Here is a 288,358-nt window from a genome sequence, read left to right as displayed (position 1 = left end):
AAGGAAAATACTTTTACTTTTTACCCACTGAGTATGATGTTGGCTGTAAGTCTTTCGTATATGGCCTTTAATATGTCGATACATGATCCCTCTATTCCCACACTGCTGAGCATTTTTATCAGAAATAATTGTTGGGTTTTTGTCTAATGCTTTTTCAGCATCTATTGATATGATCATATGATTTTTATATTTCATTTTGTTTATGTGGTGTATCACATTTATTGATTTGCAAATATTGTACCAGCCTTGCAATCCCACGAGGTCACAGTGAATAAATTTTTAATGTATTGCTGGATTCAATTTGCTAGTATTTTGTTTAGGATTTTGGCATCCATGTTCCTCAGGGATATTGGCTTGTAGTTTTCTTTCTTTGTAGTGTTTTTTTTTTTTTTTTTTTTTTTTTTTGGTTTTGGAATTAGTATTATACTGGCCTCATAAAATGAGTTAGGAAGTATCCCTTCTGTTTAATTTTTTTTTTTTGAATAGTTTGAAAAGTATGGGTGTTAGTTCTTCTTTGAATGTTTGGTAAAATTCCCCTGTGAAGCCATCTGTACCTGGGCTTTTGTTTGCTGGGAGAGTCTTGATTACATCTTCAATTTCTTCTGTTGTTATTGGTTTGTTCAAGTTTTCTATCTCATCCTGGTCCAGTTTTGGGAGACTATGTGTTTCTAGAAATTTGTCCATTTCACTTAGATTGTCTAGTTTGTTGCCATATAATTTTCCATAGTATTTGTTAATGATCCTTGGTATTTCTGTGGTGTCATTTGTTACTTCTCCTCTTTCATTTCTGATTATGTGTATTGGGTCCTCTCTCTTTGTTTCTTGGTGAGTCTAACTAAGGTTCTATCAATCTTGTTTATCTTTTCTAAAAACAAGCTCTTTTTTTCATTATTTATTTGAATTGTTTCTTGGTCTTCATGTCATTTATTTCTGCTCTAATCATTACTCATTACTATTTCTTTCCTTCTACTTACTCTGTTTTTTTTTTTTTTCTTGCTTTCTAGTTCTTTAAGTTGTGAGGTTAGATAGTCAATCAGGAATTTTTCTTGTTTCTTGAGGTAGGCCTGTAGTGCTATAGACTTCCCTCTCAGAAATGCTTTCACTGCATCCCATAGATTTTGTGTTGTTGTGTCTTCATTTTCATTGGTTTCCGGGAAGTTTTTAATTTCTTCCTTGATCTCTATGGTAACACATTTATTATTCAATCACATTATATTTAGCCTCCATGTTTTCAAATGTCTTTGCATGTTCTTGTTGCAATTGATTTCTAGTTGCATGCCATTGTAATCTGAGAAGATGCTTGATATGACTTCAATCTTCTTGAACTTGTACAGACTTAGTTTGTGCCCTAACATGTGGTCTATCTTTGAGAATGTGTCATGTGCACTTGAGAAGAATGTGAATTCTGTAATTTTGGGGTGTAATTCTCTGTAGATATCTATTAAATCCATTTGGTCTAGTCATTTAGAGTCTGTGTTTCCTTGTTAAGTTTTTTGTCTACATGATCTATTCAGTGATGTCAACGAGGTGTTAAAGTCCCATGCTGTGATTGTATTGCTGTTGATTTCTTCTTTGAAGTCCTCCAGAAGATTTTCAATATATGTTGGTGCTCCTCTATTGGGTGCATATATGTTTACCAAGGTTATATCTTCCTGTTGGATAGATCCTTTGAATATTATGTAGTGGCCTTCTTTGTCTCTAGTTATGGCCTTCATTTGGAAATCAGTTGTATCAGATATGAGTATTGATACCCCAGCTTTTTATTCAATTCCGTTTGCTTAGAAGAATTTTTTCCATCCCTTCCCTTTCAACCTATGTGAATCTTTAATTGTGAGGTGGGTCTCTTGTAAACAACATATATGGAAGTCATGCTTTCTTATCCAATCAGCTACTCTGTATCTTTTTATTGGAGCATTCAACCTGTTTACATTTAAGGTTATTATTCATATATTCTTATTTATTGCCATTTTTATTTAGTGCGGTTATATTTTTCTTTCTATTTCTTCTACTAATTACAGCAGTCTTTTACATTTCTTGCAGTGCTGATTTGGTCCTAATGTGTTCTCTTAACCTTTTTTTTTTTTTTTTTTCTTTGTCTGGGAAGCTCTTTATTTGACCTTCTATTTTGAATGACAGCCTTGCTGGATAGACTAGTCTTAGATTCAGATCCTTATTTTTCATGACTTTGATTACTTCATGCCACTCCCTTCTGGACTGTAGTGTTTCTGTTGAAAAGTCAGCTGAGAGCCTTATGGGGTTTCCTTTGTAGGTAACCTATTGCTTATCTCTTGCTGATTTTAGGATTCTCTCTTTGTTTCTAATTTTTGGCATTTTATTTACTATGTGTCTCTTGTGGGCCTGTTTGGGTTCTTTCTACTTGAGGCTCTCTGTGCTTCTTGAACATGTATGCCTTTTTCCTTCACCAAGTTAGGAAAGTTTTCTGTCACTATTTCTTCAAATATATTCTCTAACCCTTACTCACTTTCTTCTTCTTTGTGAACTTCTTTGATGTGTATGTTGTTACTTTTCTGCTTGTTCCACAGTTTTCTTAAGCTGTATTCCTATTTTTTAATTTTTTTTTATCTTTTTTTTTTTTGGTTTTCTAATCGATTGCTTTTTTGTACCCTATCTTCTAATTCACAAAATTGGGGTATCACTTCACACTTGTCAGAATGGCTGCCTTCAACAAATTATCAAACAAGTGCTGGCGAGGATTTGGAGAAAAGGAGACTCTAGTATACTACTAGTGGGCATGCAGACTGGTGCAGCCACTATAGAAAACCATATGGTGTTTTCTCAAAAAATTAAACATTGATCTGCCATTTGACTCAATGGTTTTATTTCTCAGAATATATCCTAGGAATCCTGAAGCACCAATCAGAAAGAATATATGTACCCCTGTGTTTATAGCAGCCCTGTTTACAATTGCTAAAATCTAGAAACAGCCCAAGTTTGCATCAACAGATGAGTGGATAAAAAAGCTATGATGCATATACACAATGGAACACTATGCAGCTGTAAGAAAGAAAGATTTCTTGTTCTTTTTTCATTAATTTATTAATTTTTTGTTACAGATGTTTCCCCTTTTCCTCCCACTGATACCCTGTTTTCTCCTTTCCCCCTGTCCCCAGCTGTGTTGTCCATGTTCATTGTTCATGCATACATTCATATAAGTTCTGCAGTTTATTTCTCCCTTTCACTTCCTCTTCTGGTGATTGTCAATCTGTAGCCCACTTCCACGTCTTTGGGACTACTCCATTCCTCAGACTGTTATATTCGTTATATTCACAAATAAGTGAGATCATATGATACTTTTCCTTCTCACTTTGGTTTCTTTGACTGAGGATAATACTTTCCACGTCCCTCCATGTTGTCTCAAAGGATAAGAGATCTTTCTTTCTTACTGCTGCGTAGTACTCCATTGTGTATATGTACCACAGCTTTTTTATCCATTCGTCTACTGAAGAACATTTGGGCTGTTTCCAGTACATAGCTATTGTAAATAGTGCTGCTATGAACATGGAGGTACATATATTCTTTCTGATTGGTGTTTCAGGTTTCTTAGGGTATATTCCTAGAAGTGGGATCACTGGGTCAAATGGCAGTTCAATTTTTAATTTTTTGAGGTAATACCATAGTGTTTTCCATTTTGGCTGCACCAGTCTGCATTCCCACCAGCAGTGCACTAGAGTCCCCTTTTCTCCACACCCTAACCAACACTTGTTGTTTGATGATAGATTCAATGCAATCTCTATGAAAATACCAACTACATACTTCACATAATTAGAGGAAATACTTCAAAAGTTGATATGGAATCCAAAAAAATGTCCTGAATAGCCACAACAATCTTGAAAAAGAAGAACAAAGTTGGAGGGATCACAATACCAGATTTCAGGATATACTACAAAGGCACTGTAATCAAAAGAGCCTGGTCCCGGCACAAGAACAGACTGATAGATCAATGAAACAGAATTGAGAACCAAGAAATGGACCCAAGACAATATGCTCAGTTAATATTTGACAAAGTTGGCAAGAGCATACAGTAGAGTAAAGACAGCCTCTTTAATAAATGGTGTTGGAAAAATCGGACAGCTACATACAAAAAAGTGAAACTAGACCATCACCTTACACCATACACAAGAATAAACTCAAAATTGATAAAAGACTTAAATGTGACTCATGAATCCATAAAAATCCTAGAAGAAAATCTAGGCAACAAATTTCAGACATCATATGCAGCAGAATTTTCACTGATACATCACCTAAGGCAACAGAAACAAAGGACTCAATGAACACATGGGACTACATCAAACTCAAAAGCTTCAGCATAGCAAAAGAAACAACTACCAAAATGGTAAGGCAACCCACTCTATGAGAGAGCACAATTGCCAATGATACATCGGATAAGGGGTTAATTTCCAAAATATATAGAGTGCTCATAAAGCTCAACAAAAGAAAGACAAAGAACCCAATTAAAAAATGAGCAGAGGAACTAAATAGACACCTCTCCAAATAGGACATACAAATCGCTAAGATCTCTTATTCTTTGAGATGACATGGAGGGACCTGGAGAGTATTATGCTAAGCAAAATAAGCCAGTCAGATAGAGACGAATATCACATGATCTCACTTATTTGTAGAATATAATAAACACAATAATCTGATGAACAAAATAGATCCAGAGACATAAAGAAGAGTATGATTCAGACTGACAAACCCCAGAGAAGGGGGCCAGGGTAGAGGGATGAGAGAAACCAAATAACTTATATGCATGTGTACATAACCAATGGACATAGACAACAATGCTGTGATAGGTTGCAGGATCGGGACGAGGGTGTCCAGGGGGAAAAAGGAGAAACATTTGTAATAAAAATAAATTAATTAATTTAAAAAAGATATATTTTCCATATCATGGGTTTGTGCAGAAATTAAATGAGCTGATTAACTAGTGAACTATATTACTCATAATGTACATTAAATAAGAACTCATTTTCCCAGAAGTCTCAGAACAATAATTTAAAGATAAACTGTTTTATAGGAGAGTCCCAAAGCAAAGATCAAGAATGATTACTACCGAAATTCAGATACTTGATCAGGAGTGAATGTTAGAATCTAAATTTTTTAAAAAAATTTTTTATTAATTTATTTTTGTTACATATGTTTCTCCTTTTCCCCCCATTGACACCCTCCTCCCTATGCCCACCACCCTGTCCCTGGCTTTGTTATCCATGTCCATTGGTTATGCGTACATGCATATAAGTCTGTGGTTTATCACTCTCCTCCCCCCAACACCCCCTCTTTTGAGGGTTGTCAGTCTGTACCCTATTTCCACGTCTCTGGGTCTACCCAATTTCTCTGACTATTATGTTCATTATATTTCACAAATAAATGAGATCATGTGATATTTGTTTTTCTCTGCTTGGCTTGTTTCACTTAGGATAATATTCTCTAGGTCCCTCTATGTCGTCTCAAAGGATAAGAGATCTTTCATTCTTCCAGCTGCATAGTACTCCATTGTGTAGATGTACCACAGCTTTTTTATCCACTCATCCATTGATGGACACTTGGGCTGTTTCCAGATCTTAGCTATTGTAAATAGTGCTGCTATGAACATAGGGGTACATATATTCTTCCTGATTGGTGTTTCAGGCTGCTTAGTTTATATTCCTAGAAGTGAGATCACTGGGTCAAATTGAACATTTGACGTCAGTTAAAATCCCAGCAGTGGTATTTCCTAAAACTTTTTTTTCTGATCCTGGCCAGTTTTCTCCGTGGTTAGAGCATCAGCCTGCTGTCCAGAGAGATCTATGTTTGGTTCCCACTAAGGGCACCTACCTCGGTGGCAGTTTTTCCACAGCTCTGGTTGGGTCGTGTGGGTGGCAACCACTTGATGTGTCCCTTTCACGTCGATGTTTCCTCTCTCTCTCTCTCTCTCTCTCTAACTCCCTCCCACTTTATGTGAACAAAATATGGAAAAAATGTCCTTGGGTGAGGATAAAAAACAAACTTTATTTTTCTGGACCTGCATTTTCTCATCTGTAAAATGGGAATGATATTAAGAATTTATCTTCAGGACAGGAGGCTATTGTTAGGATACAATGTGATAATGTATCAAACCTCTGAATATGGCAAGAGTTCTGATTGGTATTTTGGGGATTAACATGCCTGGAAAGAAATAATGGGTTAGAAAGACTGGCAGTTTCTTCAACCCTAAGTAAGGTTAGAGACTCTGGAGAGTTGATTCTCCATGGATCCAGGAAAGCAGACCTATGTAGAAATCATCTTTGAAGAGGAAAGCAGAAAGGATGGTCATGGAAGGGTCCTTGACCTAGCAAGGGTAGTCATATTTACTTTCTTGAGTTATGTTGACAACAGCCTATGAGGACAAATACAGGCCGTTCCCCCAAAAAATGTATATAGGGTGTCTGTATATTCTAATACATTTTGAAAATGAAATGTATTTTATTAAACATAGGCTTTAGAATTACACCTTTTGTGTGTATATATATTTTAGGACACTCCATATACAAATTAAACAGAACTAATCAATGAATTCAATAAGTTAAAGAATACAAAGTCAACACACAGAAAGCAGTTGCATTTCTATACACTAACAATGAAATATCTGAACAAAGAAATAAATAAAACAATCACATTCACAGTAACCTCAAAAACAAAACACTTATATACATTTAACTAGGAGTGAATGATCTGTGAACTAAAAACTGTAAGATATTGAATAAAGAAATTGAAGAGTGCATAAATAAATGGAAATATATCCCATGTTCATGCATTAAAAGAATTAATATTGTTAAAATGCATATATTACCCAAAGAAATCTATAGATGTAATGCAATCCATATTAAAAGCCCAATGGAATTTTTCACAAATATAGAAAAAAAATCCTAAAATTTGTATAGAACAAGAGACTCCAAATAACCATAGTAATTCTGAAAAGAAAATACAAAACAAGAGACATTACAATTTCTTTTTTTTATTCTTTATAAATTTATTTCCCTTACTGTTTTTTTTTTTTTACAGAACATTTTCTTTTTTCTTTAATTTTATATTTGTTACAGATACTTTTCCTTTTTTCCCCCATTTTCACCCTCCTCCCCATGCCCACCAACCTGTCCCTGGCTTTGTTATCCATGTCCATCGGTTATGCGTACATGCATATAAGTTCTGTGGTTTATCTCTTCCCTACACAACCAACTCTCCTCTGAGGTTTCTCAGTCTGTACCCTACTTCCACATCTCTGGGAATACCATGTTCCTCAGACTGTTATATTTATTATATTCCACAAATAACTGAGATCATGAGATATTTGTCTTTCTGTGCTTGGCTTGTTTTGTTTAGGATAATACTCTCCAGGTCCCTTCATGTTGTGTCAAAGGATAAGAGATCTTTCTTTCTTACAGCTGCATAGTACTCCATTGTATATATATACAACAGCTTTTTCATCCATTTCTCTACTGATGGACACCTGGGCTGATTCCAGATCTTAGCTAATGTAAATAGTGCTGCTATGAACATGGGGGTACATATATTCTTTCTGATTGGTATTTCAGTCTTCTTAGGGTATATTCCAAGAAGTGGAATCACTGGGTCAAAAGGCAATTCATTTTTTATTTATTTATTTATTTTTATTTTTATTTTTTTTTATTTTATGAATTTTTATTTATTTTTTTGTTACAGATATTTTAAATTTTTACCCCATTGGCACCCCCCCCACCCTATCCCCGGCTTAGTTGTCCATGTCCATTGGTCATGCATACATGCATATAAGTTCTGTAGTTTATCTCTTCCCACCCCCCCACCCCCATCCCCTCTTCTGAGGGATGTCAGTCTGTGCCCTACTTCCATGTGTCTGGGTCTACTGTATTCCTCAGACTGTTATGTTCATTATATTCCATATATAAGTGAGATCATGTGGTATTTGTCTTTTTCTGCTTGGCTTCTTTCACTTAGGATAATACTTTCCAGGTCCCTCCATGTCGTCTCAAAGGATAAGAGATCTTTCTTTCTTACCGCTGCATAGTACTCCATTGTGTATATGTACCACAGCTTTTTTATCCATTCGTCTACTGGTGGACACTTGGGCTGTTTCCAGATCTTAGCTATTGTAAATAGTGCTGCTATGAACACGGGGGTACATATATTCTTCCTGATTGGTGTTTCAGGCTTCTTAGGGTATATTCCTAGAAATGGGATCACTAGGTTAAATGCAAGTTCAATTTTTAATTTTTTGAGGTAACACCATATTGTTTTCCATAGTGGCTGCACTAGTCTGCATTCCCACCAGCGTGTACTAGAGTCCCCTTTTCTCCACACCCTCGACAACATTTGTTGTTTAATGATTTCTTGATGGCGGCCATTCTGATAGGTGTGATGTGATACCTCACTGTTGTTTTAATTTGCATCTCTCTGATGATTAGTGATGTTGAGCATTTCTTCACGTGTCTCTAAGCCATTTGTATGTCCTGTTTGGAGAGGTGTCTATTCAGCTCCTCCGCCCATTTTTTAATTGGGTTCTTTGTCTTCCTATTGTTGAGTTGTATGAGTACTCTACATATTTTGGAAATTAACCCCTTATATGATGTATCATTGGCAATGATGTTCTAACATACACTGGGTTGCCTTTCCATTTTGATGATTGTTTCTTTTGCTGTGCAGAAGCTTTTTAGTTTGATGTAGTCCCATATGTTCATTTTTCCTTTGTTTCTTTTGCCTTAGGTGATGTATCAGTGGAAATTCTGATGTGTATAATGTTCGAAATTTTGATGCGTACATTTTCTTCTAGAATTTTTATAGATTCACGGGTGACATTTAAGTATTTTACCCATTTTTAATTTACTTTTCTGTATGGTGTTGATTGATGGTCTAGTTTCATTATTGTGCATGTAGCTGCCAAATTTTCCCAACACCATTTATTAAAGATGCTGTTTTAACTCCCCTGTATGCTCTTGCCACCTTTCTCAAATATTAATTGATCATATTGCCTTGGGTCCATTTCTGGGTTCTCTGTTCTGTTCCACTGGTCTATATGCCTGTTGTTGTGCCACTACCAGGCTGTTTTGATTAGAGTGGCTTTGTAGTGTAACCGGAAATCTGGTATTGTGATCCCACCCACTTTGTTCTCCTTTTTCAAAATTGCTGTGGCTATTTGGGTACTTTTTGGTTCCATATGAACTTTTGAAGTATTTGTTCTCTTTCTATGTTGTTGGTATTTTGATGGAGATTGCATTGAATCTATAGATTTCTTTGCATAGTATAGACATTTTAATGATGTTAATTCTTCCAATCCATGAACAAGTTATGTGCTTCCACTTTTTTATATCTTCCTCTATTTCTTTTTTCAAAGTCCTGTTGTGTCCTGCAAATAGGTCCTTTACCTCTTTGGTTCAGTTTATTCCTAGGGATCTTAATTTTTTTGCTGCGATGTTAAATGGGATTGTTTTTCCAGTTACTCTTTCTGTGAGCTCATCATTGGTGTGTACAAATGCGATCAATTTCTTGATGTTAATTTTGTACACTGCTACTTTGCAAAATTCATTTATTATGTCTAGTATATTTTTGATGAACTCTTTAGGGTTTTCTATGTATAATATCATGTCATCTGAAAATAATGACCGTTTCACTTCCTCCTTTCCAATTTGGATCCCTTTTATTTTTTCATCCTGTCTGATTGCTGTGGCTAAGACTTCCAGTACTTTGGTAAATAAGAGTGGCAAAAGTGGACATCGCTGTCTTGTTCCTGTTCTTAAGGGAAATGTTTTTGTTTCTGCCCATTGAGTATGATGTTGGCTGTAGGTCTTTCATATATAGCCTTTATTATGTCGAGATATCATCACTCTATTCCCACATTGCTGAGCGTTTTTATCAGAAATGGATGCTGGATTTTGTCGAATGCTTTTTAAGTGTCTACTGATATGATAATGTGTTTTTTATTCTTCATGTTTTTTTATATGGTATATCACATTTATTGATTTGTGAGCATTGTACCAGCCTTGAATTCCTGGAATCAATCCCACTTAGTCATGGTAATGACTAAGCAATACTTGATGTATTGCTGGATCCAGTTGGCTAGTATTTTGTTCAGGATATTGGCATCTATGTTCATCAGGGATATTGGCCTGTAGTTTTTTTTTCTTTGTAGTGTCTTTTTCGGGTTTTGGAATTAGAATTATGCTAACCTCATAGAACAAATTTTGAAGTCTTCCTTCTTCTTGAATTTTTTGAAATAGTTTGAGGAGAATGGGTGTTAGTTTTTGTTTTTTTTTTTTGAATATTTGGTAAAACTCCCATCTGTGCCCAGGATTTGTTTGCTGGGAGAGTCTTGATTACATCTTCAATTTTTTTGTTGTTATTGGTCTGTTCAAGTTTTCTATCTCTTCCTGGTCCAGTTTTTGGAGACTGTGTGTTTCTAGAACTTTGTCCATTTCGCTTAGATTGCCTAATTTTTTGCCATACAGTTGTTCATAGTAGCTGTTAACAATCTTTAGTATTTCTGTGGTGTAGGTTGTTACTTCTCCTCTTTCATTTCTGAGTTTGTGTATTTTGTTTTCTCTCTTTGTTTCTTGGTGTGTCTAGCGAAGGGTCCATCAATCTTGTTTGTCTTTTCAAAAAAAACATCTCTTTGTTTCATTAATCATTTGAATTGTTTTTTTGTTCTCTATTTTATTTATTTCGGCTCTGATCTTTACGATTTCTCTCCTTCTACTTGCTCTGGGATTTTCTTTTTTATTTATTTATTTATTTATTCATTTTTATTGATTAACTTTTGTTACAGATGATTCTCCTTTTTTCCCCCACTGATTCCCCCCTCCCCCTCCCTCCTTGCCCTTTCCCCAGATTGTTGTCCATGTCTACTGTTCATGCATACATGCGTATAAGTTCTGTGGTTCATCCCTCCCCCACCTCCCCACTCCTTAGCGGATTGTCAGTCTGTACTCTGCTTCCGCATCTCTGGGACTACCCCATTCCTCAAACTGTTCTGTTCATTATATTCCACAAATAAGTGAGATCATATGAAATTTGATTTCTCTGTTTGGCTTGTTCCACTTAGGATGATACTTTCCAGGTCCCTCCATGTAGTCTCAAAGGATAAGAGATCTTTCTTTCTTACTGCTGCGTAGTACTCCATTGTGTATATGTACCACTGCTTTTTGATCCATTCGTCTACTGATGGGCACTTGGGCTGTTTCCAGATCTTAGCGATTGTAAATAGTGCTGCTACAAAGATGGGGGTACATATATTCTTTCTTATTGGTATTTTATGCTTCTTAGGGTATATTCCTAGAAGTGGGATCACGGGGTCAAATGGAAGATCAATTTTTAATTTTTTGAGGTGACACCATATTGTTTTCCATAGTGGCTGCACCAGTCTGCATTCCCACCAGCAGTGTACTAGAGTCCCCTTTTCTCCACACTCTCGCCAACACTTGTTGTTTGATGATTTGTTGATGGCGACCATTCTGACAGGAGTGAGGTGATACCTCATTGTTGTTTTGATTTGCATCTCTCTGATGACTAGTGATGATGAGTATTTCTTCATATGTTTCTTAGCCATTTGTATGTCCTGTTTGGAGAGGTGTCTATTTAGTTCCTCTGCCCATTTTTTTAATTGGATTCTTTGTCTTCCTTTTGTGGAGTTGTATGAGCACTCTATATGTATTGGAAATTAACCCCTTATCTGATATATCATTGGCAATTATGCTCTCCCATACAGTGGGTAGTCTTTCCGTTTTGATGATTGTATCTTTCGCTGTGCAGAAGCTTTTGAGTTTGATGTAATCCCATGTGTTCATTTTCTTCTTTGTTTCTATTGCCTTAGGTGATGTGTCAGTAAAAATTCTGCTGTGTATGATGTCTGAGATTTTGTTGCCCACAGTCTCCTCTAGGATTTTTATGGATTCATGAGTTACATTTAAGTCTTTTATCCATTTTGAGTTTATTTTGGTGTAGGGTGTAAGATGATGGTCTAGTTTCATTTTTCTGCAAGTAGCTGTCCAATTTTTCCAGCACCATTTATTAAAGAGGCTGTCCTTACTCCACTGTATGCTCTTGCCACCTTTGTCAAATATTAATTGACCATATTGCCTTGGGTCCATTTCTGGGTTTTCTAGTCTGTTCCACTGGTCTATCTACCTGTTCTTGTGCCAGTACCAGGCTGTTTTGATTATAGTGGCTTTGTAGTATAACCTGAAATCTGGTAATGTGATCCCTCCAACTTTGTTCTTCCTTTTCAAGATTGCTGTGGCTATTCGAGGCCTTTTTTGGTTCCATATGAACTTTTAAGTAATTGTTCTAATTTTGTGAAGTATGCCGTTGCTATTTTGATGGGGATTGTGTTGAATCTATATATTGCTTTGGGTAATATGGACTTTTTAATGATGTTAATTCTCCCAATCCATGAACAGGGTATGTGCTTCCACTTTTTTCTATCTTGCTCTAATTCTTTTTTCAAAGACCTGTGGTTTTCTGCGAATAGGTCCTTTATTTCTTCGGTTAAGTTTATTCCTAAGTATCTTAATTTTTTTGCCGCAATTGTAAATGGGATTGTTTGCTTAGTTTCTCTTTCTGTGAGTTCATCATTGGTGTATAAGAATGACATCGATTTCTTGATGTTAATTTTGTATTCTGCTACTATGCCAAATTCATTTATTAAGTCCAGTAAACTTTTGGTGGAGTCTTTGGGGTTTTCTATGTGCAGTATCATGTCATCTGCAAATAATGACAATTTCACTTCCTCTTTTCCAATTTGGATCCCTTTTATTTTTTCTTCCTGTCTGATTGCTGTGGTTAAGACTTCCAATACTATGTTAAATAGGAGTGGCGAAAGTGGGCATCCTTGCCTTGTTCCTGTTCTCAAGGGAAATGCTTTTAGTTTTTGCCCATTGAGTATGATGTGGCTGTAGGTCTTTCATATATGGCTTTTATTATGTCTAGATATGATCCCTCTATTCCCACACTGATGAGCGTTTTTATCAGAAATGGATGCTGGATATTGTCAAATGTTTTTTCAGCATCTATTGATATTATCATGTGTTTTTTATTCTTCATTTTATTTATGTGGTGTATCACTTTTATGGATTTGCGAAAATTGTACCAGCCTTGCATCCCTGGAATGAATCCCACTTGGTCATGGTGGATAATTTTTTAGGTATATTGCTGGATTCAATTTGCTAGTATTGTGTTCAGGATTTTGGCATCTATGTTCATCACGGATATTGGCCTGTAGTTTTCTTTCTTTGTTGTATCTTTTTCTGGTTTTCAATTAGAATTATGCTGGCTTCATAAAACGAGATTGGAAGTCTTCCTTCTTCTTGAATTTTTTGAAATAGTTTGAGGAGAATGGGTATTAGTTCTTCTTTGAATGTTCGGTAAAACTCCCCCGTGAGGCCATCTGGGCCTGGGCTTTTGTTTGCTGGAAGAGTCTTGATTACATCTTCAATTTCTTCTGTTGTTACTGTTCTGTTCAAGTTTTCAATCTCTTCCTGATCCAGTTTTGGGAGACTATGTGTTTCTAGAAATTTATCCATTTCGCTTAGATTGTCGAATTTTTTGCCATATAGTTGTTCATAGTAGTTGTTAACGATCTTTTGTATTTCTGTGGTGTCAGTTGTTATCTCTCCTTTTTCATTTCTGATTTTACGTATTTGGGTTCTCTCTCTTTGTTTCTTGGTGAGTCTAGCTAAGGGTCCATCAATCTTGTTTATCTTTTCGAAAAACCAGCTCTTTGTTTTATTGATCCTCTGCATTGTTTTTTTGGTCTCTATGCCATTTATTTCTGCTCTGATCCTTACTATTTCCTTCCTTCTACTTGCTCTGGGGTTTTCTTTTTGTTTACTCTCTAGTTCTTTAAGTTGTGAGGTTAGGTAGTCTACTAGAGATTTTTCTTCTTTTTTGAGTTAGGCCTGTAGTGCTATGAACTTCCCTCTCAGAACTGATTTTGCTGCATCCCATAGATTTTGTATTGTTGTGTCCTCATTTTCATTGGTTTCCAGGAAGTTTTTGATTTCTTCCTTGATCTCCTCAGTGACCCATTCATTGTTTAATAACATTCTATTTAGCTTCCATGTATTAAAATATCTTTATATGTTCTTGTTGCAATTAATTTCTAGTTTCATACCATTGTGGTCTGAGAAGATGCTTGATATAATTTCAATCTTCTTGAACTTGTAGAGACTTAGTTTGTGCCCTAACATGTGGTCTATCTTTGAGAATGTTCCATGTGCACTTGAGAAGAATGTGTATTCTGTAGTTTTGGAGTGTAATTCTCTGTAGATATCTACTAAATCCATTTGGAATATTTCTTCATTTAGAGTCTCTGTTTCTTTGCTAATGTTTTGTCTAGAGGTTCTATCCCGTGATGTGAGCAGGGTGTTGAAGTCCCCTGCTATGATTGTATTGCTATCGATTTCTCCTTTGAAGTCCTCCAATAGTTTTTTAATATATTTTGGTGCTCCTATATTGGGTGCATATATGTTTATCAAGGTTATATCTTCCTGTTGGATAGATCCTTTCAATATTATGTAGTGGCCTTCTTTGTCTTTAGTTATAGCCTTCAATCTGAAGTCTATTTTATCAGATATAAGTATTGCTACCCCACCTTTTTTTTCTTTTCCATTTGCTTGAAAGATTTTTTTTCCATCCCTTCACTTTCAATCTACGTGAGTTTTTTTTTGTGAGGTGGGTCTCTTGTAAACAACATATAGATGAGTCATGCTTTCTTATCCAATCAGCTAATCTGTGTCTTTTTATGGGAGCATTCAGTCCATTTACATTTAAGGTGGTTATTGATATGTACTTATTTATTGCCATTTTTGTTTAGTGTAATTCTATTTTCCTTCCCATTTCTCCTGGTAATTACAGCAGTCCTTTTAACATTTCTTGCAGTGCTGGTTTGGTGCTAATGTATTACCTTAGCCCTTTTTGTCTGAAAAGCTCTTTATTTGACCTTCTATTTTGAATGATAGCCTGCTGGGTAGAGTAGTCTTGGATTCAGATCCTTGTTTTTCATGACCTTGATTACTTCATGCCATTCCCTTCTAGCCTGTAGTGTTTCTTGTGAGAAGTCAGCTGAGAGCCTTATGGGGTTTCCTTTGTAGGTAACCTGTTGCTTATCTCTTGCTGCTTTTAGGATTCTCTCTTTGTCTTTAATTTTTGGCAGTTTGATTACTATGTGTCTTGGTGTGGGCCTGTTTGGGTTCTACTTACTTGGGGCTCTCTGAGCTTCTTGAACTTGAATGCCTTCTTCCTTCACCAAATTAGAGAAGTTTTCTCTCACTATTTCTTTGAATATATTCTCTAGCCCTCGCTTACTTTCTTCTTCTTCAGGGACTCCTATGATACGAATATTATTCCGTTTCCAGTTGTCCCACAGTTCTCTTAAGCTCTCTTCCTGTTTTTTAATTGTTTTTTCCTTTTGGTTTTCTGATTGGTTGATTTCTTTTAGCCTGTCTTCTAATGCACTGATCCGGTCCTCAGCTTCCCCTACTCTGCTTTTTAGACCTTCCAGTGTGTTTTTCATTTCTGATATGTCATTCTTCATTTCTTCCTGTTGGTTTTTCATTTCCAGCTGGTATATTTTCAACATTTCTATGTCTTTCCTCATGTTGCTCATGTCCTTACACATGCTGTTGAGCTTCCGCAACATCATGGCTCTAAATTCTAGTTCTGTTAACTTGCTTAACTGCACCTCATTTATTTTATCTTCTGTAGAGGTTTCTTGTTCTTTCATTTGGCTTTTTTTTCTGTTTCTCACCATTTTGGTTATCACAGTGGGCTTTGGAGTCTGCCAAGTTTTCCCAGTGGGTGTTGGTATTCTGTTGTTTGTGGCTCCCTCTCCTGGGTTTGGATGCACCAGGGAGGACCCACTTTAAACACTAGCGTCAGGTCTTAGCCTTTTTGGTTAGTGTTGCACGCTCAGGGAATAATAGTTATCCTCTAGCCTTTTTTTGCCTGTAGGCTATTAGTAGAGGTCACCTGCAGACCTTTGGTTTCTGAGTTGCCTGGAAAACTCCCCCAGGTGCTCAGTATATGAGGATTTCCTGAGAGTGAGGCAGGTGTTTGTTGTTAATGGGCCTCAATTAGCATTTCAATGGCCACCAGGTGGGGTTGAATCTCTGAGGGAGGGGCCACCGCCTCTTCCCAGGGCCCTGAGAAAAAGTAAAATGACCACAGTCCTGCGTGGCTGCACTCAGCGAAAGCTCTTAGCACCCTCCAAAACCCCAGTGTCCCCACACTGTTGCAGTCCAGTCTGCCTTCCCTCTGCCGGAGCCCAAGGTGAGTGGCTGCTGCCAGTTTAGCCTCTGTCCAGGCTCTGCGTCCTGGAGCCACCTGGGACTTTTAACCCAAGGGCGCTGCTTCCAGCCAAGGGCGGCTGCAGCTGTGGCACCAGCTGAGGGGTTGCACTCAGCAGAAGCCCCAGGACTGAGCCTAGGTAGCGGGACACTGCAGAGGTGGCAGTATCGTCTAGTACAGTCCCCTGGTCCATGCGAGTCCGCGTGGCGCCCACCGAGGGCTTAGCACGCAGGACTCAGCCTTGGTAGCAGAATCCCTCCAAGTCCCCTGTTCTCCGGGAGTCTGTGCGGCTCCAGCAGAGAGTTTAGCCGGCTACAGAGTTCCCAGGGCCCATGCAGGGTGGCAAGAGAGATGGTAGGATTAACTTCCCGCCGCGTTCCCTGGTCCCTCCGAGTTCCCTGGTCCCGCCAAGTTCCCTGGGGCCTGGGAGTCTGTGCGGATCCAACGGAGAGTTTAGCCGGTTAGAGAGTTCCCAGGGCCCATGCAGGGTGGGAAGGGAGACGGTAGGAGTAATTTTCAGCCGAGTTTCCTGGCCCCTGCCCAGGCCGCTGCGGACCCTGGGCTCTCGGTCCCCTCTCGCAAGCCTACCAGGATTGAGTGGGTGTTTCTGGTTAAGTGGTCCTCCAAGATGTCTTTTGGCTGCCCTCTCCTGATGATTTGCCTTTATTTTTGTTGTAAGTCCAGTTTGGTCTTGGAAGATGCTCTGTGTCGCTTCATTCACTTCGCCGCCATTTTTTAGATCCGGGATTTTCTTTTTGTTTGCTTTCTAATTCTTTTTTTTTTTTTTTTATCCTCACCCGAGGATATTTTTCCATTTTTTGTACAGATAGAGTGGGAGGGAGAGAGAGGAAGGGAGAGAGAGTGAGAAACATCGACGTGAAGGGACACATCGAGTGGCTGCCACCCACACGACCAACCAGGGCCGGGGACAAACTGCAACCGAAGTACGTGCCCTTAGCAGGAACCGAACCCGGGTCTCTCCGGACCACAGGCCGACACTCTAACCACTGAGCCAAACTGGCCAAGGCTGCTTTCTGATTCTTTAAGTTGTGCGGTTAGACAGTCAATTAGAAATTTTTCTTGTTTCTTGAGATAGGCCTGTAGTGCCATGAACTTTCCTCTCAGAACAGCTTTTGCTGCATCCCATAAGTTTTGTGTGGTTGTGTGCTCATTTTCATTGTTTATCAGGAAGTTTTTAATTTCTTCCTTGATATCCTTGGTAACCCATTTATTGTTTAATAACATGCTATTTAGCCTCCATGTATTCAAATATCTTTGCATTTTCTTGTTGCACTTGATTTCTAGTTGCATGCCATTGTGATCTGAGATGATTGATATGATTTCAATCTTCTTGAAATTGTAGAGATTTAGTTTGTGTCCTATCATGTGGTCTGTCTTTGAGAATGTCTCATGTTAACTTGTAGTTCTGGGGTGTAATTCTCTGTAGATAACTATTAAATCTATTTGGTCTAGTGCTTCATTTAGAGTCTCTGTTTCCTTGCTAATTTTTTTGTCTGGAGGATCTATCCAGTGGTGTCAATGGGGTGTTGAAGTCCCCTGCTATGATTGTGTTGCTATTGATTTCTCTCTGGAAATCCTCCAGAAGATTTTAAATATATTTTGGTGCTCCTATATTTGGTGCATATATGTTTATCCATGTTATATCTTCTTGTTGAATAGATCCTTTCAATATTATGTAGTGGCCTTCTTTGTCTCTAGTTATGACCTTCATTTTGAAATCTATTTTATTATCTATGAGTATTGCTACCCCAGTTTATTTCTGCTTTCCGTTTGCTTGGAAAGTTTTTTTTCCATCCCTTCACTTTCAACTTATGTGAGTCTTTTGTTGTGAGGTGGGTCTCTTGTAAACAACTTATAGATGAGTTATGCTTTCTTATCCAATCATCTACTCTGTGTCTTTTTATGGGAACATTCAGTCCATTTAGATTTAAGGTGATTATTGATATGTACTTATTTATTGCCATTTTTGGTTAGTGTGGTTATATTTTTCTTCCTATTTCTTCTGCTAATTACAGCAGTCCTTTTAACATTTCTTAAAGTGCTGGTTTGGTGGTAATGTATTTCCTTAGCCTTTTTTGTGTGAGAAGCTCTTTATTTGACCTATTTTTTTATGTGAGAAGCTCTTCATTTGACCTTTATTTTGAATGATAGCCTTGCTGGGTAGAGTAATCTTGGATTCAGATCCTTGTTTTTCATGATCTTGATTACCTCATGCCATTTTCTTCTGGCCTGTAGTGTTTCTTGTGAGAAGTCAGCTGAGCACTTTATGGGGTTTCCTTTGTAAGTAAGCTGTTGCTTATCTCTTGCTCCTTTTAGAATTCTCTCTTTGTCTTTAATTTTTGTCATTTAGATTACTATGTGTCTTGGTGTGGGCCTGTTTGGGTTCCTCTTAGTTGGGGTTCTCTGTGCTTCCTGAACATGTATGCCTTCTTCCTTCACCAAGCTAGGGAAGTTTTCTGTCACTACTTCTTCAATATATTCTCTAACCCTTACTCATTTTTCTTCTGGCACTCCTATAATGTGGATATTGTTACATTTCATATTCTCTCACAGTTCTCTTAGACTGTCTTCTTGTTTTTTAATTGTTTTTGTCTTTCTGATTTTTTTATTGGGTGATTATTTTTCTACCCTGTGTTCTATTTCACTCATCTGTTCCTCGTCTTTCTCTACTCTGCTGGTCATTTCTTCAAATGTGTTCGTTATTTCTGTTATGTCATTCTTCTTTTCCAATTGGTTGGTTTTCATTGTTTCTATATCTTTACTCATGCTGTTGAACTTCCTCATGATTATCACTCTGAACTCTCCTTCTGATATCTTGCTCAATTCCCTTTTATTTATTTCATCTTCTTTTAAGCTATCTTGTTCTTTCATTTGTGATGTGTTTCTTTGTTTCACCATTTTGGTTATCTCAGTGGTTTGGGGGCCGGCCAAATTTTTCTTGTGGGTGTTGTTGTTCTGCTTGTTGTGTCTCTCTCTACTGGGTTTTGATGAGTGTGGGAGAACCCACACTACACACCACTGTCAAGTGTTACTTTCCTGAGTAGTTTTGTGAGATAATAAAAGGTTCAGTTATCCTCTAGCTTTTTTTGCCTGGAGGCTATTAGTCTCAGTTACTTAATGAGCCTCTATTTGTAGCCTTCAGCTGAATGAAAAATCCCTCAGCTGTAAGAGGTTTTTCAGTGGGTGGGGCATTTGCTCCCTATCATACTTTAGATGTTGATGATCCTCAATTTTCATTTCTTTGGCCTGGCCTGGTGGTGAATTCCTGTGGGAGGGTCAGTTGCTTCTCCCTAGGGCTTTGTGAAGGGCCTCTTTGAGTAATATGGCTACTGTCCTGTGAGGAAATGATTCAGTATATGACTCCTGATGTCCTCCTATCCATCTCTCATTTATCTCCTGAGCCAGGATCCCTGGACTCACTCCACACAGTTCCAGTCCAGTCTGCCCTCACTCTGCTGGAGCCCAAGGTGAGTGGCTGTAGCTGATTTGATGCTTTTTAAAACCTCTGCCCTCTCATTGGGAAGCAAACACCACTAATACAGCCCTCTCTGCTGTCTATGGGCTCTCAGCCCACCCCCACGCAACTCTGCAGTTTCTACCAGGCTTGATTTGGCATTCTATCTTTGTCCCTGGTTGTACTGGTTCTCGTCCAGCTACTCTTCAGTTGTTTTTCATTTCTGATGTTTTGTTTTTATTTTAGTTGTAATTTCAGTTTTGTTCTTGGAGACGGTCTGTGTAGCTTCTATTCATTCCACCACCATCTCCATTTTGCTATTTTTTAAAATGCTGCATAATTGGTTCTGAATCCTTTCAGAGCAGCTAAGAGGATCCAGCTGGACACAGTTTTTATGGATATCCATGGTCAGGGAGCCTGGAGAAACAGCTCGGTGAGCAAGGAACCTCAGGAGACTGGATCTTGCTTTGCTCTTTAATCTACATTAAGGCCAGTTTACACTGGGAAGAGCTTCTTCCTTGGCTCCCACCTGGCCAGATGTCTGAATCCTCAGTGCTGAAATGTTTTGCAATAGGGTGCTGATTTTAAGCCTAGCAGTGTTCCACAGATGAGGGGAGTGCTGCCTTCTCTTCACTCAAGGTAGGGGAGGAATGTGCCTCTTCCCCTGTGCACTACGTGTGCTCCCCTTTCCTTTTCTGTTGCCCTCATTTGGGGATCACTTTGTGGGACTTAGCTTCCCTTCTCCCAGGAGACAGGAGCTGTGCCACTATACCTTTTCTCCATCTTCCTAGCTGCACTGTGCAGCTATGCAAGATCCCTCACTTACTTTGGGTCTTCTCTCTCATCTCCACACTCCTTGCTTCCAATATTTCCAGTCAGCTATTTTCAGGTGGTTTTTCAAGTTGAATGCTCTGCACTTTATCCTCATGTCTGGTCTTGTTCTTGGAGCAAGAGGACAGAGCTGTCTTAGGCTTTAGCCATCTTACCTCATCACCCTACACTTCTTGGTTTCAATCTATATCACAAGGCTAAATTAATAAAAACAGTGTGGTACTGATATCTAAGTGGACAAATATACCAACTGAACAGAATCAAGAGTCCAGAAATAACTCCTTGCCTATGTGATCAACTAGTGTTGGGCAAGGGAGTCAAGAATATTCAAGGGGAAAGATTAGCTTCTTTAACAAATGTGTTAAAAAATCGGATAATCACATGTAGAGTACTTAAATTAACCCCTGTCTTACACCACTCACAGAATTAACTCAAAATGGATTAAATAAATAAACATAAGACCTGGAACAGTAAGACTCCAAGAGAAAACATAGGAAAATATCTCCTTGACATTGGTCTTTACAGTGACTTTTTTGGACATGATACCAAAAGCACAAACAAGAAAAGCAAAAATAAATGAGACTACGTCAAACTAAGAAGAATCTGCATAGAAAAATATATAATTAACAAAATGAAAAGGCCACCTATAGAATGGAAGAAAATATTCACAAATCATATATCTGATAAGGGTTTAATATCCAAAATATATAAGGAACTGATACAACTCATTAGCAAACACACACACACACACACACACACACACACACACACACTTATTTATAAATGTACAGAGGAACCTAGTAGACATATTTCCAAAGAAGATATACAAAAGACTAACAAGTATATGAAAAGATGCTCAATATTACTAATCATCATAGCAATAATGCAAATCAAAACTACGATGAGGTATTTCCTCACACATGTTAGAATGAGTATTATAAAAAAGACAAGAGATAACAAGTGTTGGGGAGGATGTGGAATAAAGGGAACCCTAGTGCACTATTGGTGGGAATGTAAATTGGTACAGTAGTATGGAAAACAGTATGGACAAAGACAACAATGTGTTTAAGGCCAGAGGGAGGGGAGGTTTGGGTCTGGTAGAAGGGGACAAAGAGGAGGAAACGAGACATCTATAATAATGTCAACAATCAAAAATGTTTGAATAAAATAATCATAGAAAGAAGAAGAAGTAGGAAGGGGAGGAGAAAGAGAAGGAGGAGGAGGAGGAGGAGGAGGAGGAAGGATTATGACAGACATGCAGGGGAAAGACCATGAGAGGATAGAAGGATGAGACAGTCATCTACAAGCCAAAGAGAGAGACCTCAGTAGAAATCAATCCTCTTAACACCTTCGTATCAGACTTCTCCAGAACTTATAAGAAAATATATTTCTGTTGTTTAAGCCAACAAAAGAAAAATAGAACTAAAATATGATCCAGCTATTTCTCCTTCGTGTATATATCCAAAGGAAATGAAATTAAGTTCTCAATGAAATACTATACTCATATGTTTGTTGTAGCCTTATTCACAATATCCGAGATATGGAAACATGTTAAGTGTCAGTTTACAGATAAATAGATAAAGATGTGTATACACACAAGGGAATATTATTAAGTCATGAGAAAAAAAAAATACTGTCATTTGTGATGACATGGATGGATATTGAGGTCGTTATGCTAAGTGAAATAAATCAGAGAGAGAAAGACAAATACTGTATGATATCATTTATATGCAAAATATAAAAAGCCAAACTCACAGAAACAGTAGAATGGTGGTAGTGAGAGGCTGGGAGGTAGAGGGCAAATAAAGAAATGTCAGTCAAATTGTGCAAATTTTAATTATAAGATCAATAAATTCTGGGGATCTAGTGTACAGTGTGGTGTTTATAGTTAACAACACTGTATTATATACTTGAAAATTGGTAAAATAGATTTTAATGTTCTCATCATACAAAAAAAATGGTAACCATGTGAGATAATGGAGTTGTTAACTAACACTGTTGAGGTAAGCATTTCACAATATATATGTGTATTAAATTATTATGTTGTAAAACTTAAACTTAATAAAGTTATGTGTCAGTTATATCTCAACAAAGCTAGGTTAAAAAAATAAAAAACAAACAAGGGATCCCTGAAAAAGAACAGTGTTTAAACCTAAAGAAATAAGGCACCAATTATGAAATTCCAGGAACTGGGGCCATAATTTTGGTCAAATTCTTAAATTCTATCTTTCAAGGCATGCCATAGAGTGATACTTTTTGGATCTTAGGAAAAAACAGTTATGTGGTGCTTTTTATTTTTGGTTTAGGTTTATTCTATTTATTTTTAAGTGATAATAGTAAAAGCTAAATAGCATATACTCTTCTATTTCTATCCTAGCACACAAATCCTGGAATCCATTTCCCAATCTCCTTTTGCTCCTATTCTGGCCTCCTGACAGGTTCTCCCCCAGCACCTCCGAATGTGTGGACGCTAAATGAAGACAGATTGACCAGGCTAATTTTTCCAAGGGTGATCTCAAATTTGGATTTTTACTTTAAACTAGAGCATGAAATTTTCCTTAGGACAATGTCCTGTTTTGGGTCATAGTCTATTAGTAACATTTTTCCAGTAATAGCTGAAGGATTAAAGTCAAGGTGCAAAAAGAGAGAGAAAAAAAGACAACTCATTCTTTATTTACCACTTTCAACTTCAGCAAAAAGTGATGTATTCATATTTATTTTATTAATATTCATCTATTGAACAAACATTTATTGAGTGCCTACTGTGTGCCAGCCACTGAAATATATGATTTCACATGTCCAATTTTTTAAAACTTATCTTTATTGCTGAATATATTACAGATGTTCCTTTTTTACCCCCTTGACTTCCTCCACCCCAATCCCACCCCCTCCTGCTTTCCCCACACTACTGTCTGTGTCCATTGGTTATGCATATGTACATATAAGTTCTTTGGTTTCGCTCTTCACACCCCATCTCTCCCCTTCCCTTTGAGTTTCATCAGTATAACAACCAATTTGTACTTCTTAATCCCTTCATCTTTTTCACCCAATTCACCTCTCATCTGCCAACCAACAAAAAGTTCTCTGTACCTATGAGTCTGTTTCTGTTCTGCTTGCTCATTTTGTTTATAGATTTGATTGTTGGTAGATATGTATTTATTGCCATTTCATTGTTCACATTTTTAAATCTTTTTCTTCTTTAAGAAGACCCATCAATATTTCATATAATACTGGTCTGGCAGTGATGAATTCCTTTAGCTCTTTCTTGTCTGGAGAAATCTGTATATGTTCATCAATTCTAAATGATAGCTTTGCAGGATAATGTGATCTTGGTTGTAGGTTCTTGCTTTTCATCACTTTAAATATTTCTTGCAACTCCCTCCTGGCCTGCAAAGTTTTTTTTTTGAGAAGTTGGCTGACAGCCTTATAGGAGCTCCATTGTAGGTAACTAACTGCTTTTCTCTTGCTGCTTTTAAGTTTCTCTCTTTTTCTTTAACCTTTTGCATTTTGATGATGAGGCATCTTGGTGTGGACCTCTTTGGGTTCATCTTGTTTGGGACTCTGCTTCCTGGACTTGTATGTCTGTTTCCTTCACCAAGTTATGGAAGTTTTCTGTCATTATTGTTTCAAATAGGTTTTCAGTTTTTGTTCTTTCTCTTCTCCTTATGGCACCCTCAAGATGTGAATTTGGTATGCTTGAAGTTGTCCTAGATGCTCCTTACACTATCCTCATTTTTTTGGATTCTTTTTTTTTTTTTTGTCTGTTCTGATTGGGTGTTTTTTGCTTTCTTATATTCCAAATCAGTGGTTTGCTTTTTGTCTTCACCTATTCTACTATTGATTCCCTGTAAATTATTCTTTATTTCAGTTAGTCCTTTCTTCATTTATGACTGGTCATTTATTATGCTCTTGAGGTCCTCACTAAGTTCACTGAGCATTCTTATAAGCAGTGTTTTGAACTCTGCATCTGTTAAATTGCTTATCTCCATTTTCTTTCATTCTTTTCCTGAAGTTTTGTTCTGTTCTTTCGTTTGGGACATGTTTCTTTGTCTCCTCATTTTGGCTACTTCCCTGTTTTTGTTTCTATGTATTAGGTAGAGTTGCTATGTCTCATAGGCTTCCTAGGGTGGCCTGTTATAGTAGGTGTCTTGTGGGGTCCAGTGGCACAGCCTTCATAATCACCCAGCTGGGCCCTCGAGGTGCACCCCTCCTGTGGACTTTATACCCTTCTGCTGTAATTAAGTCTTGATTGTTGTTGGCACATCAGTGGGAGGGTTTTACTCAGGCTGATCAGTTGCAAGGACTGGCTGTGCCCACTAACCACTGACCTCTGTCTACCTTGAATGATCAGCTGTGCAAGGGCCCACTACACAGAGCAAGACTTACTTCAGTGGTGCTCTGGTACCCCAAGTCCATTCCTTGAGTGTGTCACTTGTGGAGGTGGTTGTGTGGTGGTGCTATGGCATGGTCTGAAGCTCTCCACTGGGTTGCTAGCTCTGGGGCAAGGTCAGCCTTTGCCTGTGTTCTATGCAGGGCCACCAGGCATAAGCTACAAAGTAATCTGCTTATGACTGCTTCTTGTGCTGGGCTTGAAGGTTCTCAGGTGAAGCTAGGCTGTGAACTGAGGCTGGCTGCTTCTAGTGCCAAGCCTGTGGCCACTTAGAGAGAGGTATGTGGCTCAATGTCACCAGATTCTGCTTGTTTTACACAATTTAAGAAAATCTGAAGCAGAAGCCAAAACAGGCCAATCCTATAGTAAAGCCACTGGAAACAGCTTGGATGGGCATGAAAGTTGGGTGGGTCAGGGCCTCAGAGAATCACCAGGGTGGGGTACACAGTGTGAACCAAGTTGCCAGAATCTCAGATATGGCTGGCCTTTGCCAGCCCTGTGAGAGAAGGGCTCACCATAGGAACACTGGCCTCCACCAGCATGTCTCTCCAGGACAAATCTGTCTCTCAAGTCCTCGCCCTGATGCCAAACAACTCAGTTCTTCCCCATATGTCTCTGGTGCCTTTCAGGCTGTCTTCCCCATGCTGGAGCCTGGAGGGTGGGAGTCCAAGTAATTCTGTGCACTGGCCCTTTAAGAGGAATTGCCTGGGGCTCTTTAAGCCCCAGCCTCCCTCAGCCTCAGTTTCCACTGTTTTTTCCAACCAGAAATGATGGGGACTTCTCTTCCTGGCACTGGAACTGTGCGCTGGGCACCTGGTGTCGGATAGGAACCCCTCACTCCTCAGGGAGGACCTTCACAGCCAAGGTATCCCTCCTGATTTTTATCTGCCACATGTGGGTGTGGGGGAGGAGCGGGCAGCTCATCCGCATCTCTGCCCCTCCTACCAGTCTGGATGTGGCTGCTTCTTTATTTTCATAGATGTAGGACTTTCATTTAGTTTGATTTCAGGAAGCTCTGAATGATGGTTGTTCTCTACTTTAGTTGTAATTTTTATGTGGTTGTGGGAAAAGGTGAAACCGCATTAACCTACACTGCCATCTTGACTGGAAGTTTCTAAATTTCTAAAAAATTTGTATTTATTGATTTGAGAGTGAGAGAGAGAGAGAGAGAGAGAGAGAGAGAGAGAGAGAGACTTTTATTTGTTGTTTAACTTATTCCACTTACATATGCGTTCATTGGTTGCTTCTTATGTGTGCCCTGACAGGAGATTGAACCCTCAACCTTGGTGTATTGGGACAATGCTCTAACCAACTGAGTTACCCAGCCAGGGCCATGTGTCCAAATGTTTTATTTCTCACACAACTCTATGAATTAGAACAGTCACTTTATAGGTTAGAAAACTGAGGCACAGGAAGCTGAAGTGACCTTCCTCAGGTCACATTGATGGTAAGTTTTAAAATAAAATTTTGGGTCATCAGAGCTACTGGTTTTTCCACTATCCTCACAGGTAACTCTCCACTTGGAGTTGTGAAGAATATCAAAATGTTGTGATGTGAGCTATCAAAATATTAGGAAAGGTATTTACTCTTGTCCATCAGAGGACAGCATCTCATTGGTCAAATTTTACCAGCTTATTTATTTAGTGTCATAGAATAAGTTCGTTCAATATAGACAAAGACTGGTATTTTGGGCTTCTTGCCCAATCAGATTTAAATGTACTATTTAAAATGTCTACTTCAAAAACCAGTGTTGTACTTCATAGAGAAACACTGGAAGCATTCCTGCTAAAGTTTGGAGAAGAAAAAATATGCTTACTATTCCCACTATTATTTAACATATTTTATGGATATATGATTTTAAAATGTTTATTTTTATAAATATCTTCAAGTGCATATCATGATCAACAAGTTTTAGGAATCACTGGATTGAAACATGCTTTTCAAATCTACTTGCAAATTTTAAGTCTTGAACTATTGATCCCAGAATAACCCACTGAAAAGTCTTTACTAGTCCAGTTTTAAGAAAGTAAAGTATGTTTTCTGAGCATTTGGTTTGATACCTTCTTCTCTTTGGAAGAGTCCAGATACTTTATTCTGGTTGTTTCCTAGATGACATTGTTCCTTGTTTCTATTTCTGGCCCAGTATTTCTAGATTATGTTTTCCTTGGAGGGTCCATATACCTTGAACTGATGCATAGCAATCCAAATAAATCATTAAAAAAAAGGTTTATTATTAAAGGATGGTCACATTAAATAATGTTTGTTTGCTCTGTCTTGTTCCCTTTGTTCTTGAAACTCTTTAGATAGTAGAGTGCTTTTCACCTTAAATCTCATATTGATGACTCTGGGTATGCCAGCCTCGATATCATTTTTTTAATGGGTCCAAATCCGTTTGGTGTTTTGGAGATATCTCATTCTCCAAGGTCATTATGTTATAAATGTAGCTGATGATATAGGATATGGAGGATATAGGATATGATATAGGATATCATGGAGGATGTCTCATCCTCCTGTCTGAGTTCACCATTGACCTTGAACCAGAGCTTCAGGTTGTGAGGTTCAGGGATCTTTTCTTTTGCCAAAAGCGCTTAGCTAGAATCCAGGGCAGCCCTTTTTCTTGTAATCATCCTGCATATCCTTGGCCATCATGTCTAGGCACAGGGCATAGCTGGCCATGTAGTGAGCAGACATAGCCTCCAGGACAGTGCAACAGTGCTTGCCTATTACTGCACCATTTGAGCTCCTAGAGCTGGTTGCGATTATAAGTGGGCATGAGGATGGCCAACACTTGGGGCATAGTTGGTATACGGCTTCAGAAAGAGGACAGGCTTGCTTGTCAATCAAAATAGATCCAGAGACATGGAAGTAGGGAACAGACGGACAAACCTCAGAGGGAAGTGGGGTAGGGGAGTTTGGGAAAGGATAAACCAAAGAATTTATATGCATATATGCACAACCAATGGACACAGTTTGGGGAAAGCAGGAGGAGGGTGAGAGCAGGGAGGAGGGGGTCAATAGGGGGGAGAAGGGGGTAACATCTGTAATACTTTCAACAATAAAAAAATTCTATTCATAAATAATAAAACTGTTTTATACCTGAAAACCAAGAATAAAATGAAGAAATAAGACAAACATTTAAGAAAGTTCAGTATGTTATCAAGATAAATAAATTCAGTAAAGTAGCACATTACAAAGTAAATGTCTAGGAATCAGTTGTATATTTATACACCAGTAAAGAACTATCAGAAAAGGAAACTAAGAAAACAATCCCATTTAAAATTGGATGAGAAAAATAAAATACCTAGGAATGAACTGAACCAAGGAGGTAAAAGACCTGTACTTGAAGATTATAAGACACTGAAGAAAGAAATGGAAGAAGATACAAATAAATGGATGTATACACCATGCTCATGGATAGGAAGAATTAACATTGTTAAAAGTCCATACTACCCAAAGCAACCTATAGATTAAGTGTCATTCCTGTGAAAATACCAGTGGTGTATTTTACAGAACTAGAACAAATAATCCAAAATTATATATGGAGCCACAGAAGACTCTAAATAGCCAAAGCAATCTTGAGAAAGAAAAACAAAGTTGGAGGTATCATGCTACCTGATATCAATTTATACTACAAGGCCATAGTAATCAAAGCAGCATGGTACTGGCATAAAAACAGATATATATAGATCAATGGAACAGAATGAAAATCACAGAAATAAACTTATGTCTACATGATCAATTAATTTTGACAAAAGAGGCAAGAATATATAATGGGGTAAAGACAGTCTATTCAATAAATGGTGTTGGAAAAACTGGACAGATACTTGCAAAAAAATAAAAAAAAACTAGAACAAATTTTTATACCATATACAAGAATAAACTCAAAATGAATTAAAGACTTAAATGTAAGACTTGATACCATAAAAATCCTGGAAGAAAACATAGATAAAAAAAAAATGTTGGATTTCTTTTAATAATATTGTTTCTAATATATCTCCTTGGAAAAGGGAAACAAAATAAAAAATAAACAAATGGGACTACTTAAATCAAAAAATGTTTTTGCACAGCAAAGGTAATCATCAACAAAATGAAAAGATAATCTACTGAATAGAAAAATATATTCACCAATGATACATCTGATAATGGGTTAATATCCAAAATTTATTTAAAAACTTATACAACTCAACACTAAAAAACAAATAAATAATCCAATTAAAATGGGCAAAGGACTTAATTAGACATGTCTCTAAAGAGGACATACAGATGGCCTATAGACATATGAAAAGATTCTCAAGGTCACTAATCATCAAAGAAATGCAAATTAAAACACATTGAGATATAACCTCACACATGTCAGGAATGGCTATCATCAATAATTCAATGAATAGCAAGTGTTGGAGCAGTAACACGAAAGATGCCAGGAACATAATGGGAGGAATTAAATTGTCTGGCTTTAGGACCAGGGCTGGAGAAGCAGTTTTTACTAGACAGAAGTGCTAGCAGAAGCCATTGAATCTATGCTGAGCCCACCACCACAGAACCAGCAGGTGGGTGCTATATCTAAATCTCCATCTACCTGGCTAACACTGTTTACTCTGCCCTGATGATTCCCTGAGACCCTGTGCCACCCAAATGGCAGGCCCACCCAAGCCTTTTCAGTGGCTTTTCCATAAAAATGGCCTCTCTTGGCTCATGCTTTGGACTTTCCTAAAACCTCTTAAACAAGTAGCACATGGCCACTGTGTATGGCATATTCCTTTCTAACTGGTCCCAGGTCTGACACTAGCTGCATCCAGCTTTGATTAGCCACTTGGCCTTTCCCAGGCACATCAAGCCCCACACAAGAAGCAGCCATCTGAAGATCACTCTGTATGGCTTTTGCAGGTTAGCCCCAGGCAAGGCACAGGTGATGACTGAACTTGCACCTCCTGGGAGGCCCCAGAGGCAGTGCACCTGGTGGTCAGCTTCAGACCATGTTGGATGAAAACCCAACCACTTTCACAAGCGACACATTGAAGGGAAAGATTCAGTGGGCAACAAAAAACACGCTGAAAGGAGTCCTGTTCCATGGGGTTGGCCTCTGCACAGCAGCACTTTTGTTGTGGTCAAAGCCAGTCCTCACAAATAATCAGCCTGAGTGTCAAACCCTCCCAATGATGTGCCCACAGCAATCAAGCATCAACTACAGCAGGACAGTGCCATAGCTTCTATAGGGGGCACACTTGAAGTACTCAGCTCAGGCATATACCTGGGATGCAGATTCTACCACTGGCCCTGTTTGGGGCATGCGTGGAATGCAATCAATTGATGTGTCTCTCTCACATCAATGTTTCTCTCTCCCTCTTGGTCCCTTCTTCCCTTCACTCTTTCTAAAAATTAATGGAAAAAATATCCTCAGGTGAGGATTAACAACAACAACAACAACAACAAAAAAGAACTTCCCAGACAATAAAAAACTAAGAGTTCATCACTACCACAGCAGTATTACAAAAACACTAAAGGGTCTTCTCTATGAAGAAAAAGAGCCTAGCCGGTGTGGCTCAGTGGTTGAGTGTCGACCCATGCATCAAGAGGTCCTGAGTTCAATTCTTGGTCAGGTCAAATGTCCAGGTTGTGGACAGAACCCCTAGTAGGGGGCATGCAGGAGGCAGCCAATTAATATTCTTTCTCATCTATGTTTCTATCTCTCTCTCCCACTCCCTTCTTCTCTCACTAAAATCAATATAGAAAAAATCTTTTTAAAGAAAATATGTGAATAATAAAATAACAATAAACATATTTATTGACAATTATTTTATTTTATTTTTTAATTATTTAAATTATTTTTGTTACACATGTTTCTTATTTTCCCCCCACTGATTCCTCCCTACCCCTCTCTCCCTGCCCTGTCCCCAGCTTTGTTGTCCATTCAACAATTATTTTAAATGAAAATGGATTAAATATTTCAGTCAAAGACATACAATAACTAAATAGATAACAAAACAAAGATCCAGAAAAATGGCGGCAGAGTGAACGGAAGCTACACAGACCGTCTACCAGAACCAAACTGGAATTACAACTATAACACAGACAAATTGATGGGAAAAAGCAACCGAAAAGCAGCTTGCGAGGACCATATAACCAGGGACACTGACTCGATCATGGTAGGCTTGTGAGGGCGTGAGACGGGGACTGGGAGCCCACGGTCAGCAGCTCGGCAATGGCCTTAGCTGGGAGCGGCGCCCTCAGGTTACTCTCCCAAGCGGCCCCACAGCACAGAGCCGGGACAGAGGCAAAAACAGCCACAGACACTCACCTTGGGATCAGGCAGAGGGAGGGCAGACTGGACTGGAACTATGTCGGGACACTCGGGGTTTGGAGGGCGCTCAGAGCTTTGGCTGAGTGAGCCATGCAGGACGGTGGCAACATTGCTCCTTCACAGGGCTCTGAGGAGAGGCAGCAGCCCCTCCCTTGGAGATCCAACCCCACCCTGTGGGCCATTGGAGTGTTAATTGAGGCTCATTAACAACCAGCATCTGCCCCACCCTTGGGAAATCCCCTTGTGCTGAGCGTTTGAGGAAGTTTTTCAATCAACTGACAACCCAAATATCATCAAGTAACCTGCACTGCTAGCCTCCAGGCAAAAACCTTTCCTGGGCTGGCAACTTTAAACAGGAGAGGAAGACTTGACAGTAGTGTTTAACATGGGTCCTCCCTCGCTCATCTAAACACAGGAGAGGGAGCCACAAACAGCAGAACAGCAACACCCACAGGGAGAACTTGACAGGCTCCAAAGCCCACAGTGATAGCCAAAATGGTGAAACACAGAAACAGAAGCCAAATGAAAGAGCAAGACACCTCCACCGAAGATGAGATCAATGTGGTGCAATTAGGCATGTTAACAGAGCTAGAATTCAAAGACATGATATTGAGGAAGCTGAACAGCATGAGTAAGGACATAGAGACACTGAAAATAAGCCAATTGGAAATTAAAGACCATCAAAAGAGATAAACAATGACATATTAGAAATGAAAAACACATTGGAAGGTTTAAAAAGAAGAGTAGAGGAAACTGAGGACCGGATCAGTGAATTAGAAGACAGGGTAGAAAAAATCAACCAATCAGAAAACCAAAAGGAAAAAACGATTAAAAAACAGGAAGACAGCTTAAGAGAACTATGGGACAACTGGAAACGTAATAATATTTGCATCATAGGAGTCCCCGAAGAAGAAGAAAAGGAGCAAGGGATAGAGAATATATTCAAAAAAATAGTGAGAGAAAACTTCCCTAATTTGGTGAAGGAAGAAGGCATTCAAGTTCAAGAAGCACAGAGAACCCCAGGTAAGAAGAACCCAAACAGGCCCACACCAAGACACATAGTAATTAAAATGCCACAAATTAAAGACAAAGAGAGAATCCTAAAAGCAGCAAGAGATAAGCAACAGGTTACCTACAAAGGAAAACCCATAAGGCTCTCAGCTGACTTCTCACAAGAAACACTACAGGCCAGAAGGGAATGGCATGAAGTAATCAAGGTCATGAAAAACAAGAATCTGAATCTAAGACTACTCTACCCAGCAAGGCTATCATTCAAAATAGAAGGTGAAATAAAGAGATTCCCAGACAAAAAAAAAAAAAGCTAAGGGAATACATTAGCACCAAACTAGCATTGCAAGAAATGTTAAAAGGACTGCTGTAATTAGCAGTAGAAATGGAAAGAAAAATAGAACCAAACTAAAAAAAAATTGCAATAAATAAGTACATATCAATAATCACCTTAAATGTAAATGGATTGAATGCTCCCATAAAAAGACACAGAGTAGCTGATTGGATAAGAAAGCAAGACTCATCTATATGTTATTTACAAGAGACCCACCTCACAACAAGACTCACATAGGTCGAAAGTGAAGGGATGGAAAAAAACTTTCCAAGCAAATGGAAAGCAAAAAAAAAGCTGGGGTAGCAATTCTCATATCTGATAAAATAGATTTCAAAATGAAGACCATAAGTAGAGACAAAGACGGCAACTACATAATATTGAAAGGATCTATCCAACAGGAAGATATAACCTTGATAAACATATATGCACCAAATACAGGAGCACCAAACTATATTAAAAATCAGCTGGAGGACTTCCAAGGAGAAATCGACAACAATACAATCATAGCAGGGGACTTCAACACCCCGTTGACAGCACTGGATAGATCCTCTAGGCAAAAAAATTAGCAAGGAAACAGAGACTCTAAATGAAGCACTAGACAAAATGGATTTAATAGATATCTACAGAGAATTACACCCAAAACTACAGACTACACATTCTCAAGTGCACATGGGACATTCTCAAAGATAGACCACATGATAGGACACAACTAAACCTCTACAAGTTCAAGAAGATTGAAATCATATCAAGCATCTTCTCAGATCACAATGGCATGAAATTAGAAATCAATTGCAAGAAGAACATGCAAAGAATTTTCAACACATGGAGGCTAAATTGCATGTTATTAAACAATAAGTAGGTCACCGAGGACATCAAGGAAAAAATTAAAACTTCCTGGAAACCAATGAAAATGAACACACAACAACACAAAATCTATGGGATGCAGCGAAAGCAGTTCTGAGAGGGAAGTTCATAGCACTACAGGCCTACCTCAAGAAACAAGAAAAATTTCTAATTGACTGTCTAACCTTAAAGAATTAGAAAGCAAACAAAAAGAAAACCCCAAAGCAAGTAGAAGGATGCAAATAGTAAAGATTAGAGCAGAAATAAATGACATAGAGACCAAAAAAAAAAAAAAAACAATTCAAAGGATCAATGAAACAAAGAGCTGGTTTTTCAAAAAGATAAACAAGATTGATGGACCCTTAGCTGGACTCGCTAAGAAACAAAGAGAGGGAATCCAAATACGCAAAATAAGAAATGAAAGAGGACAAGTAACAACCAACACCACGGAAATACAAAATATTGTTAACAACTACTATGAACAACTATATGGCAACAAATTCGAAAATCTAAGCGAAATGGACAAATTTCTACAAACACACAGTCTCCCAAAACTGGACCGGGAAGAGATACAAAACTTGAACAGACCAATAACAACTAAAGAAATTGAAGAGATAATCAAGACTCTCCCAGCAAACAAAAGCTCAGGCCCAGATGGTTTCACGGGGGAGTTTTACCGAACATTCAAAAAAGAACTAACACCCATTCTGCTCAAACTATTTCAAAAAATTCAAGAAGAAGGAAGACTTCCAAAGTCATTTTATGAAGCCAGCATAATTCTAATTCCAAAACCAGAAAAAGACACTACAAAGAAAGAAAACTACAGGCCAATATCCCTGATGAACATAGACGCCAAAATCCAGAACAAAATATTAACAAATCGGATCCAGAAATACATCAAAAAACTTATTCACCATGACCAAGTGGGATTCATTCCAGGGATGCAAGGCTGGTACAATATTCGCAAATCAATAAATGTGATACACCACATAAATAAGATGAAGAATACAAACCACATGATCATATCAATAGATGCTGAAAAAGCATTTGACAAAAGCCAGCATCCATTGCTGATAAAAAGGCTCAGCAATGTGGGATTAGAGGGATCATATCTCGACATAATAAAGGCCATATATGAAAGACCTACAGCTAACATCATACTCACTGGACAGAAACTAAAAACATTTCCATTAAGAACAGGAACAAAGGGATGTCCACTTTTGCCACTCTTATTTAACATTGTATTGGAAGTCTTAGCAACAGCAATCAGACATGAAGAAAAAATAAAAGGGATCCAAATTGGAAAGGAGGAAGTGAAACTGTCATTATTTGCAGATGACATGATATTGTACATAGAAAACCCTAAAGACTCCATCAAAAATCTACTAGACTTAATAAATGATTTGGCAAAGCAGCAGGATACAAAATTAACGCCAAGACATTGACAGCATTCTTGTACACCAATGATGAACTCACAGAAAGAGAAACTGAAAAAACATTCCCATTTACAATCACGCCAACAAAAATTTAAGATACCTAGGAATAAACTTAACCATAGAAGTAAAGCACCTATTTGCAGAAAACTACAGGTCATTGAAAAAAGAAATAGAGGAAGATATAAAAAAGTGAAGCACATACCCTGTTCATGGATGGAAGAATTAACATCATTAAAATGTCCATACTACCCAAAGCAATCTATAGATTCAGTGCAATCCCCATGAAAATACCAACGACATATTTCATACAACAGGAACAAATACTTCAAAAGTTTATATGGAACCAAAAAAGACCCCGAATAGCCACAGCAATCTTGAAAAAGAAGGACAAAGTAGGTGGGATCACAATTCCAAATATCAGGTTATACTACAAAGCGAAGGTAACCAAAACAGCCTGGTACTGGCACAAGAACAGGCATATAGACCAGTGGAACAGAACTGAAATCCCAGAAATGGACCCAAGGCAATATGCTCAATTAATATTTGACAAAGGTGGCAAGAGTATACAGTGGACTAAAGACAGCCTCATTAATAAATGGTGTTGGGAAAATTGGACAGCTACATGCAAAAAAATGAAACTAGACCATCAGCTTACACCATACACAAAAATAAACTCAAAATGGATAAAAGACTTAAATGTGACTCATGAATCCATAAAAATTCTATAAGAAAATGTAGGTAACAAAATTTCGGACATCATACGGAGCAGAATTTTCACTGATACATCATCTAAGGCAACAGAAAGAAAGAAAAATATGAATACATAGGACTACATCAAACTAAAAATCTTCTGCACCGCAAAAGAAACAATCATCAAAATAGAAAGGCAACCCACTGTATGGGAGAACATCATTGCCAATGATGTATCAGATAAGGGGTTAATTTCCAATATATATAGAGTGCTCATACAACTCAACAAAAGGAAGACAAAGAACCCAATTAAAAAATGGGCAGAGGAGCTGAATAGACACCTCTCCAAAGAGGGCATACAAGAGACATATGAAGAAATGCTCAACATCACTAATCATCAGAGAGATGCAAATTAAAACAATAATGAAGTATCCCCTCACACCTAGTGTTGGCGAGGGTGTGGAGAAAAGTGGACTCTAGTCCACTGCTGGTGGGAATGCAGACTGGTGCAGCCACTATGGAAAACAATATGGTGTTACCTCAAAAAATTAAATATTGAACTTCCATTTGACCCAGTGATCCCACTTCTAGGAATATACTGTAAGAAGCATGAAGCACCAATCAGAAAGAATATATGTACCCCCATGTTCATAGCAGCACTATTTACAATAGCTAAGATCTGGAAACAGCCCAAGTGTTCGTCAGTAGACGAATGGATAAAAAAGCAGTGGTACATATACACAATGGAGTACTATGCAGCAGTGAGAAAGAAAGATCTCTTATCCTTTGAGACGATATAGAGGGACCTGGAAAGTATTATCCTAAGTGAAATAATCCAAGCAGAAAAAGACAAATACCACATGATCTCACTTACATATGGAATATAATGAACATAACAGTCTGAGGAATATGGTATACCCAGAAACATGGCAGTAGAGCACAGACTGATCCCTCAGAAGAGGGGATGGGGGGGGATTGGGAAGAGATAAACCCCAGAACTTATATGCATGTATGCATGACCAATGGACATGAACAACTAAGCCAGGGACAGGGCAGGGGTGGGGTGGGGAGGGGGGTGCCAATGGGGTAAAAAAGGTGAAATATCTGTAAATAAAAATAAATAAAAATTAAAAAAAAAACGAGACACATACATCTGCTGTCTATATTAGACTCATTTTATTTTTTTAATTTAATTGATTCATTTATTTTTGTTACAGATGTTTTTTCCTTGTCCACCACTTATTCCCCCCTTCCACTTTCTTTCCACCCTCTACCAAGCTTTGTTGTCAATGCTTGTTGTTCATGCATACATGCATATAAGTTCTGGGGTTTATCTTTGCCCCCCTATGCCCTCTTCTCGGGATAGTCAGTCTGTACCCCACTTCCACATCTTTGGGGCTACCTAATTCCTCAGATTGTTATGTTCATTATACTTCACAAATAAGTGAAATCATATGATCCTTGTCTTTCTCTGTTTCGCTTAGGATGACACTTGCCAGGTCCTTCCATGTCGTCTGAAAGTATAAGACATCTTTCTTTCTAACAGCTTCTTAGTACTCCATTGTGTATATGTAGCACAGCTTTTTTAGTCATTGGTCTACTGATGGACATTTGGGCTCTTTCCAAATCTTAGCTATTGTAAATAGTGCTGCTATGAACATGGGGGTACATATATTCATTCTGATTGGTGTTTCAGGCTTCTTAGGGTATATTCCTAGAAGTGGGATCACTGGGTCAAATGGAAGTACAATATTTAATTTTTTGAGGTAACACCATTTTGTTTTCCATAGTGGCTGCACCAGTCTGCAATCCCACCAGCAGTGTACTAGAGTCCCCTATTCTCCACATTCTCGCCAACACTTGTGTGATGATTTGTTGATGGTGGCCAGTATGACAGATGTGAGGTGATACCTCATTGTTGTTTTAATTTGTATCTCTGTGATGATTACTGATGTAAGAATGCCATCGATTTCTTGATCTTACTTTTTTATCCTGCATCTTTGCCAAATACATTTATTAAGTCTAGTAAATTTTTGATGGAGTGTTTGGGGTTTTCTACATATAGTATCATGTCATCTGCGAATGATGACAGTTTCACTTCCTCCTTTCCAAAGTGGATCCCTTATATTCTTTCTTCCTGTCTGATTGCTGTGGCTAAGACATCCAGTACTATGTTAAATAAGAGTGGCAAAAGTGGACATCCCTGTCTTGTTCCTGTTCTTAAGAAAAATGCTTTTATTTTTTGCCACCTGGACCTGGGCGTTTGTTTACTGGGACAGTCTTGATTATATCTTCAATTTCTTCTGTTGTTATTGGTCTGTTCAAGTTTTCTATCTCTTTTCGGTTCAGTTTTGGAAGACTATGTGTTTTTAGAAATTTGTCTATTTTGCTTAGATTGTCTAATTTGGTGCCATATAGTTGTTCATAGTAGATGTTAACAATCTTTTGTATTTCTGTGGTGTAAGTTGTTACTTCTCCTCTTTCATTTCTAATTTTGTGTATTTGGGTTCTCTCTCATTGTTTCTTTGTGAGTCTAGTGTTAGTGAGTCTAGTGCAGGGTCAATCAATTTTGTTTATTTTTTCGAAAAACCAGCTCTTTGTTTCATTGATCCTTTGAATTTTTTTTTTTAAATCCACGTCATTTATTTCTGCTCTGATCTTTACTGTTTCCTTTCTTATACTTGCTTTGTGGTTTTCTTTCTGTTTGCTCTCTAGTTCTTTAAGTTGTGAGGTTAGATAGTCTATTAGAGATTTTTCTTGCTTCTTGAGGTAGGCCTGTAGTGCTATGAAATTCCCTCTCAGAACTGCTTTTGCTGTATCCCTAGGTTTTGTGTTAATTTTCATTGGATTCCAGGAAGTTTTTATTTCTTCCTTGATCTCCTCCCTGACACATTAGTTGTTTAATAACATAGTATTTAGCTTCCATGTGTTCAAATGTCTTTGCATGTTCTTGTTGCAATTGATTTCTAGTTTCATGCCATTGTGATCTGAGAAGATGCTTGATATAATTTCAATCATCTTAAATTTGTAGAGACTTAGTTTGTGTCCTAACATGTGGTCTATCTTTGAGAATGTCCCATGTGCACTTGAGAATAATGTGAATTCTGTAGTTTTGGGGAGTAATTGTCTGTAGATATCTAATAAATCCATTTGGTCTAGTGCTTCATTTAGAGTCTCTATTTCCTTCCTACTTTTTTGTCTATAGGATCTATCCAGTGAGGTCAGCGGGGTGTTGAAGTCCCCTGCTATAATTGTATTGCTAAGGAAATTGAAGAGGTAATCAAGACTCTCCCACCAAAAAAAAAAAAAAAAAAAAAAAAAAAAAAAAAGCCCATGCCCAGATAGCTTCATGGGGGAGTTTTACTGAACATTCAAAAAAGAACTAACACCCATTCTCCTCAAACTATTTCAAAATATTCAAGAAGAAGGACAACTTGCAAACTCATTCTATGAGGCCAGCATAATTCTAATTCCAAAACCAAAAAAGACACCACAAAGAAAGAAACTACAGGCCAATATCTCTGATGAACATAGCCTCCAAAATCCTGAACAAAATACTAGCCAATTGGATCCAGCAATACATCAAAAAAATTATTCACCATGACCAAGTGGGAATCATTCCAGGGATGCAAGGCTGGTACAATATTCGCAAATCAATAAATGTGATACACCACATAAACAAAATGAAGAGTAAAAACCACATGATCATATCAATAGATGCTGAAAAAGTATTCTACAAAAGCCCGCATCAATTTCTGATAAAAACAGTCAGCAATGTGGAGATAGAGAGATCATATCTCGACATAATTAGGGCCATATATGCAAGACCTACAGCCAACATCATACTCAGTGGGCAGAACTAAAATCATTTCCCTTAAGAACAGGAACAAGACAAAGATGTCTACTTTTTCCACTCTAATTTAACATAGCCACAGCAATCAGACATGAAGAAAAAATAAAAGGGATCCAAATTGGAAAGGAGGAAGTGAAACTGTCATTATGTTCAGATGATATGATATTATACACAAAAAACCCTAAGGATTCCATCAAAAATCTACTAGACTTAATAAATGTATTTGGCAAAGTAGCAGTATACAAAATTAATGTCAAGAAATCAATGGCATTGGTATACACCAATGATTAACTCACAGAAAGACAAACTAAAAAAAAGTCCCATTTACCATCATTCCAATAAAATTAAGATACCTAGGAATAAAGTTAACTAAAGAAGTAAAGGACCTAATTGCAGAAAACTACAGGACGTTGAAAAAAAAATATATAGCAATATATAAAAAAGTGGAAGCACATACCTTTTTCATGGATTGGAAGAATTACCATCATTAAAATGTCCATACTACTCAAAGCAATCTATGGATTCAATGCTATCCCCATCAAAATACCAACGACATATTTCACAGAACTAGAACAAATACTTCAAAAGTTCATAAGGAACCACAATGTTTCCGAATAGCCATAGAAATTTTGAAAAAGAATGACATAGTAGGTGGGATCACTTTACCAGATATCAGGTTATACTACAAAGCCACTGTAATCAAAACAGCCTGGTACTGGCACAAGATCAGGCATATAGACCAGTGGAACAGAACAGAGAACCTAGAATTGGACCCAAGGCTATATGCTGAATTAATATTTGACAAGGGTGGCAAGAGCATACAATGGAGTAAAGACAGCCTCTTTAATAAATGGTGTGAAAATTGGACAGCTACATGCAAAAAAAATTAAACTAGACCAGCAACCTACACTGTACACAAAATAAACTCAAAATGGATAAAGATTTAAATGTGACCCATGAATCCATATAAATTCTAGAAGAAAATGTAGGGATCAAAATTTTGGACATTGTTTGCAGCAGAATTTTCACTGATACATCACCTAAGGCAACAGAAACAAAGAAAAAAATGAACACATGTGACTACATCAAAGTCAAAAGCTTCTTGACAGCAAAAAAAATAATCATCAAAATGAAAAGTCAACCCACTGCATGGGAGACCATCATTTCCAATGATACATAAGATAAGGGGTTAATTTCCAAAATATATAGAGTACTCATACAAGTCAACAATAGGAAAACAAAGAACCCAATTAAAAAACGGGCAGAGGATCTGAATAGACACCTCTCCAAATAGGACATACAAATGGCCAAGGGACATATGAAGAAATGCTCTACATCACTAATCATCAGAGAGATGAAAGTTAAAAAAACAATGAAGTATCCCCTCACACCTGTCAGAATGGCCGCCATCAACATATCATCAAACAACAAGTGTTGGCGAGGGTGTGGAGAAAAGGGGACTCTAGTCCATTGCTGGTGGGAATGCAGACTGGTGCAGCCACTATGGAAAACAATATGGTGTTACCTCAAAAAATTAAAAATTGAACTTCCATTTGACCCAGTGATCCCACTGCTGGGAATATACCCTAAGAAGCCTGAAACACCAATCAGGAAGAATATATGTACCCCCATGTTCATAGCAGCACTATTTACAATAGCTAAGATCTGAAAACAGCCCAAGTGTCCCTCAGTAGACGAATGGATAAAAAAGCAGCGGTCCATATACACAATGGAGTGCTATGCAGCTCTAAGAACAAACGATCTCTTATCCTTTCAGACGACATGGAGGGGTCTGGAAAGTATTATCCTAAGTGAAATAAGCCAAGCAGGAAAAGACAAATACCACATGATCTCACTTATATACGGAATAGAATAAACCTAATAGTCTGAGGAATAGGGTAGACCTAGAAACATGGAAGTCGGGTACTGACTGATAACCCTCAGAAGAGTGGGCAGTGAGGGTGGGAAGAGATAAACTACAGAACTTATATGTATGTATGCGTAACCAATGGACATAGACATCAAAGCCGGGGACAGGGCAGGAGAGATGGGGAGGAGGGTGCCAAGGGGGTCAAAAAGGTAATACATGTGTAACAAAAATAAAATAAAATAAACAAAAAAAACAATAACTAAAAGAACAACTCACTCAGGTTCTCAGCCTAAGGGGATTTTTCGAGTGTGGGGCAGATACTGGTTGTAAAGGGGCCTTAATTTGCATTTCATGGGCCTGGGTGGGGTTGAATCTCCTAGAGAGGGGCCAGTGCCTCTCCCCATAGACCTGGGAAGGAGTAAGATGACCACAGTCCTACATGGCTGCAACTCAACAGAAGCTCTGAGTGCCCTCAAAATCCCGAGTGTCTCCACACAGTTTCAGTCCAGTCTGTCCTCCCTCTGCTGGGCCCCAAGGTAAGTGGCTGTGCTATTTTAGCATCTGTCCCTGCTCTGCGCTGTGGAGCTGCTTGGGAGTTTATCTGGAGGGCGCTGCTCACAGCTAAGTCCACTGCTCCCTGTGGTCTCCCAGCCCCTCTCTCGCACCTTCGCAATCCTACCAGGATAGATCAGTTTCCCTGGTTATATGGTCCTCTAAGCTGATTTTCTGTTGCTTTTTCCTGACAATTTGTCTTTATTTATTTATTTTCTTAATTCCAGTTTGGTCCTGGGAGATGGTCTGTGTAGATTCCATTCACTCTACCACCATTTTTGAAACCTCCTATTAGATTCATTTTAGATGTAAAGATATACACAGACTGAAAGTAAATGGAAGAGAAAATATATTTCATGAAAATGGAAACAAAACAAAACAATAAAGCTGGGGTAACAATACTTATATTAAACAAAATGGACTTTTAAACAAAAACTACAACAAAAGACAAAAACTCCCAAACCACTCTGGCTTTTCATTCAAAGAATCCCCAAACACAAAATCAAAAAGACATATACATTGATATGTTTATTTTAGCATTATTTACAATAGCCAAGATATGAAAGTAACCTAACTGTCCATCAATAGATGAATGGATAAAGAAGAAGTGGTGCATATATACAATGGAATATGATTCAGCCTTAAAAAAAAAAAGAAATCTAGCCATCTGCAACAACATGGATGGATATAGAGAGCATTATGTTTAATGAAATAAATCCAACAGAAAAGACAAATGTCAGATGATTTTATTTATATGTGGAGTCAAATAACAGAATAACTGAACAAGCAGAAGAGAAACAGACTCATAGATACAGAGAACATTTTGGTGGTTACTAGATAGGAAAGGTGTTGAGGGGGGATTGGTGAAAAAAGTGAAGAGATTTAGAAGTATAAATTAATAGTTATATAACAATCATGTGGATATAAAGTACAGCATAGGGAATATAGTCAACAATGCTATAATAACTATATGTCGTGTAAGATGGGTAAGGTATGGAAATGTGTAATCATGGGCTTGCACACCTGAAACTAATATAATATTGTACATCAACTATAATTTAAAAATAAAACATAAAACCTAATTTCAAAAATTGAATAAACTTCATATATGTAAACAGTTTCCAGTTAGAAGATGTAATAGTAGAAAAGATCTCTATTTTGAAAACAACAAAAAGATCATATACCTAGGAGTAAATGCATAAGAAATGCACAAAGCCTATATGAGGAATACTTTCAAACAGTTTGATGTTGAATACCTAAACCCATTTATCAATCCTGGTATCGTTAAAAACAACCAGGCATACATATACCTCCTGGTGTGATGTACTATAAAGTAAACAGCATCAACTAAGTAGTACCCTTCCCAAAACTTTTGAATGTAAATCTTACCAAGCATTTACAGCTATTTTTCATTTATAAGAAATATGAGGGGTAGAATAACAAATTAAATAAAAACACAATGAAGCAATCAGACAAATCCAAAACTTGGAATATTCCATTGGAAAATTAATCACATTTCTTTAGCAAATCAAAAGCATAAAAAGGGAGGAAGGATACCAAGGTAAGTTACAAGAGAACTAATAGATGTAACAACCAAATGCAATGTGTGGAACATGTTTGGAACCTGATTCAAACTAACTAACTGAAAAAAGAAACAAACAAACAAAAAAACTTAGAAAACTTTGGGGAAATTTGAATAAGAATTGGGTATTATATAATAAATAGAATGTGTTTGATTATTTTGTTAGTTTTTACAATGGTCTTGGGGTTGTAAAAGAAAATGTCCATATTTTTAAGAAGTGAATATTAAACATGTTAAGAGAGTGAGATGACATGATGTCTGAGATTTGCTATAAAATATACTACTTGGATGTAAAAAAGAGTGAAAATTATATTTTTTGCAATAGCACGGATAGAAAAAAAGAGTATTATGCTAAGTGAAATATGTCAGTCAGAGAAAAACAAGTACCATATGACTTTACCCATATGTGGGGTCAAATACATTCCCATTCTGAGGTACTGGGGGCTAAGACTTCAACATATTAATTATGGAAGAAAAAACTCATCTCATAACATAATTTAATCTAGATAATTGTATGGAAATTATTGCATTAAACCCTTTGGTTTGATGTATATTTGAAAATACATATTAAAAGAACATTTTAGAAAAGGACAGAAAAGTAGACTTGAACACAGGCTCCAAAACCCACTGAAATAGCCAAAATGGTCAAACAAAAAAAAATCATAAATGAAAGAACAAGATAATTCTGCAGAGAAATTAATGACATAGAATAAGGCAAGATAACAAAGGGAGAGTTCAGAGTAATAATCACGGGGAAGCTCAACAGCATGACTAAAGAGCTCAACAGCATGAGTAAAGATATAGAAACATTGAAACCACCTAATTGGGAATGAAGAATAACAACATGGAAGAAATAAAGAACACATTGGAAGGAATATCCAGCAGAGTAGCGGAAGCCAAGGCCTGAATAAATGAATTAGAAAACGGTGAAAAAATATCACCCAATCTGAAAACCAAAAAGAAAAAACAATTAAAAAACAGGAAGACAGCCTAAGAAAATTGTTGGTCAATATAAAATGTAAAAATAGCCACATCATAATTGTGCCAGAAAAAGAATATAAGCAAGGTTTACAGAATATATTTGAAGAAATAGTGACAAAAAAACTTCCCTATACTGGTGAAGGAAAAAAAGGCATACAAGTCCAAGAAGCACAGAGAGTCCCAAGGAAGAAGAACCCAAAGAACCCCATAGCAAGACACACAATAATTAAAATGACAAAAATTAAAGATAAAGAGGTGGCAAGAGATAAGCAACAGGTTTCCTACAAAGGAACCCCCCCATAAGGCTATCAGCTGACTTTTCAACAGAAACACTACAGGACAGAAGGGAATGGCATGAAGTAATCAAGGTCATGAAAAACAAAAATCTGAATACAAGACTACTCTATCCAGCATGCTATCATTCAAAATAGAAGGTGAAATAAAGAGCTCCCTCCCCCCCAAAAAAGGCTAAGGGAATATATTAGCACCAAACCTACACTCCCAAGAAATGTTAAAAGGACTTCTGTGATGAGCAAAAGAAATAGGAAGAGAAACATAACCACAATAAACAAAATTGGCAGCAAAAAAGTACACATCAATAATAACTTTAAACATAAGTGGACTAAATGCTATGATCAAAAGATACCTATATATTTTACAAGAGATCCACCTCACAACAAAAGACTCACATAGGTTGAAAGTGAAGAGATGGAAAAGAATATTCCCAAAAAAAAAAAAAAAAAAAAAAAAAACCAGAAAGAAAAAAAAAAAAAAAAGCTGGGGTAGCAATACTCATATCTGATAAAAAAATAGACTTCAAAATGAAGGCCATAAATAGAGACAAAGAAGGCCACTGAATAATATTAAAAAGATCTATCTAACAGGAGGATATAACCTTGGGAAAGATATATGCACCTAACATAGGAGCAAAAAAACACACTAAAAAACTTTTGGAGGAGTTCAAAGGACAAATAAAAAACAATACAATCATAGCAGGGGACGTCAACACCCCATTGGCAACACTGGATAGAGCCTCTAGATCAGTGGTTCTCAACCTGTGGGTCGTGACCCATTTAAGTGTCAAATGACCCTTTCACAGGGGTCTCCTAAGACATAACACTAGCAAAATTACAGTTATGAAATAGCAACAAAAATAATTTTATGGTTGGGGGTCACCTCAACATGACAAACTGTATTAAAAGGTTGTGGCATTAGAAAGGTTGAGAACCACTGCTCTAGACAAAAAATTAACAAAGAAACAGAGACTCTAAATGATGTACTAGATAAAATGGATTTAATAGATATCTACAAAGAATTACATTCCAAAACTGCAGAATTCACATTTTTTTCTCAAGTGCACATGGGTCATTCTCAAAGATACATGTTAGAACACAAACTAAGTGTCTACAAGTTCAAGAAGATTGAAATCATATCAAACATCTTCTCAGATCACAATGGCATGACAAGAAATTAATTGCAACAAAAACATTTAAAACATGGAGGTTAATAACATGTTAGTATACAACGAATGGTTAACCAAGTAGATCAAGTAAGAAATTTAAAATTTTCTGGAAACCAATGAAAATGAACACACAACACAAAATCTATGGGATGCAGTGATCCTGAGAGGGAAGTTCATAGCACTACAGGCCTATGTCAAAAAGAAAAGGAAAAATTTCGAATTGACTTTCTAACCCTACAACTTAAGTATCTAGAAATTAACAAAAAAGAAAAACCCAGAGCAAGTAGAAATAAAGAAATAGTGAAAGTCAGAGCAGAAATAAACAACATACAAAAAAAGAAGCAATTCAGAGATCAATGAAACAAAGAGCTGGTTCTTTGAAAAGATAAATGAGATTGATGGACGCTTAGCTAGACTCACCAAGAAACAAAAAGAAAGGACCCAAATAAACAAATCAGAAACAAAAGAGGAAAGTAACACCACCGCAGAAATAAAATGAATCATTAAAAAATATTATGAAAAATTATACTCCAACAAATTGGACAATTTATGTGAAATGGACAAATTTCTAGAAACACAGTCTCTCGAAATTGAACTGGAAAGAGAGAAAACTTGAACAGACCAATGACAACCAAGAAAATTGAAGATGTAATCATGAAACTCCCAGGAAACTAAAGCTCAAGCCCACGGGGCTTCATGGGGAAGTTTACCAAACATTCAAAGAAGATCCAACACCCATTTTTCTCAAACTATTCCAAAAACAAAAAAACAAAAAACAAAAAAAAACAAGAAGAAGGAAGACTTCCAAACTCATTTCATGAGGGAAGCATGATTTTAATTCCAAAACAAGATAAAGACTCTACAAAAAAAGAAAATTACAACCCAATATCCTTGACAAACATAGATGCCAAAATCCTTAACAAAACATTAGCAAATTGGATGCAGCAATACATTAAAAATATTATTTACCATGACCAAGTGGGATTCATCCCAGGGATGCAAGGCTGATTCAATACAGTCAGCCCTCATTTATCCCTGTTAATCAGTTCCAGACTCCACCTTGATAAATGAATTTCCACGAAGTAGGATTTTTATTTATAAATCAAATATTTTTGCAGTAAGAGCATGGAAAACCTATTTACAACATTCTAAAGACATTTTTAAACATTATTGGAGCCCTCTAGTCATGAAATAACACCCTTTAGTCACCATTACACTTGTTCTACCCAATATATTAGATGAAATAAGAGAAAATAAGACATATTAGACATTACAAATATCATATTATTATTGTACATTAAATTACACACACGCAGCTCTTACACACAATAAACCATTAACCTATAAAAATAGTGCAACTTGTTCGATGATGAAGTGATGAAGATGAAGAGATGTACTGCACAGCAAAGAAGAGCAAGGTTATTGCTCCTCTGAAGGCAGGACCTCAATAGGAGAGTCTTCAGGCAATGCAGTATCTTCAGCAGGAGCATCATCATCTTTTTCTGCTGAAGACGTACTAGGAGTAGGCAGTGGGTATCTGGGTGCATGGCTGAAGAACATGGTGATAGGCAGTTGCTGGCGCTGTCTTTTCAGTTGCGTGAGAAGGCTTTTGTAGGGTTCTATCACTCCATCAAGTGCATTCCAGAACCGCAATGCACGCATCATTCGTGGGTTCCATTTGCCAATCATGTCTTGTACTACCTTAATAGTTCTCATGACTTGTGAGAGATGCTCAAGTTCAACTTCCTCCTCCTGACCCCCAGTAACCTCTGGTTGCTCTTCCTCCTCCTCACTCACAGACTTAGTCATCTCCACCAGATCCTGGTCAGTTAAGGGATCCAAATGTGTCTCCAGCAGCTCATTCACATCATTGCGGGCCATATCCGTGAAAACTTCTCCTTCCAGCATTCGGGCTAACCTAACTGCCTTATCCAATGCTGAGTTGCTTATATCCTCTGGGGTGAATCCTCTGTAGTTGTGGACAATTTCAGGCCACATCTTCCAGCTGGCCTTCACAGTCTCCATCTTTATGTCCTGCAATGCGGCCTAAATGTTCTTCAGACAGGTCGTGATGGTATACAGCTGCCAGTACTTCTTCAGCAAGAAGTTCTTGAGGTCCATGGCTTTGACAAGGTGCTGAAGGGTGTTTCATGTGTAGAAGTCCTTGAATGCACAAATAATGCCTTGATCCATGGGCTGGATCAGCGAAATGGTGTTGGGAGGAAGGAACTTGATCCGCACACCATCATTGGATAGGTCTTGCACATGACCTCCAGCATTGTCCATGAGGAGAAGGACATTAAAATTGAGTCCCTTCTTCACAAGATAAAGCTTACCTTGGGGGATGAAGTACTCATGGAACCAGTTTGATGACAGCTGCTTCATGATCCAGACCTTGTCATTGTGCATCCAGTGCACTGGCCGCAGGTTCTTGTTTTTATTCTTCAGGGCCCTAGGATTCTTGGCCGAGTAGATAAGGCCAGGCTTGAGCAAAAATCCCTCAGCATTTCCACAGATAACAATAGTCATGTGATCTTTATACACCTAGAAGCCATGGAACTTGGCTTCATCCTTAAAAATGAATGTCCGGGAAGGCATTGTTTTCCAGAACAGACCTGTTTCATCCATTTTGAGCACTTTTTCCGAATGATACTCGCCCTTCTCCAGAATCTTCGGAAATGTGTTGTTCACATAGTCCTGGGATGCAGCCTGGCCAGCAGAGGCATCCTCTCCATGGAGAATGACACTCTTTTTTTTTTTAATTTTTAATTTTTTATTTATTGTTTTGTTACAAATATTTTACCTTTTTTACCCCATTGGCACCCTCCTCCCCACCCCCACCCCGCCCCGTCCCCGGCTTAGTTGTCCAAGACCATTGATCATGGATACATGCATATAAGTTCTGTGGTTTATCTCTTCCCACCCCCCCAACCCCCATCCCCTCTCTGAGGGATGTCAGTGTGTGCCCTACTTCCATGTTTCTGGGTCTACTGTATTCCTCAGACTGTTATGTTCATTATATTCCATATATAAGTGAGATCATGTGGTATTTGTCTTTTTCTGCTTGGCTTATTTCACTTAGGATAATACTTTCCAGGTCCCTCCATGTCGTCTCAAAGGATAAGAGATCTTTCTTTCTTACTGCTGCATAGTACTCCATTGTGTATATGTACCACTACTTTTTTATCCATTCATCTACTGATGGACACTTGGACTGTTTCCAGATCTTAGCTATTGTAAATAGTGCTGCTATGAACATGGGGGTACATATATTCTTCCTGATTGGTGCTTCAGGCTTCTTAGGGTATATCCCTAGAAGTGGGATCACTGGGTCAAATGGAAGTTCAATTTTTAATTTTTTGAGGTAGCACCATATTGTTTTCCACAGCGGCTGCACCAGTCTACATTCCCACCAGCAGTGTATTAGAGTCCCCTTTTCTCCACACCCTCGCCAACACTTGTTGTTTGATGATTTGTTGATGGCGGCCATTCTGACAGGTGTGAGGTGATACCTCATTTTTGGTTTAATTTGCATCTCTCTGATGATTAGTGATGTTGAGCATTTCTTCATATGTCTCTCAGCCATTTGTATGTCCTGTTTGGAGAGGTGTCTATTCAGCTCCTCTGCCCATTTTTTAATTGGGTTCTTTGTCTTCCTTTTGTAGAGTTGTATGAGCACTCTATATATTTTGGAAATTAACCCCTTATCTGATACATCATTGGCAATGATGTTCTCCCATACAGTGGGTTGCCTTTCCATTTTGATGATTGTTTCTTTTGCTGTGCAGAAGCTTTTGAGTTTGATGTAGTCCCATGTGTTCATTTTCTCCTTTGTTTCTGTTGCCTTAGGTGATGTATCAGTAAAAATTCTGCTCCGTATGATGTCCGAAATTTTGTTGCCTACATTTTCTTCTAGAATTTTTATGGATTCACGGGTCACATTTAAGTCTTTTCTCCATTTTGAGTTTATTTTTGTGTATGGTGTAAGTTGATGGTCTAGTTTCATTTTTTTGCATGTAGCTGTCCAATTTTCCCAACACCATTTATTAAAGAGGCTGTCTTTACTCCACTGTATGCTCTTGCCACCTTTGTCAATATTAATTGAGCGTATTGCCTTGGGTCCATTTCTGGGTTTTCAGTTCTGTTCCACCTGTCTATATGCCTGTTCTTGTGCCAGTACCAGGCTGTTTGGGTTACAGTAGCTTTGTAGTATAACCTGATATCTGGTATTGTGATCCCACCTAGTTTCTTCTTCTTTTTCAAGATTGCTGTGGCTATTCGGGGTCTTTTTTGGTTCCATATGAACTTTTGAAGTATTTGTTCCAGTTCTATGAAATATGTCGTTGGTATTTTGATGGGGATTGCATTGAATCTGTAGATTGCTTTGGGTAGTATGGACATTTTAATGATGTCAATTCTTCCAATCCATGAACAGGGTATGTGCTTCCACTTTTTTATATCTTCCTCTATTTCTTTTTTCAATGACCTGTAGTTTTCTCCAAATAGATCCTTTACTTCTTTGGTTAAGTTTATTCCTAGGTATCGTAAGTTTTTGGTGCGATGGTAAATGGGATTGTTTTTTCAGTTTCTCTTTCTGTGAGTTCATCATTGGTGTACAAGAATGCCGTCGATTTCTTGACGTTAATTTTGTATCCTGCTACTTTGCCAAATTCGTTTATTAAGTCTAGTAGATTTTTGATGGAGTCTTTAGGGTTTTCTATGTATAATATCATGTCATCTGCAAATAATGACAGTTTCACTTCCTCCTTTCCAATTTGGATCCCTTTTATTTTTTCTTCATGTCTGATTGCTGTTGCTAAGACTTCCAGTACAATGTTAAATAAGAGTGGTGAAAGTGAGAATGACATTCTTTAGATGACACCTCTTCTGGAACTTCTAGAACCAACCTGTGCTCACCATGAAGTCCATTCACATTGCAGAAGAGGGTCCTCATTGATGTTTGTCCACTGTAAAGTGCTGATAGAGCTGCCTCGCCTTCTCCTGAAGGACCAGAGACTCCAACAGAATGTTTTTATTATACCTGTCACTAATCCAAACGGCTAGGGCAGACTTCATTTTTACTATGAACTTATGACGACTTGTCACAATACTCTTTGCTTCCTTGTTGAAAGAGACAGTAGCTGTTTCATGGATGTTCTTCTCATCTTTAGAGATGAAGTAAATGGTAGACTCATTCAAGTTGTAATGGCGGGCAACCTCCATGATTTTCTTGCCATCTTTGATCACATCCAAGAGTTTAACCTTATCCTGGATGGTAAGGATCTTCCTCCAGTGCTTATTTTCATGTCAGAAGGCTTAGAAGAAGCAGCATGTTTAAGAGCCATTGTGGGACTTCTCAGAAATCTCAAACACAAGAATAAAGAAGTTTGCAATGCGTAGAGATGTAGAACCATGTATGAGAGAAATGAATTTGCATGAGGCTGAGCCAATCAGTGACCAGGATAGGAAGAGGATAGGAGAGCCAATCAGTGAACAGCACACTCTGATTTGTTTGGTTTCACCACATTCAATTTTATGGAAAAAAGTTATGGCCCACACATAAAAAGTGGTCGAGTGGTTGCACTTGGCTTTGAAAGATTAACGGGGGTGCTTGAATACATAGGCCTAAAGTCCATACGTACAGTCATTTTAATATTAATTGTAATACAGGCGTGTATACTACTCAGACAACTAAACACATGCTGTATCATTTTCAGTGTTTCATTCAACTTTTCAATAAATATCTGTCTCTATATTTTTTTATTTAATTAATTTATTTTTGTTACAGATGTTTCTCCTTTTTCCCCCACAGATACCCCTTTCTGCCAACTTCTCCGCCCTGTCCCCAGCTTTGTTGTCCTTGTCCATTGTTCATCCATACATGCATGTAAGTTCTGTAGTTTATATCCCCTACCCCTATTCTGAGGATTGTAAATATGTACCCCACTTCAACATCTCTGGGACTACCCCATTCCTCAGACTGTTATGTTCATTATATTCCACAAATAAGTGAGATCATGTGATAATTGTCTTCCTCTACTTGGCTTGATTTACTTAGGATAATCTCTCCAGGTCCCTTCATGTCGTCTCAAAGGATAACAGATCTTTCTTTCTTAGAGCTGCATAATACTTCATTGTGTATATGTTCCACAGATTTTTTATCCATTCATCTACTGATGGACACTTGGGCTGTTTCCAGATCTTAGCTATTGTAAATAGTGCTGCTACAAACATGGGGGTACATATATCCCTTCTGATTGGTATTCCAGGCTTCTTAGGGTATATTCCTAGAAGTGGGATCACAGAGTCAAATGGCAGTGAAATTTTTAATATTTTGAGGTAACACCATATTTTTTTCTATTGTGGGAGTCCAATAGAAGGATATGCTAGAGTCCCCTTTTCTCCACACTCTCACCTACACTTGTTGCATGCTTTCTTGATGACTGCCATTCTGACAGGTGTGAGGTGATACCTCATTGTTGTTATAATTTGCATCTCTCTGATGATTAGTAATGTTGCGAACTTCTTCATATGTCTCTTAGCCATTTGTATGTCCTTTTTGGAGAGGTGTCAATTTAGGTCCTCTTCCCATTTTTTATTTTTTTTATTTTTTATCTTGAGTTACATGAGCACTTTATATATATTGGAAATTAAACCCTTATCTGATATATCATTGGCAATTGTGCTCTCCCATACAGTGGGTTGCTTTTCCATTTTGATGATTGTATCTGTCGCTGAGCAGAAGCTATTGAGTTTGATGTGGTTTCATGTGTTCATTTTCTTCTTTGTTTTTGTTGCCTTAGGTGATGTATCAGTGAAAATTCTGCAACACATAATGTCTGAAATTCTGTTGACTATATTTTCTTCTAGGATTTTTCTGAATTCATGAGTCACATTTAAGTCTTTTATTCATTTTGAGTTTATTCTTATGTATGGTGTGAGTTGGTGGTCTAGTTTCTTTCTTTCTTTCTTTCTTTCTTTCTTTCTTTCTTTCTTTCTTTCTTTCTTTCTTTCTTTCTTTCTTTCTTTTTCTTTCTTCTTTCTTTTTGCATGTACCTGTACAATTTTTTCAACACCATTTACTAAAGAGGCTGTGTTTACTCCACTGTATGCTCTGGCCTACTTTGTCAAATATTAATTGAACATATTGCATTGGGTACATTTTTGGGTTCCTCTGTTCTGTTCCACTGGTCTATATGTCTGTTCTTGTGCCAATACCAGGCTGTTTTGATTACAGTGGCTTTGTAGTATAACCTGAAATCTGGTAATGTGATCCTTCCAACTTTGTTCTTCTATTTCAAGATTGCTGTGGCTATTTGAGGACTTTTTTGGTTCTATATAAACTTTTGAAGTATTTGTTCTAGTTCTGTGAAGTAGGTCGTTAGTTTAATGAGGATTGCATTGAATCTATAGATTGCTCTGGGTAGTATAGACATTTTAATTATGTTAATTCTTCCAATCCATAAACAAGGTATGGGCTTGCACTATTTTATATCTTCCTCTATTTTTTTTTCAATGACCTGTATATTTCTGTGAATAGGTCCTTTGTGTCTTTGGTTAAGTTTATTCTTAGGTATCTTAATTTTTCTGCCATGATGGCAAATGGGATTTTTTTTTTATTAATTAATTTTGTTACAGATGTTTCTCATTAATTTTGTTACTGAGTACGCCCTCCCCCTCCCTCCCTGCCCTGTCCCCAGCTTTGTTGTCTATGTCCATTGTTCATGCATACATGCATATAAGTTCTGTGGATTATCTCTTCCCCACCACGCTCTCTTCTGGGGATTGTCAGTCCTTAACCCACTTTCATGTCTCTGGGACTACTCCATTCCTCAGACTGTTATGTTCATTATATGCCACCAATAAGTGAGAACATATGGTGCTTATCTTTCTCTGTTTGACTTGAATCACCTAGGATGATACTTTCCAGGTCCCTCCATGTAGTCTCAAAGGATAAGAGATCATTCTTTCTTACAGCTGCGTAGTACTCCATTGTGTATACGTACCACATATTTTTTATCCATTTGTCTACTGATGGACACTTGTGCTGTTTCCAGATCTTAACTATTGTAAATACTGCTGCTACAAACATGGGAGTACATATATTCTTTCTGATTGGTGTTTCAGGCTTCTTAGGGTATAATCCCAGAAGTGGGATCACTGGGTCAAATGGAAGGTCAATTTTTAATTTTTTGAAGTAACAACATATTGTTTTTCATAGTGGCTGCACCAGTCTGCCTTCGCACCAGCAGTGTCCTAGAGTCCCCTTTTCTCCACACCCTTGCCAACACTTGTTGTTTGATGATTTGTTGATGGCGGTCATTCTGACAGGTGTGAGGTGATACCTCATTGTTGTTTTAATTTCCATCTCTCTGATGATTAGTGATATTGAGCATTTCTTTAAATGCCTCTTAGCCATTTGTATGTCCTGTTTCGAGAGGTGTCTACTTAGTTCCACTGCCCTTTTCTTTTTATTCTCACCTGAGGACATTTTTCCATTTTTTGTACAGATAGAGTGGGAGGGAGAGAGAGGAAGAGAGAGAGAGAGAAACATCGACGTGAAAGGGACACATCAAGCGGCTGCCATCCGCACAACCAACCAGGGCCGGGGACAAACTGCAACCGAAGTACGTGCCCTTAGCGGGAACCGAACCCAGGTCTCTCCGTACCGCAGGCTGACACTCTAACCGCTGAGCCAAACCGGTCAGGGCTCCACTGTCCATTTTTTAATTGGGTTCTTTGGCTTCCTTTTGTGGAGTTGTATGAGCACTCTATATATATTGAAAATTAACCCCTTATCTGATATATCATTGGCAATTATGCTCTCCCATACAGTGGGTAGCCTTTCCGTTTTGATGATTGTATCTTTTGCTGTGCAGAAGCTTTTGAGTTTGATGTAGTCCCATGTGTTCATTTTCTCCTTTGTTTCTATTGCCTTAGATGATGTATCAGTAAAAATTCTGCTACGTATGATATCTGAAATTTTGTTGCCTATAATTTTTTTTTCTAGGATTTGTATGGATTCATGAGTCACATTTATGTCTTTTATTGACTTTGCGTTTATTCCTGTGTAGGGTGTAAGTTGATGGTCTAGTTTTATTTTTCTGCATGTAGCTGTCCAATTTTCCCAGCACCATTTATTAAAGAGGCTGTCCTTACTCCTCTGTGTGCTCTTGCCACCTTTGTCATATATTAATTGAGCATATTGCCTTGGGTCCATTCCTGGGTTCTCTGTTTTGTTCCATTGATATATATGCCTGCTATTGTGCCAGTACTAGGCTGTTTTGATTACAGTGGCTTTGTAGTATAACCTGAAATCTGGTAATGGGATCCCTTCAACTTTGTTCTTCTTTTTCAAGATTCCTGTGGCTATTTGAGGTCTTTTTTGGTTTCATATGAACTTTTGAAGTACTTCTTCTAATTCTGTGAAATATGCCTTTGGTATTTTGACTGGGATTGCATTGAATCTATAGATTGCTTTGGGTAGTATGAACATTTTAATGATGTTAATTCTTCCAATCCATGAACAGGGTATGTGCTTCCACTTTTTTATATCTTCTCTTATTTATTTTTCCAATAACATGTAGTTTTCTGCGAATAGGTCCTTTATTTCTTTGGTTAAGTTTATTCATAGGTATCTTAATTTTGTTGCCGCAATGGTAAATGGGATTGTTTTCTTAGTTTCTCTTTCTGTGAGTTCATCATTGGTGTATAAGAATGCCATCGATTTATTGATGTTAATTTTGTATCCTGCTACATTTCCAAATTCATTTTTTAATCCTAGTAAATGTTTGATAAAGTCTTTGTGGTTTTCTACGTATAGTATCATGTCCTCTGCAAATAATGACAGTTTCACTTCCTCCTTATCAATTTGAATCCTTTATATTTTTTCTTCCTGTTTGATTGCTGTGGCTATGACTTCCAGTACTATGTTAAATAAGAGTGGCAAAAGTGGGCACCCTTGCATTGTTCCTGTTCTTAAGGAAAATGCTTTTAGTTTTTGCCCATTGAATATGATGTGTGCTGTAGGTCTTTCGCATATGGCCTTTCTTATTTCAAGACATAATCCCTCTATTCCCCCAATACTGAGCATTTTTATCAGAAATGGATGCTGGATTTTGTTGAAGGCCTTTTAGGCATCTATTAATATGATCATGTGGTTTTTATTCTTCATTTTGTTTATGTGGTGTATCACGTTTATTGATTTGTGAACATTGTACCACCCTTGCATCCCTGTGATGAATCCCACTTGGTCATGGTGAATAATATTTTTGGTGTATTGCTGGATCCGGTTTGCTAGTATTTTTTTCAGTATTTTGGCGTCAATGTTCATCAGGGATATTGGCCTGTAGTTTTCTTTTTTTGTAGTGGCTTTTTTTGGTTTTGGAATTAGAATTATGCTGGCTTCATAAAAACGAGTCTGAAAGTCTTCCTTCTTCTTGAATTTTTTGAAATAGTTTGAGAAAAATGGGTGTGAGTTCTTCTTTGAATGTTCGGGAATACTCTCTTGTGAAGCCTTCCGGGCCTGGGCTTTTGTTTGCTGTGAGAGTCTTTTTTACATCTTCAATTTCTTCTGTTGTTATTGATCTGTTAAAGTTTCCTATCTGTTCCTGGTCCTGTTTTGGGAGACTATGTGTTTCTAGAAATTTGTCCATTTTGCTTAGATTTTCGAATTTGTTGCCATATAATTGTTCATAGTAGCTGTTAACGATCTTTTGTATTTCTGTGGTGTCAGTTTTTACTCCTCGTTTTTCAATTTGGATTATTTGTATTTGGATTCCCTCTCTTTGTTTCTTGGTGAGTCTAGCTAAGGGTCCATCAATCATGTTGATCTTTTCGAAATACCAGCTCTTTGTTTCATTGATCCTTTGAAAAATTTTTTTTTTTTGGTCTCGATATCGTTTATTTTTTTTTCTGATCTTTACTATTTCCTTCCTTCTACTTGCTTGGGGATTATCTTTTTTTTGCTTTCTAGTTCTGAGTTGTGAGTTTAGACAGTCTATTAGACATTTCTCTTGTTTTTTTTTTGAGGTAGGCTTGTAGGGCTATAAACTTCCCTCCCAGAACTGCTTTCACTGCATCCCATAGATTTGTGTTGTTGTGTCTTCATTTTTATTAGTTTCCAAGAAGTTTTTTATTTCTTCCTTGATCACCTCGGTAACCCATTTATTGTTTTATAACATGCTATTTAGTTTCCATGTGTTCAAATGTCTTTGTATGTTCTTCCTGCAATTGATTACTCGGTTCATGCCATTGTGATCTGAGAAGATGCTTGATATGATTTCAGTCTTCTTGAACTTGTATAGACTTAGTTTGTGCCCTAACATGTGGTCTGTCTTTGAGAATATCCCTTGAGCACTTGAGAAGAATGTGAATTCTGTAGTTTTGGGGTGTAATTCTCTGTAGATATTTATTAAATCCATTTGGTCTAGTCCTTCAATTAGAGTCTCTCTTTCCTTGCTAATTTTTTGTCTAGAGGATCAATCCAGTGATGTCAGCGGGGTGTTGAAGTCCCCTGCTATGATTGTATTGTTATCGATTTCTCCTTGAAGTCCTCCATAAGATCTTTAATGTATTTTGGTGCTCCTATATTGGGTGCATTTAAGTTTATCAAGGTTATATCTTCCTGTTGAATAGATTCTTTCCATATTATGTAGTGGCCTTCTTTGTCTCTAGCTGTGACCTTCATTTTGATATCTATTTTATCAGATATGAGTATTGCTACCACAGCTTTTTTTTTCCTTTCCGTTTGCTTGGAAGATTTTTTTTCATCCCTTCACTTTCAACCTATGTGAGTCTTTTGTTGTGAGGTGGGTGTCTTGTAAACAACATATAGATGAGTCATGTTTCTTATCCAATCAGCTACTATGTGTCTTTTTATGGGAGCATTCAACCTATTTACATTTAAGGTGATTATTGATATGTACTTATTTATTGCCATTTTTGTTTAGTGTGGTTCTATTTTTCTTCCCATTTCTACTGCTAATTACAGCAGTCCTTTTAACATTTCTTGCAGTGCTGTTTTTGTGCTAATGTATTCCCTTAGCCTTTTTTGTGTGAGAAGCTCTTTATTTGACCTTCTGTTTTGAATGATAGCCTTGCTGGGTAGAGTAGTCTTGGATTAAGATCCTTGCTTTTCATGACCTTGATTATTTCATGCCATTCCCTTCTGTCCTGTAGTGTTTCTTGTGAGAAGTCAGCTAAGAGCCTTATGGGGTTCCCTTTGTAGGTAACCTGTTGCTTCTTTCTTGCTGCTTTTAGGATTCTCCCTTTGCCTTTAATTTTTGGCAGTTTCATTCCTATTTGTCTTGGTGTGGGCCTGTTTAGGTTCTTCTTACTTGGGCTCTCTGTGCTTCTTGAACTTGAATGCCTTCTTCCTTCACCAAATTAGGTAAGTTTTCTGTCTCTATTTATTTGAATATTTTGTCTAACCCTTTCTTATTTTCTTCTTCTTCTGGGACTCCTATGATGCAAATATTATTACAGTTACAGTTCTCCCACAGTTCTCTTAAGCTGTCTTCCTGTTTTTTAATCGTTTTCTACTTTTGGTTTTCTGACTGGTTGATTTTTTTCTACCCTGTCTTCTAATTCACTGATGTGGTCCTCAGCTTCCTCTACTCTGGTTTTTCGACCTTCCAATGTGTTTTTTATTTCTGATATGTCATTGTCATTTCTTCTTGGTGTTTTTTTTTTTTCCCAGACTGGTTGATTTTCAACATTTCTACGTCTTTACTCATGGTGGTCATGTCCTTACACATGCTGTTGAGCTTCCTCAAGATCATGGCTCTGAATTCTAGTTTGTTAAGTTGCTTAAGTGCACTTCATTAATCTCATCTTCAGCAGAGGTCTCTTCTTATTTTATTTGGCTTGTTTTTTTGTTTTTTTTTCTGTGTTTCACGATTTTGGGTATCACTGTGGGTTTTTGAGTCTGCCAAATTTTTCTTGTGTGTGGGTGTTCTGCTGTTGTGGCTCCATCTCCTGGGTTTGGATAAGTCAGGGACTACCTGCTTTAAATACCACTGTCATGTTGTAATTTTCCTGGTTAGAGTTGCTAGCCCAGGGAATGGTAGTTATCCTCTAACTTTTTTGCCTAGAGGCTATTATTCGCCGTCACATGAAGAACCTTGATTTCTTTGTTGACTGAAAAACTCCCTCAGCTGCTTAGTATGAGAGGATTTCCCTAGGGTGTGGCAGATGCTGGTTGTTAATGGGCCTCAATTAGCATTTTAATGGCCACCAGTTGGGGTTGAATCTCTGAGGGATGGGCCACCACCTCTCCCCAGGGACCTGGGAAGGAGTGAGATGACCACAATCCTGCGTGGCTGCACTCAGCAAATGCTCTGAGCACCCTCCAAATCCCAAATGTCCCCACTCAGTTCTAGTCCAGTCCGCCTTCCCTCTGCCAGAGCCCAAAGTGAATGGCTGCTGCCAATGTCGCTTCTGTCCAGGCTCTGTGCTGTGGAACCACCTGGGACTTCAACCAAATGGCACTGCCCCCAGCTAAGGGCGGTTGTGTCTGTGGCACCAGCCGAGGGTATAGCACCCAGCCGATGCAGCCGCAGGACCCAGCCAAGGCTGCCGGACCAAGCCGAGGCGGCAGCAGCTTCCATCTGAGGCCAGTGGACTCTGCCGAGGGCATAGCACCCAGCCGAGGTCACAGGACCTAGCTGAGGTGGCCACTGGTCTCAGCCAAGGCCACAGGATGCAGCTGAGTGCTCTGCTTCCAGCCTAATCCCCTGGTCCCAGCGGAGTCTGCTGGTCCCAGCTCAGGCTACTGTGGACCGTGGGCTCCCGGCCCCCTCTCGTGTCCTCACAAGCCTACCAGGATTGAGTCAGTGTCCCTGGTTATGTGGTTTTACAAGCTGCCTTTCTGTTGCCCCTTCCTGACAATTTGACTTTATTTTCATTGTAATTCTAGTCTGGTACTGGGAGATGGTCTGTGTACCTTCCATTCACTCTGCCGCCATTTTTTTCTTCACCGGGATTTTTTTTTAGTTTCTCTATCTGTGAGTTTATTATTGGTGTATAACAATGCCATCGATTTCTTGACCTTAATTTTGTATCCTGCTACTTTTCCAAATTCATTTAATAAATCTAGTAAATTTTTTATGGAGAGTTTGGGGTTTTCTATGTATAGTATCATGTCATCTGCGAATAATGACAGTTTCACTTCCTCCTTTGCCATTTGGATCCCTTTCATTTTTTCTTCCTGTCTGATTATTTTTGTGGCTAAAACTTCAAATACTATGTTAAATAAGAGTGGTGAAAGTGGGCATCCTTGTCTTGTTCTGGTTCTTAAGGGAAATAAATGCTTTTAGTTTTTGCCCATCGAGTATAATGTTGGCTGTAGGTCTTTCACATATGGTCTATATTATGTCGAGATATGATGCCTCAATTCACAGATTTCTGAGTGTTTTTTTTATAAATGAATGCTGGATTATGTCAAATGCCTTTTCAGCATCTATTGATATGATAATATGGTTTTCATTCTTCGTTTTATTTATGTGATGTTTCACATTTATTAATTTGTGAATTGTACCAGCCTTGCATCCCTGGGATCCCACTTGGTCATGGTGAATAATTTTTATGATGTATTGCTGGAATCGATTTGCTAGTATTTTCTTCAGGATTTTGGCGTGTATGTTCATCAGCGATATTGGCCTGTAGTTTTTTTTCGTTGTAGTGTCTTTATCTGGTTTTGGAATTAGAATTATGCTGGTCTTGTAAAACGAGTTTGGAATCTTTCCTCTTCTGAAATTTTTATGTAATAGTTTGAGGAGAATTGGTGTTAGCTCATGTTTGAATGTTTGGTAAAATTCCCCCATGAAGCTTTATGAGCCCGGGGTTTTGTTTGCTGGGAGAATCTAGATTACATCTTCATTTTCTTTTGTTGTTATTGGTCTGTTCAAGTTTTTTATCTCTTCCTGGTCCTCTCTGTGCTTCTTGAACTTGAATGCCTTCTTCTTTCACCACGTTAGAAAAGTTTTTTTGTCACTATCTCTTCAAATATATTCTCTAACACTTGCCCATTTTCTTCCTCTTTGGGGACTCCTATGATACAAATGTTATTACGTTTCCTGTTGTCCCACAGTTCTCTTAAGCTGTCTTCCTGTTTTTTAATTGTCTTTTAATTTTTGTTTTCTGATTGGTTGATTTTTTCTACCCTGTCTTCTTATTCACTGATCCCGTCCTCAGCTTCATCTTCTTGTTAGTCTTTCCAATGTGTTCTTAATTTCTGCTATGTCATTTTTCATTTCTACTTGGTTGGTTTTCAATGTATCTATAACTTTACTCATGGTGCTGATGTTCTTACTCATGCTGTTGAGCTTCCTCAAAATCATGGCTCTGAACTCTACCTCTGATAATTTGCTTAACTGCATTTCACTGATCTCATCTTTGATAGAGTTCTCTTGTTCTTTCATCTGGGATTTGTTTATTTGTTTCACCATTTTGGTTATCTCAGTGAGTCTTAAAGCCTGCCAAATTTTCCCTGTGTGTATTGGTGATCTGCTGTTTGTGGCTCCTCTACTGGTTTTAGATGAACCTGCGTGTGCCCACGTTAAACACCACTGTCAAGTCTTGCTTTCCTGGGTATATTTGCAAGCTCAGAAAAAGTTCGGTTATCCTCTAGCTTTTTTTTCTGGTATCTAGTGGTCTCAGTTACTCTATGCCTTGGAATGAAGCTCTAGTGTTACACATAAGAGGATTTCCACAGGGTGGGATAGATGATGGTTGTTAATGAGCTTCAATTTGCATTTCTTTGCATCATCTGGAAAAGGCTGAGTCTTTGAGGTGGGTAGAGGATGCTTTTCCCCACAGGTCTGGGAAGGAGCACACTGGCCACCGTTCTTTCTGGCCACATCTCAGCAAAAACTCTGAGTGTCCTCTAAATTCCAGTAGTCCTCACAGAGTTTCAGCCCAGTCTGCCCAGTCTGCCTTCCCTCTGCAGTAGCCCCCAGGTGAGGGGCTGTGGCTATTTTAGTGCTCTTTCCTGGCTCTCTGCACTGTGGAGCGGACTTGGTCTTTATTTCTCTAGAGTGTTGCTCACAGGTAAGACAGCTGCTCTCCGTGGGCTCCCAGCCTACCAGTCTATCGCGCCTCCACATATCCAACATTGTCTCTAGGTATATGGTATTCTCCTGCTACTTTTCTGTTGCATTTTTTTCTGAGTATTTGTGTGTATTTTAGTGTAATTCCTGTTTGGTCCTGGGAGATTGTTTGCATAGCTTCTATTAGCTCTGCCTCCATTTTCACATCCTCTAAGCCTATCTTGTGTGCAGCGGGGTTGCATAGGCCTCTCTGGTTACTCTGCACCCTGCAGATTCTGCAGGTAACAGGATTGCACTGTCCCATTTGGGACCCAGGTCTATGCCTATGTGATGTACTGCTGGGTCGCACAGGCCTTTCTGGTGCTTCAGCGCCCTGCAAATCCCATGGGTTACTGGATGGCACATTCCCTGCTGGGTCACACAGGCCTCTCTGGTGTTTCAGCACCCCACAGGTCCAGTCGGTACCTAGATCACACAGTTTCTGCTGAGTCACACAGGTCTCTCTGGTCCCCCTGCACCCTGCAGGTCCTGCAGGCAGGCAGCTGGATTGCATCAGTCTCTCTGGGGCTCCGGGTTCACACTGCTCTTATGAGCTGCTGGACTGCACAACCTCTGTGGAGCCCCAGGTCCCACCGCTGGCAGCTGTGGAGTGCTGCTGCCCCATGGGGCTCAACTCCTGCTCAGCTTTTGCTGTAGTTTTTGGGCATGGGTCTCAGATGCTGGTCTGTGTTTTTGTTGCCTGGTATGGATGTCTGCTCCCCAGTCTCTGTTGCTGGGGGTATATCTCAACTCTGATCAGGCTGCTACTGTGGGGGATGGTGCTGGGCTCCAGGCTGCCTGTGGCTTTTGTGACCAGCACCTTGGGAGCGCCACTACTTTTCACTGGTCTGTGTTGACACAGAGTGTCCACTGGTCTGATAGTGCCAGGTGTGCTGGTGGGCTCAGTTTGCTGGGCCCTAGCCACTCCCACTGCCTCCTCCCAGGGAAGACCAGGGATCTTCCAAAATGGTGGGACATCCCGAGGAGCAGGGTGAAAGGCCCTGAAGGGCCTCTTACAAAGGTAGCGGACTACTCCCATCCACAGCACAGGAACCTACTGCTCCAAGCCACTGCACAGCTCAGGTTTGGTTGTCCACCTTTGCATCCACTCACACTCTCTCACACACTTGCTCACTCTCTCACACACTCACCCTCCCTCTGGGTCCTGCCAGCTGCCATCTTCTGCCATGAGAAAAAGTCCAGTGTATGTTCTAATATATTTGTAAGGCTGTTTCAGACTCCATTGCTCTTTATTTACAGAGTTTTCATGGCTCTTCTTTACTTATATTTCTATGTAAGCTTTTCCAGGAAAGCAATGTAGGTATATTTATTGGGATGAATTAAACTTACAAATTTACTCATGGAAAATTTTTATTATTTTAATGGTGAGTTTTCTTATTCATGGGGCATGTATGTCAGTGTATTCAGGTTTACTTTTCTATTTTTTTTTTTAATTTTATTTATTTATTTATTTTTTTGTTACAGGTATTTTACCTTTTTACCCCATTGGCACCCCCACCACACCCCCCCTCCACCCTTACCCGGCTTAGTTGTCCATCTCAATTAGTCATGCATACATGCATATAAGTTCTGTGGCTTATCTCTTCCCACCCCCCCACCCCCCATCCCCTCTTCTGAGGGATGTCAGTCTTTGCCCTACTTCCATGTGTCTGGGTCTACTGTATTCCTCAGACTGTTGTGTTCGTTATATTTCGTATATAAGTGAGATCATGTGGTATTTGTCTTTTTCTGCTTGGCTTCTTTCACTTAGGATAATACTTTCCAGGTCCCTCCATGTCGTCTCAAAGGATAAGAGATCTTTCTTTCTTACCGCTGCATGGTACTCCATTGTGTATATGTACCACAGCTTTTTTATCCATTCGTCTATTGGTGGACACTTGGGCTGTTTCCAGATCTCAGCTATTGTAAATAGTGCTGCTATGAACATGGGGGTACATATATTCTTCCTGATTGGTGTTTCAGGCTTCTTAGGATATATTCCCAGCAGTGGGATCACTGGGTCAAATGGAAGTTCAATTTTTAATTTTTTGAGGTAGCACCATATTGTTTTCCATAGCGCCTGCACCAGTCTGCATTACCACCAGCAGTGTATTAGAGTCCCCTTTTCTCCACACCCTCGCCAACACTTGTTGTTTGATGATTTGTTGATGGCGGCCATTCTGACAGGTGTGAGGTGATACCTCATTGTTGTTTTAATTTGCATCTCTCTGATGATTAGTGATGTTGAGCATTTCTTCATATGTCTCTTGGCCATTTGTATGTCCTGTTTGGAGAGGTGTCTATTCAGTTCCTCTGCCCATTTTTTAATTGGGTTCTTTGTCTTCCTTTTGTGGAGTTGTATGAGCACTCTATATATATTGGAAATTAACCCCTTATCTGATACATCATTGGCAATGATGTTCTCCCATACAGTGGGTTGCCTTTCCATTTTGATGATTGTTTCTTTTGCTGTGCAGAAGCTTTTTAGTTTGATGTAGTCCCATGTGTTCATTTTCTCCTTTGTTTCTGTTGCCTTAGGTGATGTATCAGTGAAAATTCTGCTCCGTATGACGTCTGAAATTTTGTTGCCTACATTTTCTTCTAGAATTTTTATGGATTCACGGGTCATATTTAAGTCTTTTCTCCATTTTGAGTTTATTTTTGTGTATGGTGTAAGTTGATGGTCTAGTTTCATTTTTTTGCATGTAGCTGTCCAATTTTCCCAAAACCATTTATTAAAGAGGCTGTCTTTACTCCACTGTATGCTCTTGCCACCTTTGTCAAATATTAATTGAGCGTATTGCCTTGGATCCATTTCTGGGTTTTCATTTCTGTTCCACTGGTCTATATGCCTGTTCTTGTGCCAGTACCAGGCTGTTTTGGTTACCGTCGCTTTGTAGTATAACCTGATATCTGGTATTGTGATCCCACCTACTTTGTTCTTCTTTTTCAAGATTGCTGTGGCTATTCGGGGTCTTTTTTGGTTCCATATGAACTTTTGAAGAATTTGTTCTAGTTCTATGAAATATGTCGTTGGTATTTTGATGGGGATTGCATTGAATCTATAGATTGCTTTGGGTAGTATAGACATTTTAATTATGTTAATTCTTCCAATCCATGAACAGGGTATGCGCTTCCACTTTTTTATATCTTCCTCTATTTCTTTTTTCAATGACCTGTAGTTTTCTGCAAATAGGTCCTTTACTTCTTTGGTTAAGTTTATTCCTAGGTATCGTAATTTTTTTGGCGCGATGGTATATGGGATTGTTTTTTCAGTTTCTCTTTCTGTGAGTTCATCATTGATGTACAAGAATGCCGTCGATTTCTTGACGTTAATTTTGTATTCTGCTACTTTGCCAAATTCATTTATTAAGTCTAGTAGATTTTTGATGGAATCTTTAGGGTTTTCTATGTACAATATCATATCATCTGCAAATAATGACAGTTTCACTTCCTCCTTTCCAATTTGGATCCCTTTTATATTTTCTTCATGTCTGATTGCTGTGGCTAAGACTTCCAGTACAATGTTAAATAACAGTGGCGAAAGTGGACATCCCTGTCTTGTCCCTGTTCTTAATGGAAATGTTTTTAGTTTCTGTCCATTGAGTATGATGTTGGCTGTAGGTCTTTCATATATGGCCATTATTATGTCGATATATGATCCCTCTATTCCCACATTGCTGTGCGTTTTTATAAGAAAGGGATGCTGGATTTTGTCGAATGCTTTTTCAGCATCTATTGATATGATCATGTGGTTTTTATTCTTCATTTTGTTTATGTGGTGTATCACGTTTATTGATTTGCGAATATTGTACCAGCCTTGCATCCCTGGAATGAATCCCACTTGGTCATGGTGGATAATTTTTTTGATGTATTTCTGGATCCGATTTGCTAATATTTTGTTCAGGATTTTGGCGTCTATGTTCATCAGGGATATTGGCCTGTAGTTTCCTTTCTTCGTAGTGTCTTTTTCTGGTTTTGGAATTAGAATTATGCTGGCCTCATAGAACGTGTTTGGAAGTCTTCCTTCTTCTTGAATTTTTTGAAATAGTTTGAGGAGAATGGGTGTTAGTTCTTTTTTGAATGTTCGGTAAAACTCCCCTGTGAAGCCGTCTGGGCCTGGGCTTTTGTTTGCTGGGAGAGTCTTGATTACCTCTTCAATTTCCTTAGTTGTTATTGGTCTGTTCAAGTTTTCTATCTCTTCCCGGTACAGTTTTGGGAGACTCTGTGTTTCTAGAAATTTGTCCATTTTGCTTAGATTGTCGAATTTGTTGCCATATAGTTGTTCATAGTAATTGTTAACAATCTTTTGTATTTCCGTGGTGTTGGTTGTTACTTCTCCTCTTTCATTTCTGATTTTGTGTATTTGGGTTCTCTCTCTTTGTTTCTTGGTGAGTCTAGCTAAGGGTCCATCAATCTTGTTTATCTTTTCGAAAAACCAGCTCTTTGTTTCATTGATCCTTTGAATTGTTTTTTTGGTCTCTATGTCATTTATTTCTGCTCTGATCTTTACTATTTCCTTCCTTCTATTTGCTCTGGGGTTTTCTTTTTGTTTGCTTTCTAATTCTTTAAGTTGTGAGGTTAGACAGTGAATTGGAAATTTTTCTTGTTTTTTGAGGTAGACCTGTAGTGCTATGAACTTCCCTCTCAGAACTGCTTTCGCTGCATCCCATAGATTTTGTGTTGTTGTGTGTTCATTTTCATTGGTTTCCAGGAAGTTTTTAATTTCTTCCTTGATCTCCTCAGTGACCCATTCATTGTTTAATAACATGGTATTTAGCCTCCGTGTGTTGAAATGTCTTTGCATGTTCTTGTTGCAATTGATTTCTAGTTTCATGCCATTGTGATCTGAGAAGATGCTTGATGTGTTTTCAATCTCCTTGAACTTGTAGAGATTTAGTTTGTGTCCTATCATGTGGTCTATCTTTGAGAATGTCCCATGTGCACTTGAGAAGAATGTGTATTCTGTATTTTTGGGGTGTAATTCTCTGTAGATATCTATGAAATCCATTTGGTCTAGTGCTTCATTTAGAGTCTCTGTTTCTTTGCTAATTTTTTGCCTAGAGGATCTATCCAGTGCTGTCAACGGGGTGTTGAAGTCCCCTGCTATGATTGTATTGTTGTCGATTTCTCCTTGGAAGTCCTCCAGAAGATTTTTAATATATTTTGGTGCTCCTATATTGGGTGCATATATGTTTATCAAGGTTATATCTTCCTGTTGGATAGATCCTTTCAATATTATGTAGTGGCCTTCTTTGTCTCTAGTTATGGTCTTCATTTTGAAATCTATTTTATCAGATATGAGAATTGCTACCCCAGCTTTTTTTTGCTTTCCATTTGCTTCGAAAATTTTTTTCCATCCCTTCACTTTCAACCTATGTGAGTCTTTTGTTGAGAGGTGGGTCTCTTGTAAACAGCATATAGATGAGTCATGCTTTCTTATCCAATCAGCTACTCTGTGTCTCTTTATGGGAGCATTCAATCCATTTACGTTTAAGGTGATTATTGATATGTACTTATTTATTGCCATTTTTGTTTAGTGTGGTTCTATTTTTCTTCCCATTTCTACTGCTAATTACAGCAGTCCTTTTAACATTTCTTGCAGTGCTGGTTTGGTGCTAATGTTTTCCCTTAGCTTTTTTTTGTCTGGAAAGCTCTTTATTTGATCTTCTATTTTGAATGATAGCCTTGCTGGGTAGAGTAGTCTTGGATTCAGATTCTTGTTTTTCATGACTTTGATTACTTCATGCCATTCTCTTCTGGCCTGTAGTGTTTCTTGTGAGAAGTCAGCTGAGAGCCTTATGGGGTTCCCTTTGTAGGTAACCTGTTGCTTCTCTCTTGCTGCTTTTAGGATTCTCTCTTTGTCTTTAATTTGTGGCATTTTAATTACTATATGTCTTGGTGTGGGCCTGTTTGGGTTCTTCTTACTTGGGACTCTCTGTGCTTCTTGAACTTGAATGCCTTCTTCCTTCACCAAATTAGGGAAGTTTTCTCTCACTATTTTTTTGAATATATTCTCTATCCCTTGCTCCTTTTCTTCTTCTTCGGGGACTCCTATGATGGGAATATTATTACGTTTCCAGTTGTCCCATAGTTCTCTTAAGCTGTCTTCCTGTTTTTTAATAGTTTTTTCCTGTTGTTTTTCTGATTGGTTGATTTTTTCTACCCTGTCTTCTAATTCACTGATCTGGTCCTCAGCTTCCCCTACCCTGCTTTTTAAATCTTCCAATGTGTTTTTCATTTCGGATATGTCATTTTTTATCTCTTCTTGTTGGTTTTTAATTTCCATTTGGCTTATTTTCAGTGTCTCTATGTCCTTACTCATGCTGTTCAGCTTCCTCAAGATCATGGCTCTGAATTTTACCTCTGTTAACATGCCTAATTGCTCCACATTGATCTCATCTTCGGTGGAGGTGTCTTGCTCTTTCATTTGGCTTCTGTTTCTGTGTTTCACCATTTTGGCTATCACTGTGGGCTTTGGAGCCTGTCAAGTTCTCCCTGTGGGTGTTGGTGTTCTGCTGTTTGTGGCTCCCTCTCCTGTGTTTAGATGAGCGAGGGAGGACCCACGTTGAACACCACTGTCAAGTCTTACTTTCCTGGTTAAAGTTGCCAGCCCAGGAAAGGTACTGTTATCCTCTAGCTTTTTGCCTGGAGGGTAGCAGTCTAGGTTAATTGATCAGTTTTGGGTTGTCAGTTGATTGAAAAACTCCCTCTGGTGCTCAGCCAAGGGGCTTTCAGGAAGGTGGGGCAGATGCTGGTTGTTAGTGAGCCTCAATTAGCACTTCAATGGCCCACAGGGTTGGGTTGGATCTCCGAGGGAGGGGCTGCTGCCTCTCCTCAGAGCCCTGGGAAGGAACAATGTGGCCACTGTTCTGCGTGGCTGCACTCAGCCACAGCTCTGAGCGCCCTCCAAACCCCGAGTGTCCCGACACAGTTCCAGTCCAGTCCGCCCTCCCTCTGCTGGAGCCCAAGGTGAGTGGCTGTGGCTGTTTCAGCCTCTGTCCCGGCTCTGCGCTGTGGAGCCGCCTGGGAGTATAACCCGAGGGCGCTGCTCCCAGGTAAGGCCGCTGCCGAGCTGCCGACCATGGGCTCCCAGCCCCCGTCTCGTGCCTTCGCAAGCCTACCGGGATGGAGTCAGTGTCCCTGGTTGTATGGTCCTCCAAGCTGCTTTTCTGTTGGTTTTTCCCGTCGATTTTTCTGTGTTATAGTTGTAATTCCAGTTTGGTTCTGGGAGATGGTCTGTGTAGCTCCGTTCACTCCGCCGCCATTTTTCGGTTCTATATCTACTTTTCTTTTTAAATTTTCATTAATTTATTTTTGTTATAGTTGTTTCTCCTTTTTCCCCATTAGACAACCTCTTCCGATACCAATTCCATACCACAGCATTTTTGTCTATGTCCATTGGCTTTGCACACATGCAAACAAATTCTGTGCCCTCCCCTCCGTCCCCCTCTTCTGAGGCTTGTCATTTAATTTAATTATAGGTATCTGAGATTATTTTGTTCATCAGCTTGTATTGTTCATTATATTCTACAAATGAGTGAGATCATGTTATATATGTCTTTTTCTGATGGGCTTATTTCACTTAGCAAAATACTCTCCACGTCCTTCCATGTCATCTCAAAGGAAAAGAGATCTCCCTTTTGTACAGCTGCATAGCATTCCATTGTGTACATGTAATACTGCTTTTTTATTCACTCATCTGTTGAGGGACACTTGGGCTGATTCCAGATCTTAGCAATTGTAAATAGTGCTGCTATGAACATAGGGGTATATATATTATTTTTGATTGGTGTTTCAGGTTTCTTAGGACATATGTCTAGAAGTGGAAGCACTAGGTAAAATGGCAGCTCAATTTTTGCTTTTTTGAGGTAATGCCATATTGTTTTCCATAGTGGCTGCACCAGTCTGCATTCCCACCAGCAGTGTACTAGAGTCTTCTTTTCTCCACATCCTCGCCAACACTTGTTGTTTGATGATTTGTTGATGGCAGGCATTCTAAAATGTGTGAGATGATACCTCATTATTGTTTTAATTTGCATCTCTGATAATTAGTGATGTTGAGCATTTCTTCACGTGTCTTAGCCATTTGTATGTCCTGTTTGGAGAGGTGTCTATTTAGTTCCTCTGCCCATTTGTAATTGGGCTCTTGGTTTTCCTTTCATTGAGTTGTATGAGCACTCTATATGTATTGGAAATTAACCCCTTATCTGATATATCATTGGCAATTATGCTCTCTTATACAATGGGTTGCCTTTCCATTTTCATGATTGCATCTTTTGCTGTGCAGAAGATTTTTAGTTTGATGTAGTCCAATTAGTTAATTTTCTCCTTTGTTTCTGTTGCCTTAGGTGATGTATCAGTGAAAATTATGCTGCGTATGATGTCTGAAATTATAAATATGACTCATGAATCCATAAAAATACTAGAAGAAACTGTAGGCTACTCTGTGTCTATTAATCGTAGCATTCAGTCCATTTACATTTAAGGTTATTATTCATATGTACATATTTATTGCCATTTTTTTTTTTAGTGTGGTAATATTTTTCTTCCTATTCCTTCTACTAATTACAGCAGTCATTTCAACATTTCTTGCAGTGTTGGTTTTGTGCTAATATATTCCCTTAGCCTTTTTATTTTATTTTATTTTTTTGTCTGGGAAGTTCTTTATTTGACCTTCTATTTGGAATAATAGCCTTGCTGGATAGAGTAGTCTTGTATTCAGATCCTTGTTTTTCATGACATTGATTACTTCATGCCACTCCCTTTTGGCCTGTAGTGTTTCTGTTGAGAAGTCAGCTGAGAGCCTTATGGGGTTTTCTTTGTAGGTAGTCTGTTGCTTATCTCTTGCTGCCTTGAAAATTTTCTCTTTGTCTTTAATTTTTGGCATTTTAATTACTATGTGTCTTTGTTTGAGCCTGGTGTGTTCTTCTTATTTGGAGCTCTCCATGGTTCTTGAACTTGAATATCTTCTTTCTTCACCAAATTAGAAAAATTTCCTTTCACTATTTCTTCAAATATATTATCTAGCACTTACCCATTTTATTCATCTTTGGGGACTCCTATGATGCGAATTTTATTATGATCCAGTTGTCCCACAGTTCTCTTAATCTGTCTTCCTATTTTTAATTGTTTTTTTTTTCTTTTGGTTTTCTGATTGGTTGATTTTTTACTACCCTGTCTTCTAATTCACTGATCTGATCTTCAGCTTCCTGTACTCTGCTGGTTTCTCCTTCCAATGTGTTTTTTATCTTTGCTATTTCATTCCTCATTTCTTCTTCGTGGTTTTTAATTTCCAATTGGTTATTTTTCAATGTTTTTATGTCTTTACTAATGGTGCTGATGTCCTTACACATGCTATTTAGCTTCCTCAAGATCATGGCTCTGAATTGTAGCTCTGTTAACTTGCTAAACTGCTCCTCATTTATCTCATCTTTGGTAGAGGTCTCTTGTTCTTTCATTTGGGGCTTGTTTTTTGTTTCACCATTTTGGCTATATCAGTGTGTTTTGGAGACTGCCATATTTTCCCTGTGGGTGTTGGTGTTCTGCTGATTTTGGCTCCCTTTACTGGGTTTGGATGAGTGAGGGAGGACCCAGTATAAACACCACTGTCAAGTTTTACTTTCCTGGGTAGAGTTGCAGGCTCAGGAATGGTTCAGGTATCCTCTAGCTTTTTGCATGAAGCTATTAGTTATGATTACTTGAAAAGCCTTGGTTTCTCAGTTGAATGAAAAACTCTCAGGTGTTCAGAGTAAGGAGATTTTAGGAGGTTGGGTCAGATACTGGTTGTTATTGAGACTCAATTTGCATTTCAGTGGCCCACAGGGTGGGGTTAGATCTCTGAGGAAGAGGCTGCCTCCTCTCCCAAGAGTCCTGGGAAGAAGTAAGATAGCCACAGTCCTGTGCAGCCACAACTCAGCAAAAACTGTGAGCGCCCTACAAATCCCGAGTGTCTCCACACACTTCCACTCCAGTCCTCCCTCCCTCTGTCAGAGCCCAAGGTGAGTGGCTCTGTCCCAGCTCTTTGCTTGTAGAGTGGGCTTAGGAGTGTAACCCTGAGGGCGCTGCTTACAGCTAAGACCACCGCTGTACATGGGCTCCCAGCTCCCCTCTTGCAACTCCCCAATCCTATGAGGATCGAGTCAGTGTGCCTGGGTAAATGGTCCTCACAAACTGCTTTTCTGTTGGTTTTTCCTGATGATTTATCTTTATTTTAGTTGTAATTACAGTTTTGCCTTGGATATGGTCAATGTTGCTTCCATTCACTCCACTGCCATTTTGGAATCTCCTCCCAATACAGTTATAATTATATCACAATATGAGACCACTATTCCCACATTGTTGAGCATTTTAATCAAAAATGGGTGCTGGATTTTGTTGGATGCTTTTTCAGAGTCTATTTATATGATCAAATGGATTTTATCTTTCATTTTGTTTACGTGGTGTATCACATCTATTGATTTGTGAATAGGGTTGTCCCTCACTACTTCATGTTTCAACTTTTGCGTATTCACTAATCACAATTTTTTCAAAGATATTTATTAAAGAGAGCAAGATGGCGGCTGACAGGAACAGAGGGAAGGTGAGTGTGTGAGATAGTGAGCTAGTGTGTGAGAGAGTGTGAGTGGACGTGAAGATGGAGACCAAACTCCTGTAATGCAGAGACTCGGAGAAGAGGATTCCTGTGCTGTGGACAGGAGCAGCTGGCTACCACAGTAAGAGGATCTTCAGGGTGCTTCTCCCTGCACCGTGGAAAGGTCTCACTATTTTGGAAGATCCCAGGTCTTCCCTGGGAGGAGGCAGTGGGAGCGGCTAGGGCCCAGCAAACTGAGCCCACCAGCACACCTGGCACCATCAGACCAGTGGACACTCTGTGTCAACACAGACCAGTGAAAAGTAGTGGAGCTCCCAAGGTGCTGGTCACAAAAGCCACAGGCAGCCTGGAGCCCAGCACCATCCCCCACAGTAGCAGCCTGATCAGAGTTGAGATATACCCCCAGCAACAGAGACTGGGGAGCAGACATCCATACCAGGCAACAAAAACACAGACCAGCATCTGAGACCCATGCCCAAAAACTACAGCAAAAGCTGAGCAGGAGTTGAGCCCCATGGGGCAGCAGCACTCCACAGCTGCCAGCGGTGGGACCTGGGGCTCCACAGAGGTTGTGCAGTCCAGCAGCTCATAAGAGCAGTGTGAACCCGGAGCCCCAGAGAGACTGGTGCAATCCAGCTGCCTGCCTGCAGGACCTGCAGGGTGCAGGGGGGACCAGAGAGACCTGTGTGACTCAGCAGAAACTGTGTGATCTAGGTACCGACTGGACCTGTGGGGTGCTGAAACACCAGAGAGGCCTGTGCGACCAAGAAGGGACTGTGCCATCCAATTACCCATGGGACCTGTGGTGTGCTATAGCATGAGAGAGGCCTGTGCAACCCAGAAGCCCGTAACATAGGCATAGAACCTGGTCCCCAGAGGACGGTACAATTCTGTTACCCATGGACCTGTGGGGTGCTGAAACAATGGAGAGGCCAGTGAAACCCAGCAGGGACTGTGTTATCTAGTTATGCTTGGGACCGGCAGGGTGCTGCAGCACAAGAGAGGCCTGTGAGACCCAGCAGGGACTGTGCACTCTAGTTACCCATGGGGCCTGTGGGGTGCTGAAGCACCAGAGAGGCCTGGGCAACCGAGCAGGGACTGTGCCATTCAATTACCCATGGGACTTGCTGGGTGCTGAAGCACCAGAGAGGCCGGTGCAACCTAGTAGGGACTGTGCATCCAGTAAGCCACAGGACCTGCAGGGTGCTAAAACATCAGGGAAGCCTGTGACACAGCAGCACATAACAAATGCATAGAACTTGGTCCCCAAAAGTATTGTGCAATGCAGTTACCAGCAGGACCTGAAGGGTGCAAGGGCACCAGAGAGGCCAGTGCAACCCAGCTGAACACAAGGTAGGCATAGAGGAAGTGAAAAATGGAGGCAGAGTGAATAGATGCTATGCAGATGATCTCCCAAGACAAACCAGAAATTACAACTAAAATAAAGAAAAATCCTCGGAAAAAAAAACAACAGAAAAGCAGCAGGACAGGACCATATAACCAGCCACACTGGAAGGATCTGTGGAGGCACCAGAGGGTGGAAAGCTGGGAACCCAGGGACAGCAGCAGTCTCAGATGTGAGCAGCACCCTTAGGGAATAAAGACCTAGGCCTCTCCACAGTGCAGAAAGCCAGGAGAGAGCACTTAATTAGTGACAGCCACTCACCTGGGGGGCTACAACAGAGGGAGGGCAGACTGGGCTGGAACTATTTGGGAACACACAAGATTTGGAGTGCATTCAGAGTTTTTGCTGAACTGCGGCCACAAAGAACGGTGGCCAGTTTGCTCCTTCCCAGAGGTGTGGGGAAAAGCAGCAACCCCCCTCAGAGATTCAGCCTTTCCTAGGTGAGGCAGAGAAATGGAAATTGAAGCTCATTAATAACCAGCATTTATCCAACCCTCTGGAAATCCTCTTACATAGAACACAACGGCTACATTCCAAGGCACTGAGTAACTGTGATTACTAGCCACCAGGAAAAAGGTAGAGGATAACTGAACGTTTCCTGGGCTTGCAAATCTACCCAGGAAAGTAAAACTTAAAAGTGGTGTTTAACGTGGGAACACTGAGGCTCAACCTATCCCAGTAAAGGGAGCGACAAACAGCAGAACACCAATACACACAGGGAAAATTTGGCAGGCTCCAAAACCCACTGAGATAGCAAAAATGGTGAAACAAAGAAACAAATTCCAAAGGAAAGAAAAAAAAAAAAAAACTCTATCAAAGAGAATATCAATGAAATGCAGCTAAGCAAATTATCAGAGGTAGAGTTCAGAGCCATGATTTTGAGGAAGCTCAACAGCATGAGTAAGTACATCAGCACCATGACTAAACATATAGAAACATTGAAAACCAACCAAGTGGAAATGAAGAATGACATAGCATAAATTAAAAACACATTGGAAGTACAAATCAGCAGAGTAGAGGAAGATGAAGACCGGATTAGTGAATTAAAAGATACGGTAGAAAAAAATCAACAAATCAGAAAACCAAAAGAAAAAAAAACAATTAAAAAACAGGAAGACAGCTTAAGAGAACTGTGGGACAACTGAAAACGTAATAGCATTTACATCATAGAAGTCCACAAAGAGAAAGAAAATGGGCAAAATTTAGAGAATATATTTGAAGAAATACTGACAGAAAACTTTCCTAACTTGGTGAAGAAAGAAGGCATTCAAGTTCAAGAAGTACAGAGAGCCGCAAGTAGGAAGAACCCAAAAAGGATCACAAAAAGACACATAATTTTAAAAAATGCCAAAAATTAAAGACAAACACAGAATCCTAAATGCAGCAAGAGAGAAGCAACAGGTTATGAACAAAGGAAAACCCATAAACCTCTCAGCTAACTTCTCACCAAAAACACCACAGTGCAGAAGTGAGTAGCATGAAGTAATCAAGGTCATGAAAAACAAGGATCTGAATCCAAGACGACTCTATCCAGAAAAACTATCATTCAAAATAGATGGTCAAATAAAGAGTTTTCCAAACAAACAAAAAAAAAGGCTAAGGGAATATATTAACATAAAACCAGCACTGCAAGATATGCTGAAAGGACTGCTGTAATTAGTAGAAGAAATAGAAAAAAAAAGTAGAACCACACTAAACAAAATGGCAATAAATAAGTACATATCAATTATCACCATAACTGTGAATGGTTTGAATGCTCCTGTAACAAAAATAAATGAATTAATTAATTAAAATAAAAAGACACAGAGTAGCTGACTGAATAAGAAAGCATGACTCACATATAGGTTGTTTACAAGAGTCCCATCTCACCACAAAAGACTCACATAGTTTGAAAGTGAAGAGATGGAAAATCATTCAAGCAAATGGAAAGCAAAAAAAAGCTGTGGTACCAATACTCATACCTGATAAAGTATATTTCAAAATGAAGGCGATAAATAGAGACAAAGAAGGCCACTACATAATATTGAAAGGATCTATCCAACAGGAAGATATAACCTTGGTAAACATATATGCACCCAATTTAGGAGCACCAACATCTATTAAAAATCTTCTGGAGGAATTCAAATGAGAAATGAACAGCAATACAATCATAGCAGGGGACTTCAACACCCCACTGACATCACTACATAGATCTTCTAGTAAAAAAATTAACAAGGAAACACAAACTCTAAATGAAGCACTAGATCAAATGGATTTAATAGATATCTACAGAGAATAACACATGAAAATGCAGAATTCACATTCTTCTCAAGTGCACATGGGACATTCTCAAAGACAGACCACATGTTAGGGCACAAACTAAGTCTCTACAAGTTCAAGAAGTCTGAAATCATATCAAGCATTTTCTCAGATCAAAATGGCATGCAAGTAGAAATCAATTGCAACAAGAACATGCAACGACATTTAAAAACATGGAGGCTAAATAGCATGTTATTGAACAATGAATGGGTTACCGTAGAGATCAAGAAGGAAATTAAAAAATTCCTGGAAACGAATGAAAATGAACACACAAGAACACAAAATCTATGGGATGCAGTGAAAGCAATTCTGAGAGAGATGTTCATAACACTACAGGCTTACTTTAAGAGGCAAAGATAAATTCCAATAAACTATTTAACATCACAACTTAAAGAACTAGAAAGCAAATGGAAAGAAAACCCCAGAGCAAATAGAAGAAAGGAATTAGTAAAGATCAGAGCAGAAGTAAATGACATGAAGAACAAAAAAACAATTCAAAGAATCAATGAAAAAAGAGCTGGTTCTTTGAAAAGATAAACAAGATTGATGAACCTTTATCTAGGCTAACCAAAAAAAAAGAGACAGAACCCCAAAACACAAAATCAGAAATGAAAGAAGAAAAATAATAACTGAAACCACAGAAATACAAAGGATTGTTAACAATTACCGTGACAAATTATACGGCCACAAATTAGACAATCTAAGTGAAATGGACACATTTTTAGAAACACATAGTCTCCCAAAATTAAACTGGAAAGAGATAGGAACCTTGAACAGACCAATAACAACAAAATGAATTGAAGATATAATCATGACTCTCCCCAACAAACAAAAGCCCAGGCCCACATGGCTTCATGGGGGAATTTTACCCAACATTCAAAGAACTAATACCCATTCTGCTCAAACTTTTTTAAAAATTCAAGAAGGGGGAACCGAAAAATGGCGGCGGAGTGAACGAAGCTACACAGACCATCTCCCAGAACCAAACTGGAATTACAACTAAAACACAGACAAATCAACGGGAAAAACCAACAGAAAAGCAGCTTGCAAGGACCATACAACGAGGGACACTGACTCCATCCCGGTAGGCTTGCGAAGGCCCGAGACGGGGCTGGGAGCCCACGGTCGACAGCTCAGCAGCAGCCTTAGCTGGGAGCTGCGCTCTCGGGATACACTCTCAGGTGCTCCACAGCGCAGCCGGGACAGAGGCTGAAACAGCCACAGCCACTCACCTTGGGCTCCAGCAGAGGGAGGGCGGACTGGACTGAAACTGTGTTGGGACACTCGGGTTTGGAGGGCGTTCAGAGCTTTGGCTGAGTGCAGCCACTCAGGACGGTGGCCAAATTGTTCCTTCCCAGGGCTCTGAGGAGAGGCAGCAGCCCCTCCCTTGGAGATCCAACCCCACCCTGTGAAAGCCCCTTGGCTGAGCACCAGACGGAGTTTATCAATCAACTGACAACCCAAAACTGATCAATTAACCTAGACTACTACCCTCCGGATCAGTGAATTAGAAGACAGGGTAGAAAAAATCAACCAATCAGAAAAACAACAGGAAAAAACTATTAAAAAACAGGAAGACAGCTTAAGAGAACTATGGGACAACTGGAAACGTAATAATATTCGCATCATAGGAGTCCCCGAAGAAGAAGAAAAGGAGCAAGGGATAGAGAATATATTCAAAAAAATAGTGAGAGAAAACTTCCCTAATTTGGTGAAGGAAGAAGGCATTCAAGTTCAAGAAGCACAGAGAGTCCCAAGTAAGAAGAACCCAAACAGGCCCACACCAATACATATAGTAATTAAAATGCCACAAATTAAAGACAAAGAGAGAATCCTAAAAGCAGCAAGAGAAAAGCAACAGGTTACCTACAAAGGGAACCCCATAAGGCTCTCAGCTGACTTCTCACAAGAAACACTACAGGCCAGAAGAGAATGGCATGAAGTAATCAAAGTCATGAAAAACAAGAATCTGAATCCACGACTACTCTACCCAGCAAGGCTATCATTCAAAATAGAAGATCAAATAAAGAGCTTCCCAGACAAAAAAAAAGGCTAAGGAAATACATTACCACCAAACCAGCACTGCAAGAAATGTTAAAAGGACTGCTGTAATTAGAAGTAGAAATGGGAAGAAAAATAGAACCACACTAAACAAAAATGGCAATAAATAAGTATATATCAATAATCACCTTAAACATAAATGGATTGAATGCTCCCATAAAGAGACACAGAGTAGCTGATTAGATAAGAAAGCATGACTCATCTATATGTTGTTTACAAGAGACCCACCTCTCAACAAAAGACTCACATAGGTTGAAAGTGAAGGGATGGAAAAAAATTTTCCAAGCAAATGGTAAGCAAAAAAAAGCTGGGGTAGCAATTCTCATATCTGACAAAAATAGATTTCAAAAGGAAGACCATAACTAGAGACAAAGAAGGCCACTATATAATATTGAAAGGATATATCCAACAGGAAGATATAACCTTGATAAACATATATACACCCAATATAGGAGCACCAAAATATATTAAAAATCTTCTGGAGGACTTCCAAGGAGAAATCGACAACAATACAATCATAGCAGGGGACTTCAACACCCCATTGACAGCATTGGATAGATCCTCTAGGCAAAAATTAGCACAGAAAAAGAGACTCTAAATGAAGCACTGGACCAAATGGATTTAATAGATATCTAAAGAGAATTACACCCCAAAACTACAGAATACACATTCTTCACAAGTGAACATGGGACATTCTCAAAGATAGACCACATAATAGGACACAAACTAAATCTCTACAAGTTCAGGAAGATTGAAATCATATCAAGCATCTTCTCAGATTACAATACATGAAACTAGAAATCAATTGCAACAAGAACATGCAAAGACATTTTAACACATGGAGGCTAAATAGCATGTTATTAAACAATGAATGAATCACCGAGGCGATCAAGGAAGAAATTAAAAACTTTCTGGAAACCAATGAAAATGAACACACAACAACACAAAATCTATGGGATGCAGCGAAAGCAGTTCTGAGAGGGAAGTTCATAGCACTACAGGCCTACCTCAAAAAACAAGAAAAATTTCTAATTGATTGTCTAACCTCACAACTTAAAGAATTAGAAAGCAAACAAAAAGAAAACCCCAGAGCAAGTAGAAGGAAGGAAATAGTAAAGACCAGAGCAGAAATAAATGACATAGAGACCAAAAAAACAATTCAAAAGATCAATGAAACAAAGAGCTGGTTTTTTGAAAAGATAAACAAGATTGATGGACCCTTAGCTAGACTCACCAAGAAACAAAGAGAGAGAACCCAAATACACAAAATCAGAAAAGAAAGAGGAGAAGTAACAACCAACACCACGGAAATACAAAAGATCGTTAACAATTACTATGAACAACTATATGGCAAGAAATTCGACATTCTAAGAGAAATGGACAAATTTCTAGAAACACAGAGTCTCCCAAAACTGTACCGGGAAGAGATAGAAAACTTGAACAGACCAATAACAACTAAGGAAATTGAAGAGGTAATCAAGACCCTCCCAGCAAACAAAAGCCCAGGCCCAGATGGCTTCACGTGGGAGTTTAACAGAACATTAAAAAAAAGAATTAACACCCATTCTCCTCAAACTATTTCAAAAAATTCAAGAAGAAGGAAGACTCCCAAACACGTTCTATGAGGCCAGCATAATTCTAATTCCAAAACCTGAAAAAGACACTACGAAGAAAGGAAACTACAGGCCAATATCCCTGATGAACAGAAGCCAAAATCCTGAACAAAATATTAGCAAATCGGATCCAGAAATACATCCAAAAAATTATTCACCATGACCAAGTGGGATTCATTCCAGGGATGCAAGGCTGGTACAATATTCGCAAATCAATAAACGTGATACACCACATAAACAAAATGAAGAATATAAACCACATGATCATATCAATAGATGCTGGAAAAGCATTCGACAAAATCCAGCATCCATTTCTGATAAAAACACTCAGCAATGTAGGAATACAGGGAGCATAACTCAGTATAATAAAGGCCATATATGAAAGACCTAGAGCCAACATCATACTCACTGGACAGAAACTAAAAACATTTCCATTAACAACAGGAACAAGACAGGGATGTCAACTTTTGCCACTCTTACTTAACATTGTACTGGAAGTCTTAGCCACAGCAATCAGACATGAAGAAAAAATAAAAGGGATCCAAATTGGAAAAAGAGGAAGTGAAACTGTCATTATTTGCAGATGACATGATATTGTACATAGAATACCCTAAAGACGCCATCAAAAATCTATTAGACTTAATAAATGAATTTGGCAAAGTAGCAGGATACAAAATTAACGTCAAGAAATCGAGAACATTCTTGTACATCAATGATGATCTCACAGAAAGAGAAACTGAAGAAACAATCCCATTTACCATCGCTACAAAAAAATTTCGATACCTAGGAATAAACTTAACCAAAGAAGTAAAGGACGTATTTGCAGAAAAGTACAGGTCATTGAAAAAAGAAATAGAGGAAGATATAAAAAAGTGGAAGCACATACCCTGTTCATGGATTGGAAGAATTAACATAATTAAAATGTCCATGCTACCCAAAGCAATCTATAGATTCAGTGCAATCCCCATCAAAATACCAACGACATATTTCATAGAACTAGAACAAATACTTCAAAAGTTCATATGGAACCAATAAAGACCCCGAATAGCCACAGCAATCCTGAAAAAGAAGAAGAAAGTAGGTGGGATCACAATACCAGATATCAGGTTATACTACAAAGCGACTGTAACCAAAACAGCCTGGTCCTGGCACAAGAACAGTCATGTAGACCAGTGGAACAGAACTGAAAACCCAGAAATGGATCCAAGGCAATACGCTCAATTAATATTTGACAAAGTTGGCAACAGCATACAGTGGAGTAAGGACTACCTCTTTAATAAATGGTGTTGGGAAAATTGGACAGCTACATGCAAAAAAATGAAACTAGAACATCAACTTACACCATACACAAAAATAAACTCGAAATGGATAAAAGAATTAAATGTGACCGCTGAATCCATAAAAATTCTAGAAGAAAACGTAGGCAACAAAATTTCGGACATCATACGAAGCAGAATTTTCACTGATACATCACCTAAAGCAACAGAAATAAAGGAGAAGATGAACACATGGGACTACATCAAACTAAAAAGCTTCTGCACAGCAAAAGAAACAATCATCAAAATGGAAAGGCAACCCACTGTATGGAAGAACATCATTGCCAATGATGTATCAGATAAGGGGATAATTTCCAATATATATAGAGTGCTCATACAACTCCACAAAAGGAAGACAAAGAACCCAACTAAAAAATGGGTAGAGGAGCTGAATAGACACCTCTCCAAACAGGACATACAAATGGCCAAAAGACATATGAAGAAATGCTCAACATCACTAATCATCAGAGAGATGCAAATTAAAACAACAATGAGGTATCACCTCACACCTGTCAGAATGTCCGCCATCAACAAATCATCAAACAACAAGTGTTGGCGAGGGTGTGGAGAAAAGGGGACTCTAATACACTGCTGGTGGGAATGCAGAATGGTGCAGCCACTATGGAAAACAATATGGTGCTACCTCAAAAAATTAAAAATTGAACTTCCATTTGACCCAGTGATCCCACTTCTAGGAATATACCCTAAGAATCCTGAAACACCAATCAGGAAGAATATATGTACCCCCATGTTCATAGCAGCACTACTTACAATAGCTAAGATCTGGAAACAGCCCAAGTGTCCACCAGTAGACGAATGGATAAAAAAGCTGTGGTACATATACACAATGGAGTACTATGCAGTGGTAAGAAAGAAAGATCTCTTATCCTTTGAGACGACATGGAGGGACCTGGAAAGTATTATCCTAAGTGAACAAAGTCAAGCAGAAAAAGACAAATACCACATGATCTCACTTATATACGGAATATAATGAACATAACAGTCTGATGAATACAGTAGACCCAGACACATGGAAGTAGGGCACAGACTGACATCCCTCAGAAGAGGGGATGGGGGGTTGGGGGTTGGGAAGTGATAAACCACAGAACTTATATGCATGTATGCATGACCAATGAACATGGACAACTAAGCCGGGGACGGGGTGGAGGTGGGGTGGGATGTGGGTTGCCAATGGGGTAAAAAGGTAAAATATCTGTAACAAAAAAATAAATAAAAATTCATTAAAACAAAAAAATTCAAGAAGGAAGACACTCAAACTCATTTTATTAGGCCAGCATAATTCTAATTCCAAAACCAGAAAAAGACACTACAAAGAAAGAAAACTACAGACCAATATCCCTGATGAACATAGATGCCAAAATATTGAACAAAACTAGAAAATCGAACCCAGCAATACATCAAAAAAAACATTTACCATGATGAAGTGGGATCCCAAGGATGCAAGGCTGGTACAATATTCACAAATCAATAAATGTGATATGCCACATAAAAAAAATGAAAGATATAAATCATATGATCATATCAATAGATGCTGAAAAAGCATTCAACAAAATCCAGCTTCCATTTCTGATAAAAACGCTCAGCAATCTGGGAATAGAGAAATTATATCTCGACATAAATCATATCTTTGCATATATAAAGGCTATATATGCAAGACCTATAGCCAAAATCATACTCAATAGGCAAAAATTAAAAGCATTTTTCTTTAGAAAGGGAACAAGGCAAGGATTCCCACTTTCACCACTCTTATTTAAGATAGTATTGGATGTCTTAGCCACAGGAATAAGACAGGAGGAAAAAATAAAAGGGATCAAAATGGGAAAGGAGGAGGTGAAACTGTCATTATTCACAGACGACATGATACTATACGTAGAAATCCCCAAAGATCCCATCATAAATTTTCTAGACTTAGTAAATGAATTTAGCAAAGTAGCAGGATCCTAAATTAACATCAAGAAATTGATGGCATTCTTATACACCAATGATTAACTCACAGAAAAAGAACCTAAAAAAACAATCCCATTCACAATTGCTGCAAAAAAAATTAAGATACCTAGGAATAAACTTAACAAAAATAATAAAGAACCTATTCACAGAAAACTACAGGTCATTGAAGAAAGAAATAGAGGAAGATATAAAAAAGTAGAAGCACATACCTCATTAATGGTTTGGAAGAATTAACATCATTAAAATGTCCATTCTACCCAAAGCAATCTAAAGATTCAATGCAATCCCCATCAAAATACCAGTGACATACTTCACAGAATTAGAACAAATACTTCAAAAGTTCATAAGGAACCAACAAAGACCTCGAATAGCCACAGCAATCTTAAAAAATAAATTTGGAGGAATCACATTACCAGATTTCAGGTTATACTACAAAGCTACTGTAGTTAAAACAGCCTGGTACTGGCACAGGAACAGGCAGATAGATAAATAGAACAGATAAGAGAACCTAGAAATGGACCCAAGGCAATATTCTCAATTAATATTTGACAAAGGTGGCAAGAGCATACAGTGGAGTAAAGATAGCCTCTTTTATAACTGGTGTTGGAAAAATTGGACAGCTACATGGAAAAAAAATAAAACTAGACCGTCAAATTACATCATACACAAGAATAATCTCGAAATAGATAAAAGACTTAAATGTGACTCATGAATCCATAAAAATTCTAGAAGAAAATGTAGGCAACAAAATTAAAGACATTATATGCAGCGTAATTTTCACTGATACATCACCTATGGCAGCAGAAAAAAGGAGAAAATGAACACATGGGACTACATCAAACTCAAAACCTTCTGCACAGCAAATGATACAATCATGAAAATGGAAAGGCAACCCAATGTATGGGAGAGCATAATTGCCAATGATATATGAGATAAGGGGTTAATTTCCAATATATAGAGAGTGCTCATACAACTCAACAAAAGGAAGACAAAGAACCCATTTAAAAAATGGTCTGAGGAACTAAATAGATACCTCTCCAAACAGTATATACAAATGGCTAAGAGACATATGAAGAAATGCTCAACATCACAAATCATCAGAGAGATCCAAATTAAAACAACAATGAGATATCACTTCACACCTGTCAGAATGGCTGCCATCAACAAGTCATGAAACATAAGTGTTGACGAAGGTGTGGCGAAAAGGGGACTCTAGTACACTGCTGGTTGGTATGCAGACTGGTGCAACCACTATGTAAAACAATATGATGTTAACTCCAAAAATTGCAAATTGAACTTCCATTTGACCCAGTGATCCCACTTCTAAGAATATACTCTATGAAGCCTGAAACACCAATCAAAAGAATATATGTACCCCCATGTCTGTAGCAGCACTATTTACAATAGCTAAGATCTGGAAACAGCTCAAATGTCCATCAGTAGACAAATTCTTAAAAAAACACCAGTACATATACACAATGGAGTACTACGCAGTTCTAAAAAAGAAAGATCTCTTATTTTTTGAGATGACATGGAGGGACCTGGAAAGTATTATCCTAAGCGAAACAAGTCAAATACAGAAACACAAGTATCATAAGATCTCATTTATTTGTTGAACATAATGAACAGAACAGTTGGAGGAATGGGGTAGTCCCAGAAATGTCAAAGTGGGGTACAGACTGACAATCCCCAGAAGAGAGGGTTGTGGGAGAGAGATAAACCATAGAACTTATATGCATATAATGCATGAACAATGGACATGGACAACAAAGCTGGGAAGAATGTGGGGAGGGTGTAGGATGGGGGAATCAGTGGGAGAAAAAAGAGAAACATCTGTAACAAAAATAAATAAATTAATTAACAACATAAAAAAAACACTCTGACGCCTCAATAGTTAGCATGGTGTGGAATTAATGCATAAATGAAAGAGAATAATAATTCAAAAACAGACTCAAATGCATATATCAATTTAATATATGATAAAGTTAGCTTCTGAAATCAATTGGGCAGTAATGAACTTTTCAATCAATGAGTGACAACTGAGTATCCATTTGAAAAAAGAATAAATTTGCTTTGTACTTCACATAATATATCAAGATAAAATCCAAATAGATCAAAGACTTAAATTTTTACAAATGAAACCATCAAAGTATGAAAAGAAAACCTTGAAATAAAAAAGCCCTTTCTAACTATGACTCAAAATCCGAAGGCTATTTAAAAATCTTTTCATGGCATGCAGCAGCACACATATACACCATATACAAAGTCTAAAGACAAATGATAAAAGAGAGAAAATATTTGTAACTCATATCACAAAGGGTTAATTTCCACAATATTTAAAGAATTTATAGATTGAGGAGAAAAGAAAATAGTCAGTATTATATTTTGTTTGGTTTTTATTGTATATTTTAGATGTACAACATTATAATTAAACATTTGTATACACTACAAAGTGATTATTCCCAAAAGGCTAGTTACTATCCATCATCATGCAATTTGTCCCCTTTACCCCTTTCACCCACATCTAACCCCCTGCATCTCTGGTAACCACCAACCTGTTCTCTATCTTTGAGTTAATTTTTGTTTTCATCTGTTTGTTTTTTGGAATCCGCATATAAGTGAAATCATGAGATTTTTTTCTCCCCTGCAATTACTTTTTCTTTTCTTAAATCCTCACCAGAGGACAATTTTTCCATATTTTGTTCAGATAGAGTGGGAGGCAGAGAGAGAGAGAGAAACATCGACATGAAAGGGAAACATCGAGCGGCTGCCACCCGCACAACCCAACCAGGCTGGGTACAAACTGAAACCGAGGTACGTGCCCTTAGCGGAAACCGAACCTGCGTCTCTCTGGACTGCAGGCTGACGCTCTAAGCACTGAGCCAAACCGGCCAGGGCCTGGTATTACTTATTTTACTTATCATAATACCCTCAAGGTCCATCCTTGTTGTTGCAAATGGCAAGATTTCTTTCCTTTTAAGACTAAGTAATATTCCATTGTGTGTGTGTGTGTGTGTGTGTGTGTGTGTTTGTGTGAGACATCTTCTTTATCCATTCATCCATTGATAAACACTCAGGTTATTTCTATATTTCTATATCTTGGCTATTGTAAGTAATGCTGTAATGAACACTGAATTACATATATTTTTTTAATGAATTTTTATTTATTTTTTTGTTACAGATATTTTAACTTTTTACCCCATTGGCACCCCCCACCCCACCCCACCTCCACCCCGTCCCCGGCTTAGTTGTCCATGTCCATTGGTCATGCATACATGCATATAAGTTCTGTGGTTTATCTCTTCCCACCCCCCCAACCCCCCATCCCCTCTTCTGAGGGATGTCAGTCTGTGCCTTACTTCCATGTGTCTGGGTCTACTGTATTCCTCAGACTGTTGTGTTCGTTATATTTCGTATATAAGTGAGGTCATGTGGTATTTGTCTTTTTCTGCTTGGCTTTGTTCACTTAGGATAATACTTTCCAGGTCCCTCCATGTCGTCTCAAAGGATAAGAGATCTTTCTTTCTTACCGCTGCATAGTACTCCATTGTGTATATGTACCACAGCTTTTTTATCCATTCGTCTACTGGTGGACACTTGGGCTGTTTCCAGATCAAAGCTATTGTAAATAGTTTTGCTATGAACATGGGGGTACATATATTCTTCCTGATTTGTGTTTCAGGCTTCTTAGGATATATTCCCAGCAGTGGGATCACTGGGTCAAATGGAGGTTCAATTTTTAATTTTTTGAGGTAGCACCATATTGTTTTCCATAGCGCCTGCACCAGTCTGCATTCCCACCAGCAGTGTATTAGAGTCCCCTTTTCTCCACACCCTCGCCAACACTTGTTGTTTGATGATTTGTTGATGGCGACCATTCTGACAGGTGTGAGGTGATACCTCATTGTTGTTTTAATTTGCATCTCTCTGATGATTAGTGATGTTGAGCATTTCTTCATATGTCTCTTGGCCATTTGTATGTCCTGTTTGGAGAGGTGTCTATTCAGCTCCTCTGCCCATTTTTTAATTGGGTTCTTTGTCTTCCTTTGTGGAGTTGTATGAGCACTCTATATATATTGGAAATTAACCCCTTATCTGATACATCATTGGCAATGATGTTCTCCCATACAGTGGGTTGCCTTTCCATTTTGATGATTGTTTCTTTTGCTGTACAGAAGCTTTTTAGTTTGATGTAGTCCCATGTGTTCATTTTCTCCTTTATTTCTGTTGCCTTAGGTGATGTATCAGTGAAAATTCTGCTCCGTATGATGTCCGAAATTTTGTTGCCTACATTTTCTTCTAGAATTTTTATGGATTCACGGGTCACATTTAAGTCTTTTATCCATTTTGAGTTTATTTTTGTGTATGGTGTAAGTTGATGGTCTAGTTTCATTTTTTTGCATGTAGCTGTCCAATTTTCCCAACACCATTTATTAAAGAGGCTGTCTTTACTCCACTGTATGCTCTTGCCACCTTTGTCAAATATTAATTGAGCGTATTGCCTTGGGTCCATTTCTGGGTTTTCAGATCTGTTCCACTGGTCTATATGCCTGTTCTTGTGCCAGGACCAGGCTGTTTTGGTTACATTCGCTTTGTAGTATAACGTGATATCTGGTATTGTGATCCCACCTACTTTCTTCTTCTTTTTCAAGATTGCTGTGGCTATTCGGGGTCTTTTTTGGTTCCATATGAACTTTTGAAGTATTTGTTCTAGTTCTATGAAATATGTCGTTGGTATTTTGATGGGGATTGCATTGAATCTATAGATTGCTTTGGGTAGTATGGACATTTTAATGATGTTAATTCTTCCAATCCATGAACAGGGTATGTGCTTCCACTTTTTTATATCTTCCTCTATTTCTTTTTTCAATGACCTGTAGTTTTCTGCAAATAGGTCCTTTACTTCTTTGGTTAAGTTTATTCCTAGGTATCATAATTTTTTTGGCGTGATGGTAAATGGGATTGTTTTTTCAGTTTCTCTTTCTGTGAGTTCATGACTGATGTACAAGAACGCTGTCGATTTCTTGACGTTAATTTTGTGTCCTGCTACTTTGCCAAATTCATTTATTAAGTCTAATAGATTTTTCATGGAGTCTTTAGGGTTTTCTATGTACAATATCATGTCATCTGCAAATAATGACAGTTTCACTTCCTCCTTTCCAATTTGGATCCCTTTAATTTTATCTTCATATCTGATTCCTGTGGCTAAGACATCCAGTACAATGTTAAATAGGAGTGGCGAAAGTGGACATCCCAGTCTTGTTCCTGTTCTTAATGGAAATTTTTTTAGTTTCTGTCCATTGAGTATGATGTTGGCTGTAGGTCTTTCACATATGGCCTTTATTATGTCGAGATATGATCCCTCTATTCCTACATTGCTGAGCATTTTTATCAGAAATGGATGCTGGATTTTGTCGAATGCTTTTTCAGCATCTATTGATATGATAATGTGGTTTTTATTCTTCATTTTGTTTATGTGGTGTATCATGTTTATTGATTTGCGAATATTGTACCAGCCTTGCATCCCTGGAATGAATCCCACTTGGTCATGGTGAATAATTTTTTGGATGTATTTCTGGATCCGATTTGCTAATATTTTTTCAGGATTTTGGCGTCTATGTTCATCAGGGATATTGGCCTGTAGTTTCCTTTCTTCGTAGTGTCTTTTTCTGGTTTTGGAATTAGAATTATGCTGGCCTCATAGAACGTGTTTGGAAGTCTTCCTTCTTCTTGAATTTTTTTGAAATGGTGTGAGGAGAATGGGTGTTAGTTCTTTTTGAATGTTCGGTAAAACTCCCCTGTAAAGCCATCTGGGCCTGGGCTTTTGTTTGCTGGGAGAGTCTTCATTACCTCTTCAATTTCCTTAGTTGTTATTGGTCTGTTCAAGTTTTCTATCTCTTCTGGGAATAGTTTTGGGAGACTGTGTGTTTCTAGAAATTTGTCCATTTCGCTTAGATTGTCAAATTTGTTGCCATATTGTTGTTCATGGTAGTTGTTAATGATCTTTTGTATTTCCGTGGTGTTGGTTGTTACTTCTCCTCTTTCATTTCTGATTTTGTGTATTTGGGTTCTCTCTCTTTGTTTCTTGGTGAGTCTAGCTAAGGGTCCATCAATCTTGTTTATCGTTTCGAAAAACCAGCTCTTTGTTTCATTGATCCTTTTAATTGTTTTTTTGGTCTCTATGTCATTTATTTCTGCTCTGATCTTTACTGTTTCCTTCCTTCTACTTGCTCTGGGGTTTTCTTTTTGTTTGCTTTCTAATTCTTTAAGTTGTGAGGTTAGACAGTGAATTGGAAATTTTTCTTGTTTTTTGAGGTAGGCCTGTAGTGCTATGAACTTCCCTCTCAGAACTGATTTTGCTGCATCCCATAGATTTTTTGTTGTTGTGTGTTCATTTTCATTGGTTTCCAGGAAGTTTTTGATTTCTTCCTTGATCTCCTCGGTGACCCATGCTTTGTTTAATAACATGCTATTTAGCTTCCATGTGTTGAAATGTCTTTGTATGTTCTTCTTGCAATTGATTTCTACTTTCATGCCATTGTGATCTGACAAGATGCTTGATATGATTTCAATCTTCTTGAACTTGTAGAGATTTAGTTTGTGTCCTATCATGTGGTCTGTCTTTGAGAATGTCCCATGTTCACTTGAGAAGAATGTGAATTCTGTAGTTTTGGGGTGTAATTCTCTGTAGATATCTATTAAATCCATTTGGTCCAGTGCTTCATTTAGAGTCTCTTTTTCTGTGCTAATTTTTGCCTAGAGGATCTATCCAGTGCTGTTAATGGGTTGTTGAAGTCCCCTGCTATGATTGTATTGTTGTTGATTTCTCCTTGTAAGTTCTCCAGAAGATTTTTAATATATTTTGGTGCTCCTATATTGGGTGTATATATGTTTATCAAGGTTATATCTTCCTGTTGGATATATCCTTTCAATATTATATAGTGGCCTTCTTTGTCTCTAGTTATGGTCTTCATTTTGAAATCTATTTTGTCAGATATGAGAATTGCTACCCCAGCTTTTTTTTGCTTACCATTTGCTTGGAAAAGTTTTTTCCATCCCTTCACTTTCAACCTATGTGAGTCTTTTGTTGAGAGGTGGGTCTCTTGTAAACAACATATAGATGAGTCATGCTTTCTTATCTAATCAGCTACTCTGTGTCTCTTTATGGGAGCATTCAATCCATTTACGTTTAAGGTGATTATAGATATATACTTATTTATTGCCATTTTTGTTTAGTGTGGTTCTCTTTTTCTTCCCATTTCTACTGCTAATTACAGCAGCCCTTTTAACATTTCTTGCAGTGCTGGTTTGGTGGTAATCTATTTCCTTAGCCTTTTTTGGTCTGGGAAGCTCTTTATTTGATCTTCTATTTTGAATGATAGCCTTGCTGGGTAGAGTAGTCGTGGATTCAGATTCTTGTTTTTCATGATTTTGATTACTTCATGCCATTCTCTTCTGGCCTGTAGTGTTTCTTGTGAGAAGTCAGCTGAGAGCCTTATGGGGTTCCCTTTGTAGGTAACCTGTTGCTTTTCTCTTGCTGCTTTTAGGATTCTCTCTTTGTCTTTAATTTGTGGCATTTTAATTACTATGTGTCTTGGTGTGGGCCTGTTTGGGTTCTTCTTACTTGGGACTCTCTGTGCTTCTTGAACTTGAATGCCTTCTTCCTTCACCAAATTAGGGAAGTTTTCTCTCACTATTTTTTTGAATATATTCTCTATCCCTTGCTCCTTTTCTTCTTCTTCGGGGACTCCTATGATCCGAATATTATTATGTTTCCAGTTGCCCCATAGTTCTCTTAAGCTGTCTTCCTGTTTTTTAATAGTTTTTTCCTGTTGTTTTTCTGATTGGTTGATTTTTTCTACCCTGTCTTCTAATTCACTGATCCGGTCCTCAGCTTCCTCTACTCTGGTTTTTAAACCTTCCAACGTGTTTTTCGTTTCTGATATGTCATTTTTTATCTCTTCATGTTGGTTTTTAATTTCCAATTGGCTTATTTTCAGTGTCTCTATGTCCTTACTTATGCTGTTCAGCTTCCTCAAGATCATGGCTCTGAATTCTAGCTCTGTTAACATGCCTAATTGCTCCACATTGATCTCATCTTCGGTGGAGGTGTCTTGCTCTTTCATTTGGCTTCTGTTTCTGTGTTTCACCATTTTGGCTATCACTGTGGGCTTTGGAGCCTGTCAAGTTCTCCCTGTGGGTGTTGGTGTTCTGCTGTTTGTGGCTCCCTCTCCTGTGTTTAGATGAGCGAGGGAGGACCCACGTTGAACACCACTGTCAAGTCTTACTTTCCTGGTTAAAGTTGCCAGCCCAGGAAAGGTACTGTTATCCTCTAGCTTTTTGCCTGGAGGGTAGTAGTCTAGGTTAATTGATCAGTTTTGGGTTGTCAGTTGATTGATAAACTCCGTCTGGTGCTCAGCCAAGGGGCTTTCACAGGGTGGGGTTGGATCTCCAAGGGAGGGGCTGCTGCCTCTCCTCAGAGCCCTGGGAAGGAACAATTTGGCCACCGTCCTGAGTGGCTGCACTCAGCCAAAGCTCTGAACGCCCTCCAAACCCGAGTGTCCCAACACAGTTTCAGTCCAGTCCGCCCTTCCTCTGCCGGAGCCCAAGGTGAGTGGCTGTGGCTGCTTCTGCCTCTGTCCCGGCTCTGCGCTGTGGAGCACCTGGGAGTGTATCCCGAGGGCGCAGCTCCCAGCTAAGGCTGCTGCTGAGCTGCTGACCGTGGGCTCCCAGCCCCGACTCATGCCTTCGCAAGCCTACCGGGATGGAGTCAGTGTCCCTCGTTGTATGGTCCTCGCAAGCTGCTTTTCTGTTGGTTTTTCCCCTCGATTTGTCTGTGTTATAGTTGTAATTCCAGTTTGGTTCTGGGAGACGGTCTGTGTAGCTCCGTTCACTCCGCCGCCATTTTTTCAATTCATATATATTTTTTTAAATTAGTGTTTTTGTATTATTCAGATAAATACCCATAAGTGGAATAGCTGGATCATATGGTAGATTTATTCTCAAATTTTCAAGGAAAATTTTATGTTGTTTCATAGCGCACTAATTTATATTCCCACTAAGAATGTATATGGGTGCCCTTCTCTCTACATTCTCTACAACACTTCTTATTTCTTGTGTTTTTGTTAATCGCTATTCTAACAGGTGTGATGTGATATCTCATTGTGGTTTTGATTTGCTTTATAATACACCGAAATTTACTCAAAATGGATTAAGGACTTGAATGTAGGACCTAAATCCTTAAATTTCCTAGAAGGAAACATAAGTGGTCAACTCCTAGACACTGGTCTTAGTATACTTTTATAGTATGACTCCAAAGGCAAAGGAAACAAAAACAAAAATAAACAAATGGGACTACAGCAAACTAAAAAGCTTCTTCACAGTGGAGAAATTTATCATCAAAACAATAAGAAAACATACTGAATGGAAAAGATAATTGTAAAGCATACATGCAATAGAGCATTATATTCAAAACATATAAAGTACTCACCTCAACAAAAACAAAACAATCAACCTGATTAAAAAATGGCAAAAGATCTGAATAGACATTTTCCAAAATAAGACATAAGTAGATGGCCAACAAGCCATGAAATGATGTTTAATGACCAATATTTTTAAAAGGGAATATGAACTACATGAACAGATAGTTCAGAAAAAAAGAAATCTAAATGACCCTAAAATGTCTTGAAAAGACTCTCAAATTCTTTAATAATAGATAAAATATCAATCAGCTGCCTCCCACATGCTCCCTGACTGGGAATCAAACCCACAACCTGGGTATGTGCCCTGACCAAAATTTAAACCCACCACCTCTTGGTGTAGAGGACAATGCTCCAAGCAACTGAGCCACACTAGCTATGGCTACTCTGAGATTCTTTGTTTCACTTCTCAATTTGGCAAAAATAAAAATATTTGCATCACACTCTGTTGGTAAGCTTAGAGAAAATAGGCACTCTTATGCATTATTGGTGGAACTGCAAATTGGCACAACGCTTGTATTGGTTTGTAGGTTATCCATAACAAAGTATCACAGACTGGGTGGCTTAAACAACAGAAATTAATTTTCTTACAATTATGGAGGCTAGAAGTCTGAGATCAAGATGCCAGCAGGGTTGATTTCTGCTGAGGCATCTCTCCTTGGATTGTTGGTGGCCATTTTCTCTTCCTTGTGTCTTCAAATGGTCTTCCTTAGGTGCATGTCTGTGTTCTAATCTCATCTACTTATAAGGAAACCAGTTAGATGGGATTAGACCCCATCCTAATGACTTAATTTCAACTTAATTACCTCTTTATAGACTATGTCTCCAAATGCCGTAACATTCTGAATATCTAGGGGTTAGCACTTCAACACATGAGTTTTCGAGGGCACAATTCAAGGCCTGTTCGAGGCCATATCAACCATTATGGAGGGAAATTTAGAAATAGCTATCAAAATTACCAATATATTATTCTTAATCTGATTTTGCTTCTGGAAATTTATCCTGCAGCTATACTTGTACACATATTAAATGAGATACATCCAACGATATTCATGTCAATCTTGTTTATAATAGCAAAAGATTGGAAAAAACCATGTCCATCAATAGGGGACTATTTGAGTAAATTATGCATTACCAACAGTGCAAAATTATGCACCTGTACAAAGAAATGAGTAAACTCGCCCTGGCCGGTTTGGCTCAGCGGTTAGAGCATCCACCTGCGGTCCGGAGAGGCCCCGGTTCGGTTCCCGCTAAGGGCACGTACCTCGGTTGCAGTTTGTCCCCGGCCCTGGATGGTCGTGCGGGTGGCAGCCACTCGATGTGTCCCTTTCACATCGATGTTTCCCTCTCTCTCTCTTCCTCTCTCTCCCTCCCACTCTGTCTGTACAAAAAAATGGAAAAATGTCCTCGGATGAGGATTAAAAAAATAAAATAAAAAATAAAAAAATAGAAATGAGTAAACTCTGCATGCACAACTAAAGAGAGATCACAATGACATGTAAAGTAAGAAAAGGAAGGCACAATACAATATAATTGCATGCTACCTACATCTGAGAAATACATTCATATTTGCTTGTACAGAACGTGCATACAGAAACACTGAAGGCTACTATAACAATGACAAAAAAGTAATAAAATTGGTTACTGATGGAGTACAATGGGGGCATAGAATAGAGGGGACAAGAATTGGAATTGAGGCTTTTCTATATATTCCTTTTTATAAAGTTTTCATTCCTAAATTATGTAAATTCAAAAACAATTAAAGTGATTCTAATTAAAGATTCCTGGTTCAGCCATGAAATTTCTAGTACAGTGTGAGACTAACCCTAGTCCTTTTACTTTTGAGAAGGACTAGTCTCCATTTATTAAAGCTTTATCTAGTTTTTTTTTAATTGTGCTGTTGTGAAATAAAAGAAATCCCCAGGAGTTGCAAATGCTTTCTCTATTTCTTTTTATTTTTCTTTGAAGAAAGGACGTGAGTTTAGGAGGACTACAGAGAATTCAGTTGAATTTAACATTGACCAAATAGGAGATTATCCAGATGCTACTGATCACCAACACTCAGCAGCACAAACACTCTTGGGTGTGTATCACTTCAAGCAAACAGAAGTGTGCCTTGCTGAGGGTGAGGTGCCTTGGCGGAGGCCGAGTGCTGCATCCAGCTGAGAGTGAGATTCCTTAAGAAAACCCCCTTCCTGTCACAGCACCCACAGCACTCTGAGCCTGCTTGCAGCACAGCAACCTCTCCGAGAATGCTACATCTAAAAGTGCAGTTTTTGGATGATTCCCAGAAGACTTTTGTGGTTGATGTAAGTGGAAATTGCATCGCTGTTATTCTTTTATCATTCATTCAATAATGGTCATTTGTGGACAGCCCATTAGCCAACAATGTTATGTCTTTGTTAGGACTGAATGATGGAGGACTGTATTTAATATCACAATGTAGCACATTTTCCCATTAACTTTTTTTCTAGAATAGGTTCTCTTTTCTCAAGTGACAGAAAAACAACACAAAAAGAAAACAAGTTTTAAAGATATGCTAAATGTTTGTAAAAAGGCAAAACAGCAATAGCTTGGTTGTCTTATGCAAAAAGGTATTATTGCTCATTGAAATAATTTGCCTATGAGTCTCACCCCATGAACATTTATGGGGAGAAAACTGGTTCTGAGGGAAAGGAGAAGGGGAAAGCTACCCTACTTTTCTGAAGAAAATCTATGGGCTTTGGGATGAGGGTAGAATTATGCAGTTCTAATGAGAACTTCAGGAAGTAATGACAAATATGAAAGAGGAAAATAAGAGATGACTCAGTTTGATTTAGTACTTTTTAGTTCAGTGTTCTTAATATCATTCCTAGCTGCAAGATGATTGTATACAATTATACCTCATCTCTTCAATAAAAAACAAATGTATTAAGCACCTCATTTGGGGCTCATCTTCCAATATTGTAAGATGTGTACATTTTGGTGTCAAGTTTTATATATGAGCATTTAAAATCTATGATTTTATTTGAACAAAAATGCAATTTGTTCTGATATTTACATTAGCTACTAACAGAACAAATAGTCCATTTTCTTTTAAATTTATACAAAATTAAGGTTGTTTTCTTTTATACATAAACTAACAACTGCTGTTGGGTGTGTGGGTAGCCCATTTTTCAAATGATTGTTTCATTTTTATGTGAATAATATGCTTTGTGGGTGATGACTTCATGACTTCTGTTTTGCTGTTTTGCTGTCTCTTCCTTTCATTTTTATTTGCAAAAGCCATTTCTAGCTCCACGGACCTGAATGATTTGTTTTTGTACCAAACGGCTTCCATTAGAGATATGAGGCATTTTCTATTCTTTCTTGGAATTGTATTTAAGAAGTGGAAAATGTCTTTTGAGTAGTTTATTCATTTTGCAGGCTGGTGGTGTACACTCACAGTGCTCCAGTACCTGAGTTAGCGAGCTGTTATTCAAAAGACACCGCTTTAGGCTAATTTTTAAATAGATATTTCAAGCAACTCAAAATGAAATCTTTGACAAAAAGTGACAGAAGAGCTTTCTGAATGTGGAGTTCAAATTCATATCCAAATAAACGGAGTAAAGGGTAGGGTGTATTATCATAGCTTCAAAAATTTTCCTTTGGAGGAGCTGATTCCAGCAACTCGAATCCCATATGATCTGGCTTCAAGTCAGATTGTTTCTTTCCAGCTGCAGCAACACATTTTGTTCCCTGGGAAGATAATGGGAAAGATTTAATACCCAGCAATTCAGGGGTCACAGCACCTGATTCCTTTTGCTCTGTGGAAGGCTACTCTGTAAGTAGCAATCATGGTGTTACTGAGAGTGGCAATAGCACTAACTGTATCCCATGAACAGTTTTCTTCTGAGCGGAATGGAACCTTAAGTTAGCAGTCATTTATACAACAGTATCTTTTCTCCTTAACCATAGTAGATTGATGATGATGATGATAGCAATGATGATGATGATAGCAGTTATAGTGAGTCAACAAATGAATAACACTTTAACATTTACAAAGCAATTCCACATCCATTAGTTCGTTTGATCCTTCATTCCATCCTGTGAGTGAAGGTAGGAAAACAATTAATTTTTTCCCATTTTTCAAATAAAGAGATGGAGACTTAGGAAGTTTAAGTGACTTGTGCAGGATTACACAGCATATAAATGCAGAGCTGAGGCTTCCAAACTAGAACTCTCCCCACTATTGAATATATAGTTGTATCCAGAAGGCTCATCTGTTAATAGCCTTCTAGTCTTGTAATATTATTCATAGACATCATTTATTTTCTGTTGCTCTCAAAGGACAAAGAATTTGGCATACAGTGAGCTTTTGATGACCGGTGTGTTCTGAGGAGCTATGTGAGAATGTGGTTCCTAGAGGTCAGGGAGAACATGGCATGAATATTTTCACTGATTCTAAAGCTTAAAATTCAACCTAAACACTTCCTCTTTTGTTAATATTAATATCGTAAGCAGGATAAAGAAATGCTTGGAACCATAAAAGAGGGAACCATTAGCAGTTAAGGAAAGCCACATGGAAGACTTTTGATGGCAAATTTGACTGAAATCTCAAGAGGCACGGATCAATCTCAGGAAGAATTGTTTATCAAGATAAGATTTTAAAAATAATTGGCTGGCCCAGCTGGTGTGGCCCAGTGGTTAAGCATTGACCCATGCACCAAGAGGTTGCCAATTCAATTCCCAATCATGGCACATGCCCATGTTGTGGGCCCGATCCCCAGTGAGGGGCATGCAGGAGGCAGCTAATCGATGTTCCCTGTCATTGATGTTTCTATATCTCTCTCCCTCTCCCTTCCTCTCTCTCTAACATCAATTTTAAAAATTAAAAAAAAAAAAATGTCTGCATGGGGAGAAATAATGGAATCTTAGGCATTAGTGTTGATTTTTTACAAAAAGTACAGCAGTAGAAATATGAAAAGGACACATGATCAGATAGAATAATGTCTCTTGGGTAAGGCTAATTGGCATCCAGAACCCTTTACTCTACCCCCATTAGCAACATATTGGTGAATTTGTTGGTGTCCAAGATCTGGCCCAGGCCTACAGACTCAGAAACCTGACTTGTCAGCACTCTACAAGAACTGAAGTCAGAGACTGATATTTAAAATCAGGATGTCAGTGTCACCATTTATAGTGGAATTGAGGACACCAAGGTCCTCTCATCATTTATATCAAATGCCAAATGTCAGAAAAGTCAGATTTAAAGGAATCAGACATATAGTTATAATATTTGATAGCCTGATAATACATCCTACTCCACAAAGACCTTGTCATTCAGATATTTTAGTCAATCATTCATTCAGTTATATTTTAAACAAATTATTATTAGATCATAATATGTTCCTGGCCCTGTTTGGGGCACATTAGACTCTACCACATGGGTAGGTAAAGTTCTTGAGAAAGAGCACACTCTCACGGCTTTTAGCTACCAACTATGGCTTCAGTGATTCTTTTTTCACTCATGGCATGGTTGAAAAACTCTTTTAGTGATTGACTTGTCTTTAACTTGTTAATGACTTCAATTAGATTACTGGGATAAGTGGCTGGCCTCAGAAACATTCTTTCTTTTTTTGAAGTTCCTTTGAGTATCTGTGCTGAGAAGCACTGTGTGTTAATTTTACAGGTGAACTAGAATATTTGTCAACCTTTTCTTTTCTGAATTTCTACAAGTATTTGGGGAATGCAGGATAGATATGGGACTTCAGAATTGCTGGATTGTGCCTACTAAAGTGTAATCCAAGGGGGAAAATATGTAGTGAAAACCTTATCTTACATTTTTTGTACCATCTTTTGTTCAGATAGAGTGGGAGGGAGAGAGAGAGAGAGAAATATCAATGTGAAAGGGACACATTGAGTGGTTGCCACCCACACATCCCAGCCAGGGCCGGGGACAAACTGAAACTGAGGTACATGCACTTGGTGGAAACTGAACCCGGTTCTCTCTGGACTGCGGGCTGATGCTCTAACCACTTAGCCAAACTGGCCAGGGCTTATCTTATTTTTTAAGCTCTCATATTTATTTAAGAAAATTGATTGTTGTTAAATATCAACATCATCCCTAGTATGGCACTTATCATGGACTGCATATCCTCAGATAATCACGGAGGGCTCTCTAGAATAATGATGGCGGCGGGTAAGCAGGAAGAGAAATGGAATAAGATAATGATTTTTTAAAATAATTGCAATATGCACTAAATATGGGTGAACCAAAATATATTAAAAAACTTCTGGAGGACTTCAAGGGAGAGATCAATAGCAACACAATCATAGTGGGTGACTTTAACACACCACTGACACCACAGGACAGATCTTCTAGACAAAAAATTAATAAGAACATAGAGTCCTTACAAGACAAATTAGATCAGTTGGACTTAATTGATATTTACAGAACATTTCACCCCAAAGCTGCAAAATATACATTCTTCTGAAGTGCACATGGGTCATTCTTGTAGATAGACCACATGTTAGTACACAAAGCAGGTCTCTACAAATTCAAGAAAATTGAAATCATATAAAATATCTTTTCAGATCACAGTGGCATGAAACTAGAACTCAATTTCACTAAAAATACACAAAAAACATTCAAACACTTGGAGGCTAAATAGCATGTTATTAAACAACAAATGGGTTACTAACGAGATCCAGGAAGAAATTAAAAACTTCCTGGAAACAAATGAAAATTAACACACAATAACACAAAATCTATGGGAAACAGTGAAAGCAGTCCTAGGTGGGAAGTTCATAGCACTACAGGCCTACCTCAAGAAACAAAAAAATTCCTCATTAGCCCTGGCTGGTTTGGCTCAGTGGTTAGAGTGTCGGCCTATGGTCCATAGAGACCCCAGTTCTGTTCCCGCTAAGAGCATGTACCTCAGCTGCAGTTTGTCCCCGGCCCTGGCTGGGTCATGCGGGTGGCAGCCACTGGATATATCCCTTTCATGTCGATGTTTCTCTCTCTTCCTCCCTCTCCCTCCCACTCTATCTGAATAAAAAATGGAAAAAATGTCCTCGGGTGAGGATTAAAAAAGGAGAAAAATTCCTAATTGACTTTCTAACCCTACAACTTAAAGAACTAGAAAGTAAACAAAAAGAAAAACCTACCTAGTAGGAGGAAGGAATTAGTAAAGGTCACATCAGAAATAAACGACAAGGAGACTCAAAAAACAATACAAAAGGTCAATGAAACAAAAAGCTGGTTCTTTGAAAAGATAAACAAGAATGATGAACATTTTGCCAGACTCACCAAGAAACAAAAACAGAGAAACCAAATAAACAAAATAATAAATGAAAGAGGAGAAGTAACAACTGACACCACAGAAATGCAAAGGATCATCGAAACATACTATGGACACTTATATGTCAACAAATTGGACAATCTAGGAGAAATGGACAAATTTCTAGAAACACACAGCCTCCCAAAACTGAACCAGGAAGAGATAGCAAAAGTAGAAACATAGAGAAAGGCTTGTGGAATAGCTCAATCTGATTGGATCTTAAAATTGAGGGAAGAGAATGCTATGAGAGTGGAGAGAGAATGAGAGATGAGCTAGAAGAGGCAAGCATAGGCCAAGTCATAAAAGTAGTTTTTTATATGAAGAAATCAAGGTTCAGCAAGGTTAAATATAAACCCAAGTTTGTACAACTTCAAGCAAGTCCTTGAACCAGGAATTAAAAGTACATGTGTTGACTCTAGAGCCCAAACTATTTGCCCTATAGGTTGTTGCCTTCAAAATTATGATACCCAGTAGGAAGTTTGGGTTCATGAAATCCTTTCATTGCTTTACCAAGCAAGGCCAATCACTGTCATGAATCTTTTCCACAATTTGCATTTGTATTTCAGTATTTAAATATAATTGTATGCTAAAATAAATACTTTAGTATTTAATTAAAGGTCTCAAACCAAAATAAAACAACCAACAATTCAACCTATTCAATTTTTGGAAAAAAACTTGTCTTAAGGAAATGAATAAGGTTGTATACAAAGATGGATGAAAATTTTTGTGTGCTATCTTAGTGTTTTTTGCAATAACTAAGAGGAAAACATAATTTACATGTCTAACAAGGTGGTCTCCTATACAGTAACTAATTATGATATTCATAATATAATACTATATTTTTTAAAAAGTTTGGTCACCAATATGTTGTATCATGTGTATTGTGAATTATCTGAAAAGCTTGATCCTAAGGTCCTAATACTGTCTGTCTCTTGATGGATGGAATTACAATCACTTTATTTCTCTCTGCTTGCTTTTCTGTTTCTTTTTTACCCTGATTTTTAAAATGAGCATATTTTGCCTTCTGAATGAGAAGAAAACTTCAAAAACAAAACAGTGAATTAATCTTCATTTAAAAATGATTGCTATATAACTTCCATTTTCTACATAAGCAATCAAAATAGGGGACTCCTCAAAAAAGGCAGCGCTAGACCTTTCAATCTGCTCACAGCCACATCACATGATATCTGAAGATTCCAGGTATCTACCTCAAAATATCAACCTGACGGCCCACCTGCCCACAATTACTACTCAATTCCTTCCCAATGTATGTAGTTATATTAACAGCTAATATATCAATAGAAAGTTTATTATGTAGTAAGCACAAGTATAAGTATTTTACATGTACTAACTCATTAAAATCTTCAGTGATGGACACTTGGGCTGTTTCCAGATCTTAGCTATTGTAAATAGTGCTGCAATGAACATGGGGGTACATATATTCTTTCTGATTGGTGTTTCGGGTTTCTTAGGGTATATTTCTAGAAATGCGATCACTGGGTAAAATGGCAGTTCAATTTTTAATTTTTGAAGTAACACAATATTGTTTTTTATAGTGGCTGCACCAGTCTGCATTCCCACCAGCAGTGTACTAGAGTCTCCTTTTCTCCACACTCTCGTTATCACTTGTTTGAAGACTTGTTGATGGTGGCCATTCTGACAGGTGTGAAGTGATACCTCATTGTTGTTTTAATTTGCATCTTTCTGATGGTTAGTGATGTTGAACATTTCTTCATATGTCTCTCGGCCATTTGTATGTCCTGTTTGGAGAGGTGTCTATTCAGCTCCTCCGCTCATTTTTTACTTGGGTTCTTTGTCTTCCTTTGGTTGAGTTGTATAAGTGAGTGCTGTATATATTTTGGAAATTAACCCCTTATCTGATATATCATTGGCAATGATGCTGTCCCATGCAGTGGGTTGCCTTTCCATTTTGATGGTTGTATCTTTTGCTGTGTAGTAGCTTTTGAGTTTGATGTAGTCCCATGTGTTCATATTTTCCTTTGTTTCTGTTGCCTTAGGTGAGGTATCAGTGAAAATTCTGCTGTGTATAATGTCTTAAATTTTGTTGCCTACATTTTTTTTTAGGATTTTTATAGATTCATGAGTCACATTTAAGTCTTTTATCCATTTTGAGTTTATTCTTGTGTATGGGGTAAGTTGATGGTCTAGTTTCAATTTTTGTTGCATGTAGCTGTCCAATTTTCCCAACACCATTTATTAAAGAGGCTGTCTTTACTCCATTGTATGCTCTTGCCTCCTTTGTCAAATATTAATTGAGCATAATGTTTTGGGTCCATTTCTGGGTTCTCTGTTCTGTTCCACTGGTCTATATGCCTGTTCTTGTGCCAGTACCAGGCTGTTTTGATTACAGTAGCTTTGTACTATAACCTGATATCTGGTATTGTGATCCCACCTATTTTGTCTTTCTTTTTCAAGATTGCTGTGGCTATTCGGGGTCTATTTTGGTTCCATATGAACTTTTGAAGTATTTGTTGTAGTTCTGTGAAATATGTCATTGGTATTTGATGGGGATTGCATTGAATCTATAGATTGCTTTGGGTAATAAGGACATTTTAATGATGTTAATTCTTCCAATCCAAAAACTGTGGTACATATACACAATGGCGTACTATGCAGCTGTAAGAAAGAAAGATCTGTTATCTTTTGATACAACGTGGAGGGACCTAGAAAGCATTATCCTAAGCAAAACAAGCCAAGCAGAAAAAGACAAATATCACATGATCTCACTTATTTGTGGAATAGAATGAACAGAATAGTCTAAGTAATAGGGTAGACCCAGAGACATGGAAGTAGGGTACAGACTGACAACCCTTAGAAGAGGAGGTGGTGGGGGAGGAAAGAGATAAACCACAGAACTTATATGCATGTACGCATATCCAATGGACATGGGCAACAAAGCCAGCGACTGGGTGGGGGAATCGGGAGGAGGGTGTCAATGGGGTAAAAAAGGAGAAACATCTGTAACAAAAATAAAATACAATAAAAATAATCTTCAGTGAAGTCGGTGCTTCCAGTATCCCCATTTAAGTTTCAGCAAACTGGGCAGAGATGTGAAGCAATTTGCCCAAAGTCACAGAGTCTTAAGTGATAGAAACAGAAATTGAATGGGGCACTCTGGGTTAAGAGCTATTCACTTGAGCACTATATTTGCTCTTTAAGGCTTGTCTTTCAAGAACCTCTGTGTTGGGAGTTACCTCAGCATTTTACATATTATGCAGTTAGCTCATGCATGTGTTGGAAGTGGTGATATAGAAAACAAGGTCAGTAGTTTTGCAGAAGAATTGACTTGCGGTAAACTGGACGTACAAGTGCTGTTAGGGAATTTTCATGGGACAGTTGGACAATGGAAACAGTCCAGAGGAATTAATAGGATTAGAAAGATAAGATATAGGAATTGGAGAACTGCATAGGGCTCAATGTCAGGGAGTGGGTATGCATCCAAAAGGACATAGTGGGTTCTCTTAATTCAGTAAAGTCAGCGACTGTCTATAGTATAGTTGGTACTTTACCTAAAACATAGTAGATGCTCAATAACTATTTGTTGAAGCATCAAAAGACTGAATTATCTTCTTGTTCTCAGCTGCCAGACAACTAATCCTTGCTCCAATGAGTTAGCTGATAAAATGCCAGTTAGCTTATAAAGCATTCTAGAAAGTCACATCATAAGTCAGGGGGTATGTGGCACAACAATTTTATGCATTACAGGAACAAAATTTCCCTGGACCAGCCCTGCACCCATGTAAAACTATGTGGTCACAGTAAGCCCTCACTAACTATTTGAAATGATATTATCAGAGATGAGAAATGCTTTGACTCAGGCTTTCCCAAAGTTCAACAAAGGAGAGTTCGTCTCTACTTCTTCTACCCTACAAAGGTTCCCCAAGTCTGTCTGTGGATGCCACCATGAACATGTCTGTTCATTTCTGCAGCTGGAAGAATGTGGATTAGAGTCTCCTGAACTGGGACAAGCAAATGTCAAATTCAACATTCAGAAGAGAAGAATATATTTGATTCTGATTTATAAATAGCAGAGAGTCAGCTTAACCAAAACTTTATGCATAAATAATTCCATCTAAACAATTAAGGGACAAAGGTATTAGAACAGCTTGAATTGAGAGTTTGCACTAATTTTAAGACCCAAAGGTTAGTATCTCTTGGGACCCATTATACCCTTAAAGATTGCTAATAAGTAACAATTCCTGCCACTATCCTCTTCTCAGGTTCTCACAGTTCTACATTTTGCAAGTTAAACCGTGCTTTCTTTGTCCTTCTTGTACATTAGAATTTTAGGTGTGCAGTATTTTAAAAATATGTAAAATAATTTTTTTCTGGTCTTGGCTGTGTTTGTCCTTGGGTGCAGTTATAAAATGTCAGACAAATGTTTTGAGTTATGTTGCACATCCTAACAATAGATCTGCCATATTGAAATAACCCTGAGGAGGGAAGATGGCAGAAGTCTGAAAACATGGGATCAACCCAGACTAGGCCATAGAAGACTATATAACTCCTAAGCTTTGGGGTGTAGAGAAAGCCCAGGCCACATCAAGGTCTGCATATATAAGTTATCATTCAGAACTTGGATGGCTATATGCCAGGGTAAGCTAGAAGGAAAGAAGTAGAAAGCTGCAAACAGGCCCAGGAATTAAGTTACAGTGAGCCACAGGTTCAGCAAATCTTCATGAAGTTCCTACTGTGTGTACAACATAGGTAAAGATCAATCAATAGGAGAGCAGAACTTAGTGGAGCTTAGCTGCCTGACATTGTAAGTCTAAGCCAGCACCAAACAGCCAGAACCCAAGTGAAGAGACTAAGTGAATACGGGTCAGGAAGTCAGGCAGATGTGTGCATAAGGAAAGAGGAATGAAAGAACACATCCTAAGTGAGTTCTGTAAGGTGGAGTTTGGCAAGAAGCCAAGTTAAGACTAAAGTAGAAGTCCCTTATAGGATTCTTGCTACAGGGCAAAGCTGGTCCCTTAGTGTAGTTCACTGGTGTCAGTAAGCAAGCACACCTGGCTAACATGGGTTTTTTAAAAAGGTGGGGGAGGAAACATTTTGTGACAGAGTGACCTTTCACTTTGCGAATCAGCTAGAAGCTGATTCCTTATTATTATTATTAAGAGGTTCCTTACTATTATTTTTTTTCAATTTTCAAATCCAGCTTCAGTATATGATAGAACATAAATTCATTATAGAAAGATTAGAAAATTCTGGCAAGTTAAAAGAGGAAAATAAAATTCAAGTATAATTCCATCATTCATATTTAAACATTTTGGTGTATATTTTATACATTGAAATAATACTTTCTTATGGATTTCTAAACTGCACATGTGCCTCCCTATTCCATTAAGTTTGGAGTAGTTTTCTGAATATATTTTTAAAAGATTTTTCTGTTAAGTAAACACAGATTCTTCACAGTAACCTGAATATGTTGGGTTTCATGGCCTCTTATTAAGTAGATGTTTTAAAAGTCATTATTCTTTAATAATTTTTTATGGAGTTTCTGTGAAATTCACAACTTATCAGAATAGAGTGGATTCCAACCTGCTCACATTCATGCTGGGCATCATAGTGAGCACTCTTTATAAATGGAGTAAAAGTGATTCTAGGAAAGAATAGACAGGAATGGAGAGCAAGCGAGGAAAGGTAGGCTAAAGAAGAAGAGACATTGAAGTAATAAGCAGAAAGAGAGTAAAATGAGGCAACAGTATAGCCAAAAGGTGAGAAAAGATGATAAAGAAAAAATAGTAAATATGAAAGGAAAGAGTGAATCAAAGGAACAAGATTTAGGCATTGTTGTGATCTCTTTGTTGTCCCTCATACACCTAGCTATTTGTTTTTCCTTTATATTTAAAGACAACCTGGTGTAATAAAATGAGCTCATTACTGGAGGCCAGAAAATCTAGGTTCCAGCCCAGTTTGGCTATTAACCTATTGAATGGTCAAGTCTTTTCCCTGCTCTAGATGTAAATCCCCCACTGATAAAATGAAGGGCTTGGACTATGTGATATCTAATGGTTTTTGTTGTATCCTGAATGTCTTATATTGCTAGATATACACAGTATGTTTTACCAACCTGAAGTTAAAAAAATTCCATCTACCATTTGGAATCTGGTTGTGCATCATGTGCACCACATGGATATAATGCTAAAGCATTACGTATAAACAAACAATTATACATGTTTTAATTACCAGAGAAGCTAGTAATTTCGACAAGACATAGGAGCACTGTCTTGACAATGCTATTATTACACTGTCACTCTTCAACAGCCTTTCCAATATATGCATAGTAATTTCAATGTCCCAGGAGTGGGGCAAGATTAAGGTGGCAATCTTGTTGGCTTTTGTTGTTTGTTTTTATTCCCCTTAGTATGAAGAGTAACTCTGAGCAATGAGAGTCTCTTAGACAGCATCCAACAAAGAGCATGAATCAGATGCAACCTGTCTAGGTTATTTATTGCCAGGCTTATAAAAGGTCTCAGGCAATGAAAAATCATTCCCTTATAGATTTAAAAAGTTAACTGCCAGAGAGGATCATTTACCAGGAACTAGACTAGCTCTCTGATTTCAGAGTTCTCTTCCAAATTTAGTTTAGTCAATATCAACATGACTGTGGGTAAAGAGGGTGGTGGTCAGGCAGCTGCTCAGTTTAATTCTCCAGGATCCCCTTAAGGACACCCACATGGGCTGGAAAGCTTTCTGAGTAGTTAATTCTGAGCAATTTTAAGCCTTCCATCTATAACACATGCAATGTTTTGAACTGTTTTGTGTTTTCAGAAATAAAATAAAAACCAGTTGTAATTTGGTGTGAATTTCACACGTGCATTAGCAACTACAAGGGCTGGTCTCTCTGCTTACTGCCACCATGAAATGTTAAGTACCCATTTAAATTGTGCCTCCCTCCATGGTTTATTGCTCAATCCTATGGGTTCTGGGGAAAGCGCTTCAGTTGAGTTCATACTTATTCTTCGTTCTGTGATGTGTTTAAATGCACCTTGCTCTCCACCAGATGCTAAAAAACTAGACTGCCTGCAGAGAAGGCTCCATTTTAGAACGAACTGCTGCTACTTGGTAATTACCCTGTCACCACTCTCAGCAGTTCTCTTTTTACCAAGAGTTCAAACCCCTTGCCCCAGAAAGGTTATCGCCTGGCCAACAATTTCTTCTTCCCTGAAGGAGCTCCATTTCCTAGTTTCCTTGGTTGGTTACCCAGTTCAAACTTTGAAATTATGTTCAACTTTTTCTTAGAAAACCGGTTGCATCTGACTATATCAGTAAATGTGTAAGATATGTGCTCTATTTTTTGTGCATGTCAGGATGTTTGTATTTTTAATAAAAAGTAAAATAGAATTTTAACAGAAGCAGTTCCAAGGTTTAATCCCTAAGGGATTCTGATATTTCTGGAGAAAGACTTACCTTTGGAAGGTTCAAAACTCTCTGTAAATGAGGTGCATGCCTATTACTATTATAAACAGAGAGACAGGTTGAGGTGAAGGAGTGTATACTAAACTTTAGAACAATATTTCCCTATATGGACAAAATTAAATCAGGGCCACCAAAAACAGGTTTACCCTGGAACTTCACCAAATAGTATCAAAATGCAGAAATATATCTAGACTCCCTGTTTTACTCATCAAAAGTCGTATCCTCTGACTTGAGTGTTCTGCTTGCTTCTAGGTTCCAAAATGCTATTCAAAGTTCAGGATAGTAACAGTAAAAGAAGAGATGGAAATTAGCCATCAGACCTGCCAAAAGGGACCAGTTCACAATGGTCTCCATAAAAATAATAAGTGGCAATGTGTTTGCACTATTCTGGATGGAACTGGTGGTTGGAGTAAGTTGCAAGTAGGAAGCTATCAGATGTGCAATAAAAGACCAGAAAGAAAATTCTGGATGGGTGACTTTTAAAGGAATCATTGACACATCAGTGATTGGGTGTCAAAAATATATTTTATAAGTTTATGTCAGCAGAAAGCTTTTGATAAGACAAACTGCAAATTTCTTTCCACACTGGCACAAAGGGTAGGGAGTGTGGAAAGAGGAGCTCAAGGCCTGGCTGGTGTGGCTCAGTGGTTGAGCATCGACCCATGCACCAAGAGGTTGCCGGTTAAATTCCCAGTCAGGGACTATCCCCACATTCTGGGCCCAATCCCCAGTGAGGAGCATGCAGGAGGTGGCTAATTAATGTTCTCTCTCATCGATGTTTCTATCACTCTTTTCCTCTTCCTTTCTCTCTCTATAATTAATAAAGAAAAAAAAATGTTTTTAAAAAAGAGGAGCTCAAATATTTGTAGGCACTGGTGAGGAATGTTCCAAGCATCTCCACTCTAAGATAGGTGGGTATGAGAAGAAAATGTAAGAAGTTAACAAAGTGATACACAAATGTGAATAAAGGCTGCCCAATGTAGTCCAACTTTAGACATAGTATGTGCAAGCCCTGACACTGGAGAAATGCAAAGGGTAAGCATAGAGAATACCAGGATCTCCAGGCCTCTTCCTCTCCCAGATCTTCCCAACTCCAGTGGAACTTACCACGGAGAAAGGTCTCACATCTCACATCTCACTACCACTGCCAAAGTCAACACTACTATCTTCAATCACCTGAACTGAGACAGCAGTTCCCACCAGGTCCACCCATCACTTGTGTGCGTGTGTGTGTGTGTTTTTTTTTAAACTTGTTCTTCAGTGTGGCCCACAAAGCAGCAGCATCAATCTTACCTGAGAGTTTGAGAAATGCAGATTCTTAGCCCCCACCCCCACCTACTGAATCTGAATTTGGGCCCCATTTTAACAAGATGCCCAGGTGATTCACTTACACTTTACTGTTTGGGAGTCTCTGCCCTAATTACTCCCAGGATGGGGTTTCTAGAACACAACTCTGACCATGTCAATTCCCTGCTTAAAATCATTCAGCTGTCTCCACCCCAAACCCTGCCTTCAGGTATAAGGCTTCATCTGGCATAAAAGACCTGTCTTGGAAAGGCTCTTGCTCACTTTTCCAGTGCCTGTATCTCACTTGCTCCTTTAGGAATGCCACACTGCTTGAAGTTTCATTGTTCACACCAAGTTTTCTAATCTCCTCTGTCTCTCATACTCTTCTATTCTCCTCTTAACTTGGCTAACTTCAACTCTTGCCTCCTGTCTCAAATTAGGAATCCACTGTGCTACACTCTTTCCCTTACTTCTGGGTTAAGTGCCCTTTGGATGTGATCTCATATTGCCCCCTATATGTATGCTTCCACAAGGGCAATTAGCCCCAACTAATTGTGATTACCTATTGATGTTCCTGCCTTGCCTGTCAGTCTACGTATTCCTTGTTGGTAATGCCTATATCTTATTCGCCTAGGTATGCCTGGAGCCCAAGAATGTACCCAGAACAGAACAGGTGCTTAGTAATGTGTTTTGAATTGAAGGAATAGTGGGAAGGATCACAAAAGACTAAGAACAAAGGCAAGTTCATCAAAAGCCAGGAGTTTGGGCAGGGGAAAATTACAAGAGGAAAACAAAATTGGAAAAAAAGAATAAAGAATGGAGAAAGAACATGCTAAAGGAGAGATGAGGGATTTGCTCTTAAAGTGTTTAGGAAGAAGATTAAAATTGATGAAGTAGTTTTTTGTTCTTATCTTTTTGTACGGCTATTATGGTTGAACCTTATCTATGAACATGGGGAATCAAGGTTAAGATAACACATTTACTTGCCACTGGAGGAATGGTCAACAAGCACTGGTTTCTATGAGGGCAAACTAATTGTCATAGGTATAATTCCTAATATTCCAGATCTTGAATATTCCAATAAATGCTGCCCTTATCAAGGCAGACCCCTTGAGTGGTCCAAATACTAGCAGTTAGGTAACCAGACATCAGAGACCATCCAGGAAAGTCCTGGTTTGTATCTGTTGTGACAATGCAATAATTACTAGTGCTCTTATCAACCCTCAAAAGTGTCCCAATCTAAGTTCTGTAAGTTACATGCATGTATGCATGACCAATGAACATAGACAACAAAGCTGGGGATGGGGTTGGGGGAGGGTGTCAATGGGGGAAAAATTAGAAACATCTGTAACAAAAAAAAAATTAATAAAGAAAAAAGTGTCCCGAAGATGGCAGTGGGTAGGACCTGAGGGAGGGTGAGTGTGTGAGAGAGTGAGCGAGAGTGTGAGTTGGACATGAAGGTGGACGACCGAACCCGTGCAGTGCAGAGATATACTAAAAGGACTGCTGTAATTAGTAGAAGAAATAGGAAGAAAAATAGAACCACACTAAACAAAAATAGCAATAAATAAATACATATCAATCATCACCTTAAACGTGAATGGTTTGAATGCTCCAATAAAAAGACACAAAGTAGCTGACTGAATAAGAAAGCATGACTCACATAAATGTTGTTTACAAGAGACCAACCTCACAACAAAAGACTCACATAGTGAAGGTTGAAAGTGAAGATATGGAAAAAATCTTTCAAGCAAATGGAAAGCAAAAAAAAGCTGGGGTAGTAATACTCATATCTGATAAAGTAGATTTCAAAGTGAAGGCCATAACTAGAGACAACGAAGGCCACTACATAATATTGAACGGATCTATCCAACAGGAAGATATAAACTTGGTAAACATATATGCACCCAATAGATTGAAATCATATCAAACATCTTCTCAGATCACAATGGCATGAAACTAGAAATCAATTGCAAGAAGAACATGAAAGACATTTGAAAACATGGAGGCTAAATAGCATGTTATTGAACAATGAATGGGTTAACATGGAGATCAAGGAAGAAATTAAAAACTTCCTGGAAACCAATAAAAATGAACACACAACAACACAAAAATATATGGGATGCAGAGAAAGCAGTTCTGAGAGGGAAGTTCATAGCAGTACAGTCCTACTTCAAGAAGCAAGAAAAATTTCTAACAGACTATCTAACCTCACAACTTAAAGACCTAGAAAGCAAACAAAAAGAAAACCCCAGAGCAAGTAGAAGGGTGGAAATAGTAAGAAGAGGGGGTAGTGGGAGAGAGATAAACCACAGAAAGGGGAGGGGAGAATCAGTGGGGGAAAAAAGGAGAAACATCTGTAACAAAAATAAATAAATTAATTTTAAAAAGTGTTCCAAGTTAGATGATAAAATAATTTGACCCTACAAACAGCCAACAATTCTTGAGCTCTTCCTATGGACCAACTACTGTATAAAGTGCTTGACCTAAATATTCTTGTTAGATGCTCACTATGATTCCTTTCTTTAAATTGAGATACAATCTATACACCATAATATTCACCTTTTTTCATTTTTTTATTGATTTATTTTTGTTATAGATGTTTCTCCTTTTCCCCCCATTGACACCCTCCTTCCCCTCCCTCCCTGCCCTGTCCCCAGCTTTGTTGCCCATTTCCATTGGTCATGCATACATGCATATAAGTTCTGTGGTTTATCTCTCCCCTACACCCACTCTTAAGGGGATTGTCAGTCTGTACCCTACTTCCAAGTCTCTGGGACTGCCCTGTTTTTCAGACTGTTATGTTAATTATATTCCACAAATAAGTGAGATCATATGATACTCCTCTTTCTCTGTTTGGCTTGTTTCCCTTAGGATAATACTTTCCAGGTCCCTCCATGTTGTCTCTAAGGATAAGAGATCTTTCTTTCCTGCAACTGCATAGTACTCCATTCTGTAAATGTACCAAGGTTTTTTTATCCATTCGTCTACTGATGGACACTTGGGCTGTTTCCAGATTTTAGCTATTGTAAATAGTGCTGCTATGAACATGGGGGTACATATACCCTTGCTGATTGGTGTTTCGTGCTTCTTAGGGTATATTCCTAGAAGTGGGATCACTGGGTCAAATGGCAATTCAATTTTTAATTTTTGAGGTAATACCATATTGTTTTCCATAGTGGCTGCACCAGTCTGCATTCCCACCAGCAGTGGACTAGAGTCCCCTTTTCTCCACACCCTCGCCAACATTTGTTGTTTGATGATTTGTTGATGGCGGCCATTCTGACAGGAGTGAAGTGATACCTCATTGTTGTTTTAATTTGCATCTCTCTGATTAGTGATGTTGAGCATTTCTTCATATGTCTCTTAGCCATTTGTATGTCCTTTTTGGAGAGGTGTTTATTTAGTTTCTCTACCCATTTTTGAATTGGGTTTTTTGTCTTCCTTATTTTGATCTGTATGAGCACTCTATATATTTTGGAAATTAACTCATTATTTGATGTATCATTGACAATTATACTCTCCCACAGAGTGGCTTTCCTTTCTATTTTGGTGGTGGTTTCTTTCACTGTGCAGAAGCTTTTGAGTTTGATGTATTCCCATGTGTTCACTTTCTCCTTTGTTTCTGTTGCCTTAGGTGATGTAGTAGTGAAAATGATGCTGCGAATGATGTCTGAAATTTTGTTGCCTACATTTTCTTCTAGGATTTTCATGGATTCATGAGTCACATTTAAGTCTTTTACCCATTTTGAGTTTATTCTTGTGTAGGGTGCAAATTTATGGTCTTGTTTCATTTTTCTTTTTTTTTTTTTGCATATAGCTGTCCAATTTTCCCAATACCATTTATTAAAGAGGCTGTCTTTACTCCATTGTATGCTCATGCCACCTTTGTCAATTATTAATGGAGCATAATGTTTTGGGTCCATTTCTGGGTTCTCTGTTTTCTGTTTTATCTACACTTGAGGACATTTTTCCATTTTTTTTATTCAGATAGAGTACGAGGGAGAGAGAGAGAGAGACATCGCCATAAAAGGGACACATCCAGTGGATGCCACATGCATGACCCAACCAGGGCCGGGGAAAAACTGCAGCCGAGGTATATGCCCTTAATGGGAACTGAACTCCGGTCTCTCTTGGCTGCAGGCCAACACTCTAACCGCTGACCCAAACCAGCCAGGGCTGGGTTCTCTGTTTTATTCCATTGATCTGTGTGCCTCTTCTTGTGCCAGTACCAGGTTGTTTTCATTACACTGGCTTTGTAGTATAAACTGATATTTGGTATTGTGATCCCTCCAACCTTGTTCTTCTTTTTCAAGATTGCTGTGGCTATTCGAGGTCTTTTTTGGTTCCATATGAACTTTTGAAGTATTTGTTCTAGTTCTGTGGAGTATGTCTCTGGTATTTTGATGGGGATTGCACTGAATCTATAGATTCCATAGGGTAGTATAAACATTTTAATGATGTTAATTCTTCCAATCCATGAGCAAGGTATGTGCTTCCACTTTTTTATATCTTCCTCTATTTCTTTTTTCAATGTCCTGTAGTTTTCTGTGAATATGTTCTATACTTCTTTGGTTAAGTTTATTCCTAGGTATCTTAATTTTTTTGCTGCAATGCTAATTGAGATTGTTTTTTTTTTTTAGTTTCTCTTTCTGTGAGTTCTGTGAGTTTATTATTGGTGTATAAGAATGCCACTGATTTCTTGATGTTAATTTTATATCCTGCTACTTTGCCAAATTCATTTATTAAGTCTAGAAGATTTTTGATGGAGTATTTGGGGTTTTCTACATATAAAATCATGTCATCTGTGAATAATGACAGTTTCACTGCCTCTTTCCAATAGGGATTGTTTATTTATTTTTTCTTCATGTTTGATTGCTGTGGCTAAAACTTCCAGTACTATGTTAAATAAGAGTGGTGAAAGTGGGCATCGTTGTCTCATTCCTGTTTTTAAGGGAAATGCTTTTAGTTTTCGTCCATTGAGCATGATGTTGGCTATAGGTCTTTCATATATGGCCTTTGTTATGTCAAGATATGGTCCCTCCATTCCCACATAGCTGAGTGTTTTTATCACAAATGGATGCTGGATTTTGTCCAATGCTTTTTTAGAGTCTATTGATATAATCATACAATTTCCATCTTTTGTTTTGTTTATGTGGTGTATCACATTTTTTGATTTGCAAATATTGTACCAGCCTTGCATCCCTGGGATGAATACCACTTGGTCATGGGGAATAATTTTTTTTTTTTTTTGATGTATTTTGGGATTCAATTTGCTAACATTTTGTTCAGGATTTTGGCATCCATGTTCATCAGGGATATTGGTCTGTAGTTTTCTTTCTTTGTAGTGTCTTTTTCTGGTTTTAGAATTAGAATTATGCTGGCTTCATAAAACGAGTTTGGAAGTCTTCCTTCTTGAATTTTTTTTAAATAGTTTGAGGGGAATGGGTATTATTCTTCTTTGAATGTTTGGTAAAACTCCCCTGTGAAGACGTCCAATCCTGGGCTTTTGTTTGCTGGGAGAGTCTTGATTACATCTTCAATGTCCTTTGTTGTTATTGATTTGTTCAAGTTTTCTATCTCTTCCCAGCTCAGTTTTGGGAGACTGTGTTTCTAGAGATTTGTCCATTTTCCTTAGATTGTCGAATTTGTTGCCGTAAAATTTTTCATAATATTTGTTCACAATCCTTTGTATTTCTGTGGTGTAATTTATTATTTTTCTTCTTTTGTTTTTGATTTTGTGTATTTGGGTTCTCTCTCTTTATTTCTTGGTGAGTCTACCTAAGGGTCCATCAATTATGTTTACATTTTCAAAGAACCAGCTCTTTGTTTCATTGATTCTTTGAATTGTTTTTTTGGGTGTCCATGTCATTTATGTCTGCTCTGATCTTTATTATTTTCTTTCTTCGACTTGCTGAGGGGTTTCTTTTTGTTTGCTTTCTAGTTATTTAAGCTGTGACGTTAGATAATCTATTAAAATTTTTTCTTGTTTCTTCAGGTAGGCCTGTACTGCTATGATCTTCCCTCTCAAAACTGCGTTCGCTGCATCCCATAGATTTTGCATTGTTATGTGTTGATTTTCATTGGTTTCCAAGAAGTTTTTAATTTCTTCCTTGATTTCCATGTTAACCTATTTATTGTTCAATAGCATGTTATTTAGCCTCCACATTTTGAAATGTCTTTGCATGTTCTTGTTGCAATTAATTTCTAGTTGCATGCCATTATGATCTGAGAAGATGCTTGATATGCTTTCAATCTTTTGAAACCTCTAGAGACTGAGTTTGTGTCCTCTAATGTGATCTATCTTTGAGAATGTCCCATGTACACTTGAGAAGTTTGTGAATTCTGCAGTTTTGGGGTGTTATTCTTTGTAGATATCTATTAAATGCATTTGGTCTAGTGCTTCATTTAGAGTTTGTGTTTCCTTGTTAATTTTTTGACTAGAAGATTTATCCAGTGATGTCAGTGGGGTATTGAAGTCCCCTGCTATGACTGTATTGCTATTGATTTTTCCTTTGAAGTCCTCCAAAAGATTTTTAATATATGTTGGTGCTCCTGTATTGGGTGCATATATGTTTACCAAGGTTATATCTTCCTATTGGATATATCCTTACAATATTATGTAATCACATTCTTTGTCTCTAGTTATGGCCTTCATTTTGAAATCTAATTTATCAGATGTGAACATTGCTACCCCAGCTTTTTTTCTTTCTATTTACTTGGAAGATTGTTTTCCATCCCTTCACTTTCAACCTATGTGAATCTTTTGTTGTGAGGTGGGTCTCTTGTGAACAACAGGTATGTGAGTTGTGCTTTCTTATTCAGTCAGCTACTTTGTGTCTTTTTATTGGAGCATTCAAACCATTTACATTTAAGGTGCTAATTCATATGTACTTATTTATTGCCATTATTTTTATTGTGGTCATATTTTTCTTCCTATTTCTTTTTTTTCTTTATTTTTTATTGATTAATTTTTGTTACAGATGATTCTCCTTTTTCCCCCACTGATTCCCCCTCCCCCTCCCCTCCCTGCCCCTTCCCCAGATTGTTGTCCATGTCCACTGTTCATGCATACATGTGTATAAGTTCTGTGGTTCATCCCTCCCCCACCTCCCCACTCCTTAGGGGATTGTCAGTCTGTACCCCACTTCCGCGTCTCTGGGACTACCCCATTCCTCAAACTGTTATGTTCATTATATTCCACAAATCAGTGAGATCATATGAAATTTGTCTTTCTCTGTTTGGCTTGTTTCACTTAGGATGATACTTTCCAGGTCCCTCCATGTAGTCTCAAAGGATAAGAGATCTTTCTTTCTTACCGCTGCGTAGTACTCCATTGTGTATAGGTACCACAGCTTTTTGATCCATTCGTCTACTGATGGGCACTTGGGCTGTTTCCAGATCTTAGCGATTGTAAATAGTGCTGCTACCAAGATGGGCGTACATATATTCTTTCTTATTGGTGTTTTATGCTCCTTAGGGTATATTCCTAGAAGTGGGATCACTGGGTCAAATGGAAGATCTATTTTTAATTTTTTGAGGTGACACCATATTGTTTTCCATAGTGGCTGTACCAGTCTGCATTCCCACCAGCAGTGTACTAGAGTCCCCTTTTCTCCACACCCTTGCCAACACTTGTTGTTTGATGATTTGTTGATGGCGGCCATTCTGACAGGTGTGAGGTGATACCTCATTGTTGTTTTGGTTTGCATCTCTCTGATGATTAGTGATGGTGAGCATTTCTTCATATGTCTCTTAGCCATTTGTATGTCCTGTTTGGAGAGGTGTCTATTTAGTTCCTCTGCCCATTTTTTAATTGGATTCTTTGTCTTCTTCCTATTTCTTCTACTGATTACTGCTGTCGTTTTAGCTTATCTTTCAGTGCTGGTTTGGTGCTAACATACTCCCTTAACCTTTTTTTCTTGGTCTGGGAAACTCTTTATTTGACCTTCTATTTTGAATGATAACCTTCCTTGATAGAGTAGCCTTGGATTCAGATCCTTGTTTGTCATGACCTTGATTACTTCATGCCATTCCCTTCTGGCCTATAGTGTTTGTGTTGAGAAGTCAGCTGAGAGCCTTATGGTGTTCCTTTGTAGGTAACCTGTTGCTTATCTCTTGCTGCCTTTAGGATTATTTCTTTGTCTTTAATTTTTGGCATTTTAATTACTCTGTGTCTTGGTATGGTCCTGTTTGGGTTTTTCTTACTTGGGGCTCTCTGTGCTTCTTGAACTTGAATGCCTTCTTCCTTCACCAAGTTCAGAAAGTTTTCTGTCACTATTTCTTCAACTATATTCTTTAACCCTTGCACATTTTCTTCCTCCTCGGGGACTCCTGCAATGTGAGTTTTATTACATTTCCCATTGTTCCACAGTTCTCTTAAGCTATCTTCCCAGTTTTTAATTGTTTTTTTCTTTTGGTTTTCTGATTGGTTGAATTTTCTACCCTGTCTTCTAATTCACTGATCTGGTCCTCAGCTTCTTCTACTCTGCTGATTAGTCCTTGCAATATGTTCTTAATTTCTGCTATGTCATTCTTTATTTCCACTTGGTTTTCAATGTTTCTATATCTTTACTCATGGTTCTGATATCCTTACTCATGTTCCTGCACTTTCTCAAGATCATGGCTCTGAACTATACCTCTGATACTTTGCTTAGCTGCATTTCATTTATCTCATCTTCAATATAGTTTTCTTGTTCTTTCAATTGTGATTTGTTTCTTTGTTTCACCATTTTTGCTATTTCAGTGAGTTTTGGAGCCTGCCAAATTTTCCATGTGGTTGTTGGCATTCTGCTGTTTGTGGCTCCCTTTACTGGGTTTGGATGACCCTGATGCGCCCACGTTAAACACCATTGTCAAGTCTTACTTTCCTGGGTTGATTTGCAAGCACAGGAAGGGTTCAATTATCCTCTAGCTTTTTGCCTGGAGGCTAGTAGTCTCAGTTACTCAGGGACTTGGAATATAGCCCTGGTGTTCTGTGTAAGAGGATTTCCAGAGGGTGGGACAGATGTTGGTTCTTAATGATCCTGAATTTGCATTTCTTTGCCTCACCTGGAAAAGGCTGAATCTCTAAAACAGGGGCTGCTCCTTTTCCTCACAGCTCTGGGAAGGAGCAAGCTAGCCACTGTCCTTTGTGGCTGTGACTCAGCAAAAATTCTTAGTGTCCTCCAAATTCCTGGTGTCCCCACAGAGTTCCAGTCCAGTCTGACCTCCCTCTGACAGAGCCCCAGATGAGTGGCTGTAGCCTAACCAGTGCTCTGTTCTGGCCTTCTGCACTGTGGAGCAAGCTTAGTATTTTGTCCCCGAGGGCGATGCTCACAGCTAAGACTGATGCTGTCTGTGGGCTCCCAGCCCGCCACCCTCTTCCACCTCTACAGATCTTACCAGTGTCCCTGGTTATATGGTCCTGTCCCGCTCCTTTTCTGTTGCTTTTTTCTGAAGATTTGTCTTTATTTTATTTGTAATTCCTGTTTGATCCTGGGAGATCGTCTGCGTAGCTTCCATTCACTCAGCCACCATTTTTCTCTCTCTTCCAAGATTCACCTTTTTAATGTGTCTAATTCAGTGGTTTTTAGTATATTCACTGTGTTGTGAAACCATACCAACTATCTAATTCCAGAATATTTTCATCTTCTCTAAAATAAATCTTATGCTAATTAGCAGTCACTCCCTATCTCCTCCCCCACCAGGTCCCTACAAACCATTAATCTTCTTTCTGTCTCAATGGATTCGCCAGTCTGGTCATTTCATATAAGTGGAATCACATAATATGTGACTTTTGTGTTTGACTTCTGACAATCTGACTTTACAATTGAGGAAACTGAGCCTTAGAGAGACTAAGGAGCCTGCCCAAGATCACTCTTCTAGTGGGTAAAGGTGTCACAACTAGACTCAGGTGTTTCTGGTTCCAGAGCCAAATTCTTAGCTGCCATGATGTGCTTCCTCTTCATATTTATTGTAGGTACTCAACACATTCTTGGAACTTTCTTTGGGCCTTTTGTAATTGGGCACATTCTTTACAAAATGCCTCACAAATCTTCATTATTTGCGAGTGAGATTTAATGTTTGAAAAGAGCCAAAAGTTATTAAGAACAAGTATGGTAACTAAAGTGAGCTGTCAAGCTGGGTCATTATTATGAAGTGAATTGTGTCTCATCTAAATTTCAAATATGACTAAAATGGCTGTATTTGGAGACAGCTTTTAGGGAGTAATTAAGGTTAAATTTGGTCATAGGATTGAAACCCTAATCCCATAAGATTGGTGGTCTTATAAGAAGAGAAAGAGAGAAAAAGAAAGAGTTATCTTCCTCTTTGCTTCATGAGGACACAACAAAAAGGTGGCCGTATGCAGGGAAGGAAAAGAAGTTTCACCAGAACCTGACTAGTTTAGCACTCTGATCCCAAACTTCCAGCTTCCAGAAATATCCGAAATAAACTCCTATTGTTTAAGCAACCCAGTCTATGGTATTTTGTTATGGCAGGCAGAGCTAATATAGTCATATTTAAGAATTAAAAAAATGAGACATATCCATAAAGTCAGAAGAATGAGTGGTTATCATCTGTGACTTCAGATGATAAATTGTTCCCTCTGAACAATTTTCTGAGGGAAGCATGAGAAATATTTTGAATGTTGTAATCAGCAATGGAAACAGGAGAAGCATCTATAAGACTCTTTATATGGCATTATGCTTTTACATTTTATAATATCTATTACATTTATCTGGAAAATATAACAACTACAAGAAAAATGTAAAAATAACCTATTATGCTACTGTTAATAATACGCTATATTTTGTCTCAGTTTTCATTTTCTAAAATCTGAATTGTATAATCTGTATTTTTAAAGTACACAACCAACATATGGATACATTAAACTCCCTTTTATCTAATGTGGTCAAAGGCGGTTTTGGTCAGTTGATTGATAATATTTGCTAAAGCATACTAAATATATTCATACACATAAACACCTTAAACTTCTTATTTTGACCCAAAACATATACTTTTATATTCATAAATTAATCTTTTAATGTACGGTCAAGGATTTATTTAGCAAGGACTTCTGATTGGCTTTCCTTTTGCCTTTCTTCCTTAAACCATACCCATAATACATTATCTATGATTTCCAGCATTTACTTATTTAACATGGAACAAGAATGTAGATGCTTGCAAAGCAATTTGAGTACAGAGTCTTTCTGGAGTTTCCTCCCCCAATATTTTATTGCTATCGTATCCAAAACTAATTGACAGCACATTTTGTAAAATTTCCCCACTTATTGAGTTTTTGCAAAGTGATTAACTTACTTTTCATAGAAAAAAACTCTTGCTTTTAGTGCTCATAAATCTGGCATACATAACTTAATTAAGTTGTGTAATTACAATAACAAGTAGAATTATCAAAAATTGTTCAAGAAAATAATTATTATTAAGTATGGGGCTCCATTGATAGATATAAAAGTACAAGATCATATTAGAGTAGCCTACTAACCTTGAGCTTTCATCATGACATAAGCATTAGCCAATGTTTAAAAGAGGAAATGGAAGGCATCCTCTGTGCTTTGTTCAGTAGAAGTTGTCTAAGAGTGTTTTTTATGTTCCTTGATGATTAAAAAAAAAAAAAAATTCCAGATATGTACAGAGAAAAAAGTTAAAGTTCCCATTGATCTATCCCTGCTGCAGGTAAAATGCTGTTAACATTTGATATGTATCCTTCCAGACTCTTCTATGCATTTACCTTTACATGTGCACTCCTTAAGTTATATGATTTGCCAGGCACTGTACTAAGACCTTGGAGTGAATTATCTCATTTAATCCTCACAAGAACTCTGTGAGATAGTACTATTGTTATCTTCATTTTACAGATTCATAAACTGAGACACAGAAAGTTTCAGTAATTTTCCCTAGGCTACATAGTAACTAATTTGTTCTTCCTCCTTGAGAGGACTATCTTAACTAATGTATATGAATCAAGTTAAATATTTGGATCCATTCATTTCTTCAGTAAACAAAAATGTTTACTTTTTGCCAGGTACTGTACATAAAGCCAAGTATTCAAACACATGGTTTCTGTCTTCAGGTACCTGGAAAAGGCAGGTCAATCTGTGAGCTAAAATATCCCCCCCAATTCATCCAACTAGTAAGTGGGTAGAGCAGGATTACAATTTAGGTTTGTTTTAACAATTGTTATATGACTCCTCTACATGCATAGAAGCTTTGGTAGATTGTTTTTTAGAGGTAGTCACTTTAAATATTATTGTTTGGAGCTCCCTGAAATTAGTGTCCAATGGTGAAGACCCAGTATGTAAAATGGAGACCAAAAATACAAATTCTGAAAGGTTTTAAATCATATATATATAAATATATATACAAATACTGCTCCACTGTAATCCAAAGGTGACTAGGATAAGATGGTATGCAGGCTTGGAGTTCTAACTCCATATGTGGGAGGACTGGTAGTAAAGAGTTTAGATCCATTAAGAAACTAGGTTAAAATATTGAAAAGTGGCAGCTTAAACAAGAACAAGCAATTGAAAAGAGAATAAGAAGTCCATAAAAGAGAAAGTAGGAAAGTTGTACATAAAGAAATATTATGAGAAAAATAATCATAACATAAAAATTGAGGAATAGGATCATAATGGTTGAAAAAATTTAAAAGCTGCATGTCGAGACAGAACCAAAACCTTACCTATTATGCAGCACATTCCACTATGCTGGCCAATTTCTATATATGCTATAGAGGACTGAAGGGAAATGCGTCTCTTTGAGATGGAGGTGGAGAAATGGAGCCACGTGAACGTCTGACCTTCAAATGCAAAAATGCCAAAGCCTTTTAGAGCCAGTTGGCAACATGTATAGTGATGGAAGAATTGGGGGATTATCCTTATAAACATATTATGGGATTTTGCATAAGGGAGCAAAAAAGAAGCCTTAATTGGAAACTTTACCAGACTGGTTATATATTCTATGTGAATGCAGAAACATTTATATATACAAACACATGGAATGTGGTGGCTTTGGTGGAGAGGATTAAGCACCAAGGTGGAAAAAAAGAAAGAATAAAAGTGAGGAAGAAAAAGGAAAACGTTGCGTTTCCTCAATTGTTTGCAAAGAAACTGGAGTTTATGATGGAATTTGGTTCTCATGACTGAAATTTTTCTTTGGTGTCAGGAAAGCATTGCTGTCATATTTGTCTTTAGAAATTCTTTTTCTTTTTATAAGGAAAATCTCGTGGCAGGTCCTTGCCTGGAGGACTTTAAAAACAGGACTGATTTTATCTGTCTGGAATGGTCTGTGTCAGCCCATGCCCTGGGCAAGGTTGCCACACAGGCAAAAACTTCCCCTCTCTCCTCCCTACCAGACGACCCCTCCTCCACTGCCCCCTTCCATGCTTTGCAACCACACCCCCGCCTTGGGTTGACCCCCTTTTCTGGACTATAGTTCTAATGTGACCTTTCACATAAAATCAAACCCTTTTTCCCTCAGCTCACTCCAAGCACTAGGGATGCAGTAGGTTTCACCTTTTGTGGCCTATTTGCGTTTAAAAATAGGAGCCTGGTTAACCCACATGAATCTCGACTTTGGAGTTGGTGGAGCTTGGGACAGTGTAACCAAGTGGAGAGGAGTCCAGAGGAAAGAGGACTATTTTTGGTCGATTGGGGAAGTGGGCAGGATATGCTGCCTTCCTGGAACCTATTGAATCCCAGATGTGGGCTTGGTTTACTAAAACTTTAGTGTGTTACTGCCTTGAGGGAGTGGGCAGGGGTGAGAGTGGAGGGGAGGGTGGCTGGGATTTGTGACCTCAGGAGGTTGCTGTTAATTCTACAAGTTGGGTCGCTGATTTCTAGCTACATTTTCCCGCACCCGGCTTCCTTTGCAGCACTCTCTAGCACTGTGTGACTTGGCTTTACCTAGGGGTTTTCAGCATCGTGTCTTTGTGCGTAACAGCCATTGCCCAATTTTTTCATCACATTCTTCCCTGAAAACTTCAACCCTGGGGTTCAGCAATGGCGGCTGCTGATCAGTCCCAGCCACACTCAGCTCAAAGAGATTTTCAGAGAGAGTGCTTCAAAGCTCCAGTTCTCAGAGAAGCATAAGAAATGGGCTTTTTTTGTGCTCACAGTGTGTGTGGACTTTATGAAGAAAAAAATGTGTGGCTTTATGTGAACCAAGGGGAAAGCTGCAAAAGGAAATCTACTCAAGGAGCTAATTTGAGTAAATTGGTAAATTTCTTGTGTTTGGAACAACAAACACAAGAGCCCCTACTAAGTGCTAGGCTCAGTTAGACCTGGTGAGTAATAATAAAGCTAAAGCAAGGTCCCCGCTATGAAGGAATTCAGTCTAATAGACATCATGTGTAAGAAATGGCACCTTTGAGGTAAGCCAGGGTGTCTGGGAGCAAGGAGATTGTCCTTGGCTCAACTTGTTGCTGATAGGGATCAGAGAAGGCTGTCTGTACCAGGGAGATGACATCTGAGCTGACCAAAGAAAGGAGGGAAGAGCTGTCTGTGTAGAAGAAATGGCAAGAGCAGAGGCATGAAGGCATGAAACTATTTGACATGTCTGGGGAACTAGGAGCAGGCTGTGATTATTAGAGAAACATGTTGGGAAGGGGGAGGGACAAAAAATGAGGCTGGAGGGGCAAGTGGGGCTGCCTGAGGGAGAGAGGGCCCAGCTTCTGGATGTTAAAGAGTATAGACTTTATCCTGAGGGGAGCCACTGAGGGATTTTAGGCAAGTCAGATCTGCATCTTGATTAAACTGTCAATTTGGGGGGAAATCATTCAAATTGCTTGTGATGGATTGATTAAATAATTCTATTGAAAGGGTAGATTTGCAGATCTAGCCATAGTTAAATTCAAGGCTCTGTTTTTCCAAGAGGGTTTATTATCAATTTGAGGCTTTCTAAAGGGTACCCCTAAAACAATTTATGGATAGATGCATGTATCTATCTGTAAAACTCAACATCATTTGAGGGGATGCAACACATCTAAACTGAGCTTAAAGGAAACAGTTCTTGTCACTTTTACCACTTATTCACACTGCAGTAACAATATCAGGTTAGGAATGCAAATTGTGCTATGATCTCTTTGTTTTGTTCAGCAAAAGTCATCTGGAAAGAAGCTGTTTAACCTGAGTTGCAGCCATCTAAATCTTGCTGAAAAGGAATATTTTGGATTAGAATTCTGTAACCATTCTGGAAATAATGTAAGTTGGTGTCATTAGAGGGTTCTTTGTGTCTACAATTGCTTCTAAATGCCATTTGTAACTAGGTATGTAAGGCTCAAACGTTGATTGAAAAATAGGGGAAAAAAACATTTAAACCCTTGCAAAAAGACTGGGTTTAATAACTATTTTCTCTCCTCCCTATTTTTCTACTGTTACCTCAGTTTGCCAAACACAAACTCTTCCACACCATGCTCGTCTTTTGTAACTCTGTGAACAGACATCTATGCTTTATTTTTTTTGACTTCCAGAGGCTGGACCTCAACCTCCAGATATCACTAATGAGTCTTCAGGGGACTTTCCCTTTTCCCCTCTCTGGAGTTCTAATATTTTCTATGTTCTTCCTGCTGTATCCTGCCTGTTACCTGGCACCTTCCCAGAAAAGTTCATTATATCTATTAAGCTGGCATCTGGGGGGCTGTAGAATTCAAACGTGGAGCCAAATGCCTTCATTTGTTTTTGTAGCAACTAATGAACCTTGTATGTGTGTGACACCTCTGTCATCCTACAGGCAGGGGATCTGTGATTCAAATGTCAACAACAAAGAGGTTATAGATCAACAATATTCACTGTCATTGAGAAAATATAAGGGGCAGATTGAGTGTGATAGAAGTATGTCACTCTTAGACATTGCTGTTTGTAACTATCTGTAGAATTCTAAATAGTCCTGGTATTTATTTATTTTATATTTACTTTTATTTGGTACCCCCAAAACAGCTGCATTCAATGCCATGTTCTACCAATTTTGTATTAATATTGTTTCAGGTCTGGTTGGAACTTCTGAAGCCTATTACAAAACAAGTAAAAAGTAAGTATGGGAAATCATTTAAGGAATATAATTCCCAATTAAAACTTCAAAATATTTCAATATTTCAGTAATGCCACACTATTTCTCACATTAACATAAGGGGAGAAAAGGGTTTTGATGTATTATTTTAATTATTTACATGTCTAGTGAATTCAGCAATTTAAAAAAACATTTTAACTTTCCCCGAGTTGAAAATTATGCTGCTGGATCTTTGAGTGAATTTAAAGAGGCCCAGCAATTATAGCACCCTGTGGATTGGCTCTGGGAATACATTTCAAGTTCCAACACTGCAAATCTTTGAACATCCTTGATGTCAATCTGCAATGCCATTCACCTTCTGCCTGAGGATGTTTTAGTTTTATCCTGTCACAGACATTGTTCATTCATTTCAGTTTATATTTGAGTGCCTACTAAGTATGAACCATTATCCACCTTGTATTTTACAATCTAGTGTCGTGGTTCTCAAATTTTAGTATGCATCAGGATCATTTGAGGTTCTTGTTAAAAAACAGAGTACCTCATAACTGGGTTGGGTGCCAGCAACCTGCATTTTCAACAAATTCCACTGGTGTTTCTGATGCTGGTGGATTTCAGTCAACAATTTGCAAAACATTCTCTTATAGTGTTGCTTTCTCACCTGTTCTTTACGTGTTGGTGCTTTCCATGGTTCTATCTCTTTCCCACCATAAAATGATGTCACATTATTCCAACAGCTTCTGAACTGATTCCCCCTAACCCTTCATATATACTACTCCCAAAAGGAACTATTGAAAATATAAAACTGATCATATCACTGTTCTGCTTAAAATGCTTCCATGGCTCCATATTGCCCTTAGAATAAAGTACAAACTTGTTAGCATGATCCACAAAACACTGAACTCTGCCTGACTTTCTAGCTTTACATCTGCCACTGATCATTTCATATTTCTACCTCTCTTGACTTAGACTAAACTAACCTCAGCTTTAGGCTTCTCAGATAAAATTGAGGATGCACAACTAAATTGAAATTTCAAATAAACAAAGAATAATTTCTTTGTATATGTATGTCCCATGAAACCATTTATCTGAAATTCAAATTTAATTGATACTCCTGTATTTTATTTGCTAAATCTGGCATCCCTACTCAGACTTCAGTTCTTATAGGAAGCTTTCCTTGATGTTCTCCAAACTTTTTTCCCCCTCTTGTGCTTCCCCAGTACTCAGTGCTTATAATGCTTTCTGGCTTTGTAATTGTCTGTCTAGATGCCTGTCTCTTATACAAGTATATGAATGCTTTATTGTCATTTTATTCCCAATAGCTGCCTAGTACAATGCTTGGCATTTAATAGGCACTCAAAAATATTTGCTGAATGATGCTATGTTCTGCATGTATGTGTTTACTTTAGATGCAAAGAGTTTCTGATTTTCAAATGCAAGTAGGAATGAAGGCAAGTAGATGTGTTTTGATGTAGATTTAAAATAATATTTTTCTTTCTGATTTTAGAGATCGAGGAAGGGAGAGGGAGACAACATCAGAGAGAGAACATCAATTGGCCACCTCCCACATTCCTCCCGCTGGGGACTGGGCCCACAATTTGGGCATGTGCCCTGAGGGGAAATTGAACCAGGGTCCTCTTGATGTATGGTTTGACACTCAACCACTGAGCCATACCTGCCTGGCTTGATGTAGATTTTAAGATACATAGAGGCATCAGACCATACTTCTTCTGGTACTCTTTATTAGATCCTTCGGCCAGGTGATACTCACCTGCCTCTAAAGCAGGGCCCTTCTCTCAACCAGGAATGCAGAATCCCAAGTAGAAAGTGGAACTTTTTTCAAAATGGGACACTTCTAAAGAGAGGACACAGTAGGCCCCAAAAAGGCATATCTTAATGAAAAGAAACTCAAAGGGAGAGAGGGTAGAAAGAGGGTCAGGAGAACTTTCCTAACTGCTATCTGCATAGAGACACAATTCAGAAATAGCAGCATCTTACAAATGTGAAAAATTAAGATTTAAAAATCTGTGAGAGAGTGATGGGGAGGGGAGGGAACAGGAGAGGGGAGTGTGTGTGTGTGAGTAACTGTTGTGTGGACATGTAAATATAAATAAAACTTATGGAGATATTGTGTTTTAAGATCCTAAGGAGGTTGTTTTCAAATTTATGGTGAAATTTTTCCCAGTGGACCCTGGACATCTGAGAGAAGAGCTTACAAGGTATAGTAATTACCTGTGTGTCTGCTGCATGATGTTACTTAAGAAACATTGTTCTCCATTTATCAGGAAATGGGCTTCTAGTCTTTGGAAGGCTTGGCTCTCAGTCACTCTCAGGGAAATGGTGAGGAGCTAGAGTGAAGAAGGGCCTGGCTTGTACCCGAAGTGCTATTTTTCCAAAGGGTGGGGACTTCACAGAGAAGGGGGAGTCGTGTTCTAGAAGTGATAGCCAGCACGAGTGCCCACTTGGGGGTTATGCCATTAATTGCTGCAACAGAGTGTTTGCCTTCATTGTATCTGTATTCAAATAACAGGGCAGCTTGACAGCACAAGTGTAATGCCAGCTAATTTCCATGGATATTGAAAAGTGTGTGTGTATGTCCCATTGGTAGAAAGTAATGACGATATATACTTATAAAAAATTTTAAAAATAAAATATATAATTTTAATAAATTATTTATAATGTACAATATAAATTATTGACAATTGTATTATAACTATTAATAATTATATATTAATTATTTAATATAATTCAATAATAATTTATAATGGTACATTATTAGACACTATAAAAGGAAAATCTTTTTTATTAATTTATTTTTCTTACAGATGTTCCTCCTTTTTCCCCCTCCCTCATTTCCCCCTCTCCCTCCCTCCCTGCCCTGTCCCAAGCTTTGTTGATCATGTCCATTGTTCATGCATACATGCATATAAGTTCTGTGGTTTATCTCTCCCCCACCAACCCGTCTGCTGGGGATTGTCAGACTGTACCCCACTTCCACATCTCTGGGACTACCCCATTCATCAGACTGTTACGTTCATTATAGTCCACAAATAAGTGAGATCATATGATACTTGTCTTTCTCTGTTTGGCTTGTTTCACTTAGGATGATACTTTCCAGGTCCCTTCATGTAATCTCAAAGGATAAGAGATCTTTCTTTCTTACAGCTGTGTAGTACTCCATTGTGTATATGTACCACTGCTTTTTTATCCATTCGTCTACTGATGGACATTAGGGTTGTCTCCAGATCTTAGCTATTGTAAATAGTGCTGCTACAAACATGGGAGTACATATATTCTTTCTGATTGGTGTTTCAGGCTTCTTAGGGTATATTCCTAGAAGTGGGATCACTGGGTCAAATGCCAGTTCAATTTTTAATTTTTTGAGGTAACACCATAGTGTTTTCCATAATGGCTGCACGAGTCTGCATTCCCACCAGCAGTGTACTAGAGTCCCCTTTTCTGCACACCCTCGCCAACATTTGTTGTTTGATGGTTTGTTGATGGCAGCCATTCTGGCAGGTGTGAGGTGATACCTCATAGTGGTTTTAATTTTCATCTCTCTGATGATTAGTGATGTTGAGCATTTCTTCATAGGTCTCTTAGCCATTTGTATATCCTGTTTGGAGAGGTGTCTATTTAGTTCCACTGCCCATTTTTTAATTGGGTTCTTTTTTTTTTTTTTTTTATCCTCATCCGAGGGAATTTTTCCATTTTTTGTTCAGGTAGAATGGGAGGGAGAGAGAGGAAGAGAGAGAGAGAGAGAGAAACATCGACGTGAAAGGAACACATCGAGTGGCTGCCACCCGCACAACTGACCAGGGCCGGGGACAAACTGCAACCGAGGTACATGCCCTTAGCGGGAACTGAACCCGGGTCTCTCTGATCGCAGGCCGATGCTCTAACCACTGACCCAAACCGGCCAGGGCTTAATTGGGTTCTTTGTCTTCCTTTTGTGGAGTTGTATGAGCACTCTACATATATATATTGGAAATTAACCCCTTATCTGATATATCATTGGCAATTACGCTCTCCCATACAGTGGGTTGCTGTTCCATTTGATGACTGCATCTTTTGCTGTGCAGAAACTTTTGAGTTTGATGTAGTCCCATGTCTTCATTTTCTCCTTTGTTTTTCTTGCCTTAGGTGATGTAGTAGTGAAAATACTGCTGGGTATGATGTCTGAAATTTTGTTGCCTGCAGTTTCTTCTAGGATTTTTATGGAATTATGAGTCACAATTAAGACTTTTATCCATTTTGAGTTAATTCTTGTGTATGGTGTAAGTTGATGGTCGAGTCATTTTTTTTTGCATGTAGGTGTCGATTTTTCCCAACACCATTTACTAAATAGGCTGTTTTTACTCCACTCTATGCTCTTGCCAACTTTGTCAAATATTAATTCAGCATATTGCCTTGGGTACATTTCTGGGTTCTCTGTTCTGTTCCACTGGTCTATATGCCAGTTCTTGTGCCAGTACTAGGCTGTTTTGATTACACTGGCTTTGTAGTAAAACCTGAAATCTGGTAATGTGATCCCTCCAAATTTGTTCTTCTTTTTCAAGATTGCTGTGGCTATTCAAGGTCTTTTTTGGTTCCATATGAACTTTTGACGTATTTTTTCTAGTTCTGTGAAGTATGTCTCTGTTATTTTGATGGAGATTCATTGAATCTATAGATTGCTTTGGGTAATATGGACATTTTAATGATGTTATTTCTTCCAATCCATGTACAAGGTATGTGCTTCCACTTTTTTATATCTTCCTCTATTTCTTTTTTCAATGACCTGTAGTTTTCTGTGAATAGTTCCTTTATTTCCTTGGCTAATTTTATTCCTAGGTATCTTAATTTTTTTGCCACAATGGTAAATGGGATTGTTTTTTTTTTTAGTTTCTCTTTCTGTGAGCTCATCATTGGTGAATAAGAATGCCGTCGATTTCTTGATGTTAATTTTGTATCCTGCTGCTTTGCCAAATTTATTTACTAAGTCTAGCAAATTTTTGATAAATTCTTTGGGGTTTTCTACATATAGTATAATGTCATCTGCAAATAATGACAGTTTCACTTCCTCCTTTGCCATTTAGATCCCTTTTATTTTTTCTTCCTGTTTGATTGCTGTAGCTAAGACTTCCAGTACTATGTTAAATGAGAGTGGCGAAAGTGGGCATCCTTGTCTTGTTCCTGTTCTTAAGAAAAATGCTTTTAATTTTTGCCCATTGAGTATGATATTGGCTGTAGATCTTTTATATATGGCCTTTATTATGTTGAGATATGATCCTTCTATTCCAAGATTGCTGAGCGTTTTTATCAGAAATGGGTGCTGGATTTTGTCGAATGCTTTTTCAGCATCTATTGATATGATCATATGATTTTTATCTTTCATTTTGTTTATGTGGTGTATCACATTTATTAATTTGTGAATATTGTACCAGCCTTGCATCCCTGAGTTGAATCCCACTTGGTCATGGTGAATAATTTTTTTGATGTATTGCTATATTTGATTTGCTAGTACTTTGTTCAGGATTTTGGCATCTATGTTCATCAGGGATATTGGCCTGTAGTTCTCTTTCTTTGTAGCGTCTTTTTTTGGTTTTGCAATTAGAATTATTCTGTCCTCATAAAATGAGTTTGGAAGTCTTCCTTCATCTTGAATTTTTTTAAATAGTTTGAGGAGAATGGGTATTAATTGTTCTTTGGATGTTTGGTAAAATTCCCCTGTGAAGCCTTGTGGGCCTGGGCTTTTGTTTGCTGGGAGAGTCTTGATTATATCTTCAACTTCTTTTGTTGTTATTGGTCTGTTCAAGTTTTCTATCTCTTTCCAGTTTAGTTTTGGGAGACTATGTGTTTCTAGAAATTAGTCCATTTCTTTTAGATTGTCGAATTTGTTGTCATACAATTGTTCATAATATTTGTTAACAATACTTTGCATTTCTGTGATTTCAGTTATTATTTCTCCTCTTTCATTTTCGATTTTGTTTTTCTGCGTTCTCTCTCTTTGTTTCTTGGTGAGTCTAGCAAAGGATCCATCAATCTTTTTTATCTTTTCAAAGAACCAGCTCTTGTTTCATTGATTGTTTGAATTGTTTTTTGGTCTTCATGTCATTTATTTCTGCTATTATATTTACTATTTCCTTCCTTCTATTTGGTCTGTGGTATTCTTTTTGTTTGCTTTCTAGTTCTTTAAGTTGTGAGGTTAGATATTTTGTTAAAAGTTTTTTCTTGCTTCTTGAGGTAGGCCTATAGTGTTATGAACTTTCCTCTCAGAACTGGTTTTGCTGCATCCCATAGATTTTGTTTTGTTGTGTGTTCATTTTCATTGGTTTCCAGGAAGTTTTACTTTCTTCCGTGATCTCCATGGTAATCCCTCTATTGTTCAATAACATTCTATTTAGCCTCCATGTTTTCAAATGTCTTTGCATGTTCTTGTTGCAATTGATTTCTAGTTGCATGTCACTGTGATCTGAAAAGACGCTTGATATGATTTCAATCATGTTGAACTTTTGGAGACTTAGTTTGTGATCTTCAATGTGGTCTATCTTTGAGAATGTCCCATGTGCACTTGAGAAGAATTTGAATTCTGTAATTTTTGGGTGTAATTCTCTGTATATAACTATTAAATCCATTTGATCTAGTGCTTCATTTAGAGTCTGTGTTTTCTTGTTAATTTTTTGTCTAGAAGATCTATCCAGTGATGTCAGCAGTGTGTTGAAGTCCCCTGCTATGATTGTATTGCTGTTGATTTCTCCTTTGAAGTCCTCCAAAACATTTTAAATACATATGTTGGTGCTCCTATATTGGGTACATATATGTTTACCAAGGTTATATCTTCCTGTTGGATGGATCCTTTCAATTTTATGTATTCGCCTTCGTTTTCTTTAGTTATGGCCTTCATTTTGAAATCTACTTTATCAGATATGAGTATTGCTACCCCAGCTTTTTTTTGCTTTCCATTTGCTTGGCAGATTTCTGTCTATCCCTTCACTTTCAACCTATGTGTGAGTCTTCTGTTGTGAGGTGGATTTCTTGTAAACAACATATATGTGAGTCATGCTTTTTTATTCAGTCAGCTACTCTGTATCTTTTTATCGGAGTATTCAAACCATTCACATGTAAGGTGATAATTGATATGTACTTATTTATTGCCATTTTTGTTTAGTGTGGTTCTATTTTTCTTCCTATTTCTTCTACCAATTACAGCAGTCCTATTAGCATATCTTGCAGTGCTTGTTTGGTGTTAATATATACCCTTCGCCTTTTTTGTTGTTGTTGTTCTGGAAAGCTCTGTATTTGACCTATTTTGAATGATAGCCTTCCTGGATAGAGTAGTCTTGGATACAGATACTTGTTTTCCATGACCTTAATTAATTCATGCCACTCCCTTCTGGCCTGTAGTGTTTCTGTTGAGAAGTCAGATGAGAGCCTTATGGGTTTTTCTTTGTCGGTAACCTGTTTCTTATGTCTTGGTGCCTTTAGTATTTTCTCTTTGTTCCAATTTTTGGCATTTTAAAAACTATATGTCTTGGTGTGGGCCTTTTTGCGTTCTTCTTAAATGGGGCTCTCTGTGCTTCTTGAACTTAAATGCCTTCTTTCTTCATCAAGTTCAGAAAGTTCTCTGTCACTATTTCTTCAAATATATTTTCTAACCTTGCCCATTTTCTTCCTCTTCGGGGACTCCTATAATGCGAATATTATTACCTTTCTAATTGCCCCACAGTTCTCTTAAGCTATCTTCCTGTTTTTTAATTGTTTTTTCCTTTTGGTTTTCTATTGGTTGATTTTTCTACCCTGTCTACTAATTCACTGATCCAGTCCTCAGCTTCCTCTACTCTGCTGGTTAGTCCTTCCATTGTGTTCTTAATTTCTGCTATGTCATTATTCATTTTCACTTGGTTGGTTTTCAGTGTTTCTATATCTTTACTCATGGTGCTGATATCCTTACTCATGCTGTTGAGCTTCCTCAAGATTATGGCTCTGAGCTCTACCTCTTATAATTTGCTTAGCTGCATTTCATTGATCTCATCTTCGATAGAGTTCTCTTGTTCTTTCATTTGGGATTTGTTTCTTTTTTCACCATTTTTGCTATCTCAGTGGGTTTTGGAGCCTGCCAAATTTTCCCTGTTGGTGGTGGTATTCTGTTGTTTGTGGCTTCTGACATTTGCATTGATTTTTAAAGAGAGGAGAGAGAGAGAGAGAGAGAGAGAGAGAGAGAGAGAGAGAGAGAGAGATTGAGAGAGAAACATTGAAGTGAGAGGGAAACATTGATGAGTTGCCTCCCACATATGCCCCAATCAGTGCTGGGGATCTAACTTGCATCCTAGGCATGTGCCCTGACTGGGAAAGGTACCTGGGACCCTTTGGTGTACAGGAGGCACTCCTACCAACTGAGCCACCCCAGGCAGGGCTAAAACATTTTAAAAAGTATTTTCATACTTATTAAAAATGCCCTTTAAAATTATAATGTGAACCTACTTCTTTAAATATATGTTTTCAATATAACATTGCAAAATTTTACTCTGTTTTCCAGACTTTTTTTTTTCTTTATTGATTTTAGAAAGAGAGGAAGGGATTGGGAAAGAGAGAGAGAAAAACATCAATGAGAGAGAACATCTATTGGTCGCCTCCTTCATGCACCCCACTGGGGATTTGACTCATATCCTGGGCATGTGCCCTAACAGGGAATCAAACAGGTGAGTTCTTGGTGCATGGGTCGATGCTCAACCACTGATCCACACTAGCTGGGTTCTTTTCCAGATTTTAGACTCTTACATGTAGAAATGATATAAAAGATATATGAGAGATAATCTAGTCCAGCCCTCTTGGTTTACAGATGAGGAAACAAGTCGTGGGAGCTAGAGTTACTTATCGAAAATCACAAGATGCTGTCAGTTATTCTCCCTGAAGTCTTCCCATCTACAGGGTTCAAGTCTAGCTCTTTTTCACCCCTTTTCTACAGGGGTGTTTCTTTTCTGAGGGGTCTTTGCGAAGTCACTTTTCACAGATCAGTCTCTCTCTCTCTCTCTCTCTCTCTCTCTCTCTCAATTCTTTCCACATTTGTGAGTTATAGGCCACTTTTCTGGTAACTTGATATCTTGGTATCTATATCAATTTGCATTTGCCAGCCCATAACCCATTTCAGTTCAGTCTCAAATTGTGACCAGTTTTGATGGAGATAAACTTTCTCTCATCCCCCTTAGAAAAGAATTAGAAAATCAATGTAATTATAAATGATTCATCAGCTGTTCAGAGCAAAGTTTTGGTATTTGTAGCAGACAGCTGCCCTCTTAACAGTAATAAACATGTCAAATGACTTGAAGTTTCATTTATTTTTCTTGTTGCGAGCAGAATAAAATTTACTTTCCCTTTAGCAATTGAGGCTTATAATTGTATTTACATCTATACTTGAAAGCAGGTAATGGCAAAGGTTAGAATTCCTTTAATTTTTCCTCACTGGTTCATCAAAGAATACTTAACTATAATTGACTTGATAAGGATGCCTTGTTTAGGTCCAATACTTGAGTTTCTGAGACCAGTGTGCAAATATAATTTTTCTAATTGAATCATCTCTACTCATTAGGGTAGCTCACAGTAAGAAGGATTATAATGACAAATGCTTTTGTAAATTCAATATTTACCTGCTAATTTACCAATTTTTTTCTAGTCTGTATTTTCATCTATCACCTAAACTTAATTTTGATTCTCCACATTGCCTTCACGGTTTAATTGGTTTTAAATAAAAGAACATATAGAGTTTTATATAAATAAATGGAAGTGCCCACAGCAGATAATAAATATTTTAATATATAAAATAAAATATCGGAACCAATTTTGGACCATGGGATAAAGCAATCAGTGGTAGAATCTTAATTATACACTTTTTTTCAGAAGTTGATTCTCCTTTGATAATGTTTTAGAAGTATGAGGGAAATGCTCTCTGGCAAAACTCTGGATACCAACAGACACTTCATGGGTCCTTGATGAACTGTTGGAGGGAAAAGGGCAGTTTGGCTTCATTCTATTAAGTATATGGTAATTCCATGCCTGCTCTGTGCAGAGTACTGGGTGGGCTGGACTGTGGTGATGCAGAGAAGGTCCAGGCAGAGGGACAAAAGAATGGTCTGAAGTCCATGATTTCTGAAACACTATCTTTTGAATAGGAGGATGCCTAAATTCAGTGGCAGACCTGAGTTCTGGCCACAGTTTCACTATCTTTGGGTGATATTACCTCACCCAAATCACCTATCCTCTGTCTTCCCATAATTGTGAAATGGAGTGATCGTTCCTGCCCTGCCAACCTCCTAAGCTGTTTTGATAGTGAGTGCTTGATTGTATTTTTTAAACAGAGCTATAGTGACCTCCTGAGCAGGCTGATTCTTACTGAATTTCCCTTTCTCTTTAGCTGGGAATGTGGCTTTGCTACGTGGCAAAAACCACCAGAGGATGATTGGCCAACTCCTTCAAGTTGGCAGGAGGATTTGGCTGGGGTAATTCCTAATGGCTGTGAGGTCTGCCAAAGTGCTAGATCAACCTAGTTGTGGTCTAGTGCTGGTTTGTGGCTGAAACAAAGCTTATGCATTACTCACCACCCCCCAAAAGCACCTCACTGACTGGGAGATGCCATTTCTTTCTTGAAACATTTTGAATCTGGGAGAAGGGACATGTTTTTTTTGTTGTTGTTCTTATTTCTTTCTCAAAATATTTTTTCCCAACTTCCCTGCAGGTATCTTTTTAGTCTTCAAATAAAGAAGGATTTGGCTCTAGGAAAGCTTCCATGCAGTGACAACTGTACAGCATTGATGGTATCTCACATTCTACAATGTAAGTAGCAAATGTTGGCTTTGGAGTTTATTATCCAGGCAGAGAACCGAGTAAAAGAACTGATTACCCCCAGCGTGCCCATAATTATGTTAGGAGAGAAATCCTAGATAAGATATATAGAAACAGCATGGTCCAATAGAAAGAGAATGTCATTATAGTGATGGAAATTTGGGTTCAAATCCTGTCTCTACTACATTCTAACTGTTGTAGCCTTGGGTAAAGTCCCCTCACCTGTCTGTGCATGATATTCCCAGTCTTTAAAATAATGACAAAGCTATTTTGTCACAGAGTTGTTTTTATGTAGATTAAAAGTAAATGCTGATTTTCTTCTGTCTGGGTCTCACCTTCCCCTCCTACTGCCTGGGGCTTGCTGTCCAGGAACTGGTTTGGACTAATCCAGGCATGGACTTCGCCAGGCAGGATCCACTTTCTCTCTGCTTGCCCCAGGATACATTTCTGGTATTTGCTTTCTGTGGCACATTGTCAAGTTTCATGTGATTTCCGTTTTGCTCTGTATCATGATTCCAGAGAATGAAGCACAGAATATACAAGTTAGAGAGAGTCTAAAAGGGAAAAAGGCCACAGGCATCTGTTAGAGTTCCCCATATACTAGCAGCCAAGTAGTTGGACTAGGTTGAATAATGAAGGCTGAGAGAAGGAGCCTGGGAAACAGTGGGGAGGGCTTGCCTGGGAGTGGGTGAAGCTGGGTAGACCAGGCTACTCCTATATCCTTAAGGACAGGTTTGAGGAAGCTAGAGATAACATCTCTTCTTCTAGGGCTGGCTGTGCTTTTTCTTCTAGAGAGGCCTGCCAAGAATAGGCTGTTCCTTACCATTCACTCAGGATCATAAATTCATTTTTTTGTTTGTTTCACAAGTCCATCTGTTTACCTCTATCCCTTACTACATTCCTGACATTCCTGACAATCCAGAATGGGTAGATTTCTGTTTTCACTGGAAACTCTAGAATGAAGTGCTTGGATAGGGACAGTTTCTGAATCAGTGTTTTATAAGTCAGTAATTCCTAACTGAGACAGGTGATGACAGCCCCAGTATCTCAGGAAGACAGTAAGCAGTTAGGGCAATACTAATCAGAGAAGGCTAATAGAGGACATGGCTTTTGTGCTGGGCCTTAAAGGGGCACTTAGGTATTGGATAGGTAGTAAAAGGGAGAGAAATTAGCGTGATAAAAATGGTTGTGGGGCAAGAAGTCATATATATAGAGGATGCAGCTCAAGTAAAGCTCAAGCATAAGGTCTGTTTAGGAGAGGTGGCAGAAAACTAAGTATCATTTTGAAGGGCCTTGAATGTCATGGACACTAACCATATGTCCAGTATTGTACTTGGCTTGGCTAGGGTCATGGGATAAGGCAAATAGAGAAAGCAATGTTGGAAGACTTATTCTTCTCCATTAGATGCCTATAAAGGCAGCAGTCAGGGGATTGAGGCTCCCTGACAGCCTCTAATGGGGAAGCCCACTTTCATTCTTAAAGGTTCAGCATTATAGATTTGGGCATTTCCTAGTGGCCATTTCAGGCATAGCACAGAACACTTTGGCTTTTCTATAAGATATTTGTCAATAGATGTTCTTTCCATAGAAAAAGGCTAAAGTTTCAAGAAGTCAGCTCTTCACAGTCCATCCATGTCATACTATTTCACTAGATGCTAAGGCAGTGTGCAGAACACAATCAGACTGCTCATTCATTCGATAATTTATTCATTCATCCAATATTTATGTTCTACGTATTCAAGAACCTCCCCATTCTGACCTCATCTCTTAAGTATCTCTTACACACCCTTCTGGCTCTCTCCCAAACACAATCTGTACATTTCAAATGAAGCTTCATTTTTATGAATGCCTTTAGTAACTCTTTTTTATCATTCATTCAACAAAAATGTATTGAGTACCTAATACATTCCAGGTACTATTAGAGGCACTGGGAACATATCAGTGAACTAGGCAGACAAAAATTCTTGCCTTCATGGAGCTCACATTTTGGCAATGGAAGAGAATCAGACAATAACCAAAATAAGGGAATATATTATGTACGTTATAAGATGATAAATGTTTTGGAGAAAATAAAGTATGAAAAGGAGACAGGGAAATCTGGGGATGGGTACTGAATTTTTCAATCAAGTGATCAGGGTAGGATTTACTATGAAGGTGACAGCTAAGCAAAGATTTGAAGGAGATGAGAGAGCAAGCTACGTAGAAACCCAGTGGAAGAAAGTTTCAGGCAGAGAGAACATCTAGTAGCATGGGCCTGAGATGGGTGCACACCGGAATATTACTAAATATTAAGCAGGCTTTGGGGCTACCTGGAGCTGAGGGAGAGAGTAATTATGGAGTGCCTTAAAAGCATATTAAAGACCTAGAACATTACTCTGATATGGAAAGCCATTGAAGCATTTAGAGCAGAGGAGTGAAATAATCTGAACTAAGTTTTAACAAGATCATGTGCTGCTATGGTGAAAGTAGAAACTTGTAATGAGCCCTGGCCGGTTTGGCTCAGCGGTTAGAGCGTCGGCCTGCGGTCTGGAGGGACCCGGGTTCAGTTCCCGCTAAGGGCACGTACCTCGGTTGCAGTTTGTCCCCGGCCCTGGTTGGTTGTGCGGGTGGCGACCACTCGATGTGTCCCTTTCGCATCGATGTTTCTCTCTCTCTCTCCTCCTCTCTTTCCCTCCCGCTCTATCTGAACAAAAAATGGAAAAATGTCCTCAGGTGAGGATGATTAAAAAAAAAAAAAAAAAGAAAGAAACTTGTAATGAGTAGTAAATAAGCAAGCCATAGATGTCTAATGCATAGTATAATAGAAACCATAAATTGTACTATAATTATATAATGTGATAATATTCCTACAATGCCAATCATATTATGATATATATATATGTACATATATATATATACGATATATATACGTAATATGATATATATATATCAAACTAACACTCTGTACATCACAAATTTATGAAATATTACATGTCATTTATTAAATAAAAAGGGAAAGAAAGTAGACCTTATGAAGGAATGGTGGAAGGAAGGGGGAAGACCAGATAAGAAGCTATTGCAAAAGAGAGAAAAGGATAATGGTAGTTTGGACCAGAGTAAAGGTGCTCATAACATTTGTTACCTTCAGTCACTGATGATAATTACTCATTTATATGTTATAGGTCTCTTTCTAGATTGTCATAGTCTTACACTGAAAGAAAAACAAGCAATCTCATGTGTTCTTATGTTTTCCTTGGGGTCAATATTGGTTCTACAACTCAACAGTGTTTTGTAAATTTACAGGGTTGTACAACCATTAACACAATCCAATTTTAGAACATTTTCATCATGCCAAAAGAGATCCCTCATGCCCATTTTTGGTCACTCGCTGTTCTCATCTTCAATCTCTGCGACCACTAACTTCATTTCTGTTTATATAGATTGGCCTTTTCCAGAAATTTCATATAATCACAATGATAAAACATGTGGTCTTTTACATCTGTTTTTTTTTTTTTCACTCAGCATAATGTTTTGAAATTTATTCATGTTCTAGCATGAATCATAGCAATTTGTTTCTTTCTATTGCTGAGTAGTATTTCATTTTATGGATATATAACATTTTGTTTGTCAATTTACCTGGTCATGGATATTTGGATTATTTTCTGTATAAGTAATATGGATAATGTTTTAAACATTCATGTGAACACATGGTTTTATTTCTCTTGGGTAGATCTTGGGAGTGCAATTGATTCCTTCATCTTACAGTAATTTATGCTTAACATTTTAAGAAACTGCAAAACTGTTCTTCATATTGTGACACTAGAATCAGAAATGTATGTGGTTTCCAATTTCTCTACATCTTCATCAACACTTGATGTTGTCTATCTTTTTTACTATAGCCATTCTAGTAGATATAAAGATTTATCTCATTGCAATTATAATTAGCATTTCTATTGACTAATGATGTTGAGCACCTTTCATCGGCTTATTAACAATTTCTATGTTTTCTTGATTAAAATGCCTATTCAAATCTTCTGCCCATTTACAAATGGACTGTCTCCTTAATGAATTTTAAAAAAGATTTTTATATGTTTTTATTAAAATCTTTTATGAGATATGTAATTTGCTATTTTTTCCTCAGTCTGGGGCTTGACTTTTCATTTTCTTTTTTAACTTAATTTCTTCACCTTTTTCTCCCAACCCCACAACCCCTTCACCTCTGAGAGTTGCTAGTCTGTTCTCTATCTTTGAGTTTGTTTCTATTTTGTTTGTTTATTCTGTTCATTAGATTCTACATATGAGTGAAATAATATGGTACTTGTCTTTCTCTTACTGGCTTATTTCACTTAGCATAATGCTCTTCAGATTGACCCATTCTGTTGCAAAGGGTACAATTTCCTTCCTTTTACGTTTGAGTAGTATTCCATTGTGTAAATGTACCATAGAAGTTTTTTTTTTTTTAATTTTTTTCTTTATTGATTTCAGAGATAGGAAGGGAGAGGGAGAGAGAGATAGAAACATTGATGAGAGAGAACATCGACTGGCCACCTCCTGCATGCCTCCCACTGGAGATTGGGCCTACAACTTGGGTAAGTGCCCTGACCAAGAATTGAACCAGTGACCACTTGGTGCATGGGTTGATGCTCAACCATTGAGCCACACCAGCCGGGCCCATAGCAGTTTTATAGTAAATATGCCATCTACTGATGGACACTTGGGCTGCTTCCAAATCTTGGCTATTGTAAATAACGTTTCAATGACCATAGGGGTGCATATATTATTTCAAATCAGTGTTTCGGTGGATATATCCCTGGAAATGGAACCTATGTGTCACAAGACACTTACATATTTAATATTTTGAGGCTATTCCATACTGCTTTCCACATTGGTGGCACCAATTTCATTCTCACCAAGAGTGCACAAGGGTTCCCTTTATTCACATTGTCATGAACACTTATTTGTTAATCTCTTGATGACAGCCATTCTGACAGGTCTGAGGTGATATCTCATTGTGGTTTCAACATGTATTTCTCTGATAATTAGTGAAGTTAAGCATCTTTTTATATGTCTATTGGCCATTTATATGTCCTCTTTGGAGAGGAGTCTATTTAGATCCTTTGCCCATTTCTTAATTGGATTGTTTATCGTTTTGGCGTTGAGTTTCGTAAGTTCTTTATCAATTTTGGATACTAATTCCTCATCAGATGGATCATTGGTGAAAATGTTCTCTCATTGAATAGGTTGTCTTTTCATTTTGTTGATGGTTTCCTTTTTTATTTTCATTGTTTTGTTTTTCCTGTCGAAAGTATTATAGATGTCACCCCATTTTTCCAACATTGACCCATTCCTACCCACTTCTACTTCATCCTGCCTTCCCCACACTATTTTCCATGTCCACTGGTTGTACATATATGCATATAAGTTCTTTGGTTTAGCTCTTCCCACCCTCTCTCATTCCCCTTCCCTCTGAGGTTTGTCAGCCTGTTCTCTACTTCCATGTCTCTGCATCTATTTTGACCATTAGCTTATATTGTTTATTATATTTCATAATTGAGATTATATGCTACCTGTCTTTCTCTGACTGGCTTATTTCACTTAGGACACTCTCCAGGTCCCTCCATGTCATCTCAAAGGGTAAGAGATCTTTCTTTCTTAAAGCTGCATAGCACTCCATTGTGTAAATATATCACAGCTTTTTTATCTACTCATCTACTGATGGGCACTTGAGTTGTTTCCAGATCTTAGCTATTGTGAATAGCACTGCTATGAGCATAGGGGTGCATATACTCTTTTAGATTGGTGTGTCAGGCTTCTCAGGATATATTCCTAGAATTGGGATCACTGGGTCAAATGTCAGTTCAATTTTTAAGTTTTTGAGGAAACATCATATTGTGGCTGCACCAGTCTGCATTCCCACCAGCAGTGTACTAGAGTCCCCTTTTCTCCACATCCTTGCCAGCTCTTATTGTTTGATGATTTTTTGATGGTATCTATTCTGGCAGGTATGAAATGTTACCTCAGAGTTGTAGTAATTTGCATCTCTCTGATGATTAATGACGTTGAGCATTTTTTTATATGTCTCTTGGCATCCTGTATGTCCTATTTGGAGAAGTGTCTATTCGGGTCCTCTGCCCATTTTTAAATTGGATTGTTTGTCTTCCTTTTATTGAGCTGTATGAGTACTTTATATACTTTGGATATTACTTGTTATCTGATGTATCATTGGAAAATATGTTCTCCCATACAGTGGGTTCCTTTTTCATTTTGATGCTGGTTTCTTTTGCCATTCAGAAGCTTTTTAGTTTGATGTAGTTCCATTTATTATTTGTTTCCTTTGTTTTTCTGCCCTAGGTGATTATTGGTACTTTCCTGCTATTTGTGATGTCTGAGATTTTGTTGCCTACATTTTCTTCTAGGATTTTGTAGTTTCATGAGTGACATTTAAGTATTTTAGCCATTTTGAGTTTATTCTTTTGTATGGTGTAAGTTGGTGATCTAGTTTTATTTTTTTGCATGTACCTGTCCAATTTTCCCAACACTATTTAATGAAGAGACTGTCTTTTCTCCATTATATGCTCTTACCTCCTTTGTTGAATATTAATTGTGCATAAGGTTGTGGGTTGATTTCTGGTTCTCTGTTCTGTTTCATGGATCTATACACCTGTTCTTATGTCAGTACCAGGTGGCATTTGTCTTTCTCTGATTGGCTTACTTTGCTTACGTTTTCAGTTGTTCCACAATTCTCTTAAGCTGTCTTCCTGTTTGTTTTTTTTTTAATTCTTTTTTTCTTTTTGGTTTTCTGATTGGGTGATTTATTTCTACCCTGTCTTCTAATTCACTGATCTGGTCCTCAACTTCCTCTACTTGGCTGGTTATTTCTTCCAATGTGTTCTTTATTTCTGCTATGTCATTCTTCATTTTCAATTGGTTGGTTTTCAATGTTTCTATACCTTTATTCGTGCTGTTGAGCTTCCTCACGATCATTACTCTGAACTATCCCTCTGATATCTTGCTTAATTCTATGTTATTTATTTCTTCTCCTCCAGAATTATCTTTCTTTCATTTGGTATTTGTTTCTTTGTTTCAAATTTTTTGCTGTCTCAGTGGGTTTTGGAGCCTGCAAAAATTTTCCTGTGGGTGTTGGTGTTACTCTGGTTTTGGCTCCCTCTACTGTGTTTGGATGCATGTGGGAGGGCTCATGTTAAACACCACTCTTAAGTTTTACTTTCCTGGGTAGATTTGCAAGCCAAGGAAAGGTTCATTTATCCTCTAGCTTTTTATCTGGAGGCTATTAGTCTCAGTTACTTGATTAGCCTTGATTTGTAGCCCTCAGCTGAAAGAAAAATCTCTCAGCTGTGAGATGATTTCCAGCAGGTGGGCACTTGATTGCTATCAGACTTTAGATGCTAATGAGCCTCAATATGCATTTCTTTGGCCTTGCCTGGTGGTGTGAAATTCCCATGGGATGGGCCATTGCTTCTTCTCTGGGGCTCTGGGAAGGGGCTTTTTGAGTAAGATGGTTACTATCCTGTAAGGGAGAGATTCAGTACAAGACTCCTGGTACCCTCATGTCCAGCTCTCTTCTGAGCTCTCTTCAGATTCTCTCCACACAGTCTTCCCTCCCTCTTTCAGAGCCCAAGTTGAGTGGCTGTAGTTGATTTGGTGCTTTTTAAAAAAAACAAAAAAACAACACTTTCTCAGTGGGAAGTGCCCACGGCTAACACAGCCCTTACTGCTGTTTGTGGGCTCCCAGTTGCCCCACCCCATGCACCTCTGCAGTTCCTACCAGGCTCGATTTGGCATCCTCTCTGTCCTTGGTTGTACTGGCCCTCTTTATGCTGCTCTTCAGTTTGATTTTTCCAGTGTTTTGTCTTTATTTTAGTTGTAATTCCAGTTTGGTCCTGGGAGATGGTCTGTGTATCTTCTATCACTTGGTCACCATCTCTATTTTTCTCAATTTTTTTTTTCTATTTGGTTCTCTGATTGAGTACTTTTTTTGTACCCTGTCTTCTTCTTTGCTAATCCAATCCTCAGCTTTCTCTAATTTGCTGGTTATTCCTTCCAATGTGTTCTTTATTTTTACTATATCTTTCTTGATTTTTGATTGGTTGTTTTTCATTGTTTCTATATATTTTGTCATGATGTTGAGCATCCTTATAATCACCACTCTGAATTCTATATTTGATAACTTGCTTATCTCCATTTTGTCTACCTTTCTTCTGGAAAATTATCTTGTTCTTTCATTTGGAACTTGTTTCTTTGTTTCACCATTTGGGCTCTCTCAGCAAAGTTTGTAGCTTGCCAAAATCTCCCTGTGGATATCAATGTTCTGCAGATTGTGGCTCCCTCTGCTCAGTTTGGATGTGTATGTAAGGGACAAGGATGAACACCAATGTCTGGTCTTACTCTCCCATGTAGTTTCAGGCCAGGCAAGGATTCAGATACCTCATAGTTCTGCCTCAGCCTTCAGTCTGACTGTTGACTGTTCAGACTGATTGCCCAGTCACTTAATGAGCCTCAGATTGTAGTCTCAGTTGGATGTAAGCTCCCCTCTGCCTGTTGGGTAGGGTGGGAGTATTTCCAGTGAGTAAAGCAATTGTTAATTGCTTCCTCCAGGGCTATAGCTGCTTTGAGAGGAAAACTCTGCCTGAGAAAGATGGGTTAATGATGCATCATAGAGACTTATGCAGCTGCCTTCACAGCTTTGTCCCCAGGGCCATTAAACCCAACAACTGTGAGCCAGGCCCAAGGCTCAAAGCACCCGGAGACTCATTTCTGCCTGCACTGGTTGATAGTCTCTGACAGTTAATGAGCCTCAGGTTGCAGTTCTGTGCTAGGTGCAAACTCCTCCCTGTGGACAGGGTGAAATTCCTATGGGTGAGATGGTGGCTTCTCCCCTGGGCTATAGCTGCTTTGATGGGAAAACTCTGCCTGAAGAAAATGGTTTCTGCAGCATGGGTTTTTAAAAATATAGTTTTATTGATTTTTTTTTTTTATAAAGAAAGGGAGAAAGATAGAAATATTGATGAGATAGAAACAGCAGTTGGCCACCTTCTGCATGCCCAATACTGGGACTTGAGCCCACAACCTGGGCATGTGCCCTGACCAGGAAGCGACCTCTTGGGATGATGTTCAATCCACTGAGCCACACCAGTTGGGCAGCAGTGTAGGTTCTAATAGCTCAGAACAGGGACCTAGACTGCAGCCTTCTCAGCTTGGTCCTCAGAGCCTCATAGCCCAATGACCCTCAAGCCAGGATCAAGGATCAAAGCACTTAGAGACCTGTCTCTGTCTGAAGACTGGCTGGTAATCTCTTGATTTTCACTTTCTTAATGCTGTCTTTTTTTTTTATTTTAGAGCAACAGCTTTTAACTTGGATAGAATTCTACTTTCTCAATATTTTAGTGGATCATGCTTTTGGTGTAATATCTAAGAACCATTTGCCTAACCTAAGGTGACAAAGATTTTCTCCTAAGTTTTCTTCTAGAACTTCTATAGGTTTACCTCTTAGATTTAGGTCTGTGATCCATTCTGAATTATTTTTGTATGCTTACATGGTATATGTTGTGATATAGGAATCCAACTTCATTTATTTTGCATGTGGATGTCCATTTGGCCCATTTGTTGAAAAGAAAAACTTATTATGTCCCCATTGAATTGTCTTGGTACCTTTGAAAAACCAATTGACCATAAATGTAAAGGCTTCTTTCTGGATTTTCAACAATGTTCCATTGATCTATATGCCCTATACTGTGTTATTTATTCCTATACTGTCTTATTTATTGTAGCTTTGTATTAAGCTTTGAAATGGAGATGTGTACATCCTCCAGTTTAGTCCTTCTTTTTCAAAATGGTTGTGTTATTTTGTATCCTGTGCATTTCCATGTAAATTTTAAGATCATTTGGCTCTTTCAACAAAATATTGGTGGGGTTTGCATTGAATTTGTACATCAATTTTGGCAGTTACAATCTTTACAATGCTCAGTTTTCTAATCCATGAACTAGAAATGTCCCTTCCTTCCTTCCTTCCTTCCTTCCTTCCTTCCTTCCTTCCTTCCTTCCTTCCTTCCTTCCTTCCTTCCTCTTTCTTCTTTCTTTCTTTTTCTTTCTCTTTCTTTCCTTCCTTCCTCCCTCCCCCTCCCTCCCTCCCTCCATCTCTCCCTCCCTTCCTTTCCCTCTCTCCCCCTCCCTCCCTCTCCCTCTTTCTTTCTTTCTTTCTTTCTTTCTTTCTTTCTTTCTTTCTTTCTTTCTTTCTTTCTTTCTGCTTTCTTGCTTTCTTCTCTTTCTTTCTTCTCATTCTTTCTTCCTGCCTTCCTTTATTGTTAATCCTCACCCAAGGATATTTTTTCCATTTATTTTTAGAGAGAGTAGTAGGTAGGAAGAAGAGAGAGAAAGAGAGGGAAACATCCATGTGAGAGAGACACATCAATTAGTTGTCTCCCACATAAGCTCCAAACAGGGATTGAACCTGCATCCCAAGTATGTGCTCTTGACCAGGAATTGAGCTGGCAACCCTTTGGTGTGCAGGCTGATGCTCTAACCACAAGCCATACTGGCCAAAGCTATCTCTCAATTTATATAGCTCTTTCAGAAATTTCTCTTGGCAATGTTTTGTACATTTCCATATATAAGCCTTACACATATTTTGTTAAATTTATTCCCAAGTATTTTATTCTTTATATATGCTATTGTAAATGATACTGCTTTTCTAGTTTTATTTTTGCATTGCTTGGTTGCTGGTTTATGCAAATACAATGACCTTTGTATATTGATCTTTTATCTTGCTGTCTTGTTGAACTTATACATTCATTCTAGGAGGCTTTTTTTTTTCTGTGTGTGTGGGTTCCTCAAGATTTTTTATGCACAGGACCATGTTGACTGCAAGTAAAGACAGTTTTATCTTTTTCTTTTAAGTGCAAATATTTTATATTTCTTCTTGCTTTATTGAACGGATTTTGTCACCTTAGGTTAGGCAAATGGTTCTTAGATATTACACCAGTACACTGTTGGTTAGAAGTGGCAGGAGTAGACATCCTTGTCTTGTTCCTGGTCTTAAGGGAGAGCAATCAGTTTCACACCATTTAATATAATTATAATGTTAGCTGTAGATTTTGTTTATTTGTTATAGAGGAGAGGACATGGTCTGATTTATGTTTCTTTTTTTTAATCTTTATTGTTGAAAGTATTACAGATGGTCCCCCCTTTTCCCCCCATCGACCCTCTCCTCCCCACTTCCACTCCCTTCCTGCCTTACTCACACTATTGGCTGTGTCCATTGGTTATACATATATGCACATTAGTTCTTTGTTTTATCTCTTCCCACCTTACCATCCCCCTTCCCTCTGAGCTTTGTCAGTCTGTTTTCAACTTCCATGTCTCTGGATCTATTTTGATCATCAGCTTATTTTGTTCATTATATTCCACAAATAAGTGAGATCATGCAGTACTTCTCTTTCTCTGACTGGCTTATTTTGCTTAGCATAATCCTCTCCAGGTCCCCCATGTCAACTCAAAGGGTAAGAGATCTTTCTTTCTTACAGCTGCATAGTATTCTATTGTGTAACTGTAGATTTTTAATAGTTATATTTAATATTTCAGGTTGAAGAGGTTCCCTTTTATTCCTTGTTTGTTGAGCATTTTCATCATGAATTGATGTTGGGTTTTGCCCAGTGCTTTTTATGCATCTATTAAGATGATAATGTATTTTTTGTCATTTATTCTATTAACATAGTATCTTACATTAATTAATCTTCACATGTTTAACTGATCTTGCAATCTTGGGCTAAATCTCACTTGGTTATAATGTGTAATCTTTTTTTAAAATTTATTTCTGGATTCATTTTACTAAAGTTTTGTTGAAGATTTTTGCCTCTGTATCCATGAGGAATATTTATCTTTGTGTAGTTTTGTTTTGTTTTTTCTTATGATGCCTTTGTCTGGTTTTGGTATCAGAGTAATACTGGCCTAATAGAATAAATGGTTGATAAATATTTGTTCCTTTATATTCTGGAAGAGTTTGTGAAGAATTGGAATTTATATTTTTTTGAATATATGATGGAACTATACAGTGAAACTATAAGTTCTCAACTGAGTTTTAAAGAGATTTGTACATTTATCAATTTTGGCAATAAATTAATAAATGCCATTAATTTGGTCTTCTTAAAAAGCTTGCTATATAGAGATTTTCATTATGATGTGTTTTTTAAAACATACATATATCTATACCTCACCTGTTTAAAAATGACTACTCTTTCTGTCTATAACACAATAGAAATTCAACACAACAAAGAAAATAATAACATTTTAGCACCCAATATGGGTGCCGCCATGGTCGTGTACTTTACCCAGTAGGACTGCACCACAGGGTTCCATGCAAATGTTATTTACTCTTACAATTCATAAGCTGCTAAACGATTTGCATATCTGTATTCCCATTTTTAATGTTACAATGTGAATTTTAATTGGAAAAATATTTTGGGGTTCAAATTTTATTGTAGATTAGAAGTCATAATTTAGAACCAAGCGGAGACCTACCTCTCAGGGAAAGTCAATGAGCAGGGAGTGATTCACATCAATCGAACAGACGGAAAAGGTATAAAAATTATAAAGAAGACAAGAGGAGGATGTGAAAATGGAGGCGGAGTGAATGTGAGCTACACAGATGATCTCCCAGGACCAAAAGGGAATTACAACTAAATTAAAGACAAATCCTCCACAAGAAAGCAACAGAAAAGCAGCAGGACAGGACCATATAACCTGGGACAGTGGTAGGATCTGCGGAGGTGCGAGAAGGTGACAGACTGGGAGCCAACGGACAGCAGCAGTCTTAGCTGAAAGCAGCGACCTTGGGTAATAAAGACCAAGCACGCTCCACAGAGCAGAGAGCCGGGACAGAGCATTAAAATAGCCATAGCCACTCACCAGGGGGCTACTGTAGAGGGAGGGCAGACTGGGCTGGAACTCTGTGGGGACACCTGGGATTGGGAGGACACTCAGAGTGTTTGCTAAGTTGCAGCCACAAAGGACGGTGGCCAGTGTGCTCCTTCCCCGACCTGTGGGGAAAAGCAGCAGCACCCACATCACAGAGTCAGCCTTTCCCAGGTGAGGCAAAGAAATGCAAAGTGAGGCTCATTAACAATCAGCATCTATCCCACCCTCTGGAAACTCTCTTATGCAGAACCAGGGATACATTCCAAGGCACTGAGTAACTGAGACTACTAGCCTCCAGGAAAAAGCTACAGGATAAATGAACCTTTCCCGGACTTGAAAATTTACCCAGGCAACTAATATTTGCCAGTGGTGTTTAACGTGGGCCCACCAAGGCTCATCCACACCCAGTAGAGGGAGCCACAAACAGCAGAACACCAACACACACAGGGAAAATTAGGCAGGCTCCAAAATCCACTGAGATAGCAAAAATGGTGAAACAAAGAAACAAATCCCAAATGAAAGAACAAGAGGACTCTATCAAAGATGAGATCAATGAAATGCAGTTAAGCAAATAATCAGCTAGAGTTCAGAGCCATGAACTTGAGGAAGCTCAAAAGCATGAGTAAGGATATCAGCCAAGAGTAAAGATATAAAAACATTGAAAACCAACTAAGTGGAAATGAAGAATGACATAGCAAAAATACAGCATACAATGGAAGGACTAACCAGAAGAGTAGAGGAAGCTGAGGACCTGATCAGTGAATTAGAAGACAGGGTAGAAAAAAATCAACCAATCAGAAAACCAAAAGGAAAAATAAATTAAAAAAAAAAAAAAAGGAACATAGCTTAAGAGAACTGTGGTACAACTGGAAAGGTAATAATATTCGCATCATAGGAGTCCCCGAAGAGGAAGAAAATGAGCAAGGGTTAGAGATATATTTGAAGAAATAGTGACAGAAAATTTTGCTAACTTGATGAAGGAAGAAGGCATTCAAGTTCAAGAAGCATAGAGAGCCCCAAGTAAGAAGAACCGAAACAGGCCCACACCAAAACACATAGTAAATAAAACGCCAAAAATTAAAGACAAAGAGAGAATCTTAAAGGCAGCAAGAGGCAGGCAACAGGTTACCTACAAAGGAAACCCCATAAGTCTGTCAGCTGAATTCTCAACAGAAACACTATGGGCCAGAAGGGAGTGTCATGAAGTAATTAGGTCATGAAAAACAAGGATCTGAATCCAAGACTATTCTACCCAGCAAGGCTATCATTCAAAATAGAAGGTCAAATAAAGAACTTCCCAGACAAGAAGAGGCTAAGGGAATATATTAACACCAAACTAGCACTGCAAGATATGCTAAAATGACTGTTGTAATTAGTAGAAGACATAGGAAGAAAAATAGAACCACACTAAAAAATATGGCAATAAATAAGTACCTATCAATTATCACCTTAAATGTGAATGGTTTGAATGTTCCTGTAACAAAAATGAATGAATGAATTAATTAAAAAGACACAGAGGAGCTGATTGAATAAGAAATCATGACTCACATATATGTTGTTTATGAGAGACCCACCTCACAACAGAAGACTCACATAGGTTGAAAGTGAAGGGATGGAAAAAAATCTTCCAAGCAAGCAAAAAAGGAAAAGAAAAAAAAAAAAAAAAAAAAAAAAAAGCTGGGTTAGCAATATTCATATCTTAGAGAGTAGATTTCAAAATGAAGGCCATAACTAAAGACAAAGAAGATATAACCTTGGTAAACATATATGCACCCAATATAGAAGCACCAACATATATTAAAAATCTTCTGGAGGACTTCAAAGGAGAAATCAACAGCAACACAATCATAGCAGGGGACTTCAACACCCCGCTGACATCACTGGATAGATCCTCTAGACAAAAAACTTAAGAAAACACAGACTAAATGAAGCATTAGATCAAATGGATTTCATAGATATCTACAGAGAATTACATCCCAAACTGCAGAATTCACATTCTTCTCAGTGCACATGGGACATTCTCAAAGATAGACCACATGTTAGGGCACAAAGTAAGGCACTAAAAGTTCAAGAAGATAGAAATTATATTAAGCATCTTCTCAGATCACAATGCCATGAAACTAGATACAAATTACAACAAGAACATGCAAAGACATTGGAACACAGGGAGGCTAAATAGCATGTTATTGAACAATGAATGGGTTACCATGGAGATCAAGGAAGAAATTAAAAACTTCTTGGAAACCAATGAAAATAAACACACAACAACACAAAATCTCTGGGATGCAGTGAAAGCAGTTCTGAGAGGGAAGTTCATAGCAGTACAGGCTTACCTCAGGAAACAAGAGAAATTTCTCATAGATTATCTAATCTCACAACTTAAAGAACTAGAGAGCAAACAAATTGTAAAACCCAGAGCAAGTAGAAGGAAGGAAGTAGTAAAGATCAGAGCAGAAATCAATGACATGGAGACGAAAAAAAAAAAATTTTAAAGGATCAATGAAGCAAAGAGCTCATTTTTCGAATGATAAACAAGATTGATGGACCCTTAGCTAGACTCACCAAGAAACAAAGAGAGAGAACCCAAATACACAGAAGCAGAAATGAAAGAGGAGAGATAACAACTGACATCACACAAATACAAAAGATCGTTAACAACTACTATGAACAATTATATGGCAACAATTTCGACAATCTAAGCAAAATGGAGAAATTTCTAGAAACACATAGTCTCTCGAAACTGAACTCAGAAGAAATAGAAAACTTGAAGAGACTAATAGCAATAAAAGAAATTGAAGATGTAATCAAGACTCTCCCAACGAAGAAAAGCCCAGGATTAGATGGCTTCACAGGGGAATTTTACCGAACATTCAGAGAAGAACTAATACCCATTCTCCTCAAACTATTTCAAAAAAATTAAGAAGAAGGAAGGCTTCCAAATTTGTTTTATTAGGCTAGCATAATTCTAATTCGAAAATCAGAAAAAGACACTACAAAGAAAGAGAACTACAGGCCAATATCCCTGATGAACATAGATGACAAAATTCTGAACAAATTAAAAGCAAATTGAATCCAGCAAAACATCAAAAAAATTATTCACCATGACCAAGTGGGATTCATCTCAAGGATTCAAAGCTGGTACAATATTCCCAAATCAAAAAATGTAATATACCACATAAACAAAATGAAAGATAAAAATCATATGATCATATCAATAGATGCTGAAAAAGCATTCGACAAAATTCGGCACCCATTTCTGATAAAAACGCTCAGCAATCTGGGAATATAGGGTTCATATCTCAACATAATAAAGGCCATATATGAAAGACCTACAGTCAATATCATACCCAATGGGCAAAAATTAATAGTATTTCAGTTAAGAACAGCAACAAAACAAGGATGGTCGTTTTCGCCACTCTTATTTATCATAGTACTGGAAGTCTTAGCCACAGCAATCAGACAGGAAGAAAAAATAAAAAGGATCCAAATTGGAAAGGAGGAGGTGAAACTGTCATTATTCGCAGATGACATGATACTATACTTAAAAAAAAAAAAAGACTCCATCAAAAATTTGCTAGACTTAATAAATGAATTTGGCAAAGTAGCACGATACAAAATTAACGTCATGAAATCGATGGCATTCTTATACACCAATAATGAAGTCACAGAAAAGAAACTAAAAAAAAATCCCATTTACCTTTGCAGCAAAAAAAGTAAGGTACTTAGGAATAGACTTTACCAAAGAAATAAAGGACCTACTTGCAGAAAACTACTGGTCATTGAAAAAAGTAATAGAGGATGATATATAAAAGTGGAAGCACATACCTTGTTCATGGATTGGAAGAATTAATATTATTAGAATGTCCAAACTACCAAAAGCAATCTATAGATTCAATGCAATTCCCATCAATATACCAACTACATACTTCTAAAGTTCTTATGGAACCAAAAAAGACCACGAATAGCCACAGCAATTTTGAAAAAGAAGGACAAAGTTGGAGGGATCACAGTACCAGATTTCAGGTTATACTAAAAAGCTACTGTAATCCAAACAGCCTGGTACTGGCCCAAGAACAGGCAAATAGATGAAGGGAACAGAATAGAGAACCTGGAAATAGACCCAATAATATATGCTCAATTAATATTTCACAAAGAAGGCAAGAGCATTCAGTGGAGGAAAGACAGCCTCATTAATAAATGGTGCTGGGAAAATTGGACAGCTACATGCAAAAACAAGAAACTAGACCATCAACTTAAACCATACACAAGAATAAACTCAAAATGAACAACAGACTTAAATGTGACTCATGAAATCATAAAAATCCTAGAAGAAACTGTAGGCAACAAAATGTCAGACATCATATGCAGCAGAATTTTCACTGATACATCACCTAAGGCAACAGAAACAAAGGAGAAAATGAACACATGAGACTACATCAAAATCAAAAGCTTCTGCACAGCAAAAGAAACAACCATTGAAAAGGTAAGGCCATCCACTCTATGATAGAACATACTTGCCAATGATACATCAGATGAGGGGTTAATTTCCAATATATAGAGAGTGCTCATACAACTCTACAAAAGGAAGAGAAAGATCCCAATCAAAAAATGGGCAGAGGAACTAAATAGACACCTCTCCAGACAGGACAGACAAATGGCTAAGAGACATATGAAGAAATGCTCAACATCACTAATCATCAGAGAGTTGCAAGTTAAAACAACAATGAGGTATCACCTCACACCTTTCAGAATGGCCGCCATCAACAAATCATCAAACAACAAGTGTTGGCGAAGGTGTGGAGAAAAGGGGACTCTAGTACACTGCTGGTGGGAATGCAGACTCGTGCAGCCATTATGGAAAATAATATGGTGTTATCTCAAAAATTAAAAATTGAACTTTCATTTGAAACAGTTATCCCACTTCAAGGAATATACCCTAAGAAGCCTGAAACACCAATCATAAAGAATATATGCACCCCCATGTTCATAGCAGCACCATTTACAATACCTAATATCTGGAAACAGCCCAAATGTCCATCAGTAAATGAATGGATAAAAAAGCTGTGGTACATACACACAGTGAAGTACTATGCAGCTGTAAGAAAGAAAGATCTCTTATTCTTTGAGACAACATGGAGGGACCTGGTAAGTATTATCATAAGCAATACAAGTCAAACAGAGAAAGACAAGTACCATATGATCTCACTTATTTGTGGAATTTAGTGAACATAACAGTCTGAGGAATGGGGTAGTCCCAGGGACGTGGAAGTGGTGTACAGACTGACAATCCCCAGAAGACGGGTTGGTGTGGGAGAGATAAACCACAGAACTTGTATGCATGTGTGCATGAACAATGGACATGGACAACAAAGCTGGGGACAGGGAGGGGAGGGAGAGGGAGAGGAGAATTAATGGGGGAAAAGGAGAAACATCTGTAACAAAAATAAATAAATTAATTTCAAAAAAGAAAAATAAATAAATAATAAAAAACAAAATAAAAGACTAGGAAAGAAATATATGTGTAAAATCTCAATAAATGTACATATCAGGAAAAATAGTTAATTAATTAAAAAAATAAAGAAAGAAGACACTAGAGTTCAAAGGCAAACCAGTTTGAAGCCTTTTACTGTGGGGGTACATACTCTTATATACCTTAATTGCCTTTGTAGACATAGTGCTATAATAAAAGTTTCTAACAATGGACTGGTGATATCTAGAAAAGAGTAGATTATTACCAGAGGTAAATTGCAATTGATTTGAAAAAGTGAGAATGATTTCCAGAATCATTTATTTACTCGGGATTACATATAGCTGGGATTTCACTAGATTCCCAATGTACAGAGTGATGAATGGCTGTTACTAGCTTGCATCACAGTTAGGAGGCTGAATTAGTTTGCTGGGGCTGCCATAACAAAATACCACCCACCAGTTAGGTTGCTTGAATAACAGAAATTTAGTCTCTCACAGTCTGGAGCCTAGAATTCTAAGACTGAAGTTTTGGTTTCTTCTGAAGCCTCTCTCCTTGGCTTGCAGATTATAACCCTCATGATTCATCGTTACCTGGTCTTCCCTGTGTGTTTCCTCTTTTTATTAAGACACCAGTCAAATTGGATTAGGGGACACAATTCTGCCTCATTAAAAAAATCATACCTTTGTAGAGCCTATCTCCAAATACAGTTGCATTCTGAGGTGCTGGGGGTTGGGACATCAACATATGAATTTGAGAGGGATTTGGAACACAATTCAACTCATAACATGGACTTACCAGACGTAGAAAAGACATAAAAAGATTGCAGGAGAAGAAGATAAAATATTCATCTATGGTCCTGTGGCCTTTACGACCTACATTGTGTTTGTGAATTATTATGTAGGGACTCATAGCAAACCAGTGCTTCTGATTTGAAAAAGAACCAGTTAGGACACCCCCCTCCTCCTTATAAATAGACATAAAGCATGGAATCGGAGGCATTGGCCTGCATTGCCTCCAAAGAAAGGGCTGTTTACGGGAGGTCAGAGGATCGACTGGGTGCTCTATTGCTTAACTCCTCAATGGTAATATGAAAATATTTATTTTCTATTATGCAGCAGAACTGGGAGACTTTCATGAAGAAACAGATAGGAAACACCTGGCACAAACTCGGTACTTGCTGAACCAAGACTGTTTAGAGAGCAAGATTATACACTTTCATCAGAAGCACATGTAAGTACTTTAACTGGCACCTGCTTTCAGCAGCAAGGAACACCACAGCTGAGGACAGATTCTTAAAAGTGAACCCTTCAGCCCAAGAAAACACTCCTCATAGAGCTCTCAGGGTTGAGTTTTCATTCTTGCAGCATTTATTAGGCTCATAAATTCTTTCCCCTTACAGTGGCAGGAGCCCAGCTGAATCTGACATTCTGCTACTGGACATAGTGAGGAAGGTGGATATGTACGGCATCAGGCCATACCCCGCCAGTGATGGCGAAGGGATGCAAATCCACCTGGCTGTTGCTCACATGGGAGTGCTGGTGTTACAGGTAACAACTCTTTCCTTTAAAGTCCTTCAGCTTTGGACATTATCTTGGTTCAAAATTTATTGCCTGTTCCCAAGGTGATCCAGCCCCTCAGCCTTAAGACCAGCCAGAAAAGGAGGTGATGCTTAGAAGTGTTTTGGGTCAGTCTTCTCCCCTCAGTCTGGTTTGCTTCCATTTGCAGTCTATAACTGATTGTTTTTATTCTGAAGAGCTCACACATTAGATCAGGCCAGCATGGTCAAGAAAGGAAGTCAAGAGGCTCTTCGGAACTCTAAATAAGAATATGGATTTTGGCATCCTAAAAGCTTAGGCTGTGACAAATTCATCAGAAACAACTCAAAGGCTCCAAAATGTGGTGTTCTCATTCAGTTATCAGTTTTATTGGAGGCACCCAGTGTCAGCCAATAGAGAGTTGGTGCCCAGTCCTGCCAGCAATTGTTGCTGTTTACTGATTCATCTTTACCCAGGACTTTATTTTTTAGGTTAGAAACCAACTCAAGGTTCTCTTTCCCATTGATACTCACTCCACAGAACTTGGGAAGAAGCTTTTTTTTTCAGCATTTTTTTTTGTTTGTTTATTAGGTCTACTCACATCTATCAACATTCAATGAATTTAGATCCAAGTTAAGGTTTAAGAACACTTGCCTGTACTTTGAAATGAAAAGCAGATACCTAGGCAGGTTTGAGAACAAAACACTTGTGAGAGAGGAAGGGGTAACCTCAGATTCACTGACCCGAAGTACCAATTTAGAGCAGTGAATTAAATCACAGAGCAGGTCAGGTGTAGACTGAGCTAAAATAATATTTGCCTTCTCATTTGTTTGCTTGTAAACTTCAGAGCATGAGAATCACATTGATGGGCAAAAGACCAATGGATCACAGGCAACTTGTTTACTCAGGAGGGAAATTTTACCCATTCCACTCTAAACCCTGATCTTTGGTATTTACTATTGTGTGGGAGCAGATGGGGACAGTGAGTGAGCAAGACCATAATATTAGTTGTGATCTCTTTCATTTTGAATACTTCCACAACTTGTGAACAATATAGCTGGTCTATTTTGTCCTACTCAAATCCAATCAAAGACTACTTAGTATTGAGTACCTTCCATGTGTTCTTCATTGCATTGTTCTTTCTTTAAAAAAAAAAAAAACTTTATTGAAATATAATTTTTATCCCACAACATTAATATATTTTCACTGTACAAGTCAATGGATTTGAGTATATTTACAAAGTTGGGCAACAATCTATTTATTCATCCTCTAGCAATATATTTATTCTGCATTCACTCTGTTCCAGGGACTAGAGCTACAGAGGTAAATAGGAATAATCCACACCTAGTGGAACTTGTATTCTAATAGGGGGAAAGCAAACAATCAAAAAAATAATTATAAGAAAAAATGATTTGCTTTGTGCTAGAAGAACTGTGGGGTGCTAAGTAACACATGTGAAAGGGGCTTGTGTCCCACCTGGAATGTCTTCATTGGCCATAACATTTATCAAGTATGAGAGGATCAGTCTGTGCTAGAGACAAATCAAGGGCAGTCTTGTTCAAGTGCATTTTCGAACAGGGTTGTATTGTCTTATAGACCATCTTGTGCTGACATTCATCCTGAAATCTGCCATGTGTTTCATTATAGGGAAATACAAAGATTAATACTTTCAATTGGGCGAAAATCCGCAAGTTGAGTTTTAAGAGAAAGCATTTTCTCATCAAACTACATGCCAATATCTTGGTAAGTAGCTTTCTAATAAATTCTGTTACTTTCTATTCACTTGGGATTTCTTGGTTGTTTTCTGCAAATGGTTTGAATGTGAGTGAAAGCTAGCTGGCCCTGAGGGGTGATGTGCTGCCTCTTTTGACTCTACATAAATAAATCAGAGCCTTACTTAGTCATATTTTTACTAAAGGCAAAACACAAAGAAATTCTATTGGCAATTCAGAATAATTAAAGTAATAGGAAAATGGGGTGGTTGGAAGGAAAGACAAGTTTCCTTAGTAACCATTTTTCAGGGATCTGATGAGTCAAATAGAAGTGACCAGACCTAAGACTATGGACATATTCATTCTCTCTTTTCTGTTCCATTTTACAAAATATTTCCTCTTTCCTTAAGCAAAAATAATCAATCACTTACTACATGCCAAATCGAATATTTACAGCTTACAAAAGCAGGATGTGGGGGTTCGGTGTACATTAAGCAAAAGAAGTAACTATTGGTCCAGGCTGCATTGTACAGAGTAAGACAAAGGTGCTGGAAAGGCTGTTCTTTTATGACTATAAAGTAAATGACAATATGTATCAATACTTTTTTTTGACCTACAGAACATCCAGTAGTTTGGGCTTTATTCTCTGGATCATAGCCTTATATAGAATCTAGTATGAAGCTTATGGAGATTCCCAGGGCTGTATATAGGAACATGGAAAGGAATAAGAGATGGGAGGCACCTGGCTACACACATGCATAGGAAAACAGGGGTGTATAGTGAGTCAGGGGAGTGCAAAAAAAAAAATGGACTTTTACTTCTGGAAGGCTAAGCTCCCCTAGAGAAGATTAGAATATGCTAAATGAATAATACAAAGCATCATAGAACAAAGCAGCATAGAGAGAAAAAAATCCTTCTAGCTGAAATATTAAAAAGATTCATGTACATGTAACCATCCTATAAAGTCTGCCATTTGTAAGGAAATATCCTCCTCCTCCCCTTTTCTGTTGGTCATTTATAACTTCTTTGTTACCTTGAAAGGTTGCTTTTTGATGTTCATTTTAACCTAATTTACAACTTCATAAAAATATTCCTGGCAGAAAAGAAGAGGTAAAAATGTGTTTGAGGTGAGGGGTTTGTGCAAGGTAAGATTTGCTTCTTAGAGAAAGCTCTGTTTTTGAGCAGTGGCCCTGGCTGTTCCTTGCAAGTTTGCCCATAATTTGGTTTTAGTAGGTTTGAAGCCTATAGGGAGCCAAGTGAAAAACTGGAAACTGCATGGACACATAGACCAAGAGTTTGGAAAGCTTTGGGATTTAAAGGTCTTTATATTCTTGAAGGCTGTTTTGCTTGATGGAACTTGCTTTATACAGGTGTTGAGCAAGGACACCTTGGAGTTCACCATGGCCAGCCGAGATGCCTGCAAGGCTTTCTGGAAGACTTGTGTGGAATACCATGCTTTCTTCAGACTCTCTGAAGAGCCCAAATCAAAGCCCAAAACCCTACTTTGCAGTAAGGGTTCCAGTTTCCGCTATAGGTAATTTAATATTGCACATGGGCAAACTACACACACACCTTTTCAATAACATTGAAGGCAGCAGGAGGAGCTTGAATTCTAGAAGCAATGAATAATTTCAATAACTTAAAGAATTATAGTCTTTATTGCTCATTCTCTACATGACACATTAATTCAATATTTTCTAAAAGGGACACGGGGGAGGGGGGAACACCCTACTCAAGGAGTTAGAACAAGGATGAGGGGATATAAGAAGTTTTAAGAAAACATATTCATTGAACCTACTGTTTTGCCTATATGCAACTTACATGCAAGCCATAGAAAAGAAAGCTCAGCAATATCCTTTTGGTGGTGGTTAGGCAAAAAATAGTATGAGTAAGCATGAGAGGGGCCAAGGGATTAAAAAGTTTGAGCAATATTGCTGTACAAGATCCTTACTACAGGTAACACCTTGGAGGAATGGAAGTGAGGTTAAACTAAGATCTTGTCTTTACATGAAGACACCAATCTAGGAATTCTTTTGAAAAAAACTTTCAAAACTCTTTGCTAAGATAAAAATATTCTAATTGAATTCTTCCCATAAGGGATTTTTCAAATAGTGAAGGCCTGCTCCAGTAAGAACTGAGATTTTATAAACATACATATTTTTGATGGAATCTTTCCAAAATGTGTATAATTCCCTACTTCTTAAACAGATGATACTGATCATATTTTGCCCTTATTTAATGGCCTAAGTAATTATAAATATTGGCTGCAGGCAGCTGTAGCACAGTGATGGCTTCAGGGTGGGGGAGACATGTCAGGCCCTGTATCTCAGTGATAAATGGCCCAGAATTTTTGTGTTGTATTATTCTGGTGATTTTTTGGCTTCTGTGTTTCTCCCAGCAGTCAGCTGGCTTTTTTTGCTAGTATATATTTGACTGGATCAAACCTCTTCTACTGTTAGCTGTTTTACTTCTGTCATGGATTGGGAAACCAGTTCAATAGCCTCAGTAGAAATCATATGTAAATTTGGAAGTAGAGAAAATTCCTTTAAAAAAGCATATTAGTTTCCAAGGCCAGGATTTTTAACTTATATAGCCCTGTTCAGAGGCTTTTTAAAAATTTCTGGGTTCTGAGTAGTTGAGGTTGCTCTATGCCTGCTGATTAGGTAAGTGGGTATTATTATTAATATGATGGTCAAAGATTCATGACATATGTCATTCATCCAGACTCTTAATTTCAACAATTAATGAGGCTTTTGAGTTTTAGTAGCCTACTTACAACTAGCACTAAAACTATGTTTATCTTGTTCTTATAATAGTGGAAGAACCCAAAGGCAACTTTTGGAATATGGGAAAAAAGGGCAGTTGAAGAGTTTGCCATTTGAAAGGTACATGATTTTGTTTCTCTCTCTCATGTTGATTTTAGGTTGAATTTAGAGATTTATTTATATCCTGTATTCATACAAAGACCATTTCAATTCATTCTTCCTTTGGTAATTTCAGGAAATATTACCCATCTCAGTACCATGAACGACAATGCAGGTCCTCACCAGATCTCCTCTCTGATGTCTCAAAACAAGTAAGGTTTCTGAAAATGCCTTTTTCTTTAGATAAGTGGTAATGTGTCACTTCAAAAGCTTCTAAGAATTAATACTGCTAGAATCTCCCAGTGTGTAAAAAGGTTACTATGTTCAAGTTGGTTAGCCTCCTGCAGAGGTCTGTCAACTCAATTCTTCCAGCCAATCAACCAGTTAGTAAACTATCACTGGTATGTTTACCTTACTGACTGGAAAGATCTGGAACATATTTAATTTGCAATCTGTAATGCTAACATTGAAAAATGTAGAATCAAATTAATTTCTATGGCTTGTATTTTTAAAAATAAAAGTTCTGCTTGTTTACCTATAAAAATCTTAAGGCACAGAAGAAACTATAAGGTGTTGGGTTAAGATTTTAAAGTACTTTTGCTGTATAATTCTGTAACTTAATTTAAGAACAAAGTGCTATTTCTCTTGGAACTGTGAGACGAGGGCTTCATTTGAGTGTTATAGTATGAACTATGTTAAATTTTCTTTTGCTCTCACTAAAAAAGTTAATTATAGGCCTCAGAAACCCTCATGTCTTCATTCAAGTCATAGGCAGTTTTTATCTGAAAGGCATCACAAAGGTATAATGTTGAAAGGTACCATCTAATATATGACTCCCTCATGCCATTCATAGGCCTCCTCATCACCATTTTACAGAAAATAGGCAGGAGGCTGAACAATGAGGTTAGAAGACTTGCCTAAGGTCATAGAGTAAGTCAAAGACAGAGCCAGGTCAGCAGTCAGAACTCCTGGCTCATTGATATAGGTACTAAACCATACTGCTTGAAGTGCAATGCTTGCTGAAGTACACAGAGAACTCAGAGCCTGGGAGTAGGATGGCATTGAGAAAGGATAGTGTCATGTGTGTCTTTTGAACATGAATTCGGATATGGTACACATTATTACCCTTTCTGTATATATTTATTAACCCTGGAATAGAACTTGATTTGAAATAACTTTGTGGAAAATCCCCTTTGCAAGAGTTAAAGCTAATTTAGATCCCTAATCCCACCCCAACCAAATGAATTTTTCCTTCTTTTACCAACATGTCCTTTCTCTCAAGGTGGAAGATTTGAGACTAGCATGTGGCAGTGGGTACTGCCGAAATGTGAATGGAGTGCATGCATCTGAGCCTGTGCTAGACAGTAGAAGAAACTCTGCAGTGGAGGTGACATTTGCAGCAGAGCCGGAGCATTCCAAACCAGAGGCAGATCCCACATCGTTACATCAGTCACAAAGCAGTTCCTCTTTCTCTTTTATTTATACTGATCCTGTCTTTAACACTGATCCTGATCCTGACACTGATCCCAGAAACTACTTTGAGGAAAGAAGCCCTCTCAGCTCCTTCCAAACAAGCTGTAAATTTGCTGACAATCACATGAGCACATCTGGCCTTACAAGCAAAGTGAGTCCAGTAAGGAGGCTAACATACACAGATGTGCCCTATATTCCTTGTACTGGTCATCAGGTTGATAATATGCCTTCCCAAGTCTTTTTTTATTTGGACAAACCACCCCAGGTGCCCAGATGGTCTCCAATCATGGTAGAGGAAAGGGAAAAGCCAGATAGCTGTCTAGATCCCACTACAATTAAACCAGCCAAAAGAAGCCCAAGGAATATCAGAATGAAGAGCTTTCAGCAAAACTTTCAAGAAATCCAAGAAGCTATGGCCAGGACTAGTGGTAGGAGCAACATCAATGTAGATCTAGAAGACCCAACTTTAGAAGATGCATTTGCATATAATATTCAAGAGCAACCCCCTAAGCGGTCCCAGAGCCAATCAGACATGAAAACTATCCATTTCCCTTTTGGGTCAGAATTTAGACCTTTAGGGCCTTGTCCTGCTCTGAGTCGTAAAGCTGACCTGTTTACTTATATGTTTGCAGAACAGGATTTTCCAACAGTTCTAATGGATCAAGGAGAAGCAGAAAGATATGCAGCTAGTGAATCCAGTGACTCTGAACCAGAGATTCTTAAAACAGACTATTACTCTTTGTATGGTAAAGAAATGAGGTTGCCCATGCCCAGAATCCGCTTATCTTCTGGTAGTCTACAGCTAGATGAAGAAAATGAAAATGTTTCTTTCAATATACAAACTACTGAAGACAGGACTTTGTTAAAACCATATAATTAATTTTTAGCTTAAAAGGGTACACTCGTGACCATTTGTGGTCCAGTTGTTACTAACTTAGGTAAAAAGAAGGAACCTTCTGCATAAACCATTTTCGTAGTTCCTATTTATTGGTATTTAGGGAATCTTCCAAAGTTAGGCACTTAGCTTATAAAGATTCAACTGCTGCCTTGTTTGTCAGCCTCTACTATTCTTTTCCCTCTGAAGGGATTATGGAACACGCCCTCCCCTCCTTAGCATTGTGGCAAGGTGAAGTGAGTATTTGTCATTTCCATGATACATTTTCCCATAGAGACATTATATATAAAGGTCAGGCTTCTTAATACTGAAGAATAGTAACAGTGTGGGTTGGCATATAGAATTGGCTTCTGATGTCATTTAGTGATTTAGTAGATCACAACTGTTAGTCATTTTGTTCTTAGTACTATAACTAAAGGTTTCAGTCCTCATTGTCTTTGTGGGGTCCAGTAAAATTGGTCCTGTAATATGTTAAGAACTTCAATTTTTATAACATATATTAGGGGGAGCATGGCCCAGGAACAAGATGGTGTCATAGATTTTTCTCAACAGCCACAAGTTTATGATTTATCTAGGCCTTGTAAGAATTCTAAACCTCAGAAGTGAATGAATTAATCAATTTCTAATGCCTTCTGAGGATCTAATAATGTTTGACTTATTACTTCTCTCTTCTTATCTATTATATGTAGTAAAAGATAAAAGCTAACTGTTGGTTTGTTTAATCTCTTGCAAAGATTTATTTTTTTGCTATGTCTTGTTCTATGTATGCAGGCAAGGAAATGAGATGAATAGTATTTTAATAAAGACTGATAGAAATCCATTTATTTATTAAAAATAAGCTGTAAGTGTTTTCCTTTCTGTTGTTGTTTTAATAAATTTCAGGAGTTATTTGTTCTAGCTGGTTACTAAGGGAAGGGACAGTTGTAGAACACGTAAAAGGAAGGAGACAGATTAAAATGTATAGTCAGGGATAAAAAAAATGGTAGAATTATGATAGCTGAAAAAAGATAGTAATAAAACCAGACTGAGTTAAACCAAAAGTCTATTCTTAACCCATTCAGAATTTTTCTACTATTCCTCCTGGAAGGCATAGCATTCTATTTAAGAACATCATTTTTTTTGTTGATTTTAATATTAAGTAAAACATATTTATAAGATAATGTTAAGTACTAAATTTTAAAAAATGTTGCAATTATATAAGCAAGCTATTTTCATATATTACTTTAATGGAGAAAAGATGGATGAAATAGTTTCCTTACTCTCCTAGTCTTTTCATCAGAAAAATCCCTTTTAATATACCTTCCATTACTCCTTTGCCATATTCAAGCACTTTCTTTCCTTCTCCTGAGAGCATATCCAGAAGCTCACAAGTCTAGAATAGCTAGTTTATAATAAGAATATGCAAGGGTAGGGAAAAGTTGGTTTACAGTTGTTTGTATGGAAAAAAACCATGCAGGTTTCGGTTATTACAATAACTTTATTAACTCTCTGTTTCGCATGCTCACAATTGTAAACCTACTTTTGCCCACCCCACTATTGAAGTCCAGTCACCTGTACATTAATCCTATACATCCTCAAACCTATATTAAGTTCATCTTTGACCTTTCCTCTAGGAAAAACTCAAATTTGTTTAGGCTTGTATGCTGTTTCTTGTTTCAATTACTACAGGTCTTTATAAAATTTGTTTTCCCCAGAGAACTACAGGATTCAAATTTTTGTAAGATTTCCTAATAAAAACTATAATCAGGAGGACCATATAATTTATTGTCCAACCTAGAACATTTTTGAGTGAAGAGGACTCTATTTATAATTTTGTCAGGACAAGAGGCAAAAATGAGGACATATAGTCACTGTAGCTGTAACCAATGCTTAATAAAATATCAAGAATAGCCTTTAGTTTCCAATGAAAATATTGGTGATAAAATTCCAACAATAAACCAATGGACAAAGGAAAAATAATTTGAAACAATTAAAATACCACACCATACAGCCCTCAAGAAAACAAACATCGAGGACCATGAAATTTAAATATTTATTTTTTACCCCTCCACTCTTAAACACTGGAGTATGCTTCACCTAGAAATAGCTTACAGGACTAATAACTACAATGATAAGCAATACAATTTCTATTCATGATGTAGTTGTCTTCTAAAGTTTCAAATAATCAGTTTATAAATTGGTTGCTTTTATATTTACAAAAATATTCTTTTAATTCATGATATGAATAAGAAATTAATGTTCTGACCTCTACAGACTATAAACTATAATTGAGTTTCAGTTACATAGAAGGTGGATATTTTAACTGAACCATTACTTCAAAATACAATGTGTTAAAAGTAATTGTTAGAGTATAGGCACCAATGAAAATGATTTTCTTGGCATGTGACATGACAGCAACTTATTCAACTGTCTTTATTATTACAAAAAAGAGAGGAGGCAATGACCACTTTGACTAAAAACTGTATTCTTTACTTGAAGAATATCTTTTTTTCTAATACTTGGCAATTATTCAGATTTTTAAAAATGACTTTTGTGCAAAAACCAAATTGTGCAATTCCAAACAATAAAACATTAGCTATCAAAATTAATATAAACAATTATACTACTGTTCAGAACTCAGGCAGGCTTAATATATATATTGGGCTTTAAAAAAGGTATTACCCACATGACAGTATATAAATATAACTGAAAATTAACTATATAGTCTAACTTATCTTTGTACAGACAGAAATCATCTTGTACTATGGTTACTTTCATATTAACTAAAAAAATGCCTATTTAAATACCCTTTCAAAAATGAACAAATGATGCTTATGTACTGGATAATTATGAAGAACAAAAATGTATAAATAGTTTATAGCATATTTTACTACCACAACAAAAATATGCTGGTGTAAATTATTTTCCTACCTGTTGATCAGGTATTTAATAACATGAAGATAAGCTTTTTAAGCTCCCCAAATCCAAGCATGTAATATGCTATTTGAACTGAAGATTTTTAAAATGAAGCATGACTAATTTCTACAGTATTACCAAAAACCCATCCTTGGTTATTTGGTATTTCACTAAATCCCCAACCATGTTAAATAAGGGTTAATTTCCTCTTCTAACAGAGAAGGTAAATACTGCACACCAAGTACCTCTGTTGCTACATGTTGCCTATAAATGCTTTAAACACAGGGCTCTTCAATGTGATTGTCATCGAGCTACCTTTGTAGAAGAGTCAATACTTTTCCAGGTACCATTTCCAAGAGTTTATTAAAAACTTCTCTTTTAAGAAGGTATGACTTGTTTGCACCTCCCCACCAACAGTCATTTTTAGAACCTACTTGTGTTAAAAAATAAAAGCATTTTGAGGCTTGATGATTTACGAAAGTTGAATATTTAGAATGACTCTGAAAAACCTGCATGTTTCATTAGTGTATAGTTAACTAAAGATCAAAACATGAAAGGTATCATCCTAGTAACTTAAGTAATAATGATATCTAAAAGCAAAACTGAATCTCAACATTTACTAGAAAACAGATGAAACTATAGTATTAAAAGTTATTCTTTACAAAATAATCTCTTTAAAATATAAAACGATAAACACCATCACAAAATAGTTGAATAACTTCTTCTACATCTTCAATGTTGCAAAGATCCAAAAGGCATGTGGAGCTCATGAGTTAAGCATTATTAAGCTTAAAGTAACTTTGGTGGATTTCTCTGGGTCTGTATGAAATGAAAGCCAATAATAAGTTTCTTACGGTGATTCATCTGCTGAACACCTATGAAATTAAGAAAAAACTTAAATTGATATACAAGTATGCATGTTTATATTTCTCATCTGTATAAAATCTGCAATAAAAAAACTAATTCCACAAATTAATTCCTTTCTATTGAATAATAAAATGTAGATGTTAAAAATATAAAGAAGTTCAAAAATCCCTTCTACATTTGATTTTACAATTGTCAATTGATTTTTTTTTTTTTTTACAAATTAGAAAAGACAGGAGGGTTTTCCATTAAAATCTAAGGGATTTTAAGAGGAGTTTTAGTTTATAAGTAGGCTTTATCAGATAGAAAGGTCTATGAGAGTGTGTGCTTTTGCAGGCTGTATAGTTTGTTCCTACTTATGCCAGTGACATAACAAATAAAGATGAACTGGGAAGCGATATAATGGGGCTAAGGCTAAAATTGGTATTGCTTTATAACTTGCTTGAGCTAAGGAGTTGTGTATGCATACAGAAGCCTTGTTAAAAAGATAATTTTTAAATTATATATAAGGACTTTGTTGAATGTGAACAAAAATTAAACCAATAGTTTAAGATATGGTATAGAAACTAAAGTTAATTATAAGGAATCTTTGTAGTCTTCATCAAGTTCCTCTACCTAAAATCCTTTCCTTAACTTATTTTATGGGGATTCAGTTTATGAACTTTAGCACTGGAAAATATGTAAATAGTGGTGTGATGAGAGTAGTGGCAAAAATGAAAGCATTCCTAAATTGTGTTTATAAGGGCCCAAATAAAAATATTCTACATATATAACCTTTTATCTATACTCCTACCAGCAGTGAGGTGAGGGGGGGGGGTGGCAAGCCATTTCATTCAGTGGAAAATTACTTTGTAATGCCTGAAGATAACAATTCCAAAAGCTAATGTTTAAGATGGATGACAAAAAATACCATTTACATTTTGTTCTTCTTCTTCATTTTTTTTTTTTTTTTGGTATGTGCCCCTAGCAGGAACTGAACCCAAGACTCTCTGGGCCACAGGCCGATGCTCCAACCACTGAGCCAAAGTAGCCAGGGTGTCTTTTTTCTTCTTTTTAATTCAGTTTATTAGGGTGACATTGTCTAATAAAATTACATAGGTTTAAGCAAAAAAAAAAAAAATATCCACATAGACACAGACAACTGCATGGTGATTACCAGAGGGAAAAGGGGGTGGGGGGAGGTAGAAGAGGGTAAAGGGAGGATAAGTGGTGATGGGAGGAGACTTGACATGGGGTGGTGAATACACAATACAATTTACAGTTGATGTTTTGTAGAATAAAAGTTTTTAAGCATACAACTATTAAAAAGTGATTTTGTAAGGAATAATTGTAATGATTGAATCAAGGTAATTAGATTGCATCATAAATTAACATCCAATAGAAAATGTCAAAATACTTTTTGTTAAAATGACATTTCAAACTTACTTTTGAAATTTCTCAATTAATTTCTTCACCATTTTATCTATGATGCCAGGACAGGTGGCTTCAGCCACAGCAATACTTTTCTCGAGTTCTTCAATTGCCTGATTCCTGCTAGCATTATTCTCATCCTGCTGTTTAAGCTGAGAAAGATCAATAGCCATAACATTTAAAATTACTTTACTTCTTAAGATATCTAGTCAATGATGAGGAATCTACTTACTTCAGCAAATGTAGGTGTTATTATCATAGACAAACAGCTCAGGGTTTGCACAAGGTCTTTCTCCTTTGAACAAATAATATAGATTAGATACATGAAATTAAAATATTCATTCATGTTTTTCTATAGTAAATGTGTATTAATTTGAATCCTCCCACCAAAAGACCCAATATAAGGCAAATCCCCATGCTTTCTTCCCATCACTAATTCCCATTCATCATCCAGAAGGCTTCTAACTTTTAGGATTACCATATCCATGATTCCACTGGATATATAAATATCTCTAGGTAAAATGCATTTATAATTATACCAGTGGACACATAAATTACTTCTATGACCTTCTCTCCCCACTCCAATTTATTTATTTATTGTTATTTAATTAATTTATTTCTGTTACAGATGTTTCTCCTTTCTCCCCCATTGACACCCTCCTCCCATTCCTGCCTTCCCCCTCAGCATTGTTGTCTATGTCCATTGGTTACACTTATATGCATACTTCTTTGGTTTATCTCTTCCCATACCCCCATCCCTTCCTCTAGAGTTTGTCAGTCTGAACCCTACTTCTATGTCTCTGGGTCTATTTTGTTCATCACCTTATTTTGTTCATTATATTCCACAAATAAGTGAGATCATGTGATACTTGTCTTTCTCTGACTGGCTTATTTCGCTTAACATAATACTCTCCAGGTCCCTCCATGTCATCTCAAAGGATAAGAGATCTTTCTTTCTTACAGCTGCATAGTATTCCATCGTGTACACGTACCACAGCTTTTCTTAATTAGCTCACAAATAATGGCAAATGAAGTATACTAGGGACACAGTGAGGTAGGCATTTAGGTGTATTAAATTTCAACAATTTTGACCACTGAAATCTCACTACATAGTTTGAAGAAGTCTATCAGGAGGAAGTGATCATTTCCATTTACATACTGTCCCATTTTGCAGTTTCTTTGGATCAGGCTTCTTTCGCACGGTGGTAAAGCTCCATTCAGGATGAGTATTATTTTCCCTGCTGGTGGATTCCCTAGAATTATTGCCAAAGATATTTCAATAAGTTCCTAAATAATTCAGCTCGGTGAAAATGCCAAAACAATGCAGTCAAACTCTAAAGGGAGACTGTCCCAATGTATAAAATGGCATAACATAAGAAAGAATTTGATCTCAGTTTCAGGTAGATACTACATTTTACTGAAGAATAGTAATGGTTCTCAACTCTAAATGTGCATCATAGTCACATATGGAGACCTATTACCATATATAAAGCCCTGCACCTAACCCTCCTCACTGACTGAATCAGGATATCCTATAGTGTGGTTTATTTTTTTAAGGCTCCATGAGCAACTCTCATGGGCAGCTAAGGCCAATGGAACCATTAGTACAGGTTGTAAACACTATTCTGGTTTTATTTTTCATCCCTTTCAAAAGTTAGGCAATTTCTCATCAATGCAGGACTCTCAGAGTTTCAGCCAGTGGAGGAGCAAATTCTGGTTTAGTCTATAGACTTTTCTAATCTAAATTAAGTTATGGACTTAGAGACTAAAATATTAACGTAAATGCTGCAGTTAAAAAGCAGTGCAACTTTTTAGGGGGTACAAATCTATATAAATAAATTTAGCAGGTCCCTTGAATACATTGTTTCATTATAATGTTGATGATGGTAAAAAAAGAATAGATTCCCAGCTGGGGCAACAATCTCTGTGTTCAGTGTTCTCCCCCATGTCTGCGTGGGTTTTCTCCAGATACTCCAGTTTCCTCCCACATCCCAAAGATGTGCATGTGAGGTGAAATGGTGTGTCTAAGTTGCCCCACTCTGAGAGAGTGTGGGTTTATGTAAGGGGCCCTGTGATGGAAAGGTTCTGCCTTTTACTCTGAGATACTGGGAAAGGCACCATTGACCCATGACCCTGAATTGGAATGAGCAGGCTGGAAAATCATTATCTGACTTGTTTTTATTCATCTTTCTTAAATGTAGGTGTAGCTTACATTTATTTCAATGCTTTATTTAGATGTTTGGTGGTGTTTTTGTGACCAGACATATATCATAGAAACTTACTTCTTGTTTCTATTGATTATTCTATGGTAAAATTGATTTCATTATATGATATTTGGTTTCACTTTGTAGTTTCCAAGAACCTATCAACGATGTTCAGTAAGGACTTACTGTATTTAAATGTACCATCTGATTATGGTTTAGTTCATGGCCAAGAGATGGGAAAGGCCTGCAGGTCATTTCTTCAGAAGACCTTTGCAGGTTGGCAACAAAGTATGAAAAGACATAGCTCCTTATCATTTTGGGCAAAATAATATAGCACCTTTAATAAAATATAATTCCAAAATTTTGTAATATACTCAAGTATCCACTAGGGGTTACACTGAGACCATTTAAAACTAGTGCAATTCACTTCCATGAAAAACACATTTTCAATTTAATGGTACTCCACAGACTGATTTTAAAAGACTTTCACTGTTTCTAAAGTAAAACTATGAAATATGGTTTAAAATTTATGCTAGAGAAAGCATACTGGATCACAGTTAAAATATATACAATATTAAAACAGGCTATATAATAAAAATAAAATAATTTGTACATACGAATCAGAGCCCTCAGAATCAGATTCATCATCACTGTGTCCTTCTGCCTTCCATCTCTTAAATCGATCGATCAATTCAGTGAGATAAGAAGTCTTCTTTGAATTTTTTACAATGAATTTGTGTTTCAGAAGTTCTTTAGCTGTAGGACGCTAAGGGAAAAAAAATGATGACTGAAGAGGGTAAGAAATCATTTCAATTATTAAGTTGAAAGGTTTGCAAGTATGTCTGTATACATAAATATAAACTAAAATTCTATAGCAAATTCTATTTTTTAAATGGCTCAAGGCAACCAAATTAAACTCATTGCCTTGGTACTAATTTGTTTAAGCTCAATGGGCAAAAGATAGCCTATCTACCAGCAAACTGGCAGTCAGGGCCTTTTCAAAAGCAGAGAAACACATGGCAGGATTTTGAAAACAAAGTAAAAATTTAAAAACTTTTCAATACTTATATTTTATTTACTATATATTAAACAAAGAAAACTAGTGAGTGAGAAGAAAAAATGGCGGCGGAGTGAATGGAGCTACACAGACCATCTCCCAGGACCAAACTGGATTCACAATGAAAATAAAGGCAAATCTTCAGGAAGGGGCAACCGAAAGACACCTTGGAGGACCAAATAACCAGGGACACTGACTCAATCCAGGTAGGCTTGCGAGGATGCGAGAGGGGCCGGGAGCCCACGGTCTGCAGCGGCCTGGGAGGGGACCAGGAGACTGGCAGTGGGAAGCTGCTGCTACCGCCTCCATTGCAACCCCGCCTGAGTCCTGCGAATTCTGCTGCCTGCCAAGCCCTCGGCTGTTGCACGGGCTGGCACGGACTGGTTCCGACCAGGGGACTCGGCGGGACGCTACTACCCAGGCTGACTCCTGAAAACTCTGCTTGCTAAGCCCTTGGCTGGTGCCGCACAGACTCGCAGGGACCAGGGGACTCTGCTGGAAGGTGCTGCCACCCCAGCAGTGTCCCGCTACATTGGCTCAGTCCTGGAGCTTCTGCTGAGTGCAAAACCCTTTGCTGGTGCCACAGCCGTGGCCGCCCTTGGCTGGAAGCAGCACTCTCAAGTTAAAAGTCCCAGGCGGCTCCACGATGAAGAATCTAGACAGAGGCTAAATTGGCAGCAGCCACTCACCTTGGGCTTCAGCAGAGGGAAGGCAGAATGGACCGGAACTGTGTGGGGACACTCAGGTTTTGGAGGGTTCTAAGAGCTTTCGCTGAGTGCAGCCATGCAGGACTGTGGTCATTTTACTCCTTCCCAGGGCCCTAGGGAGAGGTGAGGCAGAGGCTCCTCCCTCAGAGATTCCATCCCACCTAGTGGCCATTGAAATGCTATTTGAGGCCCATTAACAACCAGCAGAATCCCCTACTTCGGGAAATCCTCTTACACTGAGCACCTGAGGGAGTTTTTCAGGGAACTCAGAAACCAAGGGTCTTCAGGTGACCACTACTAACAGCCTCCAGGCAAAAAAAAAAACAAAACAAAAAAAACTAGAGGATAACTACCATTCCCTGGGCTAGCAACACTAACCAGAAAAGCTAAGACTTGAAGGTGGTGTTTAAAGTGGGTCCTCCTGGCTCATCCAAACCCAGGAGAGGGAACCACAAACAGCAGAACACCAACGCCCACAGGGAAAATTAGGCAGACTCCAAAGCCCAGTGTGATAGCCAAAATGGTGAAAAACAGAAATAAAAGCAAAATGAAAGAACAAGAGACTTCTACCGAAGATGAGATAAACGAGGTGCAGTTAAGCAAGTTAACAGAACTAGAATTTAGAGCCATGGTGTTGAGGAAGCTAAAAGCATGTGTAAGGATATGAGCACCATGAGTAAAGACATAGAAATGTTGACAATCAACCAGTTGCAAATTAAAAACCAACAGAAAAAAATTAAGAATAACATATCAGAAATGAAAAACACATTGGAAAGTCTAAAAAGCAGAGTAGGGTAAGCTGAGGACCGGATCAGTGAATTAGAACACAGGTTAGAAAAAATCAACCAATCAGAAAACCAAAAGGAAATAACGATTAAAAAACAGGAACGCAGCTTAAGAGAACTGTGGGACAACTGGACACGGAATAATATTCGCATCATAGGAGTCCCTGAAGAAGAAGAAAATAAGCAATGGTTAGAGAATATATTTAAAGAAATACTGAGAGAAAATTTTCCTATATTAGTAAAGGAAGGAGGCATTCAAGTTCAAGAAGCACAGAGAGCCCCAAGTAAGAAGAACCCAAACAAGCCCACACCAAGACACATAGTAATTAAAATGCCAAAAATTAAAGACAAAGAGAGATTCCTAAAGGCAGCAAGAGATAAGCAACAGGTTACCTACAAAGGAAACCCCATAAGGCTCCCAGCTGACTTCTCACAAGAAACACTACAGGCCAGAAGGGAATGGCATAAAGTAATCAAGATCATGAAAAACAAGGTTCTGAATCCAAGACTACTCTACCCAGCAAGGCTATCATTCAAAATAGAAGGTCAAATAAACAGCTTTTCAGACAAAAAAAGGCTAAGTGAATACATTACCACCAAACCAGCACTGCAAGAAATGTTAAAAGGACTGCTGTAATTAGCAGGGAAAATAGGAAGAAAAATAGAACCACACTAAACAAAAATGGCAATAAATAAGTACATATCAATAATCACCTTAAACCTAAATGGATTGAATGCTCCCATAAAAAAGACAAATAGTAGCTGATTGGATAAGAAAGCATGACTCATCTATATGTTGTTTACAAGAGACCCACCTCACAACAACAGACTCACATAGGTTGAAAGTGAAGGGATGGAAAAAAAGTTGTCCTAGCAAACAAATAGAAAAAAAAAAAAAAGGCTGGGGAAGCAATACTCATATCTGATAAAATAGATTTCAAAATGAAGGCCATAATTAGAGACAAAGAAGACCACTACATAATATTGAAAGGATCTATCCAACAGGAAGATATAACCTTGATATACATATATGCACCCAATATAGGAGCAGCAAAATATATTAAAAAACTTCTGGAGGACTTCAAAGGAGAAATCAATAGCAATACAATCATAGCCGGGGACTTCACCACCACACTGATATCGCTGGATAGATCCTCTAGACAAAAAATTAGCAGGGAAACAGAGACTCTAAATGAAGCACTAGACAAAATGGATTTAATAGATATCTACAGAGAACTACACCCCAAAACTACAGAATTCATATTCTTCTCAAGTGCACATGAGACATTATCATAGACAGACCACATGTTAGGGCACAAACTAAGTCTCTACAAGTTCAAGAAGATTGAAATTATATCAAGCTTCTTCTCAGATCACAATGGCATGAAACTAGAAATCAATTGCAAGAAGAACATACAAAGACATTTGAACACATGGAAACTAAAGAGCATGTTATTAAACAATGAATGGGTCACTGAGGAGATCAAGGAAGAAATAAAAAAATTCCTGGAAACCAATAAAAATGAACACACAACAACACAAAATCTATGGGATGCAGCGAAAGCAGTTCTGAGAGGGACGTTCATAGCACTACAGGCCTACCTCAAAAAAGAAGAAAAATCTCTAATAGACTATCTAATCTCACAACTTAAAGAACTAGAGAGCAAACAAAAATAAAACCCCAGAGCAAGTAGATAGAAGGAAGTAGTAAAGACCAGAGCAGAAATAAATGACATAGAGACGAAAAAAACAATTCAAAGGACAAATAAAACAAAGAGCTGGTTTTACAAAAAGATAAACAAGATTGATGGACCCTTAGCTAGACTCACCAAGAAACAAAGAGAGAGAACCCAAATACACAGAAGCAGAAATGAAAGAGGAGAGATAAAAACTGACACCACAGAAATACAAACGATCGTTAACAACTACTATGAACAATTGTATGCAACAAATTCAACAATCTAAGCGAAATGGACAAATTTCTAGAAACACATAGTCTCGCAAAACTAGATCAGGAAGAGATAGAAAACTTGAACAGATCAATAAAAACAGAAGAAATTGAAGATGTAATCAACACTCTCCCAGGAAACAAAAGCCCAGGCCCGAATGGCTTCACGGGGGAGTTTTACCGAACATTCAAAGAAGCACAAATACTCATTCTCCTCAAACTATTTCAAAAAATTCAAGAAGAAGGAAGACTTCCAAACACATTGTATGATGCCAGCATAATTCTAATTCCAAAACCAGAAAAAGACACAACAAAGAAAGAAAACTACAGGCCAATATCCCTGATGAACATAGATGCCATAATCCTGAACAAAATACTACCAAATCGGATCCAGCAATACACAAAAAAATTATCCACCATGACCAAGTGGGATTCACGCCAGGGATGCAAGGCTGGTACAATATTGGCAAATCCATAAATGTGATACACCACTTAAATAATATGAAGAATAAAAACCACATGATAATATCAATAGATGCTGAAAAAGCCTTTGACAAAATCCAGCATCCATTTCTGATAAAAACGTTCAGCAGTGTGGGAATAGAGGGATCATATCTAGACATAATAAAGGCCATATATGAAAGACCTATAGCAAACATCATACTCAATGGGCAAAAACTAAAAGCATTTCCCTTAAGAAGAGGAACAAGGCAAGGATGCCCACTTTCACCACTCCTCTTTAACATAGTACTGGAAGTCTTAGCCATAGGAATCAGACAGGAAGAAAAAATAAAAGTGATCCAACTTGGAAAGTAGGAAGTGAAACTGTCATTATTTGCAGATGACAAGATACTATACATAGAAAACCCCAAAGACTCCATCAAAAGTTTACCAGACTTAATAAATGAATTTGAAAAAGTAGCAAGATACAAAATTAATGTCAAGAAATCAATGGCATTCTTATACACCAATGATGAACTCACAGAAAGAGAAACTAAGCAAAAAATCCCATTTACCATTATGGCAAAAAATTAAGATACCTAGGAATAAACTTAACCAAAGAAGTAAAGGACTTATTTGCAGAAAACTACAGGTCATTGAAAAAAGAAATGGAGGGAGATATAAAAAGTGGAAACACTTCCCCTGTTCATGGATTGGGAGAATTATCATCATTAAAATGTCCATACTACCCAAAGCAATCTATAGATTCAATGCAATCCCCATCAAAACACCAACGGCATACTTCACAGAATTAGAACAAGTACTTCAAAAGTTCATATGGAACCAAAAAAGACCTCGAATAACCACAGCAATCCTGAAAAGGAAGAACAAAGTTGGAGGGATCACAAAACCAGATTTCAGGTTATACTTCAAAGCCACTGTAATCAACACAGCCTGGTACGGGAACAAGAACAGGCATATAGACCAGTGGAACAGAACAGAGAACCCAGAAATGGACCCAAGGCAATATGCTCAATTAATATTTGACAAAGGTGGCAAGAGCATACAGTGGAGTACAGACAGCCTCTTTAATAAATGGTGTTGGGAAAATTAGACAGCTACATGCAAAAAAATAAAACTAGACCATCAACTTACACCATACACAACAATAAACTCAAAATGGATAAAAGACTTAAATGTGACCCGTGAATCCATAAAAATCCTAGAAGAAAATGTAGGCAACAAAATTTCGGACATCATATGGAGCAGAATTTTCACTGATACCTCACCTAAGGCAACAGAAATAAAGGAGAAAATGAACACATGGGACTCCATCAAACTAAAAAGCTTCTGCACAGCAAAAGAAACAATCATCAAAATGGAAAGGTAACCCACTGTATGGGAGAACATCATTGCCAATGATGTATCAGATAAGGGGTTAATTTCCAATATATATAGAGTGCTCATACAACTCCACAAAAGGAAGACAAAGAACCCAATTAAAAAAATGGGCAGAGGAGCTGAATAGACACCTCTCCAAACAGGACATACAAATGGCTGAGAGACATATGAAGAAATGCTGAACATCACTAATCATCAGAGAGATGCAAATTAAAACAACAATGAGGTATCACCTCACACCTGTCAGAATGGCCGCCATCAACAAATCATCAAACAACAAGTGTTGGCGAGGGTGTGGAGAAAAGGGGACTCTAATACACTGCTGGTGGGAATGCAGACTGGTGCAGCCACTTTGGAAAACAATATGGTGCTACCTCAAAAAATTAAAAATTGAACTTCCATTTGACCCAGTGATCCCAGTGCTGGGAATATACCCTAAGAAGCCTGAAACACCAATCAGGAAGGATATATGTACCCCCATGTTCATAGCAGCACTATTTACAATAGCTAAGATCTGGAAACAGCCCAAGTGTCCACCAGTAGACGAATGGATAAAAAAGCTGTGGTACATATACACAATGGAGTACTATGCAGCGGTAAGAAAGAAAGATCTCTTATCCTTTGAGACGACATGGAGGGACCTGGAAAGTATTATCCTAAGTGAAAGAAGCCAAGCAGAAAAAGACAAATACCACATGATCTCACTTATATACAGAATACAATGAACATAACAGTCTGAGGAACACGGTAGACTCAGACACATTGAAGTAGGGCACAGACTGACATCCCTCAGAAGAGCGGATGGGGGTGGGGGGGTGGGAAGAGATAAACCACAGAACTTATATGCATGTATGCATGACCAATGGACATGGACAACTAAGCCGGGGACAGGGTGGAGGGGCGGGGGTGGGGTAGAGAGGGGTGTGCCAATGGGGTAAAAAAGGTAAGATATCTGTAACAAAAAAATAAATAAAAAATTAAAAAAAAAAGAAGTGAACAAAGCTGGTACAATATTCGTAAATAGAAAAATGTGATACACCACATAAACAAAATGAAAGATAAAAATCATGTGATCATATCGATAGACGATAAAAAAGCATTCGACAAAATCCAGTATCAATTTTTGATAAAAACTCTCAGCAAAGTGGGAAAAGAAGGTTCATATCTCAACATAATAAAGGCAATTTATGACAATCCTACACCCAAATCATACTCAATGGGCAAAAATTAAAAGCATTTCCCTTGAGAACATGAGCAAGACAGGGATGTCCACTTTCACCACTCTCATTTAATATAGTACTAAAAATCTTAGCCACAGCAATCAGAAAACAAGAAAAAATAAAATGGATCCAAATTGAAAAGGAAGAAGTGAAACTGTCATTATTCATAGATAACATGATATTGTACATGGAAAACTCTAAGGACTCCGTCAAATATCTATTAGATTTAATAAATAAATTTTGCAAAGTCCCAGGATTCAAAATTAACATCCAGAAATCACTGACATTTTTATACACCAATAATGAACACACAGAAAGAGAAACTTAAAAAATGATCTCATTTACCATTGCAACAAAAATTGTATCATATACCTAGAAATAAACTTAACCACAGAAATAAAGGACCTGTTTACAGAAAACTACAGGACATTGAAAAAGGAAATAGAGTAAGATATAAAAAAGTAGAAATGCCCTGGCCTGTTTCTCTCAGTGGTAGAGCACTGACCAGTGGACCAATGAATCTCAGGTGTGATTATGGACAAGGGCATGTACCATGGTTTCAGTTCATTCCCAGCCCTGGTTGGGGTCATGAAGGAGGCAACCAGTCAATGTTTTCCTCTCACGTCAATGTTTCTCTCTCTCCCTCTTTCTCTCTCTCGCTCCCTCTCTCTCCCTCCCACTCTATTATCTGAGGATAAATAGAAAAATATTCGAGGATTAAAAAAAGTGGAAGCATATATCTTGTTCATAGATTGGAAGACTTAACCTCATTAAAATGTCCATACTACCCAAAGCAATCTATAGATTAAATGTAATCCCCATTAAAATACCAACGACATATTTCACAGAACTAGAACACTTTAAAAGTTTATATGGAACCAAAAAAGACCCCAAATAGCCACAGCAATCATGAAAAAGAAGAACAAAGTAGGAGGGATCACAATACCGAATATCATGTTATATTACAAAGCCATTGTAATCAAAACAGCATGGTACTGGCACAAGAACAGGCATACAGATCAAAAGAACAGAACAGAGTACCCAGAAATTGACCCAAGACATTATGCTAAATTAATATTTGACAAAGGTTGCAAGAGCATACAATGGAGGTAAGACAGCTTCTTTAATAAATGGTGTTGGTTAAATTAGACAGCTACATGCAAAAATGAAGCTAGAGCACAAACTTACACCATACACAAGAATAAACTCAAAATGGATAAAAGACTTAAATGTGACTTGTGAATACATAAAAATCCCAGAGGAAAATGCAGGCAACAAAATTTCAGACATCATACGAAAGAATTTTCACTGATGCAATGCCTAAGGCAAGAGAAACAAAGGAAAAACATGAATACATGGGGCTACATCAAACTGAAAAGCTTCTGCACAGCAAAAGAAACAAGCATCAAAATGGAAAGGGAACCTACTATATGGAAGAGCATAATTGCTAATGATATATCAGATAAGGGGTTAATTTCCAAAATATATAGAGTACTCATACAACTCAACAAAAGGAAGACAAAGAACTCAATTAACAAATGGGCAGAGGTCCTAAATAGACACCTCTCTAAACAGGACATAAAAATGGCCAAGACATATAAAAAAATGCTCAACATCACTAAGCTCAAAGAGATACAAATTAAAATGACTGTGGGGTATCACCTCTCACCTGTCAGAATGGCTGCCATCAACAAATCATTAAATAAGTGGTGGTGAGGGTGTGGAGAGAAGGGGACTCTAGTACACTGCTGGTGGGAATGCAGACTGATGCAGCCGCTATGGAAAATAATATGGTGTTTCCTCAACAAATTAAAAATTGAACTGCATTTGACCCCGTGATCCTACTTCTAGGAATATATCCTAAGAAGCCTGAACCACCAATAAGAAAGAATATATGTCCCCCTATGTTCATAGCAGCACTATTTACAATTGCTAAGATCTGGAAACAGCCCTAGTGTCCATTAATAGATGAGTGGACAAAAAAGCAGTGGTACATATACACAATGGAATACTATGCAGCTGTAAGAAAGAAAGATCTCTTATCATTTGAGATGACTTGGAGAAACATGGAGAGTATTATGCTAAGTAAAATAAGCCAGTCAGAGAAAGACAAATATCACATGATGTCACTTATTTGTGGAATATAATGAACAAAATAAGGTAGTGAACAAAATAGACCCAGATTCATGGAAGTAGGGTACAGACGGACAAACTTCAGAGGAGTGGGGGGGAGGGAGGGAAGAGATAAACCCAAGACATGCATATAAGCATAACCAATGGATATAGACCACAGTGCTGGGGGGGCAGGGTGTGGGAACACGAGGAGGGTGTCAATGGGGGAAGGAGAAACATCTGTAACAAAAATAAATTAATTAAATAATAAAAAATAAATAAAAAAGAACAATAAATTAGCAATATAGTGGGAAGAACCCGTTTCCTGGATGGATCTTCAACAATTTTCACATGCTCTGCATTTCTTACTGTAGGAAAAAAACACATTTGTTCTATGTAGATCTAATAATAGACAACAGTAGCCTCATATACTCACAAATGATGGATCTTTGTTCAGGCAAGCATCAATAAACTCCTTAAAAGACTTAGTAAACTCTCCGACAAGAGTTGGAGGATTGTTTTTTGGAATCAGAAACAAAACTCTCATTGGATGCATATCAGAGTTAGGTGGCTCTCCCTTGGCTAGTTCAATAGCAGTAATTCCCAATGACCAAATGTCAGCCTAAGTTTAAAGAAATAATAAAAATACCTTGAAATTCCATTCCAAAATATTGCCATAAAATAGCCTGTGGAATTTTAATGATCACAACAATATTAAAGTGTCTCAAGAAATGTGATGTCAATAAATTTTTCTTTATAAAATTAATTTGTTTAAAAAACATACCAAATTCTCTACTTTATGCAAAGTATCACAGTCTAGGTACTGAGGATTCAGGTGGCGAATAAACCAGACAAAAATCCCTGCTTTCAAGGAGCTTATGTTCTAGTAGAAGAGATAGATATATAATGTCAGATGGCACTAAGTTCTGTAAAGAAAATAACTCAGGATATGGAAATAATGGATGATGGGGTTGAGGGGCTGCAAATTTACACATGATGGCTAGGGAAGACTACTTTGTATAGGTAATGCTTAAAGTAGAGAACTGATTGGGAGAAAAGTTATTCCAGATAGTGGGAAGGGTAAGTGCAAAAGTCCTAAGAACAGAGAGTATCTGTTGTTTATGAAACACAAATGAAGCACTGTGGATGAAGCAGATAGAATATAGATGAGAGTGATATATATAAGATGAAGCTAGAGAGGTGAACGAGGGCAAGAGTCTATGGATGTGATACTACGGACTTTGGATTGTATTCCAAGTGGGATGGGAATAAATAAAGGGAATAGGGTCCGAATATTATCAGCATCAAAGGAACTTATAATTTAACAGCAACATTTGACATAATTCTAGCTTTAGAAATATTTTAAAATAAAGGGAAGTTAAATAGGATAGCATGTTATATAAAACCGATTATCAAAAACAAAAGTTTGTACAGATAACTTTACTTTTGAGTCATAAGCTGACTGTTGAATAACTTCAGGAGCCATCCAAAATGGTGTTCCCACAAAGGTATTTCTTTTAATTTGTGTATCTGTTAGCTGGCCAGCAACACCAAAGTCAGCAAGTTTAACATCTCCTTGTTCTGAGAGCAAGACGTTAGCAGCTAGGAGAGCAAAACAAACAAACAAAAAAAGACAATGAAAAAAAATCTCAGCTTACTCAGAATGCACCTATTTCTCTCAGGTTCATATTAAATTTTTGTATACCTTTTATGTCCCGGTGGATTTTCTTTTCTGAATGCAGATAGTCCAGACCTTTCAATATTTCCTTTAGCATGGTAGCGATCTGGAACTCATCAAATGGACCAGCTCGCAGCTTAGGGGAACAAACACACACACACACATACATGTATGAAAGTTTAAAACAATGAAGTTTAAACTTGATATATCTTTGAAATAAGGGAACCACTTAGATATATGAAGCAGTTCTGTTTATTAAACCAATATTTAAATAAATGAGAAAAAAATTTTAAAGTGAGGGAAGAGAGTAAAAAAAATTAAGTCAAAGGGCTAGAAGGGTTTTTAAATGATTGGATTTAATATTAAAAGATAATAATATAAGCAGTGTTACCTATTTATTAGCTCCAAAACCCGAGATTCTTATATATTTACATCAAAGACTTAATATACATTTAAATAATGATAAAACTAGCTTTCTTTCTTAATATAGGAAAAAAGAAATCAGCTACATAAAATTTGACATTTGTTGTTTAAAAGTTATTAAATATTTACACTGAACTTATTTTTAGCATCAATCCAACTCGATTATATAGGTTACCTGTAGAGCAGTTCTTAGCATTGACGTATTTTAATAACACTGTAAAACTATAGAGACTTTTTGGACTCAAACTTAAAATTTAACCAGGAGTATAATAATTAAACTATTCAGACTTTCAGAGCAAAACATGTATCAAATCATGGAAAAATATGTTTTTTCAAATAAATCTAACACATTTCTCTTTCTTTCCCCACCCCTGTACCAAAGCCAATAGTTTCAACTGGAATACAAGGGAAGCAATGATTAGGTTTCAGGAGAACTTGTAATGGAATACTTGAAAAATCTCTCCTTAAAATAAATGGTTATTTTAAAATTCTGCTACCTCATAAAGCACAAACAGTAGACTGTACAACATTTACAGGAAAGGTTGGGAAACTAAAGTCAGAGCTGAGGTAAAGTTCTGTTTGCTGGAAAGAGGGAAGAGATGGTGAAAAATCAAGCATTGCCCACTCTGCCTCACATTGGGAGGGATTCACCACCCTTTGGCACCCTGTATATTTCATCTCTCATGAATGCCATATTTATTCTGAATAATGGGTACTTTCATGTTGAAACTTAATAGCTCAAAATAGAACCCATACTTTGGTCTCACCATTTAATATTAACTGAGGTCTGGATATAGAGTATACTCCAGGCATATCCATAGTTCAATAGATGCCTTTTGTACATTATCTATTTACTTTTAAATCTATCAACTTCTACCCAGAAATTTCTATTTAAACAGTAGTAATACAAGTCATTTTAAATGGTGAAATGGAATATTATTTTATTGATCAATGGCAATGACATTCTGAGGTACTACCATATAACTGAAAGGAAAATATCATACTACTCAAGATTAGTACTTAGTATCACTGACCATAAAATGTTGACAGGACCAGAGGAGGTATACTTTCAGTTACTTAAGAAACTGAGCTATTGGGGGTCTTTTTGGTCTTAGCATTATCATAATAGTTAAGATCTGGAAACAGCCCAAATACTCATCAGAAATGAATGGATAAAAAAGCTGTGGTACATTTACACAATGGAATACTATGCAGATATACAAAAAAGTGATCTATGATCTATTACCCTTTGAGACATCATTGAGGGACCTGAAGATGCTTATACTAAGGGAAATAAGCCAGTTAAAGAAAGACAAATATCACATGATCTCACTTATATGTAGAATATAATGAACCTGATAAACCGATGAATAAAATAGAACCAGAGGTAGGGAAACATGGAAGAGTCTGTCAAATCTCAGAGGGAAGTGGGGAGGGGGCGGGGTGGGAAGAGATTAACCAAAGAATTTATATGCATATATGCATTGCCCATGGACACAGAAAATAGGGTGGTGAAGGTCTGGGATGATGGGGTGGAAACCAGGTAGTGAGGGGCAAGGGGAATAAAAGGGGGATATCTGTAAAACTCTCAATAATAAAGATTAAAAAAAACTAATTGGGCAAAGTCCATATAATGGGTACTAGCTACCATTCTGAAGAAATTCTAAAAGTGGCCTGGATAAGCCAGCCTATTACCCAAAACAGGATATAAAAACTATATTTAAGCCCTGGTTGGTTTGGCTCAGTGGTTAGAGTATAGGCCCACTGACTGGGGAGCCCCGGGTTTGATTCCCAGTAAGGGCATGTACCTCGGTTGCAGTTCATCCCCAGCCCCAGTTGGGGTTGTGCGTGTGGCAACCAATCAATGTGTCTCTCTCACTTTGCTGTTTCTGTCTCTCTCTTCTTCCCTTTCTCCCTCCCACTTTATAAAAAAAAAAAATCCACAAAAAACAAAACTATATTTAAGTAAAAACAAACAATAAAGGGATCCTAAAGATCCATTAGCTTAACTGGTATATTTAGGTCCAATTTAAAATTCAGTAAAATAAAATTTCAATTAACTGGGCATTGGAGGAGGATGGGAGAGGAGACCCCATGCCAGAGAAATGAGAATGGGGTGATGGTACAATTGAGTTTTTAGGTTCATTACCACAGTGAAAATTATTCCAAACCTTGTGGTTAAAATGTTTCCTTAGTGATCTTAATAATGATTAGAAAAGAAGAAAAAAGGGGGTTGGAAAGAGAAGGAAAGGAAAGTAGGTAGAATATATAGAGAATATATATTTTTCCCCCCAAATGCAACCTTGGGAGAGAATGCCAAGAAATTGGCCCACTGTACCTGGAATGCATAATTGAACTTCTTTCTCTCTAATGACTGAAGATTGTGCTATGTCTCTAATAGCTAATATTACTGTCTCCAGGGCAGTGTATTGGCCTTGGGTAATATGCCTCTGTTGTCAACTGAGGATATGCAAGAGAGGGACATTTGTTCTTTCAAAGACTGTATACTTCAGCATTTAGGGATTTTCCTCATGATCCTTTGACTTCAAGCCTGTCCACGATGCAATGTTATGTTATAATATTATTTCCAAGTTTTTCCTTGGTGCTCATGTTATATATATATATATACACACACACACACACATACACATACATGTATGTATATATACACATACACACACATATGTGTATGTGTATATATATAATTTTATTTACTTTTTTATTGTTGAAAGTATTATAGATGTTCCCCTCCTTGTTCCCCTATTGACCCCCTCCTCCCCACTCCCACCCCTCTCCTACCTTCCCCACACTATTTATTCCCTGTCTTATTCCTACTCTTAAGGGAAACGTTTTTAGTTTTTGCCCATTAAGTATGATGTTGGCTGTTGGTTTTTCATTTATGCCCTTTATTATGTTGAGATATGATCCTTCTATTCCCACTTTGCTGAGCAATAGTTCAGAAATGGGTGCTGGATTTTGTCAAGTACTTTTTCAGTATCTATTGATATGATCATATGATTTTTATCTTTCATTTTGTTTATGTGGTATATCACATTTCTTGATTTGCAAATATTGTACCAGCCTTGCATCCCTGGGATATATCCCACATGGTTGCCGTAAATAATTTTTTTTTAATCTCCACCCGAGGACATTTTTGCATTTATCTTCAGATAGAGCGGAAGGGAAAGAAGGAGGAAGAGAGAAAAAGAAACATCGATGTGAGAGAGACACATCGACTGGCTGCTACCCACATGATCCCAACTGGGGCTGGGGACAAACTGCAACCGAGGTATGTGCCCTTAGCGGGAACTGAACCTGGGTCTCTCTGGTCCATGTGCCAATGCCCTAATCGCTGAGCCAAACCAGTGAGGGCAGTAAATAATTTTTGAAATATATTGCTGGATCTGATTTGCTAATATCTTTTTGAGGATTTTGATGTCTATGTTCATCAGGTATATTGGCCTGATGTCTTTGTAGTGTCTTTATCTGGTTTTGAATTAGGATGATGCTGGCCTCATAAAAGTTTGGGAATCTTCCTTCCTCTTGAATTTTTGGAATAGGTTAAGGATAATAGGTGTTAGTTTTTCTTTGAATGTTCAGTAAAACTCCCCTGTGAAGCTCTCTGGATCTGGGCTTTTGTTTGCTGGGAGTTTATTTATTTATGTATTTACTTACTTATCTTCATCCGAGGACATTTTTGCATTTATCTTCAGATAGAGAAGGAGGGAGAGAGGAAGGAAAAGAGAGAGAGAGAAGTATCAATGTGAGAGAGACATACTGCAACTGAGGTACGTGCCCTCAGCAGGAACCGAACCGGGGACTCTCTGGTCCATGGGCTGATGCTCTAACCACTGTGCAAAACCGGCCAAGGCTGCTGGGAGTTTTTAATTACAGCTTCAATTTTCTTTGTTGTTATTTGTCTGTTCAGGTTTTCTGACTCTTCCTAGTAGAGTTTTGGAAGACAGTATGATTCTAGGAATTTGTCCATTTTGCCTAGGTTGTCCAATTTGATTGTGTATAATTGTTCATAGTATTTTTTAACAATCCTTTGTATTTCTGTGGTGTCAGTTGTTACTTCTCCTCTTTTGTTTCTTATTTTGTTTATTTGGGTCCTCTCTCTTTGTTTCTTGGTGAGTCTGGCTAACGGTTCATCAATCTTGTTTATCTTTTCAAAGAACCAGATTTTGGTTTCATTGACCATTGATCTTTTGTATTGTTTTTTTAAGTCCCTATGTCATTTATTTCTGCTGTTACCTTTATTATTTCTTTCCTTTTACTTACTCTGGGTTTTTCTTTTTGTTCACTTTCTAGTTTTTTAAGTTGTATAGTTAGATAGTCTATTAGTATTTTTTCTTGTTTCTTGAGGTAGGCTTGTAATTCTATGGACTTTCTTCTCAGGACTGCTTTTGCTGTGTCCCACAGATTTTGTGTTGTCATGTGTTCATTTTCATTGATTTCCAAGAAGGTGTTTATTTCTTCCTTGGTTTCCTTGGTAACCCATTCATTGTTTAATGACATGCTATTTAGCCTCCATGTGTTTGAATGTTTTTATTATAATTAATTTCTAGTTTCTTTCATGCCATTGTGATCTGTGGTGCTCATGTTTTATTCTATTAAGCTCATTATATGTGCATTTGTTGCAAGCTACTGCAATTCATACTGAATAGAAGTGAGGGGTAACAAATTCAATAAAATACCATACAGTGCTCAGAGTCTGTTGATATACAACACATTTTTTTTTTTCAAGACTGGGAGAGAATCTTGAGATATACACTATATAATGTTGACATAATTTAAAAGTCATATTCACATTCCATTATTCAGGTACCAGTTTAAAGTGATAAACTCCCTCTGTTCAGCATCCTTCTTGTTTTCTCTTGTTCCTGGTAGCCTAAGCCTCTAGGCCTAATCCTTTATTAGATTCCTCAAATGAGAGCATTCATTTTCTTTTTTTTTATCCTCACCCAAGGATATTTTTCCATTTTTTGTACAGATAGAGTGGGAGGGAGAGAGAGAGAGAGAGAGAGAAACATCTACATGAAGGGACACATCGAGTGACTGCCACCGCCACGACCAACCAGGGCCGGGGACAAACTGCAACCGAAGTACATGCCCTTAGCGGGAACCGAACCCGGGTCTCTCTGGACCGCAGGCCGACGGAGAGCATTCATTTTTATAGGACTATACCTGGAGAAGAAATACCACATTTTCTCATTATTTGCTCTCCATACAAAGTCCAGTTAAATAAAATTTATCATTAAATCACAATATTATTAAATTTTAGAGCAAGTAAAACAAAACTGGAGAAATTACTAACCTAATTTATTCATCTAACATTTGAGGAAATTAAAGCAAAGAGATTAAATGGCTTGCCCAATATTAGGCATCTAGTCAATAGAAGAACCAGGGCTAGAACCTAGGATTTTTATTTTTAACCACTACATGGCTAAGAAAAATTTAAGTTCACTGAATTGTGTAATTCACATTTGATTAGGCAGAGATCAGAATGGCAGGATGAGATTAAGATCTCACAATAATTTAATTCAGAGATTTCATAAAATGGAACAAGCTACTAATGGGGGATACAGATTATGTTAGAGTTGGGCCAGTGTCTAAAGCTTAACATTCTTTTTTTATAATTTTTTATTTATCAATTTGTTTTTGTTATAGGTGTTTCTCATTTTTCCCCCATTGACACCTTCCTCCCCTTCTCCCCCACTCCATCTCTAGCTTTGTGGTCTATGTTCATTGGTCATGCATACATGCATGTAAGCTCTGTGGTTTATCTCTTCCCCCAGAAAACCTCCCTCCTCTGAGGCCTGTCAGCCTGTACCCCACCTCCATGTCTATGGATTAATTTTTTTCAGCAGTTTGTTTAGTTCATTATATACCACAAAAAACTCGTCTTTGCTTGGCTTGTGCTTAACATTCTTATAAATGATCCTGAGGAAATCAGTGAACTAGCTTTGTCAGAGCCTACAAAACAGGTAAGCACTGTGGGAGACCAGATAAGTTAATTGTGATAAAGTTGCAAAGGGCTCTTAATGTTTAAAAGTGGAAGGCAGGCCCTGCCAGTGTGGTTCAGTGGTTGAGAGTCGACCCATGTACCAAGAGGTCACCAGCTGGAGTCCCGGACAGGGCACATGCCCAGGTTATGGGCCAAATACTCAGTGGGGTGCATGCAGGAGGCGGCCAATCGATGTTCTCTCTTATTAATGCTTCTATCTCTCTCTCTCCCTTCCTCTTTCTCTAAAATCAATCAATAATTTTTTTTTTAAATCTGTGACTCTACACAATGGATATTAAAATATTTCCTTAAAAAAAGTAGGAGGATCATGGATCAATTCTCAGATATCTTATGGAGCTAATGAAGAAAAAACTATTGTATAACAATTATGTGGAAAGACAAAAAGAAATGAGATCATTTAACTTCAACACAAGAATGAGATCTGACTCCATATGCATAAAGATCATTATACAATGAAACATCACTTGTGTTCTATCACTAGAGAGGAAACAGAAAAAAAAATGAACTCAATCTTTAGAGTATGAGAATTAGATTAGACACAAGGAAGAATTACTTAACTCAACTGATTAAACTGAGATAAATTCCTAGAAGGAGATGAAACTCTCCATTAAGTTTAACTACAATTTCTTTAGAATAGTTTAAGTACAGTTCTGTTTAAAGGAAAGAAAATCTCTTCTAGCTATTTCTATTCATAGGATTACTGGAAACTTTGAGTTATTGGCAGTCAAGATTAAACCCTATTTAAAATATTTAGTCACTTTCAGTTAGGAAAACTCATCTCCACTTTAAAAATAAGAATTAAGCCCACTACATGGCTAAGAAAAATTTAAGTTTACTGAATTTGTGTAATTCATATTTGATTAGGCAGAGATCAGAATGGCTGATTTGGCTCAGGGGTTAGAACATCCACCTGGAGAACAAAGAATCTCAGGTTTGATTCCAGTCAAGTGCATGTACCCTGGTTCTGGTTCAGTGGAAAAGTATCCTTGGGTGAGGATTAAAAACAACAACAACAACAAATACAAATTAAAATATTACTTGATCTTAATCATCAAAAATTTTATTTTTACATGTAGCATACTCTATAATTTCAAAGTCAGAAGCATTATAATAATATAATATAATATAATATAATATAATATAATATAATATAATATAATATATAACTTAGAAATAACTTAGTGCCACTTCTTTGTTTTATATGATATCAAAGTCCAAGGATTTTATGTGTTTGATTCATAGTCACAGATTTAGTTATGAATAGAGCCAGCCCTACAACCTCAAATGTCCATAGGTCAGCCCAGTTGTCATTCTACACAAAGTTGCCTCTACATTGAATTTTAAATACAATGCTCTCTTAGGAAAGATGGTAAAGGAAAACAACAACAACAACCCAACATTGATGGAATTACAGTAATTTGGGGAAAACAACCAGTATTTCTCAAAGGTATTTTGGGTGTGAATACATTTTTATTGGGTGGAACTTCTGCACACTGTGGAATTTTAGCATCTCATCCCTGCACACTAAAAGCACTGTAGCACTTCTATGCAATTATGACAACCAAAATTACCATCACATTTCCAAATGACCTATAAAGAAGCAGAGAGGACTCTATAGAGAACTGGGTCTATAGGCCTACTTGGTCAGAACCCAAGAACCACTTTTAGTGACAGTTAACTGAATTACATATTTTTAAAAATCTAAGAACACTCAGTCTTTTCAGGGATAAGTTTACAATGTAAAACTAAACTGACAGCAACTGCCACATATTCATTCCTAATTTGGGGGGCTTGATTTTATTAAGCTTTCTGCATTTCTTATATACTCTACAAATTTCGGCAACATGCTCAATCCTGAAATACAACTAAGTCTACCTAAGGGTAGTGGTCCTCAAGAAAGAGTTTAATGTGAACATATTAACTAAAGCAACCACTTAGTTTGTCCAAAAGCCATTATTTTACTGTAATTAAAAAAAGTTATAGCATGGATGTGTGTGTGTGTGTTCATTTAAAAATACTTACAAGATCCAGTGCTGAACCGCCACCCAGGTATTCCATTATTATCCATAATTTTGAACCCTGCAAAAGCCATGAAACAACTTATAATTACAAACCTGAGCCAGATAACATAATTAATATAAATGTTAAATCTTATATACTAATGTACTGGTTTTAAAATACAAGTTTAAAATTAGGTGTTTGAACCCTGAATATTATTTTTCCATAGAACATTAAAAATGAAAGTAAAGTTCTGAGACTTGACTCTCCTTAAAATTTAGTTAGCTAATTATTGTTTCTTATCATAGAACTATTAGCAATTTATAAAATCCAGAAAAAATAAGCCATAGCTTTAAGTTATTATTTTGAATGATAATATTAAAGGGAAAAGAAAGATGCATTAAAGAATAAGAGAATAAATGGAAAGTTGCAGAAATTTTGTTATGGAGTTTCTGGGTGTTTTCAGGTGATTTTAATTTGAGGACACTGGCTATTTTGCCTTCTTTCAGTTTTTTGTTTTTGTTGTATGTACTTTACAACTTTATTCAGCCATGATTAATGAACATTTTTGGTCCATACATGAAACCTAGAAAGAATACTGTCTCCTTTCCCTAGTAAATAAGAGAACAGGAGTATATAGCTTAAAAAGAATATTACTCTAGATAGAGGTATTTTCACTGTAAGTTTTAGAAGAGCAAATGGGGCACATAAGGAGAGTACTTGTATGTGAATTCCAAAACAGTGGTAAACACACACACACACATCATTCAGTTCTATCAGATAAAAATTGAAATAAACTATTATGTGTTTTTTATTCCTTCTTTCAACTATAGCTTGAAATACTAGAAATCTCTCTCTCTCCATACCATTTCATGAGTGATATTCTCTGAATTTCTGTGGGACCACAGAGTAGACTGGAAGAGGAATTGTTAGTTTTACTATACTGGCAAGTAGCCAAGTTGAGAATGGATTGTGTTCCAAAAGTACATTTTTAAGTAAGATGTTTGGAATTTAGAAAGCAAGTTATTTTCCTACAAAAATAATGTCTAGTTTCCTGGGGTAGTCCGCCAGGAGACAATTTAATACAAAGGTATCCATAGTATAGCAGGAAGAGTAGCAGAGAAACTAACTACTACTTATACCATAACAATGTTTTGAGGGAAAAATATATTCAGTGTTGTACTTCAACTTGGGATGCCAGGAACACCATTCTCACCTTTATAGCCCCAGCTGTGGGATGAAAATTCTCAAGTTATTGTCAGTAGCCCTCAAATTCTAAAATCCCTGGGAAGTACTCAGGAGTTTCATTCAAAATGTCCAAGCATCTTCATGAGGCTGTGTTTTTTATCATGGCAGAGAATGAATTCCAATAACATGATAATGAATGTTTATGTCACATTGTAGTTTGGGGAATGAGATGTGGCCTAGGGTTAAGGGTCAGGGAGGGAGGGCTTGGTTAATTTAAGATGAAAGGACTCCTCTTTCCTTTCTTGATGCTGATACTATGTAGGATGTATAAGAGAGAGGAACAATGTATCCTCCTCCTAATCTTGATATCCACTCTCTCTTGTCACAACAGGACAGCTTGAACTGAAGAAAGAAAGAGCTGAGAGTCATTGTTAACAGCAGTGTCTATTGAAAGAAAGAGAGGGATCTGGCTGGTGTGGCTCACTGGTTGAGCTTTGACCTATGCACCAAGAGGTTGCTGGTTTGATTCCCAGTCAGGGCACATTCCCAGGTTGTGGGCTCAATCCCCAGTAGGGGGCATAAAGGAAGTCACCAATTGATGTTCTCTCTCATCAATGTTTCTATCTCTCTCTCTCTCTCCCTTCCACTTTCTCTAAAATCAATAAAAAAATAAGGAAAGAGAGGAAATAATTCTCCATTATGGCAGGAAGGTGAAAGGAGTTCTAAGACTGGGTCATGTAACTCATTTATATATATATAGAAATTAGGCACTCTGAACCTCCGAATTATCAACCTGATATGCATTTATACTTTTTTCTAGAGCACAAAAGACTTCTCACAATGCTGTATAGCCTGAGAATTTTTTTTCTTTTGTACAAGTTTCTTTCTAATAACTGCTATAATCTACCTTATAAATTCAGAATGCTTCCCATTCACCTGAACTATGAAAGAAGAATCTTGTAAAACATGTTTATCTGTTTTTACAGTTCTGCATGAATGAAAGCATCTGTTTTTCAAGTTAAAAACCGTGTGTGTGAGCCCTGGCCACTTTGGCTTAGTGGTTGAGCATCGGCCTGAGGACCAGAGAGTCCCGGGTTTGGTTCCTGCTAAGGGAACTTGCCACAAAAAAAGAGAAACAAAAAGTGTATGTGCCCTGGCCAGTTTCCTCAGTGGTTAGAGCATCAGTCTGTGGTCCGGAGAGACCCGGGTTCAGTTCCCGCTAAGGGCATGTACCTCAGTTGCAGTTTGTCCCCGGCCCTGGTTGGGTCACGTGGGTGGCAACCACTCGATGTGTCCCTTTCACGTCGATGTTTCTCTCTCTCTCTCCCTCCCACTCTATCTGAACAAAATATTGAAAAAATGTTCTCGGGTGAGGATAAAAAACAAACAAACAAGCAAAAAAAATGTGTGTGTGTGTGTGTGTGTTTGGTACCAATTCAAAACAGAACCTTACCAACTTCTGTTCTTCACCAAGAAGTATTCATGGGAAATTTAAAATGTGATTAAAGTTATGACTAATTAACTTCTAGATCTGAAAAGAAACCTTCCTCCTAGCAAGCAAGTTTTTTTTTTTTTTTTTTTTTTTTTTAGAGGAACTAGGACTCTTCTGACGCACAGAACCAGAACTACCCAATAGTTTTCCTGTCTGCTTCCTTCTGTTTAACGCTTACAGAAAAAAGTTTCACTGGAGGATGGCCATAGGTCTGGACATTCAGAAGATTGTTAGGCAGGCATGAGTGCTGAAGCAAGGCCTGAGTGGGCATAGGTATAAATGGCGAGCTGGTGGGGTTCCTCCCTGCTCAAGGAAGCTTTACCACTAGAGGCTCATCTTGCCACTTCCTTGGCCATAGCAGGTCTCAATAAAATACCAATCATAAGCAAAACAAAATAAAAAAAAAAAAGATTCTAAGTTTTTATTCTTTTGGAGAAATTAAAACTTCTACCTTTGATTTTTGGTAAAATATATTTGTGTTGGAGCACACAAATAAGTATGTTTGGTTTGCTTTTAAATAATTTAAAAAGCCAAGATGATATCTTTATACTGGTTTACAAATTCTAAAAGAGCCAAGTGACTGGAAACCATAACCATACATCCAGCACATTTATGCATTGGAAGTCCCTGAAGAAAAACTCTACTTCTCCACTTATAAAATGACCCACACATTTTAACAATGGGTTAGAGGATAAGTTTATTTTTTTTTATTTTTTTATTTTTTAATCCTCACCCGAGGATATTTTTCCATTTTTTGTACAGATAGAGTGGGAGGGAGAGAGAGAGAGAGAGAGAGAGAAACATCTACATGAAGGGACACATCGAGTGACTGCCACCGCCACGACCAACCAGGGCCGGGGACAAACTGCAACCGAAGTACATGCCCTTAGCGGGAACCGAACCCGGGTCTCTCCGGACCGCAGGCCGACGCTCTAACCGCTGAGCCAAACTGGCCAGGGTGAGAGGATAAGTTTAAAGACGTGCATTAATATAATTGGTCAGCTAAGGGTTAGGAAGCAGCTCCTTGTTCCAAAATTCAAATTGCCTAAAAAGAAAAGTACTATCGAATTGTACTATTTACTGAGGAGAAGTAGAAGTCTAGTGTAAACAAATTACTGGTGTCTAGAGTATCAACTCTGGAACCCCATGAGGCCTTTGAACCCCACTGTTTGCTGCTAAAGCAGACACGTGGCCAAAGAGGTGAGGAAAGCTGCTGTAGAACTGTGAATTCATTTGTTCATAGAAAATAGATTTAAAATACCAATTATTTATATTTGAGAGATCATTATTATATATCAAGTACATGTTGAACAAAGTGAGCTGGTTTATAAATTCAATAGTCAATCATGACATTGGCCAGATAAACCAGCATGTATAGGTAAAATAAGCCAGTCACCAAAGAACAAATGTTGTAAGATTTAGCTTATATGAGGAAACTAAAGGTAGTAAAATTCAGAGAGAAGAAATTAGAATGGTGGTTAACAAAAAATTATGGTGAAGAATGAGCATTTATTGTTTAATGTGTACAGTTTCAGTTGAGGAAGATTAAAAAGTCCTGGAGATGGATGGTGGTGATAGCTGTACAACAAACTGAATGTACTTATAGCCACAGAAATGTATCGTTAAAATAGTTAAAATGGCCTGGCTGGTGTGGCTCTGTGGCTTGAGTGCTATCCCATGGACTAAGAGGTCCAGGTTCAATTCCCGGTTGGGGCACATGCCCAGGTTGCAGGCTTGATCCTCAGTAGGGGATGTGCAGGAGGCAGCTGATTGATGTTTCTATGTCACATTGATGTTTCTATCTCTCTCTTCCTTCCTCTCTCTCTCTAAAAAAAAATCAATAAAATATATTAAAAACAATAAAATGGTTAAAGTGATAAATTCTATGATGTATATTTTACCACAATAAAAAAAGTAGAATGTAGCATAGCTCTAGTGGTCTGGTTCATTTGGTTGCAACATTGTCCCATACACTACACTAAAGTGTTCTGGGTTCAATTCCCAGTTGGGGTACATACCTAGTCTGCGGGTTCAATCCCTGCTTGGGACATGCAGGTGGCAACCAATTGATGTTTCTCTCTAACACTGTTTTTCTCTCTCTCTCTTTCTTACTTTAAAAATCAATGAACGTGTCCTCAGGAGAGGATTAAAAAAAATAGAATGTAAAATTTTATAGGACTGCAAGTGACAGTAGAGATCACCTTGCCAGATACTTTACCACCTCTGAATCATTTTTCTTTCAGTCTAGAATGCCTTGTCTATACCTGACCTTTGCTTTGTCTATACCCGACCTTTACATCCCAACTTCCATCAAAATCATACTCAGGCCCGGCCAGTGTGGCTCACTGGTTGAGTGTCGACCCAGGCACTAAGACGTCACCAGTTTGATTCCCAGTCAGAGCACATGCCCAGGTTGTGGGCTTGATCCCCAGTGAGAGGCATGCAGGAGGTGGCCAATCAATGTTCTCTCTCATCGATGTTTATATATCTCTCTCTCTCTCACTTTCTCACTCTCTCAAATCAATAAAGAAAAAATATTTTAAAAAATCATACTCAGGACTTAGTTCAAATGCCACTCTCCAGTTTTAGGGTTATTGCACTTGATGTATCCACAGATAAGTGGATAATATGAGGCAAGTTAGATATACCTATCTGGGGCTAAGGAGAAAGGCTGGAACCAGCGACATGAATTTAGAAGTTGTCAGAATAAAGTGGATGAGACGGACCAGAGGAAATATGCAGAATGAGGGGAATACGCATAAGTAAGTGTCTGTTGAATTGAATCTAATATGGGGCTTCTTAGAGGTGTGTTATATGAAGTTTAAAGACATTCTTATTTTGAGGAAAAAAAGAAACATTGTAAGAAGAAAATTTTCCCATCTTCAATTTCCTTCATATTTTATAAGAAAAAACTCATGGACATGCACGACAGTGTGGTGATTGCTGGAGTGAAGAGGTGTGGGGGGGTGGGGGGAGGTAAAGAAGGGTATATGGGGGATAAATGGTGATGGAAGGAGACTTGACTTGGGGTGGTGAACACACAATACAATGTACAGATGGTGTACTGTGGAATTGTGCACTTGAAACCTGTACATCTTTATTAACAAGTGGTACCCCAATAAATTAAATAAAAATGAAGTGAACAAAAAAAAGAAAACACATATTATTTTAAAATTAAAGAATATTCCAGAAATATTCACCAAATGCTGGAAGTATGCACACACAAAAGTCTCAGGAAAAATGAGAAGGTCACAAAATTGTACAGACTCTATTCTGAAATATTTTACTTAAATCATTCAATTCTTTTTTTATTTTATTTTATAAATATCAGTGGTGGTAGTAAGTGGAGGGGGGCATATTTCCTTAACATAAACAGAAATCTAATGGCATTTTTCAACAGCAAATAAAGGCACGATTCAAATTCTATTTAATGCCTGAGTGCACTTAATTTTAATATTTACACTGAACTAGAAAAATATTTTAAAATTATAATATGTTCTTCCAATATTATAAGATCAGAAAGGAAGGATTTGCTTATTTTACTATACTTTATAAAAACTAACTTTGTCTCTCAAGAAAATCTGCAGTGAACTAAAATTAAAGGAAAATACTGTGGTAACACTGATAAGTTTGTCTGGTTTTTACTCTTGTTTTAAAAATGAAGTTATACAGTGAGCTCAGTAAACATGAATACCTAGTACACTTTTCATGTCTCAAAAAAATCATTACAGCCCTGGCCGGTTTGGCCCAGTGCTTAGAGTGTCAGCCCGAGGACTACAGAGTCCTGGATTGGTTCCTGCTAAGGGCACGTGTCTGGGATGTGGTTTGTCCCCGGAGCTGGTCGGGGTTGTGTGAGTAGCGACCTCTCAATGTATCTCTCTCACATCGATGTTTCTTTCTCTCTCTTCCCACCTCTCTTCCTCCTGCTCTATCTGAAAATAAATGCAAAAAGTGTCCTTGGGTGAGGATAAAAAAAAATCGTTACAACTGCATACTGTTTCAAAGAAAATATAATTTTCTCTCGGATACAATAACATGTCCTTTAGCATACAGTGAGGAACTGTTGGTTATGTAAGTGTAAGGATAACCTAAGAAAAGCGCATATCCTACATTACTCAATTGACCTGACTCACAAAATTCCCTATGTCATCTGAAATGGAAGGATAGGTCATGGAAAAAACTTAAGTTGATTGATAATGCCGTTCCCTGATGGTACTTAAAGGATGTAGCCTTGATTTACATTGACTTCATTAAACAGAACCTTGTTATATTTTATATAATTTTACTTTTAAAAAATGCAAGCCCACATAGCCACTCTATGTTTTAATAAAAATGAAAAATAAATATGATGGTAAATTTAAGAAAATACTTTAAATAAAATATATTAAAAGGTTCTAAAATAATAAGATATTTCTTTTTTGTGTATGTGTGTATGTCTATGTATAGTTAATATACACATATTTATTTACTTTAAGGTAAATATATTCAGATACAAATAATATCAACCAGCTGTGAATTTCAATAATTTTATCATGTTCTTTAAAGCAGTCTTTTACATCTTGTACATTAATTAATGATGGGTAAAGGAAATAAAAATAATTCTGTTTAATTCTTTAAGAAGACATCTTAGATAATGGCTCTGAATCACTAACTGGTGTGAGAACATAATACAGTCAAGATTTGGAAAAAAAACTACTAGTTTTATTTACTTAAAAATTAAGTATTTACTGGGTAACTGGTACATATATACTATGAGGGAAAATTGTTTTTAAGATGAAATCTTAGGCATATATAACACAAACAGAGTTACAGTTCATTTTCCATGAGAGTAATATAGAATAGCCCATTTTAAATGCAGTTTATTTAATGTATATTTTTAAGTTATTTTTTATTTTTATTAATTTATTTACTTTTGATACAGATGTTTTTCCTTCTCCTTTGACACCTACCTCCCCTTCCCTCCCCGCCGTGTCCCCAGATTTGTTGTCTATATACATTGGTCATGCATACATGTATATAAGTTCTGTGGTTTATCGCTCCCCCCAAAATCCCTCTTCTGGAGATTGTCAGTCTGTACCCTACTTCCACGTCTTTGGGACTATGCTGTTCTCAAGACTATTATGTTCATTATATTCCACAAATAAGTGAGATCATATGATACTTGTCTTTCTCTGTTTGTCTGGTTTCCCTTAGGATAATACTATCCAGGTCCCTCCATGTCATCTCAAAGAATAAGAGATCTTTCTTTACTACAGCTGCATAGTACTCTATTCTGTATATGTACCACGTCTTTTTTCATTATTTTTTAAATTTTATTTTTGTTACAAATGTTTCTCCTTTTGTACCCCATTGACACCCTCGTCCCTATCCCTGGCTTTGTTGTCTATGTCCATTGATTATGCATACATACATATAAGTTCTGTGGTTTATCTTTTCCCTCCCCCTATCACCCCCTCTTCTGAGGGATGTCAATCTGTACCCTACTTCTATGTTCCTCAGACTGTTATGTTCATTATACTCCACAAATAAGTGAGATCATGTGGTATTTCTTTTTCAGCTTGACTTGTTTCGCTTAGGATAATACTTTCCAGGTCCCTCCATGTCATCTCAAAGGATAAAAGATCTTTCTTTCTTACAGCTGCATAGCACTCCCTTGTGTATGTATACCACGGCTTTTTTATCCATTCGTCTACTGATGGACACTTGGGCTGTTTCCAGATCTTAGCTATTGTAAATAGTGCTGCTATGAACATGGGGGTAAATATATTCTTTCTGATTGGTGTTTCAGGCTTCTTGGGATATATTCCTAGAAGTGGGACCACTGAGTCAAGAGGAAGTTCAATTTTTAATTTTTTGAGGTAACACCATATTGTTTTCCATAGTGGCTACACCAGTCTGCATTCCCACCAGCAGTGTACTAGAGTCTGCTTTACTCCACACTCTTGCTAATACTTATTGTTTGATGATTTGTTGATGGCGGCCATTCTGACAGGTGTGAGGTGATACCTCATTGTTGTTTTAATTTGCATCTTTCTGATGATTAGTGATGTTGAGCATTTCTTCATATGTCTCTTAGCCATTTGTATGTCCTGTTTGGAGAGGTGTCTATTCAGCTCCTCTGCCCATTTTTTAATTGGGTTGTCTTCCTTTTGTTAAGTTGTATGAGCACTCTATATATTTTGGAAATTAAACCCTTACGTGATGTATCATTGGCAATTATGCTCTCCCATACAGTGAGTTGCCTTTCCATTTTGATGGTTCTTTCTTTTGCTGTGCAGAAGCTTTTGAGTTTAACGTAGTCCCATGTGTTCATTTTTTTCCATTGTTTCCGTTGCCTTAGGTGATATATCATTGAAAATTCTGCTGCGTATGATGTCTGAAATTTTGTTGCCTACATTTTCTTCTAGAATTTCTTTGGATACATGGGTCACATTTAAGTCTCTTATCCATTTTGAGTTTATTTTTGAGTACAGTGTAAGTTGATGGTCTAGTTTCATTTTTTTTGCATGTAGCTGTCCAATTTTCCCAACAACATTTATTAAAGAGTCTATCTTCACACCATTGTATTCTCTTGCCTCCATTGTCAACTATTAATTGAGCATAATGTCTTGGGTCCATTTCTGGGTTCTCTGTTCTGTTCCACTGGTCTATATGCTTGCTCTTGTGCCAGTACCAGGCTGTATTGATTACAGTAGCTTTGTAGTATAACCTGAAATCTGGTAATGTGATCCCATATACTTTGTCCTTTTTTTTTCAAGTTTCCTGTGGCTATTCAGGGTCTTTTTTGGTTCTATATGAACTTTTAAAGGATTTGTTCTAGTTCTGTTAAGTATGTCATTGGTATATTCATAGGGATTGCATTAAATCTATAGATTGCTTTGAGTAATATGGACATTTTAATGATGTAAATTCTTCCAATCCATGAACAAGGTATGTGCTTCTACTTTTTTATATCTTCCCCTGGTTCTTTTTTCAATGCCCTGTAGTTTTCTGCAAATAGGTCCTTTACTGCTTTGGTTAAGTTTATTCCTAAGTATCTTAATGTTTCTGCTGCGATGGTAAATGTGATTGTCTTTTCAGTTGCTTTTTCTGTGAGTTCATCATTGGTGTATAAGAATGCTGTTGATTTCTTGATGTTAATTTTGTATCCTGCTACTTTGGCAAATTCATTTATTAAGTCTAGTAAATTTTTTTTTTTTTAGTTTTCAAAACATTTATTTATGTTTTTTTAATTTTTTATTTATATTTTAATCAATTCATTTATTTTTGTTACAGATGTTTCTCCCCCCTCCCTATTCTCCTCTTCCCCACCCTCACAGCCCTCTAGATTTTCGATGCAGTCTTTCAGGTTTTCTACATATTATTTCATGCCATCTGTGAATAATGACAGTTTCACTTCCTCTTTTCCAATTTGGATCCCTTTTATTTTTTCTTCATGTCTGATTGCTGTGGCTAAGACTTCCAGTACTATGTTAAATAAGAGTGGTGAAAGTGGTTATTCTTGTATTGTTCCTGTTCTTAAGGGAAATGCTTTTATTTTTTGCCCATTGACTATGATGTTGGCTGTAGGTCTTTCATATATGGCCTTCATTATGTCAAGATATGATCCCTCTATTCCCAAATGGCTGTGTGTTTTTATCAGAAATTGGTACTGGATTTTGTCAAATGCTTTTTCAGCATCTATTGATATGATCATATGTTTTTTATCTTTCATTTTGTTTATGTGATGTATCACATTTATTGATTGTGAATATTGTATCAGCCTTGCATCCCTGGGATAAATCCTACTTGGTCATGGTGAATAATTTTTTTGATGTATTGCCAGATTTGAGGAGAATGGGTATTAGTTCTTCCTTGAATGTTCTGTAAAACTCCCTCATGAAGTCGTCAGGGCCTGGGCTAGAGTTTGCTGGGAGACTCTTGACTATATCTTCAATTTCCTTTGTTGTTATTGGTCTGTTCACGTTTTATATCTCCTTCTGGTCCAGTTTTGGGAAACTATGTGTTTCCAGAAATTTGTCAATTTTGCTTTGATTGTAGAATTTGTTGCCGTATAATTTTTCATAACATTTGTTCACTATCCGTTGTATTTCTGTGGTGTCAGTTGTTACCTCTCCTCTTTCATTTCTGATTTTGTGTATTTGGGTTCTCTCTCTTTGTTTCTTGGTGAGTCTAGCTAAGGGTCTATCAATCTTGCTTATCTTTACAGAGAACCAGCTTTTTGTGTCATTGAACTGTTTTTTGGTCTCCATGTCATTTATTTCTGTTCTGATCTTTACTATTTTCTTCCTTCTATTTGCTCTTCGGTTTTCTTTTTGTTTGCTTTCTAGTTCTTTAAGTTGTGAGGTTAGTCTACTAGAAATTTTTCTTGTTTCTTTAGGTAGGCCTGTAGTGCAATGAACTTCCCTCTCAGAACTGCTTTCGCTGCATCCTATAGATTTTGTGTTGTTGTGTGTTCATTTTCATTGGATTCCTGGAAGTTTTAATTTCTTCCTTGATCTCTGGTAACCCATTCATTGTTTAATAAAGTGCTATTTAGCTTCCATGTGTTGAAATGTCTTTGCATGTTCTTGTTGCAATTGATTTCTAGATTCATGTCATTTTGATCTGAGAAGATCCTTGATATGATTTCAATCTTCTTGAACTTGTAGAGATTTAGGTTGTGCACTAGCAGGTGGCATGTCTTTGAGAATGTCCCATGTGCACTTGAGAAGAATGTGAATCTGTAGTTTTGGGGTGTAATGCTCTGTAGATATCAATTAAATGCATTTGATCTAGCGTTTCATTTATGCTCTGTGTTTTGCTTTGACCTGTTTGGCTCAGCAATTAGAGCCTTGGCCTGAGGTCCAGAGAGACCTGGGTTCAGTTCCCGCTAAGGGCACGTACCTCGGTTTCAATTTGTCCCCGGCCTTGGTTAGGGTCGTGTGGGTGTCAACCACTCGATGTGTCCCTTTCATGTCGATGTTTCTTTCTCTCTCTCTCCCTTCCACCCTATCTGAATAAAATATAAAAAAAAAATGTCCTCAGGTGAGAATTAAAAAAATAAAATAGAGTCTGTGTTTCCTTGTTAATTTGTTGTCTAGAAGATCTATCCAGTGATGTCAGTGGGGTGTTGAAGTCCCCTGCTATGATTGTATTGCTGTCGATTTCTCCTTTGAAGTCCTCCAGAAGATTGTTAATATATTTTGGTGCTCCTGTATTGGGTGCATATATGTTTATCAAGGTTATATCTTCCTGTTGGATAGATCCTTTCAATATTATGTAGTGCCTTTTTTGTCTTTAGTTAAGGCCTTCATTTTGAAATGTAATTTATCAGATATGAGTATTGCTACCCCAGCTTTTTTTTTTCCTTTCTGTTTGCTTAGAAGATTTTTTTCCATCCCTTCACTTTTAACCTATGGGTGTCTTTTGTTGTGAGGTGTGTTTCTTGTAAACCACATATATCTGAGTCATGCTTTCTTATCCAGTCAGCTACTCTGTGTCTTTTTATTGGAGCATTCAAACCATTTACATCTAAGGTGATCATTGATATGTACTTATTTATTGCCATTTTTGACTAGTGTGGTTATATTTTTCTTCCTATTTCTTCTACTAATTACAAGCATTCCTTTTAACATTTCTTGCAATGCTAGTTTGGTGCTAATGTATTCCCTTAGCCTTTTTTTTTTTCTCTTGGAAGCTATTTGACCTTCTAATTTGAATGATAGCCTTGCTGGATAGAGTAGTCTTGGATTCAGATCCTTGTTTTTCATCACCTTGATTACTTCATGCTGCTCCATTCTGGCCTGTAGTGTTTCTGTTCAAAAGTCAGCTAACAGTTTTATGCAGGTTCCTTTGTAGGTAACCTGTTGCTCATCTCTTGCTGCCTTTAGGATTCTCTCTTTGTCTTAAATTTTTGACTTTTTAATTATTTTGTGCCTTGGTGTGGGCCTCTTTAGGTTCTTCTTACTTGGGGCTCTCTGTGCTTCTTGAACTTGAATGCCTTCTTCCTTCACCAAGTTAGAAATTTTTTCTGTCACTATTTCTTCAAATATATTATCTAACCCTTGCCCAATTTCTTCCTCTTCGGGGACTCCTATGATGAGAATATTATTACTTTCCAGCTGTCCCACACTTTTCTTAAGCTATCTTCTTGTTAATTGTTTTATCTTTTTTTTTTTTTTTCTGATTGGTTGACTTTTTTTCTACTCTGTCTTCTAATTCACTTATCCGGTCCTCAGCTTCCTCTACTCCGCTGGTTAGTCCTTCCAATGTGTTCTGTATTTCTGCTATATCATTCTTCATTTCCACTTGGTTGATTTTCAATCTTTCTATATCTTTACTCATGATGCTGATGTCCTTACTCATGCTGTTGAGCTTCCTCAAGATCATGGCTCTGAACTCTGCCTCTGATAATTTGCTTAACTGCATTTCATTGATCTCATCTTCGATAGAGTTCTCTTGTTCTTTCACTTGGGATTTGTTTCTTTGTTTCACCATTTTGGCTATCTCCGTGGGTTTTGGGGCCTGCCAAATTCTCCCTGTGGGTGTTGGTGTTCTGCTGTTTGTGGCTCCCTGTACTGGGTTTGGATGAGCCTGGGTGGGCCCACGTTAAACACCACTGTCAAGTCTTACTTTTCTCGGTAGATTTGCAAGCCAATGAAATGTTCAGTTATATTCTAGCTTTTGCCAGTAGACTGGTAGTCTTAGTTACTCTTGGCCTTGGAATGTATCTCTGGTGTTCTGTGTAAGAGGATTTCCAGAGGGGGGTGCAGATGCTGGTTGTTAATGAGCCTCACTTTGCATTTCTTTGCCTCACCTGGAAAACTCTGAATCTCTGATGGGGGGAGGAGCCGCTGCTATTCCCCACAGCTCTGGGAAGGAATAAACTGGCTACTGTTCTTTGTGGCCGCGATTCAGCAAAAACTCTGAATGCTCTCCAAATTCGGGTTGTCCCCACAGAGTTCCAGTCCAGTCTGCCCTCCCTCTGCCAGAGCCCCAGGTGAGTGGCTGTAGCCAAAGGAGTGCTCTGTCCCCACTCTCCATGCTGTGAAGCAGGCTTGGTCTTTTATCCCCGAGGGCGGTCCTCGCAGCTATGACTGGTGCTGTCCGTGAGCTCCCAGCTTGCCACCCTATTGCACCGCTGCAGATCCTACCAGTGTCCCTGGCTATATGGTCCTGTCCTGCTGCTTTTCTGTTGCCTTTTTCCAAAGATTTTTCTTTATTTTAGTTGTAATTCCCATTTGGTCCTGGGAAATTGTCTGTGTAGCTTCCATTCACTCTGCCAACATTTTTACCTCTCTCACTTAATATTTTCAATTAGTTACCAAAAATAGCTTATTTGTTACAGATAACTAAAAACAAGAATGGTCTGGAATTACCAGGAGTCTATCCAGAAAGAATAAACCACAATGAGCAAACAAAACACACACACACACACACGAACAACAAATTCTTGGGGCTGCCTGTAACCAAGTCTGCTATGGGAAATTGGAATGGGACTTAAAACTACTGAGATTGAGTGACCATAGGATTACTAAAAATAATCTGACCACTAAATAAGGTTTCTAGGAAAAAATATAAATGCAAATATGACAAACAATCAAATAATTATGTATATAGTAAAATGGAGTAATGACTCACACTAAGAAGTAAATTGAACAGGAATTGCCAGTAGAAGTACCTTTTCTTAGAAGCCTTTCTTGAAGCTTCACACCACCCCCCGAAAAAGGATAGAAAAGACTACTTGCTTACTTGTGCTCTATTTGTACCTTGTACATACTTAAACACAAAATCTTCACCTTTTAAGTGCAATATGGGATAGTGAGCTCCTTAATGGCAGTAGTAAGTTGTTCATTTTTATATCTAGCAGCTAGAAAAGTGTAAGACACATAGTGGCTATTTGTCTATTTAATGATTCACTCTACTATGCGTTCTTTACACATTCATTTAACTCATGTAATATTAGAATAAATCAAACTTTGTAAAAAGGCAGGAAAATTGATGATGAAGTTCTATATCTATAGATAGATTGTCCTAAGGTTTATTTGTTCAACAGAACATAAAAAGATAGCACTAATTTTGTGCAGGTCAATAGCTTGAGAAGTTATAAACATCCCCCTTTTGGCCTAGAGATATATAAAAAAATAAAACTGAATTACTCTCCCACCCCCTTGTGAGACCTAAAAAGCAAAGATCTAACAAATAGTGCTTTGTTTTGAAAAATTTCTATACTACAAAAAATATTTTAATTTTAACATAATTTAAACTCTAACTTAAGCTAGATTTTTCTATTTGTGTTTTATATTCAATATACACAGACTGAACTTCTAACTCTGGAACCCAAGAAATCGGATTTACTAACCACAGATTTTTCTGTTAGGCAGTAATATCGCCATCTGCTGGAACTTTAGGTGCCTGATTCTAGAAACTAAACATACAACTATTTTTTGGAGGGGGGCACAGAGAGAATAGATATTATTCAATTTAATTCTATTTAAACAAATAGCTATCATGTACTTAAGATGTACCATGCTCTGTATTAAGTGATGTAAAATCCAAGACTGGTTGAGTTAAACTCCCTGCCACAAGGAGCTCACAACCTGGAGGGAGAGAGAGATGTATAAATAATCACCAAACCTCAATGGTATAAGTTAAAGATTCGCATATCCTACCAATTCTGAGGTTGAGACAAACTGGACCATTGAGTATAATGTGTGAAAACATAGGGGGCAAGTTCTTTGCTAACAAAGAATATGTCTCAAGGTCCAGTTGCATTTCTGCTCTTCCATCAATCTAAAAGTTCAGATGTGGAGAAGCGGTGCATCTGAGTTCATTGATGATGCAGCTGCTATATCTATACACAATCTATTTGGCACTCTAAATGGAGCTGCTAGATTCTGCCTGGAGGCTAAAGACTGTGAAATCCTAATTTAAGACACTGCCTTTCAAAAAACAGAATTTAAAAAAGAAAAACTTATAATAAAAATACATTATTGTAGCACATACATTACCTTTAAGTACGATCCATAGTATTTTGTTACATATGAGCTGTCACACTGACTCAAAACAGTGATTTCTTGCTGAATGTCTTCAATTTCATCTTCTGCTTCCTCAAGGTCTATGATTTTAATAGCAACCACTTGCTGGGTACGGTTATCAATTCCTTTGAAAACTTCTCCAAAGGAGCCTTTCCCAATGCGTTCTAACTTTGTGAATAGTTCTTCTGGATCAGCTATATAATTCTAAGAGGAGGAAGATAAAGAAAGGAAAGAACACAAATGTTTTTCATCAATTTTTTAAAAATGGGCAATAAATCATAAAGTACATTAACACCTTTTTAAAGCATACAAATTCCTTTGATTCTTCATATGTGCTTTGTTAGAACAACAGTAATCCCAAATCGATAGTTAGTCTGTATTCTACTAGATCACGCACACTCACTGGGTTTAGCTGATCCTGCTACCACAAATAATTTTATGCAGCTAATGCTGTCTCTGATGCCTGCTAAAGGGCTAGACACATTTTAGAATAAAACAGCTGGTTATAGATAGTTTGCACATTAATGCTATAATAGCGATAGTGAGAAAACTCCTAACCTAAGCTATAGAAGGTCAATCATTAAAAATTCTAACATTCCACCAGCAATATATTACCTTTTAATTATACTTTTATCCCTCCAACTTGGACATATCAATCACACCACATACACTTCTAAATTACCATGTAAACAATAGAGAACACAAAAGACCCAAGAATCTATGAGTCTCATTTTTTTCTTTACTTGAGATCTTATCCAAATGAAATGTTCTCATCAATGGCTGAAATGAGATTCTATGCATATATCATAATTGCTAGGTTAACAAAGGTGTAGGCAATATTTAGATTTATAAATTCACTGTCCTTTCCTGGTTCCAGATTATCCTATCTTATCATATACAATTTTTAACTAAAATGTTATGCCCATAAGACAACCTTTACATGCTTACTTGAGCTCAGATTGCTGAATACTGTACATCTAATCAAGTAGAAACACAAGATCTCCAAACATCCCCAAAAGGCACATTATTAATTTGTATTTAAGTGCTTTATTACACTGCACCTAAAACTTTACTCTGAGTTTCTTCAAAATATAGGAGAATGCTATCTAGTTCTGGGGAACTATTTATATTTAATTTTTCAATTGAACCTAGATCATCTTTTCATTTACAATTTTACCCAGTCATCAATTTCAGGAGGTGGTTATAGAGTTAGCATGTTCCCTTATGTCTTCTTTTATTAGATGACATAATTATTAGTTATTGTTTTTTTCTCAACAAGTTCTCTGTACCATCATCACCAAATAGAGTCACTGGTACACCAGTAAATTGCCTAGTTTTGAGTAACTTGAAAACTTATTTATAATTGCCTTAAATTTTTTCATCAACTTTTCTTTTTTCCCTTTTTTCTCATTTTTCATTGTTGAAAGTATTACAGATGTCCCCCCATTTTGCCATTGACCCCCTCTTCCTCGCACCCACCTTACTCCTGCTTTCCGCAAACTAACGTCTGTGTCAATTGGTTGTGCATATGTACATATAAGTTCTTTGGTTTATCTCTTCCCACCCCTCCCACCCCTTATCCCTCTGAGGTTTGTTATCCCTCTATTCCCTACTTCCATGATTCTGGATCTATTTTGGTCGACAACTTATTTTGTTCATGATATTCCATAAATAAGTGAGGTAATGTGCTACTTGTCTTTCTCTGACTGGCTTATTTTGCTTAGTATAATATTCTCCAGATCCTTCCATGTCATCTCAAATGGTAAAAGATCTTTCTTTCTTACATCTGCATAGCATTCCGTTGTGTCAATGTACCACAGCTCTTTTATCCACTCATTTACTGATGGACACTTAGGTTTTATTCCAGATCTTAGCTATTGTAAATAGTGTTTCTATGAACATAGGGGTGCATATATTCTTCCTGATTGGTGTTTCAGGCCTCTAAAATATATTCCTAGGGTGGGATTGTTGGAACAAATGGCAGTTCCATATTTAATTTCTTGAAGAAGCACCAAATTGTTTTCCATAGTGGCTGTACCAGTCTGCATTCCCACCAGCAGTGTATTAGAGTACCCTTTTCTCCACATCCTCGCCAGCACATATCTGCCCAGATGGTGTGGTTCAGTGGTTGAGTGTCGACCCATGCACCAAGGGGTCGCCGGTTTGATTCCTGGTCAGGGTATCTGCCCAAGTTGTGGGCCAAATCCCCAGTGGGAAGCACGCAGGAGGTGGCCAATCAATGTTCTTTCTCATCGATGTTTCTATCTCTTTCTCTCTCCCTTCTACTCTCTCTAAAATCAATAATAAAAAAAGTAAAAAGAAAAAAAAAAAGAATATGATGTTGGCTGTAGTTTTTTCATATATGGCCTTTATTATGTTAAGATATGCTCCCTTTATTCCCACTTTGCTGAGTGTTTTTATCAGAAATGTATGCTGGATTTTGTCAAATGTTTTTTCAATGTCTATCGATATGATCATATGGATTTTATCTTTTATTTTGTTTATGTGGTGTATTACATTTCTTGATTTGCACATATTGTACCAGCCTTGCACCCCTGGGATAACTCCCACTTGGTCATGGTGAATAAATATTTTAATATATTACTAGATCTGATTGCTAATATTTTGTTGAGGATTTTGGCATCTGTGTTCATCAGGGATATGGGCCTGTAGTTTTCTTTCTTTGTAGTGTTTTTATCTGGTTTTAGAATTAGGATTATGCAGGCCTCATAAAAGAGCTTGGGAGTCTCTTTTCCTCTTGAATTTTTTGAAATAGATTGAGGAGAATGGGTGTTAGTTCTTCTTTGAATATTTGGTAAAACTCCCCTGTGAAGCTGTCTGGACCAGGCTTTTGTTTGCTGGCCATTTATTGATCACAGCTTCAATTTGCTTAGTTGTTATTGGACTTTTCAAGTTTTCTGATTCTTCCAAGCTCAGTTTTGGGAGATTGTGTGATTCTAGAAAATTGTCCATTTCGCCAAGCTGTCCAATTTGTTGGCATATAATTGCTCATGGTATTTTCTAACAGTCTTTTTGTATTTCTGTGGTTTCAGTTGTTATTTCTCTTTCATTTCTGATTTTGTTTATTTGGGTCCTCTCTTTCTTTCTTGGTGAGTCTGGCTAAAGGTTGATCATTCTTGTTTATCTTTTCAAAGAACCAGCTCTTTGTTTCATTGACCTTTTGATTTTTTTTTTTTTTTTTTTAGTCTCTATGTCATTTATTTCCACTCTTACCTTTACTATTTCTTTCCTTGCACTTGCTCTGGGTTTTTCTTTTTGTTTACTTTCTAGTTCTTTAAGTTGGAGGATTAGATCATCTATTAGAATTTTTTTCTTGTTTCTTGTAGGCCTATGACGCTGTAAACTTTCCTCTCAGGACTGCTTTTGCGGCATCCCATAGATTTTGTGTTGTAACTTTTCCTTTTGCAACCTGATTAGTTTGCACAGGACCTGATTAATTTATAAACTTCCTGCCCTGGCCAGTTTGGCTCAATAGTTAGAATGTTGGTCCGCAGACCAGAGAGTCCTGGGTTCGGTTCCCACTGAGGGCATGTACCTCAGTTGCGGTTTGTCCCTGGCCCCAGTTGGGGTCATGTGAGTGGTGACCACTCATCAATGTATTGAGACACATCAATGTTTCTCTCTCTCTTTTCCCCCTCTCCCTCCCACTCTATCTGAAGATAAATGCAAAGCAAAGAAAATGTCCTCGGGTGGGGACTATATATATATATATATATATATATATATATATATATATATATATAATTTCCTCATTTTCCTTCGTTGAAATTTTTCATTTCTAAAAAGAGCTCTTTCTATGTAGTAGTCCCTTTGATGTTTCAAACTACTTGTTATGCCCCTCACCTACAGTACCCACATGAAAGAAATATCTTGAGTTTCTCATAGGCATTTACACATAGTTTAGACTCTCAGTAAGTTGAAAATGCCCTTTTAATGCTCACACTTTGTTATAATATATTCTCCAAAACTTCAGTACCATCATTATTGACGTTCTTGGTGTTTTCTTTCTTACCAAGACATTGTACCTCATCGTAATTACTATTACATAGTAGCTAAACCAGATACCTCTCTTTCTAATTTTGTTGATGGTTTATGTCCATCCAGTAACATGTGGCAAAAATAAAACAAAACAACAACAACAAAACAAACAGAAAAACCTTGTACAACAGCTTAGTGATAGGTTCATCTCCCTATAACATCCCAAATTCAGTGTATTTGGAAAAATCTTTCAGTTTTTCTGATGTAACAGTAAAACAAATCTAAAAGTTATAAATATGCCACAATTCAAAAATACATAGTATGTACTTTCTGATACACTGTCAATTAGGAAGTATATTCATTAACTTTAAAATAAAAATTTTTGTTGTAAGAAACATGGATTAAGTTCTAATAATTTTAATTCATGTTTTAAAATGATTTGACTAAAACAATCAACACCAGAGAGTTGCTTTCTATAATAAATGAGTTCCTAAAAGTATGTAAAAGAAAGATTTAAAAATCATGTCATACTTTGCATTTTAAAGAGAAACTAAAAAAAAAAATCTCATTTATCGTCGTAGCAAAAATATTAAGATACCTAGAAATAAAGAACCTATTTGCAGAAAACTACAGGACACTGAAAAAAAAAAATGACATACCTCACAGAACTAGAAAAAATAATTCAAAAGTTCATATAAAATCAAAAAGACCCCGAATAGCCACAGCAATCTTGAAGAAGAAGGACAAGGTAGGTGGGATCAGAATACCAGATATCAGCTTATACTACAAAGCCACTGTAAATCAAAATAGCCTGATAATGGCACAAGAACAGGCATATAGAACAGTGAAAGAGAACAGAGAACCCAGAAATGGACCCAAGGCAATATGCTGAATTAATATTCGACAAAGGTGGCAAGAGCATACAATGGAGTAAAGACAGCCTCTTTCATAAATGGTGTTGGGAAAATTGGACAGCTACATGCAGAAAAATGAAACTAAACCATCAACTTACACCCTACAGAAGAATAAACTCAAAATGGATAAAAGACTTAAATGTGACTCATGAATCCATAAAAATCCTAGAATAAAATGTAGGCAACAAAATTTCACACATCATATGCAGCAGAATTTTCACTAATAAAATGCCTGCGGCAACAGAAACAAAGGAGAAAATAAACACCTGGGACTATATCAAACTCAAAAGCTTCGACACAGCAAAAGAAACAACCACCAAAATGGAAAGGCAAGCCACTCTCTGGGAGAGCATAATTGCCAATGATACATCACATAAGGGGTTAATTTCAAAATATATAGAGTGTTCATGCAGCTCAATAAAAGGAAGACAAAGAATCCAATTAAAAAATGGGCAGAGGAGCTACCTCTCCAAACAGGATATACAAATGGCTAAGACACATATGAAAAAATGCTCAACCTCACTAATCATCAGAGAGATGTAAATTAAAACAACAATGAGGTGTCATCTCATACCTGTCAGAATGGCCGCCATCAATAAATCATCAAACAAGAAGTGGTCGCCAGGGTATGGAGAAAAGGGGACTCTAGTACACTGCTGGTGGGAATGCAGACTGATGCAGCCACTATGGAAAACAATATGGTGTTACCTATAAAAATTAAAAATTGAACTGCCATTTGACCCAGTGATCCCACTTCTAGGAATATATCCTAAGAAGCTTGAAACACCAATCAGAAAGAATATATGTACCCCCATGTTCATAGCAGCACTATTTACAAAGCTAAGATCTGGAAACAGCCCAAATGTCCATCAGTAGACGAATGGATAAAAAAGTTCTGATACATATACACAATGGAGCACTATGCAGCTGTAAGAAAGAAAGATCTCCTATCCTTTGAGACAAGATGGAGGGACATGGAGAATATTATGCTAAGCGAAACAAACCAAACAGAGAAAGACAAATATCACATGATCTCACTTATTTGTGGAATATAATGAACATAACAGTGTGAGGAACAGGGTAGTCCCAGAGATGTGGAATTAGGGTACAGACTGACAATCCCCAGCAGAGGGCGGGGGAGATAAACCACAGAACTTATATGCATGTATGCATAACCAATGGACATGGACAACAAAGCTGGGGACAGGGTGGGTGTCAATGGCAGAAAAAGGAGAACCATCTGTAACGAAAACCAATAAATAAAAAGATATGTTAAAAAAGTAAAGAAGCTCTGAAGTGAATCCTAACTCCTCAATATAGTTTAAGATTTTAAATCGAGGAATAACAAGTTAAAGAATGAAAAAGAGAAAGATCCATCATTAGCATAATATTTGTACTTCCTACTTATTTATTTGGGGACTAAAATTTCTCATGCAAGACCCCAACTTCCAGAGTGTAGGGAATCATGAAAACAAGTTTTCACTAGTAATATAATCTCATCTACTTGCTATCTGAGGATAGAAATTTCTTCCCTATTTGCCAAATCCTGAATTTTGGATAGATAATACCTAAGTTCTAACTCCCCTTCACCATCTCACCAGCTTCTTACACCAAAGTATCCTATCTTAATATTAAGACAAATTCCTTTCTGTGTTTTGATGCAAGGGCAAAAGTCAAGTAAATAAATGATAAACATCCAAAGAAACTGATTTGTTCAATCTTATTCATATAATTCTTCTTCAGAGCTTCTAAGACGTCAAGTCGGCTCCCTCTCCACACAAATATTAAGAATATTAAAATTTCCAAATCTTTCTACCTCTACTGCAAAATTGCAGCTTACTACTACATCTGTATTTGTAATATCTTCTCAAAGCCGTAGCTCAGGAAGGAACTCTAAGTTCTGCAGCAGCAAATAGGAAGAATGGCTAATTAATTTCATATTGCCTAATGATGAATAGTAGATGATTTACCCAATGCCCCACAAAAAAACAGGTCTGTTAAAATGAAAACCTCACAGATCCACCTCTGAACATCCACATTATTCCTAGGCTATCTTTACCTTTCCTTTGCTTGAAATTGATCTCTTCATCTATAAGTACATTGTTACAAATTTAAGTCTTAACCAAAGGTATCAGTACTATTAAAACAACAATAATGATGACAATAACCTTTTAGTATGGAAATACTTTTAGGAAGTCAAAAAGGAAAAAAATAAAAGAGGATCATTTTGTTTGACTCCTGTGTAAAGACAGGGGCAGATGAAAGAAGACTTCTGTCATACTTAAATCACAGAAACAGAGGGCTGGAAGAACTCTTTAAAAAATTTGTTTTTCTTTATTGATTTTTAGTGAGAAAGGAAGGGAGAGGGAGAGAGAAATAGAAACACCGATGAGAGGGAAAATTGATTGGCCACCTCCTGCAGGCCCCTCACCAGGGACCAGGCCCACAACCTGGGCATGTGCCCTGACCAGGAATCAGACGGGTGACCTTTTGGTGCATGGGTCGACGCTCAGCCACTGAGCTACTCCGGCCTGGCTGGAAAAACTCTTGAAAGTTTTCTAAGTGCCCTCCAGTCCTGGCTACATGTGAGAATCACCAGTACAACTTTTAAAATGTGGATACCTAGGCCTCATTCCAAAAGTACTGATTCAAAATCTTTGAGATTGGACCCAGCAATCAGTATTTTTTTAAAAAGTACCCTAAACTATTTTCCATGTACTCATTTTGGCACCAGTTTTAAGATCATCATTTGGGAACCACTGAGCCGACATATCTTGAATTTGTATCCTTAATTATATGGAACTCATCACCACTATTTTTCCCAAGCAAGCTGGTGGCGCTCTTCTAACTCTGCACACAAAGAGAACAACTTGGAAATTAAAACAAAACCAAGAATACCTTAGTATTTATATATACATATCTATATTTTAAAAATTAATTCTTCTATACTTCTTTTTTGAACACATCTCTAAAATTAGTACCTACCTCAAATAAGACTAGAAATATTATTTACCAAAACATATTCAGTGTATACCATATACTCTTGAATTTTTTTTACCTAGTATAATCTGTATAATAATAGAGTGTATAATATGTTAAGATTTAACTGATGACAGTTTTGAGGTAATAGTCAACATTGACAAAGAGTAAAAGTTTCATTCTAGTTAGCCAGTAGAAAATGTTTACAAATTGTGGAAAGGGGAGTAGTGGAGAAAAAGTTTTCCTCTGCCCCCTTAGGATTCCTGGTTGGGTCTGAAAATTAAACTGACAAAGACAGATGAACAGAAGGAAAGTATATACATTTATTTATTTTACAACTTTGTGTGTGTGTGTGTGTGTGTGTGTGTGTGTGGTATGTGCCCCTAGCAGGAACTGAACCCGGGACTCTCTGGTCCAAAGGCCGACACTCAATCGCTGAGCCAAACTGGCCAGGGCTATATACATTTATTTAATCTAAGTTTTACATGACATCAGAGGCTCCAAAAGGAAATAAAGACCCAAAGAAATGGTTAAACCTGTATGATTTTATGTTAGGTTTGATAAAGACTGGAAAATTGTGGCATGATGTGAAGCTAAGTGTCATAAACTGGGGGAAACTTAGCAAGGCCTGTTTGTTAAAATTATTCTTGGTATTCCCCTGTATTCAGAGATATGAATGCTTCTTTACTCCTGGTATAGGAAGAGCACCTCTTCTATGAGGGTCTTAAGACTCGTTTCAGGAAAGAAGAGCAGGACTGGTGGGAAGGGTAGTGTGGGAGAACAAGTCAAAGTAACCTTTCTGGTTGTGTCATTTTCAACTCCTTCAGTTTAAAATATCCAATATGGCTTGCTAGTGTGCCTCAGTGGTTGAGCGTCCACCAATGTACCAAGAGGTCACCAGTTCGATTCCTGGTCAGGGCACATTCTCAGGTTGTGGGTCTGATCCTCAGTGGGGGGCATGCAAGAGGCAGCCAATTGATGTTCTCTGTCATCGATGTTTCTCTCTCTCTCTCCCTTGCTCTGTCTCTAAAAATCAATAAAGAAAAAAATTTAAACCCTGGCTTTCTGGCTGCAGTCAATGCTATTCCAGAGCCTGCTTCTTTGGTCACCTTGGTAATAATGTTTCTTATAAAAAAAAATTAAAAAATCCAATATGCCACAGTGCCATACTTTGAGGTAACCTGTCCTGAACCCTATTAGGGGGCCTTAAGAATAGGTGATCAGGAGAAACAACAACAACAACAAAAAATCACAGACAGAATTGGAATTCACCCTGGAGTTCTAAGCAGAATGGAGACCCAGAGAGCCAAAGGATGGAAAGAACTAAATGTAACAAATCTAGTTTATTTGAATCTGAAGTACTTAAGTCAGACTTCTAGTTTGGAACTGAGAATGAAAACATAATAGATTTAGGGAAGAAGGGTAGATTTCGCAGAGGATTTGACCAGAAAGGGTTGAGCTCAGGTGTTATGAAAGAACCTTGAAGAACTATGAACCAAAATGAGCAAAGCTCACCTCAAACTACATTTTCCATTTGCTTTCCTACTTTGATACAACCCATTCTATGAATAGTCTCGGCTATAAGATGTTGTTTGTACTTTTACAAAGACTTATTATGTGTATAGGCCTATCAGTGACTCACTGATGAGGAGGAGTATATAGAAAATGATGAGCAAAATATGTGCTAATGATACCAAAGCTTAGAAAGGAAGATATTTTACTCCCTTTTAATTATCAAGAGCTAACACCAGGAGTGACCTGCAATGAACTCAGGATTCCCTGACAATCACAGAGTGTAATTAGCCTAACAATGTACTAAAAACTAGAGCTATACCCAGTTAGTACTAAAAACTAGAGCTATACCCAGTTAGCTACCTAGTATTTAAATTACTCAGATTAGCTTTCCCAAGCTAGAGAGAAAATGCTTTTCTGGATTACTTCATATCTACACTATTACCTGTCATCTAAAAAGTAGAATGCATGTAAGTAAAAGTCATTCACTAGTGATTCCATGAGCCTCAATTTCAATTAGTTCTATTATAATTACCTATGTTAAAATTTTTCAATTGCTCTATGAACATTGCCTTATCTGCTGAGTGCTTCCTAATTAAGATACTGCCAGATGAAAACTAAAGATTAAAATCGAAAGCCATATACCTCTTAGCACTTCTTGTATTAAAGATTGCAGGATACTAACTTTTTAAAGTGTTATGTATGATTTAAGCACAATTGAGTTCTCCTTGGATAGAAATATAACAGTCACAGGTTTTTAGAGTTGGAAGGAAATGTATAGGTCATTTGATCCAACTCCGTATCACCACCATCAACAAAAACATTTATTGTGTGCCTGCTGTGTCCTAAAGCGAATACTACCAAACATAAACTGACATTTAAGGCTATTTATGTCAAAATAATGGTAGAAGTAGGGAAAGGTACTGAAGGGAAAAATAAATCCTGGAATTCAAAGAAGTATAGACTCCTTGAGATAAACACGTACTTAGCAAACGTCTGATCCAAAATTTATTTTTATAGGAATACAAACCTGTAGCCTACAGATATTATAAATTCAAGGTTTTTTTTGTTTGTTTGTTTATACACACCTGAGGACATTTTTTGATATTTTGTTCAGATAGAGTGGGAGGGAGAGAGAGAGAGAGAGAAACATTGACGTGAAAGGGACACATCGAGTGGTTGCCACCGGCAGGACCCAACCAGGGCCGGGGACAAACTGCAACTGAGGTACGTGCCCTTAGCGGGAACTGAACCCGGGTCTCTCTGGACCACAGGCCGACACTCTAACCGCTGAGCCAAACCGACCAGGGCTGTTTAAGGTTTTAAAGTAGTTCATTAGTGGCAAAGCTCAAACTTGAACCCAGGATTCTTGACCTCTAAATCTAAGGTTCCTTCACAACAACTTGGATTAATTTGTAACTTAAATTATATTCTTTTGCTATAAAATCAAAATTATTTTCTATCTTAAACAAATCACAAAATTGCCTGATGTTTACTTAGAAATAGTCCTACATCTCAAGGTTAAAAAAATTAAAACACAAAAAGTTGAAAAACTTAAAATAGGATTTTCCTATTCTTCAAATGAAATAATTACTTACAAGTATTGAATCACTCTGCAATGGCTGATCCTTCTTTATATGCACAATTACCAAATATTTCACATTACAATCTTACAGGAAAGTAGGCTGTATGTTATCTTGACTTTCTGGAAAGGTTATTGTACTTGGTCCATTTTTTTTTCATGTCAGTAACTCGAATGGAATAGGCTAATCTTTAGAGTGTGGAAGTCAAGGTAGTTTTGGTGTTCCACACACGATTCCCTTGGATCCAACGTCCGGAAGCCAACAGCTCCAATTCCAGCTTTATCAGTGATTTATTGCAGACATCAATAACTCTTAACACTAAGATTTTCAATTCTGTTCATAAAAAGAATCCTCAAATTGAGGAAGAGAGAAAGAGAGATACATCTATGTGAGAGAGACACATTGACTGGTCATCTCGTGCATGACCCCAACCTGGGCCGGGGACGAACCACAACAGAGGTATGTGCCCTTGGCCAGAATCGAACTTGAGATTCTTTGGTCCACGAGTAAATGCTCTAACCACTGAGAAAACTGGCCAGGGCAAGAAAAAAAAAATTTTGTGGTAGATTTCATGTAAGTATATACATGCTCAAACAACTATTTGAATACTCGGATTACTTTAATAATGAGAAAGATTAAAAAAACAAGTTTTCTAAACTTCTAAAAAATGTGATGTTAGAAGAGTATTTCTCTACATTGTACAACCTTATGTTTAAATTATAAATATGTAATAAAATTTTATGTAATTCTTAAGAGACCACTGTGATTCATATTTCTGAAATAAAATATGTAGCCTCACTATATTTTGCATATAATAGAATTAGACCTAAGATAAAAATCATGTATGTCTGTATATGTTTCAAAGTTAAACACAAAGAATTGGGCTTGTGATGAAATTTAGTCGTCAGTTTTTTTGTTTGTTTGTTTTTTATATTTCCATGTTTATGAGAGCTTAAAATATTTATCTAAACACAATAAAGAAAATGTTCTTAGCTTACCTATTTTTATATCATACTCACATTATTACATCTCTCTCAAAGGTTATTACAACTTGCTTTTGCAACATAAAGTAGAAGTCAAATAGTCTGATTTTACGTATACGCAATAAAATAAAAGAGATGTAGTTACAACAACCCTGTGTTTCTGACTGGTCATCAGACAGTATTTTATCAACTCACAGTTGAGTTCTTGTCTTTATTCACTTATTTAAAAGACAGTTTTGAGATGGTTGAGACAGCAGCCAGGTAGCCCTGGTCTTAATGGCAAATCATAAAGTCAAAGGTCTCACACAGTATTATTTTCTATTCTTAATACAACAATGTAACCTTTCAGCAGTATTGTGCATAGCAACAAGAAAAATGTGTTTATAAGGCAGAAATAAAATAAAATTTATAAGTACTTTTTCATCTTCTCTTTATTTTGTTATTCCTATTTTTAATACACATTAGCAAATATACTTAGAACACAAATATTTCAGTAAAGGATAACATCATTAAATTTATTACAAAAGATTTTGATATAGCAGCATGAATAATAGCAGTTTGAGGAGTTTCTCCTGATTCATAATTTTGAGTCTACTTCACCTTTAAGAACAAAAGAATAATTGGTAATATTCCTTCAACTTAAATCCTCCTACTCAAGATAGGATAAGAGAAGTACTTCCTCTGTCTCCTAACTTGCATTCTTCCCTTTACCCAAGCTCAGATCAGAGAAAAAAACAAACAAACAGAAAAAAACAATGAAGTAAGTGGGACATATTCTAGGATGTAAAGAATGCATTTCTTTACATATTTTTGTAAAACAGTTCAATTTACAATATGGTAAAGAAGAATGAAACATTTCTTTGATTCTATTATCACTATACCACATACCATATTTTTCTAAAGAAAAATGAAATATAGGCAGGATAATAAGGATTTTAACCATAACACCCTCTACCTTAGAAATTCTCAAGAAAGTAAGTCATAATAGACAGCACTTTTATTAGATCCACTTCCTAGATAGATCTTTAAATTCCTGTTATTTTAATTGAAAGTAGAAATGTCAGATTATTTTATTCAGCCAGGTAAATTATCTTTGTATCTAAGACCTCTTAAATTAAAGGAAATAACTAATGTTCTCTTTTTGACTAACTCTCTGGGATCTGAAGTTTCCCTAACCCTTTAATTATATCCATGGATAAGGGGAAGGAAACATCCTATAAACAATCACATTCTTCTCTCAATAAAACAAAAGTCAAGGCTATCACAATAAATGCTGAATGCAAATTCCATTGCATCATTTGACTCATTTCTCTCTGACCATTCCAAAGGAAAAAGGAGGTCTGGTTTCTTATATGTACTACAGAGGTAAAGAGAATAGAGAGGTCAGGCAAAATCGGCTTAATTTTGCTGATCCCAGAAATTACAAGAAATCAGCAATTAAATGTCAGCTTCACCATCTGTATAATGAGGGAGAGAGGTGGGCTCAATGATCTCTAAATGATCTACTATTCTCCCACTGTGAATTTTGAAGTATTAGAAGCCAAGTTCCTTTTTTTCCCTAATTGTATCCCTAGCAGTTGCCAATTCTATTTCTGAAGCAATCATTGAAGTAAGGGATGAATTGTCATTGGCCACATGGCCAATTCCATAGTGAAATACAATGGCTCAGATGAAAATTATATACTACCCCATTGTTCAAGTAAGAAACTCAGAATCACTAGTTGACTGCATTCAGGTTAAATCCCATCTCTCTGATACTGTAGTGAAGCAGGCTCAGAAAGAGCAACAGGATGAGTACTGTCTAAACTGATCTCTCATCTTTCACACTGGCCATATCCTGCTATATAAATGGCTACTCCCAAGGAAGTCAATGGGAGCCAGAGTTCAGCTCATACAGGGCTTAAACTTTTATTAGTCTTCTTCTCCTTCAATTATAAAATAAATTCATTCAGAAAGTAAAGTTGCATTCAGAAAGCAACCTAGTTTATATCTGACTATATACAGAAGTAGAACAGCCAACAAAACTAAGTGCCCAAAGAGAAAATTTCAGGGATGTCTTCCCATATCTCCAACCCAAGGCTTCAGTGATGAGTAACTTGAGACATTCAAACTTAAATGTAATGTTCCACTGGAGAACAATTCTACTTTTTTTTTATTTTTGCGCCTTTGGGTCATGCCATTTTCTCTATTGACAATAACTCTACCTCTCCTCCATCTCTGAAAATTCCTCATCTCTAATTTTAAAAAATAGCTCTCCAACTCCCCAGGGGAAGTTGATCACCAAAACAGAGTCAACTGCTTCCTCTTCTGTCCTCCTAAAGCCCTTTTCTTGAACCTCCATGACAGCACACATTTTATTATCCTTGCATTCTCTTTCATTGCCATGACCTTTCTATTTTTCTCTATTTTCTAATAAGTAAGCTCATTAAGGATGGGGTTTTATCTCACTAAGCACCATCTACCCTCACAGGACTCAGTATAGTGCTTTGTATATTGTGAGTCTTGAATATTTGCAGGGTGTTTACCTGGAAGCCTTCCTAAGATGAAATCACTGACATCAGGTTGTCCTTTCATTTACTATTTGATTTCTGACTTTTGGTACAAGAGAAATCACATTCAATAAACTGGAGGATATTAAAATAGGTATAAAAGTCTAAGTCAATCTCTTTTCTCATATGTGACTGACATAATAAAAACTTTCCAAAGTGACAATGTTGATTTTTTTCTTTCTACTGAAGAGCTTTTTTAAAATTAAATATATTGGGGTGACAATGGTTCATAAAATTATATAGGTATCAGGTATACGACTCTATAATACATCTGTATATTGTATTGTGTGTTCACTATCCCAAGTCAAGTCTCCCCCCATTACCATTAAGCCCTCCTTTACCCTCTTCTACCTTCCTCCACCCCCCTTTCTCTCTGGTAATTATCATACTGTTGTTTGTCTATGAGTTTTGTTTTATTTTTTGCTTAATACCTTCACCTTTTTAACCCAGCCCCCCACTACTCCTCCCCTTTGATAGCTGCCAATCTATTCTCTGTATCTATGAGTCTGTTTGTATTTTGTTTATTAGTTTATTTTGTTCATTAGATTCTACACATAAGTGAAATCATATAGTACTTGTTTTTCTCTGACTGGCTTATTTCACTTAGCATAATACTCTTCAGCTCTTTTTGTGTAGAACAGCAGGTATTGAAGTAATATGGAGCTATAACTAAACATAAGGATGCATATCAGTGCTATATGCAAATCTGATTTTGAAAGACTACCTACAATCACTGGAGCCACATGACTAATTTATGTTCAGTAGAGCCCAGGATGATTTCATACTAGAATGCAAAGATTAAAGGTCTCAAAGAACCACAGTCTGTGTATCACTCTGCTTTACATTTCAATTTAGTTAGGCTAAACACATATAGAAATATACAATTCAATCAGGGATCAGGTTTAACCATAGCATCCATGTTAAAATTAAAGGGATTATTTCTGACTACATGAGAAATTACATAATTATGACCTAGGATTGATAGCAAATCCTAACTATAAAATATTCATTTGGAAAGGGGGACAGGGTCATATAATGAAAGGAAGACAAAGATTCTATTAATATATAAATTATAAAACTGGTATGCTAATTTATTCAGGCCATTATTTAATCAAACCCACACAGGACACTTTATTTTATTTTATTTTATTTTTTATTATTATTATTTTTTATCCTCACCTGAGGACATTTTTCCATTTTTTGCTCAGATAGAGTGGGGAGGGAGAGAGAGAGATAGAGAAACATCGACGTGAAAGGGACACATCGAGTGGTTGCCACCCACACGACCCAACCAGGGCCGGGGACAAACTGCAACCGAGGTACATGCCCTTAGCGGGAACCAAACCCGGGTCTCTCCGGACCGCAGGCCAACGCTCTACCACTGAGCCAAACTGGCCAGGGCCACACAGGACACTTTAATATGAGGGACACTGAGAGCCTGATTTTATCCTATCCATACTGGAGAATGTCATTAAGGAATGTCGTTCCAGTACTTTCAGAAATAAATACATTTGTAGAGAATCTAAAGCAGAGGCTCCTAATAGCAAATATGAAACTACCATAGGTAATGTTATGATGAATCTTTAGCACACTTATTAAAATGCATCGGATTAAAACAAAATTGATTTTTTCACTGCCTATCTTCTTTCTAGATGCAGAACTCCAATTTAAATCAATAGATTTGAAGCTTGTAAGCACAGCACTAACTTATTAACACCATGAGTTCTTTTAGAAAATTAACACTGAATGAAAAAGTGGAATTTTATATAGACTTACCTTTTCATTCGTAATGAGAAAGTGGCTGCAGTATAATTTCCCTCTTTAATCAAATCTATACTTTGAAAGAATTTAATCAAACAGTATTAGCAAGGAGTTACTGGATGTAATCTTAGGACTAAGAAAAATTATCTCTTGGGTTTTGCTGGCTTTAACATTCTATGATCCCTCAAAATGATACTGGTGGCATGATGTGGTCAATAGCAAACATTTTTAATCCTGACGAACATTAAAAATGGAGCAGAGAGATTACAAATTATTCTAAGAGAATGGTCTCAAATATTTTCAATAATCTACTTTTCATTTTCCAAAAATGAAAAATATTATCAGAGTGTCTATGTGTGTGTGTATGAGCACAGGGCTAAAAAATAATATTTATTTTTATGTCCTATCTACTGTTCTATATGTTGTTATTGATTTCAGAGAGAGGAAGGGAGAGGGAGAGACAGGTAGAAACATCAGTGACTGAGAAACATCCATCAGCTGCCTCGTGAATGCCCCCTACTGGGTATCAAGCCCACAACCGCAGCACTTGACCTGATGGGAATCGAACCAGTGACCTCCTGGTGCATGTGATGATGATCAACAAACTGGCCAGGCCCTAACTACTTTTTTAAAGGATTTGAAGCAGTGCGTTAATAAATAAGAATAAACTCAGAAACCAAGGAAAGGGGGATAAGTGTGTGTGTGCGTGTACACACGCAATAGTTATATCTGAAAACCTAAGCTAAGAAGAACTACTCAAAATGGACATAAAAGATAGTTCCATACTCAGCACCATGATGCATCCAAAATATATGAATAATAAGCATACATTAAAAACAAAACAAGGGCTAGATTATAACATCCTCACTGATGATGACTTTATAAATGTTATTCCTTTTACCTTGCACAGAGAGTATAATATCAGTACACTGGGGGGGGGGGGTCTTAAATACTGTCATATTTTGATTTTCCCAAAGAATCACAGCTTAGAGAACTCTTCGTTTTGTTGTAAATCAATCTCATACCAAAGTTCACCAGCTTTTCCTGAACTGAAATTTCTTAAATTGATCTCCATCTTACCATACACCCCACTGTCAATAGCACTTGTGAATATCCTAATCCCTAATTCTAAATTTTACCTCCATTGATCTGTGCTGATATATTGCTGACATTTATTCATGTTCCCAAAGCATATTTCTTTTACTAATTAAATTATTTTTGTTACAGATGTCTTTCCTTTCCCCCTCCTAGACACCCTCCTCCCAATCTCACCCCCAATCATAGGATTGCTGTCTATTGGTGATGCATATATGCACATACATTCTTCGGTTTATCTCATCCCACCATGCCAACCCCCTTCTCTGAGGTTTGTCAGTCTGAACCATCCTCCTGTCTATGTCTCTGGGTCTGTTTTGTTCATCAGTTTATTTTGTTCATTATATTCCACAAATAAGTGAGATTATATGGTATTTGTCTTTTTCTGATTGGTTTATTTCTCTTAGCATAATACTCTTCAGTTCTCTCCATGTTCTCTGAAAGGACAAGAGATCTTCCTTTCTTACAGCTGCATAGTATTCCACTGTGTATATGTACCACTGCTTTTTTATCCACTCATCTATTGATGGACACTTGGGCTGCTTCCAGATCTTAGCAATTGTAAATAGTGCTGCTGTGAACATAAGGGTACATATACTCTTTCCAAATGGTGTTTCAGGCTTCTTAGGATACATTCCTAGAAGTGGGGTAACTGGGTCAAATAGCAGTTCACTTTTTAATTTTTGAGGAAACACCACATTGTTTTCCGTAGTGGCTGCACTTGTCTGCATTTCCACCAGCAGTGTGCTAGAGTCCCCTTTTCTCCACACCCTCACGAACACTTGTTGTTTGATGATTTGTTGATGGCAGCATTCTGGCAGGTGTGAAGTGATACCTCATTGTTGTTTTAAATTGCATCTCTCTGATGATTAGTGACCTTGAGAATATTTTCATATGTCTCTTAGCCATTTGTATGTTCTATTTGGAGAGGTGTGTATTTTGCTTCTCTGCCCATTTTTTAATTGGGTTCTTTGTTTTCCTTTTGTTGAGTTGTATGAATACTCTATATATTTTGGAAATTAACCTCTTTTCTGATATATGGTTGGTAATTATGCTCTTCCCTATAGTGGGTTCCCTTTCCATTTTGATGCTTCTTTCTTTTTTCTTTTAGTTTGATGTAGTCTCATGTATTCATTTTTCTCCTTTGTTTCTCTTGTCTTAGGTGTTGTATCAGAGAAAATTATCCTGCATATCATATCTAAAATTTTGTTGCCTATACTTTCTTCTGGGGTTATTATAGATTCACTAGTCACATTTAAGTCTATTATCCATTTTGAGTTTATTCTTGTGTATGGTGTAAGTTGGTGGTGCAGTTTCTTTTCTTTTCCTTTTTTTTTTTTTTTTTTTGCATATACCTATCCAAATTTCCCAACACCGTTTATTAAAGAGTCTGTCTTTACTCCATTGCATGCTCTTGACGCCTTTGCCAAATATTAATTGAGCATAATGTCTTGGATCAATTTTTGGGTTCTTTGTTCTGTTCCATTGATTTTTATGCCTGTTCTTGTGCCAGTACCAGGCTGTTTTGATTACAATTGCTTTGTAGTATAACCTGGTATCCAGTATTGTGATCCCTCCTAATTTGTTCTTTTTCAAGATTGCTGTGTCTGTTCGGGGTCTTTTTTGGTTCAATAAAAACTTTTAAAATGGTAGTTCTAGTTCAGTGAAATGCGTTGTTGGTATTTTAATGGGGATTGCATTGAATCTATAGATTGTTTTGGGTAGTATGGACATTTTAATAATGTTAATTATTCCAATCCAAGAACAAGGTATATGCTTCCACTTTTTTTTATGTGTTCTTTTTCTTTTTTTAATATCCTGTAGTTTTCTGCAAATAAGTCCTTTATTTCTTTTTTATTATTAATTAATTTTTGTTACAGATGTTTCTCCTTTTTCCCCCACTGATTGTTCTCTCTCCCTCCCTCCCTGCCCTTTCCCTAGTTTGTTCTCAATGTCCATTTTTCATGCATACATGCATATAAGTTCTGTGGTTTATCTCTCCCCCACAACCCCCTCATCTGGGAATTGCCAGTCTGTACACCACTCCCAAGTCTCTGGGACTACCACATTCCTCAGACTGTTATGTTCAATATATTTCACTAATAAGTGAGATCATATGAAACTTGTCTTTCTCTGTTTGGCTTGTTTCACTTAGGATGATACTTTCCAGGTCCCTCCATGTAGTTTCAAAGGATAAGAGATGTTTCTTTCTTACAGCTGCATAGTACTCCATTGTGTATATGTACCACAGCTTTTTTATCCATTCGTCTACTGATGGACACTTGGGCTGTTTCCAGATCTTAGCTATTGTAAATAGTGCTACTATAAACATGGGGGTACATATAATCTTTCTGATTGGTGTTTCAGGCTTCTTAGAGTATATTCCTAGAAGTGGAATCAATGGATCAAATGGAAGTTCAATTCTTAATTTTTTGAGGTAACACCATAGTGTTTTCCATTGTGGCTGCACCAGTTTACATTCCCACCAGCAGTATACTAGATTCCTCTTATTTCCACACCCTCGCTAAAACTTGTTGTTTGATGATTTCTTACTGGCGGCCATTCTCACAGGTGTGAGGTGATACCTCATTGTTGTTTTAATTTGCATCTCTCTGATGATTAGTGATGTTGAGCATTTCTTCATATGTCTCTTAGTCATTTGTATGTCCTGTTTGGAGAGGTGTCTATTTTGTGCCTCTGCCAATTTTTTAATTGGGTTCTATGTCTTCCTTTTGTGGAGTTGTATGAGCACTCTATATATATTGGAAATAAACCCCTTATCTGATATATCATTGGCAATTATGCTCTCCCATACAGTGGGTAGCCTTTCCGTTTTGATAATTGTATCTTTTGCTGTGCAGAAGCTTCTGAGTTTGATGTAGTCCATGTGTTCATTTTCTCCTTTGTTTCTATTGCCGTAGGTGATGTTTCAGTGAAAATTCTGCTGCGTATGATGTCTGAAATTTTGTTGCCTACAGTTTCTTCTAGGACTTTTATGGATTCAGGAGTCACATTTAAGTCTTTTGTTCATTTTGAGTTTATTCTTGTGTAGGGTGTAAGTTGATGGTCTAGTTTCATTTTTATGCAAGTTCCAATTTTCCCAGCACCATTTATTAAAGAGGCTGTCCTTACTCCACTGTATGCTCTTGCCACCTTTGTCAAATATTAATTGAGCATATTGCCTTGGGTCCAGTTCTGGGTTCTCTGTTCTCTTCCACTGGTCTATTTGCCTGTTCTTGTGCCAGTACCAGGCTGTTTTGATTACAGTGGCTTTGTAGTATAACCTGAAATCTGGTAATGGGATCCCTCCAACTTTATTTTTCCTTTTCAAGATTGCTGTGGCTATTCGGGGCCTTTTTTTGGTTCCATATGAACTTTTGAAGTAATTATTCTAATTCTGTGAAGTATGCCATTGGTATTTTGATGGAGATTGCGTTGAATCGAAAGATTGCCTTGAGTAGTATAGACTTTTTAATGATGTTAATTCTCCCAATCCATGAACAGGGTATGTGCTTCCACTTTTTTATATCTTTCTCTATTTTTTTTTTTTTTTTAATGACCTGTAGTTTTCTGCAAATAGGTCCTTTATTTCTTTGGTTAAGTTTATTCCTAGGTATCTTAATTTTGTTGCCGCAATGGTAAATGGAATTGTTATCTTAGTTTCTCTTTCTGTGAGTTCATCATTGGTGTATAAGGATGCCATTGAGTTATTGACGTTAATTTCGTATCCTGCTACTTTGCCAAATTCATTTATTAAGTCTAGTAAACTTTTGATGGAGTCTTTGGGGTTTTCTATGTATAGTATCATGTCATCTGCAGATAATAACAATTTCAATTCTTCCTTTCCAATTTGGATCCCTTTTATTTTTTCTTCCTGTCTGATTGCTGTGGCTAGGACTTCCAGTACTATGTTAAATAAGAGTGGCGAAAGTGGGCATCCTTGCCTTGTTCCTGTTCTTAAGGGAAATGCTTTTAGTTTTTGTCCCTTGAATATGATGTTGGCTGTAGATCTTTCATATATGGCCTTTATTATGTCTAGATATGATACCTCTATTCCCACACTGCTGAGCGTTTTTATCAGAAATGGATGCTGGATTTTGTCGAAGGCTTTTTCGGCATCTATTGATATGATCATGTGGTTTTTATTCTTCATTTTATTTATGTGGTGTATCACGTTTATTGATTTGCAAATATTGTACCATACTTGCATCCCTGGGATGAATCCCACTTGGTCATGGTGGATAAATTTTTTGGTGTATTACTGGATCCGATTCGCTAATATTTTGTTCAGGATTTTGGCATCTATGTTCATCAAGGATATTGGCCTGTAGTTTTCCTTCTTTGTAATGTCTTTTACTGGTTTTGGAATTAGAATTATGCTGGCTTCATAAAACGAGTTTGGAAGTCTTCCTTCTTCTTGAATTTTTTGAAATAGTTTGAGGAGAATGGGTATTAGTTCTTTTTGAATGTTCAGGAAAACTCCCCCGTGAAGCCATGCGGGCCTGGGCTTTTGTTTGCTGGGAGAGTCTTGATTACATCATCATTTTCTTATGTTTTTATTGGTCTGTTCAAGTTTTCTATCTCTTCCTGGTCCAGTTTTGGGAGACTGTGTTTCTAGAAATTTCTCCATTTCGCTTAGATTTTCTAATTTGTTAGCATATAATTGTTCATAGTAGTAGTTAACAATCTTTTGTATTTCTGTGGTGTCAGTTGTTACCTCTCCTCTTTCATTTCTGATTCTGTGTATTTGGTTTCTCTCTCTTTGGTTCCTGGTGAGTCTAGCCAAGGGTCCCTCAATCTTGTTTAATCATTTCGAATAACCAGCTCTTTGTTTTATTGATTCTTTGAATTGTTTTTTTTTTTTTTTTTTGGTCTCTATGTCATTTACTTCTTCTCTGATCTTTACTATTTCCTTCCTTCTACTTGCTCTGGGGTTTTTTCTTTGTTTGCTCTCTAGTTCTTTAAGTTGTGAGGTTAGATAATCAATTAGAGATTTTTCTTGTTATTTAAGGTAGGCCTGTAGTGCTATGAACTTCCCTCTCAGACCTGCTTTCGCTCCATCCCATAGATTTTGTGTTGTTGTGTCTTCATTTTCATTGGTTTCCACGAAGTTTTTGATTTCTTCCTCGATCTACTTGGTGATCCATTAATTTTTTAATAACATGCTTTTTAGCTTCCATGTGTTCAAATTTCTTTGGAATTGATTTCTAGTTTCATGCCATTGTGATCTGAGAAGATGCTTAATATGATGTCAGTCTTCTTGAACTTGTAGAGACTTAGTTTGTGCCCTAACATGTGGTCTGTCTTTGAGAATGTCTCATGTGCACTTGAGAAGAATATGAATTCTGTAGTTTTGGGGTGTAACTCTCTGTAGATATCTATTACTTCCATTTCGTCTAATGCGTCCTTTAGAGTCTCTGTTTCCCTGCTAATTTTCTGTTTAGAGAATCTATCCAGTGATGTCAGCAGGGTGTGAAAGTCCCCTGCCATGATTGTATTGCTATCGATTTCTCCTTTGAAGTCTTCCATAAGATTTTTAATATATTTTGGTGCTCCTCTATTGGGTGCATATATGTTTATCAAGGTTATATCTTCCTGTTGGATAGATCTTTTCAATATTAGGTAGTGGCCTTCTTTGTCTCTAGTTATGGCCTTAATTTTGAAGTCTATTTTACCAGATATGAATATTGCTACCCCAGCTTTTTTTTACTTTCCATTTGCTTGGAAGATTTTTTTCCATCCCTTCACTTTCAACCTATGTGAGACTTTTGTTGTGAGGTGAGTCTCCTGGAAACAACATATAGATGAGTCATGCATTGTTATCCAATCAGCTACTCTGTGTCTTTTTATGGGAGCATTCAACCATTTACATTTAAGGTGATTATTCATATGTACTTATTTATTGCCGTTTTTGTTTAGTGTGGTTCTATTTTTCTCCGCATTTATCCTGCTAATTACAGCAGTCCTTTTAACATTTCTTGCAGTGCTGTTTTGGTGCTAATGTATTCCCTTAGCCTTTTTTTTTTTTTGTCTGGGAAGCTCTTTATTTGACCTTCTATTTTGAATGATAGCCTTGCTGGGTAGAGTAGTCTTGGACTCATATCCTTTTTTTTTCATGACCTTGATTACTTCATGCCATTCCTTCTGGCCTGTAGTGTTTCTTGTGAGAAGTCAGCTGAGATCCTTATGAGGTTTCCTTTGTAGGTAACCTGTTGCTTATCTCTTGCTGCTTTTAGGATTCTTTGTCTTTAATTTTTGGCAGTTTGATTACTATGTGCCTTGGTGTGGGCCTGTTTGGGTTCTTCTTACTTGGGGCTCTCTGTGCCTCTTGATCTTGAATGCCTCCTTCCTTCACCAAATTAGGGAAGTTTTCTGTCACTATTTCTTTGAATATCTTCTCTAACCCTTGCTCATTTTCTTCTTCTTCAGGGACTCCTATGATACGAATATTATTCCGTTTCCAGTTGTCCTACAGTTCTCTTAAGCTGTGTTCCTGTTTTTTAATCGTTTTTTCCTTTTGGTTTTCTGATTGGTTGATTTTTTCTACCCTGTCTTCTAATTCACTGATCCGGTCCTCAGCTTCCCCTACTCTGCTTTTTAGACCTTCCAATGTGTTTTTCATTTCTGATATGCCATTCTTCTTGTCTTCTTGGTGGTTTTTAATTTGTAACTGGTTGATTTTCAACATTTCTATGTCTTTTCTCATAGTGTTCATGTCCTTACACATGCTGTTGAGCTTCCTCAACATCATGGCTCTAAATTCTAGTTCTGTTAACTTGCTTAACTGCACCTCATTTATCTCATCTTCGGTAGAAGTCTCTTGTTCTTTCATTTTGCTTTTATTTCTGTTTTTCACCATTTTGGCTATCACAGAGGGCTTTGGAGTCTGCCAAATTTTCCCTGTGGGTGTTGGTGTTTTGCTGTTTGTGGCTCCCTCTCCTGGGTTTGGATGAGCCAGGGAGGACCCACTTTAAACACCACTGTCAAGTCTTAGCTTTGCTGGTTAGTGTTGCTATCCCAGGGAATGGTAGTTTTCCTCTAGCTTTTTTTGCCTGGAGGCTATTAGTAGAGGTCACCTGAAGAACCTTTGTTTCTGAGTTGCCTGAAAAACTCCCTCAGGTGGTCAGTGTAAGAGGATTTCCTGAGGGTGGGGCAGCTGCTGTTTGTTAATGGGCCTCAATTAACATTTCAATGGCCACCGGGGGGTGGTTGAATCTCCTAGAGAGGGGCCTCCGCCTCTCCCCAGGGCCCTGGGAAGGAGGAAAATGACCAAAGTACTGCATGGCTGCACTCAACAAATGCTCTGAGCACCCTCCAAAACCTGAGTGTCTCCACACAGTTCCGGTCCAGTCTGCCTTCCCTCTGCCCGAGCCCATGATGAGTGGCTGCTGCTGATTTAGCCTCAGTCTAGACTCAGCGTTGTGGAGCTGCCTGGAACTTTTTACCCGAGGGTGCTGCTTCCAGCCAAGGGCGGCCGCGGCTGTGTCACCAGCCAAGGGTGACGCACTCAGCAGAAGCCACAGGACTAAGCCACGGTAGCGGGACACTGCTGAGGAGGCAGCAGCTTCCAGCAGAGTCCCCTGGTCCCAGCAAGTCCAAGGGCTTAGCAGGCCACAGCCAAGGTGGCAGCATTAGCTCCTGCCGAGTCCCCTGGTCCCAGCCGAGTCTGCTGGTCCCCGCCCAGGCTGCTGCGGACCGTGGGCTCCTGGCCCCCTCTCGCATCCTCGCAAGCCTACCAGGATTGAGTCGGTGGCCCCGGTTATGTGTTCCTCCAAAGTGTCTTTCGGTTGCCCCTTCCTGATGATTTGTCTTTAGCTTCGTTGTAAATCCAGTTTGGTCCTGGAAGATGCTCTGTGTAGCTTCCATTCACTCCGCAGCCATTTTTTTCTCCCTCTAGTTCTTTAATTAAGTTTATTCTTAGGTGCAGAGGTAAGTGGGATTTTTAAATTTTTTTTCCCTCAGTGAGTTCATTATTGGTGTATAAGAATGCTGTTGATTTCTTTATGTTAATTTTGTATCCTGCTACTTTGCCAAATTCATTTATGAAGTCTAGTACATTTTTGATGGAACTATCTTTAGGGATTTCAGTGTACAATATCATGTTATCTGTAAATAATGACAGTTTCACTTCCTCCTTTCCAATTTGGATCCATTTTATTATTATTTTTTCATGTCTAATTACTGTGGCTAAGACTTCCAGTACTATGCTAGATAAGAGTGGCAAAATTGGGCAGCCCTCTCTTATTACTGTTCTTAAGGGAAATGCTTTTAGTTATTGCCCATTGAATATGATGTCGGCTGTAGGTTTTTTATATATGATCTTTATTATGTCAAGATATGATCCCTCTATTCCCACATTGCTGACCATTTTTATCAGAAATGATTGCTGGATTTTGTTGAATGCTTTTTCAGCATCTATTGATAAGATCATATGGTTTGAATCTTTCATTTTGTTTATGTGGTGTATCTCATTTATTGATTTGCAAATATTGAACCAGCCTTGCATGCCTCATAATAATCCTACTTGGTCATGCTAAATCATTTTTTTAATGTGTTGCTGGATCTGATTTGCTAATATTTTGTTAACAATTTTGGCATCTATGTTCAGGGATAGTGGCCTGCAGTTTTCTTTCTTTGTGGTGTCTTTATCTGGTTTTGGAATTAGAATTATGGTGGCCTCATAAAATGAGTTTGGAAATCTTCCTTCTTCTTGAATTTTTTAGAACAATTTGAGGAGAATTGGTGTTAGTTCTCCTTTTAATGTTCCATAAAATGCTCCATGAAGCCATCCAGGTCTGGGCTTTTGTTTGCTGGGAGTTTCTTGATGAGATCTTCAATATCTTTAGTTTTCATTGGTCTGTTCAGGTTTTCTATCTTTTCCTGATTCAATTCTGGGAGATTGTGATTCTAGAAATTTGTCCATTTCGTCTAGATTGTCCAATTTGTTGGTATATAATTGTTCATAGTATTTTTTAATGATCCTTTGTATTTCTGTGGTATCAATTGTTACTTCTCTTTCATTTCTAATTTTGTTTATTTGGGTCCCCTCTTTTTGTTTCTTGGTGAGTCTGGCTAAGGGTCCATCAGTACTGTGTATCTTTTTAAAGAACCAGCTCTTTGTTTCATTGATCTTTTGAACCGTTTTTTTTTTTGTTTGTTTGTTTGTTTTTTTTTAGTCTCTATGTCATTTTTCCTTCTCTGACCTTTACTATTTCTTTCCTTCTACTTTCTCTAGATTTGTTTGTTTGTTTCTTTGTTTGTTTGCATTCTAGTTCTTTAAGTTGTGAGGTTAGATAGTCAATGAGAAATGTTTCTTGTTTTCTTGATGTAGGCCTGTAATGCTATGAACTTCCCTCTCAGAACTGCTTTCGCTGCATCTCATAGATTTTATGTTGTTGTGTGTTCATTTTTATTGGATTCCAGGAGCTTTAAATTTCTTCTTTGATCTCCTTGGTAACCCATTAATTGTTTAATAACATGTTATTTAGTTTCCATATGTTCAAATGTTTTTGAGTGTTTTTGTTGTAATTGATTTCTAGTTTCATGCCATTGTGATATAAGATGCTTGATATGATTTTAATCTTCTTGAACTTGTAGAGACTTAGTTTGTGTCCTAACATGTGGTCTATTTTTGAGAATGTTCCATGTGCACTTAAGAGGAATGTGAATTGTGCACTTTTGGTGTGTAATTCTCTGTAGATATCTATTAAATCCATTTATCTAGTGCATCATTTAGAGTCTCTGTTTCTTTGCTAATTTTTCTCTAGAGGATTTATTCAGTGATGTCAGAAGGGTATTGAAGTCCCCTCCTATGATTGCATTGATGTTGATTTATCTTTTGAAGTTCTCCAAAGTTTTTAAATGTGTTTTGGTGCTCCTATATTGGGTGCATATATGTTTATCAAGGTTATATCTTACTGTTGGATAGATCCTTTCAATATTATGTAGTGGCCTTCTTTGTCTCTAGTTATGGCCTTCATTTTGATGTCTATTTTATTAGATATGGGTATTGCTACTCTAGCTCTTTTTTTCCTTTCCATTTGCCTGGAATATTTTTTTCCATCCCTTCACTTTCAACCTATGTGAGTCTTTAGTTGTGAGGTGTGTCCCTTTTAAACAACATATATATGAGTCCTGCTTTCTTATCCATTCAACTGTTCTGTGCCTTTTGATTGGAACATTTAATCCATTTACATTTAAGGTTATTATAGATATGTACTTATTTATTGCCATTTTTGTTTATCGTGGTTACATTTTTCTTCCTATTTCTTCTGCTAATTACAGCATTTTTTTAATGTTTCTTCCAGAAAGCACAAAATTTGACAACTTAAGTGTTCAAATAAAAGGGGAAATGCTATTGAAATTATGAGATAGCTAGTCACATGATTTGAATCTTTTAATTTTTAACAAATACCATTATAAACATAGCCTGTTTATGTGTTATCCACAAAACTATGGCAAGGATAAGATATTTTATTAGTGTAAATGTATAGTCCTTGTTCATTTAGCAATCAACTTAACAAAACTATAATTTTCTATTAAGAATAATCAACATCCAGTACCAAATGTGAATGCAGGTATAACATCTGATATTTTTCCTCAAAAAATTCTATATAATCTATTTAAGAATTTTAAAAGACCATAGGATTTCAGAATTGGAAATGACCCTTATAAAATACTTGGATTTTTAAAAAGTTTAGAATGAGTGGTGCCTAGATGGGGGTGGGATGGGCAACACAAACAAGTAACCTCAGGATGGAGACAAATGACAAACTTCCTTAATTAGTTTTTGAATTGCCATAGCCAAAATAAGCATGATAAGCAATTTAAAGTAATTAACATGCTTTGAACAATGTGCTAACCCAAAAGATCTGTGATCTACAACTTGAAATTATTTGTACTCTATTATTTACCACCCTAACCAGAGAGAAAGTATCCTTCACCAAACAAATCTTCACTGCCCACCCCAAAAGGACCCATAACCATTTTGAAAAACACAACCTTAGAACTCCTTTTGCTCTTTCTTGCCTTGGGTAAGATTATTCCCTTCCTTTCTTTCTCTTCTTTTCACATAGTCTCAAACCCAGCTCAACTAGCCAGTGACCATCTTGGTAGCCTAGCTTAATTCTTCTTGCGTAGGAATGTTTGGTCAGTCTAGTAGGCAGCCACTGAAAGCTTTCATTAGATGAGTTGAAAAAATAAAGTCTGTATTTCACAAAGCTGCATCATGTCTGCACATTGCCTCAACCCTTCTTAGTGATAAAGGACAGAATAGGAAGAATAAAAAAAATGGTATGACATCTGACATTTTTCAGAGAAAAACATTAATAGAACTTCATGATTAACTAAATATGGAGATAGAGGAAATCAGTAGTAGCTAATTACAAATAATGTCTGTTTTTTTTTTTTTTTTTCCTCCCTGATTTACCAACATATATTTTATGGTTTTTGGCACCTTCTTCACTAAATCAAGTAGTTAAGTGGCATTCAGTAGAGCCTGATTATTTCACACACTATGACCTTATCATTCCAATTAAATTTTTTTTTATCCTCACCTGAGGACATTTTTCCATTTTTTGTACAGATAGAGTGGGAGGGAGGGAGAGGAAGAGAGAGAGAGAAACATTGACATGAAAGGGACACATCGAGTGGCTGCCACCCGCACAACCAACCAGGGTCGGGGACAAACTGCAACCGAAATGCATGCCCTTAGCGGGAACCGAACCCAGGTCTCTCTGCTGAGACAAACCGGCCAGGGCCCAATTAATTTTTGATTACGTACTATTCTCCTTACTGCTGACAAGGTACTTGAGAGGTCAATTGTAGGGTGAAGACACTTATTCAGCACAGGAGAAAACAAATGTGATTATATTTGATACTAGTCACTTTACTTCTCTAATAGATATGGCTCTTTAATTTAAAATAATAATCAAAGCAATCAATGCCCTCCTTTATATTCCTGCATAAAATTTGTCCAGTTTTATTTTCCTGCTTTAGAAACTACAAAAATGTTAAAATGTATCTACACACACACACACACATGCACACAATTTATCATTAATTATAGTTACCAATATAACTTTCCATAATTCAACCATTAAAATTTGTGTCTAAGAAAACAAGCAAAAATATGTCTACCTCTTTACTATATTCTGGAGTCTCCCTTTGAATTAAACATTACAATAATGCAACCAATAAACAAGTTATTTATGATAATAAAAAGAAATTTTCTTACATACCCAACCTCAGAGAAAATACTATAGGAAGTTTTCTTTCATTAGATCAGCAATTCCTAATGGGTTCCATGCCTTAAAACAGGGATCAGCAAACTTTTTCTCTAAAGGGCCACATACTAAATGTCTTAGGCTTTGTGAGTCACGTTCATATATTCTTTTTAAACAACTCTTTAAAAATGTAAAATACTATTTTTAGCTTGAAGGCTGCACACACACAGGCTATAGGCAGGATTTGGCCATTGGCTATGGTTTGCTGACTGCTGCTCTAAGGAATCCATTGTATACAATAAACAAACTCCTCCCCAGTGAATCTAAAATGGTCTTAGTTGTGCCCTTCTTGGGAGAATTGAGAAAAAATAACTCAAATCACTTTCTCTGTTTTGTGGTACAGATGAAAACTCTAATTGAGAAAGCTTTGCATTAAATAAACAAAGCTCCAAAAATACTACTGGAGGAAGGAGATCATAATTACTTTTTAAAATATAGACATTCAAAAATATTTACTAGGGAGAGGTTAAAATCCAAAATTTCAAGGAACTTTCATTTTTGTCTAAAGCCAACATTATAGCCTTACTACCTCTTAGTAGAAAATTAATTACACATAGCAAAAAAGTAATTACACATTAATTGCCTCGGTATAAAATTAATTACATCTAATTCAAAATTTGTTTGGAATGGGTACCTGATCACTTTTATATATAGTCATGTGTACCTTCTCTTTTATAAATACTAACCTAGTCCAGACTCCTGAGCAGAAGCCCCAAAGCTTAGTTTTGGAGTTATCTATACAATCTTCACACTTTACATTTGAGGACATGCATGCAGGCATTATTTCATAGCATAGAGGAACAGACTACACTTCATTCTGCATTCTAGTAATTAGGAGAAAACAATTTAGTATCTTACCAGGAAAAATAATTAAATTCTCAAGCTCTGGAACCACTTGGTCATATTAAATATGATTATTCTTTCACAATAAACAGATCATCTTTTCAGTTAAAGGACTTTTTAAACATCGTCCAAAGCTGTGCTTCATCTTTCATTCAGGATCACATTTACATTACAACTGCATGGTACACTGTCATAAAAAATACACAAACATGTAATAAAATAAAAAAACTTCCAATTTATACAGATGGACTCTCCCAAAGAACTCAGGCATGTGAATAGAAAACAAGGAGAGAGCTATCTCTATCCTAGAATGTGGGGAGAAATCTGTAATCCCTGGGCAGAAAACAATGTTTTTTGTTTTTTTTAAGGGTGAAGACATTTATATCTTTTAAATTACTGGAAAGTTAAAAGTCAACAATAGAATTGATATAGTATTTAGTATCCATAAGTGTTCTTAGAAAAAAGTAACTGGACTACATACTTCTTAGAACTCTTCTTTCATTCAAGACATAAATCAAGTAGTGACAAAAAAAATCATTAAGAAAACTTATTTTAAAGTAAATCTAAGATATTATTCAGCCTTGGAGGCTCCAAAGAACTGTTGTAATCATTTCCTGAGAGAGAATTTTAAGGCCTACTGGAAAAGTAACAATAATAATAAGTCCAGTCATTTGGAAGATTCTTTCTCTTTACCCCCCACCCCTAATAACAGTCTAAATTAGCCAAATATAATCCAGCAATAATCTGGCACTTTTCCTTGTTACTGGAAAGTATTCATTTTGTCTAGGGAGAAAAAAGAAGGCCACCCAAAATGACTCCAAGTGTGGCCAAGTACACACATCACCAAAAGTGCACATCTTAAACAGAAAAGCAGCTGGAATCACCATTCCTATGATGTTAGCTCTTTCCCCTCGTCTTTCATAAGCTTTCTCCCAATCAAATACACTATTTACAGTCATTTTCTTGCCATAAAAATCAATTATATAGGCGTAACTCTTATCACAGAAGTCAAAAGAATAAAGAGATGAATTACTATTACCTCCCTAATTTCTTTTTCTTTAGCTTTTTATCCACTCTGCAGAAAGTAGAGAAATTTCCCATTCTAAAAACTAGAGAGACAATTCTCAAATTTTTAAAGCAAAAGACTACTTTCCTCCTTCCTTGGAAATACTGTTTTTCTCTTCTTCCAGAGTCCAACCCTTTTCCCTCACCTATATTTTCTGTTTGCTAATGAGGCAGCAGTAATCCTCTGGTATTATGAAATTCTACCTTCCTTAAGCAGGGCTTACACTGCAGCCTCAAAAATGATGCCTGAACCTCAGCAGATAGAAGATCCATAGCAACAGCAGTAGTAGTTTTTTCACTTGCTATTACCAGAAATCACAGATGACCATGGAGGTGTCACCTATGTTAAAACCTTGAAATTGATTCATTATTTAACTAGTCAAATCCCACGTTTTCATTGTATGTGTCCATTGGGAAGCATGTGACACAGTAAAAAAGATCTTTCAGTTACAGTCACCATTTGTTTTGTGAATAGATAAATAGTTCTTTTTTTTTTTAAGCAGCTCCCTGGATACAAAATTTTGTCAGTGAAAGAGAATCTAATGTCTGGTCCCTTCCATTACCTATCACATTAGAATACGAAGTATAACATACCTATAACACATACCTATAATATATTAGCTTCAAAATAAGAGCTCAGACAATAATCACAAGTGTCCGTTAACTTAAAGTTATTTGTATAGTAGCCCATACCTCTCTGATTTTACTAACAGGTAAACTGGTTTATACTTATCAAAAGCAGTTCCTTTGATGTGATTATTCTCTGTAAGGTTATTCTATGGGAAAAAGTAAGCAGAAAATTAAGAACCATGACAAATATAATTCTATGTAATGTTCAGTTCAATTCCAATCCACTAAAATAGCTCAACACTGTTACTGAATTTCATTAAAATTCTATATATTTTCTATCTAATAAAAAATACTTAGTAAATCCATGGATACCATAACTTTTACTGAGTACATAGTTTTTACTGAATTTCTATTATATAAAGACCTTAAATGACGTTGTCAATTTGTAATTTTCTGCTTCTTGAACTTAGCGATCATCTTATTTTTTATCCATTTTTAACACTACAATTCACTTTTCTACTTTTTATTTTTTTTTCTTTATTAATTTTATAGACAGAGGAAGGGAGAGGGAGAGAGAGATAGAAACATCAATGAGAGAAAACATAGATTGGCCACCTCCTATATGCCCCTCACTGGGGATTTGGCCCACAACCTAGGCATGTGTCCTGGCCAGAATTGAACTGGCAACTTCTTGGTGCATGGGTCGACACTCAAACCACTAAGCCACACTGGATGGGCCATTATTCTATTTTTTAAAAACACATCTAATATTGGTATAGTTGATTAAAACCTCTACAGGCAAATATTGAGCCTTATTTTCTTGAATAGACTAAAAGTTTTTCCAAGCACACAATATACTTCATGTACAATATACAGTTGACCCTTGAACAACAACTGATTTGAAGTGTGCTGGTCCATTTGCATGCAGATTTTAAAAATAAATATACACTCTGCCCTCTATATCCTTGGAATCAGCCAATAGCTGATGCAAAACAGTATTTTCTATCCACAGTTGGAAATCTTTGGATGCAGATGGCTGACTGTATGCATTCTGCATGCGTTGTTCTACACCATTTTATATAAGAGATTTGAGCATCCTAGGATTTGGATATCTGTAGGGGAAGTTCTGGAACCAATCCCCAATGATACCAAGGGATGATTGAAGTTAAGTTTTGGGGGAGTCAACGATCATATTAATATTTTTGACTGCCCAGGATTCAGCTCTCCTAACTCTCGTTTTGTTCAAGGGTCAACTGTATATTTTATGTGCATATATACATGCCCCCATCAATTTTTTTTTAACAAAAATTTAATCTACCACCCAGAATAATAAAAAAATGGGTCACAGGAGTAATTAAGTATCCTGGAAAAGAGGCAGCTACCAAATGAGAGGTATGAGATATAAGGTAAACATATCAGAATTTTTATACCCAAACACATTTTATTCCATAAAGGGGGAGCAAGTCTCCTAGAAACTCAAGGAAAGTATTCTAATGATAATTAAACAACCTTTAAAATTTAGAGGTACATTTTTGCACATGCTTTTGAATATCCTTATTGGTACCAAATCTTTGATTCTGAGGGATAATTTTGGTTTTATTGGTTGTGTGTTCATTTTAGAAACTCAAAAGTTATTTAGGTCCAAGGCTGATGAATGATGTGGGTAATCAACTTTGTTCACATTGTTTGGTGTTGGAAAAGTCATTAAGTAGACACTATTTGCTTCTCTTATTTTCTGTTCTAACCTTCTGTTTTAACTAAGCTCTGGGAGCTCTTACATGGTACCTGTTGGCAAATAGTAATACATTAATCTGACAGGTATAGAGAATATTTTAGAGAGCAGAAACTGAAGTCACACAGGCCATTTAAGAAGTGGTTTGATATTTCTTTTTTTTTTTTTTATGAAATTTTTATTTATTTTTTGTTACAGATATTTTACCTTTTTACCCCATTGGCAACCCACATCCCACCTCCGCCCCGTCCCCGGCTAGTTGTCCATGTCCATTGGTCATGAATACATGCATATAAGTTCTGTGGTTTATCTCTTCCCACCCCCCCACCCCCCACCTCCTCTTCGGAGGGATGTCAGTCTGTGCCCTACTTCCATGTTTCTGGGTCTACTGTATTCCTCAGACTGTTATGTTTATTATATTCCATATATAAGTGAGATCATGTGGTATTTGTCTTTTTCTGCTTGGCTTATTTCACTTAGCATAATACTTTCCAGGTCCCTCCATGTCGTCTCAAAGGATAAGAGATCTTTCTTTCTTACCGCTGCATAGTACTCCATTGTGTATATGTACCACAGCTTTTTTATCCATTCGTCTACTGGTGGACACTTGGGCTGTTTCCAGATCAAAGCTATTGTAAATAGTGCTGCTATGAACATGGGGGTACATATATTCTTCCTGATTGGTGTTTCAGGCTTCTTAGGGTATATTCCCAGCAGTGGGATCACTGGGTCAAATGGAAGTTCAATTTTTAATTTTTTGAGGTAGCACCATATTGTTTTCCATAGCGGCTGCACCAGTCTGCATTCCCAGCAGCAATGTACTAGAGTCCCCTTTTCTCCACACCCTCGCCAATACTTGTTGTTTGATGAGTTGTTGAAGGCAGCCATTCTGACAGGTGTGAGGTGATACCTCATTGTTGTTTTAATTTGCATCTCTCTGATGATTAGTGATGTTGAGCATTTCTTCATATGTCTCTTAGCCATTTGTCCTGTACGGTTTGGAGAGGTGTCTGTTCAGCTCCTCTGCCCATTTTTTAATTGGGTTCTTTGTCTTCCTTTTGTTGAGTTGTATGACCACACTATATATATTGGAAATTAACCCCTTATCTGATACATCACTGGCAATGATGTTCTCCCATAGTGGGTTGCCTTTCCATTTTGATGATTGTTTCTTTTGCTGTGCAGAAGCTTTTGAGTTTGATGTAGTCCCATGTGTTCATTTTCTCCTTTATTTCTGTTGCCTTAGGTGATGTATCAGTGAAAATTCTGCTCCGTATGATGCCCGAAATTTTGTTGCCTACATTTTCTTCTAGAATTTTTATGGATTCACGGGTCACATTTAAGTCTTTTATCCATTTTGAGTTTATTTTTGTGTATGGTGTAAGTTGATGGTCTAGTTTCATTTTTTGCATGTAGCTGTCCAATTTTCCCAACACCATTTATTAAAGAGGCTGTCCTTACTCCACTGTATGCTCTTGCCACCTTTGTCAAATATTAATTGAGCATATTGCCTTGGGTCCATTTCTGGGTTCTCTGTTCTGTTCCACTGGTCTATATGCCTGTTCTTGTGCCAGTACCAGGCTGTTTTGGTTACAGTCGCTTTGTAGTATAACCTGATATCTGGTATTGTGATCCCACCTACTTTGTTCTTTTTTTTTCAAGATTGCTGTGGCTATTCGGGGTCTTTTTTGGTTCCATATGAACTTTTGAAGTATTTGTTCTAGTTCTATGAAATATGTCGTTGGTATTTTGATGGGGATTACATTGAATGTATAGATTGCTTTGGGTAGTATGGACATATTAATGATGTTAATTCTTCCGATCCATGAACAGGGTATGTGCTTCCACGTTTTTATATCTTCCTCTATTTCTTTTTTCAATGACCTGTAGTTTTCTGCAAATAGGTCCTTTACTTCTTTGGTTAAGTTTATTCCTAGGTATCATAATTTTTTTGGCACGATGGTAAATGGGATTGTTTTTTCAGTTTCTCTTTCTGTGAGTTCATCATTGGTGTACAAGAATGCCGTCGATTTCTTGACGTTAATTTTGTATCCTGCTACTTTGCCAAATTCATTTATTAAGTCTAGTAGATTTTTGATGGAGTCTTTAGGGTTTTCTATGTATAATATCATGTCATCTGCAAATAATGACAGTTTTACTTCCGCCTTTCCAATTTGGATCCCTTTTATTTTTTCTTCATGTCTGATTGCTGTGGCTAAGACTTCCAGTACAATGTTAAATAAGAGTGGCGAAAGTGGACATCCCTGTCTTGTTCCTGTTCTTAATGGAAATGTTTTTAGTTTCTGTCCATTGAGTATGATGTTGGCTGTAGGTCTTTCATACATGGCCTTTATTATGTCGAGAAATGATCCCTCTATTCCTACATTGCTGAGCGTTTTTATCAGAAATGGATGCTGGATTTTGTCGAATGCTTTTTCAGTATCTATTGATATGAGCGTGTGGTTTTTATTCTTCATTTTGTTTATGTGGTGTATCACGTTTATTGATTCGCGAATATTGTACCATACTTGCATCCCTGGGATGAATCCCACTTGGTCATGGTGAATAATTTTTTTGATGTATTTCTGGATCCGATTTGCTAATATTTTGTTCAGGATTTTGGCGTCTATGTTCGTCAGGGATATTGGCCTGTAGTTTTCTTTCTTTGTAGTGTCTTTTTCTGGTTTTGGAATTATAATTATGCTGGCTTCATAGAATGAGTTTGGAAGTCTTCCTTCTTCTTGAATTTTTTGAAAGAATTTGCAGAGAATGGGTGTTAGTTCTTTTTTGAATGTTTGGTAAAACTCCCCTGTGAAGCCATCCGGGTCTGGGCTTTTGTTTGCTGGGAGAGTGTTGATTACCTCTTCAATTTCCTTAGTTGTTATTGGTCTGTTCAAGTTTTCTATCTCTTCCGGGAATAGTTTTGGGAGACTGTGTGTTTCTCGAAATTTGTCCATTTCGCTTAGATTGTCGAATTTGTTGCCATATAGTTGTTCGTAGTAGTTGTTAACGATCTTTTGTGTTTCCGTGGTGTTGGTTGTTACTTCTCCTCTTTCATTTCTGATTTTGTGTATTTGGGTTCTCTCTCTTTGTTTCTTGGTGAGTCTAGCTAAGGGTCCATCAATCTTGTTTATCTTTTCAAAAAACCAGCTCTTTGTTTCATTGATCCTTTGAATTGTTTTTTTGGTCTCTATGTCATTTATTTCTGCTCTGATCTTTACTATTTCCTTCCTTCTACTTGCTCTGGGGTTTTCTTTTTGTTTGCTTTCTAATTCTTTAAGTTGTGAGGTTAGACAGTCAATTAGAAATGTTTCTTGTTATTTGAGGTAGGCCTGTAGTGCTATGAACTTCCCTCTCAGAACTGCTTTCGCTGCATCCCATAGATTTTGTGTTGTTGTGTGTTCATTTTCATTGGTTTCCAGGAAGTTTTTAATTTCTTCCTTGATCTCCTCGGTGACCCATTCATTGTTTAATAACATGCAATTTAGCCTCCATGTGTTGAAATGTCTTTGCATGTTCTTGTTGCAATTTATTTCTAGTTTCATGCCATTGTGATCTGAGAAGATGCTTGATATGATTTCAATCTTCTTGAACTTGTAGAGATTCAGTTTGTGTCCTATCATGTGGTCTATCTTTGAGAATGTCCCAGGTGCACTTGAGAAGAATGTGTATTCTGTAGTTTTGGGCTGTAATTCTCTGTAGATATCTATTAAATCCATTTGGTCTAGTGCTTCATTTAGAGTCTCTGTTTCCTTGCTAATTTTTTGCCTAGAGGATCTATCCCGTGCTGTCAACGGGGTGTTGAAGTCCCCTGCTATGATTGTATTGTTGTCGATTTCTCCTTGGAAGTCCTCCAGAAGATTTTTAATATATTTTGTTGCTCCTCTATTGGGTGCATATATGTTTATCAAGGTTATATCTTCCTGTTGGATAGATCCTTTCAATATTATGTAGTGGCCGTCTTTGTCTCTAGTTATGGTCTTCATTTTGAAATCTATTTTATCAGATATGAGAATTGCTACCCCACCTTTTTTTTGCTTTCCATTTGCTTGGAAAATTTTTTTCCATCCCTTCACTTTCAACATATGTGAGTCTTTTGTTGAGAGGTAGGTCTCTTGTAAACAACATATAGATGAGTCATGCTTTCTTATCCAATCAGCTACTCTGTGTCTTTTTATGGGAGCATTCAATCCATTTATGTTTAAGGTGATTATTGATATGTACTTATTTATTGCCATTTTTGTTAAGTGTGGCTCTATTTTTCTTCCCATTTCTACTGCTAATTACAGCAGTCTTTTTAACATTTCTTGCAGTGCTGGTTTGGTGCTAATGTATTCCCTTAGCCTTTTTTTGTCTGGGAAGTTCTTTATTTGACCTTCTATTTTGAATGATAGCCTTGCTGGGTAGAGTAATCTTGGATTCAGATTCTTGTTTTTCATGACTTTGATTACTTCATGCCATTCTCTTCTGGCCTGTAGTGTTTCTTGTGAGAAGTCACCTGAGAGCCTTATGGGGTTCCCTTTGTAGGTAACCTGTTGCTTATCTCTTGCTGCTTTTAGGATTCTCTCTTTGTCTTTAATTTGTTGCATTTTGATTACTATGTGTCTTGGTGTGGGCCTGTTTGGGTTCTTCTTACTTGGGACTCTCTGTGCTTCTTGAACTTGAATGCCTTCTTCCTTCACCAAATTAGGGAAGTTTTCTGTCATTATTTTTTTGAATATATTCTCTATCCCTTGCTCATTTTCTTCTTCTTCAGGGACTCCTATGATGCGAATATTATTACGTTTCCAGTTGTCCCACAGTTCTCTTAAGCTGTCTTCCTGTTTTTTAATAGTTTTTTTTTTCCTTTTGTTTTTCTGATTGGTTGATTTTTTCTACCCTGTCTTCTAATTCACTGATCCGGTCCTCAGCTTCATCCACTCTGCTTTTTAAACTTTCCAATGTGTTTTTCATTTCTGATATGTCATTTTTTATCTCTTCTTGTTGGTTTTTAATTTCCAATTGGCTTATTTTCAGTGTCTCTATGTCCTTATTCATGCTGTTCAGCTTCCTCAAGATCATGGCTCTGAATTCTAGCTCTGTTAACATGCCTAATTACTCCACATTGATCTCATCTTCGGTGGAGGTCTCTTGCTCTTTCATTTGGCTTCTGTTTCTGTGTTTCACCATTTTGGCTATCACTGTGGGCTTTGGAGCCTGTCAAGTTTTCCCTTGGGTGTTGGTGTTCTGCTATTTGTGGCTCCCTCTCCTGGATTTAGAGGGAGGACCCACGTTAAACACCACTGTCAAGTCTTCCTTTCCTGGTTAAAGTTGCCAGCCCAGGAAAGGTACTGTTATCCTCTAGCTTTTTGCCTGGAGGCTAGCAGTTGAGGTTACTTGATGAGTTTTGGGTTGTCAGTTGATTGAAAAGCTCCCTTAGGTGATTAGCACAAGGGGATTTCCCAACGGTGGGGCAGATGCTGGTTGTTAGTGAGCCTCAATTAGCACTTCAATGGCCCACAAGGTGGGGTTGGATCTCTGAGGGAGGGGCTGCTGCCTCTCCTCAGAGCCCTGGGAAGGAGTAAGATGGCCACAGTCCTGCATGGCTGCACTCAGCCAAAGCTCTGAGCGCCCTCCAAATCCCAAGTGTCCCGACACAGTTCCAGTCCAGTCTGCCCTCCCTCTGCCGGAGCCCAAGGTGAGTGGCTGTGGCTGTTTCAGCCTCTGTCCCGGCTGCGCTGTGGAGCCGCCTGGGAGTGTAACCCGAGGGTGCTGCTCCCAGCTGAGGCCGCTGCTGAGCTGCCAACCATGGGCTCCCAGCCCCGTCTCGCGCCTTCGTAAGCCTACCGGGATGGAGTCAGTGTCCCTCGTTGTATGGTCCTCGCAAGCTGCTTTTCTGTTGATTTTTCCCGTCGATTTGTCTGTGTTATAGTTGTAATTCCAGTTTGGTTCTGGGAGACGGTCTGTGTAGCTTCCGTTCACTCCGCCGCCATTTTTCCCTCTCTGATATTTCATTAATGATTCAGAATTAACTTCCTCTCCTCTCCAGGAATTTACATATGTAAACACAATTTGTTTTCCAAAGTCTTGACAGTGAATGGGTATTTTTGACATAATAGCAGCTTAGGGTTATTAAGTCCAGGACATGGCGGGGGGCATGTAATAAGACCATTAGGGAAAGGGATTCTAAACAACAAAAATTGGTGAGATGTATCAAAATTGGAAGAAAAGTCTTTAAAAATGTCGATCTTTGGGGAAAATATTGCCATTTACTAATTTCACCTATATATTCCCATGCAGTATCTCCAATCTTAATCTTCACTCCTGAACAAATCTGTAACTGATTACTTCTACTGGTATGTGAAGCCAGAACTTAAAATTTAACATTTATAAAAATGAACTCATTTTCTTTCAAACTCAGTCATATCTTTGAGTCTTTATCACCTCATCATTTTTCTCCCCTTTCCACATCCAATTAGTCACCAAGGTCTGTTAGTCTTCCTTGAGTGGTGCTCCTAGTGGTCCTCAAATCAGCAGAGCAGCTAGGAACTCATTAGATATGCAAAATAACAGACCCCACTGCAGACATACTGAATCAGAAGTGTGGGAGATGGGGCCTGGCAGTCTTTGTTTTAACAAATCCCCCAGGTGGTTCTCCTGTATGCTCAAGTTTGACCCTAGATCAAATCTTTATTATCTACAGCCTGGGCTATTACAATATTTGCATATTATATCTAGCCTTTCACTTCTCCAATCCAGACTGTTGGGTTGAAAACCTAAGGCAATCCTCCAAAAACAAACAAACAAAAAAATACATTGCTCTCATCAGTTTACTTCCTTGATGAAAAACTCCTTCTTGTAGACAGAGTTAAAAAGAACTGTCTCAGTTTAGTATACAGGTCTTTTATAATTTGGTCCTAACAGTTTATGACAATAAGCACCTATCTCAAAATTCTGTTATAGAAAGAATCCTGTGTGTGCCTCTTTGTCCTTTTCTCTTTTCTGTCTCCTACACTCCTTTAAGGATCTGTTGAAGGCTGCCCTGCATAAAAGCAATGTAGTGCAGAGCCAAAAATATGAGTGCCTAGCAGAAAGGTACTCCATAAATGAGAGTTCCATTCCTTACTCCAGTCTTCCTTGGCATGCTTCTATGGCAGTTTCTATCCTATCTGGAATTTATCACTACTGCTGTGTGATTTTAGATTTCTGTATGTACTGGTGTCTAGTTTCTCCAATTATAGTATAAACTTTTTGAGGTCAGGAAGTTTTATACTTTTTGCATCTCAAAGATAGGCATCAAGCACCTTGTCCTACACAAAGGAGGCCTTCCAAACTTTGCTGCAAGTGTTTTTCTAGCTTAAAGCACACCCAGTTGTTTCATGCAGACTAAGCGTGAAAAACATTAAACCTAGATCATCAGTACCCAACATGACAAAGTCAATAGGCTCAGAGTTAAATTCAAACAAAGGATTTGAACTAGAACTAGAGAAGCAAACAAGACCTTAATTAATATGTTTGTTAACTGTCTTTCCCATGGGGTCAGTATCACTTAAAAAGCATACATTTGAGAGTCATTTCTGGGAAGATGGCCTCGGGCAGGACCAGAAGGAGGGTGAGTATGTGAGAGACTGAGCGAGTGAGTGAGAGAGTGTGAGTAGACGTGAAGGTGGACGAACCAAACCCAGCAGTGCAGAGAAGCAAAGCAGAAAGTTCCTGTGCTGTGGACCTGAGCAGCTGGGTATCGTGGTAAGCGGCCCTTCAGGGTGCTTCTCCCTGTGCCTTGGGGAGGTCCCAACATCTTGGAAGATCCCAGGTTTTTGCTTGGAGGAGGCAGTGGGAATAGCTAGGGCCCAGCAACCTGAGCCCACCAGCACACCAGGCACCATTGGACCAGTGGACACTCTGTGTCAACACAGACTGGTGCACAGTATTGGAGCTCCCAAGGTGCTGGTCACGGAAGCTGTGGACAGCCAGAAGCCCAGCACCATCCCCCACCGTAGCAGCCGGATCAGAGTCAAGATATACCCCAGGAAACAGAGGCTGGGGAGCAGACATCCATCCCTAGGAAACAGAAGCAAAGACCAGCAACTGAGACCCATCCTCAAAAACTACAGCAAAAGCTGAGCAGGAGTTGAGCCCCATGGGACAGCAGCACTCCCAAGCCACCAGCAGCAGGACCTAGGGCTCCACAGAGGCCTGTGTGGTCCAGTAACCCACAAGAGTAGTGGGAAGCCAGAACCTCAGAAAGACTGGTGCAATTCAGCTGCCCGCCCATGGGAACTGCAGGGGGTGGGGCCACCAGAGAGGCCTGTGCTACCCAGCAAGGACTGTGCCATCCAGTTACCAGCAGGACCTGTGGGGTGCTGAAGCACCAGAGAGGCCTGTGCGATTCAGCAGCCCATAAGATAGGCATAGAACCAGGTCCCCAAAGAGACATTGCTATACAGTTACCCATGGGCCCTGCAGGGTGTGGAGGTACCAAAAAGGCCTGTGCAACCCAGCTGCGTACAAGATAGGCTTAGAGGATGTGAAAATAGAGGTGAAGTGAATAGAAGCTACGCAAACGATCTCCCAGGACAAAACGGGAATTACAACTAAAATAAAGACAAATCCTGGGGAAAAAGCAACAGAAAAGCAGCAGGACAGGACCATATAATCAGGAACACTGATAGGATCTGTGGAGGCACGAGAGTGTGGCGGGCTGGGAGCCCAAGGACAGCAGCAGTCTTAGCTGTGAGCAGTGTCCTTGGGGAATAAAGACCAAGCAAACTCCACAGTGCTGACCTGGGACAGAGTGTTAAAATAGCCACAGCCAGTCACCTGGGGGCTAATGCAGAGGCAGAGCAGACTGGGCTGGAACTCTGTGGGGACACCCAGGATTTGGAGGGCACTCAGATCTTTTGATGAGTTGGGGCCACAAAGGACAGTGGCCAGTGTGCTTCTTCCCCAAGCTGTGGGTAAAAGCAGCAGTCCCCGCCCTTGGAGATTCAGCCTTTCCCAGGTGAGTCAAAGAAATTCAAATTGAGGCTCATAAATAACCAGGATCTATCCCAGCCTCTGGAAATCCTCGTATGCAGAACACCAGGGCTACATTCCAAGGCCCTGAGTAACTGAGACTACTAGCGACCAGGAAAAAGCTAGAGGATAATTGAACCTTTCCTAGGTTTGCAAATCTACCAAGGAAAGTAAGACTTGATAGTGGTGTTTAACGTGAGCCGACACAGGTTAATCCAAACTGAGTAGAGGGAGCCACACATAGCAGAACACCAACACCCACAGGAAAAAGTTGGCAGGCTCCAAACCCCACTGAGATAGCCAAAATGGTGAAATGAAACAAATCCAAAATGAAAGAACAAGAACACTTTATTGAAGATGAGATCAATAAAATGCACCTAAGCAAATTATCAGAGGTAGAGTTCAGAGCCATGATCTTGAGGAAGCTCAACAGCATGAGTAAGGACATCAGTACTATTAGTAAAGATACAGAAACATTGAAAACCAACCAAGTGGAAATGAAGAATAACATAGCTGAAATTAAGAGCACATTGGAAGGATTAACCAGCAGAGTTAGAGGAAGCTGAGGACCGGATCAGTGAATTAAAAGACAGGGTAGAAAAAAAAAATCAACCAATCAGAAAACCAAAAAAACAAAACAACAACAACAACAAAAAAAAAACAATTAAAAAACAAGAAGAAAGCTTAAGAAAACTGTGGGACAACTGGAAATGTAATAATATTTGCATCATAGGAGTCCCCAAAGAGGAAGAAAATTGGCAAAGGTTAGAGAATATATTTGAAGAAATAGTGACAGAAAACTTTCCTAAATTGGTGAAGGAAGAAGACATTCAAGTTCAAGAAGCACAGAGAGCCCCAAGTAAGAAGAACACAAACTGCCCATACCAAGACACATAGTAATAGAAATGCCAAAAATTAAACACAAAGAGAGATTCCTAAAGGCAGCAAGAGAGAAGCAACAGGTTACCTACGAAGGAAATACCATAAGGCTCTCAGCTGACTTCTCAACAGAAACACTGTAGGCCAGAAGGGACTGGCATGAAGTAATCAAGGTCATGAAAAACAAGGATCTGAACACAAGACTATTCTATCCAGCAAGGCTATCATTCAAAATAGAAGGCAAATAAAGAGCTTCCTAGACAAAAATAAAGAAATAAATAAAAGGCTAAGGGAATACATTAACACCAAACCAGCACTGTAAGATATGTTAAAAGGACTGCTGTAATTAGTAGAAGAAATAGAAAGAAAAATAGAACCACATTAAACAAAATGGCAATGAATAAGTATATATCAATTATCTCCTTAAATGTGACTGGTTTGAATGCTCTGATAAAAAGGCACAGAGTAGCTGACGGGATGAGACAGCATGACTCACATAAATGCTGTTTACAAGAAACCCACCTCACAACAAAAGACTCATATAGGTTGAAAGTGAAGAAATGGAAAAAAAAATCTTTCAAGAAAATGGAAAGCAAAAAAACTGGGGTAGCAATACATATATCTGATAAAGTAGATTTCAAAATGAAGGCCATAACTGGAGACAAAGAAGGCCACTACATAATATTAAAGGATCTATCCAACAGAAAGATGTAACCTTGGTAAACATGTATGCACCCAATACAGGAGCACCAACATATATGTTTAAAAGCTTTTGGAGGACTTCAAAGGAGAAATCGAGAGCAACACAATCATAGCAGGGGACTTCAACACCCTGCTGACATCACTTGATGGTTCTTCTAGACAAAAAATTAACAAGGAAACACTGACTCTAACTGAAGCGCTAGATCAAATGGATTTCATATAAATCTACAGAGAATTACACCACAAAACTGCAGAATTCATATTCTTCTCAAGTGCACTTGGGACATTCTCAAAGATAGACCACATGTGAGGACACAAACTAAGTCTCTACAAGTTCAAGAAGATTGAAATCATATCAAGCATCTTCTCAGATCACAATGGCATGCAACCTGAAATCAACTGCAACAAGAACATGCAAATACATTTGAAAACATGGAGGCTAAATAGCATGTTCTTGAACAATGAATGGGTTACCATGGAGATCAAGGAAGAAAGTAAAACTTCCTGGAAACCAATGAAAATGAAAACACAACAACACAAAATTTATGGGATGCAGCGAAAACAGTTCTGAGAGGGAAGTTCATAGCACTACAGGCCTACCTCGAGAAGCAAGAATAATTTCTAATAGACTATCTAACCACACAACTTAAAGAACTAGAAAGCAAACAGAAAATAACCCCAGAGCAAGTAGAAAGATGGAAATAGTAAAGATGAGAGCAGAAATAAATGACATGGAGACCAATAAAACTATTCAAAGGATCAATGAAACAGAGCTGGTTCTTTGAAAAATAAACAAGATTGATGAACCCTTGGCTAGATTTACCAAAAAACAAAGAGAGAGAACCCAAATCCACCAAATCAGAAATGAAAAAGGAAAAATTATAACTGACACCACAGAAATACAAAGGATTGTGAACAGATATTATGAACAATTATATGGCAACAAATTCAACAATCTAAGCAAAATGGACAAATTTCTAGAAACACATAGTCTCCCAAAACTGAACTAGGAAGAGATAGAACACTTGAACAAACCAATAACAACAAAGGAAATTGAAGATGTAATCACGACTCTCCCAGTAAACAAAAGCTCAGGCCCTGAGAGCTTCACAGGGGAGTTTTATCGAACATTCAAAGAAGAACTAATAACCATTTTTCCCAAACTATTTCAAAAAAGTTAAGAAGAAGGAAGACTTCCAAACTCGTCTTATGAGGCCAGCATAATTCTAATTCCAAAACTAGAAAAAGACACTACAAAGAAAGAAAACTACAGACCAATATCCCTGATGAACATAGATGCCAAAATCTTGAACAAAATACTAGCAAATCGAATCCAGCAATACATCAAAAGAATTATTCACCATGACCAGGTGGGATTTACCCCAGTGATGCAAGGCTGGTACAATATTCACAAATCAGTAAATTTGATACACCACATAAACAAAATAAAAAATAAAAAACATATGATCATATCAATAGATGCTGAAAAAGCATTCGACAAAATCCAGCACCCATTTCTGATAAAAACGCTCAGCAATCTGGGAATAGAGGGAGCATATCTCAAAATAATAAAGGCCATATATGAAAGACCTACAGACAATATCAAACTCAATGGGCAAAAATGAAAAGCATTTCCCTTACGAACAGGAACAAAACAAGGATGCTCACTTTCACCACTCTTATTTAACATAGTACTGGAAGTCTTAGTCACATCAATCAGACAGGAAACTAAATAAATAAAAGGGATACAAATGGGAAAGTAGAAAGTGAAACTGTCATTATTCACAGATGACATGATACTATACGTAGAAAACCCCAAAGACTCCATCAAAAAATTACTAGACTTAATAAATGAATTTGGCAAAGTAGCAGAATACAAAATTAACGTCAAGAAATTGATGGCATTCTTATACAGCAATGATGAACTCACAGAAAGAGAAACTAAAAAAACAATCCCATTTACCATTGCGGAAAAAAAAATTAAGATACCTAGGAATAAACTTAACTGAAGAAATAAAGGACCTATTTGCAGCAAGCTACAGGTCATTGAAAAAAGAAATAAAGGAAGATATAAAAAAGTGCAAGCACATACCTTTTTCATGGATTGGAAGAATTAACATAATTAAAATGCCCATACGACCCAAAGCAATCTATAAATTCAATGCAATTCTGATCAAAATACCAATGACATACTTCATAGAACTAGAACAATTACTTCAAAAGTTCATATGGAACCAAAAAAGACCTCGAATAGCAACAGCAATCTTGCAAAAGGAGAACAACGTTTGAGGGATCACATTACTGGATTTCTGGTTATACTACAAAGCGACTGTAATCAGAACAGCTTGCTACTGGCACAAGAACAGGCATATAGACCAGTGGATCAGAAAAGAGAACCCAACATCACTAATCATCAGAGAGATGCAAATTAAAACAACAATGAGGTATCACCTCACACCTGTCAGAATGGCTGTTATCAACAAATCATCAAACAACAAGTGTTGGCGAGGGTGTAGAGAAAAGGGGACTCTAGTACACTGCTGGTGGGAATGCAGACTGATGCAACCACTATGGAAGACAACAAGGTGTTACTTCAAAAAATTAAAAATTGAACTTCCATTTAACCCAGTGATCCCACTTCTAGGAATATGACCCAAGGAGCCTGAAACTCCAATCAGAAAAAATATATGTACCCCCATGTTTGTAGCAGCACTATTTACAATAGCTAAGATCTGGAAACAGCCCAAATGTCCATCAGTAGATGAATGGATAAAAAAGCAGTAGTACATATACACAATGGAGTACTATGTAGCTGTAAGGAAGAAAAATCACTTATCCTTTGAGATGACATGGAGGGACCTGGAATGTGGTATTCTAAGCGAAACCAGCCAAACAGAGAAAAACAAGTATCATATGATCTCACTTATTTGTGGAATATAATGAATATAACAGTCTGAAGAATGGGGTAGTTCCTGAGATGTAGAAGTGGGGTACAGACTGACAATCACCAGAAGAGGGTTGTTAGAGGAGAGATAAACCATAGAACTTAACACATGTATGCATGAACAATGGACATGGACAACAAAGCTGGGGACAGGGTGGGGGAGGAGGGGGAAGGGGAAATCATTGGGGCAAAAAGGAAAAACATCTGTAACAAAAATAATTAAATTAATTTTTTTTTAAGAAAAGCATACATTTGAAATATGCCTCTTTCCATGGGGCTGCCAGACACAAGAGGTCAAAATTTTATATTCTAGCACCATACTTAGCACCATGTGTGCATGGTTTACTGATTGGTTTCTTTTGTGCTTCCACTTAAAAGTAAGGCAGGCAGAAGGTAATTGAGGCCAGTCTTAATCTGAGGCAGAAGTTTTGGGGAGAAATTATGATTATGGGTTCCACTGGCTCAGCTCCCCCTAAATTTGATACAAAAATACAACTTATGCTCCACCTGATTATCTACGTTGCCCACTCCCTCCCCATCACCCACTGCTGCATTTACACTATACTGCATCAACAATTTAAGTCCCTGTTTAATATAATATACTGTAAAGTGATATGTCCAAAGCCAATGATTTAATGGAAAGCTGGGGGATGGAGAAAAAAAAGTCACTAACTGAGCAACTCAAAAATTCATTTTCAAAAACTCTAGATGCATCTACATGTTCTTGAAGTATTTCTTTTACCTGCCAAAAATTCACTCCTAGTATTGTGTTACTAGGCACTATTGAAACCTGGTAGAGTAATTTACTAGCATGCTTAGAAATTTCCTAACACATCTAGGGTGGTATGGATTTCAAATCCAGGAAAACTGCATTAAGTTGATACTGGCAAGCTGTTCCTATAATTCAAAGCAACTGTTATTCCTCAGCAAGATACTTTATTGTTCTGTAATAAACAAATTGAAAAATCCAATGATGGTGGATTTAATTCCTACTTTTTTTTCAGCCTTTTGCATTTTAAACTATAAGGGTTTTACATATTTCCTTTCCCCACTTATTTTTAAACAGGTGAAAGAGGCTTAGGAAAAAAATCACTAAGAACACATACTCTCTGTACAGGGGTCACAAAGAAAGATTAAAATGTTTTTCTGTAAACATTGTTCATGAGAAAAAGACAAAAACACAATGCCTTGGATTTCCTCCACAGTTCATTTTTGAAATTACTTGACCAAAAGGGAGGAAAGTGGACACTTAAAATATATAATTAGAAGATTTTCAACTCTTTTGCCTAAACTGTCTACAACTTTGCTTAGTCTGGTGTGAAAGAAGTATGAACCAAAATTTTGTTTTAATTTTGCTAGAATATCCAGAGCTATGCCATACCGATTGGCTAATCTGACATTTTAGGACATGCATCATTCTAATCCATGATTGGAAGATAAATTAAGGAAATGAAAGGCCAGTGGGATGCTGTCAGGAAAATGCTGGAACAAGTCCAGAAAAGGCTGAGCAGGAGGGTAGCTCTATCTCCAGTGAGGCAAATGCTGGTGAGAAGTGGTGGGGCGAGACAGGAAGAAATAAAGGAAAAGACAGGCTCTACTTTGCATTAGGTTTCCTGGTTTCTTTGAATGCACAAGTCTGGTGATCTACCCCAATTATATGAGATTTTGGAAAGGGGCAACAAAGAGGTTGATGGATAGAGTTTGACAGCAAATTGCTGTTTTGATTTAAATCCATATTTGAAGGCATTTTTCTATTGGGTAACTCTTCCTATTTCATAGGATAGTTGAGAGGAATTAGTCAATATCTTTTAAAAATGTTTGATCCCTATAAGCATTAATTCAAAGATGTTATGTTATCCCTACCATATAACACCTTAGTCTAAAACGGCAGGCAACCAAATGAAAGATGTACTTAAGATGGAGTCAAAATGTTAATTGTGTATATTTTATTGATTGTTGTTCTTTTAAAAATAAGTTACCTCATAGCATTCCTGTAGGGATGTTGTTTTATATGTCCCTGGGGCAGAAATTCTTTGGGACTTTGTGATGAAAAATATAAAGGAAGTTGTTACATCACACCTAATTCTGGTGTTAATTTTTGTTCTCCTAACTCCATTTTCTAGCAACAAGTAAAACCACCACTCTTTCAAAAGACATAACTCAGTCAAACTATCATTAAGCTGCCCCAAATTTTACTTTTGATTTCGCTTTATAAGGTACTATTCCCTATAAAATATGAACATCCATTGGAGAGGTCATACACTAAGCCATTAATCAAAAACACCTTACTATTAATGAAATTTATCAGACTCTTCTAATGTGACAGCTGGGACAGAAAAGTAATTTCCTTTATATTTCTTTGTTTGTTTTGGACAATGGGAACAGAGAGAAGGGACAAGAGGTTATTTTTCTCCCAAAGACACAAATTTGTCTGAATCATCCCTAGTTACTAAAAAAAGTAATGAGGCTCCTTATTTTCTCAAAGGCCTTGGAAGGTAAAGGAATGAGAACTTCAGTGTGTGAACAGCTGATTAGTTACAAGTATATTTTCTTAGACATAATACATTAAAATCAGTTTAGTAAGTACAAAAAAACTACATTGTATAAACTAGCCTTTATGACCTACAAGAATTTAAGCATCACAAAATAGGTATATTTAAAGAAACAGAATGGAAAAAAGTTAGAAAAGTCTAATTTATACTGCACTCAGCCAACACATTTACATATAATTCATACCCAATAGTATAAAGAAAGGTAAAATATTTGGTCCTTGCCTTCAAGAAATTTATAACCTAGTTTGGAAGACAAGTACAACATACATAATTAGAGAAAAATCTAAGGCAGCATATAAATCAAGGACCGGGTAGTCGGTTGCTGTCAATAGATACGATAGGTGCTTGGAAATGGGAGAGATTTCTGTAGTCTGGAATATTCAGAGAAAGTTCATGGAGAAAGTAAGCTGGAGACCTTAAAAATTAGGTAGGATTTGATCAGTCGGTAATTAATGAACTGTAACTGGAATGGTAGAACAAAAGGAATTTCTTGCTGAAAAGTAGTGATAACTAAGTTAGATCTGGAGAGAGGAGCCAGATAACAGAAAAGTCTAGAAAGCTGAGCAGAGGATTCTGGGTCTGGTGTTGGTAGAGGTATGTGTGTGTAGAGGGGGACTAGATTTCAATACAAAAATGTGGGTTATCACACAGAAGATGAAATAATGACAATGTTTTCATGTGATTAGCCTAGCATTGTTTTGCAGTATAAACTGTCCATATGCATCATAACAACTTTCATAAAGGAGCTCACAACATATTCCACAGACGACAGTTAATTCATCTTAATAACATCTCATCAAGGCAAAGAAAATGCAGCTTTTGTAATTCCTCATTTAGTAGATTATTTGCTCAGGGCCACTAAATACATGAAAGGCAAAATAAAAAACACAGTATCACAATGTTCAATGTTTCTTAAGTACCTTCTAAATTATATTTTCTCATCTTCTATGACTCAAGCAAGGGAGGTACATGATGGACCTTTGTTGTCAAGTGCCATTTCTAGACCCTCATTAGTGTTCAAGGCACATGTCTCACCATACCCAATTACTGTTTACTCTTCCTATAACCTCTAACCCCCTAACACTATACCTTCCACTGTCCTTCAACTTTCCCAGCTAACAGATGTCTTGGATTATTCTGTTCCAGCTGGTCTTCTGCCATTATCATTAGCATATTCAACTTCTCTGTATCAACCACTCACCAACAAAAACAATGGTTTGGGTTTATCAATGCAAGGCAACACTTTCCACTTTCACCTCAAACTACAAAGAAATTATTCTCTTCAGAAGGTGCAAGGGAGGCAAGAACTTCACATACTAGATTCTGTCACCAAACTGAACTCCTTTTCTCCAATTTAGGTTTCATATGAAAGTTAAAAAGTTAACTCCCTCTGAATCCTGAAACATTTTCTCTTCCTCCCGTGTATCTTAAAGTCACTGGTCCTTTCTTTAAAGCTGATCTTTTACCTATGCTTTCTGTCTCATGAGGGGCCTCGCTTACACGTATTATCTCTGGCATTATGACCCTCTCCATCCTTGGTAGCTTACATCCTTCAGTTTCAAGTAAAAAGACTAGCATATAGTAAATGTGTGATGAATGATTAAAGCATCATATCTACACTTTCAAGTATTTGCTGAACATTTTTAACAAACAGCTTAATTGAGGCATATTGATATACCAAAAAAAAGTACATGTTTAATGTATAAAATTTGATGAGTTTGGACATAGGAATACACCTGTGAAATCATCACCACAATCAAGATAATAGACATAGTGATCTACATTTTTACTTTGTCATCCCACTGTTACCTCAAACCTCACAGAAATTTAAAAAAAAAACAATAAACCTGTTTTTCCTCACTCAAATATTTACTCTTTAATGATGTAAGACACGTTTTTTTCCTTTGAAATTTTCAGTTATAAATCAGATTTAAGATATTTCCCCTTAACAGAAATCATTAACTTCCAACTAGATCTGCTCCCTGACTTTCCAATTATTTAAGATGTACCACAATTCTCTTAGTTCCCCAAATTCAACACCACAAAAGCTTAGATTCCTCCTTCTATAACTGGCTAATTATTAAGTCTGGTAATTATATATTTTTTCTTCACAGTATTAGGCATATGGAAAGCAGTTAATGCAAGGTCCATTGCATCTGGACAGATATGATTGTCCTACTGAGAGAGCCTCAGTAGATCAAACTGCCTCAAGTTTTTTAATTCTCCAGATTATCCATTCATCCAATCTTGAGATTTCTCTTCCTACAGTATATAACATTGTTCACTGAGTCTCCCTTACTCAGAAATGTTTAATGGCTAGTCCAAAGGCCAAAATCCTTTCTTAGCATTCAAGAACCATTATAATCTGGATCTAATAACATTCTCCAATCTTACCTTCTATTATTTCTCTAGAGGAATTCTTCATCATAGTTCAAGTGATTTTATCCCACACTCAAAGACTGTGTACACACACACACACCTGACAGGTGTGCTCTTCCCTGTCTACACGTCTTTGCTCCAAGTATTTCCCTGTTTGGAAATGCTTTCTCCAATATAGATCCTAACAATACTTTGGGGTCTGTAAACCTTCAACTCTTCCACTCAGAAATTTCTATTATAGAATAAGTACAGATTTTGCATTAGTTGATATTTCGTGTGTTAGATTTACCTCCCTGAGCACATTTTAAGGTTTTTAATGGTGGAGATCACGTAGTATACTTCTGTATCCTTCCCAGAACTCAGTAACTAAGTTCACTTATGCAAGCCAATGTTTTCTACCTCTTAGATAGAAGTCTACAATAAAGTATTCATTAATCCTTAAATTTCATTTACAAGTCAAATCTCAAACCATTTAAAAAATAGTACCAATTTGATCATATTTAAAGATACATGAAAGCTAATTTTTAATTTCTTTAGCAAGAACCTAAAAATTTATTTTACAAGAGGCATAAAATAAAGCACAATATAATAACACTTAGTACTCCAATTCAAGATTAAACTTTATTCTCCTACCTATTAACAAGTTTAGAATACTTGTCTTTAGAAATACTAATGCAGGATCTAAGAGGAAATGTCTTAAACTTAAGTATAATTTATAATGAAAACTTCAAATAATAAAACATGCTTTAAATCATTAAAAAGTAAATTTTCAGTGGAAAGAAACAGGTTAATTGGTTCAGTTTTTTAAAGTTGTGCTATAAAAAAAAAGTTGTGCTTTAAATATTTTTTAAGAGTTTAGCTCCTGGTATGAAAAATTCCTTTAGTTATATAACAAAGAAGTAAGCACAAATTAAGTACAAAAAAAATTCACATCCTTGACATTTGGTGTAATATGGCAAAGGAATTCATTATCACAATATTAAGAAACATCAACAATGAGTGTGAATAACTAATTTATAAGGAAGAGTTTAAACTGGACCAAATCCTGGGTTTTCTTTCATCACTCCAAGTTTCTTTTCTATTTTAAACTAGTGGCAACAGAAATTTCTTTGTTTGAAAGTCAGGAATGCTGGAAGTCTTTAAGTGATAGAACAGGTAGCTCAGCTTCTACTTCAAGCCTCTCCTGGGGTGGCTGGGGTGGGGGTGGGGGTATAATAACACTGTGGATAAAGTAATTTTGTTTTTGTTTCTGGAAAAGTAATTTTTTCCATCAATCTTCATAATTCTCTAAAATAAACTGTTAAAAAGTTATAGGCCAGGCGACCACTTTACCCTGATTTGTGGAAATACTTACTATACATTAATTTCAAGAACACATGGCTAATTCAAGTTTTCTTATTAGTCTAGAGGTCTAAAAGTTACTCCTAACTCTAACAAAATTCTAAGGGGATTTCACAAACTCTTGATATATTTCTGTATCTCATTTGCAATATTTTTGAACAAAAGAATAGTAAACAAAATCTAGGTTCAAGAGTCACATTGCATGCTGTCAAATTTATTTTTAGGATACTGTACAATTTTAACCTTGGAAAACATTTGTGTTGCACCTAATGCTTAAGAACCGCATCTACAAAGAAAATGAAAATAAGAAGTTAAGAATTTACCATTTTCATTAAGATGGAGGTGACAAAAAAGTATTTCTCTCTTCTTTGCTAATATTGAAATGATTGCCCTCTCCAAATTAGGTTGAACAAAGTAATCACAACTTTGGGAAAGCATAAAGTGAAAAGTAGAATTTGTCATTTAAAATACGTAATTCACATTCTAAACCATTTTAATTAACATTTAGAAATGTTAGGGAACTCAGATAATTAAACTTCTGGGAGCAGTGAGAAATAATGAACAACAAGCAGTTCCTAAACCATATAAATCAAATGACAAACCAAATAAGGGCCAGAAACCATATAAATCAAATAAAGTCAAAACAAATGAAATAAACCCCAGAAACTATTTTCTCCTCAGTACACAGAGTTTTCCAGCACACAGAGTTTTCCACAATCACATACTTGATGAAGGGGAGTCAACTCACTCTGCTGACAAATGCAAGCAGGCTCTCACACACACACAATGGAGAGAAAAGCTTGGAAACACTGGAAGACAAACTTTACCTCTGTAATAATCTACTCTGTGGAAAGAAGGGAACAGTGAGAAAATTTTCATACTTCTTCCACATCAGATAGAGCAAAACTGTAGTTAGTGTTGCAAACTACTAATTCCTTTAATACAATCAAAGGCAAAACTGAATAAATGGGGTTTGGGGCAGGGCAGATGGGGGAAAGAGGGAGGGAAGAGGGGGTGGCCTGAAAAGAAAAAAGCTTGGGGCATTTTGTAAAGCTTTAATGGATTAACCTTTTTAGAAGCCCTAATATTTCTCATTTCCCCTTTACTTCCTCTCTTTTTTAAATACACACAGACTCAACTCAGACTTGCCCTATATTCAGCTAAAAGGCCTGGTGCTTAGGACACACTGTTGCCCTTAGGTTAGATAAATATGCCTAACACTAATGGTCCTTTTGGGTGGAAGTATCTTAAAAATTACTTTTTTGTGACCATGTATAAAATGTAACTAATTACTTATAAAAAAAGATGAATTATATGTATGAATTAGTAGTAAATCGAGGCCCCAATCCACAGTTCTTTGATTGTTATTAGAAATTTATGCTATTTACTAGTCTAAACATTTTTTCTGAACTTGAAAAAAGTTTGCTTCCACATTTTTAGAAGATAATGAGAGATTGAGGCTTTAGTGTTTCTAATCTCTGAGTTATTCATAAGTAGGTTGAGCTATGGAACAAAGGAAAAAAATTAAATATGAATGCTTAAAAGTTAGTAGATTTGGATAACATTTAGTAGATAGCTTGAAATGCACCTATTTAAACCCTAACAGCATAAAAAGTATGGAAAGTATGGACATGGCTATTTCTTCTTTAATAAAATGAAAATATAATGAGGTGGGAAGAGGCTGGGTAGATCTCCAGTGAGAAGTTATGTCTGATGCAACAGTCCCTTGTCCAGTACAAAAAGTTTCCTTTAACTACATGTGGAAAAGGCAAGGGAGGGGGCTATAGAGTCATCTTCTAGGTGACTCAGATATGGGACCCTGCATTTCTCATGCAGCACTATGGGTTGGGCCAGGTGGGGGAGCGAGATACAACTTCACCCTTAAGCAGCAATAAAAAGGGAAACGAAGTCACCTTGCTCTTCACTCGATGCACACAGGAAGAGCCTAATTCAATGTCACCGCCAACGACAGCCCTTGGTCTTGCTCTACCCCAACTTTGTGTGTGTGTGTGTGTGTGTGTGTGTGTGTGTGTGTTTGGGGGGGCACAACTTGCATTTTACCCCATAAATTCGGAGACAACTCCATCTCTCCCAAGTTATGTCCAGTGCCCAAAGATACCACGCTCAGTAGGTGCAGGTGTCTTGCTCTGGCCCATTTTTATAACCATCCCCCCAATCCCGACCTCGATGTGCCTTCCCCACCTTCCCAGTGCAGTGCACCACCGAGCCTGAACACCAGGAAACACATACAGTCCAATTCCCAGGTCACCTGGCCAGAGCGCCTGGCCCTTACTTCAGGATAGCCCTGGGGCCACCTCTCAACAGCGGTGCCCAAAGCAGAGCGTGCTCTGGCCTCCCGGGCAGTCACATGGGCCACAGGGCTGGCCTAGGCTTCCTCACCTGCATCCCGGGAACTTGGACAGCCACCGGTGAGTGGGCCATGAAAACGACTGCTGCTCCACAATGTTTCTGTGGTGGTGGCGCCTTGGGCTGGGACTGGCTCCTCCTCCGGGGTATGGCTCGGCGGCCCTCCCAGACTTTTTGACCCGGTCCTGGAAAAACACACAAAAGTGGGGTTACCGGGCTAGTGGCGCGTAGCCAGGGGCCGGGAAGTGGGCATTTCGCTGCGGGACTCCCTGGGACTCAGTCTACCTTTAGGGCGCCCCCGGCCTCTGTTGCCGCCGCCTCTGCTGCTGCTCCTACTCCCTAATGCAGGGCGCTGTGTGTGGCGGTGGCTGGGACCTGGGCTCCAGTGATGCCGCTTCTGAGCCTCGCTGCTTTAGGAAGAGGAGGTGGAGGCGCCCCAGCAACCCGCTCGGCTGGCGGGGGAGGCGGTTGGGGGCGGTTCCGCCCTTGGCCCTGCCCCCGCCCCACAGCCAGGCGGTGTCAGGGGAGCTAAGTGAAGGAGTTTGCCTGGGTTTGCTGGATCCTGAGAAGACTGGGACTCTCCAGGCACGCGGAGAGGAGAGCTCAGGAACTGGGGCACCTGGAACACAGCTCGACCTGTAGGGAAAATGAAAGAATTTGGGTAACTCTTCCAGTATGAGGACGTCCCAGATGCGGCCACGTTGCAGGCAGGCGTACAAGGCTGGGGCATACGCAGTCTCAGGAAACCTCTTGAGTTGAAACTTGGGGAGTGTTGGAAATCCTTCTTGGCACCCTGATCTGATCAAGGATAGAGTCACAGAGAGCCATCAAGTTAGTGGATCCCTGCCTATTCCTGCAGTCTGATATCCTCAGCTTGGGGCCCTCCGCGCCTTAGGGCTGATCTATTGCCACTCTCCTGCTTTCTGGATTCCCTGCCCCCAGACATGTTTCAGGTGACTTAAATCTGAGGCTACCCCTACCTCTTGTGCTATAATTTGGTGAGGGACTGCCAGACTGGGGCTTCTCTTCATTACAAGTTCTGCAAATATAGGAGAGGTAAGTTGACAAACAGATGATTCATCCGCAGAAAATTTAATGAGAATAATAGGGGTATAGGAAATGAGATGGGATCAGTAGCAGTACATATTATTGAAGTGAGCATACACAGCAGTGGTTTTGGCAACTCCCAGCCTCCACTCCATGTTAGGTTCCACTCCAGGAGGGAGTAAAGCTCCTTTGAGAGTGTCCTAATAATAACAGTTACAAAGATAATAGTAATTACAGGTATCTCATTATGAAGGGATGTCTGGGAATCTACAAGGGGTTATTTACATTTAAAAAATGTAATATTCAAGTAATGGTTTAAAATGAGGATGAAATCCCCTACCTTGCAGGTTGTCATAGGACTGTACACAACATAATGCTGGGTCTCTAGTAGACACTCAGTTAATATTTATTTATTTCCTTTTGAATCTTTCTCAAAAGATAGCCTATTATTGTTATAAAAATCATTATTATTGATGGATGCCATTGTCTTTGTACCGGAGACTGCTAAATACTATATATGTGTTATGCTACTGAAACTTTACAATGGCCCTCTGAGATCATATTGCACCCCCCCCCCCATTTTATGGATAATAAAAGGCTCACAGAGGTTAAATAATTGGATGCAAAATTTCACACAATTAAGAAGTGGTAAAACTGGGTTTTAACCCAGGTACCTCTAACTTTTAAGATCTGTTAGCAATTTTCAAACATACAAAACAGTGCTGTTGTTTTTTATTTTTTATTTTTTATCTTTATTGTTGAAAGCATTACAGATTCCCCCCTTTTTTTCTCCCATAGACCCCCTCCTCCGCACTCCCACTCCCCTCCTGCCTTCCCACACTCTTGTCTGTGTCCACTGGTTATGCATATATGTTCTTTGGTTTATTTCCCCTCCCCCCCCCCAGCCCCCTTCCCTCTGAGGTTTGTTAGTCTGTTCCGTACTTCCATGTCTCTGGATCTATTTTGATCATCAGCTTATTTTTAATTATAGTTACCATGCTGTAAATTAGATCTCTAGAACTTATTCATCTTATAACTGGAAGTTTGTACCCTTTGACCACCTTCACCCATTTCCCTCATCTCTTGTCCCTGGCAACCACCAGTCTATTCTTTGTTTTTGTAAGTTTGGTACTTTTTAGATTCCACATATAAGTGAGGTCATACAGTATTAGCATTTCTTCTTCTTTTTTTTTTAGCATCTCTTGGTCTGACTTATTTTACTTAGCATAATGTCTTCAAGATCCATCCATATTGTTGCAAGTGGCAGGATTTCCATCCTTTTTATGGCTGAATAATATTCCATTTCATGTATATACACCATATTTTCTTATCCATTCAGATGATAAAGGATATCATCTTCCTTACTCTTAGTTCCCAAGTCCAGGCTGTCACTACTTCTACCATGATGATAGGCCTTAATCGAGTCTCTATTTCCCACTAGCCCAGCTCACACTTAACAATGCCAGCCCAACAAGAAACCTGCTGTGCCATCTAAACTTTAATGTGCATAGAAATTCCCTGGGATTCTCTTTAAAGTGCAGATTTTGATTTAGCAACTCTGGAGTGGGCCCAAGATTCTGTGTTGCTAACAATTTCACACGTGCTGCCAATACTGCTGCTCCTTAGACCACACTTTGAGTATAAAGGGTCTGAATCAAGTTCCATCATGTAAGGTTCATCTTAAATCTCATTTCCATTGAGCCTTCCTTTTTGCTCCAAGTCCTTCTTCAAACTTATCCTATTACATGTCAGTGGAAGCAGCACTCACATTGTAGTTTTATTCTTATCTTATGCATTTCATTTGTTTAGTCTGCCCAACAAGGTTATTAGATCCTTGAGTCCAGAGATCCATCTTCTCTTACACAAGAATTATTCAGGTAGGATGCCAGCTCTCAGTGGGCAAGGTTTGTGTCTTTTTTGTTTATCACTGTATCCTTAGCACCTAGGACAGGGTGCCACTGATAGTGGGTAAAGGCCAGGGATGCTGCTAACCATCCTCCAATGCACAGGACAGCCCTCACAACAAAGGATTACCCATCCCAAAATGTCAGTGGTGACAAGGTTTGAAATTTCGTGCTCCACATTATTTGCATTAGGGATTACTAACCACGAAATAGACTTAGGGATCACTGTTTCCTGAGGATTTCATTTCATGTGGTGGCTGTCCCCCTTCCTAAGAAAATCCCACAAGATATTGGGCCACATCAAGGGGGTACTTGATACAAAGCAGCATTTTTATATTACTTTTGTACTGAATTATAGATCATCTGTCCCCAAGACTAAATACTACATAATGAAAAATAATATTGAACAGAAAATAACGAAGAAAATGTAATCGTTTGTTTAAAAAATGTTTAATCGTGGAACATGTTCTAATGTACCAGGCATTAGCTAGGAACGTTCAAATGTGATACTTCACATTTTGACTTCTTATTCTACTTTACAAATTTTAAAGGTGAATTTTCACATTTTGGACTTTATATTTTGAGCTTAATAACTACATTGAATGTATAAATTATATAAATGTATGAAGTTTAAGGGCAAATTGATAGTTATCTGAATTTCTTTCAATTACTTGTCTATTTAAAACTGAAGGAACATATCTAGGTAATTCTAGAAGCTCATTATTCAGTGGAAGGAATATTTTGATTAAAGTTACTGGATTCTGTACTAACATTTGGAAAGACAACATTCAAGATTTCTTTTATCTTTTGTTTTCTATAAAGGCATATGTGATACTCAAGTCTCCTCTTTACTCTCTGTGGGTATCAAATTGGAAACCATGATATAATAGTTCTTGCAGATGTTGTATCCTTGCTGTTGTTTCAGCAAAGCATCCCCAGGGAAAACCTATTGCATTGATTCTTGGTGAAGGAGTATTAAACGTATGTAATTGCTTCTCCTAAGTAAAATTGCACCTTTTGGGGCTTTCACAGTATTCAATCATAGTATCATTTTATAACAAAAACTAGTATCTAAGTGTCAGCACAGCTGAATTTTCTTGCTAGCTTTACTTCCTGATGCAACTGAGGGTAATAGAGCAACAGAGGAGGTGGGGCGGGGGGGAAGCAGATGCTGCTTAGGTGGTTTCCTGCTTATAACATTTCTTTACATATATGCTTACTCCCTTTGAAATATTTGCATTTAGTGACCAAAAGAATTGAGCTCCTAAATTCTTGCCTTTACCAATTGGTTATAAAACTGAGAGAGGAAAATATGGTTCAATTTTATTCAGATGTAGAGGTAAGAGTCAAAAGATGGAATATTAAGAGAATCTTCCTGGTTTCAGTTTTTCTGCCTGCCTAAACTCTCACTGTTGATCTTTAAATGTCTTAGGCCCAAGGTGAAAGCCCTCAGAAGAAGCCTGCATGTACTCACAGTTGTTTCAGTGGTGACAAAACCACTGTTAACTGCACCAGTCATCTTATAATGATAGTTTTGTGTTGTCATAGAGGGACACGAAGAGACTGGGGAGTTTCTTAGGACAGATTCTTTGGGTGACTGGGCTCTTTGTAATGAAGTCAGGTAACTTTGTGCTCTTCAGTATGCAGTTTTTAGTCACAGGAGAACCTTTCATGTGTTACCATGAAATGATGCTAAACAAACAATTTTGGGTGATATTTTCCTCTCTAAATTAACTTTCTTAAATGTCTTGAATTGACCAGTTGTTCTTTAATTTGTAGGCTTCTCAAGAAAACAGTCTAGTCAAAGGTGGCAGTTAAAAGTAGGAAAAAATACTGGCAGTTGAGACCAAATAGGAAGTGACTACACCATAAGCTCACACTGAGGAAAAGGAAGTTGTTGCCAGGACCTCTAAGAAAGGCAGTTGTGTAAAATTACCATGCTTCAACTTGCTTGCTGAGGTTTTGTCCCTCGGCAATAAAAGCTCTCATAGTATTATTACTGCTATACTCAAAAGAACGTGACCAGAGCAGGGTAATAACAACCACCTCTTTACAGGACTGTTATCAGGGACTATCAGAAGCTTCTGGGGCAGAAACTCAACATTGTAAACAAGCACGTCTCCCACCGTACTCATTTTTTCCTTTGCCAAATAGATATATTAAGATTAGTTAAAATTTAATATGTTATACCATGAACTCCGCCCCCCACATCTGTCCACAGGATCCAACTGTAAACTATAACAAGGGATTTTTGCTGAGAAATAGATGATAGCATGTCTTTTCATATTTTCACTTGGACCCCAGAGCCAGCCTAGGCCACACCACATTTCCCTTTTTCCTTCTTTTTCTCCTCCCTTCTTTTCTTTCTCACATATTTCTTGAGCACAGTGGCAGGAACTGTGCTAAGGGCTAGAAATACAAAGAAACACAGGAGTTTGCTTTCTCATGGGAGAATACCACAAAAAATAGGGAGCATTAAAAATGATACATGATTATGGTAGCAGTATATGAAAAAATGCTACAGCAACAGTCTCAACAGAGATGTTCATTTAACCTGTATAGATCCTGGAAGGCTTCACAAAGGAGGTGATGTTTGAGCTAAAGCCTTATAGGAGGTAGCCAAGTAGAGAATTGGGGAGAGGGAGAGGAGAAGAGAGAGCATCCAGACAGAAGGAACATCATGAACAAATGCCTAAACCAGGCATATGTATTGCTCATCACCTGATGACCTGATTAAACTACAGAGACTATGCTCTATTTGTACAGATTATGATTTTGCAGATCTGAGATAGATAAAGAGCATTATTATTTTATTAAAATAAAACTTCCAGGTGATTATAATGTGTCCTCTTGGTTATGTACCACTAGCTTAGAGAAATGACAAGCTTTCTTTGAGGACTAGCTGGTTGTTTGGTTTAACAGGCAGAAACAGAGTACATGAGGCACCCCAGCAATGAGTTTGGGAGGAGAAGAGAGTTTGAAAGGAGAGGACTGTGAGCCTTGTATGCCATTTTAAAGACTTTGGACTTAATGCCATAGGCTTCTAGGAGTACTGAATGGTTTTAAGGAAGTCAGGAATTTTCTCCAGATTTGTATTTTCAAAAAAAGAAAAAAAAAATCAACCAAACAAAGTCTGGTTTATACATAAAAGATAGATTGGATATGGAAGAGACTAGAAGCAGAGGGACACATTCAGAGGCCATTCAGTCCAGCTGGTTCAGTGGTTGAGCGTGGACCAAGGGATCGCCGGTTAAATTCCTGGTCAAGACACATGCCCATGTTGTGGGCCCAGTCCGTAGTGGGGGGCATGCAGGAGGTGGCCAATAAATGTTCTCTCTCATCGATGTTTCTCTCTCTCTCTCCCTCTTACTTCCTTTCTCTCTGAAATCAATAAAGGAAAAAAATGTTTTTAAAAGAGGCCATTAGTAGGTCATTGTAAAAGTACAGGAGAATGACTAAACTAAATGAATGGCTGTGAGAACAAAGAGGAGGGGATTGATCTCCAGAAATAATTTGGAGGTGGAATCAAAAACATTCAATTGATTGGATGTGGACAAGATCAGAGGGAGAGGTTTAAAATGCCAAAGACATCTGGTTTAGGGAAATGGGTTAATGTTAATGCCTGGAACTAAACTAGGGAATACAGGAGGACCCGATTTGGGGGAAAGATTAGGAGTTCAATTTGGGTTTACTGAGTTTGAGGTGCCTGCATGATCTCCAGAAGGAAACTAAAAACAATAGGAAATCAGAATGCAAATATAAATTTGAGAATTGTGGAGAGAAATCCTTGGTAACCCCATATCAAGGTGTCAATAAAGAACATAAAAAATAGAAAGCAAGTTGGAAACATTCACTTCCTATATAGAAAATCACTTCTTGAATACTTGTCCTATGTTTTGGTACAGTCAAATGCTGCCTGTGCCCACTGACATCATATCTATCTGCATACCATTTTTTTCACAGTAATGACTGTTGATCTCATGTCTATAAGATTATATTACTAAATATTTCTGCTGTGTTCCTATATACATAGAATGACCTTGGCATGCATGATAATGACAGTAAAGGGAATAATTGAATAAAAGATAGAAATGATATGAAAACATCTGAATGCTATCTTGCCAGGATTTCTGGGATAATTTCCTTGTATGCAACTGTAAAATAGATTATTGTGTAACAGAACAGTTTGTATTGTATTTTCCCTCCTACACTCAAAAGAAAATGAGGTGGGAGATGACATGCATGCCTGGTTTCATGAAGCCAAGTTAGTGTCTTCCACAATGGAAAGAAAAATAGTAACAATTTATGCAATGTAAAGCACAGATTACTGGCAAAGCCATGATATTTGCCTGCTTTGAAAACACACAGAAACTTTAGTTAATATTTCTCCAATTTTTCAGTATCATTCATACCGTTCTGATTCTTCCGTACTTTCTGTGATATTGACTTTTTATGAAACTTCATACATTCCTATAGCTTACCATATGTGAGGGTAAGTATTCAAATAGCTAAATGCCAACTTGAAAATAACAGATAAATCATGCTTTTTATATAAATTGTGAAAATAGTGGTAGACATTTACAAACTGAGATCATGAAAACAAATACAAATATTATATTTTGAATGTTTGTACAATGCATTTTATTATGTGGCTGGGTTTTTCTTTCTTTTTTTTTACAGAGTAAAGGAAAGAGAGATAGAAACATCAACTTGAGAGAGAAACATCTATTGGCTGCCTCCTGTACAACCCCTACTGGGGATGGAGCCCACAACCCAGGCATGTGCCCTGACCTGGAATGGAACCAGGGCCTCTCAGTCCATAGGATGATGTTCAATCCACTGAGCCACACAAGCCGGGCATGGTTGAATTCTACTGAGGTATTATAAGAGACCAAAATATAGCAACTCTTAAATTTTAATGTTACCTTTGCATGTGTCAATATACAGATTCCTGCTATGTAAATATAGAGAAATGAGTGGTTACTATGTTGTGAGGATGGATTCAGATCACAAAATATACACTAAAAGTATTTTCTAATTTTTTTCAAACTCTCAAAGCATAAAAAGATTATTACTGTATGGAAAAGTCATTTCTATTTTTTTCTTTTTTGGGGGGGTTTGTGCCCCTAGGGGGAACCAAATCCCGTCTCTCTGGTCTGCAGGCCGATGCTCCAACTGCTGAGCCAAATCGGCCAGGGCTCATTTCTTTCTTTTTATTAATATATAATGAATGTTACTTTACTGTAAATTAAGTTTTCCACAATCCATGACACTTATAAACCCTTTCTTAACAGGTAATTTGCCCTAAAGTATTTTAGTATATTTACATATCAAAACATTAAAGGCAGATAAAAATCATTGTAAAATATGAAAAAAAAGTAATCAAATGAACAAAACATATATATATATATATATATTAGAAATAAGAAATGACAGTTCCAATTCAAATAAATTTTCAAAATACATGAATGAGTTTAGAAAGTGAGACATTTGCAAGAGTGCTTTACATTTAATATAAATATTAATACTGGAGCTGAAGAATATTCTGCTACTCAAAATATTGAGGTTCAGCATCTACCAACATGACTAATTATTGAAACTGAGCTGGAATGTAACTTCCTAAAAACAGTCTTCTATTTCTTTTTTATTTTTCCACCCTAGACACCCTCCTCCCCATCCTACCCCCACCCAAAGCATTGTTGTCTATGTCCACTGGTTACACATACATGCATATAAGTTCTTTGGTTTATCTCATTCATTCCCCCCGTCCCCTCCCCTCTCTGAGGTTTGTCAGTCTGAACCATATTCCTTTCTATGTCTCTTGGTATATTTTGTTCATCACCTTATTTTGTTTATTATATTCCACAAATAAGTGAGATCATGTGGTATTTGTCTTTCTCTGATTGGCTTATTTTGCTTAGCATAATACTCTCCAGGTCCCTCCACATTGTCTCAAAGAATAAGAGATCTCTCTTAATTAACCCTGCATAATGTTCCATTTTGTATATATACCACTGCTTTTTTTTATCTACTCATCTATTAATGTACACTTGGGCTGTTTCCAGATGTTAGCAATTGTAAATAGTGCTTCTGTGAACATAGGGGTACATATATTCTTTCTGATTGCTGTTTCAGGTTTCTTAGGATATATTCCTGTAAGTGGGATCATTGGGTCAAATGGCAGATCAATTTTTAATTTTTTGAGAAAACACCATATTGTTTTCCATAGTAGCTGCACCAGTCTGCATTTCTACCAGCAGTGTACTAGAGTCCCCTTTTCTTCACACATCCGCCAGCAATTGCTGTTTGATGATATGTTGATGTCAGCCATTCTGGCAGGTGTGAGGTGATGACTCATAATTATTTTAATTATCATCTTTTTGATGATTAGTGACATTGAACATTTCTTCATAAGTCTCTTGGCCATTTGTATTCCTTTTTGGAGAAGTGTCTATTTAGGTCCTCGGCCCATATTTTATTTTATTTTATTTATTTATTTTATTACTCACCTAAGGACATTTTTTGCATTTATCTTCAGATAGAGTGGGAGGGAGAGAGGGGTGAAGAGAGAGAGAAACATTGATGTGAGAGAGACACACTGACTGGTTGCCACCTACACAATCCCAACCCAGCCAGGGTCAGACTGCAACTGAGGTACATGCCCTTAGTGGAAACCGAATCCAGGTCTCTCTGGTCCAAGGGCCAACACTCTAATGGCTGAGCCAAATAGACCAGGGCCTCTGCCCATATTTTAATTGTGTTCTTTGTGTTCCTTTTGTTGAGTTGTATGAGCCCTCTATATATTTTGGAAATTAACCCCTTGTCTGATGTATTGTTGGCAATTATGCTCTCCCATATAGTGAGTTCCCTTTCCATTTTGATGGTTGTTTCTTTTGCTGTGCAGAAGCTGTTTAGTTTGATGTAGTCATATATTTTTTCCCTTGTTTCTCTTGCCTTAGGCATTGTATCAGTGAAAATTCTGCTGCATATGATGCGTGAAATTTTGTTGCCTACATTTTCTTCTAGGATTTCTATGGATTCATGTGTCACATTTAAGTGTTTTATCCATTTTGAGTTTATTCTTGTGTATGGCGTAAGTTGACGGTCTCGTTTCATTTTTTTTTTCCCTTTAGCTGTCCAATTTTCCCAACACAATTTATTAAAGAGGCTGTCTCTACTCCATCGTATGCTCTTGCCACCTTTGTCAAATATAAATTGAGCATATCTTGGATCAATTTCCGGGTTCTCTGTCCTGTTCCATGTATTTATATGCCTGTTCTTGTGCCACTACCATGCTGTTTTGATTACAATGGCTTTGCAATATAACATGATATTCGGCATTGTGATCCCTCCTACCTTGTTCTTTTTCATGATTGCTGTGACTACTCGGGGTATTTTATGGTTCTATATAAACTTTTGAAGTGTTTGGTCTAGTTCTGTGAAATATGTTGTTGGTATTTTAATGGAGAATGCATTGAATCTGTAGATTGCTTTGGGTAATATGGACATTTTAATGATGTTAATTCTTCCAATCCATGAAGAAGGTATGTGCTTCCACTTTTTTATATCTTCTTCTATTTCTTTTTTCAATGTCCTGTTGTTTTCAGAGAACTGGTCCTTTATTTCCTTGGTTGAGTTTATTTCTAGGTATCCTAATATTTTGCTGCAATGGTAAATAGGATTGTTTTTTTTTTTTAGTTTCTCTTTCTGTGACTTCATCATTGCTGTATAATAATGTTGTCAATTTATTGATGTTAATTTTGTAACCTGCTATTTAGCCAAATTCATTTATTAACTTTAGTAGATTTTTGATGGAGTCGTTAGGGTTTTCAATGTACAATATCATGTCATGTACAAATAATGACAATTTTATTTCCTCCTTTCCATTTTGGATGCCTTTTATTTTTCCTTCTTGTCTAATTGCTGTGGCTAAGACTCCAAGGACTATGTTAAATAAGAGTGGTGAACCTGAAAATCTCTGTCTTGTTCCTGTTTTTAAGGGAAATGCTTTTAGTTTTTGCCTATTGAGTATGATGTTGGCTGTAGGTCTTTCACATATGGCCTTCATTATGTCGAGATATGTTTTGTCTATTCTCGCATTGCTGAGTGTTTTTATCAGAAATGGGTCCTGGATTTTGTTGAATACTTTTTCAGTGTCTATTGATATGATTATATATATTTTTTGTTAATTGATTTATATTTGTTACCAATATTCCTCCTTTTTGCCCCAGACACCCTTCTCCCTATCCCACCCTGTTCCCCCAAGTTTTGTTCTTTTTATCCATTGGTTATGCATACATGCATATAAGTTATTTGATTTTTCTCATTCCCTGCCCCCTGAGGTTTTCAGTCTGAACCATACTGCTTTCTATGTCTCTGGGTCTGTTTTGTTCATCAGCTTTTTTTGTTCATTATATTCTACAAATAAGTGAGATCATGTGGATTTTGTCTTTCTCTGATTGACTTATTTCGCTTAGCATAATACTTTCCAGGGTCCTCCATGTCGTCTCAGATGATACTAGATCTTTCTTACAGCTGCATAGTGTTCCATTGTGCATATTTACCACTGCTTTTTTTCTTAATTTTTAATTTTTTTTTTGTTACAGATGTTTTTCCTTTTTTACCCCATTGGCACCCCCCTCCCCATCCTCCACGCCCTGTCCCCGGCTTTGTTGTTCATGTCCATTGGTTATGCATACATGCATATAAGTTCTGTGGTTTAACTCTTCCTACCCCCCACACCCCCTCTTCTGAGGGATGTCATTCTGTGCCCTACTTCCATGTTTCTGGGTGTACCATATTCCTCGCACTGTTATGTCCATTATATTCCGTATATAAGTGAGATCGTGAGGTATTTGTCTTTTTCTGCTTGGCTTATTTCCCTTAGGATAATACTTTCCAGGTCCCTCCATGTCGTCTCAAAGGATAAGAGACCTTTATTTCTTAGAGCTGCATAGTACTCCATTGTGTATATGTACCACTGCTTTTTTATCCATTCGTCTACTGATGGACACTTGGGCTGTTTCCAAATCTTAGCTATTGTACATAGTGCTGCTATGAACATGGGGGTACATATATTCTTCCTGAGATATTCCACTGCTTTTTTATCCATTCATCTATGATGGACACTTGGGCTGTTTCCAGATCTTAGCAATTGTAGATAGTGCAGCTATGATCATAGGGGTACATATAACCTTTTTGATTGCTGGTTCAGGCTTCTTAGCATATATTCCTAGAAGTGGAATCATTTGATAGAATGTTTTTTATCTTTCACTTTGTTTATGTAGTGTATCATATTTATTGATTTGCGAATATTGTACCATTTTTGTATCCCAGGGATGAATCCCACTTGGTCCTGGTGAATAATTTTTTTAATGTATTGCAGGATCCAGTTTGCTAATGTTTTGCAAAGGATTTTGGCATCTTGTTCATAAGGGATATTGGCCAGCAGTTTTCTTACTTTGTAGTGTATTTATCTAGTTTTGGAATTAGAATTTGGTTGGCCTAATAAAATTAATTTGGAAGGCTTCCTTCTTGTTGTATTTTTTGAATAGTTTGAGGAGAATGGGTGTTAGATTTTCATGAGTGTTTGGTAAAATTCCCCTGTGAATCTTTCCAGACTGGGCTTTTGCTAGGTGTTTCTTGATTGCATCTTCAATTTTCTTAGTTGATATTAGTCTGTCCAAGTTTTCTATCTATTCCCTATTAAGTTGTGGGGGACTATGTATTTCTAGACATTTTTCCATTTTGTGTAGATTATTCAATGTTTTGGCATATAATTGTTCATAGTATTTTTTAATGATCATTTGTATTTCTGTGGTGTCAGTTGTTACTTCTCCTCTTTCATTTCTGATTTTGGTTATTTGGGTCCTCTTTTTTTTGTTTATTGGTGAATCTGGCTAAGGGTCCATCAATCTTGTTTATCTTTTCAAGGAACCCGCTCTTTGTTTCATTGATCTTTTGAATAGTTTTCTTTGTTTCTGTGTCGATTATTTCTACTTTGACCTTTACTATTTCTTTCCTTCTGCTTGCTCTTTGTTTTTCTTTTTGTTTATTTTCTAGTTCTTTAAGTTGTAGGGTTAGAAAGTCAATTAGAAATTTTTCTTGTTTTTTTGAGGTAGGCTGTGGTGCTATGAACTTTCCCCAAGGACTACATTTGTTGCGTGCCATAGATTTTGTATTGTTGTGTGTTCATTTTCATTTGTTTCCAGGAAGTTTTTAATGTCTTCCTTGATATCCTTTGTAACGCATCCATTGTTTAATAACATGCTATTTAGTCTCCATATGTTTGAATGTTCTAGTATGTTTTTCTTGTAATTGATGTCTAGTTGCATGTCATTGTGATCTGAGAAGATGCTTGATATAATTTCAATCTTCTTGAACTTGTAGAGACTTAGTTTTTGTCCTAACATGTATTCTATTTTTAGAATGTCCCATGTGCACTTGAGAAAAATCTGAATTCTGCAGTTTTGGGGTATAATTCTCTGAAGATATCTATTAAATCCATTTGATCTAGTGCATCCTTTAGAGTCTCTGTTTCTTTGGTAAGTTTTTTGTTTAGAAGATTCATCCAGTGGTTTCAGCAGGGTGTTGAATTCCCCTTCTCTAATTGTATTGCTGTTGATTTCTTCTTTGAGGGCCTCCAGAAGTCATTAAATGTATTTTGGTGCTCCTATGATAGGTGCATATGTGTTTAGCAAGGTTATACCCTCTAGTTGGATAGATCCTTTCAATATTATTTAGTGGCCTTCTTTGTCTCTAGTTATGGCCTTAATTTTGAAGTCTGTATTATGGGATATGAGTATTGCTACCCCAGCTCTTTTTTCCTTTCTGTTTGCTTGGAAAATTTTTTTTTCCATCTCTTTACTTTCAACCTTTATGAATTTTTTGTTGTGAGGTGGGTCTCTTGTAAACAGTGTATATATGAGTCATGACTTTCTTATCCATTCAGCTACTCTCTCTTTTGATCTAAGTGTTTAATCCATTTATATTTAAAGTTATAATTGATATGTGCTTATCCGTTGCCATTTTAAATTATGGTTATGTTTCTCTTCCTATTTCTTCTGCTTATGACAGCAGTCCTTTCAACAGTTCTTGGTGTTCCGGTGTAGTGCTAATATATTCCTTTAGCCTTTTTTTTTTTTGGTCTGGGAAGCTCTTTATTTCACCTTCTATTTTGAAAGATAGCCTTGCTGGATAGAATAGTCTTGTGTTCAGATCCTTGTTTTTCATTACCTTGATTACTTTATGCTATTCCCTTTTGCCCTGTAGTGTTTCTGTTGAGAAGGCAGCTGATAGCCTAATGGGGGTTCCTTTGTAAGTAACCTGTAGCTTATCTCTTGCTGTCGTTATGATTCCTTTATGATTCTTTCTTTGTCTTTGATTTTTGGCATTTTAATTTTTATGTGTTTTGGTGTGGGCCTCTTTGGGTTCTTCTTATTTGGGGCTCTCTGTGCTTCTTGAACTTGTATTTCTTTTTCCTTCACCAAGCTAGGGAAGTTTTCTGTCACTATTTCTTCAAATATGTTCTCTAACCCTTGCTCATTTTCTTCTTCTTCTAGCACTTCTATGATGTGGATGTTGTAGCATTTTATGTTGTCCTACAGTTCTCTTATACTGTCTTCCTGTTTTGTAATTTTTTTATTCTTTTTGGTTTTCTGATTGGGTGATTTTTTCTACCCTGTCTTTTAATTCACTGAACCAGTCCTTGGCTTCCTCTACTCTGCTGGTTATTCCTTCCAATGTGTTCTTTATTATTATTTTTTTTAATGTCATTCTTTATATTCATTTGGTTGGTTTTCCATGCTTCTATATCTTTACTCATGCTGTTGAGCTTCCTCATGATTATTACTTTGAACTCTCCCTCTGATATCTTGCTCAATTCTATTTCTTCTCCTGCAGAATTATTTTTTTTCTTTCATTTGGGATTTGTTTCTTTGTTTCACCATTTTGGTTTTATCAGTGGGTTTTGGAACCTGCCAAAATTTCTCTGTTGGGGTTCTGCTAGTTGTAGCTCCCTCCATTGGGCTTTGATGTGTGTGGGAGGACCCACGTTCAACACCACTGTCAAGTCTTACTTTCCTGGATATATTTTCAAGCCAAGGAAAGGTTCAGTTATCCTCTAGGTTTTTACCTGAAGGCTATTAGTGTCAGTTACTTGATAGCCTTGATTTACAGCCTTCAGCCGAATGAAAAATCCTTCAGCTGTAAGAGTATTTCCAGTTGGTGGGGCACTTGCTTGCTATCAGACCATGGATGTTAATGAGCCTCAGTTTGCATTTCTCTGGCCTGGCTTAATGGTGTTGAATTCCTGCAGGAGGGGCTATTGCTTCTCCCCAGGGGTATTGGAAGGGGCTTTTTGAGTAAGATGGCTATTGTCCTATGAGGGAATGATTCAGTACAAAATCCCTGGCGTCCACCCCTCCAGCTTTCCCCTGAGCCACGAGCCCCAGACCCTCTCCACACACTTTTAGTCCAGTCCATCGTCCCTCTGCCAGAGCCCAAGGTGAGTGGCTATGGCTTATTTCATGCTTTAAAAATCTCCTGCTTTCTCAGCGGGAAGCGCACACCACAGATAGAGCCCTCTTTGCTGTCCATGGGCTCCCAGCCAGCCCCCATGTGCTTCTGCAATTCCTGCCAGGCTTGATTTTTCATCTTTCTGTCACTGGTTGTACTGGCTCTCTCTGGCTGCTCTTCAGTTTTTTTTTTTTTTTTGGATAAGTTGTCTTTATTTTAGTTGTATTTCCAGTTTGCTCCTGGAAGATGGTCTGTGTAGCTTCCATTCACTCCACCACCATCTTCGTTTTCTCTCACTCCCATTTTATAGTTGACCACACTGAGCCACACAGACACTAAATAACTCATTCATGTTAGGTTTGTCAGAGAAAATACAAGATGCCTAGTTAAATTTGAATTTTAAAAAAGTTATGAATTCTATAAGAGACATACTTAAAGATATTATTTATCTAAAATTTAAATTTAATTGACTTTCCTATATTTTGATTCACTGAATGTGCCAACCCCATAAGCCAAAGTCATAAGGTTATTAAGTAGTAGAGCCAGAATATGAAGCCAGGAAGTGTGACATCAGAATTTGCGACTTGAAGTACTGTACTGCTACTGATTATAAAGAATGGAATGGAGAGTTTTTCATTATCTATATGTTGAATATTGAAAAAACTCAAAACTAATGGATACCTTCTAAGCAATATTATACATCTATAAGTTTTAATTTGTTGTAATTTACTCTAGTTGTTAATTATTGTTTGGTCACAGTTATTTATCGAGACATTTTGTTCTAAAAGTGATAAGATCCATTACATTTTTTACATATAAACATTGCATATATTTAAGGTGAATTTTAAAAATAATTTATCTTTATTGTTGAAAGTATTACTGATGTCCCTCCTTTTTTCACTCATTGACACCCTCCTCCCTGCTCCTCCTCCACCTAACTTCACAGCACTGTTGTCTGTGTCCATTGATTATGCATATATGCATATAAGTTTTTTGGTTCATCTTTTCCCAACTCACCCACTCCATTCCCTCTGAGGTTTGTCAGTCTGTTCTCTACCTCCATGTCTCTGGATTTATTTTGTTTGTCAGCTTATTTTGTTCATTATATTCCACAAATAAGTGAGATCATATAATACTTGCTCTTCTCTGACTGGCTTATTTTCCTTAGCATAATACTCTCCAGGTCCCTCCATGACATCTCAAAGGGAAAGATATCTTTTTTTTCTTACTGCTGCATAGTGTTCATTGTGCACACATACCACAGGTTTTATATCTACTAATCTACTGATGGGCACTTGGGCTTTTTTCAGATCTTAGCTATTGTAGATCGCACTGCTATGAACATAGGGGTGCATATATTCTTTCTGATTGGTGCTTCAGGCTTCTTTGTATACATTCCTAGAAGTGGGGTTGCTCTACCAAATGGCAGTTCCATTTTTAACTTTTTAAGAAAACACTATATTGTTTTCCATAGTGGGTGTACCAGTCTGCATTCCTACCACCAATGTGCTAGAGTACCCTTTTCTTCACATCCTCACCAGCACTTATTGTTTGATGATTTATTGATGGTAGCCATTCTAGCATGTGTGGTATACTGATATATGGCATAACAATATCACATAGTCCTTTTAATTTGCATTTCTCTGATGATAAGTGATGTTGAGAATTTTTTCAAATGTCTCTAGGCCATTTGTATGTGCTGTTTGGAAAAATGTGTGTTCAGATCTTCTGTCCATTTTTTTTAATTGGATAGTTTGTCTTTCTTTTGCTGAGTTGTATGGGTACCTTATTTATTTTGGAAATAAAACTTTTCCTTATCTAATGTATCTTTGGCAAATATGTTCTCTCATACAGTAGATTCCCTTTACATTTTGTGCTGGTTACTTTTGCAATGCAGAAGCTTTGTAGTTTAATGTAGTCCCATGTATTATTTTTTTTCCTTTGTTTCTCTTGCCCTAGGTGATGTATCAGTGAAAATTCTGCTACTTGTGATATCTGAGATTTTGTTGCCTATATTGTCTTCTAGAATTTTTAAGGTTTCTTGACTAACATTTAAGTCTTTAATCCATTTTGAGTTTATTTTTGTGTATGGTGTAAGTTGGTGGTCAAGTTTTTTTTTTGCATGTACCTGTCTCATTTTCCCAACACCATTTATTGAAGAAACTGTTTTTACTCCATTGTATGCTCTTGCCTCCTTTATCAAATATTAATTGAGCATAATGTCTTGGGTTGATTTGTGGGATCTCTGTTCTATTTCATTGATCTATATGCCTGTACTTGTGCCAGTACCAGGCTATTTTGATTACAGTGGCTTTGTAGTATAACCTGGTCTTCAGTATTTGGTCCCTCCAATTTTGTTTTTCTTTTGCAAGATTGATGTAGCTATTTGGGATCTTTTTTGGTTCCATATAATCTCCTGGACTTTTTTCTAGATTTGTGAAATATGCCATTAGTATTTTTTTTAATTTATTCATTTTTTATTAATTAATTTTTGTTACAGATGTTTCTCCTTTTCCCCCCACTAATTCCCCCCTCCCTCCCTGCCCTCTCCCCAGTTTGTTGTCCATGTCCACTGTTCATGCATACATGCATATAAATTCTGTGGTTTACCTCTTCCTCACCACCGCCCTATTTAGGGGATTGTCAGTCTGTATCCCACCTCGGCGTCTCTGGGACTACCCCCTTCCTCAGACTGTTATGTTCATTATATTCCACAAATAAGTGAGATCATATGAAACTTGTCTTTCTCTGTTTGGCTTGTTTCACTTAGGATGATACTTTCAAGGTCCCTCCATGTAGTCTCAAAGGATAAGAGATCTTTCTTTCTTACCGCTGCATAGTACTCCATTGTGTATATGTACCACAGCTTTTTTATCCATTCGTCTACTGATGGACACTTGGGCTGTTTCCAGATCTTAGCTATTGTAAATAGTGCTGCTACAAACATGGGGGTACATTTATTCTTTCTGGTTGGTGTTTCAGGCTTCTTAGGATATATTCCTAGAAGTGGGATCACTGGGTCAAATGGAAATTCAATTTTTAGTTTTTTGAGGTAACACCATATTGTTTTCCATAGTGGCTGCACCAGTCTGCATTCCCATGCCATTAATATTTTAATGGGGATTGCTTTCAGTAGTATGGACATTTTAATAATGTTGATTCTTCCAATCCAGAACATGGTGTTCGCTTCCACTTTTTAATATTTCCTCTATTTCTTTTGTTTTTTATCTTCACCTGAGGACATTTTTCCATTTATCTTCAGACAGAGCAGGAGGGAGAGAGGGGGGAAGAGAAAGAGAGAAACATTGATGTGGGAGAGACACATCAACTGGTTGCCACTCACACAACCCCAACTAGGGCCAGGGAAAAACTGCAACCAAAGTACGTGCCCTTAGCAAGAACTGAACCCATGACTCTCTGGTCCAGAGACCAATGCTCTAACCGCTGAGCCAAACAGGCCAGGGCCTCTCTTTCTTTTTTCAGTGTCCAGTAGTATTCTGAATATTGGTCTTTTACTTCCTGGGTAAAGTTCATTCCTAGTTATCTTAAATTTTTTGTTGCAAATGGGATTTTTATTTTTATTTTTTGTTTTTGAGTGTTCATTATTGGTGTATAAAAATGCCATCAATTTCTAGGTGTCAATTTTATGTCTTGTTCTTTTGCTGAATTTATTTAGTAAATCTAGTAGGTTTTTTGGTGGTCTTTTGGTTTTATTTATTTATTTATTTATTTATTTATTTATTTATTTTGTGGTACATGCCCCTAGCGGGAACCGAACCTGGAGCTCTCTGTTCTGCAGGCCAACACTCAACCGTTGAGCCAAACTGTCCAGGATGGTTTTTAAGGTTTTTTTGTGTACAATATCATATCATCTGTGAATGACAGTTTCACTTCCCTTTTTCTAATGTGGATGCCATTTATTTTTTATTTTGTCTGATCTCTGTGGCTAAGACTTTCAGTGCTATGAGTGACAAAAGTAGACAACACATTTTTGTTCCTGTTCTTACATGAAATGTTTTTAGTTTTTGCCCATTGAGTTGAAATTGGTTGTTGGTCTGTCATATATGGCCTTTATTATTTTGAGGTATGATCCCCTTATTCCCACTTTGCTGAGAGTTTTTATTAGAAATGGGTGCTGGATATTGTCATCTATTAATTTTAGGCATCTATTAATATGATCATATGATTTTTAGGCATCTATTAATATGATCATATGATTTTTACTTTTCATTTTGTTTATGTGGTGTATCACATTTATTGATTTACAAATATTGTACCTGCCTTATATCCCTGTAAACTCCACTTGGTCATGGTGAATATTTTTTTAATATATAGCTGGGTCCAATTTGCTATTTTTTGTTAATGATTATGGCATCTATGTGCATCAGGGATAGTGGCCTGTAATTTTTTTTCTTGTAGTATCTTTGTCTGTTTTTGGAATTAGGTTTATGGTGGCCTTGAAAAGAGCTTGGAAATCTTCCTTCATCTTGAATTTTTGGAATAGTTTCAGGAGAATAGGTGTTAGTTCTTGTTTGAATGTTTGTATAATTTTCCTGTGGAACCGTCTGTACCTGGGCTTTTGTTTGTTGGGAGTTTATTGATTACTACTTCAGTTTTCTTGGTTATTATTGGTCTGTTCAAGTTCTATGACTCGTCCTGTTTGAGTTTTGGAAGACTACGAGTCTAAGAATTTGTCTATTTCACCTAGGTTGTTTAATTTGTTGGGAAATAATTGTTTATAGTACTTTCTTACAATCCTTTGTATTTCTGTGGTTTCCGTTGTTACTTCAAGTCTTTTGTTTCTGATTTTAGTTACTTAGGTCCTCTCTCTTTATTGCTTGGCTAGTCTGGCTAAAGGCTCATTAATCTTGTTTATTTTTCTTGTCAAAGAACCAGCTCTTTGTTTCATTGATCTTTTGTATTGTTTTTTTTTTTAAGTCTCTAAGTCATTTATTTCTGCTCTGATCTTTATTATTTCCTTTTTTCTTGTTCACTTTCTAATTCTATATGTTGTAGGGTTATATAATTCATTAGAAATTTTTCTTGTTTCTTCAGGTTGGTCTGTAATGCTACAAACGGCCCTATCAGGACTTCTTTTGCGGTGTCCCATAGATTTTGTGTTGCTGTGTGTTCATTTAATTTTTTTCCAGGAAGTTTTTTATTTCTTCCTAGACCCATTCATTGTTTAATAACATGCTATTTAGCCTCCATGTGTTTGATTGGTTTTAGTGTTTTTATGGTTGTTGATTTCTAGTTTCATTCCATCGTGTTCTGAGAAGATGCTTAATATGATTTTAGTCATCCTGAACTTGTAGAGACTTAGTTTTTGTCATAACTTGTGGTCTATCTTTGAGATTGTCCCATGTGCACCTGAGAAGAATTTATATTCTTCAGCTTTGGGGTAATATATTCTGTAAATATCAATTAAGTCCAGCTGATCTAGTGTCATTTAGTGTCTCTGTTTTCTTGTTAATTATTTGTCTGGAGTAGCCATCCAGTGTTGTCAGTGGGGTGTTAAAGTCCCCTACTGTAATTATATTGTTGTCAGTCTCTCTCTTCAGGTCTTCCAGAAGTTATAAATTATATTTTGGTTCTCTTATATTAGGTGCATATACGTTTATCAGAGTTGTATCTTCTTGTTGGATTAACCCTTTTAATATTATGTAGTACCCTTCTTTGTCTCTTGTTATGGTCTTCATTTTGAAGTCTGTTTTTCTTATATGAGTGTTGCTACCCCCAGGTTTTTTGTTTTTTGTTTTTAAATCTATTTGCATTGGAAATTGTTATCCATTCTTTCACTTTTATCCTCTCTGAGTCTTTTATTTTGAAGTGAGTCTCTTGTAGACAGCATAGTTATATGTCATGTTTTCTTATGCATTTAGCTACCCCATGTCTTTTGATTGGAACATTTAAGCCATTTACATTTAAGGTTATTATTGATAGGTACTTATTTGTTGCCATTTTCATTCTTTATTCCTGTGCTCCTGTTTCTTTCTATTTCTTCTTCTTTTACACAGTTCCTTTAGCATTTTTTCCTGTGCTAGTGGTAGTAAATTCCTTTAGCCTTCTTTTGTCTTTCACCTTCAATTTTGAATGATAGCCTTGTTGGATAAAATAGTCTTGGATTCAGTCCCTTGCTTTTCATTTCTTTGTATACTTCATGCCACTCCCTTCTGGCCTACAGTGTTTCAATTGAGAAATCAGCTGATAGTTTTTAATGGAAGGTCCCTTGTAGATAATTTGCTGTCTCTCTCTTGCTGCCTTTACAATTCTTTGTCTTTAATGTTTGCCATTTTTTTAAATTTGTTTTTATTGATTTTTAGAGAGAGAGAAAGGGAGAGAGAGATGTGAGAGAGAAACATTGATTGCTGGCTCCTGCATGCTCCCTACTGGAGATCAAGCCTGCAATCCAGGCATGAGCCCTGAACCGGACTTTTCAATCCATGAGGCAATGCTCAATCCACTGAACCACACCAGCTGGGAAATCTTTGCCATTTTAATTATGATGTGTTGAGATGTGGATCTTCATGAGTTCATTTTGATTGGGACTCTCTGTGTTTCCTGAACTTGAGTTAATTTTTTTTCACTGTGTTAGGGAAGTTTTCTTCCATTATTTCTTCAAACACGTTCTCTATTTCTTGCTCTGATTCTTCTCATTCTGGTACCCCGGTTATGTGGATGTTGCTACCTTTCATGTTGTCCCAAAACTCCCCTAAACTATCCTACTTTTTATTTTATTTTTTTCTATTTGTTGCATTGATTGGTCATTTTTTTCTACCTTCTTTTCTAATTCGCTGATTCAGTTCTTGCCTTCTTCTAATCCACTGTTGAGTCCTTCCAGGGTATTCTTTATTTCAGCTATGTCCTTCTTCCTTTCTGATTGGTTTTCCTTTATCTTTTCTATATCTGTTTTTATGCTGGTGAAGTTTCCACTAAGTTTGCTATAGTTCTCACTAAGTTGTCTTAACATCCTTATAACCAATCCTTTGAACTCTATATCTGATAAATTGCTTGCCTGCATTTTTTATTTAGCTCTTCTGGAGATTCCTCCTCTTCTTTTATTTGGGGCCTGTTTCTTTGTTTCCCCATTTTGCTGTTTCTTTGTGTTTTGTTTTGTTTTTCTGTGTGTCAGATAAGACAGCTATGCCTCCCAGTCTTGGTGGGGGGCATTCTTGTGGGACCCAGTGGTATATTCTCCTTGATATTCTGAGCTGGGTGCTTTAGGAATGACTCTTGTGTGGTTTGTGTGCCTATCCTTTGAATTTAGGTCTTGATTGCTATTGTCTGTTTGTGGGTGGGCTCAGCTCTCTGTGTTGTTGACTGTGAGTTTCAACTCCAACCCTGTCATGCAAACTGTTATGTAAGTACTAAGAGAACAAAACAAAGCAAAATCAGACCAATCCAAAATACACCCCAACAAAAAAAATATCAGCACCAATAATAAAAGCAACAGCCTCAAGAAAATGATTAAAAGACAAAGAAACAAACAAAAAACACAGACAGACAAAGAGAGTACTAGAAGTTATGAGAACAAAAGAATTATTGGAGAGAAAAAAAGAATATGAAAGCAAAGAGGGCAGAGACCAAAAATAGTACAAAAAATAAAAAGTAGAAAATAATGAATGAAATAATAATAATTTTAGAAATTAGTAATGCTAAATAAAATAAAATGTAGAATAGGAATGTATAAAATGGGTGAAGAAAACATTGAATTAAAAATAAAAAAATAGAAAAACAACCAGTACCATAACAACACCCAAAAGCCTTGAATCTGCCATTTCTGGAGTTCACTGGATTTTGCTCTGATGTTGTTAGATCTAGACCCTTGGTGTGTAAGTCCCTACCTTCTTGGACAGTTTTCTGGTGCAGGCTAATGTCAATTACTGTCCTTGCCTAGCCCTGGGCAACCTGGCAGACTCTCAGTAGGGAGCACCCCAAGTAGTCTGGTGGGTGGGGCTTCCCTAGCCTAAAGGCTGGTCTGCTTCAGGGCCCACCCCGTGAAAATACTTGTTCTGGGCTGCTTTTCCTTCCCCCGTGGAATTTGGCTTTGTGAGTTATCAGGTCTGGTCAGGAATAGTTTAAATAGATTTATTTTGAGGGTGGTATCTGTAGCTTGTGTGTGGGGGTGGGGGGTGGGGGTGGGGGTAGGCAGTTGCTTCCTCTCCTTCTAGTGCCTCAACTCTGCCTGGGTTGCTGGCACTCCCTGGTCACCACCTCTAGCATGGAAGGTAGAATTTTTTTAAAAAAGATAAATTAAATCAGCCCTGCTTGGCTCTCTAATCTTTCATCATGGCCGGTTCTCACTGCACAGGGCTTCTGCCCAGGCTTCCACAAGGCCAGATGTCCAAATCTCCAGCACTTCCAGGCCCAGCTGCTGGGGTGTTGGTTTCCAGCCCAGAGATGTTTTATGGGTGGGGGAAAGGATGCATTCTTTTTGCCGTAGGTGGAGAGTATCATGAGTTTTTCCCAGGGCACTCTGATTAGCCCCTGTCAAAGTTCTTTCAGCAAATAATTGGCCCTTCAGGTTCACTGCTGGGTGATCTGCTCAGACCCCTCCACAGGTTGAGTTCTTAGTGGCACCTTCCACAAACCACTATCAGGGGGAGCTTCCCAGGCTGGTGGTGTAACCAAGTACTTGCTTTTAGCCTGGAATAGTGCTTTCTGTGTCCCCCAATGGGCCGAATCACCTCTGATTCCCACTGTCCCATGCTACATGGGCTCCCTTTCCATTCTCTGTTGCTCTCATTTGGTAATCCCTGTGTGGGGCTAAGTCCTCCTGTTCCTAGGGGGCAGGAGCTCTTCTACCAATCTTCCCTTTGCCTTCCCAGCTGCACTGTTCAGCTGCTTAAATTGGCTTACCCACTCTGTCTCCTATCTCCTCTCTGTGTGCTCCACTTTCATTTTTTCCAATCAGCCTTCTCAAGTGGTTGTTCAAGTCAAATGTTCTGAAATTTAGCCTTAAGTTCGGTCCAGTGATAGGAGCAAGCAGAGGGAAATTCCTTAGGCTTCAGCCATCTTGCTTTGATCTCTCTATCCCCCAAATCCATAACATTTTAAAATGTTCTTTCTTCAGTGTTTTCTAAGCTGCGGGATTTTTTTTAAAAGTATGATTCACTGTAATAGGTAGAATTAACTGGTCAGCACCATTCTTGAAAATACTTTTTTCTTCTTTCACAAAGCAGCCTTGTGTTGCTGACAAAGAATAAGAGTTTGCTTTTAGTAAGAGGTTTTTAAAATACAAATGTAAAATATATTTACTTATATCATTTTATTCTCTCTTCCTTTGATATTTTTACTCTAAAACAGGCAAAACGGCATCTACCTTTTGAAAGGCACTACAGTTTAATGCGGGGTGGGGTGGACTTTGGAGTCAGACAGACCTTATAATCTGTGTGAACTTGATGTCTGATCCTCATATTCCTACACTGAAACATGAGGATTATTAATACCTCCTTCAAGTGGTGATGGTAAAGATTAAATGAAATAATCTTCTCTAATGCAATATCTGGCACAGAATTGACACTTCAAATACAGTGGTAGGTCCTTTCCCCTGTGTATTTGTCCCTTCCCCTCAACCACCACTCTCAGCAATCCTCATGAATCTTTGACAATCTAACCCTTATTTACAAAAACATTTTGACTTGCCCAGAAGTTACATAAAAGTCAGGGGTAGAGTCAGTTGGAATCCAGTATGCCTAAAACATTTTCCTTTCATCTGTGATTTTTTTGAATCCCTAAAATGTTTAGGTTAAAACAAAAGATTTAGAGTGTGATTTCTGCTTTTAGAAATTAGTTGTAAGGATTATTAGGGAGTTGTTGTTTTTTGTTTTGTTTTGTTTTTACACTAAGAATGTTTACCTCTGGGGGACACTAAGAGGTATAAAAGGAGATGGCAAGGGTAGGAAAATTAAAGCATTTTCCTTTGTGCATGTGTATGCATGTGCATTGAAGCAAGAGGTTGTGACATATAATAAAGAGAAATACAAAGTAAGTGCAGTTAGGGTAAAAATAAAAATCATCATAAGGTTAAAAAGCAAATGATCTTGTTAGTGGAAAAATTAATTCTGAGAGGTGGTATATAGTGTGCTAATTAAGAACAGGAATGTAGAGCCAGACTACTTAAGTTGAGGTCCCAGTCTTGTTTACATATTAGTTCTGTGATCTTTAGTAAGGTATTTAGTTTCTCTGCACCTCAGTTTCCTCATCTGTCAAATGTAGTAATAAAATACCTACTTAGACAAGTTGATTTAAGGGCTTACAAAGTGTTAATTTTTCTTTAAACTTTTATTGACTTATGACATATAGAAAACTGAACAAATAATAGGTGTATAGAAAACTGCACAAATAATAGGTGTCAAACAGCTCAGTGGATTTTCACAAAGTTAACTCATGTATCTGTCACCCAGATCAAAAAGCAGAACACTACCTGCACCCCAGAAGACATCTTGACAGCCTCATCTAGTCACTGCCTCCTTCAAACCAAATGTATCTACTTCCTTGTCTTCAATAATTGTGAATTCATTTTGCCTACCTTTGAATTTTAAATGAGGATCTATGTCATGTGCTCAGAACTGTGCCTGGCACATAATAAATACAATATAAGCTTAACAATGTGATTTTAACAATAACAAGAAGGCAAGTGTGTTTGGGGGTAGAATTCTTAATAGGAGTAATATAAAAAGCAAACTTAGGAGCTAAAGTATGATAATAAGTATAACAAGCTTGTTTAAAAAAAATGATTGAGTTCTTGAAAATATTTTGCATCCATAAATTATATTAATTGTATATTCTATGCTAAGAAAAAACATGCTGAATTTGAAACATCAGAGAAAACATATGCCTAAATATTTTAGCATAATCCAGAATAAGAATTAAAATCATTAAAGACTAATAAAAAAAAATTCTGGCAGAAGCCTTTTTAGGCCTCAGTTTCTTAATTATAAAGTGAAGAGAATTAGGCCATCTCAAAAGTTCTTTCCAGCACTGACATTTAATGATTATGTGAAAATTTCCTTAGAAAGTAAAATCTGGAAATATCTCAACCATTGTTTTATAGCCAAATAATATATCTAGAGTTGCAGTCAAACATGACCTTTTGGAAGGAAAGCAGCAGGGTTTCTGTGAGGGAAAATCATGTCAGATTAATGTGTTAGTGCTCCTCAAGAGAGTAAATAACATGTGGACAAGAAGGAACCAAGGGATAGAATTTGCATAGACTTTTAAAAAACATTTGACAAGCTTCCACACTTTTGACATTTTTCATTGTTAAATGAGTTCCTATGGGATTTGGGGAAATATTTTGTCATGGAAGGTGAGCTAACTTACAAAATAAAATGGAGAATAGGAAAAATTGGGTTGTTCTCTGAATGGAGAGTATCAGCATTAATATTTCCATGGTCCTAGGTTTATTTATGTGTGATAAGTGGTGTAAAATAAAATGTGCAGTGTGATATTTCTCTGTTTGTAGCTGGCACTAAGCTGTTCTCAGTAGAGAAATGCCAAGCCAGAATAGGATAAATGGCAACAAAATCTCTGAACATTGAAGAAATG

General features: G+C 37.5%; 2 protein-coding genes and 1 pseudogene across 4 annotated transcripts; 1 reads left to right on the top strand and 2 right to left on the bottom strand.

Moving 5' to 3' along the window:
- Positions 1-27,248: 27,248 nt before the first annotated feature.
- LOC118635335 lies at positions 27,249-47,473 on the bottom strand (annotated as a pseudogene).
- Positions 47,474-94,987: 47,514 nt separating this feature from the next.
- FRMD7 (FERM domain containing 7) lies at positions 94,988-162,441 on the top strand. The gene is given in 12 exon segments (XM_036270074.1): positions 94,988-95,044; positions 123,862-123,966; positions 124,750-124,792; positions 126,909-126,987; positions 135,480-135,577; positions 155,081-155,195; positions 155,365-155,512; positions 157,148-157,243; positions 158,583-158,746; positions 160,029-160,097; positions 160,213-160,288; positions 161,359-162,441. Coding segments are annotated over 12 exon segments (2,133 nt in total).
- Positions 162,442-164,457: 2,016 nt separating this feature from the next.
- STK26 (serine/threonine kinase 26) lies at positions 164,458-261,743 on the bottom strand. Of its 3 annotated transcripts, XM_036271217.1 has the most exons (12): positions 261,627-261,743; positions 261,375-261,526; positions 205,288-205,518; positions 189,640-189,696; positions 181,194-181,302; positions 180,933-181,090; positions 179,925-180,110; positions 170,435-170,583; positions 168,773-168,866; positions 167,846-167,908; positions 167,629-167,765; positions 164,458-166,214 (listed from the first exon to the last, which is right to left on the bottom strand). In XM_036271217.1, the coding sequence occupies exons 2-12, from the start codon at positions 261,414-261,416 to the stop codon at positions 166,190-166,192; spliced, it is 1,251 nt and encodes a 416-aa protein (XP_036127110.1). In that variant the 5' UTR covers positions 261,417-261,526; positions 261,627-261,743; the 3' UTR covers positions 164,458-166,189. The 3 variants fall into 3 exon arrangements, with proteins under 3 accessions (XP_036127110.1, XP_036127111.1, XP_036127112.1); XM_036271218.1 differs by lacking the exon at positions 167,846-167,908 and having other exon boundaries at positions 167,629-167,756; XM_036271219.1 differs by lacking the exon at positions 205,288-205,518.
- Between the last annotated feature and the right edge of the window lie 26,615 nt (positions 261,744-288,358).

This window comes from Molossus molossus, unplaced genomic scaffold (genome assembly GCF_014108415.1).
Source record: "Molossus molossus isolate mMolMol1 unplaced genomic scaffold, mMolMol1.p scaffold_m16_p_2, whole genome shotgun sequence".
In the NCBI taxonomy this organism is placed as follows: Eukaryota; Metazoa; Chordata; class Mammalia; order Chiroptera; family Molossidae; genus Molossus; species Molossus molossus.
This window is presented reverse-complemented; position numbering and strand designations above follow the sequence as displayed.

Bases quoted from the DNA above. Each gene is read 5' to 3' on its own strand.
- STK26 (XM_036271217.1), bottom strand. From the start codon at position 261,416: ATGGCCCACTCACCGGTGGCTGTCCAAGTTCCCGGGATGCAG. The intron at 189,697-205,287 runs GTAATGTATGTG...TGGCTTTTGCAG, and splicing joins ACTATGGATCGTACTTAAAG to GGTTCAAAATTATGGATAAT. The intron at 180,111-180,932 runs GTAAAGTTATCT...CTTTAAACTTAG, and splicing joins AGTCAGCTTATGACTCAAAA to GCTGACATTTGGTCATTGGG.